At 54.3% G+C, this 229,829-nt stretch overlaps 12 protein-coding genes across 52 annotated transcripts; 5 read left to right on the top strand and 7 right to left on the bottom strand.

The window, feature by feature from the left end:
- Positions 1-4,354: 4,354 nt before the first annotated feature.
- UCKL1 (uridine-cytidine kinase 1 like 1) lies at positions 4,355-16,393 on the bottom strand. 17 transcript variants are annotated; one of them, XM_081291179.1, is made up of 17 exons: positions 12,979-13,772; positions 12,136-12,199; positions 10,726-10,901; positions 9,855-10,045; positions 9,665-9,771; positions 9,358-9,528; positions 9,212-9,283; positions 8,437-8,626; positions 8,273-8,334; positions 7,628-7,644; positions 5,628-5,726; positions 5,442-5,535; positions 5,302-5,364; positions 5,106-5,228; positions 4,888-4,995; positions 4,660-4,816; positions 4,355-4,575 (listed from the first exon to the last, which is right to left on the bottom strand). In XM_081291179.1, exons 1-17 carry the CDS (start codon positions 13,035-13,037, stop codon positions 4,496-4,498), a joined length of 1,833 nt encoding a protein of 610 aa, XP_081147305.1. In that variant the 5' UTR covers positions 13,038-13,772; the 3' UTR covers positions 4,355-4,495. The 17 variants fall into 17 exon arrangements, with proteins under 17 accessions (XP_081147305.1, XP_081147292.1, XP_081147296.1 ...); XM_081291166.1 differs by having other exon boundaries at positions 9,855-10,042; positions 12,979-13,179; XM_081291170.1 differs by lacking the exons at positions 12,136-12,199; positions 12,979-13,772 and adding an exon at positions 16,229-16,361 and having other exon boundaries at positions 10,726-10,864.
- A 93-nt stretch (positions 16,394-16,486) lies between these two features.
- On the bottom strand, positions 16,487-26,637 carry ZNF512B (zinc finger protein 512B). Its single transcript, XM_081291165.1, is given in 18 exon segments — positions 16,487-19,501; positions 19,760-19,858; positions 20,359-20,421; positions 20,765-20,866; positions 21,107-21,301; positions 21,634-21,804; positions 21,883-21,981; positions 22,106-22,198; positions 22,276-22,400; positions 22,555-22,701; positions 22,800-22,871; positions 22,974-23,200; positions 23,289-23,913; positions 23,916-24,096; positions 24,431-24,573; positions 24,802-24,897; positions 25,149-25,243; positions 26,541-26,637. Coding segments are annotated over 16 exon segments (2,610 nt in total). The 5' UTR covers positions 24,827-24,897; positions 25,149-25,243; positions 26,541-26,637; the 3' UTR covers positions 16,487-19,258.
- Positions 26,638-29,199: 2,562 nt separating this feature from the next.
- Positions 29,200-33,983, bottom strand: SAMD10 (sterile alpha motif domain containing 10). Of its 2 annotated transcripts, none has more exons than XM_081293305.1 (5): positions 33,513-33,983; positions 31,550-31,731; positions 31,291-31,462; positions 30,719-30,819; positions 29,200-30,535 (listed from the first exon to the last, which is right to left on the bottom strand). In XM_081293305.1, exons 1-5 carry the CDS (start codon positions 33,601-33,603, stop codon positions 30,476-30,478), a joined length of 606 nt encoding a protein of 201 aa, XP_081149431.1. In that variant the 5' UTR covers positions 33,604-33,983; the 3' UTR covers positions 29,200-30,475. The 2 variants fall into 2 exon arrangements, with proteins under 2 accessions (XP_081149431.1, XP_081149430.1); XM_081293304.1 differs by having other exon boundaries at positions 30,679-30,819; positions 33,513-33,982.
- Positions 33,984-34,807: 824 nt separating this feature from the next.
- Positions 34,808-81,673, top strand: PRPF6 (pre-mRNA processing factor 6). The gene is made up of 21 exons (XM_081289688.1): positions 34,808-35,295; positions 36,739-36,907; positions 38,380-38,498; positions 41,110-41,188; positions 42,344-42,520; positions 42,723-42,878; positions 45,315-45,409; positions 45,820-45,976; positions 47,262-47,424; positions 58,093-58,211; positions 59,371-59,589; positions 68,168-68,290; positions 71,922-72,043; positions 73,563-73,701; positions 74,879-74,998; positions 75,270-75,446; positions 75,952-76,085; positions 76,567-76,658; positions 78,373-78,487; positions 80,420-80,546; positions 81,413-81,673. The coding sequence occupies exons 1-21, from the start codon at positions 35,225-35,227 to the stop codon at positions 81,563-81,565; spliced, it is 2,826 nt and encodes a 941-aa protein (XP_081145814.1). The 5' UTR covers positions 34,808-35,224; the 3' UTR covers positions 81,566-81,673.
- Positions 81,674-81,814: 141 nt separating this feature from the next.
- Positions 81,815-87,432, top strand: LOC308646567 (uncharacterized protein C20orf204). Of its 3 annotated transcripts, none has more exons than XM_081289690.1 (4): positions 81,815-83,826; positions 85,456-85,710; positions 85,812-85,964; positions 86,108-87,432. In XM_081289690.1, the coding sequence occupies exons 1-4, from the start codon at positions 83,824-83,826 to the stop codon at positions 86,243-86,245; spliced, it is 549 nt and encodes a 182-aa protein (XP_081145816.1). In that variant the 5' UTR covers positions 81,815-83,823; the 3' UTR covers positions 86,246-87,432. The 3 variants fall into 3 exon arrangements, with proteins under 3 accessions (XP_081145816.1, XP_081145817.1, XP_081145815.1); XM_081289691.1 differs by having other exon boundaries at positions 81,815-84,126; positions 86,111-87,432; XM_081289689.1 differs by having other exon boundaries at positions 81,815-84,126.
- Positions 87,433-92,469: 5,037 nt separating this feature from the next.
- Positions 92,470-94,473, bottom strand: SOX18 (SRY-box transcription factor 18). Its single transcript, XM_081292219.1, has 2 exons — positions 93,969-94,473; positions 92,470-93,784 (listed from the first exon to the last, which is right to left on the bottom strand). Exons 1-2 carry the CDS (start codon positions 94,312-94,314, stop codon positions 92,979-92,981), a joined length of 1,152 nt encoding a protein of 383 aa, XP_081148345.1. The 5' UTR covers positions 94,315-94,473; the 3' UTR covers positions 92,470-92,978.
- Positions 94,474-104,884: 10,411 nt separating this feature from the next.
- TCEA2 (transcription elongation factor A2) lies at positions 104,885-112,300 on the top strand. 3 transcript variants are annotated; one of them, XM_081293569.1, is made up of 9 exons: positions 104,886-105,105; positions 107,399-107,461; positions 107,814-107,925; positions 108,749-108,839; positions 109,866-109,996; positions 110,260-110,316; positions 110,678-110,832; positions 110,904-111,912; positions 112,114-112,300. In XM_081293569.1, exons 1-8 carry the CDS (start codon positions 105,034-105,036, stop codon positions 111,159-111,161), a joined length of 939 nt encoding a protein of 312 aa, XP_081149695.1. In that variant the 5' UTR covers positions 104,886-105,033; the 3' UTR covers positions 111,162-111,912; positions 112,114-112,300. The 3 variants fall into 3 exon arrangements, with proteins under 3 accessions (XP_081149697.1, XP_081149695.1, XP_081149696.1); XM_081293570.1 differs by having other exon boundaries at positions 104,889-105,105; positions 107,814-107,919; XM_081293571.1 differs by lacking the exon at positions 110,260-110,316 and having other exon boundaries at positions 104,885-105,105; positions 110,705-110,832.
- A 146-nt stretch (positions 112,301-112,446) lies between these two features.
- RGS19 (regulator of G protein signaling 19) lies at positions 112,447-118,579 on the bottom strand. 11 transcript variants are annotated; one of them, XM_081293558.1, is made up of 8 exons: positions 118,122-118,421; positions 117,793-117,871; positions 116,210-116,307; positions 115,666-115,755; positions 115,370-115,484; positions 114,079-114,190; positions 113,767-114,001; positions 112,447-113,694 (listed from the first exon to the last, which is right to left on the bottom strand). In XM_081293558.1, exons 4-8 carry the CDS (start codon positions 115,693-115,695, stop codon positions 113,503-113,505), a joined length of 684 nt encoding a protein of 227 aa, XP_081149684.1. In that variant the 5' UTR covers positions 115,696-115,755; positions 116,210-116,307; positions 117,793-117,871; positions 118,122-118,421; the 3' UTR covers positions 112,447-113,502. The 11 variants fall into 11 exon arrangements, with proteins under 11 accessions (XP_081149684.1, XP_081149687.1, XP_081149688.1 ...); XM_081293561.1 differs by having other exon boundaries at positions 116,210-116,280; XM_081293562.1 differs by having other exon boundaries at positions 114,079-114,153; positions 115,370-115,491; positions 118,122-118,417.
- A 1,614-nt stretch (positions 118,580-120,193) lies between these two features.
- LKAAEAR1 (LKAAEAR motif containing 1) lies at positions 120,194-122,273 on the bottom strand. The gene is made up of 3 exons (XM_081291745.1): positions 121,826-122,273; positions 121,585-121,707; positions 120,194-121,510 (listed from the first exon to the last, which is right to left on the bottom strand). Exons 1-3 carry the CDS (start codon positions 122,201-122,203, stop codon positions 121,451-121,453), a joined length of 561 nt encoding a protein of 186 aa, XP_081147871.1. The 5' UTR covers positions 122,204-122,273; the 3' UTR covers positions 120,194-121,450.
- On the top strand, positions 121,596-135,382 carry OPRL1 (opioid related nociceptin receptor 1). Of its 9 annotated transcripts, none has more exons than XM_081291739.1 (5): positions 125,501-125,623; positions 126,220-126,495; positions 127,029-127,270; positions 130,141-130,496; positions 130,578-135,382. In XM_081291739.1, the coding sequence occupies exons 3-5, from the start codon at positions 127,038-127,040 to the stop codon at positions 131,099-131,101; spliced, it is 1,113 nt and encodes a 370-aa protein (XP_081147865.1). In that variant the 5' UTR covers positions 125,501-125,623; positions 126,220-126,495; positions 127,029-127,037; the 3' UTR covers positions 131,102-135,382. The 9 variants fall into 9 exon arrangements, 8 of the variants coding, with proteins under 8 accessions (XP_081147867.1, XP_081147862.1, XP_081147863.1 ...); XM_081291740.1 differs by having other exon boundaries at positions 125,536-125,623; positions 126,282-126,495; XR_014021649.1 differs by lacking the exons at positions 125,501-125,623; positions 126,220-126,495 and adding an exon at positions 127,588-127,682 and having other exon boundaries at positions 126,517-127,270; positions 130,578-132,018; positions 135,041-135,382.
- A 1,320-nt stretch (positions 135,383-136,702) lies between these two features.
- Positions 136,703-137,704, bottom strand: NPBWR2 (neuropeptides B and W receptor 2; the record flags this gene model as incomplete). The annotated part of the gene is made up of 1 exon (XM_081290265.1): positions 136,703-137,704. One exon carries the CDS (start codon positions 137,702-137,704, stop codon positions 136,703-136,705), a length of 1,002 nt encoding a protein of 333 aa, XP_081146391.1.
- A 28,740-nt stretch (positions 137,705-166,444) lies between these two features.
- Positions 166,445-228,044, top strand: MYT1 (myelin transcription factor 1; the record flags this gene model as incomplete). Of its 2 annotated transcripts, XM_081291944.1 has the most annotated exons (23): positions 166,445-166,469; positions 185,711-185,811; positions 192,550-192,604; positions 193,512-193,542; positions 198,706-198,768; positions 199,573-199,820; positions 201,175-202,056; positions 203,865-203,999; positions 204,520-204,610; positions 205,781-205,894; positions 208,446-208,660; positions 209,990-210,114; positions 210,356-210,625; positions 213,016-213,170; positions 213,999-214,061; positions 214,174-214,242; positions 217,447-217,509; positions 217,919-218,002; positions 221,252-221,473; positions 224,192-224,283; positions 224,822-224,925; positions 227,440-227,583; positions 227,904-228,044. In XM_081291944.1, 23 exons carry the CDS (start codon positions 166,445-166,447, stop codon positions 228,042-228,044), a joined length of 3,492 nt encoding a protein of 1,163 aa, XP_081148070.1. The 2 variants fall into 2 exon arrangements, with proteins under 2 accessions (XP_081148070.1, XP_081148071.1); XM_081291945.1 differs by lacking the exons at positions 166,445-166,469; positions 185,711-185,811; positions 205,781-205,894.
- Positions 228,045-229,829: the final 1,785 nt, after the last annotated feature.

Genomic DNA, 229,829 nt, shown 5'->3' with positions numbered 1-229,829 from the left:
ATCTTTGGCGGTAGTCCCCATCCTCCCTGTGGTCTCACCCAGCCCTCAAATGCCAAGGTCCCTGGGGTGCTGAGGTACACTTCATCCCACTGCCCTGATGGAGTGGCTACAGGAGTGCGTTCAAGAGGGAATGAGTCCAGTTTGGGGATCCTGTTGGAAGTGCCAAGTCTGCCCAAGAGCATATGTCCCTAGAGAGTGGTTCTGTATACAAGGGCCTGGAGCAGAGCACCTGCTGGGACCAATCCTAGGCTCAGGCCCAAGGACCCTAGTGCTTAGGCTAGAGAAGTGGCCCTGGCCCAGGTGGCCCACAGGTCTGCCTTTCAGAACTGCAGGTAGAATTGCCCTGTGGCTCACATCCCTTCTGCAGGGTACAGCCTTGGCCAGACTCCCCTCCTGCTGTCTCCGGTGGGCGCCCAGCCACAGGGCAAGGCATGGAACTGAAAAACAGTTTATTTGAAGCCAACTAAAAACTTTTGGAGGGAAAAAGGTGCAAGAATACTAACGGTAACGAAACACCCTGAACCCTCCACTCATACCTAGAATTAAGTAATTTGATTAGGATTTTCCATGAGGAGGGAAAAAAAATGGAGCTGGGCGAGGCCTTGGGTACAACCGCAGCACAGCGACAGCAGCAAAAGCGACAGCGCGGAAGGCCTCCGAAGACATCGCGTGCCCGCCTAGGCTGCCCGGACCTGTGAGGAGCTGGCGCCGTCCGGCCGCGGGCGGGGCTCCACCTCCGCAGCCCGTGCGCGGATGGGCCGCGCGCCCCGGACCCAGTTGCGCGGGGATGGCGCGGACAGAATCCCAGCAGGACCTGGGAGGACGCGGACGGCCCGGCTGGCCAGAGGGGCGCGCGGGGAGATTCGCCAGAACCATCCCGCGGTCACCCCAGGTGCAATCAGGCCCGGCGGCGCGCTCGGGCGGTGGCCCCCGGTTACAGCTGTGGGCTGCGGAGGCGCGCTCGGGCGGTGGCTCGGAGCACCACCAACTTCCAAGCCGGCGGGCGCAGGTTCCTACGAGCGCGAGTCCGAGTCCCGCGCTCAGTAGGCGGGGTCCCCTGCTGCGGGAATACTGAAGGTCCGAGTCGGTGCCAGCCTCGCCCTCGAGCCCCGACGGGCCTTGGCCCCCAGATGGAAGCCGGTTGGTGACCAGAGGTGAAGAGGCGCCAAGGTACCCGAGCCGGGAGCTTGGTCCACCAGTCGCCCCCGCGGACGTCACCGCTGTAGTCACCGTGGCTTCGCCAACCCGCCCCTCCCTGGACCCCGCTCTATATCGGCACCCACATGCGAGCTGCCCGTTCCTCTCCTAACTCTGGCACAGCTAACCCAAAGCCATCTGCTCCATCGGTCTCCGTCCCCCCGCCGCCTCCCCACACCAGCTTCCCTCGCTCCAAAACCTCCAGCCTGACCTTAGGAAGCTTCAGAATACCATGGCCTCCAGGGCCCTCTCCGCTGCTTCCTGCCGCGGCCCCCCAACCCTCAGGTGCACCACCCAAGATGCCCTTTTCCAGGCTTCTTTGCCAGTCCTTCCTGACTCCAGGTGGCCCAACGCTGGTTCCCCGTGTAGGGCACCATCCTCCCCTAGCGCAGCCAAGACCAGCCCTCCGTCTGCTGCTCACGCATGCATGACTCTTCCTGTTCAATGTGACAGCCACATGTGCCTTCTTTTGGGACTGGGCCTCAGGTGCCCCAGGCTTCCCATCCCACCCAGCCAGGGTACCTAAAAGGCCCTTGCTTAGCATGTGGATGACCATTTTAAATTTCGTTTTCCGCCTAAGGGCGTTTCTGAGAAAGCCTCACCACTCCCGCATACCAACCCAACCATTTTCACGCCTGCCCCCCCCCCCCCCCCCCCGCATTAAGACCCCACTGGCTCTGATTCCTGAGCCTCCCCATGAAAGTCCCAGAGCTCAAGCCTGTTTTGCCTCTCTCCTGTAGAGATGGTCTTTATTTGTCAGCTGTGACAAAGTCTCCTGTATCTCTGCCTGGTCTCCATCTTTCATTTCTCGCTTACCTGTCTCATGATCATCACCCTGTGATAGTCAGCCGCTGCTGGGAAGGGGCAGCACCTCACGGGCTGACGAACCTGAGATTGACCCTGGACACTCACCATTCTCAGGTTGGACAGTCCTGGAGGCATTGCCCAGGGCGGCAGGCAGAACCAGGACAAGCGAGCGTCTCCTCTGAGACCCTCACCCTGAGTACTCCACAGGAACCTCTGGTCTGCATACAGGGTCCTCCTGCACCCCACTAGGTTCTGAAGCTGCTTTAGGCCTAGCAGACTATTGCTGTGTTTTTTTTTTAATTTTTAAAAAATGTTTTTGGTACTGCGGATTAAACCCAAAGGTGTTTTACCACTGAGCTACACCCCCAGCCCATTTTACTTTTTATTTTGAGATAGGGTCATTCTAAGTTGCTCAAGCTGGACCTGAACTTGCCATCCTCCTGCCTCAGCCTCCAGAGTCACTGGGTTACAGCTGTGTGCTGCCGGGCCTCACCATGCCTGGCAGGACTCTTGCTCTTGATTTCCCCTTCCTCCAGGGTGCATGCCACTCACCCCTCACAGTCTGCACTGGGCCGAAGGGTAGGATCAGGCCCATGTGGCTCCCAGCCCCAAATCAGACCCCTGGGGGCTGCCTGCAGAGTTCAGCTGGAGTCCCTGTGCCCACAGCAGCTCTGTGGTGCTTGTCCCCGAGAAGGAATTGGAACTTGAAGCTGGATCTTGGCCCTCTTTAGAGGGCCCTTAAGGCTCCCAGGGGCCAGAAGAGGTGCTTCTCCCTCACTGGCATCCCGAAGACCTTGGGCTATTTGGAGGGTGGTCCACTTCCAACACCCCCTGGGGCCCTGGTTGGAATAGGTTCAAGATCTCCCCAATCTGTGGCCTAGCCTCAGGAGACACCAACTCCCCCCAGAAGGAGAGACCAGAGCCTGGGTCTTCCAGCAGCACCAGTCTTCTTGTGGGTGGGAAGAGCCAGGCAGGGCCTGGGGGTTCAGGCTCCTGCCTCCAGGATATTTTCCTAGGCCCCCCACTAAAGGGGGACACAACTGCCTTTGCTTCGAGGATGGCCTTACTAGACTGTGGGCAGCTGGGCCTGTTCTTTCAGCCTGAAGTTTCATCTCCCACACTGCAAGTTGTCCATCTGTGGTGCGTGCTGCCATCTAAGTACCTCTAGTGTTGGCACCTGCAGGCACAGCTATGGCTGTGATCTGAGAACCAAGTGGCCTGACTGGACTTGGGGGGAGGTACCCTCGGGAGAGACCTGGCCCCTGCCCATCTCCTCATCTGGGAAGATCTGGCTAGGATCTGGGCTCCTGGGGCACGTGGGGTGCGGCAGGCTCCCAGCCCAGAGTCTCAGAATGAAGGAGCCCGTGAATGGGGCCCTGGACACATGGGACAAAGCACTCACCAGGGTGTAGAGAAGGCCCTCTCGTTGACCTCTGGGCCTTGATTTGGTCCTCTGTCCCCAGTGCCTGGCTACCCCTTGGACAAGCCACCAGCCTTTATCTGCCCGCTACTGTGGGCCTGGCCTCCGCCCAGCAACTTCCTGTCCCCGCCCCAAGACAAGCTTTTCCATGACATGGCCTTTGGGGGTGGGGGGGCAACAGACCAGAGAGACAGGAAAGAGGCAGGAGCCAGATCTTCAGGGACTGAGGAGCTTGGGGGTGCGTGTCTCACGGTCCCAGCCCACCTGCCGCTCAGATCAGAGCCACACATGCACTGGGTGTCCACGTGCATATGACTATGTCCCCTGGCCCAGGCAGGATAGGCACAGAGGGGATGTCTGGAAGTGACCAGTGAGCTGACCCTCACTCTCTAGTCTAGGAGTAGCAAAGACAGGGTGGACATGAATCCGGTCCTGAACAGCATGGCTGGCCCACTGAGCCTCGGCCATCTGCTTGCAGCCGGGGCTTCTTCCAGTGTAGTCCTTCCCACAGACGCCCACACACTGACTTCCGCTGGGCCCCTTGATGGTTCAAACATGGCTGGGGGGAAGTGGTCACAGGGGCTGCGTCCTGTGACACACAGAGCCCTAGGTGGCCCTGTCCTCTCCCTGGGTCCAGGCCAGGTAGCCACTAAGCTGTGGCCCTAGGGGACCTATCCAGCACGGCCAGTAGCTGCAGTCCCAAGGTGCCCTCCTCTCCCTCAGGAAATGAGCCCCAACTACAGGGAGGCTGGGTGCAAGGCTGGGAGCAGGCCTCGTCCTGCTCTGGAGAAGCCAGGGGCCTGGACTTATCGGTGGTGGCTTTATAACTTGGGTGCTGGGGTGGGCAACACCTACAGCCCTGAGAGAGACTGCCCAAGCCCAGGTCCCAGCCAGGATACCTCCCCTGTACCCCAGCTAAGCAGTCACACCTTCATTTTCTAAAGCTTTATTTTGCAAAATGTGTAGATGTTTTTCATCGGTATCATTTTTTGAAATTAAATTAACCTCCTCCTACCCACACCATGAGGCAGGAGGAGGTTGGGTGGGGACAGGGTGGGTCAGCCCAGGCAGCTAACCGGTGGAAGCCACCTCTTCCTCGTCGCTGCCATCAGGGACTGCGTCTGTCCCAAAGTAGCGATCCCCAAAGTTCCCTGGAGAAAGAAGCAGCCCAGTATGGAGCCTCCTGGGGAGACCAGCCTTGCTCACACATACCACTCAACAGGCTGGCAGCTCACCTATGCCTGGGATGATGCGGAAAAGGTCATTGACCCGCTTGTCCACAGCTGTGGTGATGATTCTCACTCGTGGGAAAGCATAGGCCACGGAGTGGACACCCATCTCTGCCATCAGCAGTGACAGCAAGAAGATCTTGTCCTCGGGCACATCGTGGTCCTGCCAAGCCAAGGGCCAGGTAAACACCAACTGCACAGGGCCTGCCTGCAGCCCATTCAGGACCCACGTACCAGGAGGACACGGACGGCCATCATGGCCGCTGCGCCAGTAGACACCGTACAGTCCATCAGGATCACGTGGTCGTCACTGATGTCCTTGGGCAGCCGAAGATAGTGGAGCTGTGGGAGGCTATGAGGTCAGCGGAGCCTGCCCACCAGGCTCTGGGGTGCCATGTGGCCTTTCCCTGGGCTGGCCATCCTGTAACTCCCATGCCTCCCCAGTTCCGCACCTCGGGCTCCCCCGTGAGCTGGTTGGTCTGGATGAGGATGGTGCCGATGCGCACGTCTTTGCACACAGCGCGCAGAGCAGGCTCCATGGTCTCCCCAGCACGCAGGATGGATACTCCAGTGATCTAGGGGAAGGGAGGGCTGAGCCAATGGGACACCCAGCCCAGCCCAGGTATCGCCCTCCCAGGGTGCACATACCTGCTTTCCAGCATAGCACTTGCCTGCGTAGTCCTGCCCCTGTGGGGTCTGCACCACACAGTCCTGTGCAGAGGGGGTGTGTCTGGACGTGGCCCTCACAGAGGCCCCACCCCCTTGCCCCCAACTCGATCCCTGCCTACCTGGAAGGGCAGGAAGGAAAGCGCATGCTCGATGAGCAGCCGCATCAGTCTCTTGGAGTAGAAGATGAACTCGTCCCGACTAGTCTCCCTGTCCCTGTCCGGTGGGGTGGGTGGGTGTGCTTAGGGGGGGCTTAGGGGGGTCCCACCCCACCTCTATCCCACCCTGCCCCTCCAGCCGGCCCTCACCTGATGATGGTGTGCATACCGCGCACTTGCGGGGTGCTCTTGAGGACGCTCAGCGTTTGGGGAAGTGGGTGGCTCTGGTGCGCTGAGGCCAGGGCCGCCCTAGGGACACAAACAGATTGGGGACACTCAAGACTGAAGGCATCTCATTCCAGAGCACCCTCTCCCCACAGGACGGCTGTGCGTCACCATGGGGGTAAAGCAGAGGGGACAGCGGGCGCGCAGGGTGAGAGCAGGCCGCTGGCTATGGCTGTCTGGGGGGACCTCCCACCCCAACTCCACAGGAGGTGCAGCTCCTGGAGAGGGAGCAGAGACACAGCGTCTGGTCTGCGGAGGAAGCGCAGGCCCCGATGTGAGGCGTCCTCTGAGGCTTGGAGGGAACAGAAGGGCCGGTGGGATGGGGCTCACCTGCAGGTAGGGCTCAGCCCCCAGAACGGGCAGCTCCCGACCTCTGCCTGGAGTAGTGACCGGGCTGAGGGGTCAAACCCTGCCCAGGCCCATCCCCAAGTGTTGCCCAGTGCTGCCCAGTGCTGCCGCCTGCCCCACCTGAGGCCGTGCCTGGCGGGGGGGACATGAGAGAGGCAGAAGGGGGAGGGAAGGACGGGGTACAAGAGGGCACTGGGAGAGGTGGGGCCGGTAGAACAGGAGGAGGGGTGCTGGTGGCAGGAAGTGGGAGGGAGGAGCGGGCGGGCAGGGGAAGGTGACAGTGTGGAGTGTGGGGGACAAAGGCAGGACAGAAGGGAGGAGTCTGGGGAGGAGGGAGGGATGGGGGGCTCAGGGCGCGGGCCTGGAGGAGGCAGCTGGGGCGGGTGCGGGGTGGGGGGGCCCTGCGGGCAGGCGAGCGGGCAGCGGGGCAGCACACAGCGAGCACAACCGAGCTCTCTGCTCACATATCCCAACGCAGCTCCCTCTGCTCGCCAGTGAAGAGTGTTCAGGGAGGGACAGGCAGGAAACGGGTTCACAGAGGAGAGAAGAGAGAAGACTCTTAGTCGGGAGTGCAGTGGCCTCTCTGCAGGTGGTACAGCACGGCCACCAGCTGGCCAGAGGGAAGAGGAGGCCCAGCAGGGCTGCAGCACCCACCCTCTGGGTGCAAGGGCCCTTCCCCTGCCCACCAGCCGCTTCCTGGACAGGAGGAGACACTGGGGCTACGGGCCACCACTTCCTTGGCAGACCAGAGAGTGGAAAATGGAGCTGGCCACCCCTGGACACTTTTTCTTCTCAGGATAAAGGCTCCTAGAGGGAGCTGAGGGAAGGCCTGCAGCACCTGTCTGGAGACCAAGCGGGGACTCATGCAGGGAAGGAAGCGGCACAGGGCGGGCCCAGAGGCCTTCCAACGCTCTGACTGAGGCTCCCAGAGGTGGCTCGGCCAGAGCTCCCCACCTCCAAAGAAAGCCTGGGAGGAGGGGGCAGGTCCCTCGTGGTGACACATCAGGGGCAGGTGCTGGTGTCTGCCTGCCCACTGGGTAGACAGGGTGGGGGACACAGCCTTAGCCCACCACAGGTGTGCTGCAGGGCAGCTATACGGCAGAGCAGGGCCCAGGCAGGGAGGCAGGGAGGCAGGGCCGAGCCCTCACACCACCCCAGCGAGAATCCCCTAGGCCATGAGATGGGGCAGAGGAGGTACAGTAGCCCTGGAGGCAGACCCAGACCCCAGGCTGCTGGGAACACATCATGGCCACATTCCTGGAGACCTGGCAGGGCTAGGTCAGGAGAACAGCTGTGCTCTCTGGGGCTGAACCCCACAGACAACCCCACTTGCAGAGAATTCTCCATGATTTCTGTTCAGCATAGGTGCTATGTGATCTTGGGCAAGTTACTTAACCTCTCTGTGTCTCAGTGTCCTTATCTGCCAGCAATGGGAAGCAGAAGCAGGGCTGGGGCTAATCCACTCCTCTGCATGGGGAGGGGCTGCCCACTGGTCTGGCTTGGTAACAGCCCAGACCTGGAGCGCCCTGTGGATGTTGGAAATGCCTCCATGTGTGCAGACAGCTATGGGGTCTTACCTGACGCTGAGTTCACGCTGTGGCAGCAACACAAGGAGACACAAGGGAACGGTGGTGTGTCAGTGACCAGGGCAGGTGCCAGACCACCCCACCCAGGACAGGACATGCTGCAGCCCCATGGGGAGACTGCTCAGAAGCTGCCAGGTTTTGGAGGTGAGCTGCTAATGCTTCTAACCTGGGGAACACTTGGGTGAGACCTGTGGTTCCAGGCTGGGCAGTTAAAGCCAGGAGCCCTGGGCTCCGTCCCGCAGGCCACAGGCCTCTGACAGCCTGTGGGACCCAGCCATAGGATGCTCCAACAAGGGACCTTCTGGTGAGGACTTCACTCCCAGGGTAAGCTGCCACGAAGGAGAAGAGCTACTGGCCAGACATGGGGCTCAGTGCTGAAACCCTGTGGCCTTAGGCCAGCAAGACAGTGGGTCTCCTTTGCCATCCTGCAGGGTTGGGAGGGACAGGAGCCCTTCTAGGCCAGGCCAACGTCTGGCTGGGAGCATGTGGCAGCTGGGCCCTGAGTTCCTGTGCCCACTCCCAGAACAAAGGGCTGGGGCTGGGGCTGTGTGAACAGGCAGATGAAGCAAGCTGGGGACACTCAAGTGGACATGAGAGGGTGGGCAAGCAGAAGCAGGGACACTACCTGAGACTCACCTCCTCCAGCTGGCTGTGCACATGCTGCACGATCAGGTCAATGGCCACCGCGTTCCCACTCCCTGCGGCAAAGGAGGGCGGCTCAGGCAGGCTCACGTGCCAGTGTCCTGGCAGGCCCACCTCTGGGCACCACCGTGCATGTGCCAGCATCCTGGCAGGCTCACCTCTGGGCACCACAATGTCCGCCAGGCGCATGGTGGGCTGGATGTATTGGTCAAAGGCAGGCTTGACAAACTTGTGGTACTGCTTAATGACACCCTCGATGTCCCGGCCTCGTTCACTGATGTCCCGGCGCAGCCGCCGCACTAAGCGGATGTCAGAGTCCGTGTCCACAAAGATTCTCATGTCCAGGAGCTAGACAGGGGTGGCAAGCTGACTGCGGTCTGTGATCAGCTGGGTCACGGGCCCCACGGAGCAGCTCCTGCACAAGACCTCCTAGTATGTGGGTCAGGTCCAGGGCCAGCCCCCATAGGCATCTCCTGAGCCTTGCGAGGAGTGTGGCAGGAGCGTGAGCTCAGGGAGCGTGTGAAAGTGGGCAGGAGCTGGGCTGGGCAGTATGACATCTACATGATATGGGGATGAGGGCCTGATGGGTTCTGGGTGTGGAACCTCAAGGAGCTGTGTGAGGGCTAGGGGTTGGTGGGAGCAACAGTGGGGTCCTCTGGGCCTGCACCAGTATCTGAGACCTGCAGCAAAGTCCCTCAGACTGACTGCCTGAGGTCCTCACCTCCAGCAAGAAATGAGGAAGCCAATGCACAGCTGAGGGTTGGCAGGTTGGGGAGGGAGCACTGTCCCCAGCAGCCACACCCACGCTAACCAGTGGGAGAGAGCAAACTGTACCATGTTGGGGGCACCCAAGCCTCTCCTTTCAGCAGGGGAGACCTGGGGACAGGGCAGGGCTTTGCTGGAGGATGCATCTGCGGCACAGGGATGGCTCACCTCCAGCAGCGTCTTGTCAGCGAAGGCCATGATACCCTCGAAGATGATGACATTTGCACCATAGAGTGTTTTCTGCAAAGGAACCAGGGAGTTTCCAGCCAGCTTCTGCCTCTGCAGCCCATCTGCAGTCCTGAGCCCCTACCTACCCAGTCCTTCTTCCGGCTGTGGGTGGTGAAGTCATAGATGGGCACTTGGACGCTCCTGCCCTGCTTCAGCTTCTTGAGGGTGGAGATGATGAGGTCAAAGTCGAAGGCGTCGGGGTGGTCAAAGTTGAAGTCGTTGTGGGCGGCCTGCTCCTGCTGCTGCTGGGTCAGCACCTGTCAAAGAGGCCACAGAAGACCCCTGCCCACAGCCCCAGGGGACAGCATGCTGGGGCCCAGGGACCAAAGGCCTGCATTTGCAGGGGAGGGGGCAGAGGGAGAAGGGCACTCCAGGAGCTGAGCAGGGCCTCACCTTGTAGAAGGAGTCCATGGACAGCAGGACCACCCAGGGCACGTCCAGAGCCTCAATGATCATCCTGGCCACGGTGGTCTTCCCTGAGGCACTGCCGCCTCCCAGGCCTGCCAGGGGAGTGGAGAGCCGTGCTCAGGACACCTGGCTGGCCCCACGGGTGGTCCCGAGGGGCTGCCCACACCACTCTTACCGATGGCAAAGGCCTCCTTGGACTGTGTGCCATGCTCATTGTACCAGGGCGGCCGTCCTGCCGTGTAGATGGTGCGCTTGCTGGTGCGCAGCAGGGGTGGCTCCGACTTGCACTGGCTGGTGGTGCGCTTCCGGGGTGAGCGCCCGGTGCCCACGGTGGGGAGGAGCCTGTCCAGGGACCCTGCATTGCTGCTATAAAGACAATGTGGTTTAGCCTTGACCTGGGGCTGCTGGTCTCCTTGGTGCCTGGTCACACCCCAGGGGGCTCCTGTAGGCGCAACCCAGGTCAAGCCTGGACTGGGTACTGTCCAAGAAGCCCACCTACAGTGGGCCACAGAGCTCATAGGGGCATGGGACCTGGGTTCACACAACAAGAACAGAGGGACGTTGCAGTGATGAGGAGAGAGGAGAGTCCCCATCTCAGGCTGTGCTTCTCCCCTGTGTGGACTGGGCCAGGCAGGGCCCTTCCTCAGGTGGTGCCAGGTAGGCACTTGTGGACAAGCCAGAACCCCCTGAGGGCCATGCCCCCCTCCCCAGCCCAGTGCTCTCTCTGGGCAGCCCAGTCACTGTCTCCTGGCAGAGGAGGGTAGAGCCTGGGCAGAGGTAAGGACAGACACAGGGCTCTGGGCAGACTGGCACCCTGGCCTGGCCTCTCTGACTGTCAGAGTGCAGGACGGACAACGAGAGGGGAGATCCCAGCTAGGAGGCCTAGGGAACCAACTTGTTCTGGGATCCCTCCTGGGTCCTGAAGACAGAAACTTCCAGAATCCAGCAAAGGCCACCTACATGGGCTTACCCCATGAGCCATGTGTGTAAAACAGGAGGCCCACAGAGACTACCAGGTGGAAATCTAACCCGAAAAAGGCTCAGACCTGTGCTTGTGTCCGTGCCACATCACACATGCCAGGCCAGCTCTCAGATCCCTGCCACCTGCACCATTGGCCTGTATCCCAAAAGGGGTGCTGTTTCTGGCTGTGGCCTCAACCCCGAGACCTCTTCTGTGGAGGCTCCCTGTGAATGCATGGCCGGTGACACTGCTCAGTTTGTCCTGAGAAGCAGAGCCTGGTGTGAAGATGCTGGGTGTGGGGGACAAGACACAGGCTGTGAAGGCCCTCCTGGCCACTGCCTGAATGGGGAGACCAAGTGGTCAGAGTGGCCCTAGCACCATCTCTCAGGCTGTCCAAGAGGGGTTAGTGGCTTGGCCTAGCATGTCACAGCCCACCCACGTGAGGAGCCTGTGAGCAAAAGGCTTACATGTCAGACGTGCCAATTTCAACCAGGATCCATTTGGGTACCAAAATCTGGAACAGGGACTTCTGCCTGTTCTTTTTTTTTTTTTTAATATTTATTTTTTAGTTCTCGGCGGACACAACATCTTTGTTGGTATGTGGTGCTGAGGATCGAACCCGGGCCGCACGCATGCCAGGCGAGCGCGCTACCGCTTGAGCCACATCCCCAGCCCCTGCCTGTTCTTCTTGAATGTTTTATAAGCACATGTGCCATGCTATCAAAATCCAAACCATGAGCAGGGCACAGTGGCACAGGCCTGCCATTCCAGTGGTCCAGGAGGTCGAGGCAGGGGGATTGTAAGGTTCCGGCCTGCCTGGGCAACTTAGTGAGACCCCAAACAGAAAGGGCTAGGGCACACCTCAGTGGTAGTGCACCTCTCAGAGCACCAGCAATGACCCAAGCTGGGCAGGGGCATTGGCGTGCACAGGCGTGGAGGCCACGGAAGAAAGGAGCCAAAGCCTAATCCCTAACAGGTCCTATGGCAGCTCTAGCAGCAGGAAAGCTTCCTATCTGTGTTTGACAAGGAGAGCGCTGCGCTTGTCCTTGGGGACAGACAGGGCCACCTGTTTCTACACCACCATTGTTAGGAGAGCTCAGGAGTGAGCCCAGGGAATAATTAGCCAGGCAGAGGTGCTCAGCCTTGCTCCTGCAGCTCTGGAGACAGCTCTGAGGCTTAGCACAAACAACACAGCCAGGTACCACAGTGACTAGGTGAGAGGTCCTAGGGACAGTGCTGCTCTACCATGCACTGGCATGGGAGCAGGTGCCCACAGCATTGCTGTGGGACACATGTGGGGGGCACAGCCTAGGACATGATGTGCCCTGGGGCTGCTGTCTGCACCCCCAGTCAGGCTTGCCAAAGAGCTCTTGGCTTAAAGGGAGACAGGACTTGTAGTGACATCCTAAGGTCCCTGGACAGAGGGTAGACAGCAGTTTGCTCACCTGGGCACACTAATCCACCAACAGTAAACAAATAGGTTTGTGAAGCTCACCCCTGGGGCTGCCCACATCACACTCCAAAGGAATCGCCCTGTGCCTTCAATCTCCACTGAAACTCTTTAACAGAAAATGCTATTTGTGAGAGGTAGGGCCTCCTGCAGGAATCTCCCAGGGCTGCCCCACAGCCATGCCCTGGATTCCAGCAGCGAGCACGCCCATGCACAAAGCCAGGACCAACTCCCATAGATACTGAGCAGAGGCAGCCAGCGCTTGAGGCTCTGCGGGATCTCAATATGCAGGCCTTCCTGGAGACCTTTTGGTCCTTCTATCAGTGACTTCCTCACCCCACTGAAGTGACCACCACCACCACCACAAATCCTTTCCAAGGCTATCACTGCTGAGCCTGTTGCAGAGCCTTCTGTTGGGCAGAGTGCCTAGTTGCAAGGAGGCCGGGGGGACTTTGCCAGAAATGCACCTTGCCTCGCTGGCGACAAAGGCCACAAGGCTATCTGCACCAAGCCTCGGCCCTCCCAGAGCTAATCTCTGTCCCAGAGCCAGCAGCAAAAATTCACCCATTTCTCAAAACGTGTAACCCTGAAAAGAGAAATTTGCACAAAACACCTCATCTCCTATCCACAGATGGATAAGGGTACTTCTGGCCACAACGAGGAAAATTATTCTCAACCCAAAGGACTGAGCCACGACCCAGAGGAGACACACACAACCCACAGCCCCAAGTGATACTCCCTGTGGCCTGAGCCTGGCCCAGCTCCCCAGAGTGCCTGCCAGCCTGCCCGCTGCCCGCTACTCAGAGATGCACTGCACAGGAGTCTGGAGTGATCAGCACCACGTGAAGCTGGGTACTCCTCACCAGCAGGGATTCCTCTGCAACTCACCTGCCTTCAGCCCAGCACCCTGAGATCCTGATGCCAGGGTAAGCTGGGGGACTGCTCATGGCCGACCAGGTCCCAGAGGGCGTGCTCCCGGTGTGTGTATGGCTTAGGCGCTGGCAGTTAGGGAGGCAGCACCACAGCGGTGCCCAGAACAGCTCTGGCTCTCTGGCCACCTGCACTGGCCCTCTGTGAGTGGAACCACTCCTGTGAGCAGCACAGCAGATGAAGACCTGGGTGGGGCTGGGCCCCCTGGCTGGCAGTGGAGCTGCTGGATGCAGGGGGCGGTGCACAGCACTGGGGGCCCCAGGAGCCCCTCTATACTGAGGGAACACACTTGCCACTGGCCTCTGAGGCCAAGGCCACAGTCATAAGAGGATCACCCAGCTAGGGATCGTGTGCCAGATATTAATAGCACAGCTTTGCCTAGTGTGGCCTGCAAGATCCAGGCCAGCTGTGGGTGTGAACTGCCCTTCTGAGCACAAGCTAGCCCACTCACCAGCCGAGGCTTGCTGAGGATCACTGTGCTCCAGTACCCTGGCCCCACCCCCACACACAGCAGGACAGGGAAATTTGAGACCCCTCCTGGCCAGCTGACCTCAATGTCAGTGCTGAGCTGGGCACCCCACCCTTGGCTCCAAGGTACCTCCTATGAGCATAAACAGATATGAAACCCTACCCTTTAGCCGGGTCTAAGAATAACAGCCCCGCCTCCCACCTCACAGAGGTTCCAGAAAGTCCCTGGGCCACTCAAGGCTCATCAGGGGACACAGCCACCTCCTGTCCACAACAGCAAGAGAAGAGGCAGGCCTGGCCCCACCCTCAGCCAGCATGGACAGTAGAAATCTCTTACTGGCTCAAGGGGTCTGTTCAGAGAGGTTCTGGCTGCCCAGCTCTCCCGGTGGGTGGTTATCTGTGCCAATCCCTCCTGGCGACCCAGATAACCCACCCCTCCAGAGGCAACTGGAGAGGGAACAGCGTCCGGTGTGTCCTCAGAGCTTGCCCCTTCTAATGATACTCCCAGGTGGCAGGCTGTCTGCACCAGGCCTCGCTCAGGGAGCCTCAGCTGTCTTGGGCAAGGCAGAGGGGGACTCCTGGGGATCATTATCTCGCTTGGATGTCTAAGCAACAGAGGGGACCCAGGCTGGTCAGCCTGGATGTTCCTGGGTGCCCTAGCTGAGCAAGACCCATGGGCTGGGTCAGAAGCCAGGCGACAAACTCATGGGAAGCCGGTACTGTTGACCTAGGAAAGGGAGGCCAGAGCCTAGATGTGCTGCTATTGACAGAACAGGCAGCCTTCACTCTGGCTCACCAACCTCGACTCCCAGCAGCCTCTGCCTTTGCTCCAGCTTAGGGTGCTGGAACCCCACTCCCAAACTGTCTCCCCAGGGCTAGAATGGACTAGAGAACACCCATTTCCAGCACCACCAACAGGGGCACTAATGCTGTTGATCAGTAGCCACATTTGGAGCCCAGTTGGCCAAGTACCTTTCTGCCCAGTTTCCTCCTGTTTCCAGTATCAGGGCCGTCTGAAGCAGGGGGTGCTGAAGGGTGTCCAGTCACCTCAGAGCACCCCTCATCACTCTGGGAGAGGGTCCACTTTGGGTCACGGCATAGTGGGGCATGGCTTAGACCCCTTCACCCCTACCAGGAAGGGGCAGACCTCAGTGATTTCCCCCAGGATGGCAGCAGTTATGCTCTGGGATTCCTGAGACCAAAGCAGGTACCTCATCCACAATAACGACGCCACAAGTGACGGCACACGGAAGTAAACAGACATGTGCAGAGACTAGAGAGCAAGACTGCACCATATTGAGCATCCCCAGCCAACATCCAAAGCCGGAGTGATGGGCTAATGCCTGTAATCCCAGCTATTCAGGAGGCTGAGGCAGAGGATGGATCACAAGTTTCTCCTGGGACAGTGTGGGCATTTGAGTGAGAATCTGTCTCAAAAAAATAAGAAGGTCTGGTGATACAGTTCATTCCCCAGTACACAGCAGGAATGAGGGGCAGCTGGAAGCAGTCAGGAGGACCTACCCCTCAGGGTCTGGGGTGGGTGGGAGGACCGAGGCTTACATCTCCTACCCTGAAACCCTTTCCAGCAGACCCTGCTTTCTTGCTGTTCTAAGCAGATGCAATCAGCATCCCTCCACTGCCCACAACCAGCTGGTATCCATCACTCAGGTAGCCCCTAAGGACAGTCCCTGCACCAGCACGGACAGCAGGCACTGAAGACAGAGAGGAGGGGTTAAATAGACATGGGGACCAGTGCAGGGACCGTGGGGAAACGTACCCGGAGAGCAGAAGGAAAAGTCCCTGGCTGGACAGGAAATGCACAGGTCAGCCTGAGACCCCCACTGCTGTGGCCCTGTGCCAGTGACCCGCACGAGGACAGTCTGTGTTGAGACATCACGAGGGCCTGGTGCCCAGAACAGTCTGTGTGGTCTTGGAGCCTATCTGGCTATGCATGGCCTTTCTGCTCCGGGTTACCCAGTGACCCTCTGAACAAGTGAGCGTCACAGATTCAAGTCCTGATGGACCGAAGCCAAGCAAGCTCCCGGTCACTGCCCGCTGGGATGGTGTGGGCCTACGACCGGCCGCTCTGAAAGGGCTCTGCTCGTTCGCCAGAGCCCGAGCCAACACTCTGGCTCCAGGTACTCGCCCGCACCCGGAAAGCGTTCTGGGACTCCGAGGGACGCGATCAGACCCGGAAGAGGCAAGGCGCGCAGTCGCGCGCGCGACCACCGCCCCCTGGCGGCCACGACCCCGAGGCGCTGCGGGGGCGTTCAGCCGGATGCTGACGGGCTCACCCGCAGCCCGCTGCCCCCTTTAATGCTCCCGGACCCCTCGAAGGCCCCACACATGCCCGGCGGTCGGAATGCACCACCGCACCTCACTCTCAGAATCAGTCCGAGGGCCACTGGGCTGCAGGGCCGGCCGGAGCCCAAACCCGAACGTGACTAACTCGGAAGGTCGCGCGGGCACACGGCCCCGGAGCGCCGCGAACCTAGGCCTCGCGGGGTGCAAACCAAGGCCCATCTCCCACGTCCTCCTGTCCTCCGTCCGCTCCTGCCCCTGAGGCCGCCAGCCGACCACCCGGCCGCTCCTCCAGGGAAGGAGGTGCCGACAGGGGCGGGGGCGTGGAGGGCATGGGGACAGCCCCCGAGGTGGGCTGGGCCCGGGGCCTCGACGCCGCGGGGAGGGGGGGGCACTGCCCTTCCGCCGGCGCGCGGCCCCCGCCCGGCCCTGCGCCTACCGGTCCTCGCACGCGGTCTCGCTCTCTCCTCCCGCGGAGGCTCCGGGCGCGTCCGGGGCCGCAGGAGGCGGCGGGGGCGAGGGGGCGGCGTCCGCGGAGGCCGGTGGCGCAGCCATGGCGCCCGGAGACTTGGCGGTGGCCGGCAGCGCGCGCCCCGGAGCCAGTGAGGGCGGACTACGAGCCCCACAAGGCCGCGCGTCTCCGGGCGCGCGCACGGGAGAGGACCGCGTCTCGGCACAAACTCAGCCACACAAAAGCCCTGGAAAAAAATCAATAAACATTTATTTGATAGTCATTTTTAATACATACAGTTGATGGCGCGTCCCCGCGCCACTCGCCAGGGGACGAGGTTGGAGACAGATGGTCACAAGGCGGGCAGGGCCCGAGCTCACCGTCAAAACATCTTGCAAATAAACATTTTGTAGATAGAATATATATATGTATATATATGGTTACAAGTGATAGCTGGAACCTGTCTTTCGAAATGCACTTGTGTGCTGAGAACCTCATTAAAAACCAAAACAAGAAACCCGAAGTTTAGGACGCATGGCCACCAGGCAGAAGGGTGACCCACGGCCCTCCTGAACCCTAGACTTCCAGGGCAAGCTACCTGGAGTCTAGCCGGCAGGGGCTTACAAGGAAAGCCCTCCCCTTCCAGGGCCTCCCTCAGAACCACCAGAGGGAAAGGAAGGCTCCAGCCACTCAGGATGCACCCCATCTGCCTGCAAAGAATTGAGTAAAGTGCATCCTATTTCTGTGTGAAGTGTCAGCTCCTGGGGCATTTTCCTGTTCTCAGGAAAGGGCGTGCACTGAACCAGAGGTAGATCTGCAGAGACCCTAACTCACATTTTGCCAAGGACCCAGGGCTTGGTCCACCAAGCTCCATGCTTACCACACCCTGGGGTCTGTCATTCTGATCCCTCCCACTGAGGCTGCTGTGGAGGCCAGTGGTCACTTTGTCATGTGTGAGCCAGAGTGGGAGGTGGGCAGACCCTGATGCACCCTGCCCAGGGCCCTACACCCTCTGGAGGAAGGCTTTGCAGACCAGCTTGCCACTGCCCCTCTCTAGTTAGTGTGGGTGGATGAGAGGGGAGGAAAGGCGGGAGGGAGGGAGGCTCCCAACCAGTAGCCACTCCAGCAGCAGCCCCCTTGTTCATTTCAAGACACAGGGGTTAAAGTGCTAAACATCGTCACCCAGGCCCACTTCTACACCAGGGCTACCTGTGGACTTCGGGGGTGTCCTGGAAACTCAACACCCCCCCAAAAAAAAAGAGCCTGGCCTCCTTCCCCCCAAGTGCCAAATACCTGAGAAGCTGGGCAGGAGGCCACACCCTGCTGGAGCCCAACCTCCTCCACCATGGAAACAGGGCCAAGTGCACTTGGCCCTCCATGGGTGCACTCAGGTGCCCTGGAAAGCACACTGCCCCAGAGTCCCAGATTCTCCCCTGACCCTTGCCCACACTCATCTCCACCTAGGCCACCATCCTTAGACCAGGTCCAGGGGGAGTCTCTTCTCTCCACCCCTCCCAACACATCAGGCCAGGCCTGCCCAGTCAGTTTTCCCATCCCCAAAGCCCCATGGAACTGGTCTCCCTACTTCAGGGTAGGACAACCCAGCTGGAACCCCTCCTCCCTGTCCCCTGAGCAGCAGAGGAGCCACAGCACAGCCCTGGGCCAGCCTAGCCCTACCTTCGGCACCAGGAAACCCTTAGCACCAAAATGTCGGATTGTTGTGAATTTTTTGTATAAAAAACAGAATTTAAAAAAAGGTTGTTACTTGTCACAGCAACAAGACTGGCATCCACTACACCCAGGAGACACGCACACAGGCAAATATCAAAATTCACATCGTCCAGGATCAGTGAGGCTGTGCCCTCAGCCCTCCCTGCCCCCACTGGTAAACAGCCTCCACCCATGTCTCTGAGCATCTTCCTCCCTTCACAGGGGCTGCAAGTGGGGCTCCCCTCCAGGTGCCCTAGGACTCCTGACTGACGCCTGCCCTACCTGCAGATCCTGCCATCCTCAGACTCCTCACAGCCCTGGAGCTGCCACCTAGTCCAAGCCCCCCTCTCCCACTGGCCTTTGGTTCCTGTATCCAATGCCACCAGATGTACAGGAGCAGGTAAAGGGGAGGAGGGTTTCTATAGGAGCTCTGCCTCTTGGCTGACCCCACCTGGCAGAGGATATTCTCCATGGGGCTCACCTTCGGAGCTGGGCCCTTTCCACCTGGCCCTGGACCCACAAGCCCCTAGCCCCAGGGAGATGGCCTCAGGCTGTGACCTTGGCTTGCAGTGACAGAGGCTGGAGGCAGGAAGCAGAGCATACAAGCCTCTGGTCCTCCACATGTCTGGGCAGAGCAGACAGGAAGCTGTCCCTCCAACTTGAGGACAAGGACCAGTGGTTTGGGGCCTGAAATGCAGCAGGAATGACAGAGGATGAGGGCAGGCCCAGAGAGGTAGAAAACAGAAGCAGAGGAACTGGAGGGTGGATGAGGGTGGGCAGGTGGCTGTCAGGTCAGCATGGCAGTGGCTGGACGGGGTCTGTCCTGGGAGGTAGCTGGGGTACTGGAGTTCCAGTGTTGGGTGGAGGCAAGGCCCAGGTGGTGGCAGCCAGGGATGCCCAGGTGCTCTCGTTGGCCCAGAGCCACAGATCACCAGGGATGCCCCAGTCATGGGGAGCCAGGGTGGGGACCCAGCTGGATCCGAGGAAGCAGAGACAGGGGCCAAAGAACATCTGACTGCTGTGCACTGCAGCCCCTTGGTGCCAAAGCCCCAGATGCTGCCAGGCCCCTGAGCGTCCTCACAGGGAGGCTGCCCCACCCTTTGTACTTCTGCTGCTGCCCCTGGCACCCCTTGTGGAGCTCCACCCAAGTGTGCCCTGAACAAGGGAAGGGCCACCTTCAGGGAGGAGAGAATGGCTCACCACCTCCACTGGACAGATGGATGGGGGTGAGGATGGAGGACAGGAGGTCCAGAGTGGCTCCCCGACCCTGAACAGAGTGGGGCTTGGCAGCCAGTGTGGGGTTCGTTTTTAGGGTGCCTTGCTGGCTCCCACCTTCCGCCCAGTGGAGCCCCGAGACCCCTTGTCCCTGCCTCCCAAGGGCCAGTCGTCCCGGCGGTGGAGGAGCTTGGGCATGGGCTCCTCAGGAGGCCGCTCCTTGGGCTTGCGGCCCCGTTTCTTTCCTCCCGCCAGACTTCGTTTCTCTTTCCTGGATATCAAGGGACCCTGGCTCCTATGTTTGGGAGGTGGGTCTGCTGAGGTCCGGAACCAGTTCTGGGGAGAGAAAAGCCCCAACGAAGACCTGGGACCCCGCCCATACTGTAGACCCGGTCACCCTCAGGCCAGGTAGGACCCAGCTTCTCAGCTTTTCTGGGGGATTGGATACCCCTATGAGGAGAAACTGCCAGACTTCTCAATGCTGGCCACTTGCTTAAATAGACACTCTTGGGCCATCCCATTTCCACCACCCCAGCTCTGGCCCTACCCCTACTGGGCCTCCCCCAGCTGCAGGCCCAGTGGTTGCTCCCGCACCTCTGCATGGGTCTTGAGGATGTGGTACTTGACGCCACTTTCAGAGCTGAACTCTTTGGGACACAGCAGACAGCGGTATTTCCCTACCAGGTGGTCCCCCTGTAAAGCAAGGCAGTGCAGTCCCTGGCTCTTGAGGGCCCAAAGCCCACACCTGGCCCAAGCCCTTATCTCACCACTAAAGGGGCAGGGACAGCTAGAGAATCTGCGGCTGTTTCAGGAACCTGTAAGGGTACCCTGCAGCAGGACCATTAACTGGCTCCTGCTACCGGGGAGTTGAGGATGGGAAGAGGCAGGTGTCTTGGGGAAGGGTCACAAACCTTTGCTGAGGGTCCTTTCCCAAGATAGTGTGCCCAGGTCAGGTTGACCACCCACACATACCCACATAGACAAGGAGCTGAGGACAAGACTGGGGACTGACTGTCCTATGGCTGGGGTAGAGGGCAGGGAGGGGTCCTGAGCCAACTGTCTATATCAGCCTGTCTCTGGGCTCATGCAATAGGAGCAGGGAAGGATCTCACACTAATGTGGAGGGACCCCTGGCAGGAGAAAGGTGGGAATGCTGAGCACCCTCTGGGCCACAGGGAGCCCCTAGGACTGACCTTGCTGCAGCTGGCCAGATGGGCCTTGAGACCAGACACGCTGGAGTAGATGGCTTCACAGCACTGCAGTGGGAGACAGCCATGCGGGGGGAGGCCGGTGGGGAGTCTCCCACACAAAGGTGCACCCTGCCTCAGCCTCAGGGAGCTCGGAGCCTCTCTCTGGGGCATGTGGAAGGACCTGACTCCAAGAGTCCTGGGGTTTAGGCTGGGCATGTAGGGCCTGAGGCCCCTCTGCTAATGGGGTCTTAAGTGAGAACCCTGTGGGAGCTCAGAATCAGAGGCAAGGCTGGTCATTTTGAGGGCTGCCTCCTGACAGGTCTCGGTCTCAGCCTCTGGCACTCCCTGAAGGCCACACCTGCCCTGTCTTGGACCTCCCATGCCCACCCGCTTAGCCCGCCCCGCTCACATCATTAGGGCAGTTTACGTGGCCGTTTGCTTTGACTTCATTCTTCCATGCCTCCAGTAGCTGGGGGTTGAGTGTGGGGAGGCCTGGCCGCGTGTAGTTGAGCTGTAAAGCCAGGCACAGTGCAGGTGAGTCCAGGCCCAGAGGCACCCAGGCTCTGAGACTGTATGCCTCAGCAGCAACTCAATGTCCCTTCCAGAGTTGGGATCAGTAGACAGGGGCATGGCTGTCACCAGGGACTCTGGATTGAGGCATGTCCTGCCCAGAGACAAGGAGGCCAGGGGCTTGGGGAAGATCTCAGGGAAGAAGGCCCACACCCCATCCACATGTGGGTAGGCAGCTCACCCGTGCGGTCTCAGGCACAAGATCATCCTTCATGCGTCGCTTGGTCCAGTCCCGTGCCAGCTCATCCTCTGCAATCTCCTGCAGGTGGAACACGGCCACCTGGGCCGAGGTGCGGCGGATGCGACCACTTGGGGTCCGCTCCACACCCAGCAAGTCCTCAGCCTCAGGGGTCTTTTCCATGGGCTCCTCGGGAGGCTGGAGAGCAGGGTCACATGGTAGCCAGGATAAGCAGCAGAAGCAGGACAGCCAGAGATGGCAGGTCAGAGTCAGCATGAGATGTGGGCCACATGTGGCCCCTGAAGACACAAGGACCCAGGGTGCATACAGGTGTGGGGGACAGGGATAACATAGGCATCCCAAGGAAGATGGGACACAGGGGTTCCTGGTGCCCACCCTCCAGTCCATTGGGATATAAGAGACTTACAAGGAGAGTGGGGATCACACACATCAGGTGGCAGGAAGGAGTACTGTGTTACAGCACAGACAACTGGAGAGCCATGGGAGCATGAAGACCACGGGCCACTCACCGGGGCCGAGTGCTCCGATCGCACGTGGTAGTCATGACCAGCCTTGGAGCGATAAGTCTTGCCGCAGTGGGCGCAGGGGAAGGAAGGGCTGTCTACCTCACAAGGCGGTTTCCCACAGCGCCGCTGGTGGTACTGATAGCCCATGAGGCTGGAGAAGGCGGCCCCGCAGCCCTGGGGATCCAGGCCAGTGGTCAATAGGCAGCCAGAGAGGCTCCAAGTACCATGTCCACACATGCTCCCCACACTGACCTCCTGGGGGCAGCGCAGCCGCCCCATCTGCTTCAGCACCTTGCGCAGCCGCTCTCGTTCCTCCTGCTCCCCGCCCTCAGAAGCCTCAGCAGCAGCAGGCTGAGAACAGGGTGAGTTCAGGGGTTGGGACCACTGGGTCCAAGGTCAGGCAAGGGGGAGCAGCAGGGTGGGGTTAGATGTCAGTGGTCAGGGTGAGACAGGCCCTGGGGTCCTGGCAGCATACCTTGGCACTGTGCTCGGCCATGGTGTGGTAGTTGAGACCAGCCTTGGATTTGAATTGCTTCCGGCAGTGCTGGCACTTGAGTGCATCCTGCAGCTACAGACACAGCCTGGCAATAAGAAGCTGGCCATGGCTAAGGAATCCCCACTCCCAGTGCCTCCCAGGCAACCTACCTTCTGACACACCTCCATGTGCTTCTTGAGCCCCACAAGGGTCTTCCGGGTGACCACATTGCAGGTAGGGCAGATGGCCTCCCCCCGTTCATGGATAGCTCTCTGCCACTGCTCCTCAGGACCACCTGTGGGGCAGGACTGGGGCCTCAGAGGCTTGTGGAGGCTCCTGGATGCCAGGGGTAGCAGTAGCACCCAGGCTCCACAATCAGCCCCCGTGCCTGAACCATGGTATCCACCCCACAGTTGAGACCTGCCCTGGGCCCTGGCCGGCAGCCCCACCTGGGGCTGAGTGGGTCACAGGAGTTGGTGCCTCCTTGCTGACAATGACAGGGGTAGCCGGCATCTTCTTCCGCACATCCTCAGGACCCAACCCCTCCTGCTTCTTGGAGCGGTGAACTCGAGCCTTATCCTCGGCTTTAGCCAGGCCTGTGTGCACAGGTAGGTGGGCAGGGAAGTGTGGGCTAGGTGCAGGCACAGGTGTGGAGGCACCCAATCTCAGAGGTGCCCTGCAGGTGGGGTCTCACCTTTGAGTCCAAAGGTCCCTGAGATGGATGGTTGCTCCCCTGTGAATTTCTTGGGTGTTTTCTGTTTCCTTCCTGACTCGGGGGAGAGAAAACAAGGATCAACATCTGGTCAAATGACCATCTGGAGCCAGAGCCCCACCTACCTCCCGACTTTCCTCAGGGCTCTCATCTTACTATGCTTTGTGCGCTCGGGGTCCTCCTCAGGTGGGGACACGGGGCCTGCAGGCCGCACTGCCTCCCTGCCCACTGAGGGTCTCCCACCCAGCAGCAGGGAACTACTGCTGGGATCTGTACTCAGCTGTAAGGCCAAGCTCTGGTCCGTGGTAGATGGGCTGAACTCCCCATTCTCTGGCCTGGACTGCTTTGGTGGGATAGGGCAGATGTCCAGGCTGTCTGCGGCCCTGCAGAGGAGGTGAGGTGAGGCCAGGTGGCCAGCCCTGGCCTGGACCCTAGATATGCATAAGGATACTTAGGTGTGAGCTCCTGTACCTTTTCTTACTGCTGCTCTTCCCAGCAGCACGAGGTGCTTTGTTCTCAGACTTGGTCAGCAGCACCATTTTGCAGGTTGGTGTATGTCTGCTGATGGCAATGGGCCTGCTGACCGGCACTGGCTTGCTGACCACAACGGGCCTGCTGACTGGCACTGGCTTGCTGACCGGCACAGGTTTTGTAATTGTTACCAACTTGGTGACTGGGATAGGCTTGGTGACTGGCACAGGCCTAGTGACTGGCATGGCCTTGGTAACTGGCATAGGCCTGCTGACTGTGACAGGCTTGGTGACTGGCATGGGCCTAGTGACTGGCACGGGTCTGCTCACTGTGACCGGCTTGCTGATGCCAATGGGTCTGCTGACTCCCACAGGCTTGCCCATAGTGACAGGCTTGCTCACTCCAATGGGCTTGCTGACCCCAACAGGCCGGCTGATGGAGACTGGTCGGCTGACTGGGCCAGGCTTGGGGGCTGGCAGGGGACGGTCCATGTGATTCCAAATCCGGTGTTTCTCCAGCTGGGTCTTTGAGGTGAATGCAGCCTCGCAGAAGGGGCAAGGGAAAGCCAGCCTATCTGAGATGGCGCCCTGGGCAGGGAGGGCAGGTGTGGGATGGGGCCCCGGGACCTCTGCCCAGGCACACCCCTAGGCCACCTCCTCCCTGACCCATAGCCCCTTACCCCTTGGCAGCGCTGGTAATGGTACTTGAGTCCGTAGATGCTGGGAAATTCCAGCCAGCACCCTGAGTTGGGACACTTCACCCTCGAGTGAGCTTTGAATTCATCTTTCCACTGGTTCATGAGTGAGAGCTGAGCATAGAGAATGGCTGGACTGCTGCTTCTCATCCACCTAGGCCTCAGCCCTCCAAGCCCCAGACTCAGAACCCTCCCCAGGCTACAGGGCACAGAGGCAGCACAACCCCTCAACCTCCAGACTGCAACAAGAATTCAAGCCCAGCTCCAGATCTGTGCTGGGGCTACTAGCATGGCTCATTGGGCCCTCACAGCTATCAGAGGTAAGGGCCTCAGGCTACATCCTGAAACTCAGAGCTGACAGGGGAGGTGCAGAGGGGAGATTAGTGTAGGTCAGTGACCTCTACAGGCAGACCCATCATGAGCCCCACCCCTGCCTCAGGGAACTCACAGGAATGTCTCGCAGGGCCTGGTTCTCGGCCTTGGGCCGCCCCTTTTTCTTCCCCTCTGTCCGGTCGCTGGCTGGACTTCCTGGGTCAAAGCAGAGAGGAGCCTGGCCAGATACTGTCTGTCCACTGTGGACCACAGGCATCCCTGTAGCATATGGGGCAGCAAGGTTCAGGGACTGCACTGTGGCTGGCACAAGGGGGGCAGATGTGCAATGAGCCTGGGCTCACCAATGCCAAGGCATAGGGCAGGGGCCCTGCCAGCCTAGGACAAGAACCCAGGCACAAATTATGTCCAAAACAGCCTCTACCCCAGAACGCCCTTGGGTATTCAGAGAGTGACCCTCTGGAAGTGATTTTGGCCCTGGCTCCTCACCCAGCTTTGGTGAGTCCTGTAGCATGGGAAGTCGGACCTCCTTCCGGCTGCCACCCTTCCCAGGTCCACTTCTGCTGGACCCCTGGAGCCGGCGGCCTCCTCCAACACAGAAGGGATCAGTCATTTCTGCAGGGCAAGTACACAGACCTGAGGTCCAATGAGCCCAATTCAGAACTTACAGAGGGGCTGCCCTGAAGCCTACCCACCAATAGGCTCACTCTGGCCAGGAAGCTTGCCCTCCTGATTTGTCACAGAGAAACAAGTAACAGGGCTTCTGACTCAGGGGAGGGGCTGCACAAGTTCTCCCCAGACAACCCAGAAGGCACAAACAGTGTGGAGACCCTCACCAGTTTGGACAGGCTCCCTCTCAATATCAGACTCACAGTCCCAAAGTGTGCTGAGGATCAGGCATCGGGCAGGGCGTGTCCCCAGGAGAGGTGGCCTGTGCAGGAGGAAGGAGGCTGACCACATCCCTCCTAAGGGCCAATTATGGCACCAGCAACAGCTATTGGCTCACAGGTTGCCAAGCCCCAGCACCTTGAGGGTATCTTTCCCTTCAGCGTCCTCACCCCTGCCCACTCACACCCCATGCAAAGCCAACCTACCCAGGTGGGCACCCTAGATCCTTCTCCCCAGATATACAAAATAGTCTAGGTGAGTGCCAAGGGACGCTGGGGCCCTCCTTAACTACAAGCAACCCCTCTCTGGTGGGCAGACTGAGGGCCACTGGCATCTCCTTCTGGTCCCTGGGTTTCCTGACCATCATGTCTGGCCCCCTTCTCAGCCTTGATGCAGGGTTCCTGTTCAGCCCCTGAGTCACTGACCACTGTCTGGCTGACCTCTGCTCTCCCTGCTCAACAGACCTCAGCCCACTTCAGTTAAACAAGGCCAGCATCAGCAGCAGAGGCCCAGGCTCCAGAGCCCACCACGACACTTGCCAGGGAGAACCCTGTTGTCCAAGGCTGGGCTTCCAGGGGCCAGTTCCAGGAGTCACCAGGCCCTGTCAGGTCCTCCCACAAAGACACCTGAGCCACAGAAGGGGGCGGTACCAGGGCGCAAGGTGTGAGCCGGGGAGCCCTTCCCGACAATTTCTGATCAATTCAGATGAGAGGGCATGGGAAGGGGCTGCTGTGTCTGGGAGGGCTGAGGTCGGAGGTCAGGACAGGCACTGCCCACTGCCAAGGGTGATGGCAGCCTGGGTCCTGGGCCTGGGGGGAGGGAGGGTGTGAAGTCAGTCAACAAACTTCTCAGGGAGTCCTCACTTTGAAATTTCAAAGGAAGACCGTGGCATGAGTCATCCCTCCGACCCGAGGCCTGGCTGCAGGCGGCCTCCCTTCCAGTCTTTCTAAACCCGGGCGGGAGCCAGCGCTGGGGGCCTGGCCGCGGCCGCGCGACCCCTCCGCCTAGGGCCGCGGCCGGTGCAGGACTCCGGGGGGCTTGCTGACGGGGCCGCGGCGGGCGGCGGGGCCCTCCGCGGAGGCCGGCGGCCGGCGGCGCGGCCCGGCCAGGTGAGGGCGGCCTGGGCGCGCTGCGGGAGCGGCCGCCACCCACCTGTCACTCGCCCGGCGCGGGCGCTGGCCTCGGCCTGGCCGGAAGGGCGGCCGCGGCGGGGGAGGGGGGCGCAGGCGGCGAACCAAAATGGCGACTTTTTCCGCGCAGGCGGCGGCGGCGGCGCGGGGCAGCGGCGGCGGCGCGGGGCGGCGGGCGGCGGGCGGCGGGCGGCGGCGGGCGGCGCTTACCTGCGGCGCCCAGCGGGCTGCGGCCGGGCCGGGCCGGGCCGGGGCGCGGGCGCGGGTCCGGGCAGCGCAGGCTGCGCGCCGCTGCGCACATGCGCGCTCCCGCCCCTCCCACCTTTGACAGTTTTACTGCGGGGGGAGGGGGCGAACTCTCGCGGTATTCCTGCCGCGCTCCGCGACGGGGAGGGGGCCCACCGGCCCGCCTGCTAGATCGGGCTCGGGGCCCTCGTGGCGGTGGGTCGGGCCGGGGCCGAGTGGCCGACGTGCCGTCCGCAGGACCGGAGGCGTCTGTGGACAGTGGGATAAACTGAGGCACGTTCCGGGGCGCACGGACTAGTCCGGCAGGTGCCGCGGGGGAGTGCAGAGAAGCCTAGGTGTGCAGGACCCTGACCTCCTCCACCCCTCCCCCCCACCCCCCGCTGGCGGGCAAGATCGGGCCTCTCTCCAGCTGGCCCTGTGGCCTCCGTCAGGGCCTTGTAGCTTTTTGGGGGTATCTGACCATTAGATCAACCTCTTCCAGCGCTGTGCGTGATGGTCCTAGGACCGGAGCCTAGGTGTCTGCTGATGTCAAGTCAGGGGTGATGGGGAATGAATGAATGAATGAAGCTGGCAGAGGAGTGAATCTCCCTGTGGGAGCTGGTGGGGAGGTAGAGTTGACAGGAGCCCCCACAGGAGGCAGGCAAGAGACACTAGTCTCCTCTAAGAGAATGGAGTATCGCTGTCTCCTGCTCACATCATCCTTCTCCCGGGGAGGAAACTCCCCAGAGAGGAGACTGGGTTTTAATTTTGTGACTACAATACTATTGAAATATTTTTAATCATGTGCATATATTACTTTTACAATTAAAGCCGACTTCTAAAAGTTTTAATGCCCCCTTTTTACATTCCACAAGCATTTTGAATTCCACAAAACTAGTGTGGGCTGGAAATTGTTAGTTGGGGTATGGAGTTACAAGATAGATCTCCTTCCCTGGGGCCTCCTTTTTGCCCAGCACCCTCTGCCCTGCTCCTCCTGGAGCAGGCTCTCCTGCACTGCTCTGGGGCAGGGCAGAGGAGCTGTCAGCAGATTTGATGTCCACCTCTTTTCAAGGGACCTTGATATCTGCTTTGCCTGAGACCTGCACAGAACACTGGCCTGGAGGCAGAGGCAAAGTGCTGAGCCCTATGTGAAAAGGTCAGCCAGTCAGTCCTCCCCTTGGAAATCTGAGCCAGAGAGACCAGGGTGCTGCCCCAGCCCAAGTTACCATAGGAGGAAAAGGAAAGAGTTGCTCAAAGCCCTCCTTGAGCACCCACACCCTAGGGGCAGGATGCTGGGAGGGGTCAGTGTGTGTTTCCTGAGGTGTGTCCAAGGCTGTCAGCTCCCCTGTACAAATGGGATGTGTCAGCGTCCACAGGTGTGTCCCAAGTGATCACGCGTCAGGAAGCATCCATCTTAAACATCACTGTCATGGCATATCTGTGTATTCTGTGCCAGGCAAGATCAGAGCTATATCTGAGTGTCAGTGTCAGTATCCAGGCACCTTGATGTCAGATGCATGGTAGGTATGTATCTGAATCTTAGCATGTTGTCCAGGCTGTGGCATGTTCATGTGTGAGTACCTGCATGCAGGATGTGAGGACCAACCGTTTTTCATGTGTATCTAGATGTTGGGGTGTTATATAATTTGGTTTGTATTGGGGCTGTGCTCTCTTGTTTCTGTATGTTAGGGGGTCATTGTTATGCATGAGTACTTGTATGTTTGGGTAATTGTATGTATGTGGGGGTGTTGTTAAATATCTCTGTGCATATCACTGTGTCTGGCCAAATACACAGTGTGTTTGTGTGTTGGAGCACACAGTGCATGTCTGGCTATGTCATTGCATGTGTGTGTTACATCTGTGTTCCTGTTCCTGCTATGTATCTGGTTGATGAGTGGGTGCCACGGTATATGTGCTGCTTGTCAGGGTACTTCCCTGTGTAGAAGGTTGGGTAGTGAGTCCCTACAGATGATCGTGTCAGAATGTTGAATGTGTGAGTGAACATTCCTTATTTGGAATATGGGTCTTTATAGATATGAGTAAGGATCCTGAGATGAAGTCAACCTGGGTTACCCAGCTGGGCCCCAATCCAATCATCCTTACAAGAAGGAGACAGGGAGATTTCAGAGACAGAAGAAAGGTGATATGACCACAGAAACAGATGGGAGTGGTGTGTCCTTGATTCCTATAATCCCAGATAGCAACCAGAGGCTGGAAGAGCAAGGAAAGGTGCCCTTCTGCACTCACAAAGGGAATATGATTTAGTCTTCAGAACTGAATCCCTTTCTCCCTTCTGATCCAACACAGGGCCTTGAGCCTGCTAAGCACATACTCTACCACTGTGTAACCCCTAGACTCTGAATCAAAGTTTTCTTTTTGAATTCAGCCAGTGGATGCTCCTTTGTTACAGGAACCTCACACACCACGTATCTGGGCTGTGGCTCTGAGCATGTCAGGGGCCTTGTGTCCATCACTGGGTACCATTCACCAAGAGTGCCTACCTGATGCCTCTTGTCCCAGGTGCCCTGGGATTGACCAGCAGCGCCTCCAGGAAGGGATACCACTGCCCCCTGGTGGTACCAGAGCCAGGCTGTTGGGCTGGACACCCCTTCCTCCCAGACCTAGTACTGTTGGCACTTGAGAACAGGTTTATTTCTGATTTTTTGTTAGAATATAAAAAAAGTGAATGAAAAACAAGGAAGACAATACAGGATCACAGGGTGGGCAAGACAGGAGGGGAAAAGGCAGAGATGGGCCTTCTGGCTGAAGACTGATAGCACAAGGTTTTGGGGGATACTCAGGGCAGCCAGACATGACAAGGAAGCTCCCTGTGGGTGCAGACACATGGGATGGGAGGCACCAGGCCAGTTGCCCAAATTCACTCAGGACCTGCAGTGACCAATCCTGAGTCCTGAGGCCAGCTCAGGTCACAGAGAGAGGACTGGAGGCTTAGCCTCAACTGTCCCTGAGATTGTCAAGAGTCCCCGTGGGTGTGGGAAGGGGCAGAGGGCAAGAGGTTGTGGGCTGCCAGGGCTGCCCTCACTGTCCCTCTGCCGGGCAGCACCAGCCCCAGACTACCCAGGGAAGGGTTGCTTAGACGTCTGGCGGCAGAGGTGGAGCACAGTCCTCAGGACAGTCTCTCCTATGAATCCAGGTTTTCTTGGGAAAGCAGCAAGTGCGATGTTTTCTTGAAGATGTTCTCGTAAGTGCAAATACACAGAGACGATGCTTAAAACCAGACTTTCCCAAAAGTGGGCCTAGAGCACACTGACTCCAGCAGGCTCAGGGTGAGGAGTTGCCTGCACAGGGCTGCTGTCCTCACTGTTCTGTGCTCTGTCTTCGGGGCTGAGGCAACCAGGGCCTCTCAGCTTCAGTGCTCATAAATAGATACAGGTTTGGCCAGGGTGGCGATAGAATTAGCAAGGTGCTCTGCATGGGTCCCTGCCTGGCCCTGCTGATGACTGTTACTCTGGACATAGGTTGTGCCTGCTGGGTTCTGGCAGGGGCAGGGAGAAACACAAGTCAAAGGGAGCCAAGGCAGTTTGTCCCACAGTGTGGCTGGCCTGGCAATGCTGTGAGGATATGGAACTGGACAAGTGAACAGAGATGCATGACTCAGGCAAAGGGGGACAGTCACACAGTAAAGGGAACATAAATAAACAGACTCCCTGGGAGTCTGGGGGTCATTTGAACCCCACTCTGGCTCCAGGCAGCTGCCCCACATGTTGCCAGCAGTGCCAGGGAGTGGGCTCATGTCCCAGGAGGAGGGGTCACAGATAAGCAGCCCAGGCCATGGCCTGGCTGCCCAACCACAGGTGCTTGAAGGTGGAGGTCTGTCCACTAGGCTGGACTTGGTATCCTGTGGGGTTCGAGAGGGTCTGTGGGGCCAGCTTGTCCTCATCCTTGGCCGTAGGCTCTGGTCACAGTGCTGGGGTCTGGTTCAAGCCTTGGCAGCAGCTAGGATATGTTTCCAAAGGAAGCTGTAGGATGCATGGAAGTAAGGGAGAGGCAGGTCCCTGCCACATCCCAGGATGGCCCTTACTAGGGCTCCCAAGCACCCTCCTGCAGTCAAGCCACTTACCTGTACTCTCAGTGCCCCCCCATGCTGGCTCCTCCCACTGACCTTGGCTGAGCAGCTGCAGGCTCCGACCCTCCTCTCGCACCTGCAGGCGGAGCACCTGTTGCAGCACCTCTTGCCTCTGGGCCTCCTGCACCAGCCCCATCCTCTGTAGCTTCTCTGCATTTAGCCGCAGAAGAGCTCGGCCTGAGGGAGGGAAGAGGGTCCAACAGAGGCTATCAGAGGCTGAGGCAGATCACAAGTTCCTGGTCAGCCGGCATAACTTAGCCAGACTTTGTCTCACAATAAAAAATAAAAAGGGCTGGGATGTAGCTCAGTGGTAGGGCATTTTAGGGCTCAATTCCCAGTACCAAAGACAAAGACACACACAGACACAGAATGAAAGGAAAAGAAAGAAAGAAAGGGCACAGGGAGTCTCAGAGAAAGATTCAGAGAGAATTGGAGGGAGAAGCAGAGAGAGAATCATGATAAGCAGCAGATGGAGGCCAAGTGGAAGATGTCAGAAGACAGTGCAGATACAGAGACTCCGAGGACCCCAGGGAAGGTTGCCTCAGAGGAGCACCGACAGGTGGAGAAACAACTGCAGACTGCAGGCACTTGGTAGGGGAGGAGGCTCTTTGGGCATCCAGCTCCTGTCCTGCCCAGACTCCACCATACCAGTGATGGCATGCTGGGAGAAGGCCTCGACGTAGACGAGGTAGTTGTGGGGACAGTGTTTCTTAAGCCACTTGCAGACGTCCTGCTGGCTCCAGAGGACCACAGGCCGCGTCAGGCCACTCAGCGAGGGGCTTGTGTGGTACAGGCCATAGTGGTCAGAGTACAGCCGGCCCTGTAGGGGAAGTGGGTGACAGATAGAGGGAGGGTGGCAGAGCAGGGAAGGTAGGGACTGAGGTGGGTGGGGTAGGTGGGTGGGTACCTGGGGGGTCTCTGTGCCAGGCTGCTGCAGGAGTTTGATCGGCCTGCTGCTGGAAGCCCTCTGGCTACGGGAATCATGCCATGTGAGGCTGGTGCCTGGCGTCCGAGGCAGGTGGCAGGGGATACTTTCGGCTGACACTGTGTGCTCCAGGAGAGTCCGGCAGAAGCTGAAGTGAGCAGTGGCTGTGTGCAGGGGTGCCTGGTCAGAGTGGTCAGGAGCAGGCCCAAAGGCTCTTTCCCCAAGAGCCACTTCCTTGCCTAACCTATTTCCCCTCTACCAAAGAGGGAGCCAATTCCTCAAGGAGGACAAATCAAGTCCCCAAAGGCAGAAGAATATGTGCAAAATAAGGATCCTCCTCCCTAGCCCCAAGATGGAGAGCTGAGAATACCGCTTCCCTTGCAAGCCTGCAGCCCTCACACTGACAGTCAGGATGGGTTCTGCTAGATTGGAGGACATGCCTCCCAGGGAGCCTGAGACCTATAACCAGGTGAGGGGCGATCCCAGGACCACCTTGACCTTATGCACACAAGCCTCATACATGTCACATAGACCAGCATACACACAGGACATATCTTTGAGGAAAAAGCCTGGCTCCTGTATCATTGGAGGCACTCTGTGGAGAAGTCTGGTTAAGGTTCCTGCCTGCCCATCGCCACTGAAGGCACCCAGTTTATACAGCCATATCTGGCATTTGAGGCTTGTCTCCTGCCTGGCTGAGCTCACCAACTATGACTCATGGTCAAAAAGGCCTGAACTGGGAAAGCTGGCAACTGGGACTCCCAGGCTTTCCTGCTCTGCTGCTTCCACAGGGCCCAACCAGGACAACAGTGTGACTGGCAGGTGCTCACCAGAAATGGCTGGTCAGCACAGCCCTCTTCCCACACCAACTTTGATACATCCTATGTTTTACTGTTACAACCACCTCTGGGGTCACTGCTGACAGAAGTCTGGGGAGGGTGACTAGTCTTGATAGGACCTCTCCCACCTGGGGTGGGATCCCTAAGGCACATGATCCATAAATGTGGCAAATGGTGTCTTGGGGAGGGGAGAAAGGAAGGTGGGCTCAGGCTCTCCTAAATCTCTGCACACATCCAGGCCCTGGGTGGGCAGGCAGAATGAGATTCCCAGGGCCCACCCCAAGGTGTAGCATGAGATCCTCTTTCCTTGATAGCCATCCCCTCTACACTGGGGCAGGGTTTGGTGGTGTCAAGGAGGTATAAGTAATGGGTGTACCCATTCTACTGAAACCTTGGTAAGACTCCTGAGGCTTAGCTTCTTCCTCCCCCATTTTTGGAATTTTGAACTGGACCCTTGGTGACTTTAAATTTGAGGCCTAAGGACAGACAGCAGGTGTGTGGCTACTGCCCCAAAGTGATGTCTAGTACATGGGGAAAGATTGATTCTGAACCTGCACCTTCCAGGAGGCAGGCCAGGTCGTCTCAGGTTTCCACAGGGCCTTTGCCCTAGGGTAGGAGCAGCTCTGGGGAACCAGTCCAACGCCTCTGCCGGCACTGCACCTGCCGGGCCAGCGGAGCCCCGCCCATTTCCTGCTGGCAGTACAGAAGGATCGGTTCCTCCCTGCCCCAACATCAATTCCAAAAGGAAATTTGGGGTTGTGATCTCAACCCCTTGTCGACCCCACTGCTGGGGCTGGGGAGGGTTTTCTACGCATTCGGAAGGAAGGGGTGACCCCAGTGTGCCTCCAGCATGGACACAGAAGCCCTGGCCTGTCATCCCCCACCCCAAGCCAAAGGTGCGCCGATATCGAAGGCCTGAGGTTGGCCAACCAATCCCCCGCGGAGCAGGACAAAGGCCACCGCACCCCGTTAGGTCAGATCGCCCCCCCCCCCCGCAGTTGCCGATGCTGGAAGCCCGCAGGGTCCAGCCCCCCACCCCCTTGCCTCTTGGACCCGTGTCCCGCAGCCCCGCGACATTCCTGCTTCCCAGTCCAGCCCGTGCTCACCGTCCACATCGCGGCGCTCCCCTAAGGCAGCGCGCACAGCCCCGGCGCGGCCTCGCGGGGGGCTCAGCTTGGACCTCAGCTCGGTGAACATGGGGCCGGCGGGTGCCGGGCCCGCGCACACGCCCCTCACTGAGTGCAGGGCGGCCAGTGTGACCGGCGGGTAACGCGCGTCGCCGTCCCACCCCGCCCCGCCCGCGCCGGCCCCGAGCCCGAGCCGGTCCCTGTGGCCGGCGAGTCTGCGCGGCGAGGCACCTGCCGCCGGGCCCAGTGCGCCGGGCGCGCTCCGGGAGCTCGGAGGTGTGTCGGCGGCGCGCGGGCTGCTTTTGCGGAGGGTGTCCGCCAGGGTTAAGGGCTTCCGTTCTCACCTGGGCACTGACCACTTGCTGAAGGTCCTCTGAGGCAGGCAAGCGAAGAGCTGTGGGTCTCCTATGTGTTGGGGGATTCAGGACCCCCTACCTACTCTTGGTGTTTTCTATCCGCGGAGGTCCTGGCCAAGGAGAGACGAACACTTCGCGCTCTCCAATCTCGTGAATTGGCTGCCCAGCCTCGGTACTAGGGAGTAAAATCAGAGTCAAGCTCCCTACCACTGGATTACACCCCAGCCCTTTTAATACTTGGATTTTGTTTTTGGACTGGGGAGGTAGCTTAGGGGTTCAGGTTGTCCTGGAACTGATGATCCTCCTTCTGCCTATGAGTAGCTGGAATTACAAGGGGTGCACTACCGCCCTAGGCTACTGACTTTCTTTAGCGGGGCACACTCAGAGGTTTCTCCCTCAAATGCGCTCTTGCTTGCCCAGAGAAGCCAGGTTGACCCTCACCCCAATCACATCTGTAGACTTCCTTGTGGCTCTCCTCTTCCCTGTGTAACCAATCTCTGAATCTGGCTCTGAACTCTATAACCGAAAATGGGGTTGGCTGGGGAGGTTGGAGAGGAGCTCCAAGGACTGACAGTCAGGGCTGAAGTGTTTGCTCTAGAACCGCACTGAGAAGGGCTAACTGTGTTTGCCAGGTCCAGCAAAAGGCCAGGTTGCCACCAGCAGTTTTTGCCTGTTGTGCCCAAGAGCCTGAGTGCTCTCCCCTGGTGTTGGTAGGGTTGGTGTCTCGTAGCAGGGGCAGAGTTGCACTGGATAGGCAAAAATGTGTGCAGAGGAGTGGGGTGCATCAATCCAAGGCAAGGTCACAGAGGAGTCCACACTTTTGTGACGCCAGCCTACACACAGGGAGAGGTGCATTCACTTCTTTTCCTCAGCCTTGCAGGACCACAGGGGACGGTGCCCTAGGGTGGCCCAGGACCCGGGCGCGAAGCGCGCCCGCTGTTCCCCACCAGCTCTGCACAGCAGGACAGGTGCGACGGGATCTGCGAGGGGCAGGACGGCCCCAGGGACCGCGCCCGGGCCCCGCACTCACAGGACGCGGAGCGCGGGCGGTCCTGATCTCTCGGGGCCGCCCACGCCGCCCACGCCGCCCCCGCGCCACAGGCAGGCTCTCGCGAGCCCGCGCCCGCCGCAGGCGCGCCCCGCAACCGCAACCGGAAGCGCTGCGGCATGGACTTCCGCCCGAGAGTCAGGAGGGCGGGGCCGCGCGCTTTGCTTCCGGGACGCGGGTGACGTGACGGACGCGACGCTTCCTGCGGCAGCGACCGAGACGTCTGCGGTGTTTCGCGCCCGGAGGCTGCTTTTTTGCCCTGCTCCGCCGCGGGCACCTCCGCTGCCATGAACAAGAAGAAGAAGCCATTCCTGGGCATGCCCGCGCCCCTCGGCTACGTGCCGGGGCTGGGCCGGGGGTGAGGCCTGGGGCGGCGCGCGGGGCGCGGGAGGGGGTCCCGGAGGAGGACCGTGCTGGCTGCCCGCGTTTCTCCCTGGACGCAGGACGAGGAAGATGCACCGAAAATAAATTAGGGTCCGCTGCCAGTCTGCAGCCTGCTGGACGGTCTGATTTAATCCGTGTAGGTCGCAGACCTGGCCGTGAGCCTTGCCTGCCACTAGGAGCTGTGACTTGAGACTTAACCACCCCGGGCCCTGAGCCCGCGTTTTGGTGTCTAAAATGGATATTGACGGCATGCAAGTCAACCGTGAGGAGTAGATAAGGTCCTGATGTGAAGTAGGAGCACGTTAGCCCTTCCTTGCTTTAAGCACGACTGATCTTTTCTATTTAGTATTGGTCACTTTAGGTTGTCTGTTCAGTCTCAGCTCCTGGGGGCAGGCGGGCTGGTGCCTGGGTGACCCATGCCTGCCTCACAGATGACCACCGTTACTTATTGGATAAATAAGCAGTTCTTAGAGTTCTTCTTGGTTATCTGAAGCAAAAAGTGGGTCTCATTTGGTAGTGGTATCAAAAACTGCCCCAGGGGCACACAGAACACAGGTGTGTCACCATTTTCAGAGGGCCAGCAGTTTATCAGAGGAAGTTTGATGCTTGTATAACTAAGTATATGAAGAGGAACAGATTTAGAACGTGGGGATTCCAGAGATTAGAAAAAGGTAGATTTGAATGTATCAGATGTGGCAGAACTAGAAGAGAAACTGGCATTTTGTGTGTAGGCAGTTAAAGGGTTAAAAAATGGAAGGATCAAAGGAAAACCAGGGGACAGCAAGGAGACCAAAGTGAGTGAAATGGAGCTGTAGGAGGTCAAAGAGGCCTGTAGGCTTCAGAGAGCCTGTGATACCAAAGAATGCCTCAGTCAGAACTGTGTTTTGGGAATAATCATCTGGTAGAGCAATACAAAGATTAGGAGTAAGTATGGCCAGCTGGTTTGCCAGTTGTGGTGTAATTTGAGGAGGGGGGGATTTGGAGGTAGGATCAGTAGTACTTGAGGGTCGGTGGGGTGGAGAAGACTGAAGAGGGAGGTTAAGATGATGTTTTGATGCCTGGGACTACACTGCTGCTATTAACAGCAGGGACAGCTGAGAGTAGCTGCAGGATCCAGAGAGGGCCTTGGTTTGACCTAGTTGGATGGGAGTGCTCAGCGGGCTGTTGGAAATGTGAGGCTGGGACTTGGGAGGAGTGAGATCTGAGACCTGGTAATTCACATGGAGGAGAAAGGGACAAACCTTGGAGTGATGGTGGGGGTTGGGGTGGAAACATAAGGCAAGCAGAGAAGATCAGTGGTGCTCAGCATGGTTAGAAAGCATGGTTTACTGCCAGCAGAATGTTTGGAAATTCTCAGAGGTGTTAGAAAAAGAGATGTTACTATAGGACCATTTAGGTAATGGGCATCTTCCTGCAGTGCCACTGGTTTCACCACCCGGTCAGACATTGGGCCGGCCCGGGATGCGAATGATCCTGTGGATGATCGCCATGCACCACCAGGCAAGAGAACAGTGGGGGACCAGATGAAGAAAAACCAGGCAGCTGATGATGATGATGAAGATCTGAACGACACCAACTATGATGAGGTGACTTTTGTGGGGCTTCTGTGCTGCCTTCCGCCAGTCAGAAGGGCTGACTGGCTTCCATGATGAGGTGCTCCGATTCATAGATTCCTTTAACTGTGTGAGAAGGGAACAGTAAAAACAGACATGAGCCTCTTTTTCATATTTTCAGAAGAGATGTACTTACAAATGTCTGAATGTCCTATTGGTACATTGCCCTGCTGGTCATTAATGATGGTGTTGGTGTTTACTTGATCTGGCTTCAGTGCCTGCCCCTTAGCTCGTGGTTCAGTTGAGTTTTTCTAGATGGCTTCTTTTTTTTTTTTAATATTTATTTTTTAGTTATCGGCGGACATAACATCTTTGTTTTATGTGGTGCTGAGCATCGAACCCGGGCCGCATGCATGCCAGGCGAGCGCGCTACTGCTTGAGCCACATCCCCAGCCCTCTAGATGGCTTCTAATAAGTGATGTCTTTCCTCCTACGAAAATATTTTTTTTTAAGATGGATGTGATTTTTTTTTGAATTTTTCAAATATTTATTTATTTTTTTTAGTTATTGGCGGACACAACATCTTTGTTGGTATGTGGTGCTGAGGATCGAACCCAGGCCGCACGCATGCCAGGCGAGCGCACTACCGCTTGAGCCACATCCCCAGCCCTGGATGTGATTTTTTTTTTAATACCTTTATTTTGTTTATTTATTTTTATGTGGTGCTGAGGATTGAACCTAGTGCCTTGCACATGCTAGGCAAGCACTCTACCACTGAGCCATAGCTCCAGCTCCTAGGAAAATAATTTTTATGGAACTTTAACTTTGAAATCAGTCTTTTCTTTTTTCCTCCTTCCTTCCCTCCTTTCCTTCCTTCTCCAGGAGTGCTCTACCACTAAGCAACATTCCTAACCCTTTTTATTTTTTTGAGACAAGGTTTTACTAAGTTGCCAAGGCTGGCGTTGACCTTGTTATACTCCTGCCTTAGCCTCTTGTGTCACTGGGATTATAGGAGTGTACTACTGTGCTTGGCAGAAATAATTTTAAACTTTAAGTTCTTGCTAAAATAGTACCAACAGAAGTAAAAAAAAAAAAAAAAAAGTTCCTAAAACTCTTCACTAAGCTCCTTTTCATCCATGTTCCATTATCTTAATACAGCTACTGAGACCTGGAAATTAATGTTGGCCCCATAGTGCTCACTCATCTACAGCTCTTGTTTGAATTGTACACTGTTTCCATAAATGTCCTTTTCCTGGCATGGGACCCGTTCCAGGATTCCCCATCACATTTAGTCTTTTTAGTCTCTTCCAGCTAGACCAGCTCCTCTGTCTCTCACGCCCTTGGCACTTGAAGAGTATTGATCAGTTGGCTATAGATTGGCTCTCAATTTGGGTTTGTCCTATAAAAAGCAGTTGGCAAGTAATTTACATCTGAAAAGTCCTTTGAGTTGGTGGGATTATGTTCAAGGGAGCACTGACTCTTTTAATATATTGTTTGGTTCTTAGTTTAATGGCTATGCTGGGAGCCTCTTTTCCAGTGGGCCCTATGAGAAAGATGATGAGGAAGCGGATGCTATTTATGCAGCTCTGGATAAAAGGATGGATGAAAGAAGAAAAGAAAGAAGGTAAATTAATGCTGTTTTTATCTGACAGAATAAGTTTTGCACTGACTTTAGACTAAGAGAAGAGTTGTAGGATTAGTATGTATCAGCTTAGCTTCAAGGCAGCATGGGTCTTGGTCTGGGTCAGCTGGGTCTGGGGGCTACAGTGAAGCTTAAGAACTCTATAGCCTGAATACCCCTCAAATCAGAATTTGGGGTATTACTTTGACTAGACATTAGAGTTATCCATGAAATGGAGAGTGATGTTGATTAACCCATGTTAAATAATTTGAAAATGAATATACAGATTTTATGGTAGTTGTGGTTTGGAAACTTGTTCCACATGTCAGTGTTGTATGTGGCTATAGGGTTGGGAGTGATTTAACCAAGTTGGGCTGGTGGGAGGTGCAGACATCAGGAAGTCTATGAGAAGCAGGCTTTGGATAGAGGTTCCTATGGTGCCAACTCAGGCAAGCTCTGTCCTTGGTACCTGTTGGAGAGGAGACTTTCTCTGCAGGCCTCTGAGGTGGGTGTTCTGCATCTCTGTTGTTGATGTTACTTCAGTGTACCAATTGATGTGGCAGCTTTCTGAATCCTTTGTCCTTATTCTGGGGAACTTAGTGAAGTAAACATAAGATGCTACAATGTATAAAAAGGCATTATATTGGTTTGCAAGTTTCTAATTTATTGTAATAGGAAGTTACATTTTTACCTGTGTTTGGTGGTACATGCCAGTAATCCTAGGTGCATGGGAGGCTGAGGCAGGAAGATCATAAATTCAGGGCTAGCCTGGGCAACTTAATGAGACCTTGTCTCAAATTAAAAAGGATTGGGGGGTGTAGCTCAGCGGTAGAGTGTTTGCCTAGCTTGGGTTCAATACCTAGTGCAAGGGTAAAAACAAACAAACAAACAAAACCCCCCAAATTTCTTATTATAGAGGATTAGAAAAATGAGATGAAGTATGTTTCTTTATAAGCCCAGAAAGTAACTATTAATACTTCTTTTTTCTCTTTCTATTGCTTTTTGTTTTTGGTGGTGCTGGGGATCAAAACCAGGGGTTTGCACATGCTAGGTAAGCACTCTGCCACTAAGCTGCACCCCTTGCCTTTTTTGTTGTTTTTCTTTCTTTCTCTCTCTTTTTTTCCCCCCCAGTACTGGTGATGGAACCCAGGGCATCACACATGCAAGGCAGGAACTCTACTGCTGAGCCACATCCCTAGCCCTTTTAAAATTTTTGTTTTGGGATAGGGCCTCGCTAAGTTGCCTAGGCAGGGCAACTAGCTTTGGGGCTGGTCTCGAACTTGCATTTCTACTGACTTAGCCTCTTGAGTAGCCAGGATTACAGGGTTCTGCCACCATGCCCTGCTCCTTCAGTCCATTTATCAGATTACATATAAATTCCTACCAATTTATGTTCCTACCAAAGGATGTTTTCCTTTTTCTTTATAGAGGAAAATTTAAATCTCATTTTAAAAAGTTGTAGCTAGTTGGTTCATATCAACTCCTGGTAGATTGATTTGGTTTGTCTAAGCTTAGTTCTAAATGATACATAGCCCTGTGTCCCTGAAAAAGTTATGTGGATGGTGATACAAACCATCTGACCTGGCAGATGGGGCGAGATAAGTTGAGGGCTTTATATATATAGGGACCTCTCATAGTTTTCAGTTTTGCTTTTGAGTTGAACGTTCATAGGCTGGCCTTAGGGAATTTGTGAATTTTAAAGCAGTGAATATACTTGTGTTCAAATGGAAGAATTTATAGATGGTTGCCCTCTAAAAAGGTTTGACTCATGCTTTTCAACATTACAGATGGTATAAAAGCAGTAAGCATTCAATAGAAACTGTACTTTGAATTTTAATCTTTTCTAGAGCTAGCGATAGGTGGCAAGATACTTTCTTGTGATGCTGAGCAGCTCCTGGTCATCCATGCAATCTAAGGAATGACGCCTAGCGCTCTGTGGTGTGTTCTGCAAAGCTCATGTGTTTGGTAGAGTAGGGGTATTACACACTTCTTTTTGCATAGGCAGGTTTATTTAGGAAGGTAGATAGACTTTCAAGGGAGAGTGCGGGCTATCTTGAGAATGAGAAGCACCCATTTACATGGATTTTGACTTGGGAAATTTTCAGCTTGTGATGGGTTTATTGCTACAGAACTCCATTGTAACTCAAGCAACTGTATATCAAAGTAAGATAACTTCTTTTAATTTTATCAAATTTCTGCCTATTTTCATTTGGTAGATAGTTGAATTATTATGTATATAAATGTTTCCATAGTTGCCTTAATATACACTTGACTAAGCAGCTTAGTATGAAAGTATTCTTTTTTGGTGATTTAATTAGGGTATATAACTAGCCAGCTTTGTTTTGGAATGGACACAGTGTTTCTTTCTTTCTTTTTTGGGGGGGGGGGTACCAGAGATTGAACTCAGGCATGAGTTCAATCTTTAGTTCAACCCCTAAGCCGCATCCTAAGCCCTATTTTGTATTTTATTTATTTAGAGACAGGATCTCACTGAGTTGCTTTTGCTGAGGTTGGCTTTGAACTTGTGATCCTCCTGTCTCAGCCTCCCAAGCTGCTGGGATTACAGACATGGGCCCCTAATATTTCTAATGCAGGTACATATTTTATTTCATAGAGAGCAAAGGGAGAAAGAAGAGATTGAGAAGTACCGGATGGAACGCCCTAAAATTCAGCAGCAGTTTTCAGATCTCAAAGTAAGCAGGTGGTGTGGCATGCTGTTTCTTTCTTCTTTTTTTTTTTTTTTTTTTTTAGTGCTGGGAATTGAACCCAGGGCCTCATGTCTGATCTAGGTAAGCTGTCTGCCATAGCCACACCACATCCTCCACCCCTTTTTTGGTAACAGTCTTGTTACATTGCCCAGACTGGTCTCTTTAACTCCTCTCAGCCTCCTGCGTGCTGGGGCTTCAGGTGCCTGTGCCTGGCTGGTGTGTTTCTGATATACCTTGCCTGAGCAAAGGGCCTGGCTGCTTTGCTGTGGAGTTGATGAGATTTTACTAACTGTGCTTTACTTAATTGCTTAGAAGGTTTGTACTTTAGTACATTTAATTATGTGTATGTTTAAAAAACAAAACACCTTTCCTTCACCTATTGCAAAAGGTGGGAACAGTAAACTTATTTTCGTGTAATTTTAACTTCATTTGAATGTAAGATTTTCTTTTTTAAAAAAATTTTTTTAGTTGTAGATGGACACAATACTTTTTTTAAAAAAATTTTTAGTTGTTGTTGGGCCTTTATTTTATTTATTTGTATGTGATGCTGAGAATCGAACCCAGTGCATCACACATGCTAGGCAAGCACACTACCACTGAGCTACAACCCCAGCCCCAACAATACCTTTATTTTATTATTCATCTTGTGAGGTGCTGAGGATCAAACCCAGTGCCTCACATGTGCGAGGCAAGTATTCTGCCACGGAGCCACAACCCCAGCCCTGTAAATAAGGTTTTCTAAACTCTGCCTGTTGGGCTCCCCACTGCCTCCCAGTATTGGGGATCAAACCCAGGGGTGCTCTAACACTAAGTTACATCCTAGCCCCTTTCTTATTTTGAGGCAGGGTCTCCCTAAGTTACCCAGGCTGGCCTGGAACTTTTGATTTTTTTACCTCAGCCTCCTGAGTTGCTGGGATTATAGGTGTGCACCATTGTACCTATGCTTTGATAGAATAATTTATATTTTAATTCCATAGAACAGATCCAATAAATGGATTTCTCTTAAGTGTAGTAGAAGGCCATTTCTGCATCAAAGTCCTCTCTAAGGCCTGCTGCTCCGCAGGTTGTAGGAGGGTGAGTGTAGCTCTGCCTGAGCCATGAACTTCTGTTGATGATTCATGCTTTGGACTGTGTTTCCAGAGGAAGCTGGCAGAGGTCACAGAGGAAGAGTGGCTAAGCATCCCAGAAGTTGGTGATGCAAGAAACAAACGCCAACGGAATCCACGTTATGAGAAGCTGACCCCTGTTCCTGATAGTTTTTTTGCAAAGCATTTACAGACTGGGGAAAACCATACTTCTGTGGATCCCCGGCAAACTGTGAGCATCTGAAAAGAAGGCAAATGGGGCTCTGGGGTCTGGACAGGTCAGGTGGGAGCAATGGGTTGAGTGTGCCTGCAGCTCAGTAGTTGTGCTGTGGCTGAGTCTGCACAGATGGGCCTATCAGCCCCTGTGGTACTATTTCAGGGAAGATGAAGTTCACATGAAAGTGCAAACCAGTGTTTTATCCTTTACCTTCCAGCAATTTGGGGGTCTGAACACGCCGTACCCAGGTGGACTGAACACTCCATACCCAGGTGGGATGACCCCAGGACTGATGACGCCAGGCACAGGTGAGCTGGACATGAGGAAGATTGGCCAAGCAAGGAACACCCTGATGGACATGAGGCTGAGCCAGGTGAGTGGCCCTGGGTGTTTTCCTATGAACATCTTGTTACCTGATTATAAAGCTATTTTGATTGTTTTAAAAACCCAACAAGGGGCTGGGGCTGGGGCTCAGTGGTAGAGTGCTTGCCTCACATATTTGAGGCACTGGGTTTGCTCCTTGGCACCACATAAAAATAAGTAAATAAAGTAAATGTATTGTGTCCATCTATAACTAAAACATAAATTTTTTAAAAAGATATTTAAAAATGTATGTTATTTAAACAAACAAACCCAACAAGGCCAGGCACAGTGAGACCCTGTCTCAAAATAAAAAGGGCTGGGGATGTAGCTCAGTGGTAGAGCACCCCTGGGTTCAATCCCCAGTACCAAAAGGAAAAGAAAAAAGTAAAGAGTCTTTTTTCTGTTACAAAAATAGATAGAATTCTGTGTTCAGGTGAGGACTGCGTGTACCTATAGTCCAGGCAAGCACAGTGCACCCAGGGCCACATCCAAAGGGCCAGACCTATGTGACATTGCCTACCATCCTCTTCCACTCTGGACCTAGGGCCATCTGTATTTCACTAAATTGCCAACCGGCTCTAAAGTGAATGGGCACTCCACTCTAGAGACTACTGGGTGCTGGACCTAGTGCAGTAGGGATCCCTTTCTGGTTCTGAAACCGTGAAGGGAAATGTTTCAGATTTTTTTATGGTGAAATTCAGAATTTTTGCATAATGGAAAACACTGTAAAGTCAACAAAAGACCCAGTAAACTAGGAGAAATAATCATACGTATGAAAACCAGTTTCAGGGGCTGAGGCTGTAGCTCAGTGGTAAAGTGCTTACCTCGCATGTGTGAGGCACTGGGTTTGATTCTCAGCACCACATAAAAAAATAAAGATAGTATGTGTTCTTCTACAACTCAATAAATACTTAAGAAACATAAAAGATTAAAAAAAAAAAAAGAAAACCATTTGCAGCTGGGTGCAGTGGCACACGCCTATGATCCAGTGGCTTGGGAGGCTGAGGCAGGAGGAATCACAACTTCAAAGCTAGCTTCTGCAACTTAGCAAGACCCTAAGCAATTTAGTGAAACCCTGTCTCTAAAAATATACAAAGGGTTGGAGATGTGGCTCAGTGGTTGAGTGCCCTTGGGTTCAATCCTCGGTACCAAAAAAAAAAAAAAAACAGTTTCAGAGTGATGTGTATAATCTTCCATTTGTGTTTGGAGAATCACGTGTGAATATTTCACAAACTTCAAAAAAAATTCCAAGTTAGGTAGGTGGTTCATACCTGTAATCCCAGCAGCTCAGGAGAATCCCAGTGACCTCTGTAGGCTGAGACAGGAGGATTGTGAGTTTAAGGCCAGCCTAAGCAACTTAGCAGGACCCCATCTCAAAAAATTAAAAGCTCAGTGGTTAAGAGCCCCTGGGGTTCAATTTCTGGTACTAAAACCCAAACCAAACCTTGCAATCACCAATCTTTTTTGATTTCTGGGTTTCGCTCCTTATTGGTTCTTTTTTTTTTTTTTTTTTTTTTTGGTACTGGGAATTGAACTCAGGGGCACTCAACCACTGAGCCACATCCCCAACTCTATTTTGTATTTTATTTAGAGACAGGGTTTCACTGAATTATTTAGCGCCTCACTTTTGCTGAGGCTGACTTTGAACTTGTGATCCTCCTATATCAGCCTCCCTAGCCTCTGGGATTACAAGAGTGTGCCACTGCTCCCAGCCATTCTTTTTTTTTTTTTTTTTTGAGATAAATATCCCAGGTTTTTTTTTTTTTTTTAATATCTTTATTTATTTTTTTTTAAAAGAGAGAGAGATAGAAAGAATTTTATTTATTTATTTATTTATTTTTTAGTTTTCAGCAGACACAACATCTTTGTATGTGGTGCTGAGGATCGAACCCAGGCCGCACGCATGCCAGGCGAGCGCGAGCATGCTACTGCTTGAGCCACATCCCCAGCCCCTTAATATCTTTATTTTTATGTGGTGCTAAGGGTGGAACCCAGGGCCTCATACCTGCGAGGCAAGCGCTCTACCAATGAGCTACAGCCCTAGCCTTACTCCTAGCCATTTTTAATGTGTCTTTTCTTTTTCTTTTTTTTTTTTTAAAAGAGAGAGGAGAGAGAGAGAGAGAGAGAGAGAGAGAATTTTTTTTTAATATTTATTTTTTAGTTCTCGGCGGACACAACATCTTTGTTGGTATGTGGTGCTGAGGATCGAACCCGGGCCGCACGCATGCCAGGCAAGCGCGCTACCGCTTGAGCCACATCCCCAGCCCCTTTAATGTGTCTTTTCCATGTAGAAAAAATTCATCATCACAAATTGTCATCTGAATTAATGTTATTTTCCTCTTTTCGTGACTCCCCACTGGGTCAGGGCTCTTGGTAGGACTTGTTCCATTTGTTCTGCATGCGCCTCGTTGCGTCCAGCTGATTTTCTGCTTGTCCTGTATTGCAGGTGTCTGATTCAGTGAGTGGACAGACTGTTGTGGACCCTAAAGGCTATCTGACGGATCTCAACTCCATGATCCCCACCCATGGCGGGGATATCAAGTGAGTGATGTGCAGAGTTGGTCATTTGGGATGGGAACTCCTGTTGCTTAGAATGTTTTAAGATTTTTTTTTTTTTTGACAATATGCAGTCAAAATATGGGATAGATGTTCTAAGAAATTATATAGTTTGGTTTTTCTTTTAAAGTATGTATTTTCCATTTGAGTGGGTGTGTTAAGTGTTTTATACATATCATTCAAAGTCAGTGCCTTGGCTGAGCTAGAAGGTGGTTTTTGATGTTCAGAATTATCTGCACGGACGTTAAACAGGCTTGGAGTAGTGCTGTCGGGAATTTTGGTTGGTTTGCATTGCTGAGTCGATTGCTTAGTACATTGTGACATAGACACTTTCTTCCTGGTCTTGGGTGCTCCCCGGGCAGTGTGGCTCAGTACTGCATTTTTGCTCTCATCAGTGACATCAAGAAGGCACGACTGCTCCTCAAGTCTGTTCGGGAGACGAACCCTCATCACCCGCCAGCCTGGATTGCGTCAGCCCGCCTGGAGGAAGTGACTGGGAAGCTACAAGTCGCTCGGAACCTCATCATGAAGGGAACAGAGATGTGCCCCAAGGTGAAGCCCATTGTAGGGTATTTTCCTGGATGGTGTCAAGATTGCTACCCCTGAGGGACTGTGTGTTTGTCTATACCATGCAGGATACCTATAGGAGTAGACTAAAGCTAGCAAGTCCTTTGCCTTAAGTACAGAGGGTAAGGCAGCTTAGGGGAGGGTGTGGGCTTCTCTGGTTTCCACATGGAGTGAAGCTGATCCCCTTTCCCTTTAATGGCAGGTAAGAGTGAAACTGGGTAGTTTGTTGTGCCACATGATGTAAAAAACCTAAGGACGATGCTAACACTTAGGAGAATATTAGAGTATGCTAGTGCTTTTTTTTTGGTACTGGTGACTGAACTCAGGGGCACTTGAACACTGAGCCACATCCCCAGGCCTATTTTATATTTGTTTTAGAGACAGGGTCTCACTGAGTTGCTTGTGCCTTGCTTTTGCTGAGACTGGCTTTGAACTCGTGATCCTTCTGCCTCAGCTTCCTGAGCTGCTGGTATTACAGGCGTGCTCCACCACGTGTCTAGCTTGGGTTTTGTTTTTTTTTTTCTTTTCCCCTGGTTCTGTGATTGAACCCAGGGACACTTGACCACTGAGCCACATCCCCAGCCTTTTTTGTATTTTGTTTAGAGACAGGGTCTCCCTGAGTTGCTTAGGGCCTCACTAAGTTGCTGAGGCTGGCTTTGAAGTTGTATTCTTCCTAACTCAGCCTCCTGAGTTGCTGGGATTATAGGTGGACGCCTGGACAGTGCTTGCATTTTTGAAGGTGGAATGACCAGACAAGCTTAAAAAGTTTTATGAAGGGGGTTTGGGTTGTGGCTCAGGGGTAGAGTGCTCGCCTAGCATGCTTGAGGCACTGAGTTTGATCCTCAACCACATAAATGCAAAATAAAGATATTGTGTCTACTTAAAACTAAAAAAAAAAAAAAAAAAAGTTTCATGAAGCCTTATTGAGTGCCATGTACTTTATTGTGCAGACTGTTAGTGAAAAAGGACCCAAGGGGACTTACCCAAGAATCAGGCACAAATCAGAACTTTCCATCAGATACAGTCTCTGCTTTGTGGGCTAACCCTGCAGAGTGAAATTATACTCTTTTTGAGAAGTGTTGTTGCACGTGTCTTTTGTTAGACATGTGGCAGCCATGTTTCTATGCCTTCGTGTTGCAGGGAGAGTCCTGGTGTAGGTGTGCGTGGCCAAGCTGACTGATCGAATATGTGCCCCGAGTACCTACTGCTCCACTGTGGCTCCCAGTCTGTACATGCCCTCACTGCTTTTTTTTTTTTTTTTCCTGCCCAGAGTGAAGATGTCTGGCTAGAAGCAGCCAGGTTGCAGCCGGGGGACACAGCCAAGGCTGTGGTGGCCCAAGCTGTCCGCCATCTCCCACAGTCTGTCAGGATCTACATCAGAGCTGCAGAGCTGGAAACAGACATCCGAGCAAAGAAGCGGGTTCTTCGGAAAGGTGAGCCTCCCTTGGGTAAGGGCAAAGCCTCCCTTAGAAGGCCCTCTGGTCTCTGTGTCCCTACAAGACGTATGGCTTCCATAGTCAGCATCCCTACTTCCCCTCCGTGGTCCCTGTGCCCTATAGGAGATGTCCCCATGGTCTCTGTCCTCTACATTAGGTATCCCTGTGGTTTTCATTCCAAGGTGGAGCTGTGCTTTCTTGACTCCTGGTACTCTGCTCCTTGGCCCAGAATGTTTAGTGTAGTTTTATTTTTATCTTTTTTGGCTAAGGTTTATGCTGAGAGTAAGGAGCTGCTGACATTTGCCAAGCTTTTTCCTAGCTGGATTGCCTCTGCTCTTGGACCCTCCATAGGGGAGGGATACCAAGGTGTGAAGTGCCCACCGTGATGGAGGCTCGGTTGGAACGCTTGGTTTCCTCCAGCACATAAGCTGGGCAGTCTGTCCTCCAGATACTCTTCATCTTCCAGATGAGGATACTGTGTTCCAGACCCCCTCGGGGGCTCTGGAGGCTGGATGGGGTGCCTGTGGGAAGGACTGTGCTGTGCTAGGGTGAGGAGTGCCTGTGGGTAAGATGTAGCTTGATGTAAGTCTGAGCTGACTGCATGGTCTACCCGCAGTGATGGCGCTCCTCCCTGTGTGGATCAGGCTGTGCCTCAGGCTCCTGGAAGGTGGCCTTTGTTGGCAGCTTATATGATGCTCATCACTGGGAATTCATGAAAGGAGCACTCTTGCTCCCTCTACCAAGGCTTCTCCCACCACCACATTTTTTTTTTTGTACCAGGGATTGAACTCAGGAGCACTTAACAACTGAGTCACATCCCCAGCCTTGTTTTGTATTTTATTTAGAGACAGGATCTCACTGGGTTGCTTAGTGCTTCACTGCATACTTTTTTATTGGTGCATTATAGTTGTACATCGTGATGAGACTTGTTGTTACATTTTTGAACATGCATACCATATAAAATATAATTTGGCCAATTTCACTCCGAGTACTTGCCCCCTTCCCCTTGGTCCCTTTCCTCTGCTGATCTGCTTTTGATTTTCATGAGATCTGCCCCCAACTTCTTTTTCTTTTTTCTTTCTAGTTTCTATGTGAGAGAAAGCATAGGACCCTTGACCTTCTGAGTTTGACTTCTTTTGCTTAACAATAATGGTCTCTAGTTCTAAACATTTTCCTGCAAATGGCATAATTTTGTTTTTCTTTATGGCTGAATAAAATTCCACTGTGTATATGCTACTTTTTCTTTATTTATTCAGCCAGTGATGGACACCTAGGCTGGTTCCATATTTGGCTATTGTGAATTGTTCTGCTACAAACATGGGTATGCATGTTTCACTGTAGTAAGATGACTTTAATTCTTCAGGGTAAATACTGAGGAGTGGGTCATATTATGGTTCCATGCCTACTCTTTTGAGGAACCTCCATATTGATTTAATAGTAGTTGTACTAGTTTAGAATCTCACCAATGGTGTAAAAGTGTCCCTTTTTCTCCACATCCTCTCCAGCATTTATTATTGTTTGTGTTCTTTTTTTTTTGCTTAATATTTGTCTTTTTATTTATTTATTTATTTTTGGTACTGGGGATTGAACCCCAGGAGTGCTTAACCACTGGGCCACATCTTCAGCCCCTTTAAAAAAAAAATTATTTTTAGTTGTAGATGGACACAATACCTCTATTTTATTTATTTATATGTGGTGCTGAGGATCAAACCCGCTGCTCACACATGTTAGGTGAGCACTCTACCACTGAGCCATAACCTCAGTCCTCCCCAGCCCCTTTTTATAGAGACAGGGTCTAGCTGAGTTGCTCAGTGCCTCACTAAGTTGCTGAAGCTGTCCTTGAACTCACAGTCTTCCTACCTCAGCCTCCTGAGTCGCTGGGATTACAGGCATGTGCTACCATGCCTGGCTTATTATTTGTATTTTTTTGTGTGTGTGTGTGTGGCGCTAGGGATTGAACCCAGGGCCTTGTGCAAGCACTCTGCCAACTGAGCTACATCCCCAGCCCCTTATTATTTGTATTCTTGGCTGCCATTCTGCCTCATGTGAGATGAAATCTCAGGGTAGTTTTGATTTGCATTTCCCTAATTGCTAATGATGTTGAACATTTTTTCATGTATTTTTTTGCCATTTATGTTTCTTTTGAGAAATGTCCATTTAATTAATTTCCCTATTAATTGGATTATTTGATTTTTTATATAAATTTTTGAGTTCTTCATATATTGTAGATATTAATCTTCTGTCAGAACAGTAATAAGCAAAGATTTTATCCAATCTGTACATTCTCTGTCAATATTCCTAATTATTTTCTTTCTGTGCAGAAGCTTTTTAATTTGATGCCATTCCATTTATTAACTCCTGGCATTATTTCCTGAGCTTTAGGGGTCTTATTAAGAAAGTTATTGTGCTTGTGTGTTGGGAGTGTTGACCCTACATTTTCTTGTAAGAGTTGCATAGTTTCTGGTCTAGTTCCAAGGTCTTTGATCCATTTTTGGGTTGGTTTTGTGCATGGTGAGTGAAAAGGACTCAGTTTCATTCTTCTACATATGGATAACCAGTTTTCCCAGCACCATTGGTTATAAAGACTATCTTTTCTCCAGTGTATGTCTTTGGCAACTTTATCAAGGATCAGATGACTATCTGTGGGTTTGTCTGTATCTTCTCTTCTGGACCTCTCCTCTACATGTCTGTTTTTTTGCCAGAACCATGCAGTTGTTGTTTTAGTAGCTCTGTAGTATAATTTGATGTCAGGTGTTGTGATGCCTCTAGCTTTGCTTTTTTGGCTTGAATTTGCTTTGGCTATCTCCACCAGACCTTATAGTCCATGCTGCCTACCTGCCTGTCTTCTTTCTTTCTTTCTTCCTTTCTGTACTAGAGATGGAACTCAGGGCCTAATATATGCTACTTAAGTGTTCTGCCATTGAGCTACATCCCCAATTCTTTTTATTTTGAAGCGGGTCATACTAAGTTGTCCAGGCTGGCCTCAAACTTGCCATCTTCCTGCCTCAACCTCTTGAGTAACAGGGATTGCAGGCATGTGCCACCGTGCTGCACCATGCTGTGTAGGTGTCTTCTTCTGCCTGTACTTAGTCTAGGTGCAGTTGAGTCTGTCTTGCTCTCCATTTTCAGATGTGTATTTGAAGGAGAATCAGAGATGTCTTAGGACTGTGTGCTGATAGGTATGTGCAGGCAAGGGCTTTTGGGTGGGACATCCCTTATCTAACATGTGTAGTCTTTGCCCTCTTACTGTCTGCTGTATGTGACTTCTATATCCTAGTTCTCCCTGAGTATGTGACTTGTGCATTCCAGCATGTTTCCTGTTGGGTCTCATGGTTTATTTTCTTATGTGTAATGCTTAGAGCCTGTCTTAAAATAAGGCCAAGAGCAAAAAGTTAACACTGTCTTCAACTTCTTGTCTGTTTCAGCCAGGAAAATAGTTCTTTGATGAAAAGTACATTAAGTGCTGGATAATTAGTGTTATTGATTTAGGAAAACTTTTACTGAATATCCCCTTCCAGTCTGATGAGGGTCACAGATACGTTTTTAGTCACTCCCTGTTCACCACCAGATTACCTGGATGATGCCATCCCATTTCTGGTTGGCTTCAGATCTAAAAGGGGAGAGTGTTCATGGAGATGAGACCTGAGGAGGAGTGTTGGGGATTGTGGAGGGATTGCCTCTCTAGGGTCCTCTTGGGAAGGGCCTTCTGGCTGTGCTCACTTAGACAGATGCTGCACCAGAGTGAAGGAGCTTCAGATCACCAGGTTGGCCGTTGCTGCTTCTCCCTGGTCCTGGTCCTGGTCCTGGCTGGCCCCTTCTCTTGGAGAGTTTCTGAAAACAGCATACTTTATCTGGGGTAACTACAGCAGAGCCCAGAGCTGCTGCACTGAATTGTTGGTGAGCTTTTAAGACAGGTACCACTAAACGAGCTCGGCAGTGAAAGGGAGGTGACTGCCACTGCACTAGTGCTTTAGGACCGTAGTCTTTTACTTGGAGAACAACAGTTTTAGTTTCTGGTCTGAGACAAGAGGATGCTGAATAACTTTGGGCATGTGGGTGACTTCCAAGTTTAGTGTCTTCCATCTGTGAAAAGAGGGTTGTCAGAATCAGAAGAGGTGTTGTGGCCTGTGAGTCCTTTGGTCAAGTGGGTGTCCAGTGAGCACAGTGCCCTGGAGGGGTCAGACCATTAGTTGTCTTCCTTCAACTCCCTAAGATAAATCCAGCCCTGGTGTGTGGGAATCACTGTCACTGCCAGTTAATGTGGTGATGGAAGTGAGACCACAGGCTCAGGTCTGCAAAGCAGGCAGCCTCTGGTGGCTTCACTGATGTGGCCTGAGAGCACAGGAACTGCACAGCCCTCAGTACACTGGGTGTCCTTCCTTAGGGTCAGATGACTACGAGATGGGTGGTTCCGTTGGCCACTGTGTGGTCATATCTTTTTTAAAAAATATTTATTTTTTAGTTGTAGTTGGACACAATACCTTTATTTTGTTTATTTATTTTTATGTGGTGCTGAGGATTGGACCCAGGGTCTTGCACATGCTAGGCAAGCTCTCTTACCTCTGAGCCACAATCCCAGCCCATGTGGTCATATTTTCATATTCAGAATGCTTTTCCATTTCTGGCCTACTCGTGGTGTGTGGCTTCATCACCTGGGCCGACTGCACTACAGTGTTTCACATGTTGCTTCTGCGTCAGGCTTCTGTGGGGTAGTCTTAGCTTGTGGAGGTGTTTAACCTAGGAGCCCTGTAAAGAACTGAGTTGTTCAGCGGGGATTGGTCTTAGCAGCTCCTGTGGATTGCTCTTGAACCCCTGATGAAAGGTGCTGGTTTTCCCAGAGGTTGTAGACATGGGGTCTTGGGATTGTCACACCCCCTCTAGGTGAAGTCAGGGACTCCACAGTTCAGTCCCACCAGGATGCCCTGTTCTTGAACGTGGAATGGTGAAGTCTGGAGTCAGGAGTGGTAACACTTGTGTGTACATCCAGTGACTTTGGAGGCTGAGGCAGGAGGATGGTAAGTGTGAGGCTAGCCTGGGTAACTTAGATACTGTGTCAAAGTAAAAAGAGCTGGTGGTGTAACTTAGTGGTAGAGCACCCCCAGCCCAGTCTCCAGCATCCCCTCCCACCCAAACACAGGGGGAGGTAGTTAGTGTGTAGGCAGCCCTCCCTTCTATGGAGAATCCTCTTATGCCACCTGCTGGAGGTAGGACTTCCTCCTCCTTCCGCTCCGCTGTGCCTGGCTGAGTGCTGTGCCTACAGAGGTGACCCAGACTTTGCCTCCAGCAAGTCTGCATCTGTGCTGGTTTTGCCTGTTCTGGCCACTGTAGTCCCATTAACTTTTTTTGAGGGGGTGGGTGGGTACAAGGGATTGAACTCGGGGGCACCTGACCCCTGAATCATATCCCCAGCCCTCTTTTGTATTTTATTCGAGACAGGGTCTCACTGAATTGTTTAGCGCCTCACTAAATTGCTGAGGCTGGCTTTGAACTCACTATCTTCCTGCCTGTGCCTCCTGAGCTGCTGGGATTATAGGGGTGCGCCACCGCACCCAGCCCTCTCATTAACTTTTATACCTAGAAATACTAAACCGAGACTCAGGACCTTCTAGACCTTAGACATGATCTCCCAGTGAATTGGGGCAGCTTGGTTTCCCCCTGGGAATCAAGGATGGTGTATGAAGAAACCAGAGAGACGGTGGAGCTGTGGCCATGTGCCTGGTTAGCACCTCCTGCCTTGGGATGAAGCTTCTGACAGCTGGTGCACAGGGTGGAAGTGGGATTCAGGGCCTCGGGAGCTGTGCAGGCAACACTGTGCCTTTGAGACTGGTGTTCTGCTATATGGCTGGCATCTCTGCACAGGCATACACTGCATCTGATAGTGTTGGGGCCTGGCTTTGGGGAGTTTTTCTTAGTGTTCCTGCTGTTCAGGAGGATTGGCTGCCACCCTAAATAGGAGACTGTGCCCTACAGGAATCAGTCAGGGTTGTTTGGTGCCAGTGTACCATGCAGAATCCTATAAACCTCAGGGCTTTTTCTTTCTTAGTTCCCAAAGCAGATGATTGAGCAGCGCCAGTTATGGGCAGTGTCATTCTGTGGCTTAGGCAGCTTAGCAGTGCTGTACCTGCCTTTGGTCCACCCCTGTCTCCTTCTTTCCATTTTACCTGATGAGGCCACTGCCACATCCACCCAGCCTTGAGGCTTGGTCTACAGGTAACACTGAGTTCATGGTGAGGGTGTTTTCTGGTCACCTCATGCCCCTTAATCATATGCTTGCTGCTCACCAGGGCTGCTTCCTTCAGCAGGACAACGGGCGTTTGCGGGAGGGCAAGGCTTTCTTCCCCTGGAAGAGTGCTTAGGCTCTCCTGTTAGCCTTCCCAGAGGCTAGCAGAGTCAAGTGCTGTTGAGTCTCTGGGGTTGGAAGATCCTGTGCCTGCTGAGCTGTCTGTTGCTTTAGGCCCACCACACCAAGAGCCTGGGTGATGGGGAACTAGGTAGAAGGTCACTCTGAGATGGCCCAGTGCAGGGCGAGGGCCGGGGGCCTGAATGCCATCTTCCATGTCCATAATAGGTGCTGTGAAAGGAGCAGCTGAGTTTCATCATGTAAGAGGTGTTTCAGTGTACCCCAGACCACAGGACCCTGCAAAATTCCCGTTGGAGTGGGTCCTTGGGGTTTGTGGGGTATGTTGCTCTGCTACCTCCAGGGCCTGTACATCTCAGGTGCATGCTGCTGCTTGCTTGTTGGGTCTAGTCAGCATAGCAAAGTCCACACAGGAACTGGTGTGTGTGCTGTGGAGCAGACTGGTCTGCTTGGCTGTGTGGGCCTCACAGGTACTTACAGGGTCAAAACTCTGGCTCCTTAGACTTGGGAGAGCACCTGCTGCCACTAGTGAGTGGGCTCAGCGTGGGTTTGTCCAGTTCTCCAGATGGCGCCAATGTCATGTAAGAAGTTTTGTGGGTCTGCGTATTCTGCAATATTAAATTTAAGTCTGTTTTCAGCAAGGAGGGCCCATGAGTTTACAGGAAAGAAGATACTCTCAGGGCGTCCTTGGAAGCATTCTGGTTTCCCAAGTCCTGTCTGGGCTGACTGGGGCTCAGATTTCCGCCTGCGCCCTTGAGATGGAGCTCTGTTTCTGCTCTAGCCTCTGGGCTTTTGGGGAACAGGGTCCTGCTTCCTGCAACAGACTGGAGGCTCCTAGAAGGCTCCGTTCCCCTCCCTGGTGTTCCTCAGGTCCTTCTCAAAGCTGAGTCACAGTGGGTGGAGCTGCAGAGTGCCCTGTGTTCTTACAGTTAATGCCCAAGCTGCCCTAGCATGTGCACAGCCTCCCAGGGGGGTTCTGTTTTCTGTGATATCTGTTTGCTCATTACAACCTGCCCAGGCAGTCCTTTCTCATGGAGGATGGTGGTTGCCTTCTCTGTATGCAGGGGTTTTTTTGCTTTTTTTTTTAATAGTGCTGGGGAGTCTAACTCAGGCTTTGTGTATACTTGATAAGTGTTCTATCACTGAGCTACATCCCCAGTCCCTGCAATTTGCTTTTTTTTTTTTTTTTTGTACTGGGGATTGAACTCTGGGGCACTTGACCACTGAGTCACATCCCCAGCCCCCTTTTTTTTTTTTTTTGCATTTTATTTAGAGACAGGGTCTTACTGAGTTGCTTAACCTCTTGCTTTTTTGCTGAGGCTGTGAGGCTGGCTTTGAACGCATGATTCTCTTGTCTTAGCCTCTCGAGTGGCTGGGATTACAGGCATACGCCTGGCTGGAATTTGCTTTTTTTTTTTTTTTTTTTCCAGAGGAGAAATTAGAAGTTTATTAAAGGACAGCAGAAAAGACTTCTCCCGGAGGAAGAAGGGGACCCAAGAGGTGGAATCCCGAATTTGCTTTTTTTTTAATTAATTAATTTATTTTTAGTTGTAGTTGAATATAAAACCTTTATATGTGGTGCTGAGGATCGAACCCAGGGCCTCGCACGTGCTAGGTGAATGCTGTACTGCTGAGCCACAAACCCAGCTCTGCAATTTGCTTTTTAATGCTGATTTCCAATGTCCAAGAAGCATGGACCTTGTGGTGTGGTCTGTGCCACCTGCTACTCTAATAAACATCCACGTGGCCCTTATAGAACAAACCCTAGGTTTTACGCACGTTCCTCTAAAAAGTGAAGGCATGTTTTACAGTCAGAGTACCATGCTACTTCTGAGTCATAACAACATAACAGTAATTTATTGTCTCATTCAGTGTCCACAGTGCTCAAATTTTCCACATGTCAATACATGCCACAGGCACACACATACACAATAGGTGTGAATCAGGACTGAGTGGCGCCTTTGAATGATGTGTCCTTTCTAGGTGGGTGTCTGGCTTTTCCTGTGGATTCTGCTCATTTCAGCCATGAGGCTAAATGTGGATCTGTCATTTCTTGAGACTTCTTGAAATCAGGAGGTACATTTGGAGGCTCTGCAGAATTGAGCTTGATTTTCCCCCTCTGCCCTGCTTTGTAAAAAGAGTTGGAGTGCATCAGGAAACACTCAGGCCCTCTGCTCCTGTTGCTGAGTCCAATAGCTGAGTGTCCTTCCTGAAGCTCTTCACAGCCATTGGACTCCTGCTTTGAGCAGCAATTGACAGGTGCCTGTGCCCATTAGGTCATGAGGGTGTGCACAGTGGTGATAGTACAGCTTTCCTACTGTTTTTTTTTTTTTTTTTTTTTGGCGGGGAAGGGGTACCCAGGACTAAATTCAGGGGCACTTGACCACTGAGCCACTTCTCCAGCCCTGTTTTGTATTTCATTTAGAGATAGGGTCTCACTGAGTTACTTAGTGCCTAGCTTTTGCTGAGGCTGGCTTTGAATTCACCATCCTCCTTCCTCAGGCTCCCGAGCCTCTGGGATTATAGGCATGGGCCACCATGCCTGGCTCTCCTACTGGTTTTGATTGTATTTTCAGAAGTATTCCAAAGAGAACTATCAGTATTGTTTACTCTGAGTTTATTCAAGAAAGAATAGGTGCTGAATTTGTTCTTTTTGTTTGCTAGCTTTCAGAATAACCAGTGGCTCTCCAAGATGACCGAGAAATTTGTTCATTTTCTAAAGACTTAAAATCAGGGTGTGTGTGTGTGTGTGTGTGTGTGTGTGTGTGTGTGTGTGCTGGGAATAGAAGACAGGGCCTCATATACTAGGCAACTGCTCTGCCGAGCCACATCCTCAGCCATTTTATTTAATTTTGAGACAGGTTCTCACAACTTGCCCAGGCTAGTCATGAACTCAAGTTCCTTCTGCTCAGCCTCCCGAGTAGCTTGGACCTTAGGACCTTAGGAGTGCAGCGGTGCCTGAATAATGGTCTATTTTTTTTTTTTTTTTTTTTTTAGCATTGTTGTATTTCATGGGTCTGAGTAGCACTTCAGCACTGCTCTAGGCTCTTGCACATTGCCTGTCATGTTGAGCATTTGAATAATACTGCAGTTTGATAGTGGTCCCTTATCCATGATGTCACTTTCCCTGGCTTAAGTCACCCACATGGTCAACTATGGCCCAAAAATATAAATAGAAAATTCCAGAAATAAGTAGTTTATTGGTTTTGAGTTGCTTCATTAGCGGTGTGATTTAATCACATGCTTTCCTGCCTGGGACAGCATTCGTTCCCCTGTCCAGCCTCCAGTGTTCCAACTGTGTATCTGGCCTACTTGTTTGCTACTTAGTATCATCAGGGCCTGCTGCATATTATTGCAGAGCTTACAATTGGGTATGGTGCTGTCCACATTTTCAGGTATTCGTTGTGGTCTTAGACTGTGGCTCACAAGTGTACAGGTGTCAGCTGTGTTCTTAGTGACCTTCAGAGTATCCCATCTTTATCCTATACGTTGTTTTATTTTGCTCTTGATTTTTTTTCCCTCTTGTTTTAAAGTTGCATGACTTTTGTTTTAAGGGAAAATGTGATTCTAAGGTCTTTCTGATGCTAGTCGTTTTTTGATTTTTTTAACATTGTTTTTAAGCAAGTAAGGTGTGCCATCTGTGGTTCTCCCAAATGCTCCCGTGCCATGCCAAGATGTAGGCATTGCCTCCTCCACCAGGTCTACAGACTGTCTCGGCTTACTGCCTCATCTCCAGCAGCCACTCTTCTTTATTTATTTTTTTTTTTTTTGATACCAGGGATTGAACCCAGGGGCACTTATCTGCTGAATCACACCCCCAGCCTTTTTAAATTATTTTATTTAGAGACAGGGTCTTGCTGAGTTGCTTAGCGCCTCACTGTTGCTGAGGCTGGCTTTGAACTTGCTATTCCCCTGGCTCAGCTTCCCAAGCTGTAGGTGTGGGCCAGTGTACCCAGCGCAGCCATCCTTCTGACACCTACCACCATGACCAGTTCCACCTGTGCTCATCGTCATTGCAAGTGGGGCCTACTGGTGTCGCTGCCCTAGTACTGGCTAGCATGTTGTTGAGGTTCATTCTTCCTCCTGTGTCCTGAGTCCTGCCAGTGTGACCAGTGCCTTTGATTACTCCCTTGCTTTCTGAGGTGCTCAGGTGCTCTATTTGTCTTGTGACCTGACTTGGCTGAGATCTGTAGCCCTTGGCTGTGACCACGGGAGTTCAGCTCTTGCTGGAAGCAGCATGCTCCTGCATGAAGCTCTTGCTTTTGTTTCCCCTTTCTGTGACCTGCTTTCGTGTTTGCCTTTCCCAGCCCTTGAACATGTTCCAAACTCTGTTCGCTTATGGAAAGCGGCTGTTGAACTGGAAGAGCCAGAAGATGCTAGGATCATGCTCAGCCGAGCTGTAGAGTGCTGCCCCACCAGTGTAGAGGTAAGTGTGCTGGGCTCAGGAAGACCCAAGCCTTTCAGTGTCTGCAGCAACCCACAAAGAGCAAGGTCTCACCTGGGCTCTGATTTCTGGTGTAGAAGGCAGGGTGAAACCCAGCTTCTTTGCACAGCTGCCAGGCAGGGTGGTAGGTGGCTTCAGTTAGACATATGCTGACAGAAGTGCAGAGCAGGAGTGGGTGCATGAATTGGGGAATGGGCATGCAGAACTAAATCTTTGCTCACCCCAGACCACTACAGAAAATTGCACTGGGCACTCTTTCAGGGATATTACTTCTAATGCCCCTCAGAGTTTATAGGTGGGAACTGAAGGGTGGCAGGTATGCAAAGCAGCGTGCTGTTCTGCCAGCCCCTCGTGGCTCAGCTCCTCACCTCATGGCTGGTGGGGTTTCTTTAGTTGAAGCATTGCAATTCACAGCATTCTGTGCAGTGATTTTTGCCTTGGTTTTATGATATCCAGTATGTCTTTAATTATTCTAAGGGACATTGTGAAATTCTCCAATTAATCTTATTTTATTGACATAAAAATAAATAGAGCCCATACACATTTTGGGATGGAGTGATGCAGAATTAACAGATCTAGGATGAGAATTCCAGAAGGCTGAGCAGCCATCTCTCCTCCAACCCACCCTGCTCACCCACTGCCCCACCATCTGATGTCAGGCTGACATACTCTATACATTTATCCAGGGCTTAGGACCTCTGATCAAGAGTGCCATCAACTTTTCGTGTACCAGTCGCTGAGTCAGAAGCACAACCAAATGGTCAATTGATGAGAAATGTTGCTGTAAACATTTTCTGGGCTCTTGTTTAAATGGTCCTTAAAGATCCCCCCCCCCCCCGCCAATAGTAGGGATTGAACCCAGGGTCTTGCACATGCTAGGCAAATGATCTTCCACTGAGCTGCATCCCCATCCCTTTGAAAATTTTTATTCTGAGTCAAGATCTCACCAACTTGCTCAAGCTGGTCTCCTGCCTTGGCCTCCCAGGTAGCTGAGATTGCAGGCATCTGCCAGTGTGCCCAGTTAAGTTTTGAGAAAGCAGGTGCTATGGGGTCCTTGAAGTTGGCTTATCCCAAGTCTGGAGGGTAGTGCTCCATGCTAGTGGCTGTCAGCATACCGTCCTCTTTCTGATATCCTCTCTAGCTCTGGCTTGCGCTCGCGAGGCTGGAGACTTATGAAAATGCCCGCAAGGTCTTAAACAAAGCACGGGAGAACATTCCTACAGACCGGCACATCTGGATCACAGCTGCCAAGCTTGAGGAGGCCAATGGGAACACGCAAATGGTGGAGAAGATCATTGACCGAGCCATCACCTCACTGCGGGCCAATGGTGTAGAGATCAACCGTGAGCAGTGGATCCAGGTAGGCTACCCTGTGTCCTGTGTTCACATGAAAGCAGATGTGCTCCTCAGGCTGAGGCCTCACATAGGGTAAAGGATGTTCCACTTGACTGTAGACTTGGGGCTGGAGAATCCTCTGAAGCTCATCTAGATCACCCCTAGGGCGTGGTCTTCCGTTGTCCCCTCCAAGGAGCCACAAGCAAATGAGGCTTCTGCTGTTTGGTTCTACTGAGCAGAAGTGCTTTGTAATGGCCCTGTACTCTAACTCCCCAGAGCCGTGTCCTGCCAGGAGGGCCCTTCTGTGCTGGAAAATGCTCACAGTGCTTTGTAGCCTGCCTTCTGTGCCACAGGCAAATGGTTATTCACTGGTCATCTGTAGCTGGCTGCTGCTCCAGGTGCTCAAGAGGGTGCTATTCCTTTCCTCTGTGAGACTCCTGGGGAGATTGTGTCAACTCTGCCCCAATGTGTTCCTAGGTCTCATGACCCTCCTCTCACTCAGCACCTGTCCTTTGTTTCATAGGATGTTATTCGGCCATGTGGCTCCTTTCTGTGTTCGGCAGTTTTATGCGGAGAGGTACTAGGTGTTGAACCTGGACCCTTACTCTTGCTAGGCAAGCACTTTACCACTGAGCCACATCCCCAGGTCTTTATGAGACAATTGTTAAGTTGTCCAGGCTGATCAGGAACTCATGACCCTCCTGCCTCAGCCTCCAAAGTAGATGGGACTACTGTGTGCCCCTTTCCTTGAGGCCTTGTTACTTTTTTTTTTATTATTCTGAGATGCAGGGTTGGGGTTATGGCTCAATGGTATTGTGTTTACCTAGCATGTCAAAGCCCTGGGTTCAATCCCCAGCACTGCAAAAGGAAGGAAGGAAGGAAGGAAGGAAGGAAGGAAGGAAGGGAGGGAGGGAGGGAGGGAGGGAGGGAGGGAGGGAAGGAAGGAAGGAAGGAAAGGAGGGAAGGAGGGAGGGAGGGAGGAAGGAAGGGGAAAGGAAGGAAGGAAGGGGAAAGGAAGGAAGGAAGGGGAAGGGAAGGGAGAAGGAGGAAGGGAGGAAGGGAGAAAGGGAGAAAAGCTCAGGTGCAAGACCTCAGATTGTATGCCTGTCTGAACTTAACCCTTCAGCCCAGACTTCTTTGGTCCTGCAACCTTGTTGCTGCTGTTTCTGAGACTTTCTGTGCTTCTCTGTGTGCAGGTCTCCAGCAGGTGCAATTTTCTCCTGCCTGCGTTTAATGTTTGTTTAGTGTAGGTGCCTACGGAAATTTTTTCTGCTTTTGTGTGTCTGGAAACAGTCTTTATTGCACCTTTGTCTTTGGAGGGTATTCATGGTTGGTGTAGAAGTCAGGGTGATACCTTTTTCTCCAGTGCTTCAAGGATGCGTCTCACTGTCTTCTCAGCTACACTATTCCAGTGAGCAATGTGATGTTGTCTTGTTTTGAATTCTGGCAGTGTTTAAGATCTTTTCCATCTGATTTTGATTGTGACAGGCCTTGGTGTAGTGTTCTTCATGTTTCTTGTGCTTGAAGTTCATCAAGCATTTCCCAGATGAAGGTATGATTAATATTGGATAAAATTCACTCTTTTACAGTGTATAAATCAAGCCAGCTGTGGTGGCACATCTCTAATCTTGTGAGAAATAGAAAGTTTGGTGGTCCATTTTCAGAATATAGCATTTAACTTCAGTTGGATTTAGTTATAACCATTTTAATTATTAGTCCTTACCTTTGTTATTCCAATTTTAAAATTAGCTAATCATGTAGATTGTACCTACCCCTGAGCTCCTCCAAGCAGCACTGTGTCGGGGATAAAAGCTGCCCACAAGGTTCCATTCATGCTCTTCTAGCAGGAGTAAGTGCCCACCCACTTTCAAGTGTCTGATTTCTTTTTCTTTTTTTTGGGGGGGGGAGGGGGTAGGGGTACCAGGTATTGAACTTAGGGGCACATTACCACTAAGCCACATCCCTAGCCCTATTTTGTATTTTAATGTAGAGAGAAGATCTCACTGAGTTGCTTGGGATTTCTAACAATCCCAGTGACTCAGGTGACTGAGGCAGAAGGACCACAAGTTCAAGGGAAGCCTGGGGGACTTAGTAAGACCCTGTATCAAAATAAGAAAGGTAGTGGGGGTTGTAGCTTAGTGGTAGAGTACTGGCCTAGCATGAGTGATTTCCAGCACCCAAAAAAAGGGGGGTTGGGATCAGTGGGGTAGAATGCCCCTGGGTTCAATTCACAAAATAAATAAAGTATACTGTTGGGCAGTTTTTAGTATGTTCCTGGCTTTTCAGCCCTCACTGTGATCTTGATATTCTCCTGTTACTAGTGAAGGGATGCTGTGCCCATCAGCCAGCCAGCCCTGATTCCCTGCCCTCCCTAAGCAAGCTCTTTTTTTTTCCTCTGAAGACTTGGTTTTCTACCTTTTCCCTTTCTACTTTCCTTTTTCTGGAAATTAGAGGTAAATGAAGTATACAGTATATGGTCTTCTGAAACTCGGCTTTCACTTGGTATGGGACTTCCATGTTGTATATAGATGTAATGAAATCTTTTACCTTTTATCTTATTATTATTTTTATTTTTTATAACCAGAGATTGAACCCAGAAGTGCTTAACCACTGAGCTACATCCCCAGCCCTTTATTTTTTGCTTAGAGACAGGTTCTCGTTAAGTTGCTTAGTGTCTTACTAAGTTGCTGAGGCTACCTTGGCCTCCTAAGCTACTGGGATTACAGGCATGTGCCACTGCACCCAGCTCTTTTACCTTTAAAATTTTTACCTTTTTACATTTTTAAATTGGATTGTTTCAGTTGTTATTGTTGTCTGCTGTTTTATTACTCTGTTGTAGCGAGTGGTTTTTTTTTTTTTTTTTTTTTTTTTTTTTTTTTTTTTTTGAGGTGGGGTATCAGGGATTGAACTCAGGGACACTTGACTGCTGAACCACATCCCCACCCCTATTTTGTATTTTATTTAGAGACAGGGTCTCACTGAGTTGCTTAGCACCTCACTTTTGCTGAGGCTGGCTTTGAACTCACAATCTTCCTATTTCAGGCTCCCAAGCCGCTTGGATTACAGGTGTGCACCACCGTGGTGCTGGGGATTGAACCCAGGGCCTTGTGAATGCTAGGCAAGTGCTTACCACTGAGCCACATTGAAGCCCTAAGTTCTTTATGTATATTCTGGATATAAATCCCTTTATGTATATTCTGGATATAAATCCCTTATCAGATAGATGATATACAAATGCTTTCTCACATTCTGTGTGTTGTCTTTTCACTTTCTTGACTATATTGCATATAGATAAATATTTTTAATTTTGTATGTTAAAATTATACATCAAATTGATCTTTTTGTGATCATGCTTCAGGTGTCATATCAGAATTCTACCCTGACTCAGTGCTGTTAACATTTGCTCCTGTATTTTCTGAAGTTTCATTGTTTAGGACTGTGGCTGTTTTTTTTTTTTTTTTTTTTAACCTTTATTTTATTTATTTATTTTTATGTGTGGTGCTGAGGATGGAACCCAGGGCCTGGCACATGCTAGGCGAGCGCTCTACCACTGAGCCACAGCCCCAGCCCCAGTGGCTGGTTTTAAGTTAGTGCTTGCACATGATATGAGGTGGGGACTCACCTCATTCTTTGGTGTGTGCACATCTAGTTGTCCCAACACCACTGATTCTTCTTACCCCTCTGAATGGTCTTGGCATGCTTGTTGAAAATCTGTGAATCGTCATTGTGAGGGTTCGTTCTGGACTTGGATCTTCTATGCTGGTCTGCATGTCTTTCTGCAGCACCACACTGTTCTGACAACTGCAGCTGTATCTGTTTTGAAGTTGGGAAGTGTTAGTCCTGCTTTCTCCTTTTCCAAACAGTTTTAACTATGCTTACTTCTTTGTGCTTCTATATGAATTTTAGGATCTGCCAAAAAAACATCTGGCATTTTGGTAGGGCATCGATTCAATTTGATCAATTTGAGGAATGTTGTCATCTTAATATTTAGTTGTCTTATCTGTGTGGGTGAGATATCTTCTATTTTTTTAGGTCTTTAAAATTTTTTCAGCAGTGTTTCAGTATGCAAATCTTGCACTTCTTTTGTTAAACTCATTTCTAAGTGTTTTACTTTTTTTGCAGTACTGGGTATTAAGCCCAGGCCTTTGTGTGTGCCAACTCCACCCCTGAGCCCTGTTTTATTATTTTTGGTTGCTATTTTAAGTGGAATTATCTTTTTTTTATTTTTATTTTTTTAGAGGGGGGGGAGAGAGAGAGAGAGAGAGTTTTTAATATTTATTTTTTTAGTTTTGGGCGGACACAACATCTTTGTTTGTATGTGGTGCTGAGGATCGAACCCGGGCCGCACGCATGCCAGGCGAGCGCGCTACCGCTGAGCCACATCCCCAGCCCATAAGTGGAATTATTTTTAAGTTTTATTTTCAAGTTGTTGATAATGCGTGTGCATGTGCACCATACTATATTGGTAGTTTAACGCAGGGGCACTTTACTGCTGAGCTACATACTCAACCTCTTTTTTTTTTTTTTTTTTCTGTTTTTAATTTTGAGACAGAGTCTCACTAAGTTGCTTAGGGCTTCACTAAGTTGCTGAGACTAAAAAAAGTTGAACTTGCAATCCTCCTGCCTCAGCCCCTCATCTTGCGGGATTATAGGCATGCACCACCATGCCCAGCCCCAGTTCTCCCTCCCCCCTCCCCTCTCTCCCTTTCTTTCTTCCTTTCTTTCTTTCTAACTCAGGGGTACCCAATCACTGAGCCATATCCCCAGCCTTTATTGTATTTTATTTAGAGATAGGGTCTCACTGAGTTTCTTAGGACCTGGCTAAATTGCTGAGACCGGCTTTGAACTCATGATCCTCCTACCTTAATCTCCCAAGCTGCTGGGATTATATGTGTGTGCCACCGCACCTGTCTAGTTTCTCTATTTCTTTAAGATCACTTACCTTTTTTTTCGATAGTGTCTAACCTACTCTTTATTTCTTAAGGTGTATTTTTCATCTTGGATCTTTTGTTGTCCATTTCTAGAAATTTAGTTTTGGTCTTTTCTTTCATGTCTCTGCCTGATTCTGGACACATGGAGCGTAGTCACAGTGCGTGTTTCAGCATCCTTGTCTGCTGCTTCTGACAGCTGTCATTATGTCTTAGTTTTGATGGATCTTCCCCTTCTTGTTGTGGAATTACGCACGCCTGGTTTGTTGCTAAATATTGTGAGGCTAACCTTGCTGGATCCTAGACATTTTTACATTTCTTTAAATACTCTAGAGCTCGGTGTTGGAGTGCAGCTTTATCACTGGGAGTGACTTTGATTCTTCAGGTTTTGCTTTTACGTGTCGTAATTCAGGACCCAAAGGGTATTTAGCCTTGGGCTGATTGCCCCACCAAGCCTGGACCTCTCTGTGTCTTCTCTCAGTGCTTTATGCCTCTTGACGTATTTTAGTGTGGCTGGGTACAGTAGGCACTGGGTGGGGCCCTGTATGTGGTCCCAGGGTTGTTCTTGTTAATCCTTCCAGTGGTTCTTTTTGGATGGTGGCACCCTGATTAGACTCATGGGTTCTCCCTACAGGGCAGAGCTCTGGGATTCTGGTGTGTATCCTGATATTTGGTTCTCATATTTGGTTCTGGATGCTCTGTCCTTCTGTTTACCCTGGACTCTCCACCACCTCTGCTCAGGGAGTCCCCTTGATCTGTGGCCTAGAAATTCCCAGACAGTGGGCATGGGCACCATGCAGCACCCTCAACCTTTTCCTGTGTCTCAGTCCTCACCACATGTGGCTCCAGCCACTGCTGTCTATGTTTTGTACTGGTTGTCTCCTTGTGTTGGGAGAGGGTCTACCTACGCTAACAGTGGCAGTGCTTTCCTAGCCCCAGGGCACCATGAGGGCTGGTTCTGGCCCTCCTGAGGGCTCACTCTGCCAGTTCTGTGAGGTCCTCATTGCAGTCCTGGTGGTGGTGGTACATGGAGCCGAGCCAAGCCAGGGTTCCCCAGTCCCCCTCTGGTGCACTTCCTTGGCCAACAGTGAGTCCCATTTGCTCTACTAGCTTGCGTTCTCCACCTGGCTGAGAAGAATGCTGTATAAGGTGAGGGAGGACCCTGAGCCTGTGCCAGGGTGCAGGGAAACTTGGCCTGAGCTTGGCTGTGCATGTCCTACTCTCCTCACTGCCTGCCTCCTGCTGCTGTGTGTGCTGGAAGGTGACGACTCCAGTTTCCTACCCAGTCATTTTGGGTGGCTGTGTTTCCACAGTGCCCTGCAGGGAGTGCTGTGACATCCAGGTGACTTGCCTCCTGAGCAGTGGTCATCATTACCAACTTCCTACTATGTGCCAGACTTTAATTGCTTGTTGTATTGTGATATCTGACCCTTTCTTCTCCCTTCAAGTGCAGCTTCTAGGCACCATACTCCTAAAAATCTTAGAGGTGCCACTTATGGTCGCAGTTTAGTCCTTAGCCCTTTTCTAGACTTTTCTGTGCTTGCCCATTGCTTGCAATGTTGTTTAGTGCCAGGAGCCCTCAGGTGTGCTGTCACCTGTCAGGATACATGTGGGGGTGACTCCTGCAGCTTTCTACTTGCAAGCCATGTTGTGAAAGTGTGCTGTGCACACAGGGACATGCTTGTTAGGTGGACTCCTGGAAGTGGGTGTGCAGGTCAAGTGCATATGCTTTATTTTGATGGAGGGTGTGAAGTTGCTAGCTGTAGAGGTCATTGTGTGTGCGGAGTAGTGTGAGGTATGTACCTGCATTCACCAAGTGAGCCAGCTGGCACACACCTCAGTGTTACTCATCCCAAAAAGATGCTAACATTCTCATCAGAGTGAGAATGGTCAGGCATGGTGGCACATGCCTGTAATCCCAGTGGCTCAGGAGGCTGAGGCAGGAAGATCCTAAGTTTAAAGCCAGCCTTGGCAACTTAGTGAGGCCCTAAGCAGCTCAGCGAGACCCTGTCTCCAAAAAAATATAAAAGAGGGCTGGGGATATGGCTCAGTGATAAGTGCCCCTGGGTTCAATCGCCAGTAGTTAAAAAAAAAAAAAAGTAAGATTGACTTTGGATTTCTTTTCCAGTTGTTTAAATTTGTTTTCGTTTTTATTTTTTTGGTGTCTATGTCCTTTGCAGTGTTTCTTTATTGAATCAGTGGGATTTTTTTCTTTTTCTTTTTTTGTGGTACTAGGGATTGAGCCTAGGGGTGCTCTGACACTGAGCTACATCCTCAGCCAGCACCTACATTTTGAGTTGCAGCCCTTTTTATGTGACAGGGTTTCACTGTGTTGCTGCATCAATGTTCTGTTTTTTAATTAATATGAAGGTACTTATTTTATCAGTCATCATTTTTGTGTCTCCTGCTATGAAGCTTGGTTGGTTTCTTTCTGCACATCCTAAGATTTGCTTTCTTTGGGGCTGGGGTTGTGGCTCAGCGCTAGAGGGCTAGCCTTGCATGTGAGATCCTCGGCACCACATAAAAACAAATAAAAGGGGGCTGGGGATGTGGCTCAACCGCCAGGTTTGATCCTCAGCACCACATACAAACAAAGATGTTGTTTCTGCCGAAAACTAAAAAAAAAAAAAAAAAAAATTAAAATTCTCTCTCTCTCTCTCTCTCTCTCTCTCTCTCTCTCTCTCTCTTTTTAAAAAAAAATAAAAGAAAAATAAGGGCTTGTGTCCAACTACAACTAAAAAATAAATATTAAAAAAAAAAAAAAAAGATTTGCTTTCCTGAAGCAGGAGTTCTTTTCTGATGTTGGTCTACCCGGTAGAAGGCTCTGTGATTGGTTGCCCCTGGCCCCTGGGTGTTCTGTCACACCCCCTATGCACCTGGCTCCCTGCCAGTCATATTTGCCTGGCTGGGTCAAAACATTTCCTTCTTTTGCCTTGAGTTCCAGCCCAACAAATACAGTTATTTTGAACTTGTCTTTCACTCTTCCTACTTTGAAAGTTTCCTTAGTATAGGAAACCTATAGCCACTGAATGGCCTAATATAATTACTTGTGCATAGTAAGTGCTCACTTAAAGTTCATTGCATGGATGGGTATGCTTGCATTCAGTCACTTCAGTATTTATTTTTTATTCTAATTAGTTGCTCATGGCATTTGAATGCATCTTTTTTTTTTTTTTTTAAGAGAGAGTGAGAGAGGAGAGAGAGAGAGAATTTTTAATATTTATTTTTTTTTTAGTTCTCGGAGGACACAACATCTTTGTTGGTATGTGGTGCTGAGGATCGAACCCAGGCTGCACGCATGCCAGGCGAGCGCGCTACCGCTTGAGCCACATCCCCAGCCCCTTGAATGCATCTTGACACATTGTACATACATGAAGTGTAACTTCTCATTTGTCTGGTTGTACATGATATAGAGTTACACAGATGCATGTAATCATATATGCACACAGGGTAATAATTTCCGATTCATTCTACTATCATTCCTACCCCCACACCTCATTCAGTATTTATTGTATGGTAGGTGGCAAGGACAGCTGCTTAGGAAACAGGGCAGACGTGGTGTTTAGTCAGAGCCCTGAGCTACGCCTTGTGACACCACCGCCCAGCAATAACGTGCTCCTTTTCAGGCGATTTGACTTCAAAATTCAAAAAACAGAATTTCTGTGTCTTTTTCAGGATGCTGAGGAGTGTGACAGGGCAGGGAGTGTGGCCACCTGCCAGGCAGTCATGCGAGCTGTGATTGGAATCGGGATCGAGGAAGAAGATCGGAAGCACACCTGGATGGAAGACGCTGACAGTGTGAGTGTGGCCTGCAGGTGTTTGTACAAGACCTGGAGCCTCTGAGAGTGACATCAGGCCCTAGGACTAGTAGGAGTTCTAAAAGTCTTTTTGACATTCTCATCGTAAATGTAGTTGCAGTTGAACGGAAGGATTTCCTGTGAACCTGAATTTCTGTGAAGAGCGTTTTTGTGTGTATAGGTGGGAGGCACTGGGGATTGAACCCAAGGGCCCTCTACCATTGAGCAACATCCCCAGCCCTTTTTATTTTGGGATAGGGTTTTATTGATTTGCTGCCTGGCCTGGAATTTGCATCCACCTGCCTCAGACTCCTGAGTTACTGGGATCACAGGTGAAGAGCTAATGAGGCTAAGTGGCTAAGGAGCCCAGTGTGTCATCTAGTGTCACACAGCAGGTGGCAGCATGTTGGCTGCAGTGCCCTTAGCTGACTACCTCAGTGACATCTGGTGCTTCCCGTTCCCTGGTTTCTGCTGCATGTTTCATTTCAGAACATTCCAGATACAGAGTTTTGCCTCCTTTGGGATTATTTTCCTCAGAACAAGTTTCCAGGAGAAAGATCATAGGGCCAAATTGATAAGCGTGTTTAAGGCCAGCCTTAGCGAGACCCTGTCTCAGAATAAAATAAAAAGTGGTAGAGCATCCCTGGGTTTAATTCTCAGTAGTACCAAAAAAAAAAGTATAAAGTTTTAATACAGACATGGCCCTCTGTTTTTAGCTTTTCATTCGGAAATAATAATATCAGATGTACTTTAATGTTGCAGAACTGCAAAGAGTTCTCCTCAGCACTGTGGCACAGCACAGCATGTGTGCTGTTGCCTACCCTATAGACCTGGCTCATATCTCACCAGGCAAAAGAAAGAAGCAACTATGTTCTGCTTAGAACTGTTCAGGGCCATGTGCTCAGGCCAGTCTGGACCAGGCCTGGTCTGTCTGTGTGTTTCAAGTCTGAATCTTGATTACAGGCTGCAGTGTCGTAGGTCCTTCTTTGACCTGGGTCTCTGCACTATTTGCTCATGGCTGGGTTGAGATCCTGTGCCTGGCCCTTGTGGTCACTGACCAGCTGGTTCAGGGGATGGCGCCAGGTCTCTCCTCTCTATGGGTGCTCTTTTTTCCTTTGGGACTAGTAAGCATTTGTGAGGAGAAACCTTGAGACTATGTGAATACCCTGTTCTCCCCAGAGAACCATTATTTTCAGGATCTGATAATGGCGATTTTGGCCAAATCATTTGTTTCTATGTAGTGTTTGCCAGATAATCAATTTGGCTAGGTGTGGGTTGGCAGGAGAGGACAGTTCTGGGGATTGAATTCAGGGTGACTCTTCCACTGAGCTATACCCCCTACTTCTTTAAAACACATTTTTATCTCAAGAGTGTCTAAGTTGCCCAGGCTGACCTGGAACTTGAGATCCTCCTGCCTTAGCTTCCCCAGTTGCTGGGATCACAGGTGTGTGCCACAGCCCAGGCAAATAATTGGTTTCCTAAATACTGTTTGTTGTACATGTTGTGAGCTGCTGCTATGTAGTCACGGAGAGCAGCTTCCCACACTTTGCTATATGAGTGCTTATCCCTTTCCATCTGGGCAGGCTGAGGACTTCTCCCCAGCCTGTGGGGTCATGCTCCAAGGCCAGCATCTCTGAAGCCTGTGAGCCTGTAGTTTCAGGTCCCAGTGTGGCATGACCCAGAGCACAGGCACTGGCTTGTTGACCTGCATATGGGAGTTGAAACCTAGGTTAGTGGTGATGGTCTTTCAGAAGATTTTTATCATGTTGGAGCTGTGGTTGCAGGTCAGTGATAGGGCGTGTGCATGTACCAAGCATTGCCTTTGATCCCAGCACCAAATAAATAAATAAATAAAGACTAATTTAACCCAGGCACAGTGCCTGTAATCAAAGTGACCCAGGAGGCTGAGGCAGGAGGATTGCAAGTTTCAAGGCTGGCAGTAATTTAGTGCCTAAATAAATTAGAAAGGCCTGGGGGTGTAGTTTAGTGGTTAAGCATCCCTACGTTCAAAAAAAGACTAATTTAACAAACTTTTGTAGTCTCTGTATTGAGTGAAAATTCCTTGGTTAAATGAAAGAATCCAGTACCTGGTGTCCAGCCCTCTTTATTCTGGACATAGAGTCATAATGCTTTCCCCCTTTGTCCTTCTCCTTATGGCTTTTGACCACTTCATAGGCCCTTGGTGGATGTCACTGCAGGTGATGCCTATCTTGACTAGAGTAAGTACAGTTACTTTTCAACACTGTGATGTAAGAGTCAGAACTGAAGTTTCTCTTGTACTAGAAGTAGGGAGTGTTCTCTAGTGTCCTCCCCACCCTGGGACTGGCCCATCCACCCCAAGACCCTGGACACCTAATTGATCCTATGGGGTGTCCCAGCCATTCTGCAGACAGTTGTAAGATCAGACAAGGAGCCGGGCACAGTGGCACATGCCTGTAATCCCAGTGGCTGGAGAGGCTGAGTCAGGAGGATCACGAATTCAAAGCCAGCCTTAGCAGTGGTGAGTGAGGTACTAAGCAATTCAGTGAGACCCTGTCTCTAAATAAAACACAAAATAGGGCTGGGGATGTGGCTCACTTGTTGAGTGCTCCTGATTTCAATTCCCGGTACCTCCCACACTCCCTCCCCGCCAAGATCAGACAAGGTGGTGGAGGATCTGAAAGCCTTGTCACTGGCCCCATCTGCTTTGGACAGAAGTCACAGGGGAGACAGGGGAGACAGGCTTGCTCTGTCCATGTCTGACACAGCATGCAAGGCAGGTCTCCCTGATTTCTGTGGTGGTTGAGTCAGAGGGAGACTCCATGACAGAGGAGGTCACACCTGCTCCTTGTCCCCTCCCATTTCCACACACTGAGTGTCCTTTCTCTGGAAGGGCAGCTGTCCATCTGGGAAGGGATCTTGTATGACCAGGTACCTCCCCTGTGGCATTTTGGCATTCATGGATGAAAAACTTTGTACTTGTCCCTTCTCCCTTGTGGCCTTTTACTCACCTCCATATTTTAATCCCTTCTTGGTACAAGGGTACCTTGGATGTCTGCATGGTGTGGAAGGCAGTGATTTCTCTTGGGGATGGTTCCCGTGGTCCTGTGTGCAGTTGCTAGAGGACAGATGTCTGTGCCTGTGCAATGAGTCTGGTTGTCACGGCCACAGCGGCAGATCCATTCAGCTGGCTCCTGGGTACTCTGTCACTGCAGGTGATGGCTAGGCTCTCACTCAGTTCTGTTGTTTGATTCTACCCAAGAAAGAAAACCTCCTGAGCGTGGGAATACCTGGAAGCAGGCTGCACAGTGGTTCTGTTGGAGTGGGGGCTTTCCTTCCTCTTCCCTCTCATCGTTGTCTTCAGGTTTTCAGTGTCACTTTTATAAAGGAAAATATTTACCTTAATCTTAAAAAAGGAAACTATTGCTGGCGATGTGCAGCTATGGCACGTGCATGTGCCACATGGTGACTGGTGCCCTCATAGGCAGCTCCCAGCTGGCTTCAGCGCTCGTGCCCATCTCTGCTGTCCCTCTCAGATCACAGTTCTGACTAGATGGCCTGCTGTGGACTTTCTAGCAGATGTCATCTAGAATCTGGAGAATCATGGAGGCTGGGCAGGCGTCAGCACCCTCATGTCCATCTCTCTTTTCTAGTGTGTGGCCCACAATGCCCTGGAGTGCGCACGGGCCATCTACGCCTACGCCCTGCAAGTATTCCCCAGCAAAAAGAGCGTATGGCTGCGAGCTGCATACTTCGAGAAAAACCATGGCACCAGGTACGAGGTGATCCACCTGCCCCTGCCACTGACTGAACCCCTGGCTCCTCTCTGTATGGCACTGGAGACCCATGAGTGCTTCCTTTTGGGTGAGGGGCCTGATGGGGGTGGTGTGTGTGATGAGGACAGGAGCTTTATGGTCCTTGGGACTTTGCAGTTGGACTGATCTTTATAGTTCCATCTGAAATAGGATCATAGAGTTGAGAAACCAAGGCTTGGAGGAGGCTTGTCCTGAGGTGCTGTCTGGAAGCTGAAGCCAGCACAGTTGGTGCAGCTGTGTCTTGTCCACGCAGGCTGTTTTCACTTAAGCTGTGCTGGCTCTGGGTTTGGGCTGGTTTGTGCTCAGAGGAGGTCCTTGACAATTTTCTTTAATTGTACTCTTCAATTAAAAAAACCTTTTGGGTCTGCCTTATTGCCTGGAAGTGCTGATTAAATTAGGCATCACAGTTTCTTGTTTTAAATGGGTAGTGCTCCGGGGCATCAGGCTCATGTCCCCAGGGACCCTCCGTCCATCCCTTCCTGGGGCCTCTGCCCTGTGCTGGGTGGGTTGTGCTTGGCTGGCTCAGTGAGGTTGCAGTGCGAGGGCTCAGCCCTTGTTTCTTTTCTATTTTGGCATTGTTGAGTGTCAGTCTCTTCAGGGCCCTTTCCTATACTGCTGGAGCTCCCTCCCAGCACTGCCAGCTGTTTTGGTGTTTCAGAGTTAACCCCTTCAGGGCCATGGGACATTTTGAAATGATCCTGATGACTCACATTGTAGGTCACCTGGGCAGGGTAGTTGTGGGCTGAGACCTCTTGGCCCCCATGGCCTGAGCATACACAGCTGCCCGCTTGGTGCTCAGGTGCACTTGGTCCTCCAGGCCCACTGCCCCAAGGCCGAGGTGCTGTGGCTTATGGAGCCAAGTCCAATGGGCTTCAGGGGCTTTTTCCAGGGTGTCCAATCAGAAGGATGGGAGGGCAGTGATGCTGGGGTAGGAGTTCTAGTGGGGCATGGCCTTGCCCTCAAGCCTCACAGTGTGGCTTTGTATGTTTACTGTAACCTGCTGCTGAACCCCGCAGAGGTCATTGGTGAAGGGGATGTGACCCAGAGGCAGTAGACCAAGGAGAGGTACTCAGTGCTAGAAGAGTTCTTGTTCAGGAGTCACCTAAAAATCACTTTTTTGTAATAAGGCCAGAAGAGTAGACTCTTGTCAGTGGATCTGGTGCGTCCTCCTGTTCGAGGTGAAAGGCCTTCCCTGTCACCTGACAGGGAGTTATCGCTGCCTCCAGGCCACACACTGTAAAAGGCCCTGCTGTTCAAACAATGCATGCTTTGTGGAACCCTCTTCAGTAGTTGGATTTAGAACCTTTATGGAGAGGAAAGATTTCCCCACACTCTCCCCGTTGTAAACTCTGGTAAATCATTTATAGTGCCGAACTTTGGAGTAGTAACTGTCTTTTTGCTGCCTGTGCTGTGTCTGTGAGTGCCTGTGAGCTCTGGTTTATGGCCCTGGCTCTGGTGATCCTGATCTCTATCTTTCAGGGAGTCTCTGGAGGCGCTCCTGCAGAGAGCCGTGGCCCACTGCCCCAAGGCCGAGGTACTGTGGCTTATGGGCGCCAAGTCCAAATGGCTGGCAGGGGATGTGCCTGCAGCGCGGAGCATCTTGGCCTTGGCCTTTCAGGTATGTGAGGGGTCACCTGTGTGGCAGACCCCAACCTCTATGCTGGCTGGTGCCTGAGTACTTCCCATGGACGTGTTTTGGGATGGATATGCCATGATCTGGATGCCCTGAGGGGCCCTGTGAGCGTGAAGCTCAGCTGGGAAACTCTTACCTCCTGTCCCTATTACTCAGTGTGACCACAGGTTGATGTTTCAGATCCTAGAACACAGGGTCACATGTGGGCTCCGTGGAAGCCCCAAGGCCCCATCTGAGGGGAAGCCTGTTGAAATTTCTGCTCTTGCCAGTCTGACCATCCAGCTACCGTGTGGTGTGCAGTATTTTTAAGTATGTTTTTATTTTTGTTGTCATGTATAACATCCTAGTGACAAGAGGGTATTAGATGGTTTTACAGCACACTTCTTAGTAAACCATGGAGTACCATGAAAATGCCATGCACTCTTGCAGCCCAGGCTGCCACCAAAAAGTGTGTCCTTTCACCAGAGGGCCTGGCTGGGTTAATACTTATCCCAGCTGCCTCCTGGAGAGAACGCAAAAGAGGCAGTGTCCTCCCTACCACCTGGTGACTGCTGCCCATCACCTCACACTGTTGCATGCCAGAAGCCCCAAGGTGGCTTTCCTTGCCTGTCTTGGGGGCTGCTTATCAGGTGTGACTTGACTCTTGCTGGTTAGACTTTGTCTGGCTACCAGCTCTAAGGACACATCGAAGTCACTGTTTGCATGTCCATTAGACTCTGGATTGTTGGGGGGCCCTCTCCACGCAACTCAAGGCACCCTGCACCTCTGTCTGCTCACGTGAACACACTGGGGCAACAGAAAGAAGGAAAAGTAAGGTCATGTGTAGTGAGTTCACACATGCAGAATGTGAGTGACCCACTCAAGAGTGTGAGAGGGCTGTGAAGGATTCAGGTGGATCCTGGATGTGCCTCTGAAGCCTTTAGCATTGCTTCAGTGCTGTGGGGCCTTCCTCTGCACAGAATAAAGGTGGAACATGTGTTTTCAGGTGAGCTCAGGTTCTTGCCTGGAGTCTACTGTCCTTGCCTTGCCTGGGAAGGGCTTGGACCTACCAGTCCTGCAGCAGAGCAAGGCCTGGCCGTGTCCCAGGCTGTCTTTAATTATGTGTGCACCAGCCCTGCCACTGGTTCTGAACCCATCTTGACGTGCTGTGCTTGCCCCATAGGCCAACCCCAATAGTGAGGAGATCTGGCTGGCGGCTGTGAAGCTGGAGTCTGAGAACAACGAGTATGAGCGGGCCCGCAGGCTGTTGGCCAAGGCGCGGAGCAGTGCACCTACGGCCCGTGTGCGTAGTGGTGGGCAGGCAGAGTGGGGCCGTTGGGATGCTGCATGTGCAGGCATGGACCTGGCACCTGGCTTGCATGTCAGTGAAGAGGGAGAGGAGGAGAGCCCAGGCTGCAGCCCAGTCCCGTGTAGCTTTGCTTCTTAACCCCCCTGCTGTGAATCAGCTTACAAGGCACATCACATCCCTCAGGATAGATATAGGGGGATGAGCCACACTGTGCAGCGAGTGTCCCGGAGTGCCTTCACTGTGACTCACACATGTCTGCTCACAGGTGTTCATGAAGTCTGTGAAGCTGGAGTGGGTGCTAGGGAACATTGCAGCTGCCCAGGAGCTCTGTGAGGAAGCCCTGAAGCACTACGAGGACTTCCCCAAGCTGTGGATGATGAAAGGGCAGATCGAGGAGCAGGGAGAGCTGATGGAGAAGGCTCGGGAGGCCTACAACCAGGGGGTGAGCCTCTGCTGGGACACCTGAGCTGCAGCTGGCCTGCCTCATGGAGCCAGCACCTGACACTGGCTGTCGCCCCCACCTCCAGGGAGAATTGGAGGGCTGGTGGTCAGTGACTCACTCAGGCCCCTGTTGGTGGAATTGTAGGCTCAGGACTGAGCACTGGTCCCTGCTCTGAATTTAGTGCTTTTACCTCTGCAGAGCTGCACACCCTGTGCCCAGGACCTGTGGGGTGCAGTGCACAGAACATGTAGTACATGTGCCCCCGTGTGCATAACACAACCACAAATGTAGAACACATGCTCTGAACACACCTGTACATCTCCCACACACCCCATACACGTGTATGTCTGTAACCCCTCAGCATGTCTATAAACCCTCGGGGAGCATGAGGTGCCATCTCTGGACACAGCTCTGAGGTTCTGTCAGGTGGAGCACGCCTCTGCTATTTTGCAGTCCTTCCCGGACACTGTCTGAGCGTCTCTCTTGCTTGGTTTGTTGGCCACAGTTGAAAAAGTGCCCTCATTCCACACCCCTGTGGCTCTTGCTCTCCCGGCTGGAGGAAAAGATTGGGCAGCTGACCAGAGCTCGGGCCATTTTGGAGAAGTCTCGCCTGAAGAACCCAAAAAATCCTGGGCTGTGGTGAGTGTTGGCTGTTGACCAGCTTGCCCTTTAGAGGGCTGTCCTCACAGTGGGCCTAGACAGCAGGACCCGCCTGTGGGTGGTTTGATGCTGTTTAACGTGCTCTGATAGAGGGTGCCCAGGGAGCCAGGGGTTAGTGATGGGCTGGGGAGTGGAGCTGAGCAAGCACACTGCACAGAAGAGGGGGCACAGGCAAGGGTTTGCCAGGGGAAGGGTGGTGTCCTGTCTGTAGAGCTGCAGGGCTCTGTTCAGTGTGAGAAACCTGAAAGGACCCGGGGTGGGCACACACTCCCTAGTCTTTGTCCTGTCCTGCATCTTCACTTCATCTGGAGCAGTGGGAATCCAGGGCTCTGCAGGGACATCCGCCTCTTGTGGATGAGCTCTGCCCTGCAGCTGCTGCTGTTCCTGAGCCTCCAGGGGCCAGCAAGGGTTGGTGCTGCAGGTAGATGGGGCTTGGATGTCCCTGGGCTTGTCTCTTCAGGTTGGAGTCTGTGCGGCTGGAGTACCGAGCAGGGCTGAAGAACATTGCCAACACACTCATGGCCAAGGCGCTGCAGGAGTGCCCCAGTTCTGGTAAGGGGCTCCTGGCTGGCTCTCGGGGCCTGTATATGGCTTATTTTGTTCAAGTTTCTCTGGACTTGGTAATTAAGATGTTTGGACTGAATTCCCAGTCTCAACATGGAAGAGTTTGATTTCATGTTCTGAAGTGCTGCCATTTATTTTTCTTTCAAGATTTAACTTACTGTTGGGTGCGGTGGTTCATGCCTGTGATCCCAGAGACTCAGGAGCTGAGACAGGAGGATCACAAGTTTGAGTCTCAAAACAATCAAAAGGGCTAGGACTCAGTGGTAGAGCACCCCTGGGTTCAAGCAAAAAAGATTTTAATTTTTATCATTTTACTCCAAGCATATAAGGAATACATATACGGCATAAAGAAATTTGGAGCTGGGTCTGGTAGCACATGCCTGTCATCACAGCAGCCTAGGAGGCTGCAACAGGAGGATTGAAAATTCAGAGCCAGCCTGGGCTACTTAGTGAGGGCCTAAGGACTTAGCAAGACCCTGTTTGAAAAAATAAAAAAAGGGCTAGGGTGTGGCTTAGCAGTAAAGTATCCCTGGGTTCAATCCCCAGTACCAAAAAAAAAAAATTGGAGCTAAAAGGAGAAACTAGAAATCACCTCCAGGTCCACTAGTCTAATCAGGAATCCCTACTCTTACTTGTTTGTAGGATTACAGCCTCTATGATGGTATACAACTAAAGTCATACTGGGTATTGAGTTTTACCTTTTTCAATTTTTTCTTTTTCTGGTGATGATGCTGGAATCAGACTCGGGGTCTAGCACATGCTAGGCAAATGCTCTACCACTGAGCTACACCCCAACCACTTTGTAATTTTAAGATAGAGTCTCCTAAGTTGCTGAGGCTGGCCTAAAATTTGTGATCCTCCTGCCTCAGCCTCCAAGTAGCTGGGATTATAGGCATACGCCACTGCTCCTGGCCTGTTTTACCTTTATAAAGCTGAAAGTTTTGTGAGAATTTTTGGTTCTTGTTGAACGTTCAAGAATGCAAATTTCAGTAACATACCCTCAGTTCTTGGTCATTTGTTGGATGCTTAGGTCATCTTTAGTTTTTGTTGTTGTTATTTTTCCCTTGTGGTACTGGGAACCGACCCTAGGGGTGCTCTACCACTGGGCTCCATCCTAGCCCTTTTTGTTTTGAGATAGGGTCTTGCTGAGTAGCTCAGGATGGCCTGGAATGTGCACCCTCCTGTCTTGGCGTGCATGTCACTAGGATTGCATGCTGTGCCATTGTGCCTGGCTTGACCCCCATTTTCCTATGTGAATTTTTTTTTTTAAGTTTTTTAATTTTAACGTTTTTAGTTGTAATTGAACTCAATACCTTTATTTTATTTATTTACTTTTTATGTGGCTCTGAGGATCAAACCCAGCGTCTTGCACATGCTAGGTGAGCCTTCTACCTCTGAGCCACAATCCCAGCCCTCCTATGTGAACCTTTACTAGGATTTTTGATTGTCTTATTATAATAAACCCTTAGGTGTGCAGTTGCAGAGTCTGCAGGACTGGAGGCTTGGCAGTGGTTGATGCTTCTGGCCATCTCCCCCTGCGGGTAGAGGGGTGTCCAGGCTGCTGCTGTGCAGGGCGGCTGTGGCAGATGGAAGCTCAGCCTTTGTGGCTGGCCCTGAGGGCCCTCACGTGGCCTGTGTGGGGCAGGCAGATGTGCTTCTGTAACCACAGGCAAGGCTGAGGCGTCTCTCTCTCAAACTTCAGGGATTCTGTGGTCGGAAGCCGTCTTCCTGGAGGCAAGGCCCCAGAGGAAGACCAAGAGTGTGGACGCCCTGAAGAAGTGTGAGCATGATCCCCATGTGCTGCTGGCTGTGGCCAAGTGAGTGGGTGTCCTTTTGGGTTACTGGCCTTGGGTGCCAGTGGGGCCTTGGCGGCACGGCTGCCTCTCCCTAGCTGTGCCAAATGAGCAGGGAGCAGGGTGGGCCACCCTGGTCCTCAGCTGGGAAGCTTTTGCTTCTGTCTTCTGGGGCAGTGTGTCTCCTGGCAGAGTCCCACAGCGTGCACTGTCTAGTCACCTGGACATCTGTCCAGGTCAGTCCCTCTCCTGGGCCTTCTGGTTGCTTGCGTTCTCCTGCGGTCCTGGGTGTCCTATGGGCTGTACTGCATGTGGCCTGAGTCACTCAGCAGAGACACATCTGCTAGTGTTGGTCCACCCTTTGGCTTAAGGGGCTTCATTATGTCAGAACAAGAAATCATGCACTTGTGGCTCTATGGTCCTGGGATCAACCCCAGTCCAGTCTGCAAGCCTAAGAGCGTGGAGGTGACTGACTAGAGACGACCTCTCAGAGCACATGGTCTTCAGGGGAAGAAGGAGTCAGGGAGGGACCTCAACACGTGGTCGACGCCGATGTGTGATGCTAGGTCAGAGGCTGCGCCTGGGAGGAGGCGACTGGAGCCTGAGACCTCAGGATGATGGCACCAGGTTATGGTCAGGATGTGCTGTGCCTTGAGAGCCATCCTGACCCCACAGGCTCTCTGCTTCCTTCTAGAAAGGATTGGGCTGGGTGTGGCCGAAAGGCCAGCAGGTGACTGTGCAGATGGGACTGAAGAGGGTCTTCAGGGAGGATTGTAGCTGCCCCAGGGAGGTGTTTTGTGTTCTCCAACCCTGTTTTTTTTTTTTTTGTTTGTTTGTTTTTGTTCTGGGGATCCAAGAGCCTTGTGCATGCAAGGCAAGCACTCTACCAACTGAGCTGTATCCCCAGCCCTTCTTCAACCTTGTAGTGGTGCTTAGAGGCAGAGCCTTCTTGGGACTGGCCTTTACTCTGCTCCAGGTGGCAACGGTCTCCAGGGTCTGATGTGGCGGCCCTTTACCTGTGCCCCTCGTGAGCTCCTGGGCCCCTGCTGACAACAGAGGCTTCTCAAAGCCTGGCTAGTACCTGCCTGGGCTTCCTCCTCCCAGAGTGACTTATATGTGGCCCTCAGATAGGGCAGCCATAAAAACCTTATAAAGGCTTTGCTAAAGTAAATAAGTCACTCCTTGCTGTTCTGATATCTGAGTTTGCACTCTTTAAATCACAGTTTATCTAACACCAAGCAATTAAGAGTGCCACACGGCTTAAAAAACAATCAGGTTATCAATGTGAAGTTACTCCGTATGGTACCTGAGACTGGCCCAGACAGTAGTGGAGTGGAGGCCACTGTGCTGGCAGCTGCTTGGTGCCTGTGGGTGCTAAGCTGAGGGGTGGTGGGAGCAGCCCCGAGTTCTGGGCCTGCCAGAGTGCCCACCATCTAGCATGCCCTGCACCAGTGGGAAGGAGGAGGGTGCTCATGAATACCCTGATTTGGCTTTTGAGGATCCACATGTGTGGACCCTGTTCGGCCTGGCTCTTGGTGTCTGTATGCCTGGCAGACACAGCAGCCACTGTGCTGTAGTCCTGGGTCTGGGAGCTACAGCCCCAGCAGGCTGGTCCCTGGTGCTGACTGGAAGCCTGCTTTCATAGTATTTGCTTAGTTTGCTGCCTGGAGCTGGACAGTTTTCCCAGTCATCCTGACACTTCATCTTTGTTTGACCTGGAGGAAAGGAAGTTTTCAAGAGTTGGGAGTGTTGAAGGAGCAGTGTGATTAGATGCTTCAGGACAGTTGTGGTTGATGACCCAGATGCTGCCTAGGCAGTCCAGGACCACTGCTCAGGCCTTCCCACGGCACATGCCAATGTGGGTGCAGATGGGTAGGGAGCTTGGGGTCACACTGCCAGTCACTGCCTGCGCTGGGGTGTACCCTGCCTCTGAGTCCTCCTGCCCTCCTGCCACAGGCTCTTCTGGAGTGAGCGGAAGATCACCAAGGCTCGGGAGTGGTTCCACCGCACGGTGAAGATTGACTCTGACCTGGGGGACGCTTGGGCCTTTTTCTACAAGTTCGAGCTGCAGCATGGCACCGAGGTGAGGCACACAAGCCAACCAGTGTGCCATGCCTTCTTGTCTGTCCCCAACCTTCTGGTACTATAGGGAGCTCCGCCAGCACTCCTCAGTCCTGGGTCTGGAGAATAGGGTTGGGGCACAGTGAGTAACTGATCACAGTGTTTTCTTATTATAGCCTGAAATTTATTTGCTTAGTTTATTTTAAGTGGTCTGTTATTTTGTTTTGTTTTGGTTCTGGGGATTAAGCCCAAGGGCAGTTTACCACAGAGCTACATTCCCCATTCTTTATTTTTTATTTTGAGATATGTTGCTGAGAGTCTTGCTACGTTGCTGAGGTTGGCCTGGAACTTGGTCTTCCCACCCCATCATGGGCATGTGCCACTAAGATTGGCCCTATTAGCATATTTTGAGTTGTTTGGTGATTGGTGGGGCTTGGAGTCTCCTTAGAAATGAGACTGGAATTGGTTTGTCCTCTTGGGCCTAATCCAGGGGTGGTATTCCAGGGGAGCCTAGGCAGCAGCCCCTCCCCAGCCAAGCCTTATCAGAGCCATATCCATGGGGTAGTCACCAGGGTGTCCTGGGGTCTTCCCCAGAGGTAGCAGGCAGACTACTTTGAATCTAGTGAGTGCCTTATTCAGACAGTGGACCAAGAGCCTGACGTAGGTTGGCACACAACCACGTTGGCTGGGTCTGGGCTTCTAACCGTGGGGAGAGGCTGTCTTAAGGGGCCCATCTGAAGGCTCACCCTGCTTATCCTGGAGCCACATGGGTACCTGCCCTGCCCACAAGCTGGGTCCAAGTCTGCAGAGGGGGTAGGTGTGGGGCAGGCAAGGCTTGAGATGTCCCAGGAGGAGCCATGCCTGAGTGCTTTGTGTTCCCTCCTGCAGGAGCAGCAGGAGGAGGTGAGGAAGCGCTGTGAAAACGCAGAGCCCCGGCACGGGGAGCTGTGGTGCACCGTGTCCAAGGACATCGCCAACTGGCAGAGGAAGATTGGAGAGATCCTGGTGCTGGTGGCTGCCCGCATCAAGAACACCTTCTGATGACCCAGTCTGGGGCAGGGGTGGGACCATAGGTGGCTCATGGATACACATGGGCAGGGTTGACTATCTGCCCAACGTTCATTAAAGATCTTCATGTCGTGGGTAAGGGTGGGGCCTGCTGTCTTGTGCTTTTGCAGCCCCACCAGCCCCCCACAGGTACGGGGTGGTCCTAGTTCCTCTGGTTGGGGCGAGGCCTCTTGCAGACACCTGTATCCTACAGAGGAAGCATGGTGGGGTGCCAGGGCTTGTTAAGGTTTGTGGAGAAGGTAGTGGAGTCAAGACTCTGGGAAAAGTGGAGACACTCGGTCACCAGTCTGTAGCACAGGTTGAAGGCCACATAGGGACTGAGCTATGAGTAGGGGGAACACTTACAGGAGCCCCCATGGTCACATCCATATGGACAGAGACTTTCCCAGCTGGGGCCTCCTGGAGTGCTGAGTGTACCCAGCAGAACCTGCTGTGCCCAGGCCTCTCCATGCTGGCCAGGCCCTGTGGAGATGTCCCCCATAGGAGCTTGTCTTGCTTTTGCTAGTTCATGATTAGCAGTTTTATCCTGAAGCACTGTGCCTGTCCTCATTGATAGATGGAATTTTGTATTGCAGAGATGTGACTTCTTTCAGCCTTTCTGCTCTGTGGGGATAAAAAAAAATTCTTGGACCTTGAATCTCTCTCTGTGTGTGTGTGTGTGTGCACATTCAGTTGAGAAATAGCTCTCAGGAGTGGTGTGTAGCCCATGCCAGGTGGCTGGCTAGAGAAAATGGCTGTTCTGGAGGGCAATGGACGTCTTCCACTTTGGCCCAGCAAGAAGATAAAGTGCCTCTGGGGATGGTGAAGGGCAGCCTCTGACACCTACTTCCTGTAGGACAGCTGTTCTCCAGTCTTAAGTGATGCACCCCAGGGGGCTCCACATCTCTTGTGCCTGTAGCAAGGCCTGCAGTGGTAGTCACAGCACAGCTCAGCTTTCCTGCAGACAGGGCCCTGCTGGCTTGGGGTGCCTCTTCCCCTCCTCCCAGGTGAGAACAGAGAGCCCTAAGGAGTGCTGGCCACAGGACCTCGGCTTCAACTGTGGGCATCTGGGGTGGATGAGGCCATGCTGTGGAAGCCATGGGCCCAACTCGAGGATAGCAGGCAGGGACCATCTTCAGGGTGGAACCAGAGATGCTGGTTGTTTGGTACCAGGCAGTCATATGGATGTGCCAGCTGACCTCTGACCTGTGAAGTTGTGGTCAGTTGTTGCTGCCCTGTCCTGAGGGGTGGCCACAGAGCTTCTTCTTGTTTTGCTGGGAACTTCAGAGGCAGCCTTGGATTCACTGTAAGCAGCCTCCTTTATTGGTGGGAAGGGGCAAGGTGGCCTCTACTTTGAGTGGCCTGTCCCTTTGGTTCCTCCGGGGAAGAGTGATTGGCATGAAACTACATACAAGGCCCTTGGAAGGTTCCAGAACACCTGCATGTCCAGAGGTGCCTCTTCTCATCTGCAAGGGGGTGGCTTTCTCACGTGTCACCAGCTTCCGTCCCTGGGAGGCTTAATGTACCTTTTCTTCAGCTGAAGGTTTTTAGCCCAGACTGAAGGTAAGCCATGTTCTAGAGGCAGAGCAGCAGCCCCTGCCCATGAGAGGTCCCTTCAGTCCAGGAGGAGCAGGCTGGGCCAGCAGCATGGAAGTCTGGGAAGTCCCAGATCTTGACCTGCGAGGGCAGGACTTCCTGGGAGTTGGTACAAGGGCTTGTGGTCATGGGGCAGGGAGTTGAGTCCTGTACATCAGATTCTGTCAGCCAATTCCTGGGAGGGGCAGCACTTGGTGACCACTGAGGGGGACCCCAGTCAGCCTTGCCCACAGCTGGGCCCTGCTCACTAAGCACCCTCACTCCTTGACGAAGTGCAAAGTCTCTGGGGCTGACAACTCCCTGTGGGTCAAACCAATACCCTCAGTCTCTGAGCAACCCTGGCCTGCAGGACAGGCCACAGTGGGCTCCAGGGCCAGACTGACTGAAGCAGCGGGGTAGAGGCTGGGAGAGGGAGGGGCAGGCTGGCTGTGGGCCTCTCTTTCCCTCGCCTGTCTCCTCCCTCCTCTGCTGGAGGAGCCAACTTCAAAAGCCTCTCCGCCTGCCCTGCAGCAAGGCAGTCCTGTCCAGGGAGCCCCGTAGGCTGGTGTTGGACCTGGAGCAACTGCCAAGTGCCAGCAGCACTTACCACCATAGACCCAGGACCATGTGCGTGGTCCGCTGGAGGGAGTGAGGGAGGGCAAGACCCTGATTGACCAATGGTGAGCAGCTGGGCATGGGGGGTGGCTGGTGTGGGCGCGGGGTGGGGGTGGGGCTGGAGTGCGCATAGGCCTGGGAAGAAGCCACTAGTGGTTCCCAGCAGATCACAGCATTGGGACCAGATTTGGGTGCATGCACCACAGCCTTCCTGGAACCCTTTCCTCCCATGCTAGGCTAAGCCTGCGACTCCCTGGGTAGCCAGCCTGTCCCTCCAGCACCTCCCACTGGCCTGTCCTGAATTGGATGTGCTACACTGTGACTGCAGTCCATAGAAGATTTAAGCCCTCAAACAGTTGACCATGGTGTGTGGTGGGCCTCAGGAAAGGGTACAGTGAACTGTCTGCTCTTCTGATTGCTGCTTGGTGCCGTGGATAGGAGCCCCCCCCCCCCCCCCCCCCCCCCCCCCGCTTTAGATGAGGTTTGGGTACATGCAGTCAGACTCCCCTGCCGGGGCTGGGAAGCAGAGTCGAGTCCTGTGGTCCGGCTGGGTTCACATGATTGATTTTCCAGCCCGAGTCGGCTGTCTTGACTCTAGCCTGAGGGCCTGGGAACCATGGATTGTCTTCTTGATGCTTGGGTTTCCCCTGAGAGCCAGTTCCCACCCCTGTTCTGGGTAGGAAGGGACCTGTTGGCTGACTGCTTGCAGTATGATATGGTGGCCCCCTTTCTCTCCATCATCTTTGGGGGTTTCTTTTTTTTTTTTTTTTAGAGAGTTTTTTTTTTAATATTTATTTTTTTTTAGTTCTCGGCAGACACAACATCTTTGTTTTTTGTATGTGGTGCTGAGGATCGAACCCGGGCCGCACGCATGCTAGGCGAGCACGCTACCACTTGAGCCACATCCCCAGCCCATCTTTGGGGGTTTCTCCAGCCTTTCCCTTTCCAATGAGGTGTAGTTTACAGCTCTGAGTCTGCCTCTCTCTGTGTTGACTTGGGGTGTCTTTGTGAGGACCCTAGTTCTCATGGCTCTGTGAGCTGGTTAAAGCACAGCCATGGGTAGAGGGTGGGAGCCACCACGTCACACAGGGCAGAGTGGTTCTACTCCACCCTCTGGGATGGCAGAGCTTCAAGTGGTGCCTATTCTGTGGGCATCCAGAGGGGATGAGGTGGGGAACTTGGCAAGAGGAAAGCCTGATCCGAGTGGTAGATTGTAGCTGGTGGGTATGGTCCTGACCCTGGCCAGGGGGTGAGGCTATACTGGTGCAATTAAATGCTGTGCCCCTGCTGTGCAGAGCCCCTAGACCCTGCCCTCCAGCCTTGCAGGGGGTCCATCATCGTCTGTCTTTCCCAGATAACCACAGCATTTGGCCCTGTTTTGGAATAGCTCCTTTATTTTCTTGGTCCTTCAGGGATCAGTGAAAGGTGCCCCACCCCACATATACCCCAAGATCTTTGCACAGAGCTGTCTGGTTTGCAAGCCTGTCTAGTTTCTCCATCCTTGAGACAGGGACTTATCCTTTCAGCCCTGTGTCCAGAGGCTTTGTTGGACAATGACATCTGTTTTATACCAGCTCAGATTGGGGCAGGGGTACGCCTTCTCTGGTGGCCCAAAGTGCCTAAAAGGATGCCCCTTGTACTAGAAGGCACTCCATAGGCTCACATCCCAAGCCCAGACCTGGTGTCCCCTCCAGGTGCCCTCCAAGCCCACTCTCTGCGCCCTCCTGCTGGCACTGCTGTGGTTGGTTCCTGACTGGGCTAGGCCCAGTGCCTGCAGCGTCCCAGAGGTGCTCCGCCACTATCGTGCAGTCATCTTCGAGGATCTGCAGGCCGCAGTGAGACAGTTGGGGCCAGAGCCAGGCTCGGGATACCACCATCTCCTTGAGAAAAACCTAACTGGAATGGGCGGAGGGCGGAGACGACCTAGTGTCTCCTGCGGTGCCCAGAAGGTATGGAGTAGGTGTACCCATCCACCTTCCCTCGCCCACCTACACCTTCCCTCGGGACCTCCCCTAGGACTCCCTGGCCCCAGCTTTCCTTCCCTCCCCAGGAGCACAGTATCCTTCTGTCCATTGAGTCCCTGGGCCAGACTCTGCGCCGGGCAGTGACTGGGGGCCGCCATGGTTCCCTGGAGAAAGCTGCATGGACTGTGGCCCTACGCACCGAGGCGGTGATGAGGCGCCACTGCTGGAAGCCTCGCCAGGTGTGTGTCCCTAGTGCATGCCCCTCCCCGCCACAGAGCTGCCCTGCGGTCCATGGCTCTCCCAGCTGGAGGCTCACTTCCGGCCCACTGGGCGGGCACATGGTCGGGGTACCCCGCCTTCACTGACCATGGGTCTTGGACAGCAGAGCCGGCGCCCCAGGATGCGTCCTGTCCGGCGCCGCGGTGGTCGGAGGCGGCTCCTGCTACGTGCCCTGGACACCGTCGCCACCTGCTGGGAGAAACTCTTCGCGCTACGCGCCACGGCCACCGGGGAATCCTAGTCGGCCCTCCCTGCCCCCCGACCCAGCAAAAAACTTGGGGATCCGCGGCGGAATCTGGCAACAAGCCTCCTTTGATTGATGTCCCGATGGCAGCCTCTTCTGCTCGCTCAACCAGCCTGCCCTCCCCGAGGGCCCGGGACTTGGAGAAGCAAGCCACGGCGGGTCCCCAAGAACCGAGCGAGGCCTCAATAAATGGAGTTGGTGCTACGGGTCTGAGTCTTCTTTCGCTGGTCAGGCTGTGGGCCCTGGGCCACCCAGGGTCTGCTCCTCCGTGGCAGGGCCAAGGGACTTGAGCTTCCCTCCACACCTGGGCGCGGGCGGCAGGGGGCGCGCGCGGGACACTGGGCATGGCTCCCTGTGAGCCGAGCTGCGGGGTGGGGCACTTGCAGCCCGTTGGGGCTCTAAAACGTCAAATATCCGTCCTGCTCCTTTCTGGACCGGAGGCGGGAGGTGGAAATGGAGGGGAGGGGAAGCTAAGCTTGGTGAGTTTGGAGCAAAACAACCGGATAAAGGAAACAGGTCTGAAGGGAAACCAGCACTGCCGCCCCTGGCCCCGAGCTTGGCCAGGCCATTTCCTGCGGCCTCAGGGGGGTGGTCACTGCGGGGGGCCTCCAGAGACTGCCCCAGCCCTGTCCACGGGACCGCCTGGCTGGTCCCTAGTACCGCCCCTAGCCCATGGGAAAGAGAGGTAATGCCCATGGGCTGGGCACCTGCCTTTGCTCTGGAACAGGAGGAGTGGAGGCAGACCGTGCCTGTAGGACATGAAGAGACTGGCCTTGGTTGAGGCAATCAGCCACGAATCCCATCCCCACCGGCTCCCCATCACACACATTGGGTCTTCCCAAAGGGAGCTGTTGTCCCTGCTTCACGGGTGGGGAAGCTGGGGCCCAAATCACACAGGAACTGTAAGAGCTGGCTCTACCCCACAAAGCACTGTGGACAGGGGGCGGGGCTTCCCGGACTTCAGGACTTCAGATTCTGACCTGTTGACAGTCTTCCAGGCCACCTCTGAGCACAAGTACCGAACAGTCCAGACCTGCTTTCTGCATTGTGTGCTCCATGGGGGGTGGTGTGGGCAAGTGCTAGAGGTGTGGAGGTGGGGACGCCATGGGGCTTCCTGCACCTTAGATGGGAGCCTACAAAGACCCAGGCCTGTGTGTAGATGGGTGCCAGACATGAAGGGGTAATGAAGGGATCCCAGGACATGGAGGAAAGCCTCCTCTTGCACTGGGGACTATAGCGGGGAAGTGGAGGGAGGTCAGCAGCATGAACCTGGGCTGAATGTGACTCCCTTCAGTGACCTCTGCTTTACATACTCAAGTGTGGCCAAGTCCAGGTGGGGAGAAAAAGTTCCAGTTTGTTGGAGCATAGGGTGTAGTGCAGCATGACCAGGGCAGTTAAGTGGGGGTTTGGAGAAGGTCAGTAGGAACTGGGAGGTGTGTCTGGGCTGAGTGCAGGGACAGGATGAACAGGCTTAACCAGGACTCTCTCGGACCCATTTTTTTCCCACCCTGGGGAAAGCAAGAGCACTGCTGTAATAAACAGCTGGGAGTCACCTCTGAGTGTTCCACCATTGCTTCTACCTGCCCACAGTGACCCCTGTTCAGAGCAATCTGGCTGGGAAGGTGGGTGGGCAGCAGGGCAGCTCCCCACCCTTGTGATTGAGGAAAGATGAAACAAACCACAGTGTTCTGGGGGCTGGCTGGAGGACAGGCAGAAACCTCAGAGTTTTGGGGACACAGGTTGATGCCTGAGTTCTTGGGCCAATGGGAGAGAAGCCCAGGCCCATAGTTCCTCTGTAGGGGGTATGCCAGCATCAACCTGGGGGAGAGGGGCTTCAACCCACTGTAGGATCTTTTTCTTTTAGAGCAAGACCAGGTGCACAGCCACACCAAGACTCAGCTGCCAAGACATGGAGACCAGAGGAGAAGCTAGGTGCCTGCTTAGACCTGAGAAGCTGAGCTCTTCAATCTCACCATGGGGACCCCAGGGGCAGCTTCCCTGTAGTCTCTTTGTAGCTCTGAGAGGACAGGTCATGTTGTCCTCACTCTCATCTGGCACAGACCAGCAGCAGGAGCTCTTCCACAGACATTTGCTAGCTGGAATTAACCAGAACCAGCCCAGAGACGCAGGGACTCTACCATGTATGGGGCTGGAGCCTGCATACAGTCTTGCTCTGTCCCATGCATGCCTTCTCAAGGCTCAGCTGTTTCCAGGGATGTAGGAGGTATGGCCCCGAAGGAGGGGGTTGTGCCAGGGTGGCAGATGGGGCCTGCAGGGCACTGGCTAGGATTGTGCAATTTCCTGCAGCCCAGGAGCAAGGCCCCCCAATGTGCAGCACTGGGAGGAGGGGGCCCTGGCAGGCTTTGAAGGGAGCCTGGGTTCCATGGCCTCCCAGACTGGGAGCCTTTGAAAGAACATCTGGAACTTGGGTGACAGGCAAGCCAGTCTCTGGATTTGCAAAACCAAAAGTTAATCCTGACTTTGCCACTTGTGTGTTCCCCACCCAGCCCCACCTCCCACCTCTACCTCTACCGGGGTGACAGCTGCAGCCTCTTGTGGACTGGGGCAGCACCTTCCCCTGCATCCCACTACCCACCACCCAGCCCAGGATTGTTGCTGAGCTGAAGAAGGGAGGGATGGGAAAGATGAGGGCTGTCTTCTCTGTGACCCCTTTGCATGGAGACTCAGCCAAGCAGACTCTGGGCAAATAAGCTCTGCTGCATGCCTGGTGTGGGTGCTGAATGGGCTCAGGGCTGCAGCCCAGGCAGGGAGACCAGGGAGGAAACACCTGCTCCCAGACCTGGAGGATGCCTGGCTTTGTGGGCTCTTGGCCCTTTCGTGTGAGTGTGAGTGTGGGGTCCCAAGACCTGCAGGTGTGCAAGGAGGCTGCCTGCTCCAGCTGTGGTGGACTTGGAAACAAACAACCCCCACCCCAGGAAGCACATACTCACTGGGGGCCAGTGCCAGGTGCTGAGACCCATTGTCCCTGCCAGTGGCCTTCAGGACCTTGGGGGAGGCCCAGGGAAAGCCGCCATCCTGCCCCTCCCCAGGAAAAGACTCAGTTTTGTAAACACAGAAACAACCATTCCCTCCATTAAAATCCGGAAGAACCAGCAAGGAGGTCGCACCTGCTGTGGGAAGTGAGTCCTTGCTTGGGGGAAATTAAACAACGGTCAGGCCCTCAGGGGCTGGTGGTGGGACACCATGGGGTCAGAGGCGTCTCCTGGGGACATCTCCTGACCGTGTTGACTGGACTCTGCTCCTATCTGCGGAGGGACTTCAGTCCGAAGTGCCCTGGGGGGCTCGTTGACATCAGTTTCCACCTTGTCGCTCCCTGACCCCCGCATGGCCTAGTTGTGGCGCTGGGGAGAGGCCGCCAAGGCTCCCTGCCAAACGAATAGCCCTGTCCTTGAGCTGCCCCAGGCGCCCCCTGCCCGGCGTGAGGCCAGGGGTCGAGGCTGCGGCCCGAGATAAGCACCGCTTCCTGCCCTCGCTCCCAGCGCCGCCGCGCGACGCTTCCTGTTTTCTCAGGCTGGTGGAGGGGTCGTGGGAGACGGGGCGCGCCGAGAGGCGGGGTCCCAGGGAAGGGACACCCCGGGAGAGCCGCGCGAAGGGGTGCGCGGTGCCCTCTTGCCTACCCTGAGCACAGGCTGGGCCCGGAACCCCTCCCAGGTTCTCCTCCTGGGCCCTCCTCCATGGACTGGTTCGCAGCAGGGTTACAACAGCCAGAGGATAAAACCGCTGGGGAATAGGTAAAGTGGCACCACGCAGACTAGGAGCAGCGAGAAGGAATGACATTCGGTCGCATACTACTACACGGGCGGTGCCCCGCACCTTGATTCCACATACAGCCGCCCCTTACAGGGCACACTTCCAAGACCCCAGGGCTGCCTGAGTCTTCAGCCCAATACTGAGTCCTGTGCACTGCTTTCTCTAGACAGGGACCTATGATCAGGGTTAATTCACAAATTAAGCACATTGAGAACGACAACTGATAATATAGAACAACTCAACATGGCTGTAAGAAAAGTGTGTGAATGTCTTCTCTCAAGATACCTCATGCTGTGCTACCCTCTTCTTGTTAATCTTAAGTAACAAAAAGTGATTGGGTGGATAAGGGGAGTAGTGTGTATGAAATGTCCAGAATGAGCAAATCCATAAGATGAAAAGCAGGTTAGAATTGTTTAGGGGCAGGGCATGGGAAAAATGGAGAATGTTGGGTTTCTTATGGGGGTGGGGGGTGATGAAAAAGCTCTAAAATGAGACTGTCATAATGGTTCACAACTCTATGAATATGTCATGTAGGCTGGGCTCAGTGGTGCACACCTATAATCCCAGTGACTTGCAGGGCTGAGGCAGGAGGACTGCAACTTTGAGACCAGCCTCAGAAACCCTGTCTCAAAATAAATAAAAAGGGGTGGGTATGTAGTTCAGTGGTAGAGCACCCTTGGGTTCAATCCCCAGCATCACAAAATAAAATGTTTGTGTAGGTTTTGTAGAATGTAAGTTAAGTGGTCGAGTTTCCTCGTGTCCAGGTGAGTGGAGGAGGAGGAGGACATAGACTCCAAAGACACCTGCCCCCCTCGTCTGCCCCAATGTGTATCTTTAGGTGGCGTGTGTTGGTGTCCTTAGGGTGCTCAAGGTAATAAGCATGCCTGCTGGGGACAGAAGTGCACCTTATCTTCTCTCAGCACCCCTTTCCTTGTTGAAGAGGTTAGACACTTCATCCAAGTGAGGGAGAGCCTGGTTCTGAACATGGAGAAGGAAAGGGAGATCAGAACCCCCCCCCCAGGAAGGAGACCTATAGAGCAAGGAGGGAAAGACTAGCCATGGTCTGGGGTCCAGCTGGAGGGTAGCTCCATCCTTGGGGGAGAGGGAAGAGGTGTTGGGAAGAGGGTCCTGCCGGGAGGCCACCCAAGACTGCTGAGGAGCCACTGTTGGAGCTGCCCTTGGTGGGCACGATTCTGCTGTCAATGTTACAAGCCCCTAGGACTTGCCCCAAACAGGGACCCTGACACTGGAGATCTGCAGTCTCCTCACACAGACTGTGGGCTAAACTGCCACCCCATTGACCTAGAGGGGCAGCCCTTCTGGGGGGATGAATGTCACTCTGGCCTGCTGCAGCCTGTCTGTTCATCACTTCTGTGTGTTTACAGGTGTGGCTGGGGTGAGTTCCTTGGGAACATGCCCCACCCCAAACATGGAGGCACTTGGGCACCTTTCAGTGAGTTCAAACAGACGACAAGCTGAACCCTCCTTCTCCTTCTCCCCCAGCTTGTCTGTTTCTGTCCCCTCTGTGTGTCTCTGTCCTGTTTCTGAGTTCTCTGTGCTCTCCAACTGATAGTGGGTGAGGGCCATACTGAGAGTCTGTCCCACTCCCAGGCTGTGTGCTCACACCCCACATCTGACACCAAGCTGTGAAGTCCATCTGCACAACCCCTGGTGTATGCCACGGGGGCACTGAGGTAAGACAGGCTCCTTCCCCAGGTAGGGAAAATAGGACCCCTCCTCTAGGCTGAGAAGAACTGGGAGGTCTTGAGGGTATGAGTAATCAGGATCCCCACTGGGGGTGGTCGTCATACCCTTCCCTAAAGGAGACCTCATTCAGTGAGAGGCTTTGAAAGGACTTGAGAGGCCCAAGGAGGTAGTATGGAAAGTGGGGTCCAGACCTCCTGGGAGGGGCCCAGGGCTAGTATGATTGGGGTTCCACAGTTGAAGAGCTTGAGGCTTGATGTCTGGGGCTCTTTGACTGGTCACCAACACTGTGCAAGCAGAGGCTGGATAGTTCACTGTGGGGAGCAGGGTGGGCACAGCCTGGGTGGGTGCTGCCTTTCTTTGGGATGTGGGGGTGAGTGGGAACTCCTGCAGGGGCCCTGGGGTGCTGTGTCTGTCCATAGGTGTCAGGCCTGTGGTGGCACTGGGCGAAGGATGCTGTTCTGGGCAGCCAATCCCTGGGCTTGACAGTTTTAGGAAGCAGATGAGCATGATGGGGTAAGGGCCTGGGGGATTGCTGGCTTGTCCAACTCACTCCTTTGAGTCACAGTGGGGTTGGGGCAAGTTAGAGCAGGCTGGGAGGGTGACCTGTGACTGCTGTCAAGGGGCTGCTGCCCTGGACCCATGGGGCTCATCTGGGGTCAGCTCCCTAGGGAGATCAGGAGGAAGGCAGGTTGAGGACTCTTGCGGATGATACTCTTCCTGCCCCAACAACCAAGACACAGGTATGCAGAGGGAAGGCCCCGCACTTTATTTGTGGCCCCTGAGCCAGGGGAACCCAGATCCTGTTCCCTCTTTTACAGCAAACCAACATTGTTATTCCTTGTTTTTAAAAGCCCTTGCTACATAATTGCTGGTGATCACTGAAACCCCTTGGAAAAAAAAAGTTTAAAAGTTTAATTAAAATTAAATATATTGTATTATGTATATAAAAAAAGGGAAAGTAAAAAAAAATCTGGTTCTAAAAGATACATTGCAGGGAAAGAACTAAGTGCTTTGAAAAGCTGAACCCAGGCAGGGCCAGCCAGCAGGTCCGAGGCTCCGGCTCCTGCAAAAGCCCCAACTCCTGGGAGAGGCCCTCAGGACCCCCAGAACCAGGATGGTGGCAGGAAGACAGGCAGCAAGCTGCCAGCGTCCTGAGGCTATGGCATAGTCAAAACATATATCTGCAAGAAGGAGAGGGCAGCGGCAGCCGGCCATAGGGTCGCAGTGGCAACAGGAGGAAGCGGGCAGCGGCTTAGCCCGAGATGCAGGCGCTGTAGTAGACAGCGCTGCTAGCATCTGACAGCGCTGAGATCAGGCTGCTCTCCTCTGGGCAGGTCATGGTGCGTGGACCCAATTTGGCCAGAGCCACGTGGTATGGGAGCGCAGAGGCGTCAGGCCGAGTCCGGCTGCAGTTGAGGTACTGGTCGAACTCGGTGAGGTCCACGTCTGCCCAGAGGTCAGCGGCGGGCCCCAGTGGCTCAGCTCCCTCCAACGGTGGGGCCTCCGGCGGCGGCGACAACGGGCTGGGGTATGGGCCCGGCGTGCCCAGGGCACCGTAGTAGAGGCCAGCGAGGGGTGTGGCGGGCGGCGCGGTCCTGAGCGCCTCGGCCAGGGGCGCCCCAAAGCAGCTGCTGGGGTCCCGGGCCAACTCCGGGGCATAGGGCGCACGGAAGGCCCGCAGCGTGCAGTCTTCTGGCACCGCAGGCGGCGGAAAGAAGGCGGCCTCGCCGGGCTCCAGGCCGTCCAGCGGTGAGCGCTCGGGTGTGGGCAGCCCCAGGCCGTCGAACTCGGCACCCAGTGGGGGCAGCTCGCGGAAGGCTCGCGCCGAGCCAGGCGCCACCGGGAAGGGCTCAGGAGGCGGCGGTGGCGGCGGCGGCGGCGGCGCCAAGCCTGGGAGCAGGAGGCCAGGTTCCAGCCTTCGGGCCTTGCGCGCCTGCTTTTTCCGTCGGGGTCGGTACTTGTAGTTGGGGTGGTCGCGCAAATGCTGCACGCGCAGCCTTTCGGCCTCCTCCACGAAGGGCCGCTTCTCTGCTGCGTTCAGCTCCTTCCACGCTTTGCCTGCGGGCCGCGCACACAGGTGAGTTGACTGCCGTCGGGTGCACGGCCCATCGGACCCAGCGTGCCACCTGGACAAGCTGCGAGGGTATGACTCGGACCCCTCTGCCCGGGCCCGAATCTCCAGCGCCCCAGCCCAAGTCCCCCAGCCCTCCTACTCCCTCCCCTCCCCAGCTCCGCCGCTTACCCAGCATCTTGCTGAGCACCGCGTTGTGCAGGTCCGGGTTCTGCTGAGCCAGCCGCTTGCGCTCGTCCTTCGCCCACACCATGAAGGCGTTCATGGGCCGCCTGATGCGCGACTCGTCGGCAGTCTGGCGTTCCCCGCGGCCGGCCGGGTCGAGGCCATAGCGCCCCGGCTCGGGGCTGCGTGGTGGACTGCGTGGCGGGCTGGGTGGCGAAGCGGGCGCGGCGGGCACGACGGGCGCGGTGGGGAGACCGCGCGGCTCAGCGGCGGCCCCGGGGCCCGGGGCCCATGCACAGTCGCGGCGGGCGGGCGGGTCCTCTGCGCCGTAGCCGGGCGGCGATCTCTGCATTCCAGCTGGGCGCGGCCTGGGCAGAACGCAGCGCGGAAGCGCAGAGGAAGGATGGTGGGCACTGTGGAGCAGGACGCGGAGGACAGACCTGCAGCGGGCGGGCAACGGTGGGGATGTTGGTGGCCTTGTGCCGGGCGGGCGCCCAGATATAGCGGCGAGGGGCCAATCGGCTGCGGGTCTGGCAGGCTTGGGCGGGGCAGGCCGGGTCCAGGGCCGCCCCCTCCCCCGGGGGCTCCCTTTCTTCTTGGGCTGGGCCGGATCCTGCCAAGGCCTCCCCTGCGCAGAGCCCCCCACACCCCCCCGCACCCCCCCCGCACTGTCTCCGAAGGAGAGACCCCCAGTAGGAGAAGGCCGCTGGTTTGGGCTGGGGTTTGGAAGGAGGGAGTCCTCATGAGGTTGTAAGGCTTTCGGAGCCAAGTTGCCGCCGCCCCACCCACGGAGAAAGACCCCCAGGCAGTAACTGGGGGAGTGGGCAGTGCCATGAGGTTGCGTTGGAAAGAGGCAGATTTATTTTAGCACAAAGTTCTTGGGAGGCCGCCTTCCCTAGTCAATCACCGTGGGAAAAGCGCCTGTGTTTTGAGGTGTTCCTTTCCCCCCAACCCTCCAGCGCTTGCAATTGGAATTTAGCATTGGGGACTTTCAACTCCAAGCCTGTCCCAGGGATTAGAGGAGAAGATGGGCCTATTTTTCCCTCCTTCACTCCCACACCCTCCACTGTGGAGCAAGGCTAACTCTACAGGGACCCCAAGAAGCAGGGAGTCTGGGTGTGCAGGGACCCTGGCCGCATTCCCACTCTCCAACTCTTGCGTGGTGGAGCTGGAACCCATGGCATCTAGCTCCCCTGCCCTGCAGAGGCCAGCAGGACAGACAGAGCAAGGAGGCTGGACCAGGTGGGGCCAGGGAGGCAGGGGAGCACTGGGTCTCCTTTGAGGTCTCCTCCCTTGGGCCCACAAGCCTATGGGGGCGGTTCCAGAAGAACCTCCAGCTTCACTAATGTTCCCTATGTCCATTGGTGCACATCAGGAAGGGTTTGAGCTCCAGAAGCTGCTAGCTCTCATCCAGGGAACTTCCCCCTTCTTCTGAGAAAACTAAGTATGCTTTGTTCCTTCCTTCTTTCCTTCCTTCCTTCCTTCCTTCCTTCCTTCCTTCCTTCCTTCCTTCCACCAGGGATTGAACCCAGGGGCATTTAACCACTGAGCCACATCTCCAGACATTTTAAAAAATTTTATTTAGGTACATGGTCTTGCTAAGTTGCTGAGGCTGGTCTTGAACTTGTGATCCTCCTGCCTCAGCCTCCTGAGCCTCTGGGATTACAGGATGGCCACCACACCTGGCTCCAAGTATGGGTCTATTAGGGAAGGTGGACTGTTGTGGGCAGCCCAGCTGGGGTCAGGATCTTCATCCTAACATCCACCTGGATGTTCTACACCTCCCCTTATCATGCCAGAGTACCCCTCCCCCTGAGCACCATGATTTGAGGCCACAGAAGTCAGGCACTCCAGGCATGTGTAGTCTCTGGTGGTTTTCTAGACCACATGCAGTATCTCCTGAGGAATGGGGTAGGTCCTGTATGAATCCCTGGTGGCTGTTCCTGAGCTGCCCCCAGGGCACTCCTGTCCCAGGGAGAGGCTGGAACCCCAAGGGTCTTTCAGCCTGAGGACTGTCCCATGTCCATCATCCCTGCTTTACAGATTGTCACATAGGCCAATAAAAGACTGGGTTTCCCAGGCTGCTTTCTAGATCTCCCCAGTCCATCACTGGCTCTAGTACCTCCTGCATGAGGAGCAGTTGGGGCCCCAGGAGGGGGGCTTCTGGCATTTCTCACGAGATATGCAGTGGTGGTGGGCATGGAGGTGGAACAAACCACAGGGCTCTATAGTGGTGCCAACTCTCTTGGCCAGGTCTCATTGCGGGTAGGTGGACTGGGCAGACAGTAGGGGGCATAGTGGAGGATGGAAAGCTTTTCTAGTATTCCAGGTGGGGGAATGGGTCCAAAGAGTCAGGGCCACCCCGGTCTCCCAGTGGGAAGTGCTGGACAGCCTGGGGTCACCAGGGAAGAGCTGGTGCAGCCTGGGGTCACCAGGGAAGGCTGGGGTCCCCAGGGCTTGACTCAGCAGGGGCAGTGAGTGGTCTGCAGTGATGGTCCCTGGGGCTCCTGAAGATGGTCTCCAGGGTCCTTTGTAGTAGGCCCCCCCCAATACTGGGTGGATTTAGAGTTCCCTTGGGGCTCTGCCAGGCACTCTGCAGCCCCTAAGGACCCAGAGTCATCCGAGTGCTCCGAACATAGTGGCCTGCTGTGTCCGGCATTACCTCATCACCCCCTCCTCCACCCTGCACATGTCCCTCCAGTAGTCACCTCCCCTGGCGCCAGCCAGTGACCTTCTTGGCTGAGCTATGAGACTCAGGTGTCCGGCTGTCATGTCCTGTGTGTTGGGCTCCGGGAGCCTGGTGGGGTGCTACCTTCCTTCTGCAGGGTCAGGCTGCCCTCTCTGTGCTGCCTGGCAGGGGTGAGGATGGCAGCCCCGCCCACTGTCCCAATGGGGGAGGGCACTGCCGTCAGCTGGGTGGCCCTGACCCTGGAGCCTCAGGGTTGGAGGGACTCCCCAGGGCTGTAGGAGGGCTGGTGTAGGTGTGGCTGGCTGTGCTGGGGGAGTGGCATCTGGTGGAGAGACTGCTGTCTGTGTGTGGTCTGCGTGGTGCCTATCCGCCTGGCTGTGAGGTGAGGTGGACCCTAGTGCTGGAGGCTATCCAGGGTCTGGGGAGCCGGACAAGCTGGACTCTCCCATAAGAAGATGAAGACTTGTGGGTTGAAGACCAGGGGTCCTGCTGAGGAAAATATGGCCCTCAATTCCCTGAGCTGCGGTCCTAGCTCTGTCCAAATGAGGGCACATTTATCTTTAGAGCCCACCTCAGCCTGGCCTGGCCAGGTTTGCTGCTGCCCACCCTAATGGGAACCCTTTTTCTAGCCCCAGCCCACAGAAATGGGGAATGAGGGGCAACATTTCTCTGCAAGTGTGGAGCCAAGGTAGACATCGAGTGGACCCTGTCCTCCCTGCCCTTTACCTGCTCCTCTCCCTCAGTCTGGACTGGATCCTGGCTGCTGGGAAGCCTGCAGAGGATGCTGGGTACTCCCTTCAGTGGTTCTGGGTGGGGGATCAGCTCAGCTCTGGGCTGGGGGTAAGGGACCTCCCAGGCGCTGCCTGGGCACAGACCTCCCAGGCTCCCACCAGCCGGGCCCTGGCTGATTCAGGAACAGTGAGGCTGGGACCAATTAGACTTCCACTCCCAAAGGATGGGGTGGGTCCCTGTTGGATGGGGCTCCAGGTGGAGAGTGCCTCTGGTCCTCTGATACCGTGGCTTTGGAGCCAGCTGCCCACCTCTGCCTTTCTGGGCTCCAGGTCCAGCCTCCAGAGGATGCAGCAGGGAGAATGTGAGAATGGGGTCATCCTTGACCTCTCTCCTGTGATCAGGGCCTGATGTCTCAGAACCAGTGGGTGTGTGTGACTCTGCCAGTGACAGGTCTGGGTCAGGTGGACACTCAGCCTTTTCTGAGGACAGTGTAACTTTCTGCTCTGTGCCTTGCTTTCAGTCCTGGAAGGGCAAGTGAGGCAGGCAGAAGCAGCCTGGGCACACCTGGCATGAGGGTGCAAACAGACCCAAGTGGGTACAAATGCTTTAAAAGGCTGGGTTGGGGTCAGGGTTCAGTGCACAATTCACCACATTAAGTGGACTCAGTTGCATAAGTGCTAGATGGTGGTGTGGGCACTGGGATATGCTTGTGGGGTATTGGACTGGTGGGGCAGTGAGGGTATGGTTATGTGGGGCCTGCTAGTGCACGAGACCAGTGGGTGCTGTTGTAGTCTAAGGAGTGACACTCAGACTGTTGTGTGGGGTGCATCTTACCTACCCTGGGTGCTCCAGGGTAAGCCAGACAGGGTGGGGACTTTTCTGTGTTGCGGGGCACAGGCTGTGTTGGGGTGTCCATGTCTGTCTTTTCATGAGCTGGGGGTGTGAAAGCCAAAGGCAGCCTGGAACATGTCCTATGGAGTCAGTGAGCAGGACACAAGCAGCAGGGTGCGTCCAGGGTCCCGGTGATGTCTGAAGACTGCTCCAGAGTTTGGGGTGTTGTGCTGTGGAGGGCATGCAGGTGCGGAGGGTGCTATCCCAGCTTGTGCCCACTTCCAGGGGTGTCCCATGCTGCGCACACCTGGGGGGTGCTGCTGGGCAACCCTCCAGGGGTGTTCTGCCCTGGGGGCTGCATGGATGTGTGTGTCCTCCTGAGTGTTGCCGCGTGCTGTGTGGGCCTCCCCAGCAAGGCAGCAAGGCGGCTCCGCAGGGGCTCCGTGGGAACCAGCCTGGACTGGGCTGCTCCGGGTTTCCGTGGCAACTGTAGGGCGGGGCCAGGAAACCCACTCAGGAAGGAAGGCTGGCCGGCCTCAGTGTGGCGGAGCAGGGAGTGGAGGGCCGCCTGGGCTGAGCCGGCGCCAGACGTTCTGCCCAGCGCCCAGGCCCCTGCTGGTGGCTGCTGGCTTCACCCTGGCTTTGCCCCAAGCCTCCTGTGGCCCCCTGTGCGTCTGCGACTGCATTTATTGGGCTCTGTGTCCAGGACCTGTCTGTGGGCATTGCTGGTCCTGTACCAGTATGTGCCCTGGTCTGTTTGGTGTTTTTGTGGAGGCAGAGGTGGGCTGGTTCCCCTGGGTCCCTGGAGGGCAGAGTCCAACCTGACTGCCCTGCCTTCCCCTGCCAGACTGGGAGATGGGAGAAAGGAAGGCCAGGAACAGAGAGGAAGAACACTGCCTTTCTAGCCACTGGACACCTGAATCTGTTTGTTTCTCTGTGGCTTGTCCTGGCTTTGTAAATGGCTTTGGTGGAAAACCAGCAGGGCTGCACGTGGGCCCAGGGGACTGCCCACCCTCTTTGGTCATAGACAGGAATGGCTGTGTCCACTTCTTGGGTATTGAGTACCAGCTGGTACCAGGCCATACTCTAAGAGGTAGGAATTTAGTAGACAACAAAACAACTCCCTGCTTGGGAATATTTTATTCTAGTGTGGAGAGGCAGAAAATCAACAAAACCCTAACATCACAATTTAGGGTGTCAGGCCTGAGGAGGGCTGTGTTGGCATGACAAGTTTCTCTTTTCATGAGGTGACTTTTGAGCCAACATCTGAAAACCTGAAGGAAATGTGTGAAGGAGACACAGGAGCCTGACGAGGCCCTGGGGAAGGGGCTGCAGTGTGGAAAGGCAGGGAGTACAGAGGGCCAGGGCCCAGCGGGGTCTGGGAGGGTCTTGCCAGTTTCTCTGAATGAGCCTTGGGGACTTGAGGGTTTGAGCCAGGGTGTGATCTGACAGCTTCCCACAGCCTCAGCACAGCTGAAAGGCCAGGGGCTCTGTTCCTGTAGGGGGCCTGGCCATGGCTGCCCTCACCCAGGGCCATGCTCTGGCTGGCCCAGGAGTCTCACTGGTCTCTGCAGGAGGGCAGGGCAGGCTGCCTCAGGACTCCTTGGGTTTGCTGCAGGGACTCAGACCTCCATGCTTCACCCATTGCCCCTGACCCTGTGGCCGTCTAGGGCCCTGGGGAGGAGGAGGGTGGAGTGGCCGCCAGGCTGGCGGGCTGGCAAGGCAGGAGGGCGGCATTTCTGGGAATTGTGTGGGGGAAGTGCATTGTTAGAGTGAGCCTGCTGCAGGCAGCCAGGGCTGACACTGGCCTCTGGGGGATGCCTCTTGCCTCCCCCAATGCTGTCTCTGGGGGAGGGAGCTGGGCCCTTGGCCAGGTTATGGGCTGGCTGGGGACTTTCCAGGAGATACTGTCCTGAGCTGGTGATTCTTCCCATTCTGCAGACTGGGAGACTGAGGCCAGATGGCTAGGACCTGCATCAGCAAAGCCAGCAGCAGCAGGGGTGGGAGACTAGCTGCATGTCAGTTCTGGTCTCTGTCCTGTTTGACTTCAGAGGCCAGCATCCAAGGGAGGCTTAGGTGGGACTGGCTGGGGTCACAGCTCCATAGAGCCCTGTAGCAGAGACCTTGAAGCCCCACAGTAGGCTGGAGGGTCTTATGGATTGGAATTCAGCCCCTACTCCAGGGTAACAGAGGGGTAGGGCTCCTGAGGCTGCATCATCCCCCCCACTTCCTGGTGATGGGAAATAAAGGGGGGCTCCATGTGAGTTTGGCAGTAGGAGCCTTCCCACCACCGCCCTGCCTCAGTCAAGAGGGGAAGCACTGTGCTGGTCACTGGGGTCATGGCCGGCTTTGGGGGAGGCAGCGGAGGAGGTGGGGGGACACAAATAGAAAAATAAATGGCCTGAGCTTCCGCTGTTTCCTGGCCTGAGGAGGGGGAGGGGTAGGCTGGGGGCCAAATGTGCTGCAGACCTGGTAGGGCAGACCCTGGGGGATATTCCTAGGCCTCCTTAGGGCCATGGCCACTCCTTAGAACTCCAAGCTGGGATATATCCCCCTTAGAGGCCCCAGGATAGTGCTGGTTGCCCACCAAGAGGTCCTGAGGGTAGATCTAGGTGTGTCTCTCTTGAAAGGCACCAAGTATGAAAGATACCTTGCAGGAAGGGGCAGAATCCCTAAGGAAGCTGGGGGCTCAACCTCAGGGAGTGGGGTCAGGTGTGGACCTCTGCAGGGGCTCCTGGTGGGGTGAATCTGAGTCTGGGCATCATGGGAAGTGGAGTGGGGGGCCTCCTGTGGTGGCTGGGCTGGGAGGATAAGCCAGGCTCCTACCAGGAACACTCTACTTGTGTGACATGTTGTTCTTGTCCTGGTTCCTAGGTTCTGGCAACCTGGGTAGTGTGACATCCCTCCCCTCCCCCTGTGCTGAGCTAAGGTGAGGCCTGGGGGACACAGGGCCCTGTTGGGGCAAACATCCCCAGGAGAATCCTCCTGTCCTGATGTCATACCTGGTTGTGGCTTCCTGAGGGCCTGGAGGTCTAGGGACCCAGGAAGTTTTGGGGGTCATATGCTCCAGAGAAGAAGTTTCCCAGATTGATGAGGCCCAGCCCAGGGGGGCCTCTGAGCAAGGGCATAGAGGTTAGGACCACAGAAGGGGCCTGGGAACAGGGATTCTAAGACTGGGATTAGGAGTGTTGGAGTTGGTCGGTGCCACAACCTTATAAGCAAGAGCCACATTCTCATCCTGGTTGCTTAGTGGTCCTGTCTGGACAGTGTGGCTCTTGCTGGGAGCTTGCTGGACCTCCCTAGGGGAGGATGAAATGTCCAGGCAGGTCTGTGGCTCGCTCCTGCCACCTACAGGCTGTTGCTGCTCATATCATGGGCCACTTCCAGCCTCAGTGGGACCCACCCAGATGGAAGCCTCTAACACCCCATCTGCCTGGTCTACTCCTTCCTTTACTCACCTGTTCCTGCTATGAGCCAGGCTATCATGCTTCTCAGACTGTACCTTGATTCAGCCCACAGGCTGGACCCACTCAGGAGACACCTTCTGCACAGAGACCCAGCCTCCCAGCCTTCTTCTTCAAGGGCTACACCAAGGGAGCCCAGGGGAGACCCCCTAGATATGGCAGATTCCTTTGAGCAATCTCATATGGCCCTACTGCAGCCCAAGGAGGGAAGCTATCTGGCCTCTTCTGGAGGAGGGAAGTGGGCCCAAGGCATGCAGCCCAGCACAGCACTCTGCTCAGCAAGTAGCCCTGGTGCTTGGCTGGAAGCTCCTCAGCTCCCTGTCCTTGTGTTAGTGCCATGCAACACGACAGTATCTGAATGAAACGCACGGGACTGTAAAGGAAACTGATCGATCGTATCAGCACACAGCTATGAAGCATCTCCCCACAATTGTCACCCTTAAAACTCAAGTGCTGCTTTCCTGACTCACTGAAGGGCAAGGTTCACTCCTGGGTGAAGTGACCACTGGGGTTCCCAGCAACAGTACACAGAGCATGTGGGGTGACGTGATGATGAATCCTGGTAGTCAGAGGGTCCCTCAGCTTGGGTATGGGCTTTCTTTAGATAGCCTTCAAATCAATTCTGCCCTGAGAAACCTGTGTCTCCAAGGGCTGGCTGGGCAGTGTGCATGGACCTGACACCATGGATGGCGGGGAGCCAATTGTGCAGCCCTCACAGCCTGGAGCTCTGAAGCCATTCTTCTGGGGTTCTTGCACAAGGGTAGCCCCAGAACTGGTTTTATGGGATCCTGACAGCTTGTTGGTATGGTTGGTATCAGCTATTCAGAAGGTGGTTGAAGAGCATGTGGTTCCAGCCTCTCTTGGAGCTCATGGTGTGGCTAGACACTTAGCCTTGACTCCTGCACACAGGATACTGGCCACAGAGGACTAGCTTGGTTAGGCTGGGATGAAAAATAGACCTGGCTCACAAAAAGGGGCAAAATCAGTCCATGTGGAAGTTGGGATGGCTGTGTTCACCCATCATGGGGTGCATTTGTAAACACTGTTACCTATAAGGAATCCGATGCTTTTTCCTAGTGATAAAGATGACTCTCAGGCTGGGATTGAGGCTCAGCGGTAGAGCGCTCACCTAGCATGTGCGGAGGTCCTGGGTTCAATCCTCAGCACCACATAAAAATAAGTAAATGAAATAAAGGTATTGTGTCCAACTACAAGTAAAAAATAAATATTAAAGAAGATGAATCTCATAACTGACCATGACCATGATTCCATTTGCACAATAACTCCTGGGAGCTCAATCATATCTAATTAATGACTCTGAGAGCCCAGGGCTGGTCAGCCCAGGGTATCTGGTCAGCCAACCTGCCACCTGGCCTCATGGTTCTTTGGCTTTAATTTCAGTAACAGTAGGCCCCATAAGAATATAGTCACCAGTCCCTTGGCCTGGACTCTCCCCCAGATTTGTGCCCCTCCAGTACACCACCCAGCATCTGCATCCTGAGCAGGTGGCAGGCAGTGGTGGAGATGCTGGCCCTGTGCCTCCTCTCTCTCTGACCTGGCATCCTCTGGCTGAGGGCAATCTGACCCTTCCTGGAAACCTCCGTGGCAATGCCATGAGAGCTAACCGCCCTGCTCTGTTCCCAGTATGAGTCAGTGCACATCATCCTGACAGTAGTGCTGTGAGGGGACTCTATAGTCCCAAGTCACAGGTGGGGAGACTGAGGAAAAAGCAGTCAATGTGCAGAGCTTGGGATTTGTGCCCTGGTAGGCTGACTTCGGAGGCTGGACTTGTCCTCACAGCATCTCCAGGATTCCAGGGCGTCTTCCTCAAGGGGCGGGCACCCTTCCAGGCCCCACTTCTGGCTACTGCCCCTCACACCGCCCAATGCCCGCAGGCTTCTTGGTGGAGGAACCTCTACCAGAGGCATGAACAATTCAAACTATGCCCTAGGACGACGAGTGCAGGGGTCAGCGGAGCCACAGGACAGGGAAAAGGGTATCGGAGCCTCAGGTTCTGGCTCCGGGAACCACGAGAACATCTGGAAAGTGGGAGCGACCGGGAACCAACGTAAAGACGTCATTGTGGCCGGCCCAGCGCCTCCTCCTTCCCTAGCCCCTCCCCGTCCCGTCCCTCGCCCCTCCTCCTCCCCTAGTCCCTCCCCGCCCCGCCCGCGCCTCCTGCTCCCCTAGCCCTTCCCCTCCTTGCCCGTCGCTCCTCCTCCTCCCCTAGTCCCTCCCCGCCCCGCCCACCCCTCCTCCTCCCGTAGCCCCTCCCTTCCCCGCCCGTCGCTCCTCCTCCTTCCCTAGTCCCTCCCCGCCCCGCCCACTCCTCCTCCTCCCGTAGCCCCTCCCCTCCCCGCCCACGCCTCCTCCTCCTAGCTCCTCCCGCCCCGCCCGTCGCTCCTCCTCCTTCCCTAGTCCCTCCCCGCCCCGCCCACTCCTCCTCCTCCCGTAGCCCTCCCTTCCCCGCCTGTCGCTCCTCCTCCCCTAGTCCCTCCCCGCCCCGCCCGCGCCTCCTGCTCCCCTAGCCCTTCCCCTCCTTGCCCGTCGCTCCTCCTCCTCCCCTAGTCCCTCCCCGCCCCGCCCACCCCTCCTCCTCCCGTAGCCCCTTCCTTCCCCGCCCGTCGCTCCTCCTCCTTCCCTAGTCCCTCCCCGCCCCGCCCACCCCTCCTCCTCCCGTAGCCCCTCCCTTCCCCGCCCGTCGCTCCTCCTCCTTCCCTAGTCCCTCCCCGCCCCGCCCACTCCTCCTCCTCCCGTAGCCCCTCCCCTCCCCGCCCACGCCTCCTCCTCCTAGCTCCTCCCGCCCCGCCCGTCGCTCCTCCTCCTTCCCTAGTCCCTCCCCGCCCCGCCCACTCCTCCTCCTCCCGTAGCCCCTCCCTTCCCCGCCTGTCGCTCCTCCTCCCCTAGTCCCTCCCCTCCCCGCCCACGCCTCCTCCTCCTAGCTCCTCCCGCCCCGCCCGTCGCGCCTCCTTCTCACCTTGGTCCCTCGCCGCCCGTTGCCCTGCTCCCTGTTCGCCGCTCCTCTTTTCATCCTAGCCCCGCCCCCACTCCGCTCCGCCCTGAGTGCCCCGCCCTTCCCTCCTCCCACTCCTTCCCCGCCCCGCCCTCTCGTCCTCTGCGCAGGGTATTGTGGGCTGGGTCATCCGCTGGAGGCCTTGTCAGGACTACTTTTCCCAGGAAGCTGTGTGCGCCGCTGGAGCTTCTGGGAGTTGTAGTCCGCGGGGCGGGGACTCCGCGTCCCATCATGCAGTGCGCAGCCGCCGATCGGGGGGTTTGGGCCGAGGGTCGCGGCGGCTGCGGCCCTGGTCCGGCCGGGCTGGGTTGCTGAGCTGAGCAGGGTGCTGGCCCCAAGGCGATGATGGGCAAGGAGGAGGAAATTGCGCGGATCGCCCGGAGGTTGGACAAGATGGTGACCAGAAAGAGCGCGGTGAGGGGCGCGGGCCGCCAGGACCCCGGGTCCCAAGTCCCGCCGAGACCCCATCGTGCCCACCGCAGGCGGGACGAGATGTCGCCCTGGCCCAGACCCCCGCCCCGGGCCCGCCCTCCACCTCGTCCCCGGACCACCGCTCTGGATTAGACGCCGCCCCGCCCTGCCGGCCCTCCCGCCCGTAGGCGGCGGGAGGCGTTCCTGTCCTGGCCCGGCTTCTCCTTGTCTGTCACAACCCTTAAGAACGAGGTTCCTCTAATAAATTCTCTCCCTCCCTTAGCCGGGCCTCAGCTAGCAGCCAGCCGGTGTGGGCAGGTGGTGGAGAGCGGAGTAGGGCCGGCTCTGCCCCTGCAGCCAGACCGCTTGACTGCGGATGCTGAGCCTCATAGGAGGCGTGCGAGGCCTCCAGGGTCCAGCCCAGCTTCATACGTTGGCAACCCGTGCAGCCTCCAGGGAGCATCCTTTGCGCATCCTGCATCCTGCCTGGCTCGGTTGGGGAGGGGTCTGGAAGGAGCCCGCCAGCGCACTGAATGGGACCGCGCCCCCACGGGACAACTCCGGGTGGTGAAGGCGGCTGAGTCACGGGCTTTTCAGGCCTGCGTAGCTTGCCCAGGGCTGTGACTTCAGTGTGGGTCGGGGTAGCTATTTGGAACAAGCAGGGTTGGGCCTGTGTACACCAGGAAGGGGGCAGGCTCCCACACATTTGTTTAAGCTGGAAACAACCCCGCCAAGACTGTGCTTACTTACCTCTGGGTTATGGTGGGCAGCAGAGAGGGAGTGAACAATGACCTGCTGACCGTAGAAAGGTGTTTTGTTCCTTGAAGGAATCCTAAGTGGGAGGGGGCTGAGATGGGGGAATGTGAGGGGAGGTAGATGGGCTTGATGGGGGAAAGAGGACCACTGGCAGGAAGACCTGGTGGCCTCCTGGCACTTTGTTGGACAAGGGCTGGTGGTGATGAACTGAACCATGATGGTGACCTGCCGCTGATCAGTCTGTCCCTCTCTTTTCTGACAATCAGATGCTTCTGATGGCAACACATGAGCTGGCAGGAGGGGTGACAGGGTATGGATGGCTGGTGGAAGCACAGCATGAGAGGATGCAGAGGAGGGGCCTCCAGGGTTCTTGCAGCACTTGAGAGGACCCTTGGGGACTTGTGGCTGTAGTGTGGTTTTTATGACTCTCTGGAGCTGTGTCACCTGGTGCACATAGCTGCAGGGGAGGACTGCCTTTGCCTCTGGGGGATCACCTGTCCTCCCAGAGGTCACCTCAGGGCTGGTCTTTGCAGGGCCAGAGGGGTAGGATCTACCTTGGTGGGGTAAATAGGGGTGCCTTAGCATAGAAGTCACACATACTGGGGCAGGCCAGCTTCTCTACCTGAGTGGCTGTGGGTTGTCTTGGCCCCCTTTGTAGTGTGGGGAGACACAATGTGAACATACAGCAGGATAAAGTGATGTGGTTTGTGGAGGACAGCAAGGCAGGGGCAGGGTAGGGTATTACATGAGGTGAGTCCTAAGTAGGAGAAGGTGTTTGAACAAGCTGGGGGGCATGAAATCTGTCAATGTGCGGGGGGGGGGGTATTGGGCAGAGCATCTTCAGGAGCAAGGGTCCTGGGGTGGCACCCTTAGGGAATATTGAGGAGCCTGTCCGCTGTGGAAGTGTGATGAGGATTTTAAGGAAATAAAGATCTTGGGCAGGGATGGAGCAGAGGAGGGAGACCAGGGAATTTGTTGCAAGGTCCAGAGGAGGGATGGGGGCTGTCCTGGGGGGATGCATGAGGAGTGGGACTATGAGCCTTGTGGGTGCTAGTTGTGGTGTAACCAGAGTGAGGGTTCCCTAAGGGTTTGGCCTGCTGAGCACTATAAGGAGAGGCTATCCTACCCACCAGGGCCTGGATGGGACAGGGGGCCAAGGAACTTGGGGTATACCTTCATCTGGGTGTGTTCCTTACTACTGGGAAGGAGCTGTGGCCTTTCTACTCTTCTTGTTTGGTCAATGACCTGATGTTGAGTGAGGTCAGGGAGGTCGTTGCCAGGGATGTGGGTTGGGAAGCCATGTTACCGTGAGGAGTGAGACTACAAAGCCCTTCTCCTACCCTGAGATAGGGGCAATAAAGGCCCCTGCCATGGGGCAGGAACTCTCTTGGTGCAGAGCTCTGAGCATCTCCTGGTGGAATAATTGTGGTTTCCTTCTGATCTCCAAATTGTTACTGCCTTGTGTTTTCCCTCATGGGCAGGAGGTAAGATTGTCTGCTGAGGTCTAAAGTCCCTTTATGAAGGTCCTTTCTCCTTCCAGGAGGGAGCCATGGACCTGCTGCGGGAGCTGAAGGCCATGCCTATCACTCTACACCTGCTCCAGGTAGGCCCTGCCTGCTGCAGCCCAGCACAGTTCCAGGAATAGTCATGCCGCCGGCATGTGGCAGGGCTTCCTATGCCTACCCCCACCCTAGGGTTTGGTTGGCACAAACACCAGTTTTGAGGAGAGGGTCCCTGCCTTTCTCTAATGCTTGATGAGGCAGGGAGGGTACATCTGAGAATAACTCACTCTGTCCTGGGTTCCACATGGGACAAGAGCCACTAAGAGAGGTGTCTACTTCCTCATGATTGGTCCCCAGACCCTGCCTTATGGAAGCCACCAAGGGTCTGCTAAGAGGGTTTGACCCCTGGGATGGGTCTCCACCATCTCCCAACCTAGGCCACTTGCCTTGCAGTCCACCCGTGTTGGGATGTCTGTCAACGCCCTGCGGAAACAGAGCTCGGACGAGGAGGTCATTGCGCTGGCCAAGTCCCTCATCAAGTCCTGGAAGAAGCTCCTGGGTGTGGGTCAGGCCACATGCTGGTTCAGGGGACACTTGGCCTCTTGCTGGCTGTGCTACCCTGAGCTGGCCTCCTGGAAGTGGGCTACAGGAAGTCTGGAGCCAAGCTCAGGGTGGAAGTGGACCAATGGGTGCCCATCAGTGATGGGTGGGATAGTCTGTAGGGCATGACTATTGGAACAAAGGTGTGTGTTGGGGAGTGATTTCCATATAGAACAGGTAGAGAGCAGAGTCAAGTGCAGAACCTGGACTGAACATTGAGGACATCCAGGAGCCCTAGAAGGAGGGAGTTGGGCTGTTTTAGATCACACAGAGGAGAAGAGTAAGGCCAGGATGCTCCAGGTTATCAGTGATGGAGAAGGAGGAGATGGAGCTACCACTAGAGAAAGTTGGGTTGAGGGAAGATGGTCTCCTCCTGGGGACAGGATGCCTCGGTGGCACAGATCCCCCATGGGGTAGGGAGGTAGCCTTGTTTCTGGACCTGGGAAGGACCAAGCCTCTCCTGAGTTCTGTCCACACCCTTGAGAGACGACCATCATCTCTTGAGACTTTCCAGTTGTGTGGCCTTTGGGAGTACCATATTCATGTCCTAGTCCCCAAGGCAGGCCCTGGATGGGCAGGAGGGGGCCCTGGAGGGGCCTCACAGTGAGCTGCTTGAGTGGGGAATGTGAGGGGAGGTAGATGGGCTTGATGGGGGAGAGAGGACCACTGGCAGGAAGACCTGGTGGCCTCCTGGCACTTTGTTGGAAAAGGGCTGGTGGTGATGGAACTTAACCTTGATGGTGGCCTGCCCCTGACCAGTCTGTCCCTCTCTTTTCTGACAATGGCAGATGCTTCTGATGCCAAAACCAGGAACCGGGGGAAGGGCACACCTTTGCCCACATCATCCTCAAAGGATAGCTCAGAGGCCATGGATCCCAGGTAGCATACCTGAATTCAGGTGTACACCCTCCTGCCTCAGCAGAAAAAGGGTGCTGTTGCTCATGTGCCTAGGCACTGCACTGAAGGAGGGGCTTTCTCTAAGGATGCTTGTCAGCCTCATGCTGGGCACTGTGTCTCACAGCTGAGACTCCCTGCCCCAGCCATCTGAGGTGGGTGGCCATGTCTTCCCAGAGGTCAGTGAGACCCCTGACATACATCTTCCTCAGCAGAGAGCTGCTGCACATCTGATCCTCTGTAGGAACCCTCTGCCTGCTTCCTCAAGACCCTGTCCTGGTCTAGTTCTCACTGGCCTGCTCTGGATGTCCCCTTCAGCCTGGGGTCACTTGAGGCTGGAACCCCTTCTACAAGATCCTGCTCAGAGTCAGAAGCAGGGTGTCTGATTCCCCTCTCCTGTCCTGAAAGTATATGTGGCCATCACTGTCCCCAGGAGGGAAGTCAGGCTCCTGTTGCTATGGAGACTGGGAATTCTGCTGGTGACAGGCTGTGGTTGAGGATCGCTTTGCCCTTGACCAGTCTGGGCAGTAAGTGAATGCAGGCTGGGCCCTGGTCAGGACAGGCTGAACTTTGGGCAGCTCCTACGTCATCTTTCCTCCAGGCAGCTATAGGTCACTCCCTGTCCTTGGTTTGCCATCAACAGAGAGAGGTGTTTGTAAAGTGGCCCATGGTTGGGTCCTCTGCAAGGGGAACACTTTAGAGGTGTCAGGAAATCCCCAGCTCATTTTGAGCAGCTGGGGATGCTGCACAGATCATTCTGGGAAAAGAATCCAGCATTCTGTCCCCATTTGGGGAGTGAGCCCTGATCACTAGGGACTTTACAGTCTACTTCTTCCTCTGGGCAGCTGGGCAGGCTGCATGGGCATTGACTGAAGATAGGCCATTGCCAGGGCCTGTCAGGGTACAGCAGATTGGCTTTGAAGGTGGGGATGGTGCCATGACATTTACTTTTCTGGGGACCAGCATCCTACTAGGGTGCTTGTGGCCTTAAGTCTAACCCTGTCTCTCCAGCCGCAAGAGGCCGGAGCTGCCCAGGATGCTGTCCACCCCAAGGATTACCACGTTTCCCCCAGTGCCTGTTACTTGTGATGCTGTGCGCAACAAGTGCCGGGAGATGCTGACCACTGCCCTGCAAACAGACCGTGAGTGCCTGGCAGGCCCTGGCTGGATATGCACCCAGACTCACAGGGTGGCCTGCCCCTGCCTGCTGTAGAGGCCTACTTCAGGGATGTGGCTCTCTTCCCCCAATCTGTTGTGACCCTGGAGGAGGCAGGAGGTGTTTGGGGTTACCAGAGAACCTGGATCCTGGGCAGTGACCCCAGGGATGTGAGTGTATCTCCTCGCTGCCAGGGTTTGGTGCAGGCAGAAAAGCAAGTGGGTGGCAAGTGAGGGCTCCCTCTTGCAGATGACCATGCGGCTGTTGGTGCAGACTGTGAGCGACTGTCGGCCCAGATTGAGGAATATATCCTTTGTGCAGGGATTTTGGGGCCCAGGGCTTCTGGTGGTCTATAGGCTACTGGCCCCAGGTCCCCTTGGTGGCTGGGGGATACCATTGCTGGGCTGCCCTGTGCCTGTCTGGATCATGGGGTGGCTAGCCCTGGGAGGGCCCTCCCTGGAGGAGCCAAGAGGCTGGCATGGCCTGCTGGTGGGGCCTAGGTCTCAGTTAGGAATGTGTCTGGGGGAGGTGCAGCACTGTGGCCCCTCAGCTCCTCACCAGGCTGGGTGGGTGGAGTGCTCCTGTGTAGCTGGGCAGAACATCCCCACATGGCCCCCAGCAGGGCAGGTGGAGCACAGTGGCCTCATGGGTCCTTAAATGCCCGCACGCATCTTCCGGGATGTGGGAAACACAGACATGAAGTACAAGAACCGTGTGCGCAGTCGCATTGCCAACCTGAAGGATGCCAAGAACCCTGACCTCCGGCGGAATGTGCTGTGTGGTGCCATAACCCCCCAGCAGATTGCGGTGATGACATCAGAGGTGAGCCCCACTGCAGGGGCTGGGGGCTGCTTCTGTGGGGCTGCAGGCTGAGCACTTGGCCCTCACCCCAGGAGATGGCCAGTGATGAGCTGAAGGAGATCCGCAAGGCCATGACCAAGGAGGCCATCCGTGAGCACCAGATGGCACGCACAGGTGGCACTCAGACAGACCTGTTCACCTGTGGCAAGTGCAGGAAGAAGAACTGTACCTACACGCAGGCGAGTGGCTGCCACTTCCTGAGCCCATGTCTTTGGGCATTCATACTCTCCTTGGAGCCCACACCTGTCACCACCTGGCTGGGTGGGGGCTGCTCTCATGCCTGGACTTAGGCCAGGGCAGAGGCCCAAGTGTGGATTTCTCCTGCATTTTCAGGGCCCTCATTTCCCCAGGACTCCCAGCCTAGTAAGTAGTGTCTCAGGTGGGAGTCCCACTTGATCTGGGGTACAGAAGCTGGAGGGCTGTCCTGCCTAGTACAGGAGACATGAGGGTGTCAGTGCAGGCAGGATCCTGACCCTGCTGTGGAAGTGGATGCCGAAGTGTCTGGGGAGACAAGTGATGGTGGGAGCTTGGGAAGAAGGTAGAGGTTGTAAGTCTGGTGAGGCTGCGGAGGCCAGTGAATAACTGCTGTTTCCCTGTGGAAACAAGGCCCCAGCCCTGCAAGGGGCCTTGGTCTGTGCAGGGCTGTCTTGGTTTCCCATGGTCCTGTGGGATGAGGCTTGCCCTTGTGCCTCCTGGAAGGTGGCTATGGTCACTGGCATCCCTGCTAGTCACCCCAATATGGGGTCCCTCCTATTCTCAGCTGACAGTCTTAGCTTTGCAAGGCCCTTCGGACCCATACAAGGACTTCCCCATTGGTGGCTCATGTACCAACAGGCTCAGCTCTGGAAGACTGGGCATTCTCAGATCAGGTCACCCAGGCTGCCCCAGGGGCTGAGGCCAGCACTGCTTAGGTCAAGGGACACCCTTTGCAGAGATTGGTGGTGACCCTGGGCTCCACCTGCCTTACAGGTACAGACCCGCAGCTCTGATGAGCCCATGACCACCTTTGTTGTTTGCAATGAATGTGGAAACCGCTGGAAGGTAGGTGGGTGGGCTCAGGACAACCCCCAACCCTATTCTCTGTAAGTGGGTACCTTGGCTCATGTAGGGTCTGTGGCGTGAGCCAGGGGTGGCCATGCCCAGCCTGCCTCCTAGTCATTTCAGGGATGGTGGGGGCGGGTGGAGACCCCAGCCCTGGCAGTCCTGAAACCATGGCTTGGCCACCTCACTGCTTCCCTGCAGTTCTGCTGAGCACTTGTGCAGCTGCGCTGTAGCCCCAGGTCCTGGCCAATGCTGCCCCTCTGCATTCTTGGTGGACACAGCTTCTCTGGAGACTCCCAGTAGGCGGCATGCCCTGCCCCAGCTGCCTGGTGTGCACCTTTCTGCCCTTTGCCCTGTTATTAAATGTTTTGTTTGCCATCTTGCCATCCTTGGGCCTTGCTCCTGGTGGGCTGTACACAGGCTTCAACTGAGCCTATCTGTTTCTTCTCTGCTGCTGTGGACACCCTCCCTGGGGACAGGCAACTCTTGGGCTTAGCCCTAGCAGGGCAGCTTCAGAGGCAAGAGCTTAGGCGACTTTTGGAGAGATCACATGTGCCACAAGGCTAGGACGATGGGGTGGCGCTGCCTCTCCTGAGTGTGCCATGGGGCAGGCCCTACCGACTTGGCTGAGGGCAGGTGGGGAAGGGGCCTTGTATATACAGACAACCTGGGGTCCATGTGAGGGGTCAGACTGACCTGCTCAGCACCCACCCATGGGATGGGCAGCCAGGGCCCAGCCCCCTCTTTAGGACAGCCTGCCTCATCCTGCCTCCACTGGGGGAGGCAGAATGCAGTTTGCCCCAAGGGAATGGGGTCCTGGCCCTTGGCCAATTCCTGCTTGAAGTCATTGAAGCTCCCAGAAATTCAGAGGAATGAGATGATGCCTTATGGAGCCTGTGATGAAGACAACATTGTGACAGCACCAAAGGACTCTTGGGAAGGTTGCCTCCTTAGTGGCCACCCCTCTGGGAGGTATGATACCTACCAGGGACTCCTGCAGTCTGTGTCAGCTCAAGCCTGATCCTGCTTCAGGGCTCAGGAGGCAGACACCAGGTCTGGAGCCCACCTGGGTGAGGCTGAGTTCAGCTTCCAGAGGCCACTGCTGTGGGGAGGGTCTGGGAGCAGTCAAGGATGATCCCTCATTTTCCTGTCTCCCCCGGCAAAGTGGGCATACATATAGGCTTCTGTTTCAACTACATCTTCAAGAATAAGATCTCATTTTGGGGGTGTAGGAATGGAGATAAATATGAAAACTTTTTTTTTTCTTTCTTGGTAAAACATACAGTAAGGAGATGTTTCCAGGATTAGAGTTCATGAATATGTAAAATATATTCAGGTCCTGTCACTTGAACCTGGTTCTGGGTCTGGTTCTGCAGTGCAGACAGCTCAAGTAGGAGGGTCTCCTGCTACCAACAAGAGACATGTCCTGGGCAGCAGCAGGCTGGTGAGGGGAGGAGTCATGGGTGTGGCACTTCCCCCTGGGCCTGGGCTGCTTCCAGGGGTGGAGATCCTGGGCCAGCCACGTGGGGGCCACTAGTGTGAGCCCTGAGTCTGCCCACCAGAGGGTGGGGTTCCTGAGCCCTTTGGAGCCTAGGCCTCCGAAGAGGACTGTGGGGACCCCCGGAGCAGCAGGGTGCGGTAGGCCGGGGAGCTGAGGAAGCGAGGGTACGAGTCCCTGTGCATGAGCGTGTAGATCTGCAGCTGCGCATCGTCAAATGTGTGCGCAGACGGCTCCTGCATCTTCCTGTTGATGCCCTCCCGCACTCGGGAGTCCAGGCTCACCTGTGGGACGGGGCACCGAGGTCAGAGGCATCCTCCCCAGGCCACCCCAACCCGTGCCAGCAGCTGGCGCACCTCCTTGGGGGACAGGATGGACACGTAGTCCTCATAGATGAGCCGCGCCTTCTCATCCACCACGTGCTGGTTGGCCTCTGCCTTCAGCTCCTCGCAGGCCAGCCAGAAGAGCATGTTCTCCTCGCTGTACTCTGTCCGCAGGAAGGCGCGGAACACACTGCGGCCCGCTGGGCTGTGCATCAGCTTGTCGAAGGACTGCGCCCAGCTCTGTACCTCCTCAGGGCTTGGGGGGGTGCTGAAGGCAGGGACGGAGCACATTAGGCCTGTCCCCTCCTGCCCCTTGACACAGATGCCCCTGGCAGCAGAACTCACCAGGCATCACAGCTGGGGAGGGGCTGCAGCTTGCTCTCCTGTGAGGCCTGCCATGCTCGCCGCCGCTCTTGGTTCCTGGCAGCAGAGAGGAAGGTGGCTCTGCCCTGGGCACCTGGGACGTCCACAGGTGCTGCCATAGCCTCATGTGGCCTTGGCATGTGAGCAAGCGTGATCTGTGCCTGGCACATGTGTAGGGAGCGTGGTCCTGAGCACTGGATCTTTCCACACTTTCTGGGGCCCTTACTGAATCCACTTATACAGGCTGATGTCCTGGCCATAGTACCCAGTACTCCTTCCTGGTACCCATAGTACTTCTTCCTGGTCAGTAGTTTGACCATCTGTGCTTCTGTGGCTCCTCAGCTTCTCCCCTTCCCTGGCTTAATGGGCAGGATCTAGGGCTTCTCGGCCTGACCTCTGTTTGTCTCTTTCTGAAGAGGCTACTCACAGGCCCACACTGCAGGCCTGATATCAATAATTGGAACTGCTGGTTGATGCAGGGTCAGAACCTTCAGTCTGTGTTTACATCTGTCTGGTCCTGGATCCTGACCCTGGCTCCAAGGGAAACTTGTTCTGTCAGTGCTGGCCCCAAGTCTATGCCCAGCCAACTGCTGCGTTGGGGGACAGACATCTAAAGCCCAAAGTTCTAGATACACTGCGTTCCTGCCACATCCTGTTTCTCGGTAGACACAGTCCCCACCCTGTCCTGTCCCTTGAATTCATGGCTGAGCCCCTTGCCTGGGCTCAGGCCTTGTTGTTACTGTTTAGTAGACTCCATTGGGTCCCCAACCCTGAGGAGGGCCAGGCTTCTGCAAGGCCCATGACCCTCCGCTTCCCTACATACCTAAGGGAATCCTGTCACCACCTGGAGCTTCACTGCTTCCCTCGTGCAGATATCTTGGGTGCTAGGACTGCTGTTCCCTCAGCTGGGTCTCTGCTCAAATGTGCCCTACTGCAGGGTCTGGGCCTCTTGTGTTCCTCTGGGCTCCTAGAGTGTTGCCTGGGCTGGCTCACAGAGGCACTGATGGGTGTGTGCAGTATGCTCCCCTGTGCATGCAGCAGGCCTGGTCCTTGCACATGGGGAGCCCTCAGTACACCAGGCACAGGAGTCACATAAAGTCCTCCAGGGGGCGTGGGTGCTGGCCACCAGGGCCCAGCAGTCCCGGGACAGGACAATGCTTTGAGGTGGAAAGGGCCAACTGCCCACAGGTGATGCCATGGAGCCACCCACGAGTCCCTAGAGTCCCTGGGTTTGGCCCCTCTCAGTGAACTATGCCCCCCCAGGCCCACATACCAGGAGCAGCTGCAGCAGCAACACCAGCACAAACAGCAGGGGTTGCGGCTGGGGGCCGCCGGGGGGACCACATCATGGCTGGACATTGGGGGGGGCCTGTCCGCCTCCTCTGGCCCTGTGTGCTGGGAAAGATGGGGCTGCCTTAGCCTCTAGGGCAGAGCCCACTGGACCCGGCATCTGGCTATGCTCCCAAGGGCATGACCCTCAGCCCCCAGATACCCTGGAGATTCTCCCAGCTCCTCTCCCTGCTTGCCCCCCACCCTCCCTGAGGCAGAGGTGAGGAGGAAGTGGCTTACCTGCTTCTCAGCCTCATGCGGGGTGGGCATGGGTGAGTGGAGGGGACTGCCCAGGCTCTGTGGTGCCAACTCCAGGACCTTCACCACAGCCTGGGGAAAGGGGTCAAGCTCACTAAGCACCTATGACTCTGGCCCCTGCCTATTCTCTAGGTCCTAGAAGACATGCCCCTTCCAGAGTTTTTGCCTCCAGCCTTAGTTTACACTAGGGCCAGGGGGCAGACCCAGGTCAGTGAGGAAGGGGCTGCAGCAACCTTTGGCTTCTCACTCTAGACTGGGCCCCAAATAAGGCACCCACACGAGGTTCCAGGACACCCCTATCCGCTCAGTCCCTGGGAAGCCGGAAGCCTGGGTTCCTCTTTCTTGGTTTCCGGCTCCTAGCCCCTCCCAAGGGGGCTGGGGCTTGAGGCTGGTGTATGGTATGTGGGGGTGTCAGACACTTGGACCTATTTCTTACCCCTAGGGTCTTTCTGCCTAGACTATGGGGTTAGAGTGTGGGCAGAGGTGCTCCCCACCAAAAGGGACCCAGAGAACTCTGACTACTCACCTGGGACTTGGCCAGAGGGGCAGCTAGGCCTGCAGCATTGAGGACGTGAGTGGGACTTGAGGAAGGACTTCCTGAGGGTGTGGGGAGTGGAGCATGCACTGGTGAGGAGGAACGTGTATGGGGAAACAAGGTTCCTTGGTCCTCAATACCTCTTACACCTTCCCCCAACACTGTGGGCTCCCCTTTCCTCCCTGCCCAACACCTCCAGAAACTGCAGGGTGTTCGAGTCAGGGAAGGAGGCGGGGGTAGCTCCCCAGTTGGAGCCTCAGTGAACCTGGACCACCAGTGAGATGTACAGGGAGCTCATCCCCCTCACTAAAGCCAAATGCAATCCCAATGTCTCCAGGGACACTGGAGCAAGGTGGCCAATCAGAGCCCTGGAGGAAGTTTTGAAAGCCTTACCCCCATTTGCCTGTGCCCACCTGTGTTCAGGTCAGGGCCTGCAAGGCCTCCAGCTCTTCATATCCACCACCCTACCCTCCCTTTTAGAGGCTCAGAATCCATCCCACTTAATTTTCTCATTACTTTCTATCCACCTGCTGCTCCTCCCCCAAGCTGTGGCCTTTTAACCCTGTTTCTGCCTGTTTGGCTTCGTTGAGCCTTCCAGGGCCCTCCCTGTATGTGCTGACAAGAGGGGACAATACCTGAGATCTACACACTTAGGGGGCCTTGGCCACTCACTACCCGCCTGGCTTCCTCTGAGATCCTGGTCCCACGGGCTCCCTCGAGCTGATAGGGACACAGAATAGTTGCAGCAGGGCTCCTCCAGGGGCCAAATTTCTAGGGAAAGGAAGGGGCACAGCCACTGGAGGTCAGGCACCCAGAGCTCTCTCTTCCTCCTCCAGATTCTCCCTGCAGATGTCCTCAGAGGCTCCACTCAGAGTGGGGCAGAAGGGGGTGTCTATGGTGTCCAGCCTGGGTGCTGGGGACCTGGTTTGGTGCAGAGGTGGGAGCAAGCCCTTTCCTCCCAGGCAGACACTGGACCTGGCTCCCTCGGCAACCCAGCCGGAACCACACATATCCCCAGAATGCCCACGGTGCCCTGGACCACTGCCTTTCCTTCTTGTGGGGCACACGGTCTGAATCAGGGTCTTCTGGCCTCTCATCCTGGCATTGGGGGCCTCCTCCCTCTTCCCCAGCCCCCCAGGCTTTGATCCCCAAGCCTGGGCTAGGAGAGGCCAGGCAGGCACAAGTCTGGTCTCTGGGGACAGAGGATCCCTAGGGAGTGGCTGCTGTTCTGCTCCACAGAAGGAAGAAGAACGTCTGCAGCCAGCCCAGGCCAAAAAAAGAATAAAAAAGTGACAATCTCAGAAAACAATGTCGTAACCTTTGGGAGGGGGCTAACAGAGCCCCATACTTTGCCTAGTACCTTTCCTATCTGCTGCTATCCCAACTGGTCTCCTACAAGGCAGGCCAGGCCTCCCAGCCCCTAGTGACCCTCACTCCCCACCCACCTCCCTTGCCTAGCCTCTGCCGGTGGGGTTGTCTGGAGGAACCTATCTCCTCCTCGGGGTCCCTTCATCCAGCCTCTGACGCCCCCACCCTCCCTTAAATTAAAGAAGTCTCCCTGGCGCCCCACTCACCGGCGACCCAAAGGCGGGTGGGGGCGGGAGGGCCGGATTCGGTCTGGCCCCACCCTGGCTGTCGAAGGGGCGTGCTCTGCTGTAGTGGGGACTCAAGTCAGACGGCAGGAGGTACTCCTGCGGCGTTCCAGGAGGGAGGCTGGCGCGGAGCCCCGCTTGGCTAGGGCCGGGGGGCGCAGCGCCTCCCCTGCGGCTTGCCCAGCGGAGGGCTGCTGGACCCAACGGGTGGGGCAGACGAGGACTGGGTGTCGTGTCGTGTCCCGCCCTGCCCCTCCCCACCAGGCTCGGGGGGCGGGAGACGCGGAAACCTGGGTTCTTCCGGCCCCCACCTTTGAGCAATCACTTCCCCCGGCTCTGAACTGCAGAAAAAGGGGAACTCTCCAGCGATGCCCCCTCCCCCACGCGCGGGGGCTGGGCTCGGGTCTCACTGCAGCCCAGGTCCACGTGCGCGAGAAAGGGCAGCGCCCGGCGCCGGCTCTGAAGCTCCTGCCCGCTCCCCCACAGCCTGTTCGCCGTCCTGCGATGCGCGCGCACCCAGCGCCGCGCTCCCGCGCTTCCCGGCCTCTGCCGCCCAGGCGCTCCGAAGTCCGGCGGGCCGCGGGGAGGGGGCGCAGGAGCAGTGCGCAGGCGCCTGGCGGCACTTCCCCAAAGCCAGGGGCCGGGACTTCCTTGAGCGGGTAGGCGCCGGCCCGCCCCGCTCGCTGCGCCCCGCCCAGGGCCCCGTGCCCCATCCGCCCGCACCGAGGAGCTGAGTGGCCCCGGCCTTGAGGCGCGTGGAACGCGGCCGGAGCGGGCACCCCACTTTGCTTAGCGTGGCCTTTCTGGCCTTTTCATTCATGCGGGCATCCAACGCAGGGCAGGAGAGCCTGGGCCCTATGTGCGCCTTGGTCGCTGAGAGTACTCCTGTCCTGCTTGGCCAACCCCTCGCCTGAATCTCTTGTAAAATGGGGTCAAGAGCCTGTCACCTTTGGTGGAACTTCTCAAGAAAGGAGATTCCTGTACTGCAGGATGGGTACCGGGGTGCAAGTTCTTGCATCCAGGGTGAATACAATGTTTGGTAGGGTCTGGCTGAGTCCCTCCCTGTTTCTCCTTCAAGCTGCCCCAAGATATACTAAAGTTTAAAGCTCCACTGTCCCCTTTGCCACCAATGCCTGTCCCTTTGGCCAACTTTTCTGGCCCTTTTATAAGTGAGTACAGATGTGGGTTATTTGTTATCCCAGCATGCTTTGGCCCTGTGTCAGATTAGCCCTTACCCTGCTCTGGAAATGGTCTGCAGAATGCCTTTGGTCTCCCTGGGCTGCCAGGCTCCTGCCCTGCCCAGTGTAGGTAGGCAACCTGGCCAGCTCCAGGTGTTGGGGTCCTCTGCACAAATGCCTTCTAATTGCACAAGTAGTTGTATAGAACTCCGAGAAGCAAACTGGAGACTTCACAAAAGCTCTTCATTCCATTGGAAGTTTCTGGGGTCCTCTGAATGCCAGGCAGTGAGCCAGATACACCAGCTTGGACCTAATGGCTGGTATCTGAGATAGGGGGTGGGGAGCAGACAAGAAATGGTTGGGTGAGAGGTGGGAGGGCTGAGGGCAGGGCACTGCATAGTGCTCACGCCTGGCTGAGCTGAGAACAGCTGGGTGGCCATGCTGCCTGCAGTGCTGTGTGCTCAGGGCCTGGTGATTTAACAGAAGTATGCTCTGGCTGTCGTGTGAATGGGCTACTAAAAACAGGACAGAGGCAAGGAAGCCGATTTGGATGGAAGCAGCTGTTGCTTTAGCCTAGACACCAGTTTTGAGGGGAAGGTACAGGTGAGGGCCAGCAGGCCCAAAAGAGATGTCCAGCACCTGGTGAAGGCCACCTAACTGGCTGATTCCGAAGTGGTTGTCGTTGCCTTTCCACTGTAGGGAAATGCAGGTGTGGGGAGCTGACAGTGGGTGGGGGTCCAAATACTTTCCACCCTCTCATGTTACTTTGTATCCCCTCTTCCTCCATGTCCTCTGACCCCTCAGGCCTGCTCTCCACTCCCTTGGCCTGCACAGAGCATCCCCTTAAGTGAGGGAGGAGCCCAACAGTGAGGGAGGGCATGTGGTGATGGGGGTGGGACTTAAAGCCTGGGCCCTCTGCTCCAGACCCCCTCACAGACCACAGTGCATTGGGCCTTAGCCTGCAGGCTTTGCTCCCCTGTAGAGCTTCTGCTGGTAGAAGTGTCTTCTTCCCTAGTTGCCTCTGCAGACCCAGCTCTTCTCAGGCATGAGGATCAAGGGGTGCCTGGCACAGAGCTGTCTCTGGCCCCTTTCTTGCAGGTCTTCTTAGGGTGCAAGGCTTTGTCTCTGGTCCTCACATGCCTCTACACTTGTCATTTTGGGCACTGCCCTGAGTCCCTGAGTAGCCCCATGGTGCTCATCTTAAACATGAAGGCACGAAGGGCAGAGAAGTGATGAGATGATGGGTGACTTTATTAACCAGACAAGATCCTCCTGGCCACTCAGTACGTCCCTAGAGACAAAATCCTGGCGTACAAACCGCAGGGAGCTTGACTGGAGGCTCCCAGGGCTGGCTGTCATCCCAAGACGCAGATTGTCTTCTGAGGCACGTCCCTATTTATTTGCCCCTGGCCAAGCCCACCATCTCCCTGCTCCCCTTTGTCCTTCCTCCTGACTCCTCCCCTTTCTCTTTGCTCTTCCTAGGAGGCCTGCTGACTTGTGAGCTCTGCAGAATGTGGGCATGGGTCAAGGCCAGGGCAGCAAAGACCCAGAATAGGTGAAGGATAAGGTGCTGAGGGGATATTGGACCCAGGTCCCCCTGGAGCTAGGGATTGACTGCCAGTGAGCAGAATTCCTTGCAGAACCTTAGCTCTGACCTCTGCCTTCCCTTCAGATCTGTTCTCTGCTCCAGGCAGAGCCAGTGGGAGCTCCCTGGTATCTTCTGGTTCCTTATAGCTCCCAACTCTGTGTAGTCCTCTGGGCAGGAGGGACAGGGGAGAGGAGACCAAGAGGAGCCCCAGGTTCTGCAGAACCCATCAAGGATACAAGTAAGAGCTGTCCAGAAACTGGGCAGAGGTCTTATAGGACTTGGGCTTGTTTGTCAAAATGGGCTGGGGTGGTTTCCTTACTGTGCTTGGTGTGTGTGTGTGTGTGGGGGGGGTCTGGGGGAAGGAAGCAGGGTGTGTGTGGGGGTACTGTTCAGGGTGAGAGAAGGCTAGAGGGTAGATTTTCTGTTCCAGAAGGTAGGACGCCCTGGGGGTATCTTCCACAGTCTCTGGGCATGGCTGGCTTTGGTTTGTGGTCACTCACCCTTGCAGAATGCACCCCTCCATGGGATGACCAGCACTGAAGGCAGCCCTGGTTGGTGGGATGCTGGTGTTGAGACAGGCTCTTTCTCTTGCCCTCCAGTCTGGGGGCCTCTCACGTCTGCCACCATGGCACTGGTTGCCTGATGGGGGCAGGCTGGGATTGGGGGATCTGAATATTCCCTTACTTTGACTCCTGCCAACTCACATTTTACTTGTTTTTGGGGGCCCACTCCTATACCGTGATGTCTAACTGCAAATGTTGGGAGAGACAGCATTTATATCCGCCCCTTCCCTGTGGGGGTCCAGAAAGACCAGAGAGTCCTCAGAGAAGAACTTTATGTAAGGGGAGGGTGTGGGGGCACACTTGGGTCACTGTCACCGTGGGAAGATGCTGCCATCCACCGCCTCTTCCAGAATGGTCTCCACGCGCCTCCGCTGCAAGGAGAGGGGCTGGGGTCGGTGTGGGAGGAGGCGAGGGGTCCTCCCACCCACCCAGGGCTTGCCAGAACCTCTTGTCGATCCAGGGGATCCGGAATCCGTGTGGGTTTCAGCTGTGGCGGCAGGAATGTCTCCAGTCTGATGGCGGCGCGCGCTGAGTCCTGCCGCTGGATCAGGAGCGCAATTTCCTCTGCCTGCGGGCCAAAGCCGGCTGAGCGGCGCCGCGCCTCAGCTGTACCCACCCTCTGCCCACTCCTGCGAGCGGGTGGTCTTCCCTAGGGGTGGTGCCCCCGCCCTTGATTCCAGGCCCACCCGCATTCGGGTGTAGCGCAGTCGCAGGGCGCGGACTCGCCCGCGAGCCTCCGCTGCCTTGAGGACGCCCAGCAGCCGGTTCCAGCGCTCGGTGGGTAGTTCGCACTGCGTCCAGGCGCGGGGGTCGGGCATGAGGTACTCCAGCTCTACCGACTCGCGCGGAAAGATGGAGGCGGCTGCACCCACGTCCTTGAGCAGGTCGCCGAAAAGCAGGTGGCGGTGTCGCTGCGTGGGGCTCATGGCGGCCAGCCCCTCCAGCGTCAGCGTCCAGCCTGGCTGGGTCGCGGGCACCCGCTGGGCGCGCTCCTCACGAGGCCCGCTTCCTGACGCGCTCTTCCCCACCTGCTCACTCGAGCATTTCCCTGCGGGCGGCGGCATCCTCTGGCCTGAGGAGGGAAAGGGACACCCCGTTTGCTGTCCAACCTTAAACCGGTCCCACCGCGCGGTCCAGCCCCCCCCCCCCCCCGCGGGATTTGTCGAGGTAGACTTCACTGGCGAACCTTTGGCCTTTTTGAACACAGGTCGTGGCCAATGCGCTCAGCCGGGTGGTTGACCCACTGCCTCCGGCAGTCAGCGAGGACTTCCTGATCCATTCAGTTTTATAAATTGCCCTTTCTGCCCTACCGAAGGATTGAACTGAGAAAATGCTGAGACACCCCCTGCCCCAACCAGGCGATCTCAGGCCTACCCAGGGATAGAGACCACAAGGGACTTCCCTGGGTGAGGCCTATTGACCCCCATTTCTGTGGTCACCTGTCAGCATCCCACTAGAACCCCGGGGACTGGTCTTGTCTGTCCTGTCCGGGTCCCAGGAGCACTGGTTTGGGGGTGACCCCGCCAGGCCGAGTTGGGTGTGCACGTCTGTGTAGGTGTACATTTTTTTTGTGGGGGGGGGGTATCCTTGTGGCTCTGTGTGTGTATGGCTGCATGTGAGTGGATGGAGGCTCTGAGCCCGACTGCTTTAGGGCGGTCGCCATCATCTTGGCTTGACTCCTGCTGGGCCGAGGCAAGGGGAGCAGAGCTCAGAGAAGAGGGGAACGCCCAGCGTCCTTCTGGTCCCAGTCGCCCCATCTCACCCTCGGGCCAGATCCCGCTCACCGTGGGTCAGGAGCAGAGCCGGGGACCGCCGGCCCGCCTCCAAATTTCAGAGTTTCCCACCCGCGCCCACTCGCCCGACCTTCCCGCGCACCCCAGTTTACTTTTAGACGGTTCTCTGTGGGAATCTTCGGTGCTTGTTGATGCGGTTGCCGGGCAACCCGAGCCCTGCCCCACCTCCAACCGGGTGGGGGCGGGGCGGCCCCTCAAGCTGAAGTGACCGCTGTGCTGTACATACTGACGCACCATTTTGGGGGCCACGGACTCACCATCTGGGCGTGGGAGAGGGCTTTGGGCCTAACTGCAACCATACTTTTAAGGCTGAGATCCTTTCCCATCAGTGCCCATGAGGCACTGGGACAGAATTCAGGGCCCCTCATCCTACCCCTGGGTGATTGGTCCTAGATTTTTGGTGGGGTTCTTTTTTTTTTTTTGTCTTTTTTGGAACTGGGGATCGAACCCAGTGCTTTGCGAATGCAAGGCAGATGCTTTGCCACTGAGCTACATACCAGCCCGGTCCTAGATTTTCATAATCTATTTGTCATTTATTAATTTTATGATACAATGACAATTTTAGTTTCTCAGTTTATTAATTCTGTAATGATTCATGCACATATCAGGTATTCACATACTCATTCCACAGTTTAGTTAGACTAAGATTAGTGCAGATTTAATCATAGTGTGTTCCGGTCTGCATTACTTCCCAATCCTATCATACCTCGTTCCTAGGTAGGCAGATGGTACCTTCTGGAGTTCAGAGCCAGAACTCTACAGGTGCAGCTTCCTGGCTGAGGGGCCGGTCACTGAGCATCCCAGGGCCTTCCTGATGCTGACCCCCTCCTGTGTGTGCTTAGGCATCAGCACTGTCGGGGAAGGCACTGCACACAGGGGGTGGGGAGGTTTTACCGTGGTCCTTCTTCTGGGATGGGGGCACAGGGAGCTGGAGAGAGTTCTGTCCTGTCAGAAGGGACTTGTAGCTTTCCCTTGGTATAAATAAGAAGCATTGATGCAGGGAGGGGGAGAGGAGGAGCAGGAGGACTCCCTGCCCCTGCACTGGGGCTGGGCGCCAGGGCTGGCACCAGGGAGGCATGGAGGTGTGTGCACCCTTTGCAGATGCTGTGTTCATTCTGGCACCAACTCTGCCCAGATGCAGGTGACATCCCACATGGCCCTGTTGGCTCCACTGCGACTTGTGGGCATGTGCTCCTTTCATGTGTGACATTCATGTCTGGGCCATCCCTGATTTCCTTGCATGCCTTGTTTTGCCTGTGTATGACATGTGCACATAACATGTCCCCTGATGACCTTTGTGTGACTCGTATGTTCTGGTCAGGCCCAGGCTCTGCCTGCACCCCTCCTGAGGGCTTACTGAGTTCTGGTCAGGGTAAGAGAAGTCTGCCATTTCTTCTGTACTGCCAGTCCCCCTTTGTGGGAAGGTAGTCTGCATCTCATCCTGGTCACCAACCATCAGATGACAAGCCTGTCCTCCCACCTGTGATTCTATCTATGAGGGGCCAAGAGGCCTCCTTCGTCTGGCCTTTGTGCCAACCTCCATGGAGACTTTCACAGGTGTCCGCTGAGATAGCTCACAGGCCTGCCTGCAGCACTGCAGCAGTTGGTGTGGAGACCCTGTGGTGGGCTGAGGGCTCCAGGGCTGGGGTCAGGGGCAAGGCAGGGAGGGCTCCCTGGAGAGGCAGGACTGGAGCCCCCTGGGGCAGGACCCATATGGGTGTGGCAGCCCCAGGGACATGTGAGATAATCAGACTGGTGTGTCCTGTGGCTCTGCTCTGCCGACCCTCACAGTACCTACAGCATCCCCTTCTCCAGGACAGGGTCTGGGCTGGGAGGCAGCAAAGGCCATTAGGAAATGAGGCTCTGAAGATGGGCAGGCAGGAAGGGGAAGCTGGAGTGGGAACTCTGGGCTCACCTAGGGAAGGAGCTGCAGGAATCTGAGCCTCCCCTGGCCCAGAGGTCTGGGGTCAGACCCTAAGGTCTGGGGTCAGCCTTGACTGGAGAGTATGTGTGAGAGTGTGTGTCTCCTGGGTGTTAGAGAGCCTCGGCTGGTGTTTGCCTATTCCCACGGGCATCTGTGCTTTCTCTGAGTCTGCCAACATGCCTTGTACACCTTGTAATGGTTTGCATGTCTGTGGCTCTGGTGTGCATCCCTAAGCATGTACCTGTGTCTCTGTGTATTTATCCCGTGCTTGTCTAGGCATCTATGTACATGTTTGCTGGTCTGTGTTCCCCAAATGTCCATGTATTCCTGAGTCTCAGCTGCAGTGGAGATGCAGAGACAAATCCTGGGGGACAGCTGGGGATGCTGAGTCCTGGGGCATCTGATTGCTCTGGCCTCTCCTGATTTGACAGGTATCCTAGCAACACTGTTGTCAGTTGCCTAGCAACCAGATCCCCATCCTTGGAAAAGAAGCAGGGTCTGGCTGTGTGGGGGGAGGTCTAGCTCTCCTTCACATCCTATGTAGGAAGAGCAACCCCATGACTGTTCAGTGCAGGGGTCACTCACATGGCCTTGACTTGTAACCTTTCATTTCAGTGTGCTGATGACCTCTGTGCTGGCAAGGAGGCAGATCCATGGGAGTGATTCAGCTGTGTGAATGCCAGAGCCCTTCTCTGGGGCCCAACTGTGGAGATGCCCTTGGTGTGGCTCCATGTGACAAGCAGACCTGGGCTTTCCCAGCCTGCCAGGTGGACAGGGGTCTTTACCCCTCTGAGGTTTCACATTCTCATCTGCTGGAGAGATGTGCATGGCAGCAGCCGTGTGTGCTGGGGAATGTGCTTGTTTGTTCAGGCATGGTGTACAGTAGGCACAAACAGCACACAGTAGGTGTGGTTCCAGTGCTGGGTGCTGGGTTCAGCACCCTCCTGCTTGTTTACAACAAGGCTCTGAGCTCTGAGAACTGGCTGGGCTGGACATTGCTATCTGCCTGCCCACTGAGGCTCTGCCAACTGTGGAGCCTGGCTGAGGGGTGCTGTTGTAGGCAGGGAGGCCATCCAAGGCTGGTCTGGACCAGGCTGTCCAAGGCTGTGACTGCATGGGTTGGGGGCCCATGTCTGCCTGAGTGAGTCTGTCTGTCTGGTTCTCCCTGAGTTCCTGTTCCTGGGACTCTGTTGTGCGAGCCTGTGTCCTCGTATGTGTCTGAGTTCTGGTCTGTGTCTGCATCTGTGTCTGTGCACACCCATGTCATGTGTCCTGGCCTGTGTGTGGGTCTGCTGGGTCTGTGGGTCCATCTCTTTATGTGTGCCCTGATCTCATGTCTGTTTCCATGTGGTATGGGGCCCAGGTGGCCCTGCGCAGCCCCTCCTGCTCTGGAGCAGCAGCCTCCTCCCCCTCCCCCTCCCCCAGCTGCCGCACTTGCTGCACTCGCCACTGCGTCTAGTCTGGCGTCTGCTGAGAAGCAGCAGCTACGCTGCAGCCCCATCCAGACCCTGCGCTGAGACAAGGAGCGAGCCGCCTAGCCCCACTCTGCTTCAGCCTCTCCATCCGTCTGCCCAGGGCTGGGGTCTCCTCAGTCCCCATTCCCAAAGAAGTCGTGGAGATAGGGCCTGAGGTGCTAGAGGTAAGTGGGGGGCCTTGCTCTGCAGGGCTGGGAGGGGCAGGAGAAGGCTGTGCCCGGGTGTTCCTGGGCATGTCTCAGGGGCGCTAGCGTCTGTTCTGTGTGTGCCTGAGGGTGGTTTGGGCATTTCTGTGTTCATATGTGTGCATCACATCACCTTTGAACAGACGTGGCTGTGTCCCCGAGCCCCTGTGGGTGCATGTGTGTCCTTGTGTAACTATCTCCATGCAGTCCACGTTTGAGTCTGTCAACCAAATGCGAGGTACCTTTGTGGGCGTGAGTGTCTCTGTGTTCTGTGTCCCTCTCTTGCATACACCCTGGTGTCTCCATGTGTGTCTGTGTCTCAGCACAGCCCGTGTCCTCACGTGTGTGCTTTGTCCTGCATGTGTGCTTTGGTGTCTGCAGCCAGCCCTGGGGTCTGCATGCCTGTTTGGGCTGCACCTGCTGTGCTCTGCATCCTGTGTGGGTGTGTGCCTTGCAACATGGTCACTTGTTTCTGTGCCCGGTCCCAGGTCCTATACAGACTGATTTTTCAGGGCAGCAGAATGGAGTCGCTCTTTCCTGCCCCACTCTGGGAGGTCCTCTACAGCAGCCACCTTCAGGGCAACCTGTCCCTCCTGAGTTCCAACCACAGTGTGATGCCCCCCCACCTGCTGCTCAATGCCAGCCATGGCTCTTTCCTGCCCCTTGGGCTCAAGGTCACCATCGTGGGGCTTTACCTGGCCGTGTGCATCGGGGGGCTGCTGGGGAATTGCCTCGTCATGTACGTCATCCTCAGGTAGGTGGGGCCCCGTTTCTCTGTGAGCCCCATACAGCCACAGATGGGAGACTGGACAGGAGGCCGTTTGGGATGGACCTGAGCAGATGGAGCTGTCTTGCTGCTTCCATTAAGCTCCTTTTCTCCCTGTCCAGGGAGCGGGATCTATCCTGAGGCCCTGGATGCTTAGTCCTGTCCCCAGCCTGTCTGTCCAGGTAGTGACGTCACCTCCCTAGACCCTGGTTTGAGCTGTGCTGAGCGGACTGTGAGTGACCTCGTGGGCTCCAGAGGGACCCTAGGAGTCGGCCCTCCTCAGGGCTTGCCAACCTCTCCCACAGGGACAGGCCGCCCTGAGGCCCCTCTCCTCTGAGCCTGGATCTGCTGGTGCTCAGAGATGGGAGAGCTTGGGGACCAGAGGAGATGCTTGTGCCAGGTGGTTAGGGTGGTGGCACGGCTGGGTGGCCATGGGGGCACTGTGGGGGCACTGTGGGGCTGCACTGTGAGGTGGGTAAGGAACCCCTCACGTGGCACATACCCTGGGCACACGTGGCAGAAGGGGAGGGATTTCTGGGCTGGGGAGATGAGGGACCCTGGTTCCTCTGGATGGGAGAGAGTCGAGTGCACTGCAGACAGTGAGTGGGTCTTGAAAGGAGCCTTGGGAGACTTGAGCAGGGAAACAAGACACCAGTGAGTTTTTACTGGCCCAGGGTGTTCTCTCTGACCCAGAAAGAGGTGATTCTGAAGAAATGCTCAGGGCTCTGAAGCAAGCGTCCCTCCCTCCATAGGGCCTCACAGGCTCCCAGGAAGCTGCTGGGTAGCAGTGGTGTTGGTGGAGGCAGAACAGGACAGTGGAGTGTCCAGTCCCTGACTCCCCAACTGTCCTCTGAGCATCCCTGACAAACCCCATTTCTCTGTGAGCCTTGTTTCTCCATCCAGGAAGTGGGAAGGACAGGCCTCATAGGCACGTGTATGTGTGTGGTGTGTGTGTGTGAGAGAGAGAGATGCATGGTTGGACAAGGGGAAGAGCAGCTTTGCCCTTCACAGTACTGACCTCTAGGGAGGACCCTAGGGAGGGTCCTGCATGACCCACAGGCCTCTGTGGCCAGAAGTGCAGCCGCCTGGGGCAGCCAGGTACCCTGACCGCCTTCCTGCTGACAGCACCTCCCTGTGTCTCCTGGTACGGGAGCATTCCAGCCACTTCCTGGATGATAGTAGACATGGAGGCCTTCTTGACCACCCGTGTCCTCAGAAAGACCCATGCTGAGGAGCTGCCATGTCCACACCACTCAAGTGGTGGCACAGAGTGCATTTTGAGCCACCAGACTGGGGTGGCTTCCAGGAGTTAAAACACCTGGTTCCAAGCCCCACTCGCTTTTTATCAGCTCCAAGGCCTTAACAAGTTTCATAGACTGGGTATGGTGGCACATGGCTGTAATCCCAACTCAGGAGGCTGAGGCAGGAGAATTGTGAGTTGGAGGCCAACCTGGACAACTTAGTGAGACCCTGTCTTGAAAAATAAAGGGCTGGGATGCAGCTCAGTGAAAGAGTACCCCTAGATTAACTCACCAGTACCATGAAAGAAAAAAAAGGAAAAAGAAAGCAAGCTACTTAGGGCATCTGAGCTTTAGTTCTCTCCCCCATGCAGCGGGAACCCAACAGCATCTCTGTGAGTCTTAAACGAGGTAAAACCCATGGAGGAGCTCGACACAGGGAGGTACCGTCATCGTCACTGTTGTTCACATTGAGGTTGCGACTTGGCCTCTTTGTGCTTATTCTTTTTCTTTTGGTGCCAGGAATTGAAACCAGGGCAGTTAACTCGTGAGCTATATCCCAAACCCTTTTTAATATTTTATTTAGAAACAGGATTTCTCTGAGATTCCTAGGGCCTTTCCACGTTTCTGAAGCTGCCTCTGAGCCCAGCGTCCCCCTGCCTCACCCTCTTGAGCTGTGGGATCGAGGCATGCACCACTGCACTGGCTGTCTTTGTGCTGCTCTCCCCTCCCCCAATATTTTTAGTAGTAGATGGACACCATGCCTTTATTTTGTTTATTTATTTTTATGTGGTGCTGAGGATCAGACCCAGGCCTCACACATGCCAGGCAAGTGCTCTCCCCCAGCCCCCATCTTTGTGCTTATTCTTAATCTCTAATACACAGAACTAAACCCCAGGTTATTTTATGGCAACTAAATCGACATGGAATATTGTCACCTCTGGTGCTTTAACTGCCACCACCACCACCATCATCCTTACCATCATCATTATCACTATCAACACCACCACCACCCTCATATCTCCACTTCACTGTCACCACCATGACCATCGTCACCACCATCGCTGCCCCCATAACCATTCTCCCCACCACTACCACAACCACTTAGTAATTCAACAAGTATTTATTACTAATTTGCAATTTTTGCAGCCCTGTTCCAGGTGCTTGGATACAGTTGGGCCCTATGAGCACCCCTCCTGTCCCTGTCACCACTTCCTGTTTCCATTGCTAGACAGTAGTGTGGACTAGGAGGTCTTTGATGTGATTTCACACACTTTGGAGCTCTTACAAACCTCTGGTCGCTGAAGGGTTAGGAGTTGAGTCCATGAGGAATCTTGAGGGAAACTCAGGGGAAAGGCAAGGTCTTTCTCTTACGATTCAGGCATGTGCTCTGGCACCCCCACAGTCTTTAAGGTCTGGAGCTCTCTGTAGGTGTCAGAATCCCTTCCTGAAGCTGCCTCTGAACTCAGCGTCACCCTGTTAAAATGTTGGTTTCCAGGCTCCACTCCCCAGACTGGCTCAGTGGGCCTAGGATTGGGTCCAGGACCAAGTCCTTGCCTTTCCTGCCAGGGCTAGTCTAAGTGGCCAATGGAACCTTTCTTCTCCCTGTCCTCTCTTCAGGCACACCAAGATGAAGACAGCTACCAACATATACATTTTTAACCTGGCTCTGGCAGACACCCTGGTCCTGCTGACCCTGCCCTTCCAGGGCACAGACATCCTACTGGGCTTCTGGCCATTTGGGAATGCCCTGTGCAAGACGGTCATTGCCATTGACTACTACAACATGTTCACCAGCACCTTCACCCTGACGGCCATGAGTGTAGACCGCTACGTAGCCATCTGCCACCCGATCCGTGCCCTTGATGTCCGGACGTCCAGCAAGGCTCAGGCTGTCAATGTGGCCATATGGGCCCTGGCCTCTGTGGTTGGCGTTCCTGTTGCCATCATGGGCTCAGCACAGGTGGAGGATGAAGGTCAGTGGGTGGCCCTCCTCTCTGTACCAGGTTCCCCATGGTTCCCAGCAGCCCCTTCTGATCTCGTTTTTCTCCCTGCAGAGATCGAGTGTCTGGTGGAGATCCCTGCCCCCCAGGACTACTGGGGCCCCGTGTTTGCTGTCTGCATCTTTCTCTTCTCCTTCATCATTCCCGTGCTCATCATCTCTGTCTGCTATAGCCTCATGATCCGGCGGCTGCGTGGTGTTCGTCTGCTCTCAGGCTCCCGAGAGAAGGACCGGAACCTGCGGCGAATCACCCGGCTGGTGCTGGTGGTGGTGGCTGTATTTGTGGGCTGCTGGACGCCTGTGCAGGTCTTTGTTCTGGTTCAAGGGCTGGGTGTCCAGCCAGGCAGTGAGATGGCTGTGGCCATCCTGCGCTTCTGCACAGCCCTGGGCTATGTCAACAGTTGTCTCAACCCCATCCTCTATGCCTTCCTGGATGAGAACTTCAAGGCCTGCTTCCGCAAGTTCTGCTGTGCATCGGCCTTGCATCGGGAGATGCAGGTATCTGACCGAGTGCGGAGCATCGCCAAGGATGTGGCCCTGGCTTGCAAGACTTCTGAGACAGTGCCGCGGCCCGCATGACTAGGCGTGGATCTGCCCATGGTGCCCGTCAGCCCACAGAGCCCATCCACGCCCAACACGGAGCTCACACAGGTCACTGCTCTGTAGGCTGATCCCAAGCATCTGGAGCTGTAGATGGCTTTTCCCTTTGGCCCATGATGCTCAGTCCCAGAGGAGGACCTGAATGACATCATGGGGCAGTGGACTGTGGCTGCCTCTCCTGCTGCGGCCTCTATAAGACTAAACTGCACTCCTGGTGCGGGGCCAGAGGGATGCAAGGACACTGCCTGCAAGTGTCCACTGCTCTGTGGACACCTTTGAGAGGAGCTGCTGCTCAGCAGCCATGCTCCTGTGACTCCTCCTCCACCTCTCCCATGCCGAGTCAGCGGAGCCTTGATACTGCAGGTGGGCTCATGCCCAGGTGTAGCCGCGGCTCTGTAGTCACCTGCACCCCACATGCTGTGTGCTATTTGTGTGTCAGGGCTCTGACTGCCTCTGACCTTGCAGTGTCTACCCAGGGCCACTGGACTGTCTTGGTGTTGCCCAGGAGTGTAGTGGGCAGCATTTCTCTGTGGAGGGACTGGCCCTGAGCCCAGAGTTCCCACCTGGAACCCTTTCTGACTCCATCTGAGCAGCCAGGGCTGCCCTAGGAGGGTATGCAGCAAGCTGTCAGCCTTGGCTGGAGGCTTCGTGTGGGTCCTGGCCCAGTCCCTTTCTCAATGTTCTTGTGCTACAGTGTACGGCTTGTGGATTGGACCTGCCTCAGTGCTGCCGCTCTCTGCTCTTCCCGATGGTGGCCCTGTCCTGGGCCTGACTCGCACTTCCCTTTCTGAGGCGAACAGGAGGCCTGACCCCAGCAGTCTTTCAGGGGCTCTTGCCCTCCAGAAGCCTGATGTTCACTGTTGTGCACAGACTGTGCAGCCAGTGCTCCTCTGCAGGTGTGGGAGGTGGCTCAGGGAGGGGTGCTGCAGGACACCATCGGTGGCTCTATTGCTTGCAAAGCATGGGCCCTGTGTGTTTAGTCAGAACAGCAGGCTCAGCCTGGAGGGCCCTACCACCTTCTGGGGGGTTCTCCCACAGTCTCCTTTGCTTGAAGTTGGGTCAGTGGCTGTGCAGATGGAAGGGGCCTGAGGCTGGGCTGGGTTTTGCTTTGCATACCCAGTGCTCACCGTTTAGTCGCAGGCCTCAGAGTGTCTCTGGGTAAGGCCTGAGCCTGCTGTCAAATGTGAGGTTGGCCTCACAGGCAGAGCTGCTGTGCAAGGTTTGCTTGGGCTAACCTGCAAGGACTCTGAGCTTTGGGGACTCTGTCCCTTGGGGAAACCCTGCTGTGATCACCCAGAGAATCAGGCAGCTTTGCGAACACTCTTCCTGCAGGTGAATTTTTGAAATACCTGCAACATTGAAAAGAGTCTCTTCTTCCCCAGACCTTGGTCAGTCTTGGGCTGGTTCTTCCTGCCCTGGGGAGCCTTGGCTGCAGGGCTGTTCCTGGGGAGACCCAGGCACACTCTGTGAGGCCTTTGGCAGGAGCCACCTGGCTATAGTGCTTTCTTGCCAAGGCTGAGAACTTTGACTCTGTGCTGTTGCAATGCCATCTGTGACATTACGTGTGTATTTATGCCTGTGACCAGTGTCATTCCTTGTGTGTGTAGCCAGCCCTGAGCCTGTGTCCTGTTTCAGACTCTTCCACCAGGGGGTGCTGTGGTCCACGGCAGACCAAGGCAAGGCCTTGCTGGATGCCCTCCTTAGACAGGTGTTTCTGACTCCATCCACATGGGGACTGGTGTTGGGCTTAGCACAGGAGCGGGAGAGGGCTGTGGGGCTGGTGAGTCCTCTGGCCTCTGTGAAGCTGACAGGTCAGCCCTGTCCCTAGGAAGTTGACCCGGTGAGAGGAAACTAGTTCCTGATGTGTTCCAGGGCTTCCCTTTGATACAAATAGTGCACCTGGCACCCTGGGCTACGGTGGATGCCCCTCCTCCCAGGGCTGCAGGAGTCTCTTCACCCCATTTTATGTGCAGACCCTCACCTCTGCTCAGTTCCCCTTCTGTGAGCAGAAACATGAAGAGCAGCCTCGCGAGTGGCCCTGCACCCTGAACCATAGACTCACTCTTGACTCCCGAGTTGACTGGCAGAGGGCACCCTGTCGGAGAGACTTGACGGCCCACTGGTGGGCTCAGGGTTTCCCAGGTGGGCAGGTGGGCTGATACTATTTTGTGCAAGTTTTCATGATGGACAGCCTTGGGCAGTGTAGCAGTACTTTGGACGGGCAGCTTGTGCCCCACAGTTGAGTTCTCATAGTTCCAGAGGCGGAAAGCCCACGGACAGGGTGCTGGGCCCATCAGGTTCCAGTAGGAGCTGACCTCCTCATTGTGACATGACGGAAAGAGGGCTCCAGAGCTTGGTTGTCCCATTAATAAGGAACTAGCAGCACCACAGAGTTCCACTTTCACAGCCTGCTCACCTCCCAAAGATTCACCTCCTGACACCAACATGTTTAGGACTACAGCATACGAATTTGGGAGTTAGAGTTCTCACACATTGCTGTTCAACAGAGGTCCAGCATCAAGGGAAATGTGGGAGGAATAGGCCCTGCCAAGGGACAGTGTTTTAATGCCCAGGAGATGGTGTGGTCCTGCTGGAGGGGCTCCTGTGAGGGGTCCTGGGCTGCTGAACCACCCTTCTGGTGGGGCATATGTCCTGGGCAAGCACCCACCGGGGTCTGCCAGGAGCCTGGCTAGCAGGGTGAGGCCACAGGGGGAAGGCTGAGGCTCCATGGCTCTCTAGGATTGTGCCCTTCCCAAGGTCCACCCAGCCCCATAGCACCCCTGCCTGCACCTTTATCCTGTCCCTGGATGGGGACAAATCCAGCTTCCATGAGCCTTGATTTTTTCTTTTGTGCAAAGGGAAACATAGAACCATCCTGGTGGGGCTGTGGGTAGGGCTGGTGTGTATGTGGGGCTCAGTCAGGAAAGCCTGGGCACAAGAGTTGTTTCAGACTATTCCACCAGGGGGTGCTGTGGTCACATGGCCGACCCAGGCAAGGCCTTGAGGCCCTGAGGTCATGAGGGTAGTGAGATTTGGGCACTTTCCCCGGGACCAAGAGCCAGAATGTGGGGATTTGGAGGAGTGAGCTGCTCAGGGTGGCCCCCTACCCAATAGTAGGAGTCTCTGGTGGGAGGAATAGGGCTGGCTTGGGCAGGACGCTGGTAAGTCTGCCTTTGGTATCACTGGGCCCTGGCCGTGTCTATCTCTTGGTTCCCGTGGTGCTCCCCAGGAGCTGAGGAGGGAAGGGGAGGCAGCTCCCTTTGTTGGGCTGTGGATGGGAGCAGGAGCCATAAACAAAATGTGATGGGGCCTGTTCTTCTTCGTGGCCCTCCCCTAGCCTGGCAGCTCTCCAGGGTGCCTGCCTCCTGCTCTTCGCACCCACTCACCCTCTCCTCCAGGCTCATTATTCAGTGCTGTGCTCCTGGTTCTGCTGCCACAGCAAGATGCAGCCTCCGCCTGGGTCCTGAGGCGTTCTCGGGCCTAGGAACAGCGTGCTTGAAGTGGTAATTAGGCTGTTTGCGAGGTGTGACAGCCCAGGCACAGCTCGTTCTCTCTGTGGAGAGGTGGGTGTGGATGGTGGTTAAGAAGCACCCTCAGCCCCTCAGGGTGAGGAGCTGGAGCTGCTTAGGCTGAGAGCAGTGACTCTTCACTAGGCCTCAGTTGCTCCACGGGTGGCTGGGAGCCGAGGAAGCTGGCATCTCTGTCTCCATCGGTGTCTGTTCCCATGGTGGTGCCGCTGCTCCACTGTGCACGCGGGCATGTCAATCATTTAAGGAGTGTTCATCTAAACACTGTAACATGAGCTTTCTTAATCTTAACCTTACCCTAGCCATCCTGTCCCCCTTCAAGACTGAGGCAAGAGGTGCAGCATTCTGTTTCAGACCCGGGAAGTCTTTAGTGCTATCCTAACTCTTCCAGGCACTATCGGAGGAAGGCATGGCACCCCAAATGGGACCCCCCACCCTGAGCAGGAGCGATTGTCTCGTGGGAGCTGATGGCTCCCTCACAGGACCACAGGTCTGCTAGACACACATCCTGAGCAGCAAGCAGAAATTGATCAGGACTTCTCTGGAGCCCTCTTGCCAAACCAGAACTGAAATCACTATGGGCCAGACCACAGCCTGTCCAGGACTGCTTGATTACGCAGGCCTCTTGCCCTGGCCCCAGCTCTTCCTCCATTTGAATCTAAAGCTTCTGTCAGCATCTGTGAGGCTTGGGATGCTGGACCTCACTTTGCCTTCCCAATGTGGCCACAGTGATTAAAATCTCCTGCTTTTCACCATGACCTTTTCTGTTTGGTTTTTGGGTGAGTGGCCAAAATTGGTCAGGCCTGTAGCCCAGGACCCCAGGAACATTCCTATCTAGTATACAGCCTATGGCAGAGACGGTGACAAGTGACTTCTGAGAAGAGACATAAGAGATGTCCACTCTTCCTATTGGAGCTCTAGGATCAACTCCCTGGGGGGCTGGGGCCAGCTTGGAGGCCCTCAGTCTGTGCAGGGTCCATGCATATCCTCAGCCCCTGTGCAGCCTCCAGAGGACCTGAGTCCACTGCGTCCCGACTGAACAAGGGAGACAGAGCCAGAACCACCCAGAGAGGCCACTCCTGCTTCCTGACACTGAGCAGCAAAAACAACATTGATTTTTTTTTGTAGCTCTGGGTTTTGCAGAAACAGCAATAGGTATCACATACAATGTTGGGCTAGGGAAGATGCCAGGTAGAGATTACAGTTGTTTGGGGCTCATGGAGGCAGGGAGGGGACAGTGAGGTGGGCTGGCACTGTTCTGGACTTAGGTCCAGTGGGGGAGGGGGCACCTTCTCTGGGGTGCCTTGGAAGTGGTGAGGGCTGAAACCCACCGCATGATGCTCCATGCTGTAAGGCCAAGAGCCAGGGTGCCCAGAGTGACTAGTCTTTGGGCAGTCATGGCCTCTGGACCCCTGAACTGTGCATCCCTACCCTGGAGGAGATCCAGCACCCAGCTCTGGACCCAGGCCCACCCGGGAGAAGGGAGTTTTGGATACCTGCTCCTCCAAGGGCATACAGCCTCTAGACTGTGGGGGTCCAGAGGTCACCAGGGCCTCCAGAGGGCATGGGCCTCCTGGTGGATGTCCCTGGGCTTCAGGCCAAGGTGGATTTTTGTGGCTCCCTTTGATGTCCTTGTCCTCAGCCTTGGCAGCAACACGTGGCTCTGCTGCCCGAGGTGCCCACAGTATGGTCACATCATAGTCCCATTTGGGTAGAACCTAGGGGAATACAGTGCTGGTTCCAGGACAAACTCATAGTTCAGGGTCCCTCCCCTACCGATCGCTGTTCCCAGAGAGGACACGGATGGGACCATCTGGGGGCCATCTGCTGGTCCCTCCTTTGTGTGTGACCAGGCTTGGGTGCCTTCTGCCGGGACCGGAGTCTCTGCTTCTGTCCATGCAGGGCTGTCCAGAAGCATGGTCTTTCTGCGGTTGTCTGTGCAGGGTGGGTGTCTTCTGTGTGGAGAGCACAGGGGGATGATGGGAACAGTATGGACACCCCTGGCTGGGGTGCTGCATCTGGGAGGAGAGGGAAGGCCTGGGCACCAAGGCCCTCAGCACAGGAATGTGGTGCGGAAATTCTGGCGGAAGCCCTGGTCCAGGAAGGCATACAAGAAGGGATTGAGGCATGAGTTGGCGTAGCTGAGGCTGGTGATGGCGTAGGAGATGCCGATGACCACGGATGTCTGGGGCATGTCGGTGGTCAGGGCCACCACGGAGGCCAGGTGGAAGGGCGTCCAGCAGAGGAGGCAGACAGCCAGCACAGTGAGGACCAGGGCAGTCACTTTCCGCTTGGCCTTGCCCAGAGCCTTGGTGCCAGAGCGGAGTCTCACGGCCCGCAGCCTGCGCAGCAGGTCCACGTAGAGCCCACAGATGGTGCACACAGGCAGCACGAAGCCCAGCACCAAGGTGTAGATGCGACTGGCCTGGAACCAGGCCCGCTCTGGCTTTGGGAAGCTCAGCCCACAGCTGGGCACCTGCAGCTCATTGCTGTAGACGCCAGCAAAGGAGAAGAAGGGCAGAACCATGACAGTGACAGCAACCCAGACACACAGGCTGGCCACCTTTGCCACCCGTGGGGTGCGCCGGGGCAGGCGGCGGGACCGCACGGTGGCCAGTACCACCAGGTAGCGGTCCATGCTCATCAGGGCCAGAAAGTAGATGCTGGAGAAGATGTTGCAGTGGTCAATGGCCAGCACGAGCTTGCAGAGCAGCTCCCCGAACGGCCAGCGTTGCAGCAGGTGCTCTGCGATGTTGGCAGGCAGCACCAGCGCGAAGAGCCCATCTGCGACGGCCAGGTTCAGGACCAGCACGTTGGTCACGGTCTTCATCTTGGGTGCCCTCAGGACCACCAGGATGACTGCCGCATTGCCAGCTATCCCCACGACACAGATCACGGTGTACACCGCCGGCAGCAGCACGTAGAGTGCCCATAGCGGCTGGGGGAAGGTGGTGTTGGGCTGGGTGCCGTTGTCCTGGGAGAGGCTGGTGCCCACTGTGGCAGCAAAGAAGGAACTTCCACTGCCATTGGCCTCTGTGTGCTTGGCTGACTGCATTGTCTTGGGGCTGGAGGCAGGTTCTGGGCAGGGGTCTCTTGGGCTGGATTCTGGGAAAGAAATAGCCAGAAACTTTGGGTTCTGGCCACCAGAACAGTGGCCACCTCAAGTTCTCTGGCAGAGGGTGCCACCACTCCACACTTGGGAGTCATTCTGTCCATCCTGGTCCTGAGGCAGGCAAGAACCTATGGGGTGAGGGGGCCTCCTCTGGGATGGCAGGCACATTGGCAGCTCAGCGACCCTCCCCAGACTCTGCTCCTGCTCTGTGAGGTCAGCCACACCACCCTCTTGGGAGGCAGATGCTTGGAGCTGTTCCCAGCAGCCCCCACTCTGCCCAAGCACAGTCCACAATTAGAGTGGTCAGGACTATTGTCCTTTGGCAAATGCACTTCCCAGGGGCATCCCTAGCTGCCTTCAAATCCCAAGTACCAAAGTATCAGAACAAAGCACCTTCCTGCAGAAGTTCCCAGCCTGCACCCTCTCTTCCTCCCTACCACTACTGCAGACCCTGCCAGACTTCTCTCCACTCACCTGTCAGGTGCCTGGGGCCAGAAGTTGGTGACCTTCCGGCTCTGAGTGGCAGCGGAGCTCAGATAGCCTTGGGAGGGAGAAGGGAGGTGGTTGTCCCCTGACAGACTCCCGGCAGGGGTCCTGGTCAGCTCTCACCACTGGGAGGGGGATTCCAGGACCTGCCTGCTGGCTGCCGGTTTCCTAGCTAGGCTCTCCTCCCTGTGGCAATGCTGATACGCAGGCAGGGAGGGAGGCGGGTTTCTCTTGCTGACGCTGTGAGCCCCAGGAGGCAGCCCCCCCACAGTGCCGTGATGCCTGCAATCAACCCATCCAGGGCCTCCTTGGCGCTCACTCAGCTAGGGACTCCCAAGGGGCTAGCTGAGCAGCATGTGCGTCTGGGTCTGTGCGGGCACGTGTGTTGGGAGGGTGGGCCATGCAGGGGCCTCTGGCATTGAGAGCATCTGTGGGTCACCATGGGCCTGGAAAGCCTTACCTGTGTACATGGGTGTCTTGTGCCTGATCCTGGGTGTGCATGACACGTGGCACACGCAGGTGGGTCCCTGTCATGTGCACAGGGGTTTCTGTGGGTGACTCTACACTGTGTCCGAGGGGGTCTGGGTGTCTTTGGCCGAAGGTAGGGCCTGGGGACCATGTGTCCTCATGTTGAAACCTGTTGGCTGCAGGCCACACAGCTTCTTTGTGTCTTTTATGTACGGAGCAGAAGCTGGCAGGCCCTGAGATGGTGGAAAGGAGGTCTGCCTGCCTGCTGGCTCCTGTCCACTCACTGGCCCAGTGGCTCATGCAGCGGTGGCAAGTGTGGCACTCTCTCTGGGCTGATCCTTAGGTCCTTCTCTTCTCCCCACCTTTGGCTCCTGGAGCTAGATGTGCCCAGACTCACTCAGCCTAGTGGTGAACAGCAGGGCAGTCTGGCAGAGCAGGCTTGGGTGGCAGCCTCAGGAGGTTCCTCAGTGTGGCTGGCTGCAGGAGGCCTGTGGCTGCCCATCAGAGTAATGTCCACTGCCCTCTGGGTTGCAGCTCATGGCTTCTTCTGTAAGTCGCTCCATCGTTTCTGCTTGGGCTTGTGTCCCCTGGTGGTCTGCTTGAGTGCCTGGAAGTTGCAAGGCCTGAGGCCATGTCCACAGGCGCTGCAGATGGGCCCCTAGCTCCCTGCCACGTGCCATGTGGAAATGGAGTCCCAAGGGGGCCTGGCTGGCAGCAGGGCCCGTGGCTGAGCCCAGAGGGATCATCCCCAGGAAAAGCCTAAAGACCGTGATTTTGGGGTATTAGGTGGGTCTGTTCAAAGCTCCTGGAAACCAGAGACAGGACAGAGAAAGGGGCAGCCTGTACGTGGTGGCCGTGTCCTCCTTGGCTGTGGGGCACAGGCATCGCCAAGGGCATGGGCTTGGCCAGGCAGTGAGGGTCTTGGCTGGGGTGAGGGATTGACCCCGCCTCAGCGCAACGGAGGCGTGCATGGTGGGGGCACGTACTCTCCTGGAGTGGGGCTGACCAGGCTGGGCCTGATCCAGGGTGCTGCTGGTCCCCCCCTTGAGCACCAGCATGGGTGGACTTCTGGGCACCCTCTTGCTCCTTGTCCTCTGCACACACCAGAGGACTGTTCTTTCTCCAGAGCTGGCTGCTCTAGACTGCCTGCCCTCCAGCCCACAGGGGAACAGCCTATTACAGAGGGCAGTTCTTAGGTTCAGACTCTCCCTCAGGGCTTCCCACCACGCCCCTGCTTCGTCTAAAGCAATCCTACTAGTGTTTGGCTCAGCCAGAGCCCCTTCCACACCCTCTCTCTGCCTTCCAACTTGTCCTAGTCAGACCCTCACCAAGGCCATCACATCCAATGGGGGGGGGGGACAATGGGAAGGACAGGCATGGGGAGGGAGGTGATGGGAAGGAAGAAGGGAGCTGGGAGGGAGGTGTTCTGCAATTCCATAATATAATGGGGTTTATTATTCTATAATTCTGTGTATAGCTGCAGCTTTCAGGCTGTGCCTAGCCTCGAGCTACTCCGTTCTCAGTGCAAATGCTAAGGCAGAATGGCCTGTGACTTGTTTGGCTAACAGATGACCACCAGACTTTGGACATGCCTGAGACTTGTTTGGCTATCAGATGACCACCAGAAGTTGGACATGTAGAAGTTATGGGAAGAGAAACTCCCATGCTCAGCACAATCATAAGGCACAAACCAATAGATAAATTAATCACACTAGAAAAAAGTGACCACTTGAACTTGCAGAATGAAAACAGAAGCACAAGCTGGGTGCGGTGGCCAAGCCGGTAATCCCTGTGGCTTGGGAGGCTGAGGCAGGAGGATCGTGAGTTCAAAACCAGCCTCAGCAACTTAGTGAGGCACTTGGCAACTCAGTGAGACCCCATCTCTAAGTAAAATATAAAAAAGATCTGGGGATATGGCTCAATGGTTAAGGGCCCCTGGGTTCAATCCCTGGTACCAAAAAAACCCAACCAACCAAACAAACAAACAAACAAAAAACTCAGAAGCGACTGCATGCAGGGGTGTACCAACCCAGAGCAGAGAAACCAGGTATCCTGGTGAGTTTGTGGGTCTCGCTGGGTGTGATCCTCAACTGAAACACCAGAAAGGAGAGGTGCCCTGGCAGTGGCACAAGCCCTGCCAGACCACCCGGTGGTAAGAAACTCCCCTGCTGCATGACACTCTACATCTGGGTTGGTCCAGCATCTTTCTGACCACCGTAGTGGCTCTTCTGCATTTGATCTTCTCTCTGGGTGCAGCCTCCTGCACCCTAGGTCCACCTTGACCCTGTCTTAGCCTTTCCGTAACCTGCATCACTGTGTAAAGTGTGGTGTGTCTTGAGTGTCATAGATATTAGTAATTAGGGTTGGAATAAAAGAACCTATGATTGTCCAACTGAAGGCCATGAAGTAACCCAGGAATACTCAGTGAATTTCAGAGTGGGAAAGTGGTACAGCCTGTGACTTTACTGTTATTCAATGAAGCTGACACCGTGGAAAGGCACAAATGTCTGGTTTGTATTAATGGCTAGCATGCTCACAAGAGGAGGGGTGGGATTGAGGGGCAGAACGGGTTTGGGAGGTCCAGGGGTGCCAGGGGTGAGTGCTAGGCACTCAGGCCCATTGGGCTGGGGAGGCCCAGGGTCCCAGGGAGGCGCTGTAAGTGCTGGTCATCTGGCCTGAGGGCCATGTGTGCAGGGCTCCAGCTGCCTCTTCCCCTTCCAAGAGCTCTAGGGCCACTCTGTGTCCCTCAGCTCCTACCCTGAGGTGCAGGGAATAGCTTTCTTCTGGGTGGGGCAATTAGAGGTCAGGGGTGGAGGCAGCCCTGTGCTAGGTCCATGGGTGGGGTAGGGCAAGGCTGGGTATGTCTAGGTGTTGGGGGTGGAGGGAGGGGACAGGGCCGGTGGCCTGTACTGGGGTGTTGTGTGTGGGGTTTTCACAGGGGCCAGGAGGAGAAGCAGCCTAGGTTTAGGACCAGCCACAGCAAGACCTGGAGAAGGTGCAGAGGCAGTGCCCGGGGGGAAGTGGGGAGTCCAAGGGAGGTGGAGCCCCCTGCCTGGTGTTCAGCTCAGGGCTTCTGGGGGCAGGTAGCTGAGCAGGCTGGGGATGACAGACAGGTGACAGGTCAGGAGGGAGGGGGGTTGGCCTAGGAGGATACCAAGACCTCCCCTTAGCCCCTGAGTGTCCTCTGGTGAGTGGGGGGAGAAGATGTTGACTCCCCTTGCCACCCTGCAGGGTCATGTAGGTGGCAGATCCCCAGCTCAGAGAACTTGGCTGCGAAACTGTGGCTCAAAAGCACAAACAGGAAGGAGCTGCTTGCCCTCCAGGGCCCAGGCCCGTCTTGGCCTCCCTGCTGGGGCTGTAGACATCCGTCACTGAAGTGCTTCCAGTCCCAGCCCCCAGAGGCCCCATCCAAACAGAAGCGGTGGGAGGTAGTACGCCCACAGCTCCAGGGCCATCTTCCACACCTGCTTGGCAGGAGCCCAGGCCCCAAACAGACCCTGGAACAGCTGTCCTTGCCCAGGGATTCCCAGCAGCTTCCAAACTTGCCTGGTGCTCAGTCCCAGGGGGCTTCACCAAGGGCCCTGTGTCCTTCCTTGGGGCAGGTCTCTGAGGGTCTTAGTGCACAGGAAGGGGTGGTAAGCACTGCTGAAGATGTAGAGTCCTCCTTGGATAGGAGGGGTCTGGGGGGTCTCACTGTCCCTAGCTGAGGGGCAGTTGTGGTCACTTGTCAGCAGAGGCAAAATGGGCAGGGAGTATGCAGGTGCCTTCAAGTCTGCAGAGAGGGGCTCCCAGGCATGTCAGTGTGTGCAAACACACATGGTACTGGTTCGCTGCTCCTGATACTGCAGGGCCGGGAACCCCAAGCTCCCAAGATGGGCCCAGAACATCCAAGAGCCAAAGCTGGACCCCAGCCTCTTTCTGTTTGGTGATTCCTGACAAAGGGCAGGCAGGGCTGATTTGTGCTTGATGCCCCAAGGCTCTCACTCCCTCACTAGTTCCTATAGAGCTATGACCCTGCGGGCAGTCCCCATAGGCTCATGCCCTCACTTGGCTGGATTGTGGTCCTGGGTGTATGGGCAATGCTCTGGGTGCTCCAGGAGCCAGACTGGTGGACTTTAGACTAGGCTATCCGAAGGCTAGGGAGGCTCGCCGGTCTCTGGTACCCCCAGGACAGGGAGAACCGGTAGGGCTTGGTGGCTGAAGGGCAGGTGTGACGGGCTCCAAAGGGTCAGGGAGCTGTTGGCCTCATCCGTTTCCTCTGCTCTCCATTTGCTTGGCCCCAACCTCCAGCTCAAAGGGCAGGCACTGACCTGAGCCTGTGCAGGAGCTTCAGCTGCCTGGGAGGACAATGGGTGCCACTGTCCCAAACAGCATGCACACCTGTCCACATCACCCTCCTGCACACTTGTCCACATCACCCTCCTGCACACCTGTCCACATCACCCTCCTGCACACCTGTCCACATCACCCTCCTGCACACCTGTCCACATCACCCTCCTGCACACCATGTTTGCAGAACTTCTCCAGATCAACTGGAACAGAGAAAGATCTGTTTCCCTGGACAGGGGCTGGGGTAGGGCAGATGCTGGGCACGGGGGCAGGGCCCTGGTGATCCCTGGTCCCACACTTGCTCCCTGCGCCCCATGCACACTGGTTCATGCCTGTGGCCAGGGCAGCTCACTCTGCAGCATATGTTTCCCACCTTTCGTGGCACAGTTGCCTCTGCTCAGGTCCACACTCAGCACTCACCGTGCAGTCCCGCCCTCCCAGGGGCACAGCTCCTGCTTGTGTGCCTCATGGATGTGTCCTGAGGTTCTCCCACAGGATTCCAAGCCTGGGGACTCCTCTTCCTTGGGAGCCTCTCCCTGACACTGTCCTCTGCGTGTGCCCTGGCCGAGGAGCTTTAGGAAGGGTGCTGGGTGTCAGGAGGGGCCAGCTCTGTCACTACACATTCTTTTCTGTGGCCCCTGTGGCCCCTCTGGTCGCGTCCAGAGGTCCTGCTGGGGTGAAATCTCAGGCAGGCAATGGATGGGGGAGATAGGAGGGGACCCATGGGTTTTGAGGATCCTGCAGAACCTGATGCTCGGAAAGGTCTGGGGAGCTGTCCTCAGGCTGGGTCTGGGGCTAGGCTCTTGGGGCAGCTGAGGGAGGGTGTAGGCCAGGGAGGCTGCACACTGACCTCTGCTCAGAGGTGGGCATGTTCTGGTACAAGCCAGGACTTGGGGAGGCACTCTCTGCCAGTGAGTACCTCTGCTCCTATGTGCCTCTGTGGCCTGGGTAGCAGACATCAATGTCCCCACTGTGTGTGAGGCCCTAGGCCTGATTTTGGATGTCTACACTGGGCTGGGACCTGGCTGGTGTAGGGGTGATGCTTCTGTCAAGGGCTTGCTTAAAGGATACTCTTACCACCCTGGCAAAAGCCCGGGAAGGCACTGAGGCAGGGACTCCCAGGCCCAGCTGAGAACTGCAGATACACCAGCTCAGATCCTTTGGGGAGGCAGTGATGGTCTCTGCTTCCAGAGCTGGAGTGGGGCCTTTGTCTGAGGGACTGGGGTGAGGGTATGTGAGTGAGGCCTCGGGTCTGGGAAGCAAAGAAACCTGGGGGGGGCCTCAGTTCCTTCATTTGTCCTGGTCCTTTTGGCCACGTGCCCCACAGGACACGTGTCTTCTCATGGACTCCTGGGTCCACCCTGTTCCTGTCCCAGTGTGCTCAGCCCAGGGTCTCAGGGAGGGAAGGGACTACTTGTGTGTATCACATGGCGTCTCAGATGGTTTCCCTCCTGCATCTCTAGGCACAGAGGTGGAGGGAAGTAGTGCCATGTGCTTCCTTGTCCTAGAGGAAGAACTGGCAAAAGCAGGTTTTCTAGGTCTTGAGGTTGCGAAGCAGCACCCAGCTGAAGCTGGGTGGACATGATGTGATGGCCATGTGTGGGCCATGTGTGGGAGCCACCTGGGTGATTCTGGGCTGTTGCTGTGGTGCTAGTGAAGTGTGGCACAGGTGTGCCTGGTGCAGGTGAGGTGTGGTGCAGGTGCGCCTGGTGCAGGTGAGGCGTGGCACAGGTGAGGAGTGGTGCAGGTAAGGTGTGGCACAGGTGTGCCTGGCGCAGGTGAGGTGTGGTGCAGGTGCGCCTGGTGCAGGTGAGGTGTGGCACAAGTGTGCCTGGTGCAGGTGAGCTGTGGCACAGGTGAGGAGTGGTGCAGATGCAGGTAGTGCTGTCACATGCCTGCTGGTCCTAGAGCCACAGGACACAGCTTAGCTTCCCGGGAGCTGGCACAGCAGCTGGCGCTGGTTCCAGCCTGGCTCCCTGGAGATACTGAGCCTGTGGCTACCCCGGGGAAGGGTGTGTCATTCCACCAGAGGACAGGTTGTGTACCACCAGATGACCTTTCCTGTCTGTGGATACTGTCACACCTCTGGCCTCTCAGTGGAGGTGAGCAGAACCCTCCCAGACTCAGGACACTGGAGACGTGGGCAGAGCTCTTTGCCCCTCCACCCCACACACTGTGTGTGCCCCGAGGGCAGATGGAGTGTGCAGTGCTGCTGTGGTCTGCCAGAGATGGCTCTGCTGTGGGAACGTGAAGAGCCTGATGGACTCATGCTGGTCAGGGTGCTGTCACGGTCTGCCCTGTGGGGCAGACCAGGTGGTGGTCAGGAGTACAGGTGTCATACCAGCTTTCTCCTTGCTGTGTTCCTGGAGTGAGTTACTCAGCTTCTCTGAGCCCTCATCTCCTTATTTGAGGTAATTTTCCTGCCTTAGCCAAGTACAGGGGTGAAGGGCACTGGCTGAGGGCTCACTCAGTGTTTGCATGCTGCTAGAAGGAGGGGCCTTGCCCCTGCTGCTCTGGACTGAGCCTGTGTTTCAGCCTGGAGGGACACTGATCTCACATCTGCTGTGAGTAGGTCGGGATGCTGGGGGTGCTTCTTGCAGGTGTGTGGGGGGATCCTCAGCCTGTGCAGGCAGTTGGGAGACCAGGTGGCCACCTGTGGCTGAGGTGTGGGCTCTGCCATGGAGTGGAAGCACCTCACAGTCCCCACTTCCAGGAGGTCCTCCCAGACTAGCTCTGTCCCTCCGAGAGGCAGCATTCTCCCCAGGGCTGAGCAGATGAGCACAGTCCCTTCTGGCTCTAGACTGAGCAGGTCTTGTGCAACCCTGACCCCCAGTGGCCAGTTCCAAGTTCTGGTGCAGAGGAGTTGGAATAGCCAGGGACATGTCCTGTCCCAGACCCTGGGGCCCCTCCTAAAGAATAGCCTGACCCATTCAAGGGAGACTCCTGGGTACAGCTTCAGGTGTGGACATACAGCAGGCACTGGTGGGTGGTCCTGGGAGTGGGTGGGCACCATGTCCTTGAGGGCCTCCAAGGAACTCCATTCTGGTGTTGATAGGCCCAAGCATATGACGTGCTCTTTATCACACTAGAGATTATAATGTGATGGCTCCAACTCTGTGGGGTCAGGGCAGGGTTCCTGGGAAGGCGGTCCCTGGAGCCCAGCTGCCCAGGGAGATCAGGGGTGCTTGGGGAGGGCAGGGGAGTCACAGTGGGAATGCAGCACACGAGGCTGGTGGGGGCATAGTGTGGAGGGCACGGGTCAGAGAGGTGGAGTTTAATGGACAGGTGGATTGTGAGGAGGTGGACAGTGGGGACCCCAGAGGATTTTAAGCAGAGATGTGGCATGGCCATATGTGTATTTCAAAATAAGCATCTGACTGCTGGAGGGAAGGTGGACAGAGCAGGTGGCCAGTCAAAAGTGCAGCTTCTGAGACCTCAATACAGTGAAGAGGTGGGGTGATCAGAGCCTGGGTAGAGACTGGACACTTGGAGTGTTATTTGGAGGGAATTATGGATGTCAACACAAAAGGGGTGGGAATGGTTAGCTCTGAGGGTGGGATGTCTGGGTTGAAGCTGCTAATTGGCAGCTGCATAATGTTGACTAGGCCCCTTCTCTTCTTGGAACCTCAATATCACATCTGCACAATGGGGAAAGCAAAACTTTGCTTTTTTGAGATACTCGCGGGTCAGAGTGCCTTGGAAACTAAGAAACAGGATCTATCCATCCATCCATTCATCTAATGACTCATCCATTTACTTATCCACCAGCCTACCCATCTATCCACTCATCTATCCATCAGCCCATTCATCCACCTACCAATCTATTCATCCATCCATCAATTTACCCACTCATTTACCCAGTTTGAATGTAAGGTGTCTCCCAAAAGCTCTTGGGTTAATGCAGGAATGTTCAGAGGTAAAATTAGAAGATCATGAGAGCTGTAACCTAATCTGTAGACTAATCATTTGATGGATTAATAATTTGAATGGACTAACTGGGTGGTACTAAAGGCAGGAGTGGGTTACTGGGGGTGTGCCTTTGGGGTTTATGTTTTATCCCTGGCCCCTTGTAGGGTTGCTCTGCTTCCTGGCTGCCATCTTTTATCTTCAATGCCCTTCTACCATAGTGGGTTGCCTCACTCAAGCTCAGAGTGATGGAACTGGCGACCAAGAATTAAGACCTTTGAATCTGGGAGCCCCAAATAAACTTTTCCTCTGAGTTATTCTGGTCAAGTGTTGGATTACTGTGACAAAACCGAACACAGTAATGCATCCATCCACCCATATATCTATCTCCTCAGCCATCCATCATCCATCAATTTATATATCCATTCATCCACCCACCCACACATCCATCTACCGATCCATGCATTCATCCTCTACCCATAAACTTGTCCACCTGACTTGGGGCCCAAGTGCTTCACTTCAGCTCTCGGCAGTGGGGCCCTGGAGCTCCAGATGGAGGAGTGGGCATGCTCATCTGTCAGCCATGGTTGATGGAAGCTGAAGTCAGCACTTGGGGATGCTTGCTGTGGACTCAAGCTGGAAGGGCAGCAGGGTCTGGGAAAGACAACTGTTTTTTGGGTGTGTTGAGGCTAGGTGTTGTGAGCTCCAGATGGTGTAGCCTCTGTTGGCAGATGTGGCCTGGAGATCCAGGAGTGATGAATGCCTGGGGCTGGTGAGTATGTTGTTGTGGAGAGAGAGAGATGTGAGGAGAACAGGAGGTGGAGGCAGAACCTGGGGGGAGAGAGGCACTCCGAGGAGTGTGGGAAGAGCACCCAGGGGATCCAGAAGAGGCTGGTGGGCACCTGTGTCTGGGCTTGGGGCAGAGTGCAGAAATGTGGATAGAGGGGCACCAAGGCCAGCTCAGGCAAACTGGTGGGTAAGGTGGACATGAAGAGAAGGCGTGGAACCTGGGGAGGGCTCTGCCTCTGGTTGCCAGAAAGAGCCACGCAGCACACACTTGGCAGAGCCGTCCTTGAGCTGGTTTAAGGGCAGCACACTGATCCTGCAGCTTGATTAAGTTAACTTATACCCCAAGTAGTATGACAGCCCCAGAATTCAATGCAGCTGTTCATTCTTATCTTGCCTGCAGTTTGTAAAAGAATGAAGTCAATTCCGCAGAACACATTAAGATTAGGGTAAATGTACGCGGATTTCAACAGTGGGCAAATATCTGCAATGGTCAACCTTCAACTTCTGTTAGAACCTTGTGTGAAGATATATAAGGAATGTTAATGTTCCTAGTCTCCCTGGATGTCCATCAGAATCACCTGAGCCATTTTGAGAAGCCCTGAAGGGGCTGGGGATGTGGCTCAGTGGTGGAGCACTTGCCTGGCGTGTACAAGGCCTGGGCTCCATCCCCAGCATCACCCACAGAGAAGCTGCAGCACTGCGCCTCACCACCCTGCCCCAGGCTCTGGAAGGCTTGGCCCAGGAGGAGCCTGGGCGACCGTTCTTGAGCTCCACCTGTTGAGTTGCTAGCCTTGTTTGGGGGCAGAAGCTTCCATTGTCATGGCTGGAGTCCTCTGCACTTGAGGAGCCTCCCACTGGGATTCTCCATCCTTGGGGGCGGCAACACAGGGAGAGCTTGATGAAGGTTTGGGATGTCCTCATTCAGGTTCAGGGGATTCTCGGATCCCTGAGGCCCCTCTGACCCAGCTCCCCTGGGTTTCTTTTGCAATTTCATCAAAATTGGATCAAATTTCCACTTGCTTTTTTTTTAATATTTATTTTTTAGTTGTAGTTGGACATAACACCTTTATTTATTTACTTGTGGTACTGAGGATCGAACCCAGGGTTTCGCATGTACCAGGCGAGAGCGCTCTACCGCTGAGCCACAAGCCCAGCCCCTCTCCTTGCTTTTAACTTAGTCACTGTCCACATGCTGCATACTTTTGAGAGTCTGCGAAGCCTGAATCCACTGTTGCTCTGCAGTCAGGACCCTGGTGCGAGGCTCAAACCCTGACCCCACACACCCTGGAGAACCTGCATCCCACTCGGTGCCTCTGTCTCCACATCTGAGAAGTGTGGCCCCACAGGGTCTGTGCGACTGATGCATTTGTTCTGTGAGATGAGCCAAGAGAAAGCTGCTGTCTCCAGTCCCAGGGGGGCCCACAGGAGCCCTGGGTCCCCTGCATCCACCTGGAGCAGCTCCCTCTTCCCCTGGGACAGCTCTAACTCTAGCCACCTCTGGTGGCAGCTGGAGCAGCAGGGCTGATGTGGCAGGCCCTTTCCCGCTACTGTGTCTTGTTGCGTGGTGGGCAGATGAAGCAGGATGGGCCAGAGTGACCTTGTGGTGGGATGAGGGGCTCATAGACCTCTTTGTATCCTTTTTTTAAAAAAATATTTTTTAAAATGTTGATGAATCGGGCTGGGGATGTGGCTCAAGCGGAAGCGCGCTCGCCTGGCATGTGTGCGGCCCGGGTTCGATCCTCAGCACCACATACAAACAAAAATGTTGTGTCCCCCCAAAACTAAAATAAATAAATAAATAAATAAATAAACTCTCTCTCTCTCTCTTAAAAAAATGTTGACGAGTCTTTACTTTATTCATTTATTTATATGTGGAGCTGGGAATCAAATCCAGTGCCTCACACATGCCAGGCAAGTGCTCTGCCACTGAGCCACAACCACAGCCCTCTCCTTGTATTCTTTTTACTCTTTTGTTTGAAATTTTATGTCAGGAAAAATTACAAAGAAATTTGAAGTGTCAAAAAAAAAAGATTGGATGTTGTATCAGCTCACCCAGACTTTCTACCTTTCACTGTCTTTGAACTATTTTTCTTCTCTGTAATTGTAGAAAACTGAGAGTAATACTAATAATTCTTGTTCATGGAAACACAAAGGATTTTAGCCCTGCAAAATGCAATTGGTGATCATGCTGTGGGACTGACCAGTGTTGTGTCCGTTTACCAACCCTTTCCAGTGTTCCTGATTATGCACACGTGGGTCTGTGGTTCCATTCTCCTCTGCTCACTTGTGGCACTCCCTGTTGGTCAGTCCCAGGGGCAGGTGGGAGGGCCCAGTGGAGGCCAAAGAGCTGATGTGGGCCTAGCTGACCACGAGCTGATCTGGTTAAGGCTGTGATCTCCCGCTTTGGCTCCAGGGCTGTGTGGACCTCCGCATCTGGAGGTCTTGCAGTGGATACGGGGTGTGGGGTGGATGGAGCGGGGCCTGTGGGATGGGGAGTGTAAGGAAGCTTGTTAATGTGAATGGAGACCCACAGGCTGTTCCTCATCCATCTAGTTAGTCAGCAGACACTGGTGAACCCTCTCTATCCTAGGCCCTGGACTCAGACCCAGTGGCCTTTCTGAAGGACCACATGTTATGTGCTGATCTCTTGTGTCTACCTTTGTGAGCTCACAGTGGTCTCCTAATCTAAAGGCTGGGGTTTGGTGAGGTTAAGTTGCCAGCTCACAATCTGTAGAGAATCTGGAATCGCCTCACTCCGGGGCCCAAGTGCCCTCTTCCCAGTTGTGCTGCAGCCCTGGGAAGTGAAGGAGGTGAAGGTTGGGCTGTCTCCACTCAGGGGAGCTCATCCTCCCCTGGGTGGGTGGGAGCTCACGGGCTCAACAGGACAGTTGAGCCGTTTGTTCTGAGCTAGAGGCACCACCCTTTGACAGATCCATCCGTCCACCCATCAATTCACTCACCATGCATCCACCCTGGAGAATCACTGGCAGAGTCTGCTTTGGAAGAGGAAGGAGAGAGAGTCTGATGTCCTCAGGCAATCATAGCAGCAATCAAGAACCCGTTTAAGAAGAATTGAGCTTGCATCTGGTGCTGCTTCCTTGTTCTTCTGACTTTTATTCCATCCAAGCCTCCAACCTATTGGATGGAGCTGACTGCGCTGACTGTGCTTAGGAAGGGTCTCCACTTCAGTTTGCTATCCCACAAGCTTATCATTCTTAGACATACCCTCTTTGACACATCCAGAAGCCTCTTAATCTTTGGCATCTCTTAATCTAATTAAATTGACAATTCAAATTAACCATTACACCCATCCATCCACCATACATCCACCTGTGTATCAATCCATCCATGCATCCACCATCTATCCACTCGTCTATCTACTCACCCGTCCATCCACCCATCCATCCATCCATCCTTCCACTCATCTATCCACTATCCATCTATCCATCCATTCACTTATTCACTATCCATCCATCAATTCACCCACCTATCCACTTGTTCATCTACTCACCCATCCATCCATCCACCTGTCCATCCATCCATCCATTTATCCATCCATCCATCCACCCATCCATCTGTCCATCCACCCACCCACCTATCCACTATCCATCCATCCACCCACCTATCCACTATTCATCCATCCATCCATACATACATCCACCTGTCCATCCATCCATCCATCCATCCATTTATCCATCCATCCACCCATCCATCTGTCCATCCATTCACCCACCTATCCACTATCCATCCATCCATTTATCCATCCATCCATCCATCCATCCATCCATCCATTCATCTATCCACTGTTCATTCATCCACCCATCCACCCACTCACTCATCCATCTAACCATTCACCCATCCATCCATCCACCCATTCATCTACTTACCCATCTATCTACCACCCATCCATCCATTCAGTACATTTTATTCAGTGCTTGCCCCAAAGTTAGGATGCTCCTTGATAAAAAAATTTAACATAAAAACTGGGCTTGGTGGCACATGCCTGTGATCCCTGGCACTTGGGAGACTGAGGCAGGAGGATAACAAGTTTGGGGCCAGTCTGGACAACACTGTCTCAAAATAAAAAATGAAAAAGGCTGGGGATGTGGCTTAGTGTGGAAAACCCTGGTTCAATCCCTGGTATTGAAAAAAACCAATATAAAAACAACATTGAACTATAAAACCAGTGTGAGAAAGTCTAAAAACATTGTGTTTCCCCTGGGATGATGACTGAATGCTTTTGAAAAAAATGACAAATTCTTAAAAAAGGAATTACTCTTGGTGCCCTGCTTTGATGGACTTGCGACACTTGCTCTGATGTAGAAATTCAGTGCCTAGGCAGCATGAAAAGGGGAGCTGATGCCCAGGTGAGGGGTGTGGCTGCCACCCTCTGCCCAGGAGCAGGGTATGGGCAGTGTGCAATGTGGTGTACAGACAGGGTAGGGAGCCCAGAGGGCTATTAGCTCCTTCTGGGCATCTGGCAGAAGGGAAGGGACCTGTTCAGGAGGGCATAGAGTCTGTGGACATAGGTCCAGGTGGGTACTGGTAAGGGTCAGTATACCTACTCTGAAGAGGTCAGGGCTCAGGGTCCATAGCAGGCCCCCAGCAAAACTTGAGCTCCTGGTTCTGAGGGTGGAGACTGCTGTGCTGCTGGTGGGCTGACTCTGGGGGTCTGTGAGGCCTGGGTACATGTTGTGGGGCTGGAAGGGCAGGCAGAGTCGTGTCAAGGAGGCCCTCCTGTGAGGTGGACCTGGCTGCTGCTGCTTGTGCAGCCTTGTGCCCACTATCCCGGCGGACACACTGCACCTCTGCTGTGTGTCTCCTACCTGATGTGGCCCAGCTGATTAGCAACTGACCCCCTGTGTCCAGGTCAAGGAGCAAACTGTGATCCCAGGCACTTGCCCCAAACCCAGGGAGCTGAGGGCACATAGAGAGGTGCCTTCCCTCCTCCTGTAGCACTGGGCTGGGCCTGGGCCTGGAACCCTGGCTCCCTGTGCCAGCCTGGTCCTGATTTTCTTGGGGTTTCCTGGGAAAGCAGACTCTCCATTTCACAGGCAAGTTCCTTCTGAGCCCTTGAAGTCCTGGAAGTGGAAACCATGCGTGCTCCACCACTTTCCAGTGTGATGAGCCCTGTGACATCTATCAAGCCTTTAATAAAGTCCCTGCTCAGAGCTGCTGCTTCATGAATGTGGAATTGGAATTTAAATTAAAATGTTGTTTTGTAGTCTGGAGGCTTTACCTGGGAAGATATTAAAGGGATAGCTCTCCTTTGCGTATGTTTGAGCTGCCTGCTGCTCCAGAGTCGGCGTCAGGGAGGGTTGGTAGGAAGTAAAGCCAAGCCTGGAGAAGAGCAGAGCAGCTCCTTCAAGCTGCACCTGCGAGCTCAGGGCACAGCATTGTTCCAGGGAAGGAGAGGAGGGGGCAGTGGAGAGGGCTCCTCCTCCAGGGCCTTCTTGTTTCCTTTCTTCTTCCAGCTGGAGCTCATTGTGGACTTGGCCCTCCTGTGAACGGAGGCAGAGCTCTTAAGGGCCATCAGATGTTTTGGGCTGTGGGTCTGACTTCAATGTCTGGATGGGCTTCTCTTTAGAATTCAGAATGTTGGGATTAGAGAGGGGTAAGGGCCTTGCTGAACTCTGCTCAGAGGATGTCCTGTGCCACTGGCACCAGAGTCCTCAGGCTCCATGGGCCCCACTTCTAGAACCCTGTTCCCCTGCTGGGGCCTGCTTGGAACCCAAAGCTGGGCCCAGGACTTGGCTGCATGAAGAGGCAGTGGCTGTCCCCAACTCCTGAGGTTGTCCCCACCTCAAGTCCTGGAGAAGTTCAGGCAGAGGGGAGGCAGGTGCTTCCGAGGTCAAGTATAGCCCCTGGGTCCAGAGCACTTTCTTATAAGCAGGCACAGTCCCTGAACTTACAAAGCCCAACATCCAGCAGGAATCAGTTGGGAAAGGAAAGAAGAAGGTAGGAAAGGGAGAGCGACGGCCTGGGGTGGGCCAGTGAGAGTGCACAGTGTCCCGAGCACTCTCCCACAGGGGAGCAGGGCAAAGCAGGGGCGTGAGCAGGTGCAGACCTCCTCCTCCCAGCCCCTGCACAGCATCTCCTGTCTGTCAGCCAAGCCCTGCCCTTGGACTTCCCAGCAGGACTCGGCTGTTGGTATTGGCAGAGGCCTTTCTTGGCCTCCAACACATCACAGTTGAGACCCGTCTGGGCCCGTGTCCTCCTCCTCCTCCCTCTTCACCCTCTGCACTTCCAGGCAGCCTGCTGGGCAAGGGAGATGGCACACATGGTACAATCTGTGGTTATGCCATGTGGCTGGCTGCCTTGAGGGGCATGCAGAGACACCAGGGCCCTGAGAGGTGCTTTTCTTCCCTCATTTTCCCAGCCAGCAATGCCACCCTAACCCATCTGTGATGAAAAGGAGTTCTAAAGTGTGAAGCAGCAGATTGCTGGGGCTGTGTCAGGGATGGGCAGATCCCGGAACAGGTTGAGCCCACCAGGAGCAGGGAGGCAGCTATCCAGGGGGCAGGGCTCTGGGAGCAGGTGCAGGTTCAGGGGAGAAGATGCCAAGGTCATAACTGAAGAGCTGGATGTGGACCGGCTGGGGCTAGCTTCCAAGAAACGGGGAAAAGTGCTCGCAAATAAACGGGAAAACAAAAACGGGCAGAGAAACGGCAGGAACTTTTCTGGGGACTGCTGTGTTCTGTGTCCTTTCCCAAGATGTGGTCCTATAGGAGCTGGGCTGCATCTGGAAAGTCAGAGACCTAGATGTCTGTGGCCCTCCCTGGGATGGACATAGCCACCTCAGTGGGACACTCAGAGTACCTCAGGTGCAACCCATCACGCTTTTCCTTTGTGGTTCTGGGGATCGAACCCAGGGGCTTGTGCATGCAAGGCAAGCACCCTATCAACTGAGCCATGTCCACCTGCTATGGAAGCTCTAGGTCTGGGGCCACCAGATGGGAAGCCTGAGCGTGGGGAGCTTCCTTCCTGTCAGGCTGTCACCTCACCCCAGACTGCAGTGTGTGAAAAGACACCCTGCGTTCTAAGTCACTGTGAAACACTGGATTTTTTTTTTTTTTCTGTGCTGGGGATTGATCCCAGGGCCTTGTGCATGTGAGGCAAGCACTCTACCAACTGAGCTACATCCCCAGTCTGAAACACTGGAGTTTGCATGCCCCACGTGCTAGCAAGTCTGTGTGAAGTGGTGAACCTCAGGTGGTGGGAGGAGAGCCTGAAGAGCCGGGTCTGAGACACCAGCAGCAGGAGGTTAGACATGACGTGGGTTTGGATTGGCCAGATCAACTTGCATACACCTTAAAAATAATGTTGAATGGAATGGCAGATGCAATTTGCAACGGGTTTGTTCTGCATGATCACATGATCACATTAGTGCAAACCGAAAAAGGTCATGCATATCCTTGGGTGTATATGCAGAAACTAAAACTGAAAATGTGCAGAGATGGTGGAAGCAGTTTCAGGGATGCCCCTCCACATGTCTGAACATTGTCTTGCTTAAAAACGAAACAATAGAAGATTTTGAGAGTGAGGTGAGAAGGCAGTTTATGGAAGGACAGTCATGTCTGGTGCAGGGGAGAAGCCTGGGTGCTAGGCTGGGCAGGGGGAGGAATTTGAGGACTCTAGTAGGATTCTGTAGGAAGAGGAAGAGCTTCAGGGAAAGGCTAGAGCTGGGTGAGTACGGCAAGAAGGCAGGAGCTCTGCTTCCTCATTAGGCCGGCTGCTGAAGGAGTCCAGTGGAGTCAGAAGGGCACTTCAGGGAACCTGGAGCCCAGCAAGGGACACACGCCTGCGCCCCCACAGTGGTGATGTGATGTGGGCGGCAGAGGGATGTGGGCGGCAGAGGCAACATGTAGCCGAGGAAGGGGTGGATTCCTGTCCGACCAGGCTCCTTGTTGAGTGCTGAGTCAGCGGAAGGCTGGCGATCTAGTGTAGATGGGCGCAGAGAGGATGCTGAATCGTGTGTCAAAGAGATGTTTCCAAAGTCTCAGAGGCTAGCTCAATCATGGAGAACCGCTCCGTGGCTCAACCAGTTCACAACAAATGTGGTTCGACTTTTATTATGGCACAGCTGCTAATTGCACCGTAAACATTTTTCATCAAGCAATTGCTGTTTACTCGTTTGCCAATCAGCTCATTATCCTGCTACCTCTCTCTACTCCTGGCTTCCGCCTTGCTGCTATGAGGACTCCCTGCAGCTGTCCTCCAGGTTAGCCCCAGCCTGCATGGCACCTGCTGTGCGCCGCCGCCGACCACTCTCCCTCTGGCTCCCAAATTTCTCAGTCTTGGCGGCCTTGCCTCCCTATCCTCCTGCCTTCACCCCATCAGCATGCCCAATGTTTCCACAATTCTCTCCACCAGACAGGGCTTCAGGAGGGAACAGCAAGCCAGGAGCCTCGGCTCCCAGGCAGGACCACTTCCTAGCCCTTGTGACAATGGCTTGTTGGCGGTGTTCCCCTGAGCTCCTCACCAGCTTGCACCACCTTGGAGTGCTGAGCCTTGCCTGCCTTTGTTATGTTAGGTCCCTGTTGCAGGGCTGCCTCAGGGTGGAACGTTTCTGCATGCCTGCCCTTTCATGAGACAGCAGGCTCCTCATGGGTGAGGCAGAGCTTTGGAATGCAGGTTGTGGGTCCTCAGCAACACCAGCTCCTTCGTGGGCATGTTTGTTAGTGTAGTGTGAGTACACAAGAGTATGTGTTTAGGTAAGTGGACATGTGCATGCAGCAAAGGTGTTGATGTGAGCAGATGTGCCTCAGTTCATTCACTGCTATTTGCATATATATGCAGTGCACACATGATGGGCTCATGGCATAAATATGCTCATGTGTGCATGGTCACACACACAAGTACATGCATATTTATGTGCACATGCTGTGTATCTGTGCACATACCACATATGTACATGTTCACACACATATGTATTTGTGCAGAGCTCATGTGTGTATGCCCATACCTATGTACATGTGAGTGTTGCGTATATGCTGCATATATTTACACATGTACCTGTGTACATATATGTGTCCACAAATCTCTGCATGTGTGGCATGTATGTGCATGCACATGTGTACATACATGAGTGGTGCATAAATATGTACATGCACACACATGTGTGCTCATGCATGTGTGCAATTATATACATGTGAGCATGCGTATCTATGAAAATGGTGTGTGAGTAGCATGCCTATGTGTATTATTCATGTGTCATGCACATGTCATGTGTGTGAGTGATGAATGTGTGTGTGCAAGGGGTTTGCATAGAGGCCTTAAACTGAGTCTGAAGATTTCCTGCTAGCTCTGGGGAGGGGAGACTGGGGAGATGTCATGAGACCCTGGCAGCAGTGTTGAGGTGCTAACGTCCAGCTGAAAGTTTTGCTTGGTATGTGCTCAGGGCTCTTCTGTCTTGCCCCCCCCCCCCCGAAGCCAGACCTGGGCATCTGACTGGGGGATATTGGGCTGCAGATGGCTGCATGTGCATGCGCATGTGAATGCATATGGCATGCTGGCAGTGTGGTACATGCTGTATGTGAGACTGTGAGCACAGGCAGCTGTTCTGGGTGTGTTGGACTGAGTACTTCCTATGGACAGAGCCCCTCAAATATTCCTCTGAAACCTCCCCTTTGTGCAGGTGATGCAGCAACACTGCCATGCCAAGCTCAGAGGGACACTGGCCCTGGGGTCTTGGCACTCAGGGAGAGACCACACCAATTCCTCCAACCCCTTCACCACTGAGACAGGACTTGTTAGAGCCTGGAGCACCCTGACAGGCTTTGCCTGGGAGGACAGGGTTCCAGGGCCCACAGGGGCTCATATTCCAAGGGGAAATCTGGAGGCTTGCGGGTAAGACACTGGACACTGGAATTAATGCTGGAAGCCCTGAGGCTTGGGTCTGTGCCAGGCTTGAGCTGATCAGTCCCCTCCTTGAGGCCCCACAGCAGGGACAGGCCAGCAAATGTGTGAATCAGAGGGCTGTGCAGGCCAGCAGGGACACCTTGTGTCAGTGATCAGAGCAGTGCTGCCTGAGCCCTGCTGTGGAGCTCCTCCAGGACACAGGAGCAAGGCAGGCCCTGTGCTGGGCCAGGTACAGTGCTTTTGGACAAGTGGTGTGTGTGAGGGGGGACTTCAAGGGACTTTAGGAAACATCAGAACATCTCAGGCTCTGTGCTGGTGGCTTGGAGGCTTGTGCACTATTGGAACGCCAAAGCCCACCATGTGCTTCTGCCTAGAGCTGGGGGAAGTCAATTACTCTCTCCTTCTCCTCCTAGGGTCCAGGGGAGGGTCAACCCAGGCCTGCTTTGGGGGCCTCCTGGCTGGTGGGAAACAGATGTGTCATAATCGCATTGAGTTGGAGTCTTTGCACAATGGCTGTGACATCTGGTGCTACTCCAGGCCTCTTGTCTGCACTGGGACAGGCACCTGAAGCTGATGCCTGAGGATGCACCAGGCCCGGCAGGCCCCATAGCCCGGGGGCCTGGGGCTGTCCGGGACCTCTTTTGGATGTCACACATCTATGAGAGCTGGGGGCCCTGTCTCAGCCCACATGTCAGTCCTGCTGATGTCCCATCCTGTGGTTGGATATGCCCTGGTTTGAGCTTGGCCCCTTCTTGTCTGGTCTTAGTCCAGACCCAGATCTGCCAGGAACTTGGCTAGGCCTGGGTCAGGGAACACTGGCTAAGGCCCTGGTGGCTGAGGGCTCCACCCTGCCTTGATGTCTACTTGAGTTCGAGGGTGGGTGGCTGGCTTCTAGAGCAAGGACCTTACCTCCCAGACCCCAGACCATTTACAACCCGCTCAATTAGTTCAACTTTAAAGCAATTAGAGGGAAGTAGTGGGCAGGCTGCTATAGGTGGATGCTGAACACCCAGGTTGGGCACCACTGCCAGCCTGCCAGCCCCTGTGGGAACCTTTCAGACTTGTGCACCTTCTCTGTTGGCTTTGTTCTTTTTCCTAGAGATTCATCTCAGGCCTCACCTTCTCTCAAGGGTCTGAGGGGCAGCCTGGGGGTTGCCTGGAGATAGAGGCCCTGGGATTGGGAGGGTTGGGAGGGCCTGGAGAGATGGGCCAGCTCCCCTCTGAGGCCCTGGGCTAGGCCTACTCTGAGGATGACACAGGGGTGGCACTGATTAGAAGCTCAGCCCTGAATGAGCTGCTGAGTGCAAATTCCAGTTGCTGGCCAGTGGCACGGCCCAGACAGCCTCTGGCCACTCCCAGTTCTGGTGGAGGACTGGCTACCTCAGTGGGGCAGAGAGCTGCTCTTAGGAGGAGTCCTTTGAGTACAACAGGCAAGACCTGGTCTCTGCTGCCTGTCATGAGCCTAGCCATGGCCCCTGCACATGAGAAGCCTCTAAGTCAGTTCTGGAGCTACACCATCCTCTGCCTGTGGTGCAGGAGGGAGTTTCTCAGTGCTGCAGACCACCGGGCCCCTCACTGAGTGCCCCTCAGGCTGCTCCACCGGAGGGCTCCTGGCTTGCCTGAGTGGGGCACCAGGGCAGGTGCAGGGCTGAGTTTGCAGACCGAGCCCTTTGTGTGGGGATGCCATCTTCCGGCCTGCCCCTCCCCACTCCCCCAGCCTCTCAAAGAAGGTCTGTTTTATGAGTCTCCCCAGTGACATCCCCAGCAATGGTGGCAAAGCCTCCCTCAGATGGGAGGGGGTCATCAATGATCCTTCCAACATCCTTCCTTCCTCAGAGCGAGGCCCTGGAGAGGCGGAGCCACCTGGGCCCCTTGTTGGGCAGACAGTGACTCAGTGACTTGTACAACTCCAGTGGTGTCAGCGCTGAGGGTCCCAGAGGAGCACCACAGAGTTTCCCAGAGAGCAGTGTGGAGAAGGGAAGGCCTCCCTGCAGGCAGGCAGGGTGCTGTGGGTGTGGCTTCCTCTTTGCCCCTGTGGAGCCCAAGGCAGAAGCTGGAAATCAAGTGCTTGGCACTTGGGTCCTGCCCCCCAGGTGGAGTGCGTAAACAAATGTCAGAGCCTCTCAGAGAAGAACAGTAGATAAGGGGGGAGGAAGAGGGTCAGCACAGGGTCTCCTGCAACTTTGCCTGGAGCGGGCACAGACTTAAGGACAGAGCTGTGAAGCTGGTCTACAGGAAGCACTCACTGGATACCAGGCTCTGTCCTAGAAGATTGAGGCAGGGCCAACATGGACAGGCACTGGAGCTGTCTGAGCCGGCTGAGCCCGGGTCTCCCTGAAGGTGGATGCAGTAGCCCAGCTGACCTCTCAGCGTTGGTCTAGCATGTATTTCAGGAGCACAGCCAATGCTCCAGGATCTCTTGGGGAGGGAACATCTCAATGGAAGAGAGCTATGCCAGCATGGAGTGCCATTCCTCAGTCAAGGGCCAAGTGTGCTGTGGGAACAGGGCAGGGTTGGGGACGTCTGAGGGCCCGGGGGTGAGTGGTGTTTGGAGCAGGTCAGTGAACACCAGGCCTGTGGAGGTTTTGAGGGTCCTGGTGAAGGGGCCTGTTGGTGTTGGAAAGGGCATGGAAGGGGAATGAGGTTTCTGAGGTCTAAGCTGGCTGCACAGGGAGGATATTGGTTCTGTCTTGTGTCCTTTGTGCCTTCCCAGGGCACAGAGCTGCCTCCTGTGCCGGGGGCAGGCAGGTATGTTCGGTTCCGTGTAGAAGAGCTGCTCGAGGTTCCTGTCCCTCATCCTTCTAGGCCCAGGCCACAGGCGCTGAGTTGGAGATCAGAACCCAGGTGGCAGTTCCAACCTCTAAGTACATGGCTTCCTTCTTGCTGGTTCCATTGGCATCTGCCTTCTGAGTGCAATGGGAGCGTCGGGTTTTTCAAACATGGGACCCATGAGTGTTTGGTGCACCAAGGGAGGTGGTAGAGCTGTGGGCAGCCTGCAGGCCGCCTCTGAAAGGGGGGTCTGGCATATACTGTGATTTGGAAGCAAGTGGCAGATATTCCCTGTGTTTCTGGGTGCCCCAGAGACAGGCAGGTTGGGATGGTCCAAGGCAAGTGTGTGGCATCGTGATGGAGCAGGCCAGGTCTCAGCTACTTGGAGTCCGACCTGGGTGCTGTGTGGTCTCAGGGCCATGTGATTCTTTGTGGGTCTGGCCTGTGTGTGCTGTTCTGTGGGTCTGCAGGTGGGCCTCACCGGAGGCTCTGGCCCCTCACATGGTACATGTGATGCTGTCCATGTCCAGTATATCTGAACCTCCCTGTTCATCCTGGCTGACATGGAACAGCGCCTGGCACTTGATGATGGGGTTCCAGAGTGGCCTGATTCCTAACTTGACCAGGCTTGGGTACCTCAGAAAAAGGGGTCCCTTAACCCTTCTGAGCCCAGAAAACAAATCAGATCACAAACTTGAACGGCAGTGATGACCTTCTAGGTCAGCATTTGCCAGCTGCTGCTGCTGGGGGCTCAATCAATGGGCCTGGCCCTTAGTGGGACCCCCACCAGCTGAGTCACTGAGCCTGGGTCCTTGTTATGACTAGTGCTCTGGGGGAAGGACAGTGTCCTGGCTGGGTCTGCACATTGAGGAGAGGTTGCAGCAGGGTCCTTCAGCAAGGCCTCCCATGAGACCCTCAGGGCTCCCTCCAAAGGGAGTCTGTGCAGTCAGACAGGACGCCAGGCTTGGTGGGGCATGACACCCCTCCACAGACCACATGTCCACTGTGTGTTCCCTTAATCCAGCGGTGACCTAGTGGATACCCACTGTAAGAAGGGTTGGACACTGTCTGTGAACGTCGGACACTCACCTGGCTTTTGTAAAATGCACTTGTTATGGCCTGATGGGCCAAGACTGGACCCTTAGACAACTTCAGGTCCCGGTGGTGCCTCCTGGTTCTGTGTAGAAGAGCTGCTCGAGGTTCCTGTCCCTCAAAAAAAAAAAAAAAAGAAGCCTGAGGAGCTTCTGGGCTCATGGCAGGAGGCCCTCGCTAGCACTGGCCCTCTCCCAGGAAACTCCCACCACAGCCTGTCTCCTGGGGTTGGGGCGGGTCTCCTGGGGTTGGGGCGGGTCTCCTGGGGTTGGGGCGGGTCTCCTGGGGTTGGGGCGGGTCTCCTGGGGTTGGGGCGGCCCTGCCTTACAGCTTTCCCTCTTCCAGACTCAGGGAGGCTCTGTGTTGGCTTAGATAGAGAGGGCATGCAGGATTCTCAGCTTGAGGTCCCTTGTGAGCTACCCCCACCACGGTCTTGCACCTACACAGCTGCACCAGCAGACTTGATGGACCACCCCCCATCGGTGCATGCTCATCAGGCTCAAAACTGGGGCCGTGGAGTTCAGTGCTGTAGAAGGCTCTGAGGAGTTTCATACAGCAGACTCAGGGTCCCGACATGTGTATCTATCCACATGTACACGTGCACACACATGCATGGCATGTACGTGCATGTAAACAGGGCATATAGGTATGCATGCGGTTGTACATGGGGGCATATACATGCATGTAGCATGTGCACACATGTGCGATATATAAAAGCACATATGTCTGGTGTATGCATATATGTGTGTGTGGTACACATGTGCACATGTTCAGAACATGCATGTACCTGCATGTGCACATGCAGATATGTACATCTGCCATATACAAGCGATGCATGTACATGTGGTGTGTGTATGCACACACACTTATGTGTACCCATGCATGAGTGTATAAATGCATATGCTGTGCATGTATGTGCATAAACGTGTGTATTTGAATGTGTGTATGTGGTGGAAATGGGAGGGCTGCACGGACCCCCGAGTTACTCTTCTCTGTAAAGTCTGGAATCTCTGGAACTTGTACTGGGTTGGGGTCTAGGAATGTGTGTACTTGGGGCCCTGGAGAGAGCTTCCAGCCTGGCATAGTTCAGTCCACTAGCAGAGCAGGGCTGCCAGAGCTGCCCTAGCCCAAGACTCTGTGGCCAGTGTTGCCGCTTTTCCTGGTGGGTGTGTCCTTCAGATACTGGTTCAGGGACCCCTTGGCACCCCAGCCCCTCCATCTCTTTGCTACATTATATTGGATGCCTCTTGCTCAATTCCAGGCCTCGGTCTGGCTCTGCCTTTTCCTGGAGCCGAGCACAGGATGCTCTCTACCCAGACCACCATTGCTTGGGTTTTGTCAAGCAAGGTGCCCCTGAGGCCCTCTCTGGACCAGAAGGCTCAGCTGCATGTTGGTGCCACAATCCTGGCCTCTAGTCCCAGTTCTGCCCCAGGAGCTGTGGGTTCTTGGCTCTTCCAAGCTGCACATGTGAGTCAGGAAAGCATGCTGACCTGCAGGGCTGCCCTGGGGGTTCCATGGGTGAAGGTGCCTGGTGTCTGGCACAGATGCACACCTCCCACCAGGGCTGCATGTTTGTGTATATCTATGTGTACCTCTTTGTGTGTCTGCATGTGTCTGTCTGTGGGATCTCTTTGGGTGGTGGGACCATCGGGACAATAGTGGGTCTCCCTGATGGAATTGCCTTTGCAGGCCTCCGGATGTGCTTTCTGGGATGATGGGAGCTGGTAACTGTTCAGAGCTCAAGATGCCCTTCAACCTGGGCTCCATCCCCAGCGGGGGTGGTAGGGCTCTGAGCTGTGCCCAGGGAACTTCCTGAACTGTACAGGGTGTATGGCCCCATGTGGCTCCTGGCCTTAGTGCCAGTTATGGCTGGAACCAGCCTAGGATCAGTGTGTGCTGAGCTCCTGGGACTCAGGAGGCTGTTTCTCCCAGGGTGGCTGAGTCAGCCCTGTGCAGGCAGCAAAGTGCCTACCCTGAGCTTGGGCTCTACACTGCAGGATGGCTCAGACCAGGGTCTTACCTCCCAGGACTCTGCTGGGGGTGCCTTCCCCGAGTGTCTGTCTTGACATTGTGGCCTTGCTCTCTGTCTGCTACTATGTGGACTTCACCAGTCCAGCCTCCATGGCAACCGCCTATAGCTCTGTCCAGGCGCCTGGGCAGCTTTATCTCTGAGGCCATCTGTTCCAGGAGCACAATTCCAAAGCCACTTAAACAGAGCCTGAGGTGGGGCATGCGCCTGGCCTCACATGCATTTACACGTGCACACAGCACACACAGAGGCCGTGTTAGCCCTGTAGGTGGGAGGCAGTGACTGGGAAGATGGGAGGTCTCAGCAGCAGCTCATTGCTTGCTGTCCTCAAATGCATCTGGGAGCCTGGTGGTCTGGGTCTGCACATCTGTGTGCACACACGTGCATAGTCACGTTTGCCCACAGCAGCACGTCTGCCAGTCTTGTCTGTGTATCTGTGTGTGTCTGCTTGTGTGCACAGGATTGTGTGTCTGTGTCCACCTCTGTGCACCTGTGTATGTTTGTGTATTTGTATGTGTCTGTGTATGTATTTCTGCATGACTGTGCATATCTGTATGTTTGTGTATATCTATGTGTACCTCTTTGTGTGTCTGCATGTGTCTGTCTGTGGGATCTCTGTGTGTCTCTGGCATCTGTATGTCTGTGTCTGTTTCCACAGTTTCCTTCTTGGTTTTCTCTGTGCATATTTCTCTCTGTCCTCTGTCTAGTGAGCCTTTTCTCTTCTCTGTCCCCAGGTTGTTTGTGCCCTTTCTGTGTCTACCTGTGTTGAACCCTGCTGCTCTGAACTCCAGCCCCTCCCTGCCAATTGCTCTGTTCTTTGGTCTTGTCTACATCTGTCTCTTATCTCTTCTACTGGGGCAGCTGTATTTGCCCTTGACTTTGCCTGCAGATCACCGTGGGCAAGGACCTACTCTGTGCATCCCTGCTCTGCTTTCCCAGCACACACACCTTGCTTCCCCACCAATCCTGCCTCAGTGTGCCTAGGTCCATGCACACTGCTTATAGCTTTCTGGACTGACATCCTGTGTGGTGTGCCCCCAGCTCAAACCCAGCCCCTCACTCTGAATCCAGACCCACTGTTCATAGATGCCCTCCATTCCTGCCATGCATTCCGAGGCCAATGCTCCCAACTCCAGTGGTACATAGGCGGCGCGCTGGGCTCAGAAGGCATGGTGGCAGGCTCTGCTGGTTTTTGAGCACACTCTGAGGATGGGCCTGAAGACCTCATGGAGCCAGTGGCTTCAGTGGGCACCAGCCTAGTTCTGATGTGTCCAAGTCATTCTGTCCTGTGCTTGGTTCTTCTAAATAAAGATGCAAAAAGCAATCTGTAGATTTCCCACCATTGTGAATTTAAGTAATACCTCAATTAACTCCACTTAAGAATGACTTCCCCCAGGGGAGGGTCTAATCTAGAAAGCAGGTAGGACTTGCTAATGGCAGGCTTGGTGGGCCCTGTCATGCCTGGAGGGGCCATGGACTGGTGTGTCCAAGAGAACAGGGACCGAGGGCACATATTAAGCACAGTGAGATAGCACCAACCAGTACTGGCCTGATGGCACCACTGTGCCCTCATTTGATACTGGAGAAGTCAGAGAGGACAGTGACCCACACCAGGCCCTTTGCATCATATCTGCCACCACAAGAGGAAAATGGACAGAAAATGGACAGACAAGAGCAGCTTCCCTCCTGTCCCACCCACTCACCTCCTGCCTCCTCCCTCCTGCCCACTTCCCTCCTCTCCTCCACCCTCCTGCCCCTCTCCCTGCCTTCTTCTCCCAGCCTCTTCTGGTGTCTCATCACTGCACCCTCTTGGTGTGATTGTGATGATGATTCACCTTTATTTGCTTTATTTGCAGCTTAATTCCTGCCCTGAAGTCTCAGACTTAGTGGCATGACCTGGGTGACAGAGTCCCTAGATGACTAATGTTCTCAGGCATCTAAGCAAAGCTGTGCCCCCACTCTGCTCCCCTACAGTGGCCATGGGTCAGGTGAACTCTGGGGGCCCTGAGTGACCTTCTCTTGGCCACACCATACAGAGACCCCCAGCAGTCTGACTTCCTCTAGCTCTCTCCCAACGTGGGTGGGATCAGCACCAGAGCCCCCTGGACCTCTCCTCCTTTTACTGCAGACTGACCCTCTCTGGAGTCCTCACTGGGGTAGGCCAGGACTACCCAGATTTGCCTCCTCCTGAGCTCTGAACTCCCTATTAGCCTCCTTGCCCAGAATGATGCTGCCCAGGTTAAGTGCTGGGAGGGAGAGGACTCCACTGGTCTGGAACATGGCCTCCCCCAGTGCTGACCTGGTGTGGCCAGGTCCATTGTTGCAAAGGACTTTCATAGACAGTGAAGGGTCCCCAACATGGGTGAGGCAGAGGACTTGTCCCAGAAAGGGCTCCCCGTCTCCACTTCCCCCACCTCCCCACCCTACTCTGATGGAGCTGCTAGGAGGCCCAGGTCCTCAGCAGGGCTGTTCCCTCTGCCTCCTTCCCTGCATGGCCCCTGTGCCTGCAGGACCTCCGGAGGCAGTCTGGTTCCCCACTTCACCCTGCCCCCTCCCCCGCTTCTGCCTGGACCAGGGGGGTCAGTCTTCAGGGCTGTGGGGGAGTCCCACTCTCAGATCTGCCCTTCCCACCCTGAGCTGACTCTCCCCCAAGCCTCAGCTCAACCTGGTCTGACAGCCCCTCCCCTTTAGCAGTGGGGAGGGCAGCGCCTTTTCTTCCCCACACCCCTTCCTGGGCCCTGTGGGTTGGGCCCATTGTCTGGGCCTGAGGCTATTGTGTGGGGGAAGGGAGCCTCTTTGGCAGGCTGCCGGACATCAAATTGTGATTATCTTCTCCCAGTCTGATTGGCTGCTGTGGGGGGCTCCCGGAGCCCTGGGACACAGAAGTTTGTGCAGTTTTCTAGCATGAGGTGACACGTGCCAGGCCCTGGAGAGAGGCTCACCTTCTTGCCAGGATGAAGCTCTGTGGGAGCTTCCCGGGTGCGTGCCCTGGCCCCCATCTCCCAGGCCTCTCGCTAGCCTGTGCACCAACTCTGTCAGGACCCTTAGCAGTGCTCAGTGCTTTCTTCCAGGCAGCTGAGGAAATGACTGACACATATCCTCCACCCCGGCCCCAATGCCAGCAAGGGCCCTGGGAGCCACCTGTGTACTCACTTCAGGTGGACTCTGACCTGCTGAGGATCTGACTGGAGGTGGGAGGTGGGAGGGCGGTGGGCAGGGGCCTCCTCTTAATTTACTCATCCCCGAGGTCTGCCAAGTGTGAGGCAGGCGTAGGGGTCACAGCCAGCTGGAGCTTGGGAGGGTGGCGCAGAGTGTGTGAGGTCCACTGGGGCTTCCTGTGGCAGAGGGCTTTGGCCAGGCTGCCACAGCAGCCGTGTGTGAGCGTGTGAGTCTCACGAGCTGGATGCCAAATGTCTGTGAGTGCGAGACAGGCGCACAGTCAGTGCGGAGTGTGGGTACTGGGGCTCCGTTTTGTTTGCTCCATCTGCCAGGGCCTGCCTGGGGCAGCGCCCCCAGCCCTCAGCTGTTCTATACAATATTAATGCTGACCATCTCCGCTCCACACACAACGCCCTAATTGTCGCCGGCAGCATTAGGGCAGGCGCCCATCTGCGGGGAAGCTTTCAGAAGGAAACAAGGAAACCTCACCCCCAGCTGGCCACCGGAGAGGTGCTGCCAATTACAGATGCAGAAAGTTGAGACCAAGATTACTTGAAAGAGTTTTTATGAAGCAGATGAATCGACACTTGGAATGTCTGTGTGCAGATTTGCACAAGTAATTACACCTTATTTGAAATGATCTTACCAGCTAAGCGGTCATTAAGCCTGCTTCCCCAGCTCACACAAAGCACTTTCTTAGCAAGGCTTGTAGCCACAAGTCTGGTTTTACAAATTTACCCCCCTCCCCATGTGGAGTCTGAGTGCCCACGGAGCGAACAGGAGTTGTTCCCCTGTGGATCTTTCCAAATTTAAAATTAAAAAGGCACATTAAAAAAAGGCACATGTAGTTTTTCCATAGATTTTTATAAAATAAAACGTAAAGCATGAGCTTCATACTTTGTAGAAAAGAAAATATTTCATGATTAAAAAAAAAAAACTTGACAAATTTTCACCCCATATAAAAAGAAAGCTTTAGATTCTACCTGGGATCTGCCACAAGCCTGGGCTGTGTGGGTTGGAGCGTTGGGTTTGGAGCCACTGTTTCCAGCCCCAGCCCAGCGGCCGCGACCCCCGAGCCTACGCACCCTCCTGCGCGTTGCGAACAAAGGCGAGCGCGGTGGGGGGAGAGCGCTGTCCAAAGTGCTGATCCGACGCCGCTTGGGCTCAGGCTCCCTCTGAGGGCTGAAGGGAGGCGGGCAAACTCCTCCGCCCGGCTGCTTTTCGAAACTCCAGCTTTGTTCTCTTGATGGTGTCAGCTAAAGATCTTGAAACTGTACTCTTCAAAACCCAGCTTCTGAGAACGACTGTGCATCCCTAACCTCCCAGCGCCGGGCTGTGGGTTCTGCCGGTTGCAGGCTCTGACGAGAAGTTTTTGGGAGCATCCCAAGCACTCCTCCAGCAGCTCCAGGCAGGTCCTGAGCTCCCTCCCGACCACTGGAGCCACTGGAGCGACACCCTGGAGCCCATGGCCACTCAGAGGGGAACGTGGGCTGTGACAAACAGGTCTGTGCGATGCCTCCCGAGGCCCAGGGTGGCACATTTTGGTTGCTCCCTGCTCTCTCCCTGTTCTGCATTGCTCCTTAAGTTCGACTGTTACATATCTGAATTGAAGGTTTTCTGGGAACTTTGGAATTGCTGGGAGCAAGACTGACTCAGCACTGGGCCTCCCTTGGCTCCCACCTTCTAACGGAACGATGGTGCACAGAGCTGCTCTGAGCCTGCAGTCTGTCGATAAGAATTTAATAGAATTTCTCAATGCCAAATGTCTGGGATGTAAAATATCCAGTACTCACAGCATGTTCAGAAGAGATAGACGTGGCTTTTCAGAGTGTTCTCGGCTGAATGCATCCTTTTATGCTAATGGATACGACTTCATGAAAGAATAGAAAAATGGTAGGCAGTCACTATAGGAGCCTCAAACTGTTCTCATTTGACTAATTAATATTTCATCCTTAGTTTGGCTGCTGCAGGCTTGCATGTATTTCCTTTTGCCTGATCCACACAATTGTCCTGCATGAGATTTGCATTTTATTTGCTGAGAATGGTGTGTATGTATAAGGCTCCACCTTGCTTGCTCTGGGGATGGAGCCTCTTGGTTTCCATCAGTGTGGACAGCTCCTACAGCATGCTGACCATAGTGGCTCGTGGAGGAGGGAGCTCAGCTAACATCACCACAATTTCATGATCTGCTCTCTCAAGAAAGTCCAATGCTCCAGTTCTTTCTTGTTCATGCTTTTGATGACCTGAGCCCTCCAAAGCTCATCGAGTATGGTGTCCCGTGTGATTTACCAAGAAAGGCTTGCTGTGTTTGCCCTCCAGGGGCCGGCTGTGTTGTCTTTGCAGGGGTCTGAATTCCCTTCCCAGTAAGTTTCCCATGCCTTGGTTCTGGTTTCTCAGTGTGAGGAGGGGACTTGGGCAGCTAACAGAATACCTGGTTCTGGAGATGCTTACCAAGGAAATCAGTGTTCATACTGAATGTGAAAAGCCACACAGCAAACGAGGAAGTAGACGGCAGGTGCCTACAATGTGGGCACTCCCAGGGTGTGTCAGGGAGACTCTCTTGATGCTCAAAGCATAGCTTGTTTCAGACAGTTTGGAAAAGACTCAGGGAAAGACGGGACAGAGAACTTGAGCAGTGTGCTTTCCTCTGGTTGGTACAAGCTCAATGTTTTTAGGCGTTGTGTACCAATGCTCAGCAGTTTCCATTTTGTCTTTGGGAGGGTTTTGTTATTTTAAAAATTAAAAAAAAAGAGAGTGTGACCATGGGAAAAAAGTCTTTTTCCTGATATGTTTTCTGTGTGTGACTTTACTTTGTTGGTGTCTTTTATGCACTAAAAACAAACAAACAAACAAACAACAACTCATCCATTTAAATTCCTGGGACTTGAATATGCAGATGAACTCATGTGTAATGCTCTGGTTTGTTTGAGTAATAAATTCTGCAGCCTGTTCTTTATGATGGGAGGTCATATTCCTAACCACCAATAAATATTGTAAAGCACTTTCGCTGGAGCCATGCTAACCCAGGGCATCTGTCATTCTGGTCGCTGCTATTAGGAATTATTGGACTGAACCACTGGCAGAGAAAGCAGAGGGGGGTGAGCATGGCGGTGGTAATGTTCTCTGCCCTTTTGTGTGGTTTTCATTAAAAAAAAAAACCCAACCATGTTGCATATTGATTATGGATCAGTGAGGGCAGATATAGGCACCTTCCATTGGTGAGGCTCAGAGCAGCAGACAGGAGCTTCACTGGCCTGGGGCACCTCTCGCCCCCAATTTGGCAGATTCATCTTTCTGATGCTATACTGTAAATTTATTTCACCTCAGAGAGTAAACAGATATATTGGAGCCCCAAGGGTTCATGGGTAGCGTATTTACAAAGGAGACTCCTCCGCCAGCCCGTGCCACCGTTGCTAATGAGAGCGGTCATTAAGGAAATGAGACGGCGCCTTCGCTGGCTCAGGAGTTCGCACTGAGGGGAGAAGACATTTAATTGAAACCCGCAAGCAGGCTTCCCCACATGTGACCGCTGTGAGGGCAGCAGCTGCCTGCCCCTCCCCCGTCCGCTCTGCACCCCCCATGTAAATTTCATGATTGCTTTCCGTGATGTCATTTTGAAGGAGGACAGACAATAGCTGTGGGGAAAGGTAAGTCACTTTATGTTCTTTTGCTGACAAAGGCAATACCCAAGGCTGGCTTTCCTCTTGGACAGGGGGGGTGCAGGCAGCAGAGTTGGCTTCTGCGAGGAGCCGCTCCTGGCAGGGAAAGCAGGTTGGGATGCTTTTTAGGTTGTTCTGAGGATGAGGCTTTCTTCTCCTCTGGTCTGCCCGGGCCCTGTTCCTCTCCTCTCTGTCCCTCCTCCTCCTATACCCAGATTCTCGCGGGCATGTTGTGCGTCAGAGAGAAGTCATTAGGGGAGGGGGACATGGATTGAGGCAGCAGCTTTATGGGCGTTTCTGGAAAAGGAGTGCAGCTATGTATGGGTCCTGGGACTCTGCAGCCCCGGGCCCAGGGAGGAGGCAGATTCCTTAACTACAAGATCTCTCTGGAGCAGGGCTTTGAGCTCGGGTGTCTCAGGTGGGACTCACATCCAAGGTATGGCTCAGGGATGCTCACGGAAGCATCCTGTTTTTGCCAGTTCTGTACTTCCAAACTTTAGGAGCGACGCCCAGGGTGTGCGTCTATGGGATCCATGTGCAGAGCTGAGCACTGCCTATTCTCAGTGCCTTCTTGTGATGTGATGGTGGGGTTGGGAAGTGTGGTGTTTGTGGTGTCCGTATAACTTCATTTGCATATTTAAAATTAGGAAGTCACTCTGAGCTTTGAACACCATGATGCCGTTGCCTGTAGGACAGCACGTTCTGGGGCCATGGGCTTGGCTCTGTCCACGGAACTCACAATCTTTATGCACCAGGAAAATAAAGAAGCTGTGGTGGTGTGGTCACTGCTAGCTCATTCCCAACCACTCTTCTAAGACTCTTCTCTCAGCGCCACCTCTGAATCAGTAGACTCATTGGCTGGCAAAGTTGGGTATTTAATTTCTTAAACAAAATCTCTGAGGGGTGTGGGTTCGTGATTGTGTGTTGGCTTGGTCTTGGGGCATCAGGCTGCACCACTATGGTGATGATAATGACAGTGGTGATTTTAATTATCTTTTAGGAGGTGGTGAGAAATTTTGCCCCAATGTTTAAAAGAAAAAAATCTTAGAGAAACCTGAGGACTTCTCTGAGGCTAGTGGCCAAGTAAACAAAAGACAGGAGGGTGTTGGGGCAAACCCGGAGGGAAGGAGCACCCAGCCAGCATTGATGGGACTCCCTCTGGCTCCTCGGAGGTGCTGGGAGAGTAGAGGTGCTGGCTCCTTCCACAGGACTGCTGGGGAGGCCCCCAGCCCCAGGCTCCATGCCCCCAGACCTCCCTTCCCATTGGTCCTTTGCTGTGATTATCATCTCCTTCCATATGGCCCTGTTAATTATCGGTAAACAAAAGAGCAGAGAGCAGGGACTGCAGCCTCACACCAGGATGCTGTTGCCAGTGGAGGCAGGACCCTCCCTGTCCTCCAGGTTGTGCTCCTGGTGCAGAGGAGGCTGGGTTGAGGCTTAGAGGCGGTTTCTTTTCAGGTAGAGGAGGCTGCTTCTCGAATTACTCTGTCCCATAAAGTTGGAGTCTGAGGCCCCCCATTGTGGGGCACCTGGCTGGTGCTGGACCTTGCAGTTTGCTGATCTAAGGGGTCAACCACAAGCCTCCAGGAGTTGGACACAGAGGTCTTTCCATTGTGTAAGGTCTGCTGTCCATGCCTCACAGATTGCAGAGCCCAGGTGTGGCCCTAGGAGTTCCTCAGGGAAGGGGGCTTCTTCCGTTGAAGTGTGACTTAGGGCATCCGCACATGTTCAAAAGCAGGCCTGAGTGCTTGGAGCCAAGTGCTATGGTGCTGGACAGGGAGAGTCCACTCTGAGAAGTCTCACTCATTGAGCCTCTAGGCTGTAGTGCTGCTGTGTGTGGGGCTGGACCCCCATTGAAAACCTGTCTGTACCCAGAGACATCAGGAGGGACTGGAGGGAGTGTGCTGGCAGGGGGCCTGTGCTGGACTCCCCAAGCAGCCGACAGGCACATGCCAGTCATAGTGTCCACATGGACAGGGCCAAGAGCTTGGCTTGCCTCCAGCCTGTGGTGGGCCGTCTTCTGATGCTGCCCGGATCCCCACCCCTTCTCTCTGTCCCCCAGACCTTTTCTGGTTGGGGTTACTGAATATGCAGACGAGGACATGGGGACACTGTGTGTGAGTGAGTGGCACTGGGTAGAGGATGCTGCACTACATTGGCCCACCAACTCCCTTGCCAGTCAGAGCTCAGCTGCCCACTTTCCTGGAGCTGTCCCTGCCCAGCAGTGGCTACTTACAATGCTGGTTTGCTTGGTCCAGCACTGGGTGGACACAGCAGGTGAGGGGCCTGCAGACTGAAAAAGTGCCAAAGACCTCCTTGGCCTCCAGCAGCTGGTTGATGAAAGCAGGCAGGCTTGTGGGGACCGAGTGCTCCTGGATGGGCTTGGTGCAAGAGGTATGGCCGCTTTGCGGAAGGGAGAGTGAGGCTGGGCTGGGTTGGGGTGGGTTCAGGGATAGCCAGAACACCTTGGTCAGCACTGGACCTGGAGTGGACAGGGAGGCAGGGAGTCTGTGCACCTGGCAGAGCTCAGGGGTGACTGTGAGGCAGGTAGTGGCTCTGGTGGTCAGCTGCGCCATGGGCAGGCTGGGCAGTGATCAGTCAGCCAGACTCACATGTTACTCAGGCATGCTGGAAGCGTTCTGGCCATCCCAACCCTGGAAAGCCCTGTTCAGAGCCTTTAGTTGTGGCTTATCCCTTGCAGAACCCTGAGGAGTGGGGCTGTCCTCCTGGCCCCTGCTGTCCCCCAGCTCTTCAAGCCTCCCTCCTGCAGGGCTCTCCTTCTACTCTCTCCTTGTGAATACTCATGAATAACCCAAAAGTTAGTTATCTACAGAAATAGTTCTAATGGGAATTTTGTGGTGTGAGTTTAAGGAAAATGGTCTTTGGGGCCAGTCAGAGGGGAAAGAGCCACGTTTCCCATAAGGGAAGACAGCGGGGTGACTGTGGGGCTCCCTGCAGGCCTAGAGCTCACCGTGCCCACTGCATGCGTTCAGGGTGTGTGCTGGGGCTTTGGTCCAAGGTGCTCCCACTGCCTCTTGATGCTCTCAGCACATTTTCCATCTTCCATAGATGCTGAATTGCTCCAGATGTCACATAAAATACCCAAGAAAGGTGAGAGAGGGCACTTTCACCTGACTGAGAGGCTCTTATCTCAAGCCTCTGAGGAGCTGCTGCAGAGAGGACAGATTGATAAGCACCTGTGCTGGGAAGCAGCTCTCGGGTCCTGCTATTGATCTCCAGAGGGGCCCTCCTGATGTCTCTGGGGCTCCTCCACATGCTGTGCTTTCCCTGTAAGATGGGTTTCACTGTTGCTTCATGCTTTTTTCAGTTTTAAATTAGCACTTTAAGAAAGAAATGCAATGTTATTTAAAATTTTTTTATATACTTGTAGATGGACAGTATGCCTTTATTTATTTATTTTTCAAGTGGTGCTGAGGATCGAACCCAGTGCCTCACATATGCTAGGCAAGTGCTCTGCCACTGAGCTACAGCCCCAACCCCAACTGCTGTGTGGTGTTCTTTGGGGTTGCTTGTAGCTGTTTGGACATGCTCTCTAGGTCTTGAGTTCATGAGGGGCAGTGGCCTTGGAGAGTGGCCTGTCCAGGAGGTTGTAGGGGGATTGCCCTCAGAGTGGAAGTCAGCCTAGGTTTCCATTGCACCGGGTGGTTAAGCAAGTTGGGAATGAACATGTGTGACCCAGGCATGGGGAAGAGAGATGGAGACACCACGTGGCCTGAACTGCTGGTAGACTGCTTGCCTGGCCCACTCACCCTGTGCTTGACTTCACCCCTCAATCTTGTTCAGCATCATGTTCAGTGTTGGTCTGAGGACTCATGCAGAAGTCAGCTGGGGCTTCTCCTAGTTCCAATTTTGTTGCCTAGAACTACACTTTAGGGGAGCAGAGGGTCTGGGATCTGCAGGACGGAGCTCTCTGTCAAGTTCTGTTTGGTTGGGCAGGAGTTTGGATATTCCATGGAGACCCTAGGGCCTGCTTAGAAGCCCCTGGCGGTTCCCCAGATCTCAAACCAGCAGGATTTAGGTGGCCTCCCATTAGTGGCCCAGACTCAAAGGCCCTAAGACCCATCCTTTACTTCTGTGACCCTGCTGAGTGGCTCTGTCTAGTACTTGGGACTTCTCACCCACAGGCTTGTGGAATTGTGAGAGTGAGACAGTTCTAGCACCAGTCTTCTGTGGGCAGCCCAGAGGACCCTGGTGCAGGGGCCTCTTGTTCTTCTCCAACTTGCATAAAAGACTCTCTCAGTTCTGGACTTCCTGGGGACCCTGGCTTTGGTGGTTCAAAACTATCTGCTCAGTTCCAAAACTGTTAACAATTGGTTTGTTCATCATCAGTTTGCAGGTGCAGTTTTATAATTTCTGGCACATTCTATTCTTTTTTTAAAAAAAATATTTATTTTTTAGTTGTAGTTGGACACAACACCTTTATTTCACTTATTTATTTTTTATGTGGTGCTGATGATCGAACCCAGGGCCTTGCATGTGCGAGGCGAGCGCTCTACCGCTAAGCCACAACCCCAGCCCTCACATTCTATCCTGACCAAAGTTTTGCTTAGGAAGAAACAGGGACTTAAGGAATTGGGAGGGCTTGTGATAGTCAATATTTTTTTCCATTGACATAGAGCTATTGAGGGGGAAAAAAAAGGCCTGGGGTGTGAGGGGGAAAAGAGACAGCCTGACACTGTTGTTAACCATTGCCCTGTGTGAGGTGAGTGGTCTAGCTGGGCTTGGGATGCTCACCGGGAGCCTTCTTCCCAAGGCCCCACCTAGCCCTGCCAGCCTTCCTGTCCACACCCAGTCAGCGCTGGAGGGCATCCCCAGCCCCAGCCAGGTTATCCCCAGAAGACCTGGACGAAGTCCCCAGGTCCTTTTATCTCCTGCTGTTGGAGTTTTACTTCTCTTTCAAGGCTTAGTGCAGATGCTACCTGGATCCTTGGGTCACTGGCCTATTGCTTTCACCAGTCTCATTTTTTTTTTGCTTTTTAATTTTTATTTTATTTAAAAATATTTTTATCTGTTCTTTTTTAGTTATATGTGACAGTAGAATGTATTATACATACCTGGAGTATAATTTCCCATTTTTGTGGTTGTACATGGGGTGGAGCTACACTAATCGTGTATTCGTATATGGACACAGGAAAGTAACGTCTGACCAGCCTCACCTTTGAAATACCTTTCCTGCCAGGCGCTGTGGTACCTGTGATCCTAGTGGCTCAGGAGGCTGAGACAGGAAGATCATAGATTCAAAGCCAGCTTCAGCAACTCAGTGAGGCCGTAAGCAACTTAGTGAGACCCTATCTCAAAATAAAAAATTAAAAGGGCTGGGGATGTGGCTCAGTGGTCAAGAGCCTGTGGGTTCAGTCCCTGGCACAAAAAAAGAAAACAAACAAGCAAGCAAACCAACTCGGCTGGCATACTGCAGATGTGAGGGGGTCTCTTCTTTCCCCCAGCAGAGCCTGTGATTGCTGGCTTGGGGCCACAGGTGACCCACTCAGGCTTACCTGACCCAGGAGCTTGTGACTCCAGGCTCCCTGTCAACACAGTGCTGGGAGCTTTCCAAAGCCGACTGGATGTAGCCAGAGACGGACTGAGTTTGGCTTTGACGAAGAGGTGGAGGTTGGGCCCTGCCTTCTGGCCACTGGAGACTATGCCTACCCAGATAAAGAGTGGACTATGAATCCACACTGAAGGGATCATTATTTTTTTAATTGTCTGGTTTTTAGATTTGTGGGGGGGCTTCCAGGTGTGGTGGCACACACCTATAATCCCAGTGGCTACGGAGACTGAGGCAGGAGGATCACGAGTTCAAAGGCAGCCTCAGCAACAGCCAGGCACTAAGCAACTCAGTGAGACCCTGTCTCTAAATAAATACAAAATAGGGCTGGGGATGTGGCTCACTGGTCGAATACCCCTGAGTTGCATCCCCAGTATAAAAAAATATATTTTTGGGGGGGCTAGATGATCATTACATTTGCATGTACGCCATGCCCAACCCTGGCCTTGGTAAGTCAGTCACACCCAGCCATGGTCGCCTCTTAGGATTTCATTTCTGCATCAAGCCCAGTCAGCTGTGAGTGTCCCCTCCCCAGGACACACCAGGAGGCTATTTTCCCAGCCTCTAGGTTATAGACAACTTGCTACCTTCTCTCCTCAGGAGACTTCTTCCTAGGTGCATCTGTCTGAGAGAAAGAAAAGTGGGATTTGTTATTCAATTTGCAACTGGCCGGGCTTTGCACCCCTGAAAGCTGCCCAAAGCTGAGGGAGGAGCCAGCTTCAGGGGTGTGGTCCATCCCTGTTGCTGTCTTGCCTATGCCTTCCTCCTCTGGTTCCCTTGGTCTTGGCTCGTCTGGCTGTGAATCACAGGTCAGAACCGCTGATGGGTGCAGCTCCTTCATCTCCCCAGCTTCAGTGCTGGGCTAGTAACCTGTGCTTCCCGCACCTGGAGGGACCAGAGCCAGCTGGGCAGGAGAGTTAGAGTCTTACTCTCCTTCCCACAGAGCCCTCTGGGGCTTTGAAAGCCTGTGTGCCAGTGCAGGGGGCGTGACCTTGCGTCCTGGGAGGACATCTCCCTGCAGGTGTTCAGACTGTGAGTGAAATGTTTGCATTTTCTTCAAACTTTGTTCCCTGTTGGCTCTTTGTGGACCAAGCACTGTGCATCCAGGTTGGGGAATTATCAAGCTCCCGTTTCCTCTGGGTTTCCAAGTTGGAAAGGCAGCACTGGGCTCTTGCTTCACCTTGGACCCCAGAGCCTGGGCTGTGGCCAAACCCACCCTGGAGCAGCTCCCTGGGCTTGCCCTTCTCTACACATAAGGGTTTGGGCTTTGAGGCGGCAGCACCTGCTGCCTCCGTGTGCAGCCTGGGCCCTTTGCTTTCTGAGCTGAGTCTACGTGAAGAGTTTGTGCAGGGATGGTGACACACCTCCTCCCCGCTGGGTTGTCAGGACCTCAGTAAAGTTGGGCATCAGGGGAGGAGATGGTTTCTCCTTTCCCTGGGCTGGAGGACTGGGCTGTTCTGACCAAGAGAGTTTCTGGTGCTTGGTTAGGGAACACTGAGCAGGGTTCTAGCTGCCCTCTTGTCCTGGGGCTGGGGTGGGGCCAGTGCCAGCCCTATTCTCTTAGTTCAGGACCCCATCTGCCTCTCCTGTCCTGCTTGTCGAGGAGTGAGTGGGGACTGGGTCTGCCGTACGCCAGGATTCACACAGGCCAAGTCTGGCGGTGCCTAAATAGGTGTCTTGGATCATGGCCTACAAGGCAGCCTCATTGTCCACCAACTTCCTTTCCTGACATAGGACAGGGCTGGCTGCCTTGGGGGGCAGCAGCAAGTGGGGGCTGATCATTGACCTGTGGCCTGGCTTTGCCAAGGGGGATGGTGTCAGGGAGGGAGGGAGCCCGTCAGTGCCTCTCAGAACTGCATCTGTTTCTTCCTCCTGAGCTCTTCCTGCAGCACCTTTCCCGATGCCCTTATTCTGGAAATCACCTCCTCTGACTCCTTGTCCTGGGGTGTGGTGTCTGTGCTGTTCCCTGGGGCTCCAGGAGCATCCAGCCAGCAGGTGGAGATCAGGGCTGAGCTTTGGGGTCAGCTTGGGGCTAAGGAAATTCCTGCCTCAGAACTTGTAGAGCAGGTTGCTTGGTCTGCTCTGGGTTCTAGCCTCGGAGGCTCTGCAACCCTGGGGTAACACTGGTGATCCAGTGACACTGTGCCCTGAGCTGGACACACTCCTCCCCTGCTGGCAGCCTGGATGGCAGGCCTCCTGGGGCGCCAGTCATATGACTTAGTTTGGAAAGTCGTTATTACTGCCTAGCAGTTGAGCTGTAGTTTTTGCAGCATTGGTAAGGTTAAAAGAAATGATGATAATAATATAAGAAAGACTCAGCCACAGCGACTGCCTGTAACATGCTATTTGCATTTTTAAGGAAATACTTCTTTGAGGCAGCTTGGGTGAAAGGTCACTATTTGCATATAAATGGAAAAGAAAGTGTATGATGCTGGAGGTTACATCCATATTATTTTCTCAGCAGTGAGCTGCTGTTGGAGAGATTAAGGGACAGGGCTTGCATTTGGCTTTTATTGAATAGAGAAAGTACCAGCAAGACTGAGTTAGAAGCAAAATAATGAAAGAAATGTGCAAAGCTGTAGAATTGCCGACTCCCCCTGTCCACCCCTCCTTCTCTCATTTTCACCTAAACTCAGCAAAAGCAGGTCTGTCTGCTCTGCTCAGCAACTCTTCACTACTTCTCTCTGGATTCTAGCTTAAAAAAAAAAAAAAAGAAGATAGAAAAAGAGCCAAACTTGCCTTTATTTTCCCCTTGGCCCTATTTGTGTTTTTTACCCACAGCTGTTCCAATGGGAAGGGACACCAGCTCTGCCCCTGGCTCTCTGCAAACCCTGGAATGGAAACCTTTACTGTACCTGTGCACTTCCAGGGCTGGGGACTGGCTCTGGTGGGAGGAAAGGGCTTCTGTCTTGGAGCTACAGGGGCATCTGGGCCCCTGCAGGAAGTGGCAAAGAGACAGAGTCTGCCCCACAGGACCCACTTCTCTCATGGAGAGTTTTAGGTGTGTCCCAGGCCTGGCCCCTGGCTTCCCGGGACCCAGAGGCAGAGCCAGTCCTCTGGGTTTGCCTGGGTCTGGGGCAAGATGCACTGTTCTGGGGGGCAGGCTCGTGAAGTATCCTGCTAGGAGGTGGGGCCTGAGAGTCCCTGTCTCTGCTTCTACCTCCCCTCTTACAGAGGCCTCCACTGATAACTTTCCCACCACCATTATTTTAAAAAGATTGGTTGGCATGTTGATTGGTATTTTTAATGTTGTTATATTTTTATACTTTAAATCAACCAATCAATAATCAATCAATTAATTTTTATGTGGTGCTGTGCTAGGTCCTGGTGCCTGGCTTGTCAGTCTGGAACAGAGTGGTTTCATAGTTCCCTGTCTTTCATGACCTTGAACTTTTTGAAGAGCGCTGGTCTATTATTGTACAGAATTCCCTTCTGTTTGGCCAGCCCAACTGCCTGTCACTGGACTTGGTTTTGCAGGAATGCCCACACGAGCTCCTGGTTACTGGACAGCCCTGTGGTCTGTGACAGGCCAGGCCTGCAGACACCTTCTTGCCTTGCTCAGGCTCTGGCACTAGGGAGCCTTGCCAACCCAGTGCCCAGGTTGTGGGCTATTGAGACATGGACAAGGCAGTCCTGAACATCATGGGGTAGTGGGCTTCTCTGTGGGTCCAGGACTGGATTCTACTGCTGCTTAGCCATAGCACCCTGAGGCTTCCTTCACAGAACTGAACAGCCCCCTCTTCCTTCTCTCTCTTCCTCCTTCTATCCCTCCCTCCCTCCCTCCCTCCCTCCTTCTCTCCTTCCCTCTCTCCCTCTCTCTTTCCCTCTCTCCCTCTCTCCTTCCCTTTTTTCTTCTCTCTCCTTCTGTCCCTCCCTTCCTCCTTCTCTCCTTCTCTCTCTCCTTCTCTCCCTTCTCCCTCTCTCCTTCTCTCCCTCCCTCTCCCCCTCTTCCTCTCTCTTTTCTCCCTCCCTCTCTCCCTTCCTCCTCTTTCCTTCTTTCTTCCCTCCCTCCCTCCTCCCTCCCCCTCCTTCCCTCCTTTCTTCCTCTCATCCTCCTCCCTCTCCCCTTCCTTTCTTCCCTCCTTTTCTTCTCCCTTTCCAAATGCTTCTCTGCTGGGCCCAGGAGCACATGTCAGAGTTCTTTCAGGTTTTTGTTCTCTTGAAGGTGGCCATCCCCACTCCACCCCATTTGTTAGTGTCCAGTGAGTAGTCTTGGAGGCAGTGGCCTCACCAGGCAGGTAGAGCTGGAATATGCTCTGTGGCAGTCCTAGCCATCTGAGGTATTGCTGCAGCCCTTGCTCAAGGTGGTGTGGGCAGAGAGGGTCGCTTGGGCAGCTGGGTTCTAGCCTCCTGGCTGTGCAGAGGTGGCTGTGTCGATGGTGAGTTGGCGAGCCATTGCCGCCTCCAGCAGTGGGGATGTGAGAGGCCTCATGCGTGCCACCCCAGCACTGCCATTTTCTGCTGCGTTCTGGTTTTACCTGGACAAGGAAGTCTAGATGCATTTAGTTTTTGTGTGTGGTATGAAGAGTTCAACTCCCTTCTTTTGGATGTGCGTGGGCCCGGCATATTGCTGAGAATGCTATTCTGTTCCCGTTAAGTTGTATTAGCCCCTTTGCCAGGAATCAGCAGGTGTTTGTGGGAACGTTTTCCTCCGCGAGGTCTGTGAGGTTGTGTTGGGACCCCAGACACGAGTCACTCAGGGGTGCCACCAGCTCACTCATAAGTAGCTCTGTCGAGGAAGGGTCTGTGGGCCACGTGGTTCTCTGGTAGGAGAGTGCCTTCCAACACTTCAGCATCACCTGTGTGATCTCAGAGCATCGTTCTCAGCCCTCCACGTCCCTTCCCAGCTGCAGGAGCCTGCTTTCTGAGTCCACGGAGGTGCGGCAGCATGAGTACTCTTCTGTGTCTGGCTCTGGCCGCACTGTTTTCCAGGTCCGCTCACACTGTGGCACGGGAGAGCACTTCGTTCCTTTTTATATGCCATTGTGTATTTTGCATTCAGTAGCTAGTGCACATTTAGGTTTCCCCTTTTTGGCCGGCATGAATAAGTGGCTGCAGATGCTGTCCACAAGTCTCTACATGGACTTGCCTTTGTTCCCTTGGGTGGATGTCTAGGAATGGAGTGACTGGGCCTGAGGGAAAGTCTGGCCTGGCCCCTGACCGCTTTGCTCCTTCACACCCTCTGGGGGTCCTAGCTGCTCCCCCTGGCATTGGTTGTTAAATGTCACCTCACTATTTTGATTTGCATTTCCCTAGTGAGCATATCTTCATGTGCATAGCTACCATTTGTATTTTGTCTTCAGAGAAATATTCAGACCCTTTGCCCATTTTAAAATCAGGCATCTGTCTTACTCTGGGGTTGTGAGCTCTTCCCTCTGAGCCCAGGTCTTTATTGGACAGATGGTTTGCAAATACTTCCTCTGGGTCTTTGTGTTGTCTTTTTGCCTTATGGTTGGTGTTCCTTGAAGTGCAGAATCTTCATACTTTGATAACATTAAATACATTCCAAAGTTTTGTTTATAGCTCATGTCCGTGGTGTCAGCTAGGAAACTATTGTCTAATCCAAAGCCAGGAGGATTCACTCCTGTGTGTTTGAAGAGTTTTAGATCTTAGGTTTTCCATGATCCATTGAGACCTAATCTTTGTGTGCAATGTGAGCCGGGACAACTTAATTCTTTTAGATGTCTAGTTGTTGGAAAGACTGTTCTTTCCCATAAAATTGTTAGTGCCATCATTGAAAATCAATTGACTGTAAATAGAAGGGTTATTTTTGGGCCCTCAGGTCGATCCCATTTATCTACATGTCCACCCTCTGCCAGTATTGAATTGTCGTGATGATGTCGTTTTTTGGTAAATTTTGAAACTGGGAAGTGTTAGTTCTCTAACTTTGTTCTTTTTCAGAATTGTCTTAGCTGTCTATGTTCCTTGAATTGCTGTATGAATTTTAGAATTGGTTTGTCAGTTTTGCAAACAACAAAAATAGCTGGAGAGTTTGGAAGTAGTCAGATTCTGGTGAAATTTAGAAGGCAGGTTGGCAGGGCTGGGCTGGGGGCACACTGTGCCCTTGGACTGACAGGGCCTGTCTGGGTGGGGGTAACTGGGAAGGCAGTGGGGAGCAACGTGGGGTCCAGACAGACTGTGCTGTGTAAAGGTGTCTGTCTCGCCTGTAGAAGAGTTGGAAAGAACAGTTCTGTGTGCCGGAGGCACAGAAGTGTGCTGATACTCCTGGGACCCTCCCACCAACACTGGAGAGGAGTTCTCAAATCAGTGGGTGGGTGGGCTCAGCTAGGAGACAAACCCTGTGGGGGTGGAGGGGGCTGAGGGGCTGGTCTGTCTCTAATGTGGCTGTGAGCCCCTCCAGGGAGTGTGTGAACTAGACATGGTGGGGCAGGACCTGACAGCTACTGGCCCAGAGGTGCCCAAGCCAGGAAGGACGGGAAACACTTGAACTTCCACACTCGCCTGGCCTCCTGTTCAGTTTCCCTGCTGCCCACTCCTATTCTGAGGATAAGAGTGCTGGCCAGAAAGTGGGGCTGTAGTGGTGACCAGGACTGGAGCCTGGAGTGCGAGGACATGCCACCCAGGCAGACTGGCCTGGCCAGAGCTAAAGTGAGTGGGGGCCTCAGTACACATGTCCTCCGTGAGGATGAGCAGCGGTCATGGCCACATGCGGTGTCCTGGCGCCGATGACAGGGATGCCTTGGGGCAGACTGGCAGCATTCCTGGGCACCGTTTTGATCTCCCTGGGCTGCTGCTCCTGGGCCAGGGCCAGTGCAGTGGTCAGCCTGAGGAAGTGGGCCCCATCAGCAGAGGGACAGCTAGGCTGCAGCTTAGCTCTGAGCATCTCCCTCTGCCTCGGGTCTCTGGCCCAGCTGGGGATGACTGCCTTCTTTGTGGCTCCAGTCCTGCTCACCACCACCAGGCTGACAGTCTGGGTCACTTTACCTAACCCATCTGCCTGATGGAGTTCTGTCACAGTGGATTTGGGCCCTTCATTCAACAGGCAGGGCTTGAGGTCCCCAAACAGGGATCACAGACAGCACCACCATCCTGGCAGTGGGGTCTGTTTGCTCCTGGGTTGCTTATTGTCTGGGATGTGCTAAGGATGTGGAACTGGTTTGCCCTTATGAGCAGGATTCAGAGGAGCCCATTAGAGACCTAAGAACTCCCAAGAAAGAACTGGCCAAAACCGCCCCTTACCAGACTCTGGAAAGGGTAGTGGCAGTGTGCCAACATGTTCTGCATGTCACTGAGGTCTCTTTCCACACCTGCTTCAATCTCCAAATATTTTACCTGCTTTATGGATGCAGATTTTGGGTCTCAGGGGAGCCAGGTGCCCCACAGGGCAGGTCTGCACAAGCTGTGGGGCCCCATAACTACAAACACTGGGTGTCAGGAGCAGTGGCACCACGGGGAGGTGGTGGACAGGATCTCCTTTACCTGTGGGTCCCACATGTCATGTAGGTGAGTGGGGCCTAGTGTGCTGACAGGGACATGGGACGTGCAGAACATCCAGACAGGGTGTCCATAGACAGGTGGAACATACAAAGTCCACAGGCAGGACCTGAGCACATGGAGATCCCAGTGGGGACCAAAGGGTCAAAGGAAAATGGCACGCTTTCCTGGGCTTCTAATGGCAGTTCTCAGTGGTTGCCAAGAAACTCCCTGGAAAAGTAAGGCAGCATCGGGTTGTGGCCGAGCGGGACTGAACGTGAGGTCCTGGGTCTGCGAGTCAGTTCCTTGATGAGCTGCGCACTCTGCATCCCAGGGGCCCCCCACCAAGGGCCTTGTTCTGCTCCTCCCCTGAGTTGCTCTAGCTTTGTGGCCACTGGGAGGCAGGGATGGCCCCTTGGACAAGTGGATGGATCCTAAGTCCTCTGCTTTGTTGAGCAGATATGGTGCCTCAGGATGACCTATGGACAGGAGCACAAGGGACGTGGGTCATGGAGAATTTCACAGGCATCATTTCCAGACTCCTAGGGGTGCTGAGGGTCAAGAAGCAGCAGTGAGGTATTTATTTCCTATTGAACATAAAGTTGGAGTTCCCTTTGCAGAGACATATGCATCTCCCACCCACTGGGTGTCTGAGAAGCAGGAGAGACCTAGAGCAGAGGCCTTAGGGAAGTGGCTTCTGGGGTCCAGAGCTGAGGTTCTTCTCCTAGTCATCATGAGCCATGGCCAGCTACCTCACAAGGTTGCATGTGTCAGTGCCACAGGAAGTTCTGCGTGAGCCTAGCAAACCAGCCAGCACTCAGGTTTCTGCAGCATTGTCTTTCCTGGAGTGGACACTTGGCAGCTGAGCCCCAAGCATTTGGGATCCTGGCTGTCTCCTAGCTCCTACTTTCACCATGGAAGAGAAGCACACTTCCAGCTGCAAAGCGTGAAGTGCACCATGTGGCTGTGGCTGGTGTGCTGCTTGTCTGTTCACTCCTGGGATCTTCTGAGCAAGTTCTTCCTCCCTCTTTTTTTCACTGGGGCCAGGCTGCCTGACCTCTCCAGTGCAGGAAAAAGGAGACATATTTTTAGGCCCCCTCCTGCTGTTGGCAACATCTGCCCATGAGTTCTGTGCCGAAAGTGTCCTACTGTTCCCTGCCATAGGCTTTGTTCCCTGCCATAAGCTCTAGGGTCCATTTACCTGTGGGATAGGACTGACCACAGTTGACCCCACTTTACAGATAGGCCCCTGGGGGCCCAGAGACTTTGGACTGTGGGTTAGCTACTGCAGCTCACTCTTGACTAATGAAAGTGAGGTGGAGGCTGTGTCACCTAGGGTGACTTGGCCTGGTGGGGAGGCACACAGTAGGTGCACACAGTGAGTGCCAAGCATTAATCTTTTTGACAATCAAACCTGTTTTCATCTGTGTCCAGGGTCCTCAAGGAAACCCAAGCCCTTTAGTGGAACAGGAGTATAATAGTGAAATTCTAGAGAAGAACGACATTTGGGAATACAGGTTGAAAATGTGGGGGAAGAAAGATACTGTTTATGACAAGAGTGTGCCTGATCTGTCTGCAGCAGAATCCCAACTCCCTTCCAAGAGGAAGGAGAGAGCAGAAAGCAGGAACATTCGTTTCCTGTTGTTATTGGTGGTTGCTGATGACCTTCCTTTGAAGCTCCACGGTTGTGGAAAGCAGGTTGTCATGGAAACGGGGAGTGACGTGCAGGGAATGGTACCCGACGCATCTCTTTGTCATGTCCAGCTGATGCACTCAGCTCTGCCTGAACATGTGGATTTATGTGAAGAATTAAATATTAACTGGAGTCATTGCCCTGGAGAGAAGCAGAACACAGGGAGAGAAAAGATGCTGAAAACAGGCGCAGTGGGCCAGGGCACCTCATGGAGGCAGAGTGTTGTTGGGGTCGGTGGACTGTGGGGCAGCCCTCACCCTCTTTGACAGGTGAAGTCACGTGTTAATCTTTGTTTGCAGGTGGGTCTGGGAGCCACATTCTTGGGGGCAGCGAGGACTCTTGTACTGGAGTAATTGTTAGTTGATGTCCCAAGGCCAGGACTCGTCAGGTGGGTCTCGCCTGACTTGCCCCAGTGCCTGTGTTTCTGTATTTGGGAGACTGTGTTTGTGGACTTCCCTGAAGCTGACAGAGCTGGGGTGAGGGCAGAGCCTCTGGGAAGCTCCCAAAGCGGAGGTCGGTTTTCTCCTGTTCCTGGAATAGCTATGGGGCCATGACCTTGTCTGTCTTTCTGGTGGACTCCAGAAATGAGGGATTGTATAAATGCTGTGTGAAAAAGTGTCCAAAGGTTCTCTTTCTCCTCAGAGCCAGCCTGGCCCGCACTCATCAGGTTTTCCTTTTCTGACCCCATATCTTTTTACACCCTCAGAAAATGAGTTCCAGGATGAACTGCTGACCCAGAGGTGGACACACAGGGACAAGGCCCACAGCTGCAGGACCTCAAGACATCTCCTGGGCAGACACAGCAAGGTGAGGGCTTGGCCTCATGGGCTGCCCATGCCAACCTCCTCTCAGCTCCTAAGCATGATGCTTGGAGGGAGGGTCATCAACAGGATCCTGACTAGGCAAAGGGTAAATGCGGACTAGGACCATCTAGTCACTTTAAAATGAAATGAAGAAAAAATACTCAGTAGAGTAACAGACTCCCGCCTTCCGGGCAGCTCTCTTGAGGTGTATTTGCACCTGGGCTTCACGAGATGCCTCAGTAATCTGCTCTCCATTTGTCCTGCTTTGACCTTGTGCTATTTTCATCTTCCTAAGTGTGGCAGATGGTGCATGCCCCTCCCATGCCTGCTCAGAAGGCTGGATGGTGGTGACCCAGACCCCCACCTCCCAGGGACACTGTGGAGGACAGTGAGGTCATGAGTTCTGTAACCCACTGGTCCCATCACCCTCTAGCTCCAGAACTTCCTGCTGTCCTGCTCTGTATAAGACTGGCTCCCCAGGGCCAGGTAACCCCAGAGTTGGGTGTTGAGGTGGACAGCAAGTACACAGGAAGCCCTTCCCAGAGATCAGATGCTGACCTCTCACCTTGATGTGGTGATGATCTTCCAGCTGCTGAGATGTGGGTGGTCTGGGTGTAGATGAGGGAGCTCTACTGCTTGGAGTGGGAACTTTATCTGAGGACACTTGCATTTTACTGTCAAAGAGCAACATTTTTTCCTTCTTTGTAGTACTGGGGATCGAGCCCAGAGGTGCTGAGTGAACCACTGAGCTAAATTCCAGCCCTGTTTATTTCTGATTTTGAGACAGGGTCTCACTATGTTGCCCAGGCTGGTCTCAGACCTGATCCTCCTGCCTCACACTCCTGAGTTGCTGGGATGACAGGGGTGGCCACTGTGTCTGGATACCATTTTTCTTTTGAATCTGGGGTTGAGAATGTGCATTTTAATAGGTCTGTTATGGCTACTTGCCAAGCACCCCCCCTCATTTTGGTTCTTTTGGGATGTCAGTATTCTGCAGATCCGTATTGGAGCCTCAGGCACAAGGAATACTGATTCCGTTTGGAATTGTGATATTGTGTTTATTATGGATGTTTTACATTGTTGTTAATGTTTTAAAATATCACATTAAAATATTACTTTGCTGGGCTGGGGTTGTGGCTCAGTGGTTGAGCGCTTGCCGTGCATGTGCGAAGTCCTGGGTTTGATCCTCAGCACCACATAAAAATAAATAAATAAAATAAACGTATTGTGTCCAACTACAACTAAAAAATAAATATTTAAAAAAATTACTTTGCTTTATCACTGAGGTTTTGGCCTCACTCCCCTTACCTCATCCCACCTCTGAGGGTCCCCAAGCTGCACTGGCACGAGATCATGTGACTACAAAAGTGGCCTGACTTGTGATCAGGGTGCTAAGTAGTGTTTTCTGCAATTGTCCCACACCCTATTAGTTTTGGGTAGGAGATTTTGGTTCCTTCATGGCCTAGGCTCAGAGGGACAATAGGGGACTGTCCACACTGCAGCCTCCATGAACAGCCTGTGGCCCACACTCAGGTCCTCTGGCAGCAGTGGTGGTTTCATGACTGCTCCGAGGGCCATTTCCCTCCACTCAGGTGCAAGGACCTGACTGTTCTTGGTTGGCAATTAAGTTAGACAAGGGCCAGAGGAAGAGGAAGAATGTGCAGGCTGGTTACCAGGACTGAGGGGTGGCACAGGTGGTAGCCTAAGACTACGGAGGCCAAGAAGGGGCAGCACAGAGGACGGTGGCCTGAGGCAGGAGGTGGGTGAGAAGAACTGGTGTGCAAAGTAGTGGGGCAGCCGGGGCCTTCACCTCTGAGTTCAGCACCAGGTGTGTGGACAGCTCAGGGCAGGGAAAGGGCGGTCAGAAAGGGGGGAGATGGGGTGGTGGCTCTGTGAAACCCTTCTGGACGTGGAAGAATGTAATACCTGGGCCCCTAATCACGTAATAGTGGGTGCCTGGAGTTGTGGAGTTGACTGCACAGCCCCTTGGGACCCCGTGTCCTTGCTTGCAGGGGAGGGAAGTCCACTGGTGTGTCCTTTCTGGCTACCTCTCTGGACGCTGCTGTGTGCTGGTATCTCTCTGTGCCAGAGTTTAACAGGTGGGTGCCGACACGGCTGCTTCATCAGGGTGTCTGTCTGTGGCTACAGTTTTTAACTGGGGGGTTGGAGTAAGCCAAGATCCCCTGCTGGAACTTGTAGGAGACCCTCAGACACGTTGGATGATGTAGCAGGGTGTCGTTGCTCTACCCGAGAAGGAGGCTGTCTGTTCAGCTGCAAGCAGTTGCAACATGGGTGGAAAGCCAGGAGGTTTCAGATGCACAGCTGGATGTCTCCCTCAGGGAAGCAGAGTGGCCACTGCGATTGCCAGGGTGGGTGGGTGGCTGCGATGACTCCTGGTGGGGCACAGGGATGTGAGCACCTAATTCTCCACTCTCTACTCTGCACCTGCTTCTCTCCTTCGCAGGGCTCTTCTCAATCTGAAACGAGCTCACTCCTCTCAGACGTGAGTGAGGTCAATCACTCTTTGTCCTGCAGAGCTGTCCAGCATAGCTCACCTACAAAGGACAGATGGAGGAGTGGGGGAAAGGGTGGGGAGGTCGGAACTGTCTCTGAGTCCTGGCACAGGAGGGTGAAGCGGCACCTTCAGAAGGACCTGGGCAGACACAGCTGTGGCGGCCTCAACTGAGGGAGCTGGGCTCTTGACATAGGAAGTAGGATACCTACGGCAGAGCCTGCACCACACAGATCCCTGTCACCTGCGGCCAGGGCTTCTTGGCAGTGGCCCCTGCTCAGCATTGGCTCCCCCTGGAGAGGAGGAAGCCATTGTACTTCCTTCTCTCCTTGGACCCGGGGGTGCTGCTGAGGCGAACAGGGTGGGGGGTCATCTTTGCCACCTCTTCTGTACCTGTCTCCCTCATCCTGCTCCTTCTGGGCAGGAGCTGCCTGCATTCCCTGAGGGTCAGCAGGAACCTGCCCCCAATCTAGGTCTCTGAAGGGCAGTGTTGCACAAAAGCCTGGCGGCCTCCTGCTGGTCACTGTGATCTACTCATCTATGGACTTAAAAAGTCCCCTAGACCCATCCTAATTCTCCAGCTTTGCTGGCCTTGACAGCATGTTTAAAATAACACCAGTGTGCCTTCCTTCCACCCAGGGTGGTGAGTGGCCGGCCCCCTGGTGTCAAGAGCCCAGCTCCCTCAGTTGAGGCCGCCACAGCTGTGTCTGCCCAGGTCCTTCTGAAGGTGCCGCTTCACCCTCCTGTGCCAGGACTCAGAGACAGTTCCGACCTCCCCACCCTTTCCCCCACTCCTCCATCTGTCCTTTGTAGGTGAGCTATGCTGGACAGCTCTGCAGGACATAGAGTGATTGACCTCACTCACGTCTGAGAGGAGTGAGCTCGTTTCAGATTGAGAAGAGCCCTGCGAAGGAGAGAAGCAGGTGCAGAGTAGAGTGGAGAAGTGGGTGGGAGGGCCAAGGCCTGGCCTTGAGACCCAAGGCAGCCGAGCCCCTGGGGTGGAGTACACCCCACCAGAGGTATCGCCCCTGGTGTCCTCAGGCCTCCCTGCTCAGCTCACCCTCTCACCCCTGCCAGTCTCTCAAGCCTTGTTAGCCCCTCATCTTGGTGCTTGCTCATGAGACCTGCTCCCACCTCCCTAGGGTGAAGCATGGACCAAGGAAGACCTAGGCTTGTGCCATCTGGGGCCAGGACACCTCCTGCTGGGGCCAAGTGAGGGATTCTTCAGAGAAAGGAAGGAGGGATGGGGAGGAGAGGCGGGGCGGTAGGGCAGTGGAGCTTGGGCTAGAAGGGGCAGGTAAAGGTGAAGGTCAGTGCCAGTGTGCCAGGTGCAGGGAAGCGTGAGTCCCTTACAGTCTTGGCATGGATCACGTATGTTGGCTGTGTCCTTGTGGCCACACCTGCAGGCTTCAGGTGCTGGTGCATTGGCTTTCTGGTACCTGAGTTGGTAAACATTCAGCTCAGGGGACTTGTTTTTGGCAAGGATACTGTGCAGAGTCTGAAAAGAGCTGGTCATCGTGAGAGCTGTGCCTGTCTGGAAAGAAGTTACACAATCGGTCTTGACTTTACTAAAAAGAAATATAAACCAGAACAAAGCAAAAACACTCTCTTAGGGAGACTGGTCTTGTGCAGAACCAAGAAAGCAGACTGAGTAGATGAACAAAGAGACATCTCTCTCTGGTTAAAGTGGCAGAATAAAACATGTTTGTGTTTGTGGAGTGTTCTCCTCCCACAGTTTTCCACAGAAGGCGGGAGTGTTGAAATATCGGTTACAATTGCAAGGCCTGCTGACTGGGGGCATAATGAAGTTGGTGTTAGAGAAGCAGAGTGGACGTTACCCTTGAGCAAGGTCACTGGCCCTGCTGTGGGAGTGGGGAGCTGGCCCTTTCCTTTCACCCTCCAGGCGAAAGGGTTGTGCAAAAATAGACCCTGTTGGTTTGTGCTTGAAACAAGTTTTTTAAATTAATATTTATTTTTAAATTTTCGGTGGACACAACATCTTTATTTTATTTTTATGTGGTGTTGAGGATTGAACCCAGCGCCCCGTGCATGCCAGGCGAGCGCGCTACCGCTTGAGCCACATCCCCAGCCCTGAAACAAGTTTTTAAAAACCAAATCTGTGAGAAATTAAGCACCTGTATCTTTGGCATCAGTGAACTGCCCTGGAGGGCAGGGTCTGTCCTTGTGTGGAAGTGGGGGAATGTGGTCAGGGGGTTGCCACCAAATCCAGAAATGGTGAGCTGGGGTGGTGCTGGGCACAGGGGTGCCCTGGGCATGGCCACCTTGTGGGGCAGGACCTCAAGGCCAGAGGACAGCAGACCCACCTCATAGCACCTTGAGTTCTGACAAGGAAGGCCATGTGGACCCAGTGGCTGGTTTCACCAGAGCTTTGCCAGTAGCCTCCAACCTATCCACCCTGGGTCCCCATTAGAAAGCAGGTCCTGGTTCCTGCTTGTGTCAAGGTCACAAATCACCCAGCTCTTACAGATTAATCCTCATATTAGAGAGCATGGCTTTTCCTCCTGTAGTCCAGGTTTCCCCCTTAGAATCAAAGCTTCACGCGCTGAAGAGAACTTCTCACTTTTTGACCATTTGATGCAGATAAATTGCAAATGGAAAGGTGCTCAGCAGAATGAATGCCACAGCTGTTAGCTTCATCAATGGCGCTCACAGTGTGCTGGTAGCACCCATTACACATCCCTGCAGCCCTCTCTATTCTCTGCTCTTTGAATAATTTATCTGCAGGAAATCCAAATTGCCAAGGCACGTTTTAACCTAACAGAATGCTTGCCAATTTCCTTGGGAAAACGAACGGGGAAAAAAAAGCTATAGATTGCATTTCAGCTGAATGCAGGCGCCTGGCCATCAGATGCACAGCTCCATTGTGAGGCCTGTGTTGGGAGGCTGTGGGCCTGGGCTCTGAGCGGTCCACCTTTGAAGGCTCATAAATGTCATGAAGTCTCTTTGACACCTGCTCCTCTCCTCACTTTAAATGTGAGCCACTGGTCCATGGGGAGCCTTGGCTTTAAAAGTAGAAATCACAGTAATTGTCCTCTGTTTTATGGAGGGCTGTAATGAACGTGTGGCTTATACTCTGTGCTCCCCAGCCCAGAGCTGACAGGTTTTATAAATTACCCAGGTTTGATTTTTCTTCCTTAACAAATCACATAAATCATTGTATGTTATGCTGCTGTGTGGGGGAGATTCACTTTGCAAATTCCGTTTGACTAATTGGGAAATTTCCTTTTTCTTTCTTCCCAGGTGATACTGTAGACATTTCTCTCTTGTTGGCTTTTAGGACCCAAAGCCCCACCTAAGACAGGGGCTCCTGCTTCTCCCCAATCCTTTCTTCTATAACTTCTTCCCCACTCTCCTGCTTCCCCCTGGACAGCCTCATGCCTATAGCCCTGGCCATCCTGGAGTGCCTGGTCTGGGATAGGTGTAGATTTACTCCCTCTCTGACCAAGGGGACAGGTGGTAAAGGCCAAGCCTACCCTCTCCTTCTGGGGTGTGTACATGCCCCACCAGCCTGGCTCTGGAAAGAGGGTTGTTTTGCTCACCACAGAGTGTGCCAGGGTTTTATTTTCAGATTCATCATGGTGATGCAGGACAGCCTGTAGACCCAGGGACCTCATCCCCAAGCATGTCCTATCTGTGACTGTCACCCTCCTGGGGTTCTTCTCTGATTTCCTAGCAGGACCCTGTTGCAGGCAATATCCCCACAGGGGCTGGTCACAGGTAGGGAGTATAGATAGGTATTTGGGTCACTGATGGGTTCAGGCAGGGCAGCCAGACCCTGAAGCTATAGCATGTGTGGGCAGGGGCTGCCTTAGGCTGCTGGGATCCAACAGCATGAAGCCAGTGTGTTAGAGGCATTGATGCCTCTGCTGGGTGGAAGGAAGCATCTCTGTCTTTGGGAAGCCAAACCTTGGGGCATTTGGGCTGCCCCACTTCATGGATGGTGGGCAGCTTGCCCTGGTGCCTCAGCACCTGCCTGGCCAGGTGAGCAGTGCTGCTTCTTGCCATGCCGGGATCCCCGTGTTAGGAAACACTGTGCTCATGAGGATTACGGAGGGCAGGGCCCACGTTGGGCTTTGTGGGCAGGTACAGGGCCAGGACAGCAGGGGCCAGGCTTGATCCAGAAAATGAACTGATGGCCCCACGATGAAGATTCTGGAATGGGAGGAGCTGGCTGGCGCTTCTTAACGTGGCAGCTGTCTTTTCTTACAGATGAGCTTCGAGAATGAAGACAAGCGGGCCAGGACGCGATCCAAGGCCCTCCGAGGTGAGTGCCATCTGGTCAGCTGGAGCCCCGGTCATGGCTGGCTCTTACTGCCACCTCCCCAGTGGTGTCCCTAGGAGAAGAAGCCCATAACATGGGCTCTAGTGAATGGTATGCCCCTTGCCTACACCAGGCCCTGGGGCTCAGGGACCCTTCTGGAGGCTGTTGAGGCCCTTGGCCCAGGGTGGAGAGGTGGAGATGTATGTGGTTCCACTGAGAGGGGTAGCCAAGTTCAGTGGATACCTTTCTGTCTGGAAATGAGAGGCCACTGGCTTTCCATTGCCAGCCCTCTTCCTCCCTCAGAGGCTAGTTCTAGTACTGTGGAGAGTGGGAGGTCATTGGGTACAACTGTGGGTGGGAGGAGGGGGCTGAGGCTCTGCTCATCTGGCTAGGACTGAGCCCCAAGCCCTTGGCCAGTCTCCCCTCCTGGGTCCTTTGAAGCTTCCTGTCAGGCCCCACCGAGGGTCTCAGAACTCTGAGCTTTCAGGAGTGCTTGCCCTGTAGGACCTCTGTATCTCTTTGTAGCCAGTGCACATCACTGGAGGGATTAGCCACTTGTCCATCTGTCTTCTTTTCTGTCCAGCTTGATCTGATGGCTAATGCCTCCTGCTGAAAGCCAACATTTTCCTGCAATTAGAGAGAAATATCATCCTGGGCCCTGAAGGCCCAGAGAGGATCAGATCCACTGTGTGAAACCTCCCGGGGAGAGTCTGAAGGCTGAGGCCTCACTGGTCTTGAAGCGTGTTCTTAGAGGTCAGGAAAGGTGGGTGCCAGAAAAGCAGCCCAGTGCTGCCCTGGCTGGCCTTTCTGTAGACCCTTGGCTGCTTTACTCACAGTGTGCTCTCAGGAGAAAGTGCCTTCCAAATTCTAAGTCTCACATGTGTTTCCCTATTTTTCCTTCTCTTACCAGGACCCCCAGAGACTGCAGGCCCTGACCTCAGGTGAGGAAGTTTTCCTGTTGGCCCCACACTTCCTGTGTGCCCCTGACCTGGAGATGTCCTGGGTGTTCCCCGAGAGACCTGCTTTCCTTGTGTCCTGTCTGCTCTGTATAGCCCTACTTGGGAGGAGCTGGCTGGAACTTCCTTCCTCAGCTCTGACCTGGCGCACCACGTGGGGCTCAGCTTCATGGCAGGGACCCAGTGCTGGTCACCCCCAAACTAGTAATAAGGGGTTTCCTGGAGAATCTCACAAATGCTTCAGTTTGGCCATAAATGAGAAAGGGTCTCCCACATTCTGAGTCTCTGTGGACCTGAGAGATACATGGGCGTCTAGTGCACTGAGATCTAGCAGTGGCTGGGTACAGCTGGCAGTTCTGGGATGCCTTCTTCAACGGCTTAAGGTAAAGATCCTTATTAAACTGTGAAAAATTGGGGCAGGTAGTGTCTTATTCTTCCACACACAATGCTTGAGTGAACGGCTTCTGCCAATTAGGAGAAGGCAAGGCCCCAAAGTCACTCTGTAAGCTTTGGGCAGAGGTGAGCAGGGTGCCAGTGTCCCTCCAGTGTTTGGGACTGTAAGCTGGTGATGGAGGAGAAGGGGTGGGAGGGCCGCTCTGGGTCCCAGGCTCTGGGGTGCTGTGGTTGCAGTGTCAGGCTCAGGGCCTCTCCTGGAAGTGCTGCCTGGTGGTGTATTTGTCCTGTTTGTGAGGCCTGTGAGCTCAGCCTCCTCAGGATTAAACTGCATCCCACTAGAACTAGACCAGCATTCTTCTGCTGGATGTCAGCCCTGGGTCCAGGACGGGAGGTGTGAGGGAGCTGCAGCCATACCAGGCACTGCTGGTCTTCTGGCACCCCAGGGCCCAGGGGTGCCCAGAGCAGGCATTCACTGGAGCACTTGGCCAGCTCCTAGGAGGGGAGCCACCTCTAAGGGGCCAAGTCCAGGAGGAGGTGGCCTTCACCTGGGGACCCCTTCTGGACACAGGTGGGAGGGGAGGCCCAGGCAAGGAGGCTGAGGGAGGACACTCAGGCTTTGGTTGAACTTCCAAAGAACAGAAGGAAAAGTGGCTTGAAGTGGCTGTGCTTGTTGCTAGCCTTCCTGAATGGTCCGGCAGTGCACATGAGGCTGGTGAGCATCTGGACTTTGTCACTGCATTTGTCCTGTGCTCTCCACCTGGTTACGTGCTACTAATGATGCCCTTAAACTTTTCTGGGGAGAAACCAGGGGTAAGTGCCTTGCATCAAGAGTTCTAGCAAAAATTTCTTCTGCAATTCTTCATTTTTGAGAGGTGACGCTTACAGTAAAATGACACTGAGTCTGTGCCAAGGAATCAGCGCACTGTGCAGGGGCCTCCCCTTCCTGTGCATGCATGTGTTCACTGGTCACAGGTTGCAGGTGGTGACCATCTGCTATGTGCGTCAGACATGGTGGGAGTATCTGGGAGCTGGCTGGTGCTGCTCACCCCAGAACGTGTCCACCATGGGTTCCCATCAGAAAGCAGATGAGACTCTGTCCTGGTGGGGTTCATGTTGTTGTGCCAAAACAGAACTGAGCTGTGTCTGGGAGGGGAACATTATGGTCTGGTTACAAATGGTGATGCAGGTGAGCTTACACAGAATCACCTGGGGGAGCTCTTGTGTGCAGAACTCAGGATCAGAGACTTAAGCCCTGTTACCTCAGGACTCCAGCATGGACTCCCCAGAGCTCAGGCAGAGCTCTCAGGAAGATGCTGGCTCCTAGGTGGCAGCAGGGGCTTGCTATGGGGTGAGCAAGGGGCTTGGCCCCAAGCCAGCAGGACCCTGTAGTGCTCCTCTGGCTTCTGGAACTCCTGAATTTTCCTTGAGCCCTGAAATAAATAGCCTAGTTCTTGGGAGAAGAAAGGATGTTGATGGTTTTCTCTACACACTCGAGGGAGACCTGACAGTTTATATTCGGTTGGGCCCGGCAAAGTCACTCGCCACTGGAAAGACTCTCTTGTTATGGAGCATTAGGGTTAGTATCTTTGAGACAGGCTATTAAGCCAGTCAGGGCTGTCTTCCAGGGCAAAGATCTGGTACCCAGGATCCCCTGTGGTTGACCCTTCCTCTTCTGAGGGACTTCCTCCTTGAACTACCGGTGGACCAGCTCCGCCCTGGAGCACAGGTGGTGTGGGGTCCTTCTGCTGCCACAGAGTGGGAGGGAAGACAGATCCTTTGAAGGGAAATGGCCAAGCGTGAGCTCCTAGCTGGGATTTGGCCTCTCTCCCAGCTTGGGTTTCTAATGCCTATAGTTCATTTTTGGGCCCTTCAAGGGTGTGGTCTGGGATGCCTGCTGAGAGGTGGCCACCAGCCAGGCTCTCTGCCACCACGCCAGAGTTACTTGCTTGACTCTGATGACCGATGCAGGCATCATTGCAAGGGTGCTGTGCGGGGCCTTCAGGAGGCCTGTTGTGGGGTGCTGTGAGCACACCCGGGCACCTCAAGTGGCTGGGAAGGGCCTGACATGGCCTATCTCTTCCCACAATGGGCGGAGAAGGCTCTGGGGGCCTTTGTAGCTGCTCACTGGCCCTGGCCCTGAGGCTGAGCACATGGAGGCACCATGTAGTCCCTGCTGGTGCTCACCCATATGCTCTCAGGGGTGAACCTGTGCGAACTGTGAGGCCCAAGGCTGATGTCTGCTGCCTCTCCAGCCTCTGGAGGCATTGGCAGGTCCCCAGGGGGCTCTGCCCACTTCTTCCTCTACTTCTGTCCCGAAGTAACTTTGCCAGTTCCATGCACTTGGGCCCACAGCTGGGGCCCTCACCCTTGGTGGCAGGATGGGAAAATGCCAGTCCACCTGGCTGGGGACCAGGACTCTTCTGTACAGGGTGGCGGGGTGGCTTGGAGCAGGTGACGTGTGTGGGGCAGTGCAGTGCCCCCCAGGCCTCCGCAGCAGCTGTCGCCTAATTGCCTGATTAACTCAGTGATTAATCGACTAATTGGGACCTCAGCTTCAAATCCTCGATAACAAGGAGCTTTTTGTGAAAAGTCTCAAAGCTATTTCTTGAGAGAGTGAGAGCAAGTGTGGGCCTCCAGGGGTAGCGGCCTCCCCTCTGTCTGGGAAGGAAACTAGCTGGGGTCCCTCCCCGCCCGCCCTCCCTCCCTCCCTTCCGCCAGCCTCTTCCTGGCTTCTCAGCACACTAAGCATCAGCCCTGGGTGTGTGGTGGCCTATGGGGGAGGGGTGTGTTGCAGGCTTGGCTGGGAGACTGTGACTCTGTTACAGATAGTTCTGGCGACCCCTGACGTGGTTGGTGAATGTGGCCTGCAGGGCCATTTGGGCCCCAAGCTGCAGTTAGGCCATGGTCAGTCATACTAAAACCATTGGGGGTATCTGGACATGGGTGGGGTTGTGACCCCACTGCCCCCCTTTGCAGGCTTTGGGAAGAAGTGCCGTGTTTTTCAACTCTTTATTTTGAAAACTAGTAAATAAAGCAAAAGAGCTAGCTTTATCCTGCATTTCCTAAGAGAACTGAATCTCAAACTAGCTAAATAGTAGATAATACTTTATAGATATTTGTAGATACTTTATATGATTCTAGGTAATAAATATATACATAATTGTTCTTAAGGATTTTTCTCATATTTCTATATGATTCTTGATATTACTATTTATTCTACAAACCTAAAGGCATTCTCTCTTCTCTTCCCATTCATTTATTTGAACCCTTTTCATATGAGAAACTTTAATTTTTCTCATAATTCCTTATTTATTTCTGTTCATTATCCTAGCAGATCTAAGGCTCCTTGATAACTGTATCCTAAAACCTTTGCAACAACTGCCTTTTCCACTGAATAGGTATTCAGTGTTTGTTGAATTAAATGTAAAAATTAATATTAAAGCCTAGGTGTTGTCACACATCACCTTTTTCCCACCTCAGCACTGCCTTTGATAGGAATAGGAGAGCAGGTGCTCAGGAATCATTCAGCTCCTTTTCATTCTCAATATCATGTATGCATCTATTTTGAACTTCTGCAGAATGTCAAGGTTATTCAATCAAAGGTTATCTGAATATTTTCTAACATATACAATCCTTTGGGTATGGGAGAGGGAAGATATAGAAGGTAGAGAATATATCACCGTTTTTTTTTCTACTGTTGTAATTTAGTTTCTTCTCTAGTTAAAGCAATGATTAAAAATAACTGTAAATCAAATATTTCTAATTTTAATTAATTTATAATAGAACTGGTCTTGTTACATGCAATTCTATAAAAATTGGGAAGTATATTAAATGATAAAATTTGAGGAAAAATCCTAATTGCATCTCAGTGGAAATTTGGTTCAATGTTGAAATGACTAGAGGTGTTAGTAGCACAGTGTCCTTAAATTATGTCACTCAGAAACTATCTCTAATTTTTTTGTATACAAAATAGTTCTTCATTGTTACCTTGGTAGTAACTACTACAAGAAATGTGGCAATTTAAAATGATGCTTTTGAATATATTAACTTTAATAACTTTCTCTGTTTTCTATTGATAACTCTGCTACTCTGCCGTACTATTTCTATGCCATGAAGTGTAAATGACATCTATACAATTTTAAGAGGACCCATGTTGGGACCAAGTATATCTACCTCTGTAATAAGGCACAAAATACATGAATTTGAAATAAAAAAAAAAAAGAAGTGCCGTGTTTTTGGAGAGCTGACCCCAGGCAGGACTCAGACTGCTCGGCCATCTTGTGAACAGTGGGACCTGCAGGGTCTCCTGGGGGGCTCAGGCTTGCCTCACCCTCCCTCGGGGGATCTCTCTTGGTTTCCCTGGCTTGTGGTCTGCAGTGCTTTGGGGTATTGGCAGCTCCTGCAGCCCCCAGGAGTACCAGGTGTGGCAGACCCTGACCTCATGTTCCAAAATGCCCCTCTGTACTGCCCTTCCAGGAGGGCACCTCGAAGAATCACCTCCCGGCTGCCCGTGCTCACGGGTTCCTATTGATCTGGTCATGCTGACAGACGGTCTGCAATGGGGAAAGATGTCCATTCAGCAGATGCCTTGCTCTCATTCATACAGAACTTTAATTAACCACACTCATAACACTATAACGAGCCATTCATTTATTTAAATGGGGCCCATCCCCTCTCCCCAGGGTCAGGATTGGGATACCCCTGAGCCCAGATCTTGTTGCCTGAGGTGACCTCTCCTGCTTGTCTCCTCAGCTGTCCCACCCCAGGATGCACAGGATCTGGACATGTCCGGGGCAAGTACTCCAGGCACCGCAGGTAAACAGTCCTTGTCTCACCAGGGGTGGCCCTTCCCCTGCCCTGGGACCCTCTATGAGCCAGAACCTTTCATTTCTATCTGCAGCCTGCTGAGGCCAGGCTGACCCCCGCCCTTCTGAGCCATCGAGTCCCAAGTGGACCATGTTCCTGGGGCCTTGAGGAGGCCAACTGGGCAGAGCTGGCCAGAGCAGGAGCTAGATGAACTGTGCTCTGCACCTTGGTTTTCCCACCGGGGCTGCTGCAAGCACTGGATGTGCCTGTGCAGCAGAGTTTGGAACTGGCCTGGTGCACAGTGGGGATGGTGTGGGCTGCTGCTCGATTGACAGTGTGGTTGCCTCATGTGGTCAGCTTGGCCTTGAGTGTCCCCTGCAGTGCAAGTTCGCAGGGTGGGTATGGGTGCAGCAGTCTCGGGTGAGGGGAAGACTGGGGTAGAGTAGACGTCCAGGATCTGCTTGAGAGCATGTGGGATGCGGGTCAGGTCTCATGGGTCCCTAGGAGAGGAGGAGCCTGGGTCAGCAGCCTTGAGGGTCCAGGAGTCCTGCTCTAGGTGTGGATGTGGCTGCCAATTGTCATGCAATTAGGGATTGAACCAAGGCCCAGCTCATGCTGGGCAAGTGCTCTATGACTGAGCTACACCCCCAGCCCCTAGGAACTTTTACACATACATAATTAGATCTAAAATTTCAAATACCTCTGAGCTGGGGGCTTCCAGTTAGAGTGGCTGCAGAGGGGGCTGCTCACCAGGCCTCCGAGGCCTCCCATGGCCCTGACCTGGTTCTACCCTCACCCTCCTCTCCCTTCCAGTTTACAGAGTTGCCCACTGGCCAAGAAGAGGAAGCTGGAGGGCACTGAGGCCGAGCACCTGGTGTCTAAGAGGAAGTCTCACCCCCTGAAGCTGGCTCTGGACGAGGGCTACAGTGTGGACAGTGACGGCAGTGAGGAGGCCGAGGTGAAGGAAGCCTCTGTTTCGGATGAATCAGAAGGAACTCTGGAGGAGGCTGAGGCTGAGATGTTGGGACAGGAGGAGATTCATCGTCCCGAGCCAGCTGAAGGTGCTTTGTTGCTCTTTCTCCTGCGAATAAAGGGCGCTTAGTGTGGCCTGGAGAATGCAGCCTATGAGCGGGAGGGAGCTCACGCCGAGTGAGGGAGTCTTCCTGAGAACAAGGACTGTCTTGTCCTGACCTGTGCTCATTCCCTGGGCGGGGGGCGGGGGGGCGCTGCACAGGGCACGTGGTCTGTGGTGTGTGCGAACACCGTACAGGGAGAGACTGGAGGGCCTGTGTGCACATGGGCTAGTGTGTTTCCACGGTCATGGGAGAAAGGCGGCCTGGCAGGCTGAGTCTCTGTGGGTGGCTCCTGGAGTGTGTCCTGCCTGGCCCTCTGGGAAATCTGCCTGGGGTGGGTCTGCTTGTCCTCAAGCGCTGAGGGGCAGGTGCTGAGGACGTGCCTTAGGTGGTGGGGAATCATGTGGGGCCTCTGAAGGTGGGTGCCTGGGGAAGCCGGGAGGGGGAGAGTGGAGGCTGAGGGGCCTGCTTCCCTGTGGAGCCCACCATGGCTGGCCATAATGAGGGCACAGCCCTTGGCAAAGGTGGGTAAAGGTGGCCCCTGAGCCACAAGGGAAGGGTCTGTCTCATTCTCAAGAGCCCTGGCAGACCTGTGGAGTCCAGGGTCAGGGTGAGGCTCTAGGCCAACCCCTACTGCCTCCACAGTGTCTGGTGTCATCCCACTTTCAGGGCTTGGGATGGAGTCTGTTTTTCTTTAGGAGAAATCCAGGATGGGGCTCTTGCCTTTCCCTGGGGCTCTGGAGTGAGTAAGGGGCCCAGGGAACCAAGCCAGCCTGTGTTCCAGGTGGAGAAATTCTGACTTGCCTGCTCCTGGAAGAAGAGCTCCTGTGTCCAATGCCCTGGGCTGGGCCCTGTGGCTAGAGCATCTACCCTGGTGCATGTGGATGGCAGGGTGGCTCCCACTGTTGCCAGGAGTGCTGGCCCGAGTCCCACAGGGTCTGTGTGTAGTGACCACGCCTTAGTTATTGTGGCTGAAGACTTAAATTTTAATCCTTTAAAAATAAAAATGCTTTTCAATCATGAAATAATTTTTAAAAATCTGATTTGCTTTTTAAGCTCCTTTGTATAAAATGTAATGGAGAAGAAACATGAATTCAAAAATACCAAAGTAATCCTCAATTTTAAAAATACAGCAGTGGCTTATGACCTCCTAACAAGTTCTCCATGATCTCCGGATTCAGGCAGAGGGCTGGCAGGAACAACCACACCTGACTTCCCAGTCTCCTGGGCTGTGCTGACGGGGGGTGGGTGGGGCAGGGTGGGGCTGCTGCTGGGAGCCAGAGACCTGGATGCTCCCCACACACTCTCCTCCAGCCCCCATGGCGTTTCTGATTTTGTGCAGGAAGGAGCCCTGTCAAGTCCCATTTTGGACCTAACCCCGTCGGCAGCCCCACTGGCTCCTCCAAGGGCAGCTACAGCAGCTGCCAGGGAATCATCGCAACTTCTCTCCTCAACCTGGGCCAAATTGCTGGAGAGACCCTGGTGGGGGAGGACTCGGGCCAGGTGGCCAAGACGGGCCCCAGCGTTTTGCACCTGCTTCAGGAGGAGGTTGTGGAGGGGGCCACCAGTGACGAGGGGGAGAAAGATCTCTTTATCCAGCCAGAGGATGCAGAGGAAGTTATTGAAGTCACCAGTGAGCGTTCCCAGGAGCCATGTCCCCAGTCCCTGGAGGATGAGGCCAGCGAGGATTCCAGCAAGCAGAAAGGTGTCCTGGGCCATGAGGAGGAGGAAGAGGAGGATGAAGAGGAAGAGGAGGAAGAAGAAGAGGAAGAGGAGGAGGAGGAGGATGTGGAGGAGGAGGAAGAGGAGGAGGAGGAGGAGGAGGAGGAGGAGGAGGAAGGGGAGGAGGAGGCCACTCCTGATGTGATCTTTGAGGAGGACGCCTCCCATAACTCTGCCCAGAAGTCCCCCGAGCCCCGGCGCCTAGAGCTGCCCAGTCCCAAGCCTGAGTACTCCGTCATTGTGGAGGTCCGCTCTGATGATGACAAGGAGGAGGATGCAGGGTCCCAGAAGTCAGCAGTCACAGATGAGTCGGAGATGTACGACATGATGACCCGAGGGAACCTGGGCCTTCTGGAGCAGGCCATCGCCTTGAAGGCCGAACAGGTGCGCACCGTCTGTGAGCCAGGCTGCCCGCCTGCTGAGCAGAGCCAGTTGGGCCCAGGTGAGCCCGGGAAGTCGGCCAAGCCCCTGGACGCTGTGCGGAAGAGCTGCTACAGTAAAGGTAGGCTAGCAGTGATCTGCCCTGCACTCCCACCTCCCTCCTGGCTTCCAGGTGTGGAGTACAGGCTGAGGGAGAGACACAGCTAGACGCCCTTACTGACAGAGATGGGTGTGGGGAGGACAGAAGAGCAGACAGGGGCAAACACTCACAGGACCATGGGCCAAGATGGAGGGAGCAGGGGAGCAGGCTTGTGCCACTTTATGCAGGGAGTCTGGGAAGACGTATGAGGCTGAGATGTGTGTGTGTGTGGGGGGGGCAGGCGGGGAGCAAGGGATGTCTGTCTGACTCTTGCTTTTCTAAGGGAGTGGCCTGTGGTTGGCTCTGTATTTGGGCCTGAATTTGGCCTCTAAGATCAGGGAGCTGCCCTGACCCCTGACTCCTCTTTTTTATCCCAGGCCAGGCTCTCTTCTCTGGATGGATTGGGCAGTAGTACTCCCTGTGCCCTTCCTCTGCCCACCCTGGGGAGGGTTAACTTATACCAGAGACTGGCCAGATAAGGAGGGAGTTGAGGGCTGGGGTTGATTCAGATGCTGGAGTCAGGAACCAAAAAGACAAGAGACATGTACACGGGGTAACCCCTGGGACACATCTAGGTCACCCGGAGAGAGCCTGGAGTGAGAGGTAGCTCAGAGCACCACAGCCAGGTGGGTAGAGACAGGGAACACAATTTCTGGGAAGACCCACACATGGGGACAGATAATGAGGGCACAGGCAGGGATATGATCTCAGCATGAGGTGGACCTGGACAGTGACTCTTGAGGGGACACCTTTCTGGTGACACAAATTGGGGTCACTGTCTGGGGGCCCAGATGGAAGCCAGGCTCAGACCTTGGGGCTGGGAACCTGGACACACAGGCTGAGGGTGGGGCAGACTCAGGGACAGGTGCAGGGCCTGGGCTTGTCAGCTGCAGGTCTGCAGGTCAGGGCACACTTTGGTGGGACACCGAGGGCAGCCTGGGTTCACGTGTAGAGGGACTTTCAGGTGCAGAGTACCTGTTCCTGAAATAAGGACATGGTGGCTGAGCTGAGGGCACCGGGCAGCATTGTCAGCCCGTGTGGACAGAAGTACATCCTCCTGCATTGAAACAGTGGTGGACCGGGGAGTGGATTCATTGAGAGCTCTGGACCAAGACAGGGGTGGGGCACAGGCACCCTGGTGCTTGATGGGTGAAACTCTAAATTCCTGCCCTGCCTTATGGGTTGGGACTCTGAGCTTGGGGGCATCCTTCTCTCCTGAAAGGTGGCCCATCCAGAAAGAGCATCTCTGAGATGTGGCTTTGCTTTGAGGTTCTTCCATGTCCTTCTGATCCCCACATTCAATAGTGACCTACCTGGGCCTGCAGAGGCCAGAGGAAGCCAAGGATGGAGATCTGGTATGGAATTCTGCATAGGCATTTCTTAGTTATGCAGCTATAGATAATCTCCTTAAACTCTGTCCTCCTCTTTTTGTCAAATCCCAAGGACACCCTGGCAGTGGGAGGCAAATTGACTTCCCCTGCCTTACAGAGGGTTGCCCACATGCCTCCATACCCAGAAGGAGGGGCAGAGACTCCATCCCACATGGATGGTTCTCTTCACAATGCTTCACAATGCTGCTTGCCCTGTTTTGGGGGTAGATGCCCCTGGGTTTTGGACCAGCTTCTCCAGGGGCACCTGCTGTTCAGTTCCTGTCCCTTTGGGGTCCTGGGTAGTCTTGTCTCCCTTCTCTCTGGACAGCCAGAGTGAGGGGTGTGAGTGGTACCTACATCTCCCTGCCCATTCCCCTGCCCAGCCTCCTAGCTCTATGTGGCATGTCTTGTGTGTTTCAGATGCTTCAAGAGCTGAGAAGCGTGAGATCAAGTGTCCAACACCAGGTTGTGATGGCACTGGCCATGTTACTGGGTTGTATCCTCACCACCGCAGCCTGTCTGGCTGTCCCCATAAGGACAGGATCCCCCCAGAGAGTGAGTAGCTCCATGCAGGGTATTTGGAGGAGTCCATGGGAGGGGCAGCCTGTCCAGGGCCTTGTCTCTTAGGTTTCCCTCAAACTGCCTAAGCCTGAAATTTAGCCCTGTGACATGGCTGGGGACAGCAGCCTGCCCATTTCTGCCTGGAGATGCCAGTCTTGGTCAGAACCCTAGGAAGTTGCATAGACCCCGGCTGTCAGCTGAGAGGGAAGGTAGAGTCTTTACTTTCAGGTTGGAAGCCGAGAACTGCAAAACAGAAAAATAAGAGGTTTCAAAGTAAACTCTAGATTCTGACCCAGGAGGAGTCCATGGTGAAGGGACACGCCTCACCTGGCTGAGGGTGGGCTTACGTTTACAGACTCTACAGAGGCAGTCACCCTGAGCTGCTGCCTCAAGCTACTATGGCTCTTCTCTGCCTACAAAGCTGCAGGCTTCAGTCAGGGCTCCTGTAGCCTCCGTGGGCGGTTCTCCCCCCATACCAGGTCATCGCTGTCTGCCTTCTCTGGTTTTCTTACAGTCTTGGCCATGCATGAGAATGTGCTGAAGTGTCCCACTCCTGGCTGCACGGGCCAGGGCCATGTGAACAGCAACCGCAACACACATAGAAGGTACCTGGGTTGATCGAGGCTGTGGTGGGGAATCTGGTCTAGGCGTATGGTGTCTGTGCTCGCCCTGGCCTCGAGCCCTCACCTGGGATAGGCTCTGGCCTGACAGGTGGCCCCTGAGTGATAGCAGCTTCCCTGCAGCTGCTTGATGCAGCAGTTACAAGGTTAGGGCCAGTGAGTATTCGAGGGGCCTTTGTAGGGACAGAATGGCACCTGTAGCTCTGATCACCTGCTGGTGTTGCTGCCCACACCCCTTTGACTGGGGGTGAACATGTGCCTTTTCTGAAAGGTCTGACCCTTGTGCAGAGGGCCAGGTGACGACTTTGTGTCTTGACCATTTGGAAAACCTCTGTTCGTGGGTGAGCCACAAATGTAGAAACAAGCAGGGAGCTCAGGGGGTAGGGCTACACTCTGGGCTTTTCTGAGCAAGTGCAGAGCAGGTGGACATGAAGCTTCTAGGCCATTGACTATATTTAGTTGTTGGTCATTTCCCTCCATGAGAGGGGTCCATGTTTCTAGTTCATCTGAGAGCAATGTGCCTGGGCCCCCGTGGGCACACACTCAGATGGAGAAAGTGCCAGAGCTCTCAGGCTCAGTTCGTTGGACAAGAGACCAAGTTCCCAAACAATGTGATTGTGTCACCCTCCATGTCCTAGAGCTGGCTCCTGAGCTCACTGTCAACCCAGTTTTGACAGGTGGAACTGCTCTGCCCTTATCCTGGTCACTTTCCTAGGAAGGTACAGAATCTTCCAGGGATAGTGCCCAAGTTGTGGTCTGAGTGGGGCCCTTGGTTCCCCCAAGTCAACTTACAGACGTCATCCAGAGAGGTTCCAGAGCCTGGCCTGGGAGCTGGCGAATGACCAGAAAGTCAGAGGGCCAGCCTGGTGCCAGGCCTAGCAGAAGAAGGTGTTTCTGTCTGGGCTTCACTTCCCTTTAGTATGCATTTCATTTTTGTGTGTCACTGGCATAAATTTTCCAAAACAGAAACTGAGCAACTTGTACTTTGAGGACGCAGGACAGAGCCAGAGAGAAAACTTTGTCCTGTGGGAATGAGTCAGGAATACACCTGGGATTCTCATTGAACGATGCTACTCTCAAACCCACACACCTGGCCACCCAGGAAGCCTGGCCTGGAAGAAAAGACTCAGGTTTCTCTCCTTTTCTTTCCTCTAGTTTGTCTGGGTGTCCCATTGCTGCCGCTGAAAAATTAGCCAAATCTCATGAGAAGCAGCCACCACAGACAGGAGATCCTTCCAAGAATAGCTCCAATTCAGATCGGATCCTCAGGTGGGTGATATGAGCTACAGAACCACTCATATGCACCACTCATCCACAGGAGAATTCCCTGCTGTGGCACTCACGAGACCCTCATCCAAGGCACAAACCTGCATGGCCACCCTGGTCTTAGGCACAGGCTGTTTTGCCATGCTGTTCCCAAGGCACTTGCTCCATCTGTAGAGAAGACCCTGTTCCTATCTGGAGACAGCAGACCATACCAGCCAAGGACAGTGGACACCCAGGAAGCACCATGGCACTAATTCCTGTCTGTCCTGTCTGTCTTTCCATCCTAGGATAGACCCTAAGGCAAGGGAGAAGGAAGGGTGTAGGCCTTGCTCCCAGCACTGCCTCCTGTGTGGTCTGTGAGCATCTGAGGCAACAGTGGGCCTGTGTGTGTATTGGCTTGTAGGTTTGCACATCTGTGTGGGTGTGTGCATCCATGATACATTTACATGTGTGTGCAACTGCATGTGTGTATGCATTTGTAGAATACTCTCAGCAATGCAGGGACTTTCTGAAAAACCACCCAGAATGCATCTGCTTAGCTCCCTCTATACAGGTAACCCTGAGATCTGGGTTTCACAGATAAACTCAGAGGTTTGGGCACTTTCCCAAGGCTGTACCTCCTGACTGGTCTGTTGTCAGAGCCTTATTCTCTACTGCAGTCTTCCACCTGGTGGGGCCAAGAGGCACCATGACTCATTTCCCCGCTCATCCCCGTTTCTCTAACGAGCTTGCTCATTTCTCTCTTTCCCTGGTTCTCCTATCCTGTTCCAGGTTCTGTCTCCCCACACAGGAGCACAGAGACAGGCCATCATGCCCAGCGGAGGCCAAGCCCTGGCTGACACAGTGCTGCCACCTCTTTGTGGGGCTCCATGGCTACTGCCCTCTGCCTTTCCTGACATGGGCCTGCAGAACCTCAGTCAGAAGATTTTGGCTGCCAACCATGGCTGTGCCACACTCTGGCCCTTGACTGGCTTTTCTAGAGAGTCCCTCAGAAGGAGTATTCCCATTCATTGCATCTCTGGCTGGGACAGGGCTCAACATTCCTGCTCATGGATGGATGTGCTCATGTTCCATCCATGGGCTCTTGTGGCCCTGCAGGTTCCTGCTGGTATGTTCCTGATGGCTGGTTCTCAGATGGTTTGAAGCAGCTTCTTTCCTCCATACTCTTTGCTTTTCTTTCCAGCTTTCTGTCAGTGGCTAACTTGATCCTTTCCCTGACATGATCTAAGTAACTGATAAAATATTAAAACATCCTGGGTATAATGCCTGCTGAGGTTAGGGAGAGAAACAGGCCCTGGACTTGGAGGGGACTGGGACCTGTTGGTCCACCTCGGGAACTCCAAAGTTCTTATCAGGCTTCATCGACATGCTGCATTCCCCAGTCCCTAGTGAGCACCTGACCCGCAGCGGTGCCAAGTGCAGGAGCCACCTTCTGGGCTGCTGATTCCATCTGGCCCACATTTCTGGGGTCCTAGCCTGGGGTGTGAGGAAAGGCTTTGCAAAGCTTCTTTGGTATCTGTGACCCCAAGTCTAAAGATCCTGGCAAAACACTGGCCAAGGAAAAAGTGGCACATATGCTAAGGTCAGAGACAGTGTGTCCCTACTGAAGCCCAGTGGCCATGTGCTGCAGCCTCCCCAGGTACTGCTGGCCAGTCTAGCCTGGGCCCCGTCCTTCCTGATGCTAGGTGCATCCCATACTCGGGTGCTGTCTGGTCTTCCCAGGCCCTTCAGAGCTGGCCTGAAGCTGTAGGTTACCTGGTGCTTCTCTTCTGAGGCCACACTCAAGTTCTTAGAGTGCCTCGTGCTTGGAGGCCTCACCCATTCTCATACCTCACACATCACTGAAGTCACGCTTGGTCCAGATAAGGCTGCCTCCCCTCTTCTCTGAGCGGACTGGTTCAGAAAGCCCTCTGTGCTCGTTGGTCTGACTCTCCCCGCCCCCACAGCCTCTCCCTTTCTGTTCCCTTGCTGTACAAACCCTTTCCCAAGGACTCTTCAATGGACCTCAGTGGACCAAAAGCTTTCTGTGGCCTTTTCATGCCTGCTGCTGGCCCTTTTAGCCAACCCTCAGGTGGTGTCTTAACCCAGATTTGAGAAGAGGTCCACTAAGTCCTTGCCTGAGGGAAGAACTGGGTCATGGGGCCAAAGGCCATGATGCCACTTTCAGACCTCCTGAGGTCCTCCTTGCTGGAGTGCTAGGCTGTTCTGCTATGTAGTGGTCCCCCATCGTGCTGGGCTGTGCCACAGCTGGGCTCCCTGCTGAGGGCTTGCCAACCGTCGTTGAGCTGGAGGGCAGTTCAGGCCGTTTCCTCTGGCCGCTGCCGTCTGCACGAGGAGGTAGCGCTCCTCCTTGTGTGTTCCTATTGCTGCCTCCTGGTGAGTATCCTTCCTTGCACTGGTCACAAGCCTGCCACAGGAGCTGGCATTCGGATGGTCTTCAGGGCGGGGTATGGGGTGTCTCCCTGGGTCTCCGTTCTCCATGGCTGTAGGATAGGATAGGGAGGGTGGCATTGTTCCCCTGCCCTCACAGGCTCTGATCTCTGTCCCATTCCAGGCCCATGTGCTTTGTGAAGCAGCTTGAGGTCCCTCCTTATGGGAGCTACCGGCCCAACGTGGCTCCTGCCACACCGAGGGCCAACTTGGCCAAGGAGCTAGAGAAGTTCTCCAAGGTCACCTTTGATTACGCAAGTTTTGACGCTCAGGTTTTTGGCAAACGTATGCTTGCCCCAAAGATTCAGACCAGCGAAACCTCACCCAAAGCCTTCCAATGTAAGTTGGGGAGAATCATTCTGGTCTTTCTTCCTGCATTGCTTTTGGGAGGGTGGGCCCAGTGTTCTGAGGAGCTAGAAGGGACTAAGATGGAAGTCTGAGGTGTTGGATGCCCTGGGGTAACTGCTATGGCTTCCTTGAGGCCCACGTCTCTCCCTGTGCTTCTGGGGACCTTACATGTTTCCTAAGTATCTGTGAAGCGAAACCAGGTCCTTTATGGCGTATGTCCAGAGACTTAAGAATAACGTCACTGACATGGCTCACCCTGAGAGGGCCCCCTTTCCCAATGCAGTGGGGAGTTTACTCCTAGCAATGCCACTGGGGAGGGTCAGACTGTGGGAGGGACAGGATTTTTACCCTGGCAGGAAGCCACTTGCTTTCTTGCACAGGGACCATCTCATTGGAAACGCTGTTTATGGCATCAGCAACATTTGTATTGATAAAAATTGTCCTGCATAACTTTTAGAACAACCTCCCATCTTTTCTTTTCTTCATTGCACTGATTTGCCAGTGTTGGAAATGATGCAAGGTGGAAAAGCACACAGTACACCTGTGACTAGGGTTAGTGCCTCCTGGTGGGTGTGGGGCAGCCCAAGAGGAGTTCCCTGCTGCTCCCGAGTCGCCCCTGGAAGAACCTCCTGGGTGGGAGGTTCTCCCTCCCCGTAGCAGAGAGAGCCTGTGCCCCAGGACTGGGGCTGTGTGCCTGCAGGCTATTCAGGGCCCTCCAGGAGCATTTCACTAGCCAGAGCTGGAAACACTGGCGTTTTTGGTGGCTCGGTGTCACGCAGAAGAGCATTTCTGGGAGAAGACATTTCATTCCCTCATTTGTGTGGTCTGGTCCCTACTGCTGCTTTGTTAAGGCAGGAGCTACTAACTAGGCATGCAGAGTCAGCTGAGATATGGAATACCTTCTGATACCATGTGACAAAACGTTCCCCAGGAGTGACATTCCAAACACCCTTTCCACAGAACTCTCCAGTCTCTCACCAGGCATTTGCTGATGGACACATTCTTTTTGCTTGGGACACCAGGGCTGCTGGGAGGTCTTTGGACAGTTTTGTTCTTTCTGCTTAGATCTTGGTCAGGCCAGAAATGAGAGGTCTCTTCAGGGCTGAGGGGGGCGCATTGGAGGGGTGAACAGCTGGGCCCAAGCCCACACTGCAGTGGCTGTGCCTTGACCCCAGCACGCCCCATGCGCTTGCCATCTCTGTCCCTGTCTAAGTCAGCGGTGTTGTTCCCTTTTTGCAGCCAAACCTTCCCCAAAGGCCTCCTCCCCTGAGGCACAGCCCCCCAGTAGTTATGTGAGGAGCACCCCACCCTCTTCTGCAGGCTTCGACTACTCACACGACGCTGAGGCTGCGCACATGGCTGCCACTGCCATCCTGAACCTCTCCACCCGCTGCTGGGAGATGCCAGAGAACCTCAGCACCAAGCCACAGGACCTACCCAGCAAGGTGGGCATGCTCTCAGCAGTGTCCCAGGAGGGGTGAGTGGGTGGGACTGCAGCCAGGCCCACCCACTCCCTGCGGGGAGACGCTTCCAGGAACAGCTAGGGTCTAGTTGGCAATTCTCGTACTTAACTTTACTCCTGGCCTTGGAGGGGCCTACTCCTGCAGGACCTCTCTTGTGGTGAGGCTGCAGCAGCCGGTGTGAGGAGGGTTGACTCTCACCTGGGTTTTTCACCTTCCAACCTAGTCTGTGGACATTGAGGTGGATGAAAATGGAACACTGGACTTGAGCATGCACAAGCGCCGCCAGCGGGAGGGAGCTTTCCCTGGCAGCAGCAGCTGCAGCAGCAGCCCTGGTGTCAAGTCTCCCGACGCCTCCCAGCGCCAGAGCAGCACCAGCGCTCCCAGCAGCTCCATGACCTCGCCCCAGTCCAGCCAGGCCTCCCGTCAGGATGAGTGGGACCGGCCCCTAGACTACACTAAGCCCAGCCGCCTACGAGAAGAGGAGCCTGATGAGGTAGGTGTGGGGCAGGCCGGCACAGGAGGGTGATCAGGTGGAGCAGCTGCTCACTTCCTAGTGGCTGCACCTCCTGGCTCTGGTAGGACTTTGGGCAGCTGGGACTCAGGGATTGCCCTCCAGGAAGGGTTTCTCCTGCTGAGCCATTTCAGCCTTGTCCATCGACAGAAGTGGTCTTCTCACCTTGCAGAATGCATGGTCAGCACCAATGGGAAGGGTCCTGGAGTGTGGGGAGGAGAGGGCCTCATTTCAGACTCCAGGGGCTGATTTGGAGAGAGCTCAGGTTTCTTTGGTTTTGTGAGCCTCTCACCCACCTGAAAAACACGTCTGCTATCCAGACAGGGTCTCAGCTACTGGGCTCCTTGGGCCCAGACAGTGAGCAACTTCCACCTCAGATCCCCCTTGTATGTGAGGCCTCCATGGTGGGCAGTGGCCTGAGTCCCCCAGACCAGTACGAACCTGGTAAAGAGGAGGTAGCTCCAGCGTTGGTGTTGGAGCTGTGGGGACTCCCCTTTCTAATCGTCCTATATATCTGACATGGAAGATGAAGAGCCCTGGGCCTGGGCTCCCTGGGGCTTTTCCCCTAGTAGAGGGCCTCCCAAGGAACTGGACAGCTCCAAGGACACATAGGGTCCAGGCAGCATGAGGCCTGTAGGCTCCCCATACTTCTCCCTTTTCCAGACTCCTCTGGAGGGGATCCCAGAGGGATCTGCAGGGGATGGAGCCAAGTGCCCAAGGAGGCATGGGGAGGTGTGGTAAGGCCCCCTCCTGGCCCAACCCAGTGTGAGCCAGGCTCCTCATTTGACCCCTGGGTGGGACTCAGGATCACCCCATTTTATAGAGGGATAGACTGGGCTCCCTGATGAGGTCACATTGCCCCCATCAGATGTCAGGTCCTGGAGGAGGTGGCACAGGCTGAGTCCCCATTGGAGGGGACTGCACCTGGGACGGCCTCTGCCTGGTCACCTAAAGCCGATTTCCTCCCCAGGGTGGGCAGGAGCCCTGCCTGGTGGCATGTAGTATTCCCACTACCAGCTCTTATCTGGAGGTCTAGAAGCTTCTGCACTCACACCCTACTCCAGGACTCAACCTCCCACAAGCCCCTGGCCTGACTTATCAGCCAGCTGCCTTCTGGGCCCAGTGAGTTGGTGTTCTGGGCCCTCCTCTGCCCCTTTCTTGGCCTCTGCTCAGGGCTGGTCTCTCCAGGCTGCTTTGGTCCCCCTCTTCTCTTAACACATATTTTTGGGTCACACCTTTACCTCCAGGAATAAGTGACCATCTATAGGGTGACTCTGTTTCAGAGGTTCCCACCAGTGGTGGCCAATCATCTACTCTGCATCAAGTGGCCTTGGCTCATCCCCAAACTCTGCCTCTTCCCCCACCCACCTCCTAGGCACAGGTCACCCCCAGAAGCGCTTCCTGAGTCAAGCCCTTCTGTCCCTCCATCTCTGTCCTGGATTCCTGACTCAGACCCTCCTGCCAGCCCTGCCTGAGGTCCCACACTGCCATAGCAGCCCATCCTTTCTGTCCCCAGGTACTCTAGACCACTTGTATCCATGGGGCTCTGGGAAAATCTCTTCCCCTCTGTTTCTGGGAGCCCTCACATATCCTGAGGCTGGGCATGTTTGCCAAGGAGCTTCCGCCAACTGGCTAGGGCAAATAAGTTTCTTTCCCTGAGCCTGTTCAGTGGAGCAAAGGCAGCACCAGTCTCTTGACCAGGTCTACTGCCAGTTCCCGAGTTGTCTGGCCCCATGGGCACTTCCTTATTGCTGTCTCTCAGGTCTGCAGAAGCAGTGCCTGAACAATTCACTGGGACCCATGGCAAGTGGGTGCCAGCCCTGGAATGGTGTAGCCGTCCTGCGGGACTTTGGCTGTCCCGACCCTGCTGGAGCCCTGTCCTTACTGGGACGAGCTGTTCCTTGCCCGTCTATGTGTTGGTGAACTGTCTTCCAGAGCCTGTATTTAGCTGGTGACTTGTGAAGAAGCACACTTGGTGGTGGTGGTGGCGGGGTCACCATGTCATAACCAGTGGTCACCAGTGCAGCTTCCTAACTAGGGTCTGCGACATCTGGGCACCACCCTTGCCCGAGGATTCTTTCCCCAGGTGTTCATACTGTGGGGTGACCTGGTGGGGGCGGCCTGAGGACAGGCAGCACAGAATCCTGAATCTTGTTGTCCAGGAGCTCTGGTGTGGGATGGGTCCAGGCCACAAGATGCCCTCTGTGTTTCCTGGGGGAACTGGGCCTTTTCCCTCCTCCAAAAGGCAAGAATTCCAGGAAATGCCTCGTGGACACTGTCTTGAAAGGTCCCTCTCTCTCACTCACCGGGTTAGGTGCCCGGGCCTCCCCGCCAGCCAGCCGTTAAAACATCTCCCTGCTGGTTTTTTGCAGTCAGAGCCAGCAGCACATTCTTTTGCTTCTTCTGAAGCAGATGACCAGGAGGTGTCAGAAGAGAACTTTGAAGAGCGGAAGTACCCAGGAGAAGTCACCCTGACCAACTTCAAGCTGAAGTTTCTCTCTAAGGACATAAAGAAGGAGCTGCTCACGTAAGCTGTCACACCTGCAGACTGGGAGGAGCAGGCCTGGTCATCACCTACAGCAGCTGGGTTGTCTCAGTTCAGGGCCTCTCCTGCCTGGCTCCACCACCTTCAGCCAGGCAGCCCTCATGGTGACAGACATTTCCTGTTACTGCTGTGCTGGGCATTAATGGGATCCTCTAAAGCAATTAAGAACAAGGAAGAGTCTTTGGCCAGCCTGCAGAGCAGGACAGAGCAGAGCAGGACGGGGACCAAGGAGTCACGAACAGAAACTCCACAGGAACCCTCGGTGCAACAGAGGCCCAGCCCTCTCTCCACAGCTAGACCCCTGCCTGGGCCCAGAGCACACTGCCTGGTCTCCACCCTCAGCTCTAGCAGCCACTGTTTCACCCCAGACTGCCAACCACCTTCTTCCCCTAGAGGATTGTGGGGGGCTGTGCCTGGCACCTGTGCCAGAGTGACCCGGTCCTCCTCTCCCCACCCAGAGCCCCACTCATGCCCTTCTGCCTTGGGGCTGACCTTCCCTGGGTGCTGGTCCCAGGTTCTTATCCTTAGGGGAGGACATGCTGCTTCAGGAGCTGAAGCGGGAAGGGCCCTGCCTAGGTGTCCAGACATGAGTACACAGCACAGGTGCGCATGCTCAGCCCCTGTGCTTCGGAGGCATCTGAACTTCAAGTCCAGCTTTTCCTTCTTGAGTTAAGCTGTGTGGGCCAAGCTTCCAGTCTGAGGCGAGGGCTCTCCCCCGGGGGCTGGGGGCCAGGAGGAGGCCTGGCCACCCACTGCAGCACCTGCAGTGCACGTCGTGCTGGGTTCTGATGCTCTTTTTCCTTTGTCCAGTTGTCCCACCCCTGGCTGTGACGGCAGTGGCCACATCACTGGGAACTATGCCTCCCACCGCAGGTTCGTCCCCTGCTCCTCTGGCCGGGCCATGGTGCTTTCTGGGGGGTCTTCCTCTTCTCCTTCTCTGCTCCCCCTCTGTGGCTTACCCCGTATCCCATCTCTTCTCTTTCAGCCTCTCTGGTTGCCCTCTTGCTGACAAGAGCCTCAGAAACCTCATGGCTGCCCACTCTGCTGACCTCAAGTATGTTTGCGCTCCCTGACCCCCTGTCTCTTGGGCAGTTCCCTTGCTTTGCTCTTTCCTTCATGAGGCTCCTGCCAAAGTCAGCTCTCTCCAAGATGCCACCTGGGCTGGTCACTGCTCTCCTGGAGTGGGCAGGGGCCATGCCTGAGGAAGGGCTGCTTCTGCCTGGCTGGGGCTGCGCTGCCACCTGTGGCCCTGCTCTGGTACTGCCATTGCTTCTCCCCTGGGCTGGAGCCAGGGCTGACACAGGTTCCTGCACCGTCCTGGCCCCTCCCCAGCCTCTCTGGAGGATCCCACAGGGCTGCCGGGGTCTGCTTTGCCCATAGCCCTAGAGATCTAGAGAAAGGCCAGAACTGGCTGTGGCTTACAAGTCCTGCCATGACTAGTGGCTGCAGGTCGTGCTGCTCTTGCTGAGTGAAATGGAATCAATGGCGCAAGAGAGCTCCTTGCTTCCTTCTCCTGCAACCCTCAGCTGCTCTGTTCTGTCCCAGCACCTCCCAGTGTTTCCCCTCCCTGCTCTTGCCTTCTCTGCTGGCCCCTTTTCTGCTTCTGCACCTCCCTGCCCCTAACACGTGGCAGGACAGGCCCCGTGGGCACCAGCCAGCTGCTTGAGGTGTCCTGTACACGTGAGGCAGGCACCCAGAGGTTTCAAGGCATCTGTCCTCTTGGGATTGGAGTTGGGAACAGTTGTTTCCTTTGGCTCTCAGGCTTTTGGCTGAGCTTTGACACTATAGACCCCATGACCCTGATCTGCAGAGACCTCATCCTGGGCCCCAGGGCTGAGTGGAGGCCTTGGCATAAGGAGGTGTCACTCTCATTTCTGTAGTTTATGTCCCTGGGACTGGCCCACTCTCCTTGGGCTTTATATTAGGAGGCCCTGAATCCAGGTCAAGACTCCCTTGCTTGGTCTTGGGGCCAGAGAGAAGCTGGACACAGCCTTTGGGATGAGGAGCTGAGTGTGAAGGCTTCAGGAGAGCAGGGCTGGTTTAGGGTAGGACTGGAATCCTGGGTCTCCAGCTCCCACCCTGCAGCCTTGTCTCTAGCCCCTGTGGAGGAGAGTGTCCCACTGGGTTCCCTTTTGAGAGTGAACAGCAGGTGGGCACCTTGGTGGGCTTACACATTTACTCATTAACTCTCTGCTCCACCATTTCTGGGCCTGGAAACCCAAAGTGGGAGCACTAAGTTCTGCAGCTTGGGGCTCCCACACCACCCATCTCTTGCCATCTTTCTTATGTTCTGTTTTCCTTTCCAATTCTGCTTTCTTTTCTCATGATGACGGTTTTCATGGTTTTCATAGCCTAAGCTAGTCAATGCTGATGAAGGCAACTTGCATGATCCTATCAGGAGACAGTTGCTGGGAAGTCAGGGTCCTCCTGAGACTGAGAATCTGTGAACTTTAACACAAAACTTTAGTAGAAATAGCAGCAAAAATTCTCCCTTGTGTGTAATGAGCTGCTCAGCCTCAGCAAGGCATGGGAGAGGGGGCTGATGGGCCCCAGCCCCAGAGCTTCTCTTTGCTCTGGAGGTCTTTCTGGGGTGCCATCACCTGTTTCTCTCTGACCACAGTGTGGCCTGGTGATTGTGGGTGGTGGTGGCGGGGTCCTCCCTGCCTCTGTTTCCTGGTGTACTCTTCATCCTCCTGAGTGGGTGTTGCTCTGGCAAGGTTGGGGAAGATGAGTCTTTTGGTGGCTTCCCTCTCAACACATGCAAAGACTCTTCAGAGGATTTGTCCCCATTAGAGAAGCCCCCAGGCTCTTGTTCCCCTTTCTGTGTGACTGTGTGCCCAGGAGTTGTGTGTGAGGGGTCCAGGGGGAGCCACGCATCTGCAGGGCCTGGGAGGCTCTGCACAGGGCAAGGTCACTCCTAGAGCCCTCAGATGGGGTCACAGTATGTGCTACCCACACAGAACATGTCCATCAGGCATGGATTCTTTTGCCCAGACCAGGCAACTGGAGACAAGTGGTGGGAGGGGCCGTGGGGGCTCCAGTTCCTGCGACTGACCCTGTACAGCTCACAGGAGCATATTTAGGACAACTGCCCTTCTGATGCTGTGAACACTGTCTTCTCCTGGACACAACTCTTGGGAGAAGCCATTGTGTCAGGCCTCAGCAAGAAGTGCAGGGATGCCATGGGTCCAGTACCTGCTTCCCTGTGGGAGTCAGGGGCCCAGTTGAGACTCACCAGGACCAGTGGGTGTGTCTACACCTCACCACTGGTGCCACTCATCTCTGCCTATAAGCCTGGGTCTGCCACCCTGGCCACCCAGTGACCACCACCGTGAGTGTACACCTGAGGTCTGCCAGATGCTTCTCTGGTGCAGAGTGCCAGGAACAGCATTCACCTGGCCTGCAGGCCAGCACCCTCACAAGGGGTGAAGTGCAGAGCAGATCCAAAGGGGAGCTAGGCCCACCTGCTGAGTCAGCCCTCCTCCCCATCCTAACACCTGCCAGGGCTAACATTTTATTTTGGTTGTCATTTGGGAGAAAATAAGAACGTCCATGCTTATAATACTAGGGTGTTATTTTACCACCTTATATGATGTGTTCATCAAACATTTTGGGGTGTATAAAGTTGGACTTCTGTGTTTTGTGTCTTCCCTTCTTACCCTGTGGTAGTAGCCAACACAAAGTCACTGGTTACGTGAGTTCTGCACACACTGCACCGGGATCAGTCCTGCAGCAGCCAAATGGCAGGTGCTCAGGGAGCACCCATTGGTTTCCTCAGCCCCAGTGCATTCTCCCTGAGAGCAAGGCCACAGTGCAGCTGGGAGGACAGAGCTGTCTCAGGAGCAAGGTGTGCCCTTTGAGCCCTTGTGTTTAAAGTCAGGGCTCAGGTGCACTCTGGATGCTTCTAGTCTAGATTAGAGCCAGATAAATGGCCAGCTGGAGTCCATCTTTGCTTTTGGATACAGTGGCCCCCACACCTCACCTTGGTGCCTGGTGTACAGCTGGGCCCCTTGGGCTTCTCTCCTCAGCCTTCCACATCACCCCCACCCCTGCTCCTGGGCAAATGGGAGAAATGCTAAGGCCTCGAGATGACCCTGTCGATGCCCATTGTGGGCAGAAGCAGCTGGGTGTGTTGCTGTTCAAGGAGGGCAGCTCCTCGGGGGCCCTGGGCTGGGAAGGCAATCTGCTTCCTCAAGGGCCAGGCCTAGAGAGGTGAACACCATCACAGGCTCCATGCTCATCTCACTTTCCCCTTCAGGTGCCCCACACCGGGCTGTGACGGCTCTGGCCATATAACAGGGAACTACGCTTCACATCGGAGGTAAGTTAGGGGCCTGCAGCAGGGTGGGGTATATGTGTGGGGTCTCTGTCCTAGACAAATTTCTAAAGTTTAGAACAAGGCACTCTTAATGTTGCTACTAATCAGAGCTCTTTTCCGTCTGTCTGAATTATTGGTACATCTGGAACCTGGTCAAGTGGCCCCTTGCAGTGTGAGATAAAGACAAAGGGTCAAGGTTAGAGGCTCATGAGGATGCTTCCCATTCCTGACTCTATTGCTCTGTGCAAAGGCTCTGTGTCTGTGGACTGTGCTCCAAATGACTGATTGACTGATCTGCCCTGGCTTCTTTCTGCCCTGTGGGGTCCCAGAGCTCGAGGGGATGGGATGGGGTGGATGGCAAGGGAGCTGCTGTTCTGGGACTGAGGTGGCATTTCTCCTCTTTTAAAACCAGCTTGTCAGGCTGCCCACGTGCCAAGAAGAGTGGACTTAAGGTGGCACCCACCAAGGATGACAAGGAGGACCCTGAGCTGATGAAGTATGTTTGGCCCTCCACTGCTGTGCAGAGTGGAGGTTTTCCTATGTATCATGATTCTAAAACCAGACTCATTCTAGAGTTCCCTTTCATTGTAACTGATATTCAAACTGATGGATGACAATCTTCTTTTTATGAAGTGCTCAAACCCAGTGCATCAATGCCTGGGTATTGTAGTGAGGGCACGTGTGACAGTCCCTCTCTGGGCTCAGCTCAGGTTGGAAGTGTTTAATGGGGCAGGCTGAGTGTCCTATGGCCTCAGGCTGGCCACAGGTGCGCATGGGCCTTGCAATCTGCACAACTTTTCTCTGGCAGGAAAAGTCAGGTGCAGATTCAGGAGAGGAGGATGGTTAGGGGCCATCAAGTCTTTGAATCCTGTGTGTCCACCAGCCTGCTCACCTGTGCAAAGCCAGGAGTGGGAAAGTCTGGGAGTGTTGAAAGTGGGAATCAGACCCTCCTGTGTGGAGGAAGACATCCTTAACCTTAGATGACCCAGGTCCCTGAGGTAGAAAGGCTGCCTGCTCACTGGGCAGAGGGGGCTCACCTGTTTCGGGGGGTCTGGCATCATTGCAGGCTTGTTCTCTCTGTAGGGAACTAGTCCCCTGCACTGTCTACTTGCAGGCGGAGGCCAGGCTGTGCTGCAGGCTCCAACAGGGGGACTCACTGGCCCACCTGCCAAAGTGGGCAACGGGTCCCCTCCAGGATAACAGTGGAATGGCTCTGGCTACCTGGTTGATATGAGTCTTGGGGTTTGTTGGTTGGGGCAGGTCCTAAGGGCTCACAGGAAGCAAGCCTGCCCAGGTTGTGTCACTTGCTGGGCCACACACAGCCATGCCTCTCACAGAGGGGCACCTGGACCCGAGGTTCCAGTGTTCCTCTTCAGAGCTCGCCCCAGCTATTCCTGAACACTTACTTAGCCACAGAGAAGGGGCCTAAAGCAGTGTCACATCCTTCAGAAGGGGATGCCCCCACCAGCTGCTTGGTCTAGTAAGATGTAGTTACTCTATTATTACAGTAAACAGCCATATGGACAGTGTGGAACGCGTGGTTGTTAGTATCATAAGTCTGGCATGATAAATGCTTGGGTGGAGAAAAGTACTTTTCCTCCCGAGAGTCCAAGAGCTGCCCGTGACCCTACAAACACATTGCTTTTATATGTTCAGCAAAGACCCTGCTGGCAGGGGTATCACAAATGAGTTGTGCTGCATTTGCAAATGATTAAAATCAAGATCAGCATTTTTCAAATTAACTGGGAAAAATGATCTTCCTCCTTCTAATGTGCTATCAACTTTGCTTTTTAAAAAGCAAGAGTTCTGCAGCCAAGCCAAGTGGAGCTTGTGACCTTTAGAAACTGTCCAGCACTTGCAGGATGGACGGAGTTCCTAATGGTTCCACAGCACACCCATTTTATAGGGCCTCCCCTTAGCCGTAAACCTTAACCATATTTATGATTAACCACCATCTTTTAGTAAATGCAGACCAAAGCAGAAACTTTAATGGATGCACCATGTCCTGCAGAGAGAAGGGAGTTTGTTTGCAAGGCTGTGGAGGGAGAGCTCCAATTTATGTTTGCCTGTCGGAAGATAAGTCTTGTCAGCACTTTGTGGTGAATCCCGGTTGCCACCACTTTATAACTGGTCCAGAAGTTGACAACTGTTCCAGTGTGGGGGTCAGGACCTGCTCTCTCTGCCCACCTGGAGGAGGTCTGTGCCACCAGCCACACTGCATCTGACTTGTGAAATGTTCCTCTGGTCCCTGCTCTCTTGGCTCCATTTCTCATGTCACCACATGCAGTTTCTGGGCCCCACCATCTACTCCAAGAAACCAACTCACCTGAGAAGCATGGAAACCCTGTGGCTCAGTGCCCCACGTATTTCTCTACACAAAGTCACGTGATGTCCCTGAAGATTTGATACCAGGTTTTAAGAGAAAGAAATCACGCCTGAAATAACCCTCATGAATGCCATTCTAGGGAGAGTTAGAGTTTTGCAACAAAGTGGTTAGAAAGAATCCAGACTGAACTTCATGGAGCAACTGAAACACGACCTTCATTTGGTCCCTGGATCTTGTGAGACGAGGCACTTGTCAGTTGCCTCCTCTTGGCCCAAGCCCTCAACCTCAGTCTTGGCCAGGCATCCTCAGGCCCTATGGCTGGCAGGCATCCAGGTTTGAGGGGCTGAACATTAAATGTGAACCCCCACCAAAGCCCTCCTGGGAGCCCTGGGCAGAGTCCCTGCTCTAGACTAGAAGCTGAGATGTCCTTTCACCCGCCCAGTGGACATCCTGCGCTGTCTTACGCTGGGCGGCCAGATGAGTGAGAAGGGGAGGAGAGGCAAGAGACGGGCAGTGTGGACAGAAGAGGAAGAAGAACCCTAGAAAAGAAGGCTGGGAAGTTGTCTACATGGGTGGCCTTCGAGACGAGGCCACAGTGTGGGTCAAGGCCCTGCAACTGCCCTCCCTACCAGCACTGGGAGGCTGTGACCTCCTCCTGGGCAATGTTGCCCTGTGCCCTCCCGCTCCCACAGCAGGGGCCTCTGCTGATAGCCCTCTGTCCTCCTGAGGGGTCCTGCCTCCTGACTTCTCTGTGCCCCAAGACCACTATAAAACAGGGCAGTGATGCCTCTTGGGGCTGTACCCCTTTTCAGGCATGCTCACACACTGTGAGTGAGTGACAGACCATCAGGATGAACTTTGTTGGTGGGAGAAAACTGAGAACTGTCAGGTTGAGAATCTGGTCTGGGTCAGGTGTTGCTTTCTGGGTGACTGGTCCCCTAAATCTCCCTGGTCCACATCCCTCCCTGAGGTGTGAGGACAGACACTCAGACAGGGTCCCACGAGTTGTGCCTGGGGCATTTTCCATTCTGTACTTATGTAATTGACATAAAGGTTTCTGCTCCTCTCCTTGAACATCTGGAGCAAAGGAAAAGCCACTCTTGGGCAGCCACAGGCAAGACGATTATGGGATATCTAAGCTTGTGTTTCCGGGACAACCATGGATGCCATGCCTGGCCTCAGTGATGGCAGGCCCCTGCTGCCCCTGGCTGTCCTCCTGATTTGCAGCCAAGCAGGGGCTCTGAGGCCCAGAGAGAGAGGGAAGGCAGGCCATGTGGCCTTCGATTCTTACCTGGAAGGCCAGGCTCTTCCCGAGGCTCCGGGACTCTGCGGCCCTCCTGCCTCACTTAGGAGCTGGTGGGTCTCCAAGTTCCCCCTACACCAGTGCCTCTGTGGTCACCTCAGCCTTTTTATGTCCAGGTGCCCGGTTCCAGGCTGTGTGGGGCTTGGTCACATCAGTGGCAAATATGCCTCTCACAGAAGTGCGTCTGGCTGCCCTCTGGCCGCCCGGAGGCAGAAAGAGGGCTCCCTCAATGGCTCGTCCTTCTCCTGGAAGGCGCTGAAGAACGAGGGGCCAACTTGCCCCACCCCAGGCTGTGATGGCTCCGGCCATGCCAACGGGAGCTTCCTCACCCACCGGAGGTAACTGTCCCACCCACTCTGCCTCTATGTCAGCCATCAGGAGCTCTGGTGTTGGGCCGGGACAAGGCTCCTGGGGGGAGGGAGAGAGGCTCAATGGGGCCAGTAGCTCCCAGAGGAAGAAGTGAGGCCATATGGGCAGCTGCCCAGGGGAAGCCCACCAAGGCTCTGTTGGTGCCGAGGGTCTTTATGTTGCTTTCCACTTGTGTCTGCTCTGGTAGCTGCTCTCCAGGCCCGGAGGGAGTCTCTCTAGGCTGGAGTCACACTTGTTCAGGCCATGTCTGAGAAAATTCCCTTTTAGGCTGTCCACTTTCAGGAATCAATGTCTCCTATCCTGCCCCCTTCACTGCGGCCCCTTATCTGAACTTTGGGCAGAGACCCTGCTTTTCAGGGATCTGGAGACTAGACCCCTTCTTGCTTGGGCCGTGGGCCTGGGTAGTGCTCTGGGTTCTCACCTTGTCCCCTCGTCTTTCCTTCCTGTTTGTGCTGGTGGTCACAGTGGTGGCTGAGGAGCATGGGGTCAGTGACTAGTCCTGTTAGAAGTCCCTTTCCCTGCCCTTCCACTTCCTTCTTCTCCCCTCCACTTCCTTTCCTTCTCTCCTTCCTTCCTTCCTCCTTCTGCAAGGATGATTAATGTATTCATCCAACAAAAGCATTTACTGAGAGCCCATCTTGCTCCAAGGCCTGGTGATAGAGCAGAGGCTGAAGGACAGCTAGCTCTTTCCCTTTCAGAGTTTTGGGCAGGGTGAGTGGGGAAACAGACGGAGTAGACAGAGGAGTAAGTTACCTTGGATGAAGCGTGGTAGTCAGGGCTCTGGGGAAAACATCAGAGAAGGTGGGAAAGAGGTCTCTGAGAAGGATCCAGGAACTCACTCCAGCTGACTGAAGGTCAGACCCTTGGCATGGCTGGAGCTGGGGAGGACCTGCCTGTGGGACCAGGTCAGAGTCGGGTGAAGAAGAGACAGAAAGTCCTGAGCTAGGATCTCTCCAGACTGCCTCTGTGAGTGAGGTGACCTGGTTAGGGGCAGAGCAGAGACCAGGTCTCACTTGGGCATCTGGGATGGCCAAAGGCCACAGGCCACAAGGGAGAGTCCAAGAAGGCCCAAGAAGAGGCTGCGGGGCTGGTGTACAGAGGGGTTCCTGAGCACGTCCTCAGCCTTCACTCTTGATGTGGGTGGTTATTGGACTCCTAGGCCAGAGAGCCAACTCTGGAGTCCTAACAGAGTAGGTCTAGCTACTCATCTGGAAGAAAACAAACAAAAGTCATGGTGACAAGTAGGAAATGAGTGGAATCAGTGTAGTTATGTGGCAAAGAATGAGACCTGCCTTCAGGGATACTGACGTGAACTTCGGGTGTGAACAGGAAGAACTGGGCCAGGGGCTAAAGATGTGAATGATCAAGCAGTCTCCATCAAGCTGTGATCTGGTTCCCGACAGCTTCAGCTCTGGGGAAGCCTCATTCTTAGTCATTGCTTGAGGGCAATTTGACTCCTATTGTGAGATGATCCATCCCGAGATGACTGATCCTGCTTAGGGGGGCTGTCGCGTCATAGGGCAATCTGACTGCAAACTTCTGCTTGGTAAAAAGCAGAATGTTGAAAAAAAAAAAAGCTGGTCATTGAGCCAAACAACATGGCACATGCCTGTAATCTCAGGGGCTCTGGAGGCTGAGGCAGGAGGATCACAAGTTCAAAGCCAGCCTTAGCAACCTAGTGAGGCCCTAAGCAACTTAGTGAGACCCCATCTCTAAATAAAGTATAAAAAGGGAAAAAGGCTGGGGATGTGGCTCAGTGGTTAAAGTGCCCCTGAGTTCAATCCTCTGTACCAAAAAAAAAAAAAAAAAAGCTGATCATTGACAATCTATTTTAAATACCTTAGTTATTCTTATCTTGGGGTCCTCAGTCTTGAAGGGGGATGAGAGTAATGGGTTAAATAAATTAGGGCTAATCAACCTTAAGTTACCAGTTTTTCGACGAACACTCAGATTAACATGCTAGGTGTAGAACTGAGCAGGAATCCAAACCAAAGTTTCAGGTAATAAAGGAGATATAGATAAAAAATTAAGACAGCTGCCAAGCTCTGTCCTGCTTTTTACTGCTCACTGGGCATTTGCAGGCATAAGTAAAGGATCTGTTTTCCAACACAAACAGCCTGCGTCCCTGTTGTAGCTGGGCCACTGCGTGAACCTGAAATCAGGTCTGATGACCCACAACCTTATGAATCTCTGTGTGAACATCTCTGTCCAAGAAGGCATCAGTGTCATGGAACCACACCTTGGAGGCTCTTTTGGGTAGAGTCAGCTGCAAGGGTTCCTCTGGGAAGTCAGACCTGAAAGGTGCCAGCAAGTAGGTCTTGTGGCCCTCAGGCCCCAGAGGAAGCAGTGCCTGGGAGCAGTTATGCCCCAAGTCACACTACTCATGGGATCAGCTGTTACTGTGCCAGATAGGCTGTGCTCAGAGAAGATACATCCTGGCCCCTGCCTTGCCTGGACTGTTACCTCTTACTCCTCAGGAGGGCAGGAAGCTGATGTGGGGCAGTTCTGCCAAAGAGAGGACCTCAGGGTCATCTGAGTGAGATGGAGCTTGTCTAAGACCATTCACTGTATATGACTCTGGATTGACTCAAGAATTGTGTCCCTGGGTTGGTCATGGTGTGTGACCCTGGGCTATTTCTTGGTGTGTGACCCTGGGATGGTCAGTAATGAATGACATCTGCTTCTAGTTTGTCTGGCTGTCCCAGAGCAACCTTTGCTGGAAAGAAGGGAAAACTCTCAGGGGACGAGGTTCTCAGCCCCAAATTCAAGACCAGTGATGGTAAGGATGCCCTTTGGAGCTATCCCTGGGGAGGGAGCAGGGAGGCCAACCTCTCCAGGAATGAGTCATAGTAGATACAGCCCTGTCCTGAGCTGCCAGGCCTGCCCATGCTTCTCAAGTTCTCAGTGCCCATGTCTGGATTCCCTTGGCCTTCATTTGAGTGGTCATGCCTGCTCTGACCTGGGGCTTTGGTGATCACTGGCATCAGAGAGCCCTCTTCAGCACCAGAAGCTATGTCCCTGGGGTTATGGATGTGGAAAGAGACTCATTTCTGAATACTCCTCCCCTTTTGTCTCAGTGGTTAGAACCTGCAAATAGACCCAGGCCTTCCCACCAGGGCCCAGGCCAGTAGGCAAAACAACTGTCATCTCATTGCCAAGACAGGTTTCCAAGAGGGGAATGTGGGATCCCAGCCCAAGAGAGATGAGCTTAAGGGCCCTGTGGGGACCTCTGCTCCACCTGTGCAGCAGGCCCCTTGCACCCCACTTGCCGTCTGGGCCTGAGGTCAGGCTACATTTGAGGTTTCTTTTTGGGATAGTGCTGGAGAATGACGAGGAGATCAAGCAGCTGAACCAGGAGATCCGAGACCTGAACGAGTCCAACTCGGAGATGGAAGCTGCCATGGTACAGCTACAGTCCCAGGTGGGTGCTGTTGCTCCTGCCTGTCTCTGCCCTTCCACAGTTCATCCTGGAGATGACAGTGTCCATCAGTGCTATCTGAGCTGAGCTGGTTGAGAGCCCATGCCTGGCCTGCAGGGATACTTAGTGTGGGCTGGCTGGCTGCCCGCCCACTACCTGGCAGTGCTAGGACTGTTCACTCCCGGGGCCTTGGGTCCCACTGGTGCTGGTCATCCTAGCGGATCAGTCTCAGGGTGCGAGTGGTCCTTCAGCATTCGCACTTCGTGAGGGATTTTGCCCTGTTGGGGTTTCTGGCCTTATTAGTCCTGGCAGCCCTTGAGCGTGGTGCTTGGCCTGAACTGAAGCCAGACTCCCCAGCACAGCCCCCCATCGATAGAGTGGCCTCTACACCTCCACCTTTTTGTTCCTGTTTCTTTCTCAGTGGGATGGGGTTCAGAGTGGGTCCTGCTGTGTTTGGTTGTGGTTCAAGGATTCACTGCTCTGAGTCATGCTTGGCTTACAGGGTTTCCCCTAGTGAGCACTGGTGATCAGAAGAAAGCAGGGAAGGCCTTATTTTGAAAACAAGAACATACCTCACCCTGGGGCTGCTGATTGGGTCACAGCAGAGCTAGTGGCATGGGAGGAGTGTCCCATAGTGGCTGGGGGTACAAAGGGACAAGAAGGTGACCATTCCCCTACAGGAATGAATAATGAGAATAATGAGAATAATGAGAAGATGGGAAGAGGGCAAGGCCCCTTCTTACAGGCAGCCCCTTTCTGACATGGTCCAGCCCCAGGTGTCTTGGTGCTCAGCTCATTTCTCTGTGGCTCTGGAGCCCGTATAAAAACAGCATCAGCCATGGAGCTCAGAAAGGATTTTCACTGTGTCCTGCCCCTGTCCATGCTGAGCCCTCCAGTTCATAGGCAGTGACATGGGGTGACAGGGCCCCTGGCTGGGCCTTTCCTGTCCCCTAGTGGCAGTGTCCTTCGGGCAGTAACTCTTACTTCTCATTATTTGTCAAGCCCACCTTTTCTTTTCTTTTTAGAGTTATACTTCGTAGTTGGGTTCATTTTGAGAAACTCAAACATCCATGAAAATTGATTTCTGCCTCTTTTCCCCTGCTGCCCCCTCCTCTCTCCCATTCTCCTTCCTCTACTAGATTTCCTTTTGCTTGTCTGTTAATTTGTAATTGATTGCTTCTTTATGTTATCCTATCCTTTCCTCCCCTTTATTTTGCTCTAGCTTCCACATATGAGAGAAAATGTTCCACCGTTGAGTTTCTGAGTTGGGCTAATTTCACTTAGCATGCTATTCTCCATTTCCATCCCTTTACTGGAAAATGCTAGGATTACATCCTTTTTTAATGGCAAGTAGAACTCCACTGTATACATATTCCACAATTTTTTAATCCATCCATCTGTTGATATGCATCTGGCTTGATTCTATGATTTAGCTATTGTGAATTGTGCTGTTATAAACATTGATGTGGCTGTATTGCTGTAGTATGCAAATTTTAGATCTTTTGGGAAAACACCAAGGAGTGGGATAGCTGGGTCTTGTGGTAGTTCCATCCACAGTATTTCTAGGACTCTCCATACTTCTTTCTAGAGGGCAGAACCTACCTTTTAAGAGCCAGACCTATAGTAGTTCCTGCCTGTAGTCCCAGCTACTCAGGAGGCTGAGGTGGGAGGATCTCATGAGTCTACCAGTTTGAGACCAGCTTGGGCAACACAGTGAGACCCCATATACAAACAAAACAAACCTGTTTGTTTCAAAGACAAGTTGTTACATTTTATTAGCCTTATTTGGAAGGTGTTTGCCGCCCCTTTGAAGGGAGCTGGTGGATTGTGCTCACTGTAGAATGCAAAGGAAAGGCGCCTTCCCCCTCCCCAGTCCTTTAAAGCCACACTTGTCACCAGGTGATAGGACTCGCTGGGTCCTACCTGCAGTCTCCCACAGGGACCTTCCTATCCCTGCTTAAGATGATCCTCACGTGAGCTAAGCCTCTCCTCTGGGGCTCCATGGAGATATCCAGACAGGCTTGGGCTGTCCCTTGATATCAGAGACCTGGGGGCCCTGTGCAGGCTCATGGCTGAGGTATAGCAAGCAAGGAAGGGGCCACCCTTGTGCTTGACCTGCAGAAGACTTGCTTGGGAGACCTGTGGAGGCAGTTGGTTGGTCTTTTGGTGAGGGGAATACCCAGAGGCATCCTGATACCCATGGGGTGGGTGCAGACATTCACAACTTAGAGACAGGACTGGGAAGCTTGGTGATGTGAGACACATGGCTGGTGTGGCTGAGATGAGCACAGGGTGCTTCTGTCCTGTGTCCTTTCCCATCCTTAGCACAGAACCATGGCCACACATAGCTCCTGGCCACACACAGCCCCACATCAATGCCTGATCTCCCTGAGCACAGGCTGTTTATGGAGGGCTCTGCCTCTTGTGCCCAGGGGCAGGGGCCAGCGATTCCCTAGAGGTGGGGCCCCATGGGGAAGCAGGTGCCTACTTCTCCCCCACCCCTGGGCTCGTCCTCAGATCTCCTCCATGGAGAAGAACTTGAAGAGCATTGAGGAGGAGAACAAGCTCATCGAGGAGCAGAATGAAGCCCTGTTTCTGGAGCTGTCCGGCCTGAGCCAGGCTCTCATCCAAAGTCTCGCCAACATCCGCCTTCCCCACCTGGTATGCAACTCTGCTTCACTGCCTGGGCCTTCAGGGGAGGGCGGCTGGCCCCTCACCCCTCTGCTGCTGGGCCCTGCTCTTGTGGCCCACCGGAACCAGTTGTCAGCTGCTGAGTTCTCACTTTCCTGAGCAGCCTGTGAATCTGGGGCAGGAGGGTCTGAGGCAGAGGGTCTTGTCACTGGAGTCGCTGCCAACAGAAACCCTGGTGGGCTTTCTAGGATGGGGTAGCCACCAGCGTTGCCTCTGGTTATATGGGACTGGTTTCTGCTACCTGGGGCCCACTGTGTAGATGGACTTGCTAACCTAGTTCTGTTCTCTAGGAGCCAATATGTGAACAGAATTTTGACGCCTATGTGAGCACCCTCACCGACATGTACTCCAATCAGGACTGCTACCAGAATCCTGAGAACAAGGGCCTCCTGGAGAGCATCAAGCAGGCCGTGAGGGGCATCCAGGTCTAGGCCGGATGCTCGGAGGAGCACCCCGCCCTGGCTCCTGTGTTTACCTCCCTTACCCTGCCCCTCGCCGTGGGGTCCCTAACTCACAGTGACTTCTCCTTGGCAGCCTGGGTGCAGCCTTGGGCGGGTTCATCCAAAGGGGTGCCTGGAAATCCTGTCTCTGGGGCCGAGGCCTCCCCATGCAAGTGCCTGGGGAAGCTGGAGAGTTACAAAGTGATTTATTTTTGTTTTCTGAAAGAAATCTGAAGAGCAGCTCAAAGACTCCAGTGGAAGCTCATGGACAAGGTTCTCAGGGAAGTTTTGGAGTTTGCAACCACAGTATTCTTTGTCTGTAGAGACTGGGAGGGTAGTGTGGGCTCCGTGGGCCAGTGTCTCAGCCCAGAGGACATGGCTGGAGCTGTGTGTCTGTTCTCAGTGAGGGCCCTTGTGGCAAGTGTGTTTTCTGTTTTCATTTAGTTCAGCTTTGTGTTAAGGGTGGAGCAGAACTCTGTGCCAGAGGTAAAGTTAGGAGTAGGCCTTCCAGATGAAAATCCAGACAGTAGACAGCATAGCAGCCCAGTCAGCTCATGGGGTTCAAGCTGGGAGGCCCCTGGAAAGCAGTCCCCGGCTTCTGCACCTCCACCCAGGCCCCTGGCTTATCACTGCCACATCATCTGGTCATGGCTGGCTGGCCTTGATCTCTATGTGAGGTGGCCAAGGTGGGGACAGTGTCTGTGAGGTCAGGGGTAAATTCCTAGTGGGAGACCACCAAGGTTTCACTTCTTTTTAGATCCATTCAAGATGTGAAAAAAGGTGAATTTTAATTTAATGTGTTAAGAACACAATGTTCCGACTGTGTAAATAGAGCCAAGTCCCTTGTGATGGCAATTCTGAATTAGTATTTAAAGTAGAGAAGCTGCAGCTCCTGGAAGACGTTGGAGGTAGTTAGCTTATTCTGTAAATTATTTAATTTTGTCCAGATGTAAGTATTTATATTCACATCTTCTTATGTTAATGTTTGCTATTTATTTAACATTTTATTTATTAATTTTGTAATATTTTCAACTAGACCCTGCACTAAGGCACCCTAAGAGTGGAATAAGCGAAATCAAAGCAAAAGTGGCTACTTGACTATAAGATAGGCCACGAAAACCAGGATACAACTCCTAGTCATAATTTTGATGCAACCAAGTTATTTTTTATATATTTTGTTATTTATTCTTTTAATATGGAATTTTTAAGAAGTATTTTGTAACTGAGGAATTTTGATAGTTTGGGGATTTCCTCCTTTTGGCCCAGTGGAGAGAAACATGCTTTGGTTTCCGTTTTCCTTTTGGGTTCCTTCGTTCAGTCACGACGGCGGCAAGTGGGATTCTGTATTTATTATTATTTAAGTAGCGCAGACGTGTGTGCCCTGGCGTATGTCTCGTGTTGCGTTTGTGGCGGTTCTTACGGCTGAGTCATGTTGCTGTGGAGGAGTACTGGTGGCGGTCAGGCCCCAGTGGTGGCTGGGACTCCCGGGCCAGCTGCGGGGCCCCTAACTGCTCTGGTACTGTGACCCTCCTTCCTCAGGAAACATGTTAGACCCACAGTACTCCATGGTGCGCCTGGAGGGTGATTTCCTAATAAAAGTCTGACTGTGCGTGGTGCCATGGTCTGTGGGGTGCCCTGGCTTTACCTCCTGGGGTGCTGTGGGTGGTCAGGATGGGCGGGCTCTTCCATCTCTGGTCTCCTGGACAAAGCAACCTGGGCCCCGCCCCCACCAGCTCAGCCAATGTCTGCTGGAGCTGCCTTTCCCCAGGTGTGGTC

This window comes from Spermophilus citellus, assembly GCF_964194105.1.
Source record: "Spermophilus citellus genome assembly, chromosome: 4".
In the NCBI taxonomy this organism is placed as follows: domain Eukaryota; kingdom Metazoa; phylum Chordata; class Mammalia; order Rodentia; family Sciuridae; genus Spermophilus; species Spermophilus citellus.
The sequence above is the reverse complement of the archived record's forward strand: the minus strand, read 5'-3'. Positions and strand labels throughout refer to the sequence as shown.

Excerpts from the sequence above, each read along its gene's own strand:
- UCKL1 (XM_081291176.1), bottom strand. The coding sequence starts at position 16,011 with ATGGGCCTTGGTTTGCACCCCGCGAGGCCTAGGTTCGCGGCGCTCCGG. Across the intron at positions 9,284-9,357 it reads ACAGCCGGAAGAAGGACTGG|AAAACACTCTATGGTGCAAA; the intron begins GTAGGTAGGGGC and ends GTTCCTTTGCAG. Across the intron at positions 4,996-5,105 it reads AGCTCACGGGGGAGCCCGAG|CTCCACTATCTTCGGCTGCC; the intron begins GTGCGGAACTGG and ends AGCCTCCCACAG.
- SAMD10 (XM_081293304.1), bottom strand. The coding sequence starts at position 33,603 with ATGTTCACCGAGCTGAGGTCCAAGCTGAGCCCCCCGCGAGGCCGCGCC. Across the intron at positions 31,732-33,512 it reads GGAGCGCCGCGATGTGGACG|CCACTGCTCACTTCAGCTTC; the intron begins GTGAGCACGGGC and ends CCCTGCACACAG. Across the intron at positions 30,820-31,290 it reads CTCCCAGCATGCCATCACTG|GCCGAGCTCTTCTGCGGCTA; the intron begins GTATGGTGGAGT and ends TCCCTCCCTCAG.
- PRPF6 (XM_081289688.1), top strand. The coding sequence starts at position 35,225 with ATGAACAAGAAGAAGAAGCCATTCCTGGGCATGCCCGCGCCCCTCGGC. Across the intron at positions 45,410-45,819 it reads ACCCATGGCGGGGATATCAA|TGACATCAAGAAGGCACGAC; the intron begins GTGAGTGATGTG and ends TGCTCTCATCAG. Across the intron at positions 45,977-47,261 it reads GAACAGAGATGTGCCCCAAG|AGTGAAGATGTCTGGCTAGA; the intron begins GTGAAGCCCATT and ends TTTCCTGCCCAG.
- LOC308646567 (XM_081289690.1), top strand. Across the intron at positions 85,711-85,811 it reads TCTCCTGCGGTGCCCAGAAG|GAGCACAGTATCCTTCTGTC; the intron begins GTATGGAGTAGG and ends TTCCCTCCCCAG. Across the intron at positions 85,965-86,107 it reads ACTGCTGGAAGCCTCGCCAG|CAGAGCCGGCGCCCCAGGAT; the intron begins GTGTGTGTCCCT and ends GGTCTTGGACAG.
- SOX18 (XM_081292219.1), bottom strand. The coding sequence starts at position 94,314 with ATGCAGAGATCGCCGCCCGGCTACGGCGCAGAGGACCCGCCCGCCCGC. Across the intron at positions 93,785-93,968 it reads GGTGCTCAGCAAGATGCTGG|GCAAAGCGTGGAAGGAGCTG; the intron begins GTAAGCGGCGGA and ends CGCGGCCCGCAG.
- TCEA2 (XM_081293569.1), top strand. The coding sequence starts at position 105,034 with ATGATGGGCAAGGAGGAGGAAATTGCGCGGATCGCCCGGAGGTTGGAC. Across the intron at positions 110,317-110,677 it reads GTCGGCCCAGATTGAGGAAT|GCATCTTCCGGGATGTGGGA; the intron begins ATATCCTTTGTG and ends AAATGCCCGCAC. Across the intron at positions 110,833-110,903 it reads TTGCGGTGATGACATCAGAG|GAGATGGCCAGTGATGAGCT; the intron begins GTGAGCCCCACT and ends CCCTCACCCCAG.
- RGS19 (XM_081293563.1), bottom strand. The coding sequence starts at position 118,523 with ATGGGGCACGGGGCCCTGGGCGGGGCGCAGCGAGCGGGGCGGGCCGGC. Across the intron at positions 115,485-115,665 it reads CGCATGAGGCTGAGAAGCAG|GGCCAGAGGAGGCGGACAGG; the intron begins GTAAGCCACTTC and ends CCCAGCACACAG. Across the intron at positions 114,002-114,078 it reads CTCCCCAGCTGTGATGCCTG|CACCCCCCCAAGCCCTGAGG; the intron begins GTGAGTTCTGCT and ends CCCTGCCTTCAG.
- LKAAEAR1 (XM_081291745.1), bottom strand. The coding sequence starts at position 122,203 with ATGCCGCCGCCCGCAGGGAAATGCTCGAGTGAGCAGGTGGGGAAGAGC. Across the intron at positions 121,708-121,825 it reads TGCGCTACACCCGAATGCGG|GCAGAGGAAATTGCGCTCCT; the intron begins GTGGGCCTGGAA and ends TTTGGCCCGCAG. Across the intron at positions 121,511-121,584 it reads ATCCCCTGGATCGACAAGAG|CGGAGGCGCGTGGAGACCAT; the intron begins GTTCTGGCAAGC and ends CTCTCCTTGCAG.
- OPRL1 (XM_081291735.1), top strand. The coding sequence starts at position 126,821 with ATGTGTGTCTGTGTCTCAGCACAGCCCGTGTCCTCACGTGTGTGCTTT. Across the intron at positions 127,271-127,587 it reads GTCATGTACGTCATCCTCAG|GGACAGGCCGCCCTGAGGCC; the intron begins GTAGGTGGGGCC and ends CCTCTCCCACAG. Across the intron at positions 127,683-130,140 it reads AGAGGAGATGCTTGTGCCAG|GCACACCAAGATGAAGACAG; the intron begins GTGGTTAGGGTG and ends TCCTCTCTTCAG.